The following is a 288,358-nucleotide window of genomic DNA, read 5'->3' on the forward strand; positions in this document are numbered from 1 at the left end:
CAGCAGTGCTGCCAGTCAGGGCTGTCAGCGCCACCCGTCAGTGCCGCCTATCAGTGACTATCATTGCATATCAGTGCTTCCTCATCAATGCCCCCCAGTGTCATCTCATCAGTGCAGCCTATCAGCGCTGCCAATCATTGCCATCTCATCAGTGATGGCTATCAGTGCGTCCTATCAGTGGTGCCTCATCAATGCACATCAGTGCTGCCTATCCTTGCCACCTCATCAGTGCTGCCTCATCAATGCACATCAGTGAAGGAGAAAAATTACCTGTTTGCAAAATTTTATAATAGAAACAAAGCAAAGCTTTTTTTTTCAAATGTTTTTCTCTTTTTTTTGTTTATAACTCCCCTCCCCCCAGCGGTGATTAAATACCACCAAAGAAAGCTCTATTTGTGTGAAAAAATTATAAACATTTCATATGGCTACAATGTTACATGACCGCGCAATTGTCATTCAAAGTGTGAGAGCGGTGAAAGCTGAAAATTGGTCCGGACAGGAAGGGGGTGACAGTGTCCGGTAGCCGAGGGGTTAAAGGGGAGGATCTAGAGGCTGAAGGTTTTTTACCTTCAGTGTGATGCTCCTCCCCCTTATACTTATCTGATCCCGATCCAGCACTGTGCACAAAAATAGAAGCTCTCCAGGGTCTCTGACTCCTCATTGGCTGAGATACTGCAGCCAGTGAGGAGGGAGTGGGGGTGGGTCAGACCGTGCTCTGTGTTTCTCATAGTTATATAGAGGCGGCTCGAGAGTGAGCACACATGAGTGCCCCAAAGTAAGCATCTTGCCTGGAGCGCTGGTAGGGGGAACCGGGAAGAGGAGGATCCTGGTGGCTCTGTGCAAACCCATTACACAGAGCTGGTAAGTTTGACATGTTTGTTATTTAAAAATTCTGAACCTTGACAACCACTTTAATCTTCTGATTTTGTGAGCACATAAACGCATGTAAATGTGAGTAAACGCAATGCAATGCACATAAATGTGACTCTGGGAGCAAAATACAAGTCTGGCTCCTCTGATTACCTGTCCTTCCCCATGATAAAAATGTCCTGCGAACGCATGTAACCTCACATGTGGGAAGTCATGAGAAACGTGCAGTTCCTGGTGTGACCGGAGCCTGACCGGGAAAACGTTTATGTGGGGTGACGTTTGGGGACAATGTGATCAGTGACACCCACTTATGTCTGATCTCACTATTACTTTTCTTTTCTATCTGAGTTTTCACTTCAATACGGGAAATAATGTGAAATCTGAGGGAAATCTGAGAGCCATATGAAGACTTTGGGCCGTTCTATTGTCTGTTCATATGTCTGTGTGTACATCACACCGAAAAGAGGGACATTTACAGGGCAAAGAGGGACAGAGAAATATGGTGTCACACAAGGGAGAGTGATGGGAGATATGATCAAATACAATCTCATTACCTCCTCTGCTCACACTTCCAGCAACGTCTCCTCTATAATTCCTCCCACATGGAGCTTCCTGTCTGTGCCTGACATCACTTCCTGTCTGTGCCTGACATCACTTCCTGTCTGTGCCTGACATCACTTCCCATCTGTGCCTGACATCACTTCCTGTCTGTGCCAGACATCCCTTCCAGTCTTTACCTTACATCACTTCCCATCTGTGCCGGACATCACTTCCTGACTGTGCTTGACATCACTTCCCATCTGTGCCCGACATCACTTTGTCTTTGCCTGACTTCACTTCTTGTCTGTGCCTGACATCACTTCCTGTCTGTGCCTGACCTCACTTCCCATCTGTGCCTGACATCACTTCCAATCTGTGCCTGACCTCCCTTCCCGTCTGTTTCTGACATCAGTTCCTGTCTGTTCCTGACATCACTTCCTGCCTGTGCCGGACATCACTTTGTCTTTGCCTGACTTCACTTCTTGTCTGTGCCTGACATCACTTTCTGTCTTTACCTGACATCACTTTCTGTCTGTGCCTGACCTCACTTCCCATCTGTGCCTGACATCACTTCCCATCTGTACCTGACCTCCCTTCCCGTCTGTTTCTGACATCAGTTCCTGTCTGTTCCTGACATCACTTCCTGTCTGTGCCGGACATCCCTTTGTCTTTGCCTGACTTCACTTCTTGTCTGTTCCTGACATCACTTCCTGTCTGTAACTTACCTCACTTCCTGAATATACCTGACCTCACTTTCTGTCTGAGCCCGACATCACTTCCTGTCTGTGCCTGACATCACTATCTGTCTGTGCCCGACCGGACTTCAGGTCTGTGCCTGACATCACTTCCTGTCTGTGCCCGACATCACTTCCCATCTGTGCCCGACATTGCTTTATATCTTTGCCTGAAACACTTCCTGTCTGTGCCTGATATCACTTCCTGTCTGTAACTTACCTCACTTCCGGAATAAACCTGACCTCACTTCCTGTCTGTGCCAGACATCACTTCCTGTCTGTGCCTAACATCACTTCCTGTATGTTCTCAACATCACTTCCTGTCTGTGTCTGACATCACTTCCTTTCTGTGCCCGACCTCACTTCCTGTCTGTAACTTAATTCACTTCCTGAATATACTTCCTGTCTGTACCGGACATCACTTCCTGTCTGTATCTGACCTCACTTCCTGTCTTAACTGACCTCACTTCCTGAATATACCTTACCTCACTTCCTGTCTGTGCCTGACATTATGTCCTGTCTGTACCTGACATCACTTCTTGTCTGTCACTTACCTCACTTCCTGAATATACCTGACCTCACTTCCTGTCTGTGCCTGACATCACTTCCCGTCTGTGCTCAACATCACTACCTGTCTTTGCCTGACCTCACTTCCAGTCTGCGCCTAACATCACTTCCTGTCTGTGCCTGACATCACTTCCCATTTGTTCCTGACCTCACTTCCCGTCTGTGCCTAACATCACTTCCTGTCTGTGCCTGACATCACTTTTTTTCTGTACCTTACATCACTTTATGTCTGTAACTTAAATCACTTCCTGTCTGTAACTTACCTCACTTCCTGAATATACCTCACCTCACTTCCTGTCTGAGCTTGACATCACTTCCTGTCTGTGCCTGACATCACTTCCTTTCTGTGCCCAACCTCATTTCCTGTCTGTAACTTAAATTACTTTCTGAATATACTTCCGTCTGTGCCGGACATCACTTCCTGGCTGTATCTGACCTCACTTCCTGAATATACATGACCTCACTTCCTGTCTGTGCCTGACATCACTTCCCGTATGTACCCGAACTCACTTCCCGTCTGTGCTCGACATCACTTCCTGTCTTTGCCTGACCTCACTTCCTGTCTGTGCCTGGCATCACTTCCTGTCTGTACATGACATGTCTGTACCTTACATAACTTTCTGTATGACCTCACTTCCTGTCTGTGCCTGACCTCACTTCCCGTTTGTTCATGACCTCACTTCCTGTCTTTACTTGACATCACTTTTTTTCTGTACCTTACATCACTTTATGTCTGTAACTTAAATCACTTACTGAATATACCTGACCTTACTTACTGTCTGAGCCCGACATCACTTCCAGTCTTTGCCTGACATAACTTCCTGTCTGAGCCCGACCTCACTTCCTGTCTGAACCCAACCTCACTTCCCGTCTGTGCCCGAGATCGCTTTATGTCTTTACCTGACCTCACTTCCTGTCTGTGCTCGACCTCACTTCCCATCTGTTCCCGACATTGCTTTATGTCTTTATCTGACCTCACTTCATGTCTGTGCCCAACCTCACTTCCCGCCTGTTCCCGATATCGCTTAATGTCTTTGCCTGACCTCACTTCCCATCTGTGCCTAACATCACTTCCTGTCTGTGCCTGACCTCACTTCCCCTTTGTTCCTGACCTCACTTCCTGTCTGTACCTGAACTCACTTCCTGTTTGTGCCTGACATCACTTCTTTTCTGTACCTTACATCACTTTATGTCTGTAACTTAAATCACTTCCTATCTGTAACTTACCTCACTTCCTGAATATACCTGACCTCACTTCCTGTCTGAGCTTGACATCACTTCCTGTCTGTGCCTGACATAACTTCCTGTCTGAGCCCGACCTCACTTCCCATCTGTGCCCGACATCGCTTTATATCTTTACCTGACCTCACTTCCTGCCTGTTCTCGACCTCACTTCCCCTCTGTGCCCGACATTGCTTTATGTCTTTACCTGACCTCACTTCATGTCTGTGCCCGACCTCACTTCCAGCCTGTTCCCGATATCGCTTTATGTCTTTGCCTGACCTCACTTCCCGTCTGTGCCTAACATCACTTCCTGTCTGTGCCTGACCTCACTTCCTGTTTGTTCCTGACCTCAATTCCTGTCTGTACCTCACCTCACTTCCTGTCTGTGCCTGACATCACTTCTTTTCTTTACCTTACATCACTTTATGCCTTAACTGACCTCACTTGCTGAATATACCTGACCCCATTTCCTGTCTGTGCATGATATTACTTCCTGTCTGTACCTGACATCTTCTTGTCTGTAACTTAAATCACTTCCTGTCTGTAACTTCCCTCACTTACTGAATATACCTGACATCACTTCCTGTCTGTACCTGAACTCACTTCCTGTCTGTGCCTGACATCACTTCTTTTCTTTACCTTACATCACTTTATGCCTTAACTGACCTCACTTGCTGAATATACCTGACCCCATTTCCTGTCTGTGCATGATATTACTTCCTGTCTGTACCTGACATCTTCTTGTCTGTAACTTAAATCACTTCCTGTCTGTAACTTCCCTCACTTCCTGAATATACCTGACATCACTTCCTGTCTGTACCTGACCTAATTTCCTGTCTGTGCCTGATATCACTTCCTGTCTATAACTGACATCACTTGTCTGTAACTTACCTCACTTCTTGTCTGTACCTGACATTACTTCCATTCTGTACTTGACATCACTTCCCATCTGTGCTCAACATCACTTCCTGTCTTTGCCTGACCTCACTTCCTGGCTGTACCTGACATCACTTCCTGGCTGTACCTGACATCACTTCCTGGCTGTGCCTGACATCACTTCTTGTCTGTACCTTACCTCACTTCCTGTCTGTAACTTATCTCACTTCCTGAATAAACCTGACCTCATTTCCCGTCTGTGCCCGACATCACTTTCTGTCTGACATCCCTGACATCTGTATCTTACATCATTTCCTGTCTGTAACTGACATAACTTCCTGTCTCTGTATATGTGTGATCACCACCTTGTGGAACTCAGAAGAACAGCAGCCTGTGAAATGTAAGAAAATGAAACCAAACTGTGTACGACGACAGCAAGATTTATAACCTCCTTCAGCTTTGGAAAGTTTTACCCCCTTCATGATCAGGGCATTTTTTTTGCTGTTCAGCACTGCACTACTTTAACTGGCAATTGTGCGGTCATGCTACACTGTACACAACTTAAATTGACATAAGAGCTTTCTTTTGGTGGTATTTAAACACCACTGGGGGTTTTTATTTTTTAATTCTGAAAACTAGTGATATTTTCTACTTTGTTATAAAACATATCCCATATGTAACGTGCATGTAAGATGTGAGTAGCTGAGATGTGATCTGTAGAAAATATGACAATGCAGATTTAGCATTCCATGTTATAATAATATAAGATGTGTTCAGAATTGATGTGACATAAATGTACAGATATGAGGAGCTGAGATGTGATCGGTAGTAATATGTAATTGTAAATTTAGTTTCATTCCTTGTTATTAAAGATGTATTCAGTCATATATTCAGTCATAGGTACTCAGAGACATGTGCCCACCCATTAGTATCTGAAAAGACAGAGCAGCTTCTAGGCTGAAAGTGACACCTAAATGCCAATAAGATTTGTCACCTCCTGGGAAACCTGGAAGGAAAGGGCTCTAGACGGGTTGGCTTCATGACACAGCGGGAGACCAGAGCTTTGAAGTATATCAGTAGATCAAAGGAATATGTTTCATCTCTCATAAAAGCTAAAATAGTTGCAGAGAGATGAAAATACTTCCTTCTGATTGGACACTCTGTGGGCAACATCTGCATGTAAAACTGTATTAGTGGCCTATGTGGGGTCCCAGAGAAATGCAGGAAATGGTTATATGGTGCTTGATTGAGACAGCTAAACAGTGATTGGTACTGTCATGATCGGACTGATGCGCTGGTGTCGGAAATTCAATCCCTGACTTAGTGATTCAAACCGTTCCTGGTCCAATCGACTTTGGGCACTTCAGTACCCAGAATGTCCTGTGGTCTGGTACAGGAACACTCCCCAAAGTTGATTGGCCAAGGAGTAATGTCCAGCCTAAGTCCATATTCCCATAAATTGAGGACCCTGAGATATGGACGTGGTGATTCGTATGAAGCCCGTTCTATTGACTGACGGATTGCTGACTTTCTCTGACTTGCTCCAGTCGCAGGATGACTCTGGGTAAAAGTTTTATTTCTGTTTTATTCCCGTTTATTTTATAGTCAATAGCCAATTGTATGTCTTCTTGTATTTTGTGTATTATTTGTAACTTTTTATACTTTGTACATGTTTTATGCACCACCACTTTCAGGATATTAAATCATAAAATGAATAAGTGACTTCTGGGTATTTAAGCTCGAGCTCATATCTCCGGAGAGATTAGATTGTATTGTATTGAAGTGTCTTTATATACTCGGTCAAGTTCATTGCCAATCTGGATGCAATTGCACTGTGTGTTGGCAGATTGTAAGGGTGACAGGTCTGCCAGACGGAGATCTGTGTGTGTGTGGTGGCCCAGCAGGCCAGTCAAAATCTGTTGGGTGGTGGCAAGCTACCGTTTATTGTGTGTCTGGTGTGGGGGTATGTGGACAGTGGAAGAGGGACTAACACCGGGGTTCTAGCTTGTAGGATAGCTGGAGGAATCCTAGAAGGGTGTTAATTGCTAGGCTGCTCCTCAACCCTTAGTGTGCACCAGATTGTCTGTCTGCCCGTGTGTGTGGTCAGTCAGCTGGATTGGATTGGAGTTTCCCTCCAGTGGTGGCCAGAGGTAGTGCGGGCTATGATAGTATATCACGGCCAGTCTTATGTATGTATATATATTCAGATTAAGTCCCCCTTATTCCCTCTTACCCCAAGTCATGGCCGCACGTGCGCGCCTTGGTTAGCCAGTCGCTGTGGGCGTGTGCGTCGGTTGGATCTGTGACACCATAAAATCAGATTTCTTCATAAATGTAGTACAACGTGTATTCTGCTCCGTGTCTTTGGTAGAAGCATAGCTGAATCCGTAGATATTGATTGGTCTGTGTGAAGTTATGGCGTCTACAAACTATGGGATATAGAATGGAATTTATGCAGCTTTTACGTCGCTGTTACTTTCTGACTGCCGATCACATTTCTTGAGGCACTAAAATGCCCGGACCTTACAAACATCCCCAAATGTCCCCTTTATGGGAAGGATACATCCCAAGGTATGTGCTGAGAGGCATGTTGTGTCCATGGAACATTTACAGTTATTGCCATAAGTTATTGGAAAATGAAAAACAAAACCTATTTACACCAAGTTGTCATTTAATGAGCTATTTCTGGCACACGCCATGGGGAGATGTGGAATTACACCCCAAAACACATTCTGCTACTTCTCCCCAGTATGAGGAACCACAAGTGACAGACTTTCTGGCAGCCTTGCCATATACAGGTCCCAAAATCCAATGCCCACCTTAAGGAGGCTTAGGCAACCATCTTACAGTGACAGGATGGGGGGGGGAATCTGAATCTCCAGTCACTAGCTGGGAATTCAGATTTTTAACAATGCTGCAGACGTGTTATTTCCCCCCACACTGCCCACCGCTATACAGCCGGGAGTGTGTGGACTTTAGTAAACCCGAATGTTGGCTGTCATGTGGAAGTGATACAATTGGCTGTGAAGCCACCTATCATTCCCACACCCACCACTGAGATGTGCCCCTCCCCCTGACACCATGTGGGACAGCAGAGCCCGGTACTGTCATGGTGGGTGTCACTGGTAAGGACAGAGGGAGCTCAGCGGACCTCCTATACACAGACCAGGACGTGACATGTACATTGGGGTGCCTACATAGGAACACAGTGACCCCCACACACGTTACATATCAGCGCACATGCCGGAGGGAGAGCAATGATTGGAGCACCAGTGCTCCTGTGTAACTCTATACTGATGACCTGGAGGGGCTATTAAAGCGTTCCAAGTGCACACAGTGTTACGGCTTGACATGTTGGGAATCCCATTTCCTCGGCACATCCTCATCTTTTATATTTCACCAGAAAATAGGTCATGAATTGCATTTATGTGCTCAGAAATAAACGTTACTATATTGTTCCTGAAATGTTGCCTTTCATAAACTGTTGTGCTAATATCATGTAACATAGAAAATGACAACTCCCAACATTGGATTATATAGGGTGTGTGCTATCAAAGAATACATCAGATTTGGGGTTTAGTGATCTTCAGGACTAAAATGATTTGGTGTAAAAGGTGGAAACAAAAAATAAAAAATGTCCCCAGGACTCCATGGACCCCTTCATTCCACGCTGTCTCCAGGAACCGGGAAACCACAGAGAAGCCAAGTGTCCCCCGACTTCCTCTCCAGGCTGGGATGTCACTCTGGTCGGGTGCCACTTACAGGGGAAGAAGCAGACTGCACTGGCCTACATCTGCTCTATGCTTTGTCTGATCAGGATGGCGGCCATTTCTCCCTGAACACAGAGCGTCCTAAACACGAGGTAAACGTGGTGCAGCATTGAGCCCGTCCAGCTGTAGTGTAGACTTTGACAGGCTGCAGGCAGCGGGGCTGGACGCTGTACCTGTGCCTACCAGGTGTATTATAATGCCAGCATTGCACCCACAGGGGCCGGACCCCCCATGTACAAGGGGCCTAAGAGATACCATCAGCTTGTGTCCCATTCCACCAGACTCCTAGAACTGGAAGAGGACATTTTTGGGGGGATGTGTTGTAGAAGAACCCAGACCACGCTATTGTGCGGTGAAAATATCATCCAACTTTATTCATCATATATATGTGACACTTTAACAACAGAAGAAAAGAGATAGATTGTTTACATTTCAAGGATCTATTTATACCATTTATATCATCTATGCTAATAAACTGATTAACATATGACACGCCCCTCATTAATACCAGCCCCGCCCACTTATGTAACCCTCTAAACATCCAAATCCCTGTAACTTCCCAGAAGACACTTTCATCTTTTATCCATAACAAGCTGATTGGGTACAAGAGAACCCCGAGCCCCTCCTGCTCATTCCCACACAACAAGTCCATGTCACCATCTACAAGGTGAGAGGACCTGAAGGAGAACAAGACCATGACCACCAGGACCATCGCCTGACTGAAGCCATGCTCACATTTCTTTCTAATGCTGCTTCTATGGTCTACTCAGATACAGATTTGGCAGATGTACATTCGTGTCTTCAAGGAGCTGATCAAACATGTTCTGTGATTGACCATCTATTTTGGGGTCCAGAGGTGACATTAGGGGTCTGATAGACCTCTTGTGTTTCTTTAAAGAGGACCTGTGACCAGAAATATGTTATCACATGCGAGGCTATTAACCCCCTATATGGCAATAATAAAGTTCAGAGAAAGAAAAGTGTAAAGTAACACACTGTAAATGAAAACACACAAAACACATTTTAAAGCCCCCAGTTCCCGTATACATGAGCAATTGCCAGGGTTGGGTGCGGTTATGTAGAAAAACATCAATCACACTACACATTGTACATATCTCTGCACACACCAGAGGGAGAGGAATAACTCTAGGGCCATCATTCATGGTTCACTATATACACTGATGACTGTAAAGGCTTTTAAAGCGTCACCTATGGACAATTTCTGATACTGAAGTTTGTCACCATTTCACAAATACGCACAATTTTTAAAGTTTGACATGTTTCTGATCTATATACTTGATGCCAACAAAATATTTTATATTTCACCAAACAAATTGGGTCATATATTGAGTTTTTTGTGTATTAAAATGATCTTTAGTATGTTTTTTTACAGAAAATATGCATTTGAGAACAACTGTGCTAATATCCTGTGACATAGAAAATGGCAACTATCACAATTATATTCTCCAGGGTCTCTGCTTCAGAAAATAAAACATGTTTGCAGGGTTCAAGTAATCTTCTGTTCTAAAATGTGAAATTAATCATGTGCATAAAAAAGCAAAGCCACCATATTACTAAACCCATCCAATAAAATGGATCCCACTTCCCCCCACCCAGGTGACTGTTGGAACTCCTTTACCTTGTGTAGATATCTCCTTCTGAGATCCTCATGATCTAATATAAACGTACAACACTCTCTGACACCAGATTGTAGACTACACCTTGATTTTCTGAGGTAGTCAGCCACCATGCAGTTCTGTGACACCACCTTAGGTGATGGAGTCACTTCTGCTGTCAGCTCTGCTATACCATCAATGGTGTCATTGGTTATCTGATCCATGACTCCAGTACACCGGTTCATCTTACTTATCTTAGATTACTTAGATTCCCCATCCCGTCTATGAAGGGCTCACTGCATAAAACATCTCCACTCCAGAGAAAATGTTTCTTCTCACTGGAAGGCCAGGGGAGTATTGGAAGAAATTGAGGCTTTCCCTTACAGATATGGGGGAGGGGCAACATAGCCTAAAGTACAGCTATGGGTGGAATTTAAGGGAAGACATGTTAGAACGCCCCTTCCACAAAAGAAGCAATGTATCTGGGAGGACTAGGAATCCATTGGACCAATGGGGATTAAACATTCTGCAATTACATTGAGGCACCATGAAATGTTACTGGCCTGTTATTGGCTCTCCTATTGTTAGTGAAGTGAGACTCCCCTTGTCGGTGTCATTAATGGAAAGAAACCATGTGAAATGTTTCCCCCAAATCCAATACACCTTTTACAGCAGGACAGTAAATATCAGAACACAATTCAAACATCAGACCAACAGCAGGAAGTCTGCTAACTGAATGTGTAATGCAATCTGTCATTAGCATTCCCAGAGTTCCCTCTGCAACATAGTTGTATCAGCTGTTGGTCCTGTCTGTAGATCTGTTATTTTCCCACCTTCTGTAACAGGGGGACAACCCTGATCATTCTGCAGGAACATTACACAGCAGTGTTGTCACCCTGTACAGGGAAGTCTTAGATAGATTATAAGTAAGACACACAACAAGTAAAGCCCAACTCAGTATTGGAAGGCCTGCATCAGCTTGGGATGTTGTTTTCTCACTGAACAGAGACTTCTTTCTAGATGGTGTCACAGACACAGACCTGCCTGAAAGGTTGTCATCCATGAGAGGAGATGAGATGTGGAAAGGAAGCATTGATAACGGGAGAGGAGATGGAACAGGTAATGGGAGGAGTGGACAAGGTGGGCTTAGCTGGAGACCTCAAGACTGGCTGATGATGTATCAATAGTCAGAAGAACCTGGAATGGACTCTCCCAATGAGGCTTCAGAGACTTGGTAAGGTGACAATAGACCCCATCCTAGTCTCTGGTACTGAGGCAGTGTTGGTCATGTATTACCTCAGGATCCAGAAATGAAGAAAATGCTTGGAAACACAACTCAGTTGGTGAATCATGAAAATGCATTACATGTTCATTCAAAGCTCCATAAAAAAGATAAAGATGAGAATCATGAGGGAAGCTGTTCAGTTATTGATGCTTATCTTAAAAAAAATTGTCAAAAGGTAAAATATTCAAATCCCTTCTAGTTGTGTATTGATGGACATAAGCACTAAACTCAGTTCATCCGATCATTACATTCCAGTTTGCTCAGATTTTAGTTTGTTCCTTTAAAGTAACATTTTATTGTTTCCCTTCTTCTCTAGCTTGTGGGATGACATTGGGGATGTGAAACTTGCTTGTGACACCTGAAACTTCTTTAACCTCCCTAGCAGTCTGATATTGTCCATATTTCTGTGCTCAAAGTGGTACTTTTTTGCATGGAAATATGTATTTTTTTTATTGTAGGTCTGTAATTTTTAGGAATAACTCACTGAAATCTATCTGAACACGAGTCTAGTAAATGTCCTGGGTAGGATAAAATTTGAAACACAAAATCATTTAATAAATAATCATAAAAATAATAATATAATAATACATTTAATTAAATAATATAATCAAACCAAAAACACTGAAATGTGAAATGGAGCGCCAAGTTCGCACATCGCTGAGCTCAGTCGCAAAATTGTTTTCAGTGTCTGATGATGAATTTCCCCAACAAATCATTATCACTCAATTCTGCAAGTGGTTCTGATTTACTATCGCTGTTCTCTACCCGGTCTAAAACCGATTTTGACCTAAAGGGACACTTTTTGGACGCCATGGACGTTTCTCAGTTTCCAAGCAGAAAGAACAGTAAAAATGCAGGCAGGGTGCCAGACAAAGCACTCGGGACAAAATATATGTGAAATGGTTTGATACAGGAATGGAATACTATGTGATTTTAGTGTATTTAGTGAATGTCACTTTTTTTCATTTTCAAATTTCCCGCCGTTCCATCCCCCGTACGTCCCGACACTCGCAGGAGACGGAACCCAGATGACAGATGCCGGCATCCGCCGCAGGACATTACAGGGGACACTGCAGGAGGGACATTGTGGGAGCGCAGAACAAGGTAAGTGATCGAGGGATCCCGGAGCAACACTGCAGTGTATTCCTGAGTGTAGCTCAGGGTTACAGCTTGTGGTACTGAAACTTTACCCCGAGCTACACTTGGGAATACCGCCAGGGGGGTTAATATCTCTTTTCTTCCAGAATTTAATCTATGCTGAAATTTGTGAATCCTGTGGCGATAGATTAGCCCAACATTGACTGTAAAAGCTTTATCACATGGAGAGCATTAAAATGGCTTCTCTCCAGTGTGACTCCTCTGGTGTCTGATAAGATCTGACTTCTGTGTAAAAGCATTGTCACATTCAGAACACCGATATGACTTCTCTCCAGTGTGAATCCTCTGGTGTCTGATAAGATCTGACTTTCCTGTAAAAGCTTTATCACATTCAGAACACTGATATGGCTTCTCTCCAGTGTGAATCCTCTGGTGTGTGATAAGATGTGACTTCACTGTAAAAGCTTTATCACATTCAGAACACTGATATGACTTCTCTCCAGTGTGAATCCTCTGGTGTATGATAAGATGTGACTTATGTTTAAAAGCTTTATCACAGTTAGAACACTTATATGGCTTCTCTCCACTGTGAATCATCTGGTGTGTGATAAGATCTGTCTTCTGAGTAAAAGCTTTTTCACATTCAGAACACTGATATGGTTTTTCTCCAGTGTGAACAATCTGGTGTATGATAAGATGTGACTTCCTTTTAAATCCTTTGTCACATTCAGAACATGGATATGGCTTCTCTCCAGTGTGAATCATCTGGTGTGTGATAAGATCTGACTTCTGTGTAAAAGCTTTATCACATTCAGAACACTGATATGGCTTCTCTCCAGTGTGAATGCTCTGGTGTATTTTAAGCTTCCTCTTGGTTGTAAAGGTTTTGCCACATTCAGAACACTGATATGGCTTCTCTCCAGTGTGAATCATCTGGTGTCTGATAAGATCTGACTTCTGAGTAAAAGCTTTCTCACATTCAGAACACTGATATGGCTGCTCTCCAGTGTGAATCCTCTGGTGTCTGATAAGATCTGACTTCTGAGTAAAAGCTTTATCACATTCAGAACACTGAGATGACTTCTCTCCAGTGTGAACAATCTGGTGTCTGATAAGATTTGACTTCACTGTAAAAGCTTTATCACATTCAGAACACTGATATGACTTCTCTCCAGTGTGAACAATCTGGTGTACGATAAGATATGACTTCTGTTTAAAAGCTTTATCACATTTAAAACACTTATATGGCTTCTCTCCAGTGTGAACTCTTTGGTGTACTATAAGGTGTCCCTTGCGTGTAAAAGTTTTGTCACATTTAGAACAATGACATGACTTCCCTCCATTGTGAACCTTCTGGTGTGTGATATATTTTCTCTCCATTGTAAAATCTCCAAACAAGTAGTTTGAAATGACTCCTCTTATGTATACTGGGGTTGGACTTTATTGTAAAGCCATTGTCACTTCCAGAACACTGAAATTACTTTTCTCCTGCTGGATCAATGTGGAAGAGGATCCAAACCATGACGACTTTTAGAACACAGATATGACTTGTATCCCGTGTGAATCTTCCAGTGAACTGCAAAAATGAACTTCAGTCAATTAAGACACCCATATGTCTTGTTTTCCATGTGACTCAGCTGTATTCATGAAAACCAACATGACCGGAAACTTGGTTCATCAATCCACCTGTACAAAAAAAAAATTAAAATGCTACATAAAGTATTTTTCTATTTTTAATGTTCATTACTAAATATATCTTATGAATAGAAAGAATATGTACAGCATTATCTACAGTATTTTTTAATCAAATAGATTGTATTAATAAAGTTTCTAAGTGTGCACAGTATTCCCAACATTCAGCCCAGACAATGGAGTCATACATTCTCACGTATAGGCGGTTGTGGCACTGTTACAGATCATACAGAACAATAACTTGCTTTGTCTACTGTGGTGTCTGTGGTGTCTGTGGTCGGTGTTCGGACAGGGAAGCTGTATTCTAACGGAAGTAGTCAAGCGCAGTCTGGGGTCATTTCCGTTACATCCCCAAAAAGACTTGCAGCTGGAATTGCAGCCAAAGGGGGTCCTACAAAGTATTGACTCCGGGGGGCCGAATACAAATGCCGCCACACTTTTCACAGGTTTATTGGTCACAAATGTTGGAAACCATTTCTCATTTTCCTTCAACTTCAAAATTATGTGCCACTTTGTGTCGGTCTATCACATCCAATCCCAATAAATACATTGTAACATGACAACATGGGGGGGCATTTCAAGGCACTGTAATGTGTATTGCTATCATGTAGGGGACCAATAGCCTCCTATATGATGGCATATAGGTGACAGGTTCTCTTTGTGGAGACCCCCGGGGTCTATTAGACTCTGGATGTCTCCTGTCTGTTCCACTGCAGATGATGGAACACAGACCGCCTTCCATCAGCTGATTCCCCGGCACTGATCCCGGAGAATGACAGCTCCAGTCCAGGGAGTGATGTCATCCACGTCATACATGTCACTTCCTGGTCTGTGTACAGGAGGTCTGCTGAGCTCCCGCCACCCTTCCCAGTGACACCCACCATGACAGCACCGGGCTCCACTGTCCCACATGGTGTAATAGGGGGAGGGGCACATCTCAGTGGTGGGTGTGGGAATGATAGGTGGCTTCACAGCCACTTGTATCACTTCCACATGACAGCCGACATTCGGATTTACTAAAGTCCACACACTCCCGGCTGTATAGCGGTGGGCACTGTGGGGAAAAAACACGTCTGCAGCATTGTTAACAATCCAAATCTCCAGCAAGTGGCTGGAGATTCAAATATAACCGCCCCCCCATCCTGACACCCTAGGATGGTTGCCTGAGCTGCCTTATGCTGGGCGTGGAGCCAGGTGCACAGTCATTGGTAATTGAGTGGTATGTGGGTGGAGCCAGGTGCACAGTCATTGATAATAAAGTGGTATGTGGGTGGAGTCAGGTGCACAGTCATTGGTAATAAAGTGGTATGTGGGTGGAGTCAGGTGCACAGTCATTGGTAATAAAGTGGTATGTGGGTGGAGTCAGGTGCACAGTCATTGGTAATAAAGTGGTATGTGGGTGCAGCCAGGTGCACAGTCATTGGTAATTGAGTGGTATGTGAGTGGAGCCATGTGCACAGTCATTGATAATAAAGTGGTATGTGGGTGGAGCCAGGTTTACAGTCATTGATAATAAAGTGGTATGTGGGTGGAGCCAGGTGCATGGCCATTGGTAATTGAATAGTATGTGGCTGGAGCCAGGTGCACAGTCATTGGTAATAAAGTGGTATGTGGGTGGAGACAGGTGCACAGTCATTGGTAATAAAGTGGTGTGTGGGTGGAGCCAGGTGCAGTCATTAGTAATAAAGTGGTATGTGGGTGGAGCCAGGTGCACAGTCATTGATAATAAAGTGGTATGTGGGTGGAGCCATGCGCACAGTCATTGATAATAAAGTGGTATGTGGGTGGAGCCAGGTGCACAGTCATTAAGTGGTATGTGGGTGGAGCCAGGTGCTTGGTCATTGGTAGTTGAGCGGTATGTGTGTGGAGCCAGGTACACGGTCATTGGTAGTTGAGCAGTATGTGGGTGGAGCCAGGTGCATGGTCATTTTCAAAGGCAAGTTGTGTCAGTTGCTTTTTCAAAAGTTATTGGAGCCCCAAAAACATTATTTGATAGCCTTCCTCCCCCATCCAATACTAATAAGCCTTTACACCCCCCACCAGATGTGGGGGGTGTAACACCAGATATACTCACCCACGTCCCCCATACAGGTCCCTAACCTCCGGGTCCTGGTGGGGGAACTGCTGATCCAGCTCTGCGATTCCCCCCGAGATCACCTCTCCTCTGCCGTCCCCCCGTGATGACATCATCCTCTTCTCTATTCTGAGAGGACCCCACTGGAGCCCATCCAATAGGAAGTGTCCATGTCAGGCAGGCACCAATGTGGTCACCCAAAGAAGGACCCAAACCAGGAAGTAAACAATAGCAGACTCAGGGTGGTCATGTGATCACAGATACAGGAAAGTATAAAAAGGACTTTTACATTAGAGGGGTATTGTTTTCTTTAATAGAATGTTCAGATAGAGGGGGAGGAGTTTATCATGGGGGAGGAGTTTATCCAGGGGAGGGGCTGTAAAAGATTACTTTACTTGGAAGATGATGTTTATTAACCACTTCCTGACCGCGCTCTAAATGAAAGATGGCTGCAGTGCGGCTCTCTCATTCTGGGAGGATATCCGTGGACGTCTCCCCAGAATAACGCCCCCCACATGGCCCCCTGGGGTCCTTCTGACACAGCTGATCACAGATTGTGGGGAAAAGCCAATCACAGCTCATCACTTGCCAGTTATTGACATTCCTTTCCTTCTGTGCTGGCACAGCTGCCTATCAGTGACACCTCATCAATGCTCATCAGTGACACAGAGAAATGACCTATTTGCAACATTTCATGACAGAAACTAAGAAAACTTTTTTTCCAAACATTTTCAGTCTGAGTCCCACTCCATGTACCTTTGTAATATATCCCCTCTACTCCTCCTATTCATATTACTATCCTGTGTTCCCAAAATCTCACTTCTTTAACCCTCTGCTCCACCCTAGAACTTGTACATCTCCCCCTCACTGCTACCATCTCCCTGCTACTGCTCTCATCACCTCCTGCTGATACTTCACTCTCCTGCTGACCCAAACACCAGGACTGGAAGACATGTGCGCTCATGTACATCCCGCTCCCATCTTACTTTCCTCACCCTTCTTCTTCTCTTCACCTCTGGGGATATCTCCCCAAACCCTGGTCCTCCACTATTTCACCCCCACACCAGGCACCCTTCTCCTAACCTCTGGGGATATCTCCCCAAACCCTTGTCCTCCACTATTTCACCCCCACACCAGGCACCCTCCTTCTCCTAACCTCTGGGGATATCTCCCCAAACCCTTGTCCTCCACTATTTCACCCCCACACCAGGCACCCTCCTTCTCCTAACCTCTGGGGATATCTCCCCAAACCCTGGTCCTCCACTATTTCACCCCCACACCAGGCACCCTCCTTCTCCTAACCTCTGGGGATATCTCCCCAAACCCTGGTCCTCCACTATTTCACCCTCACACCAGGCACCCTCCTTCTCCTAACCTCTGGGGATATCTCCCTAAACCCTGGTCCTCCACTATTTCACCCCCACACCAGGCACCATCCTTCTCCTAACCTCTGTGGATATCTCCTCAAACCCTTGTCCTCCAGTATCTCACCCCCACACCAGGTGTCCTTTTTCCTCCCGGAATAGCTGCAATCAACCCAATTTAATATCGGTCCCCGTGCTCCCAAAACCACACTCCATTTTTCATGTGCGCTCTGGAATGCCCGCTCTGTCTGTAATAAGCTCACCTCTGTCCATGACCTTTTTGTCTCCCGCTCCCTTAACCTACTAGTAATTACAAAAACCTGGCTTCAAGCAGCAGATTCTACTTCCCCCGCAGCACTTTCCTATGGAGGCCTCTTCTGGACCCACTCACCCAGACCCAGTGGTTGGAAAGGTGGTGGAGTTGGTTTGTTTCTATCCCCACTGAGCACCTTTCAAGTCCTCTCTAACCCTCCCTTTCTATCATTCTCTTCTTTCAAAGCCCACTGCATCCGGCTGTTTTCTCCCATTTCTCTGAGGATTGCAGTGATCTATCGGCCTCCTGGACCCGTGTCCCGCTTTCTTGATGATTTCTCCACCTGGCTCCCCTACTTTCTCTCCTCTGAAATACCCACTGTCATTCTCGGAGATTTTATCATCCCTATTAATGTGAACAACTCGGCTACATCCCAACTCTTCAACATAACCTCATCTTTTGCATTAGCACAATGTATACGGTCCTCCACTCACTCTGATGGGAATACATTAGACCTTGTTTTCTCCCATCTTTGCACTCCCTACAACCTCACAAACACCCCTTTCCTCTCTATGATCACAATCTCATCACCTTCACAGTCTCCTCATCTTCAAACACTTATCCCTCCAAGCAGCAAACAATTACCCACAGAAACCTTCACAACTTGAGCCCTTCTCCTTTCCACTCTGCAACTGACCGCCTCTATGACAGAATCTCTCCCCTGTCCTGCCCTGACCTGGCCACTGCTGTCTACAACAGTTCACTGTCATCTACACTGGACTCACTTGCTCCTCTAACATGAAGCATCAGGCCCCGACCATTACAACCTTGGCAGACTGACCACACCAGAGATCTTAAACGACATAGTCGTGTGCTGGAGCGAATGTGGTGTAAAACCAAATCTCACCAAGCATTCACCTGATATAAATCTGCTTTCTTAACATACAATTCCTCCCTCCATGCTGCCAGACAAGCCTACTTTGTCACTCTCATCAATAGCTTGTCATCCAGTCCTCGTCGTCTCTTCTCTACTTCTAACTCTCAACTTTCTCCACCTCCACCCAGTACCTCACTCACTGCTCACGAGATTGCAAATCATTTCAAAAACAAGATTTAGACAATTTGTAGGGGCATCTCCACTGCACAGACATCCACCCCACTTAGCATACCTTATACTAAACCTCCCTCAACACTTTCCTCTTTTGACCTTGCTACTATCGAAGAGGTCACTAAGGTTTTCTCAGAAGCCCGTCTCACTACCTGCCTTCTGGATCCTGTCCCCTCACAACTACTACGGTCACCTTCTTCTTCCATCGTATGCTCCCTCACTCACATCTTCAATCTCTCCCTCTCTACTGGTGCCTTCCCCTCCCCTCTAAAGCATGCACACATCAGTCCCATACTTAAATAGCCCTCCCTGGACCCCACCAACCTGAACAACTTAAGACCCATCTCCCTACTCTCATTTACATCTATACTCTTAGAACACTTAGTCTACAATCACCTGAGCTCCCACCTCACCAAAAACAACCTCCTTCACCCTTTACAGTCTGGCTTTCGCTCACTACACTCCACTGAAATTGCCCTACTAAAACGCCCTAATGATCTACTAACTGCTAAAACCAATGGCCACTGCTCCATACTCATCCCAACCAATGGCCACTACTCTGTACTCATCCCAACCAATGGCCACTGCTCCGTACTCATCCCAACCAATGGCCACTGCTCCGTACTCATCCCAACCAATGGCCACTACTCCGTACTCATCCCAACCAATGGCCACTACTCCGTACTCATCCCAACCAATGGCCACTACTCCGTACTCATCCCAAACAATGGCCACTACTCCGTACTCATCCCAACCAATGGCCACTACTCCGTACTCATCCCAACCAATGGCCACTACTCCGTACTCATCCCAACCAATGGCCACTACTCCGTACTCATCCCAACCAATGGCCACTACTCCGTACTCATCCCAACCAATGGCCACTACTCCGTACTCATCCCAACCAATGGCCACTACTCCGTACTCATCCCAACCAATGGCCACTACTCCGTACTCATCCCAACCAATGGCCACTACTCCGTACTCTTACTACTTGACCTCTCTGCGGCTTCTGATATGATTGACCATCCCCTCCTCAAAAAAAAACTCCACTCTCTTGGCCTCTGAGACTCTGCTCTTTCCTGGTTCTCCTCCTACCTATCGCAGCGCTCCTTCAGCATTACCTATAATGCTTCCTCCTCCTCTCCACTCCCTCTCTCTGTAGGGGTCCCTCAAGGTTCTGTCCTTGGAACCCTTCTCTTCTCCATCTACACCACCTCCCTTGGTCACTTGATAAACTCCCATAGCTTTAAGTACTATCTCTATGCTGATGACACACAAATCTATCTTTCTACCCCTCACCTCACTCCTGCAGTCTCCTCCTCACCTCACCCCTTCAGTCTCCTCTCGCATTACTAACCTACTAAGTGACATATCGGCATGGATGTCACTCCACTTCCTCAAACTCAATCTTTCCAAAACTGAGCTTTTAGTATTCCCCCCAGCCCGTGCCCCTCCCCTGACTTCTCCATCAAGATCAATAACAGGATTACTAGGTGTAATCCTAGACACCCATCTGTCCTTTCAGTCCCAAATCTAATCACTGTCCAAATCTTGTAGACTTCACCTCCACAACATCTCCAAGATATGGCCGTTCCTAACCACGGAAACCACTAAGCAACTTATTCACTCCCTTGTTATGTCTCGCCTTGACTATTGTAACTCTATCCTCATTGGCCGACCTCATTGCAGGCTATCCCCTCTTCAGTCTATCATGAATGCAGCTACCAGACTTATCCACCTTACTAACCATTCTGTATCTGCCACCCCTCTCTGCCAATCCCTCCACTGGCCCCCACTCAGTGTCCTCCACCCCTCTCTGCCAATCCCTCCACTGGCTTCCCATTGCCCAACGGATAAAATTCAAAACATTAACAATAACATATAAAGCCAGTTATAACTCCACCCCAAATTACATCACCAATCTTGTCTCTAAATATCATCCAAACCGTACTCTCTACTCCTCTCACGACCTCCTGCTCTCTAGCTCCCTTGTCTCCTCCTCCCATGCTCGTCTCCAGGACTTCTCCAGAGCTTCTCCTATCCTCTGGAACTCTCTACACCAATTTATCAGACTATCGCCTACTCTGCTCACTTTTAGGTGATCTCTGAAAAACGATCATGTGACAGGTCCGAGAAGACTATGGGGCCATTCACAAAGCGCAACACTTCTCGCACATGTGCAGTGGGCAGCCGGCTGTGAAGCCACATGATGTCACATCTGGGTGTCCACACTAAGGATGCCGGCGCCGGGGAGAGTGCGCATGCACGACCGGCGGGACGGACCTGTCCCGATGAGGATCCGTCTCCCCGTCGGGTGACAGTGCCGAGGAGCAGTGGGTCCCGGCCCGCAATACAGCCTGGGGGGATCAGATCCCCGAAACAACCCTCCCAGGGTCTGATCCACCCTGGTCTACAGCGGATCCTGTTGGAGAAATCCAACAGGGGACTTGTTGAGGCTGAGGAGAGAGAGCAGGGGGGCTGAGATCAGCATAACAGCCCCCCTGACAAGCAGCAAAATGGTTAAGGGGGCACCCCGGCACCAGGTCCCCCCTTCAACCAAAACAATCAAAGAGTCCCTGGCAAAGGCCTCCACAAAGATGGCCACCCCCCCAGCTCATGGAAGCAAGCAGGCGGCAGGGGCATATGCAGCCCTGCAGGATCCACAGCCAAGCCATCCCTGCACGTCTGAGGGTGAGTCTGACACTGAGACAGATGTCCCTGCACAAGCCCTGACGCCTGACCTTACACCCCCTGACCTATTGTCACGCTTTGAAAAAATGCTACACAAAGCTTTGAAGCAAACCTCAGACCGCATCACTGCCACGCTATCTAGGGAAATCCGTGAACTAGGACAACGCACTCTAGAACAGAGAGTAGACGGTCTTGACGCCTCGCTTCAGACACATACGGATGACCTTGATCTCCTGCATGATGAAAACGCAACACTATTGACACGACTGGAGGACTTTGAAAACCGAGCACGGTGCTCATACCTACGTATCCGTGGCCTTCCGGAAACGATCGTCGATGTCCAATCAATGGTAACAGCTCTGTTCCAAGAGCTTGCCCCAGCTATCCCAATCGAAAGATTAGAATTGGACAGTGTTCACAGGGCGTTAGCATCATGACGCACTGATGGTCTGCCACGTGACATTATAGCCAAGCTCCACTTTTTAAGTACCAAGGAGCAACTCCTACAAGCTGCCCATAATGCAGAATCTCTACAGTTCCAGGGTCATACCTACCAATTATTCCAAGATCTATGCCCCTCAACTATCTCCAAGCGCAGGGCTATGAAACCTCACCTACAAGTACTTCAACAACACGCTATACCATATAGGTGGAGCTTCCCCTTTGCAGTGCGATTCCGATACCAGACCCGAGATTACACCTGCAAGACTCCAGAGGACCTTTTAGACACCTTGCAGATCCTACAACTACATCCCCCAGCGACGCCTTCAGAAAGCGCCAAGCGGAGGTCCACATCCTGCTCGCCGCGGAAGTCCTTCCCCGCACGTACAACTGAAGGTCAACTCAGGCTCCACAAAAGAGGGCGTTTTTCGTCTCCGGGCCTATCTTCACAAGATACCATGGACTGAACTCTTATCTTTTTTTTTCCTTTTTTTGCCACACACACCAAACGGTGTACTTTTTTGACTATCATTGCGGTTAACACCATTGATATCCTTTCTCCCTCTACCTGTTAAATTTTGGTTGCCCCGCAACCTGGGGATTGTTCTGCACCCCCCCTCCTGGGCTCCATTTTAGCTTAGATTTGGGAGCTTAGGCTTTGGCGGCATGCAATGCCACACCCCTACACCCAAGATGTCTCACTAGTACTGCTAGTGCCATCTGAGTCTGGGACACCCTGATTTTCTCAGATTTTTTTTTTTTTTATATATACACCTGTTTTTTCTACCAGGACCTCGCCACCATTTATTAATCACATTGCTGTCATCCTCACGGTCTGCATACCTGCACACTCCACCCCTGCCCCTGTGTTATTAGTTATTTAATAACACTTGGGCTACTATTGCTCCCTAGACCACCCTGATCCAGGGTGTCCTTGGGAACCCACCTTTTAGGCCTCAAATGGCCTCCTACACCCCTTCTTTCATGTTACCTCTCTCATACCGTACCCCTCCTCCCTCCCCCCAACATGACTCCATGACTTTGTGCAACATACTCCGCAACGTTCCCATCCCCCACAGTAAATCGTCAGGCTCCATCCCGGGCAGTAGTGCCATGCTCTCCAAACCACTATGCACTTTCCCCATGGGCTTGTTAAATATTCTTACCCTGAATGTACAGGGCCTTAATGTTCCACAGAAACGTAATAAGGCTTTCCGAACCTTTGCTACACTCAAAGCTCACGTGGTCTGTCTACAGGAAACACACTTCACTCCCAACTCCACCCCTAAGTTTTTTGGCCCTCGATATCCTCAGGTCTATACAGCCTCTGCCACCACCAAACGCAGGGGGGTACTGATTGCCTTCCATTGCACAACACCTTTCACGCTATGCACCGAAATCAAAGACCTGGAGGGTTGTTACCTCCTGTTAGTAGGGCAACTCCTTGACGTAGATGTTACCATTGTTGCATACTATGCCCCAAACCAAAACCCCTTACCATTCCTTTCCCACATACTCTCGGTTATAGACCACCATAAACGCGGAACTCTAATTGTTAACGGAGACTCTAACAGTGTAATATATCCCTTTCTCGACAAATCTCCTCAACCATCCCCTGTCCCTGCCTCTAAACAAACCTTCCAAGCCATACTACAATGTTATTCTTTGATAGATACATGGCGGGAACTCAACCCGACTAAACGCCAATACACCTTCTATTCTCACCCCCACCAGTCATTCTCCAGGATAGATCATATTTTCATTACCACCGCCTCTTCCCCCCGGCTCCTGACTTCTGAAATAATTCCAATCCCTTGGTCTGACCATTGCGCCGTATTCACGACTATGACCTCGTTAGCCCCATCCCCCGCTGAATCCTCTTGGATCATTAACGATAACCTGCTTGCAAATCCAGCTCACTGTCTAGAAATCGAAGCAGCCCTTAAAGACTATTTTTCTCTTAACCAATCGCCTGATATTTCCCCTCTCCTGTTATGGGAAGCGCATAAACCGATATTGAGAGGGTTTTGCATTAGCAAAGCATCCTTCTTAAATAAAACCAAAAGACAACAACGTCTCTCACTGGAGCAAACCTATGATCGTTACCATCAAGCCTTCCAGGCGGCTCCTACGCCTACCAACCGTGAGGCCCTGGAGCGATCTAGATTGGCTCTAGATCTCTTTCTCACAGATCAAGCGGAACTCTCACTCCGTAGATCTAGGCACAAATATTATACTAGGGCAAATAAACCCAATACATTCCTGGCCCTCTCACTTTGCAGGCTCGACCAGCTCACTAGACCTATCCGGATACGCACCTCTTCTGGCAACCTCACTAGTAGCCCAGAACACATTTTACAGACTTTCCATAAACACCTGTCACAGCTTTATTCTTCTTCCACACCTTTTAACCCCGCACAAGCTGATACCCTTCTAACTTCCATTTCTTTCCCGAAACTCTCAGAGTGCCAATTAGCGACACTTGAGCGACTCATTTCCCCAGCCGAAACCTTAGATGCTATTAAAAGTCTAAAACTACGTAAACGCCCAGGACCAGATGGCTTCTCAGCCACTTATTATAAAAAATTTGCTCATCTCCTCACACCTATCCTCACTAATGCTTTTAACACTTTACTATCTGGCCAAACCTTCAACCATGAAACAGTGCAAGTGAACATATCAATGATCCCAAAGCCGAATTCTGACGATACGCAGTGGTCCAATTATAGGCCAATCTCTCTCCGCAACATTGACATCAAGCTGTTAGCAAAAATCCTCTCTTCACGTCTTAACCTTTGTATTGGCTCTCTAATTCATAACGACCAAGTGGGCTTTATCCCAACTAGACAAGCGGGAGATAACATCATGCGTGCATCCCTTTTGGCAAATTTAGCCAGGTCTCGCAATATTCCTGCCTGTTTCCTGTCCTTAGATATCGAGAGCCCTCGGCCAGAATTAGGTATCTGGGGCACAGGTCAGCTCAGTTTCCAATCTCTAGAGGCACGAGACAGGGCTGTCCTCTGTCCCCCTTGCTCTTTGCCCTGGTTATAGAGCCTCTGGCCCTCTTAATCAGAGCTAACCCAGATGTTAGGGGACTCGAGATAGGGGGCACACATCATAAGTTATGTCTCTTTGCGGATGACGTCTTGCTCTTTCTCACATCTCCATTGACTTCCTCTCCTTCCCTACTCCGGCTTCTCGAGGCGTTTGGCTCGCTCTCTGGTTTAATAATAAATCCCAATAAATCAACAGCACTCAACATTTCTCTCCCCCCTATAGAGCTGATGCATCTGAAGCAGATTTTACCATTTCCTTGGTCACAGTGTCATATCCCCTTCTTAGGAATCAAACTGACTCCTAAGTTATCAGACCTTTACACAGCTAACTATCTTCCGATGCTATACCATCTTTCTGCCCTTCTGACCAAATGGTCTTCCCTTCCCCTCGTATGGCTAGGCAGAATAGCAGTTATCAAGATGTCAATCCTCCCAAAAATCCTATATCTATTTAGAGTCCTCCCAGTCCCAGTCCCCCCCCCCCCACTACCTCCGCACACTGCAGCGTCGCATCTTTTCCTATGTATGGGGCAATACTCGTCCTCGTATACCTCGCTCCACCCTCTATCGCCCTAAGCTCAATGGAGGTCTAGGCCTACCTGACATCAGCAAATATTATCAAGCAGCGCATTTAGCCCAGTTACCTAAATATCATGCAACCTTTATAAACCCTCAATGGGTTGTGCTTGAATCGATAGAATGTGACCCCTTATCTACAGCTAACTTACTCTGGTTGAGGCCAATAGACCGCCGTTCTATAACCAATCCCATCACTTCTCACTTTTTTATGCTTATGGGACAAACTGAAAACTTGTTTTCTCCTCCAATCACTACATAATCCTATGCTCTCGTTTCTCCGAAACCCAGTTTTTCCCCCGGCCTGGCAGACACCCCTATTATTCAAAGCCTTGTCCTCTGCTAATTTGCTCCGTACACATAATTTCCTACAGAGGAATAAGTTTAAATCCTTTGCCTCGCTGCGGGAAACGCATAGCCTCCCAGCTTCCGAGATATTCAGATACTTGCAGCTACAACACTTTTACGCCCCCTACGCTACAATAACCAATCGGCCAGATGCCATGTCTCTCTTTGAACGAGCGTGTTACAAAGACCCTCATAGACGTGGGCTTATCTCCTGCTTATACTCACTCTTCACTACTTTGATTACCACGTCCCCCCCTCTGTTTACCCATAGGTGGGAAATGGATTTAGGTAAGAGATTTGACCCATCTGATTGGGACCACATTTGGGCTAACACAAAATCATCCTCACAGAACATTGTAGCATTGGAAACAAATTATAAAGTTTTAACCCGCTGGTACTTGGTCCCAGCAAGAATCGCAAAATTTACCCCTAATTACTCACCCAACTGTTTTAGAGGCTGTACGGACCCAGGAACACATTACCATATGTGGTGGGACTGCCCAGTAGCCCGAATGTTTTGGGATGAAATTTTCACCATGATATCTACACTTAGCACTATCACTCTACGACCCGACCCAACAACAGCCCTACTCATTCAATGCCCCCCTGGCATCTCCAATTCGCAATTCAAGCTCCTTATGCAAGTTATGACGGCAGCTAAGCAGGTTATAGCGAAATCCTGGAAATCCCCCACCCTAAGTATCGCGGCCGTCAAAACCAGAATAACACAAGCCATGATACATGCAAAGGTGGAAGCCACAATTCTTGACAGGATCCCTAAATTCTTGCGCATATAGAGCCCCTTGGTAGAGCGTTTCCTCCCGCCTAACTTTGACGAATCACTCCTTCTCCCTTGATTTGTGTATTGTGCGCCATGGGTATTGTCAATAGCCCTTCGTACGCAGCACGTAGGGGCTGTTGTAAACTTGATGAATGCTCATGGAGTCATCGTTGTTGTTCCTCTTCCCCTTCCCCCCCTTACACCCCTGCCTGACCCCCCTCCAAACTTCCCCCTATTTCTTTAATGCCCTTGCAAGACACTACTCTGATTGGCCAAAACAATAACGTCATTTGCTATCAACTCTTAACTACCTGTTTCTGTCAGAAATGTATAGACATTTGCACTGTGACCTTCATTCATTTTTTATGTCCTACTGCCACTTCAATGTCCAGTGTACATTAGTAATGTCTCCTTGTTTGTGTCATTCTGGTTTATTGTTAATAAAATTGTTTGAACAAGGATGCCGGCGCCGGGGAGAGAAGACGGTAAGTGAAACCAGCGGTGATGAGGACACCGCTGGACCGAGGAGCAGCATCTGCTGCAGAGAGCAACCGAGCGGCCGGCCTGGTATCCTAACGCTGCGACGGGAGGAATACAGGGCCAGCCGCTCCATATTCCCTCAATAAGCGAAAAATACGGAACTTACAATTTATAAACAAATGTATTTCTTAGTTTCTGGGATAAAACTTAGTAAATAAATAATCTTTCTTCATAAATTTAGGCCAAAACAGATTCTGCGATATTTGGTAAAATCGCCCAAATCAGTGTATTTATTCTGTGTGAAAGTCATAGAGACTACAGACCATGGGATGGATCTGGGAATGGATAAGTCCTGATGTACTGACGGTCCATCTCATTTCTTGGGGCCCTAAAATGTCGGGACGGCACAAATCCCCCCAAATGTCAGGACGGTACAAATCCCCCCCAAATGTCAGGACGGCACAAATCCCACCCAAATGTCAGGACGGCACAAATCCCCCCAAATGTCAGGATGGCACAAATCCCCCCAAATGTCAGGACGGTACAAATCCCCCCCAATGTAAGGACGGTACAAATCCCCCCCAAATGTCAGGACGGTACAAATCCCCCCAAATGTCAGGACGGCACAAATCCCCCCAAATATTAGGACAGTACAAATTCCCTCAAATGACCTTTTGGAGGTTGTAATTTTTGTCTCAATTATTTGGAAAATGAAGAAATTAAAGGATTAAAAAAAATAAATGCACATCTTTTGAAGGCAGAAAAATGTGCAATTATTATTATTTTTCCCTGGGATCCTGGAAAGCATTGCACCCCCGATCAGCAGGTGGCAGATGCCATGCAGGACTCCTGCATACTGTCAGTGTAAACCGTCTGCTAATACCTGGTACTCGCAGGCAGTTACACACCGACAGGAGAGACAATGAACTTTCTAGAGCACTCAGCAGCTCCCTGGTAGTTCATTGAGAACTAGAAGTCAGCAGCCGCAAGGGCTGTCAGTAATTGTAGTTCTCCCATTCACAGGATGATGTCAGAACCCTGCATGGATGCCGTTTTCTTAGACCAGTGACAGCGATTTCGGGGAGAAGATACCCGGTTTGCCATTACTAGAGGCAGCAGAATGGGGAGCAGCTGCAGGAGTGGGAACATGTTACACCCTAAAAACGGGTGGAACATGCAACAGGCTTTCAAATGTGAACTTATCCTTTAAATACAAATTTTCTTTTCACAAAGGTATCATTTTCGCAAGTTATTTCTCACACACAGCATAGACATACTTACACTGACACCCCAAAACACATTCTGCTATGTCTCCTGAGTATGGGGATATCACATGTGTGAGACTTTTCACAGCCTAGATGCATAGAGGGGTCCAAAATCCAAGGAACACATTGCGGTTTTCAGGGAGCATAAATTACACATCTACACTAATTTCATGACTACCAATCACATATTTGTCTGCCCAGATCACCAGGACAGTGGAAACTCTCACAAAATGACCCCATTTTGGAAAGCAAAAACTCCAATGTATTTTCTGAAGCATGTAATAAGTAATAAGTTTTTTTGGTCATTTTTCATCAAAAGTTTTTTTTGAAAATGCAGAAAAGAAAAAGAAAATATATATTTTTACACAATGTTCTCAATTATTATGATATTTCTAACAAACATTGTAGGCGTACTTAGAAATATATTCCACAACACATTCTGCTACTCCTCTAGAGTATGGGGACTTTTTCACAGCCTAGCCACATAGGGGGACCAAAACTAAAAGAGCACGGTCAGGCTCTCCGAGGGTATAAATTACACACCAAATTTCCTGACGACCTATCACTTATTTTGGAGGCCCCATGACCCCATTTTGGAAAGTAACCACCCCAAAGTATTTTCTAACAGGCATTTTGAGTCTTTTTAAGACTTTTATGTTGGCCTCCATATGAGGGGTCAGAGAATATAGCTCAGTTTATCATCACCTTTAGCAGTCCCTGTACCTATAAGCCAAGCAAGCTAAAGCAGGTGTTGAGGTGACGATACAATGCTTCCTCACTTCCCGTCAAATGCTCTCTGAAAAGCCATCATAGGAATCACAGAGCTAGACAACTCTCTGTCTGTCAGGGCTCCGGGTATGACCAGAGCTATGTGACTGACGCAGGGAAACGCAGACTTCAGATATGTTATAAACAATATAATTTATTAATACTAACAATACAAAACGCAGTGCAATACTAAACATAATACAGTGCAAACGAACCAAACCAAACCACCCACAGATAACAATACATACAATGCAAGCGTCGTCAGGCAGGCCGGGTCAATAACAATCAGGCAGGTAGGAACAGGAGGAGCAGGCAGAGAGTAGTCAGGTCACGAGCCGGGTACAGCAACTAACGGGCAGGTAGGTACAGGGGGTCAGGCAGAGAATGGTCGGGGTCACAAGCCAGGGATCAAACAGGACAAGTCTGCAGAGGTCCGGATTAGGCAGGGTCGGCAGCGAGTCAGTCAGGCAGGAACAGGAACAGGAATGCAGGTAACAAGATACAGGGGCCCATAGAAAAACACACACCAAGGCACAGACTGCAGGTCTGGCCATCCCTCAAATACACCTGCAATCAGCCTCAGGTGTTTTGGCTGACTGCAGGGTTGAGTCTCTGATTGCTGAGAGCACCCGCTGGCCAGCCCTGGTACTGCAGCCCACAAGGCAGGTGAGTCCCACCATTATTGGCAAGTCCATTCCTGACAGTAACCCCCCCCCCCTCAAGGAGCGGCCTCAGGACGCTCCAAACAGTCCTAGTTGGGCAAAATGTTCCACCGCCCGGGTCTGGTAACTGGCGGGATATCAAAGACCGGCATATCGGGCAGGACTCCGGGCAGCGGCACATCGGGCTGGACTCCGGCCAGCGGCACATCGGGCTGGACTCCGGCCAGCGGCACATCGGGCTGGACTCCGGCCAGCGGCACATCGGGCTGGACTCCGGCCAGCGGCACATCGGGCTGGACTCCGGCCAGCGGCACAGGGCCCCCAGGAGGAGCGGCAGGCACAGGGCCCCCAGGCGGGGCAGCGGGCACTGGGCCCCCAGGCGGGGTGGCAGGCACCGGGCCCCCAGGAGGGGTGGCAGGCACCGGGCCCCCAGGAGGGGTGGCAGGCACCGGGCCCCCAGGAGGGGTGGCAGGCACCGGGCCCCCGGGTGGAGCGGCGGGCACCGGGCCCCCAGGTGGAGCAGCGGGCGCCGGGCCCCCAGGCGGAGCGGCAGGCTCCGGGCCTCCAGGAGGGGCGGCAGGCTTTGGGCCCCCAGGTGGAGCGACAGGCACCGGGCCCCCAGGCGGAGCGACAGGCACCGGGCCCCCAGGCGGAGCGGCGGGCGCCGGACCCCCAGGAGGGGCGGCAGGCACCGGGCCCCCAGGCGGAGTGGCGGGCACCAGTTCATCAGGCACGACAGTGGGTTCCGAGTCAACTGGCATGACCGCGGGCACTGGGTCAGACATTGGATCGTCTGGCTCAACAGCGGGCATCGGGTCACCAGGCATCAGGTCATTTGGCTCGACAGCGGGCACCGCGTCATCTGGCAAGGCAGTGGGCACCGAGTCACCAGGCCCGGCAGTGGGCTCTGAGTCAATTGGCACGACAGCGGGCACCGGGTCATCAGGTACCGCATCGTCTGGCTCGACAGCAGGCACCGGGTCATCTGGCGCTAGATCGTCTGGCTCGACAGCGGGCATCGGGTCACCAGGCATGACAGCGGGCACTGGGTCATCAGGCATTGGATTGTCTGGCTCAACAGCGGGCATCGGGTCACCAGGTATGACAGCGGGCACTGGGTCACCAGGCATCAGGTCTTTTGGCTCGCCAACGGGCACCGCGTCATCTGGCAAGGCAGTGGGCACCGAGTCACCAGGCACGACAGTGGGCTCCGAGTCAACTGGCATGACCGCGGGCACTGGGTCAGACACCGGATCGTCTGGCTCGACAGCGGGCATCGGGTCACCAGGCATCAGGTCATTTGGCTCGACAGCGGGCATCAGGTCACCAGGCATGACAGCAGGCACTGGGTCATCAGGTACCGGATCGTCTGGATCGACAGCGTGCACCGGGTCATCAGGCATTGGATCGTCTGGCTTGACAGCGGGCATCGGGTCACCAGGCATGACAGCGGGCACCGGGTCATCAGGTACCGGATCGTCTGGATCGACAGCGGGCACCGGGTCATCTGGCGTTGGATTGTCTGGCTCGACAGCGGGCATCGGGTCACCAGGCATGACAGCGGGCACTGGGTCATCAGGCATTGGATCGTCTGGCTTGACAGCGGGCATCGGGTCACCAGGCATCAGGTCATTTGGCTTGACAGCGGGCACCGCGTCATCTGGCAAGGCAGTGGGCACCGAGTCACCAGGCACGACAGTGGGCTCTGAGTCAATTGGCACGACAGCGGGCACCGGGTCATCAGGTACCGGATCGTCTGGCTCGACAGCGGGCATTGGGTCACCAGGCATGACAGCGGGCACTGGGTCATCAGGCATTGGATCGTCTGGCTCAACAGCAGGCATCGGGTCACCAGGCATGACAGCGGGCACTGGGTCATCAGGCATTGGATCGTCTGGCTCGACAGCGGGCATCGGGTCACCAGGCATGACAGCGGGCACCGGGTCATCAGGTACCGGATCGTCTGGATCGACTGCGGGCACCAAGTCATCTGGCAAGACAGTGGGCTCCGAGTCACCTGGCATAATAGGATCATCAGGCTGGATCAGTTCATCAGGCTGGGTAGAGGCATCAGGCTGGGTAAAGACATCAGGCTGAATTGTGGGCACCAAGGCACCAGGCTGAACCACGGAAAGCAGGTTCTCAGACGGCAGGCTCACCGGTTTGGATACTGTTAGCATGGTACTGGTTGGAAAGAATTTTCGCTTTTTTCTGGTTTTAACTACTGGGGCACTGCAAGTAAACGCAGGTCTGCAAACGAATGGAGCAGCTGAGGACAGAGAAGAGCTGGAAGATGGAACAGAGGAGGGAGCAGTTGCTACAGAGGACTTCTTTACAGGGTTAAAGAAAGGATAGGTGCAGTGAGTGGGAGCAGAGGACTGGTATGTGGTAGTTAGCAGAGTATACTGGGCCGTCATTGGGGGTGCTGTCGGGGATGTAGGAAGAGTGCCTTGAGCGGAGGAATGACGTTGTAAGCTGACTGAGGCTGGGTGCAACAAGTCTGTCCATGTCTGCAGTATGGGTTGAACAAAGCTGAGCTTACACAAAGCCTGTCTGGTCAATGACTGCACTGCGTTTATACAATCCCTTAGTATCGGTATGTACAGGAGAGGAGTACGGAGGTATGACAGTGATGGGTATGTACAGGAGAGGAGTGTGGGAGGTATGACAGTGATGGGTATGTACAGGAGAGGAGTACGGAGGTATGACAGTGATCGGTATGTACAGGAGAGGAGTACAGAGGTGTGACAGTGATGGGTACGTACAGGAGAGGAGTACGGAGGTATGACAGTGATGGGTATGTACAGGAGAGGAGTACGGAGGTATGACAGTGATGGGTATGTACAGGAGAGGAGTACGGAGGTATGACAGTGATGGGTATGTACAGGAGAGGAGTACGGAGGTATGACAGTGATGGGTATGTACAGGAGAGGAGTACGGAGGTATTGCAGTGATGGGTATGTACAGGAGAGGAGTACGGAGGTATGACAGTGATGGGTACGTACAGGAGAGGAGTACGGAGGTATGACAGTGATGGGTACGTACAGGAGAGGAGTACGGAGGTATGACAGTGATGGGTATGTACAGGAGAGGAGTACGGAGGTATGACAGTGATGGGTATGTACAGGAGAGGAGTGTGGGAGGTATGACAGTGATGGGTATGTACAGGAGAGGAGTACGGAGGTAGGACAGTGATCGGTATGTACAGGAGAGGAGTACGGAGGTATGACAGTGATGGGTACGTACAGGAGAGGAGTACGGAGGTATGACAGTGATGGGTACGTACAGGAGAGGAGTACGGAGGTATGACAGTGATGGGTACGTACAGGAGAGGAGTACGGAGGTATGACAGTGATGGGTACGTACAGGAGAGGAGTACGGAGGTATGACAGTGATGGGTATGTACAGGAGAGGAGTACGGAGGTATGACAGTGATGGGTATGTACAGGAGAGGAGTACGGAGGTATGACAGTGATGGGTATGTACAGGAGAGGAGTACGGAGGTATGACCGTTCCCAGGGAGGAGTATCTCAGGAAGGGTCTATACTCCACCATAACTCTGGTTCTCGGAGTGTCAGGTCCCAGCGGGTTCTCCTGGTGTCTCTCCTGTTATTCTGTCTCGGACACATCAGAGGAACATGGTGGGAGATCGGCCTGAATGTCCTTCCTAGGAGGGAATACCGGAGCCATTCTGAGGCCCATTTAATGGCCGGCAATGAGGAGGAAACCAACACTGAGAAGTAGATGCTGAGATATATACAGCACGGGGCAGCACAGTGGCTGAGTGGTTAGCACTTCCACCTGGCAGTACTCGGGTTGTTGGTTCAAATCCCAACCATGGCACCACCTGCCTGGAGTTTGCATGTTCTCCCTGTGCCTGTGTGGGTTTCCTCCAGGTACTCCATTTTCCTCCCACACTACAAAGACATGCTGGGAGGTGAATTGTCTCCTAAGTTGTCCCTAGTATGTGTATGTATGAATGTGAGTTAGGGCCCTTAGATTGTACGCTCCTCGGGGGCGGGGACTGATGGGAATGTACAATATAGATGTAAACTGACGGCGCTGTATAAGTACCTGGAATAAATAATAATAATACACCCAGATCATCGATGACGAGAAGGAAGGTTCGGTCACAGATGATTGGTCCGTCTATAGCAGGGACAGGAGCCGGGACCAGGAATAGGAGATCCACCTGACTTACCCGTGTGCTCTGACATGGAGAAGATCCCATGCTGGCCCTATGGTGGCCGTGTGTTCAGGATGGAGACCGACAATCACAGGATCCTCTGGAAGCCGATCTAAAATGGCTGAAAGGAAGAAAGTGTTCCCCGGACAGGAAGTCCCGGACAGGAAGTGACACCAGACAGGAAGTGACTCCAGACAGATTTATACAGAGGCTGCAGTATGGAGAGCAGACACTAGATGGTGCTGGTCCAAAAAAAGCTGAATAGTATAAAACAACAGGGAAAATAACCTGAAAAGCAAAAGACGATGGCGGCTCGTAATCTTCCTATTTAGCAGCTTGACATCTTTGTCCCACTCTACATGTTACATCACATCACGTGACTTCCTCAGGAGTTGGCCATCGGACGTACAGCTGCCTATATATACCATTATATTCCCTAATAAACTAATCGGGCGCCATTATGTTGTAGCCAGTCTGTCCATTATTTGGCGGCCATTTTCCCTTGGTCTAAAATAGTGTTTTTACATTACAGTGCAGTGGATTAGATCTCCCTCCTCCATTTTGTTGTAGCCCACCTGTCCCTCCTCGGGCGGCCATTTTCCCTTAGTCTAAACAATGCTCTCGCAGTTATACACATCACATTGCAGTGGATTAGATCTCCCTCCTCCATTTTGTTGTAGCCCTCCTGTCCCTCCTCCAGCGGCCATTTTCCCTTAGTCTGATATGAATGCTGGCACATTTTGTCCCCTGATATTAGACATTAGCCGGGTGATTGTATACACACAGCGGGCAGATCTCAATCAATGTCACCCACTAGTCTATACTGTCACGGGGTTGGCCAGCCAATCATGTGGCTCCTATTCTGTCCTTCCAATGACCATTCCTAGTACATAGGACTCATCTTCCATACTACATTCATGATACAACAAGATGGAAACTGTTATAGAGTCATTGTACAAATACTGTGACCCGACTTGTATCCGGGAATATTGCATGGCCTTCTACTTCCTGCTTCCTGTTCTATGCTGACCTGGATGCAGTTCTGTTGTACAACATGATTCCTCACACCAGCAGCTTGTGTTGTCTTCATTCCTGTACATGAAACATGGTGTCAGAAGTGACTGGAATCAGGACTGAGCCTCTTGTTTGGAGCGCAGCAGCTTTGGGAAACACAGGTTTGTGAACTACAGCCTGAGACTGAGGATTGTCTGAGATTTGATAGCTCAGAGGCTTCCTGACAATATGGCTGCCATGAATGGCATACCTCCCCCAGAGGGGATGACAATGAGTGGGGATTGGAGCAGCAATTGGGAATCTTTCAGAGCTGAATGTGAAGATTATTGTCTGGCTACAGGCTGGAATGAGAAATGTGCAGGAGTGCCGGCAGCAACTCTGAGAAGAGTCATGGGCAGTGAATGCAGGCATGTGTATAAACACAATGTGACCCTCACAGCAGATCAGCAACACAATGTTACAGCCATTGTAAATGTACTGGAAGATGATCTCATACCTGCTACAAATGTCATTTATGAAAGGGATGTGTTTGGATGCTGCAAACAAGAAGAGGGACAATCTTTGGATCACTTTGTTACACACTGGAGAGAAAAGGCAGCAACTTGTGAATATGGCACTCAGAGACATATTGATAAGGGACACAATTGTTGTTGGTATAGCTAGCGAGAGAGCACACGCAGGCGCCTCCTAAGAGAACATGAGTTCACTCTACACACAGCCATTGAGACGTGCCGTACAGCAGAGCTCACTGACAGACGTCTGAAAGTTATGGAACAGGACAGACAGCAGACCGACAGCATAAACATTGCAATGCAGCATGGCAACAGGAACAAACTGCAGCAACGCCCCCTGATGAGCACAAATACTGCCAACCCTACAGCTTGCAGATACTGTGGGACTGTGCATGAAAGAATTAAAGAGCCGTGTCCAGCCTATGGGGAGTCTTGGAAGTCTTGTGGAAGAACAAACCATTTTACTAACGTTTGTTTGTCAAGTAAACGACGGCCATCAATAGGCAAATGACACAACGTGGAGAACACATCCGCATATGAGGAAGAGACACACCACTGAAGTTATAGACAGCAGGGAATTGATGGGCCTACCTCCCCCCACACAGATCACCTACCTCCCCCCACACAGATCACCTACCTCCCCCCACACAGATCACCTACCTCCCCACACAGATCACCTACCTCCACCACACACACCACTGAAGTTATAGACAGCAGTGAATTGATGGGCCTACCTCCCCCACACAGATCACCTACCTCCCCCACACAGATCACCTACCTCCCCCCACACACACACCACTGAAGTTATAGACAGCAGTGAATTGATCGGCGCTGTGCAATCCAGAGGAAAGAAATGGTTTGTCACTTTACATGTAAATAATAAGCCCCAATCCTGTCACCTCCATTCAGGAACAACGTGGGATGTAATGTGCTTCAGAGACAAAATGGTGTCAGCACCAGAAGCACGTCTACTGCCAAGTGACACCAGATTAAAGTTATACTCCGGTGCGATGATGAAATCTCTAGGGCTCTTCAAGACAGAATGTGCCATACGTGGACTAACACACAAGCTGGAGTGTGAAATTGTGGAAGCAGCCAAAAGCCACTGTTGTCTGGCTCATCCTGTGAGCGTCTAGGGCTGAGACGTTTCTCCGTCCCTGCAGAGTGCAATGTGATGGACAATCTATCCAAGGGGCCCTTGACAAAACAACTGCTGCTAAAGGAATTTAGTGATGAGTTTACTGGGCCAGTAGAATCTGTACCAGGGGAAGTTCATTTCCACCTCGATGTGAGTGTCCCTCCAGTCCAATGTGCACCACGCAATGTGCCGGTGGCATTAAAACAGGCAGTTAAGGCACAGCTTGACCAGTATGAGGCCAATGGACACTTGGCACCAGTGACTGACCCAACTGGCTGGATAAGTAACATGGTGATTGTAAGGAAGCCAAATAAGCTACGAATATGCATAGATCCCAAATTCTTAAATATGGCACTGAGACGATCTCACTACATCATTGTAAGAAATCAAATTTATGATTCGGCACTTATATCGATGGCAAGCTTGCAATATATTTGGTTTTTATGATTAATCATAATTATTATTAACCTCCCTAGCGGTTTAAAATTTATTGTAACGGACATGCAAGATTTGAGTGGAAATATGGAATCATAGCCATGACAGGTTGAGTAGATTAGATTATGTCAGGCCCTTTCATTGCAAAGGTGTGTGCAGGAACAGTCTGGAAATTAAGGATGTGTATTGAGCCCCTGGGCAGTAGCGAAATGAATAGATGGTACAAACAAGGGGTCATCAATTGATCTGGGATACAGAGGTGTATGTATACACAATTACTTAATAGGCCTTACAGACTCAATCATCATTTAGCATCAATTAGCATAAATTAGTCTAAAGCCAGGTTCCTGGAGGTGACACCTTTTGTGTGTCAATCAGGTTATCACTTTCTGGGAAAACAGGTTTGGATGAAGGACAGCAGACAGACTGTCTGCCTTATGTGGAAAGCTCTTTAAGTACATCATAGCAGGATTTTTCATCTCTCATAAAAGCTAAAATATTAGTTGCAGAGAGGTGAACATACTCCCTTCTTGTAGACCATTCTGTGCGCTGCATTTGCATATGAAAATCATATTTGTGGCTTGGGGAGAAAGCCAGGAAAATTCATGGAATGATTAGATGACGCGGGGGTGCGACAGTCGGATGGTGTTTGGTACTGTTGCGATCGGGCTGACGCGCTGGTGTCAGAAATCCAATCCCCGACTTGGTGTTCATGCCAGTCTTGGCCCAATTGAACTTGGGCAGGTCCATACACAGTACCTCTTGTGGGCAGGTCAGGACCACCTCCCCCAGGGTCAATTGGCCGAAGACTAATGTCCCGCCCATGTCCTAATCCCAATAAATTGGTTACACGGACATTTGGACATTTGTGATCCGTACGGAGCTGGTTCGATCGACCAATGGATTGCTAAGTTTCTGGCTTGCTCCAGCCGCAGGGTAAAGTGTTATTTTGTCTTTTTATTCCCTTTTTATTTTATAGTAATTAGTCATTTGTGTGTCTTCTTATATCTTTTGTATTTTCTGTAACTTGTTATATTTTGTACATATTTTATGCCCCGCCCACTTTTGGGAAATTAAATCTTAAAATTAATTAGTGAACTTCTGTGTATTTAAGCACGTGCTCATATCTTCGGAGAGATTAGATTGGAGAGACTAGATTGTATTGTATTTTAGTGCCTTTAAAATGCTTGGTTAAGCTCATTGCCAATCTGTATGCAACTTCAGTGTGAGTGGGCAGATTGCACGCAGATTGCAAAGGTAACAGATCGGCCAGACGGAGATCTGTGTGTGTGTGGTGTCTCAAGAGACCGTTCTGCCGATAAACTGTTGGGTGGTGGCAGGCTACCTTTGTGGTGCGTCTGGTGCGGGGGTGTGTGGACAGTGGAAGGCTTATCAATAGAGATGAGCGAAGTATTCAAAAATTCGATTCGGCTGATTCGCCGAATTCGCGGAATAAATTTGATTCGAGGTGAATATATTCGCTGCGAATTTAACTTATAAAAAGGGTGTTTCTAGGCTTCAGAGAGCCTTTATATTAGTGCAGAACACTGTACCTTTAATTTAAATGCCCTTGGAGTCTGCTGGGGAAGAGAAATAATACTGTCAGTCAGTATGACATGCAGATGAGTGCCGTCGATCTTAGAATCACCGCACACTTCACTCATTTAGCCAGTCACGGGGCCAAAACCAGAGTGTGGAGCCACAGTGTGGCAGTGGAGGCAGCAGCAATGGGAGGCCATACAGCACCCTATGACAAAATGGAACCCACCAGCAGTGTGAGGAGACCTGAAAATGGCACATGGCAGAGTGTGGCGATGGAGACAGCAGCAATGGGAGGCCGTACAGGGACCCATGACACACTCTGGACCTGGCAGCAGCATGAGGAGGCGGTACAGGGGCCCATGACAGATTACGGGCCTTGCAGCAGCATGAGGAGTTGGTACGGGGGCCCATGGCAGATTACGGGCCTGGCAGCAGCAATGGGAGGCCATACAGCACCCTATGACAAAATGGAACCCACCAGCAGTGTGAGGAGACCTGAAAGTGGCACATGGCAGAGTGTGGCGATGGAGACAGCAGCAATGGGAGGCCGTACAGGGACCCATGACACACTCTGGACCTGGCAGCAGCATGAGGAGGCGGTACAGGGGCCCATGACAGATTACGGGCCTGGCAGCAGCATGAGGAGTCGGTACGGGGCCCATGGCAGATTACGGGCCTGGCAGCAGCAATGGGAGGCCATACAGCACCCTATGACAAAATGGAACCCACCAGCAGTGTGAGGAGACCTGAAAGTGGCACATGGCAGAGTGTGGCGATGGAGACAGCAGCAATGGGAGGCCGTACAGGGACCCATGACACACTCTGGACCTGGCAGCAGCATGAGGAGGCGGTACAGGGGCCCATGACAGATTACGGGCCTGGCAGCAGCATGCATGAGGAGTCGGTACGGGGGCCCATGGCAGATTACGGGCCTGGCAGCAGCAATGGGAGGCCATACAGCACCCTATGACAAAATGGAACCCACCAGCAGTGTGAGGAGACACTCTCCACCGCGGCTCGGCACAAGCCATCATTTCTCGGAAAGGTGCTGAGTCCACCACTTGGAAAGGGAGGGACTGCAGCACCAGCAACTTGGACAGGAGGACGTTCAGCTTTTGCACCGTCGGGTGCGTGCTCGCAAACTGTTGTCTCTTGGAAACGGATTCCAAGAAAGACTGCTGACAGAATCCGAGAAGAGGAGTAGCAGGAGAAGGAGCATCTGAACGAGCGGAAGATGCCAACGAGCGACAACTCTCCTCAGCAGAGGTGTTGGAGCCTTGACTGGCTGATAGAGGGCGATTGACGACGTCGGGTGACGGAGCAAGTAACGGAGCGGGTGATGGAGCGGGGGCTGGGGCAGGCAGAACCGCCGTATCTTTATCACGGTTTTCCCAGGCCACCGAATGGCGACGCTGCATATGCTGACGCAATGCTGTAGTCCCAACATGGGCCCCCTGGCCACGCTTGACTTTCTGGCCACATAGTCGACATACGGCTATGTTTACTTCCTCGGGCGGCTTGACGAAAAATTGCCACACCGCCGAGTAGGAAACTTTGCCCCCGCTACTCCTCACTGGCTGACTGCTACTTCCTCCGTGCACACCGGCACCACTACTGGCCGTGGTGGTAGGCTGCAGTGGAGCTGGTGCTCTACTCCGTGGCCGTTTGCCTCCACTGACACTGCTGCGACCCTGCTGCCTCCTGGGCAACCCACCGACTGTTTTGCTCGCTGGCAAGCTGGCACCCTCTTCTCCTGATGATGCGGAAGCAATAGCCTGATGACGACGAGGCTGCCAAGTGCGATCAGCCTCATCATCATCAATTAGGGTCTCCGCCTCACTACTAGCCCCCTCGGCTGCGTGTGGGTCAGGAGACAGACCTGTCTCTAGACCGGCTACCGAGCCACTCTCCTCGCCAGTACTTCTTCGCCTGGCTGCTGAAGAGGCGGATGTCTCCCCCCGTTCCTGACCGCCCTCTGTTAGCTCTTCCTCACTGTACAGTGGGGCTGAGCCCACAGCATGCGATACTTCGCTTGGTGAGGGAACAGCAAAGGACAGGGGCAGGTAGAGGACACGTGATTTCAGTGGGCTTGCTCCCGGGCCATGCCAACTAACGGTTGTGTCTGACGTACACACCGACCATTGGCTGTAGGTGTAAGAGGTGACCTGGGAAGAGGAAGACGACCGAGCCAACCAATCGATGACGGCAGGGTTGTCGGTGGAGACACGACCGCTGGATGACACCGGGAGCACTGGCCTCTGGCTGCGACTAGTGCTGCCTCGACCCCTTCCTCTGCTGCCACGTCTGCTCGCTCCTGAAACATTGCCTCCTCTGCCACTCCTCTGCTTGTTGACTGACATACTCTTTAATTCAACGATTCTGTGTCCCTGAGTAACAATTATGTGTCCCTGAGTAACGATTCTGTGTCCCTGAGTAACAATTCTGTGTCCCTGAGTAACGATTCTGTGTCCCTGAGTAACGATTCTGTGTCCCTGAGTAACGATTCTGTGTCCCTGAGTAACGATTCTGTGGCCCTAAAGTCTCTGTGGCCCTAACTCTGTCCCTAATACACACAGGTCTGTCTCTCTTGAATGACCGGAGGCTAATGGAGAATTCTAAGATGGCCGCGATTTATAGCTCCACCATTACACAGTGCTGGCTGGCTGGCTGCTGATAGGCTAATGCGATCACATGTCATGAATGAATGCATTATGGGTCAGCGCGCCTTGTCTGCGCGCATTCCCAGAGATCCCCGCTCCGTCGCCACACATGTCGCCGCCATTTTTGGAAAAATTTGATTTGTGCATCCGAAGTTGGCTAATCTTCGGATTCGTCACGAATCGAATATTTCCCAATCTTCGAAACGAATTCCACTTCGCCATGTTCGATCCGCTCATCTCTACTTATCAACACCGAGGTTCAAGCTAGGATACCTGAAGGGACCTTAGAAGGGTGTGTGATTACTAAGCTGGTCCTCAACTCTAATCATGGCACCAGGTTGTATGTAAGATCGTATCTGCCAGTGTGTGGTCGACCAGCTGGATTGGAGTGGAGTCTCCATCTGGTGGTGGCCAGAGGTAGTGCGGGCTGTGAAAAGGTATCACGGCTGATCTTATATACGGTTTTAGATATTTAAGTGTAAATCCCCTTTATTATCCCCTCTTTACCACCCTGTCGCGGCCGCACGCGTGCGTCTCGGTTAGCTAGTCGCTGTGGGCGCGGCGTGTGGGGGACACGTGACAGGGTGATCGTTGACAAATCCTTGACATAGGTCCTTTATTAGGTTATCTGACTTTCAGAGAGGAGGATCTTGTATCACTTTTGAGATGCTACGCATACTTTTTGATATCCCACTTTGTGAATATTATCATTATCGACAGATTAGACATATTTTTAATTCACATTTTGTTCTTACGCCTTCATCTCCGATTTCATTTTTTGAACGTATTAGCCGTGACTCTCCTAGGGGCAGGGGTCTTATTTCAGATTTGTATCGCCAATTTTTGGTTACTTTCTTTCCCTCACCCCCTCTTTATAGACAGAAATGGGAGGCTGATAGTGATGTCACTTTTTCTGATGAGGATTGGGATTCCATGGTGGATAATGTGTGTAAGAGCTCTAGATCTTTCTGTCCGTGAGACGGCCCTCAAAGTAATAACCAAAAAGTAAAGTACTGTAATACATACATTGTACATGCGCATGGCCCAATTGCAGCCTTCAGAGCTTTAATTAAGCCACACGAGAGACATATGAATAACACGAATATATGACACATTTAAAGTTCAACCTGTAATACAAAATTTCCATGACAAGATGATTTTGTGAAGTCTGAGGTTCGCAGTGGCAAGCATGTTCTGGGTTCTAGTAAGAAGGTCAATAGCTTTTCAATGGGCAGAGATTTGAGTCCTTCGTCTACATAGAAATTCCTTTCGATGAACTGTCTTGCATCAGATCCAAATTCTTTCTCACCCTCTTGAGCGGTTTTTCTCAGTCCATAAATTGCTACTGCAGGAGAAGGACTGTTACTGAAAACATGTACCTTCATTCGGTAGTCTATGACTATATCGTTGGCATCATTATTGCGAAACCTGAGGAAGTTTCTGTAGTCTTCGCAGACGATGAAACAGTGGAACATCTGCTGAATGTCAGCCATAACTGCAATTGGCTCTTGTCTGAAGCGAAGTAAAACTCCTATGAGATTGTTGTTCAGATTAGGCCCAGTGAGAAGATTGTCATTGAGGGAGACGCCTTCATGATGAGCACTTGAGTCAAAGACCACCCTAATCTGATCAGGCTTGTGAGGATGGTAGACCCCAAAGCATGGTAGGTACCAACATTCTTCTCCTTCCATAAGAGGAGGTGCAGGCTCAGCATGATCTCTCTCAAACAACTTCTGTATAAAGTCCACAAAGTGCTTTTTCATCTCAGGCTTCTGGTTCAAACTGTGTTTTAAAGAAACAAACCGTGATTTTGCATGTAGCCGTTGTTTGGTAGTCTCTTTGGGTCCGAAATGGTAGAGGTGTTACCCAACTGTTGGAATCATCTTGGTAGAGCTCCTGACTCATGGTTTTCAAGAATTCTTTGTCTTCTATGGTAGCTGCCAACTCATTGTCTTTAGTGGTTACCTCGGACACTGTGTTGCCGATGTTGTCATCCCAGAGATTAAGAGATTTCTTATTGTCTTGTATGATGGGCCGTTGTGCACCTTTTTCAAACAGTCTTTCTTTCACCAAATCCCACCGAGCGTTCACAAGTTATAAATCTGCCTTCCTAACTAGAGATGAGCGAATCGAAGTAGCCGAAGTGGAATTCGAGTCGAATATCGGAAAAATTTCGGACGCACGAATCGAAATTTTTCCGAAAATGGCGGCTGACATGTGCGGCGACGGAGCGGGGATGTCTGGGAAGGCGCGCAGACAAGGCGCGCTGACCCATAATGCATTCCTCAACGACATGTGATCGCATCAGCCAATCAGCAGCCAGCCAGCTAGCACTGTGTAATGGTCGAGCTATAAATAGCGGCCATTTTGGAATTCTTCATTTGCCTGCAGTCATTGAACAGAGGCAGACCGCTCTGTATTAGGGACAGGGACAGAGTTAGGGCCACAGAAACGATACTTGGGGACAGAGAAACGATACTTAGGGACAGAGAACTATTACTCAGGGACACAGAATTGTTAATTAGGGCCACAGAATCGTTACTTAGGGACAAAGAAACGCTAGTTAGGGCCACAGAATTCATACTCAGGGACAGACAGAATTGTTACTGAGTGCCAGAGAATTGTTACTTAGGGCCACAGAAACGTTATTAGGGCCACAGAATTGTTACTCAGGGACAGACAGAATTGTTACTGAGTGCCAGAGAATTGTTACTTAGGGCCACAGAATTGTTACTCAGGGACAGACACAGAATTGTTACTGAGGGCCACAGAACTGTTACTTAGGGCCACAGAATTGTTACTCGCACAGACACAGAAATGTTACTCGCACAGACACAGAATTGTTACTGAGGGCCACAGAACTGTTACTTAGGGCCACAGAATTGTTACTCGCACAGACACAGAATTGTTACTCAGGGACACAGAATTGTTACTGAGGGACACAGAACTGTTACTTAGGGCCACATAATTGTTACTCGCACAGACACAGAATTGTTACTCGCACAGACACAGAATTGTTACTGAGGGCCACAGAACTGTTACTTAGGGCCACAGAATTGTTACTCGCACAGACACAGAATTGTTACACAGGGACACAGAATTGTTACTGAGGTCCACAGAACTGTTACTTAGGGCCACAGAATTGTTACTCGCACAGACACAGAATTGATACTCGCACAGACACAGAATTGTTACTGAGGGCCACAGAACTGTTACTTAGGGCCACAGAATTGTTACTCGCACAGACACAGAATTGCTACTCGCACAGACACAGAATTGTTACTGAGGGCCACATAACTGTTACTTAGGGCCACAGAATTGTTACTCGCACAGACACAGAATTGTTACTCAGGGACACAGAATTGTTACTGAGGGCCACAGAACTGTTACTTAGGGCCACAGAATTGTTACTCGCACAGACACAGAATTGTTACTCAGGGACACAGAATTGTTACTGAGGGCCACAGAACTGTTACTTAGGGCCACAGAATTGTTACTCGCACAGACACAGAATTGTTACACAGGGACACAGAATTGTTACTGAGGGCCACAGAACCGTTACTTAGGGCCACAGAATTGTTACTCAGGGACACAGAATTGTTACTGAGGGCCACAGAACTGTTACTTAGGGACACAGAATTGTTACTCGCACAGACACAGAATTGTTACTCGCACAGACACAGAATTGTTACTGAGGGCCACATAACTGTTACTTAGGGCCACAGAATTGTTACTCGCACAGACACAGAATTGTTACACAGGGACACAGAATTGTTACTGAGGGCCACAGAACCGTTACTTAGGGCCACAGAATTGTTACTCAGGGACACAGAATTGTTACTGAGGGCCACAGAACTGTTACTTAGGGCCACAGAATTGTTACTCGCACAGACACAGAATTGTTACTCAGGGACACAGAATTGTTACTGAGGGCCACAGAACTGTTACTTAGGGCCACAGAATTGTTACTCGCACAGACACAGAATTGTTACTCAGGGACACAGAACTGTTACTGGGGGCCACAGAACTGTTACTTAGGGCCACAGAATTGTTACTCGCACAGACACAGAATTGTTACTCAGGGACACAGAATTGTTACTGAGGGCCACAGAACCGTTACTTAGGGCCACAGAAACGTTACTCAGGGACACAGAATTGTTACTGAGGGACACAGAATTGTTACTGAGGGCCACAGAATTTTTACTGAGGGACACAGAATTGTTACTGAGGGACACAGAATTGTTACTCAGGGACAGACACAGAATTGTTACTCAGGGACAGACAGAATTGTTACTGAGGGCCACAGAAATGTTTCTTAGGGCCACAGAAACGTTACTCAGGGACACAGAATCGTTTAATTAAAGAGTATGTCAGACAACATGCAGAGGAGTGGCAGAGGAGGCAATGTTTTAGGAGCGAGCAGACGTGGCAGCAGAGGAAGGGGTCGAGGCAGCACTATTCGCAGCCAGAGGCTAGTGCTCCCGGTGTCATCCAGTACAGTGAGGAAGAGCTAACAGAGGGCGGTCAGGAACGGGGGGAGACATCCGCCTCTTCAGCAGCCAGGCGAAGAAGTAGTGGCGAGGAGAGTGGCCCGGTAGCCGGTCTAGAGACAGGTCTGTCTCCTGACCCACACGCAGCCGAGGGGGCTAGTAGTGAGGCGGAGACCCTAATTGATGATGATGAGGCTGATCGCACTTGGCAGCCTCGTCGTCATCAGGCTATTGCTTCCGCATCATCAGGAGAAGAGGGTGGCAGCTTGGCAGCGAGCAAAACAGTCGGTGGGTTGTCTCCATCGCCACACTCTGCCATGTGCCACTTTCAGGTCTCCTCACACACTGCTGGTGTGTTGAATTTTTTGACATAGGGTGCTGGCAGATTACGGGCCTCCCATAGATGCTGCCAGGCCCCTAATCTGCCATGGGCCCCTATATACCACCTCCTCATGCTGCTGCCAAGTCCAGAGTCTCTCATGGGTCCCTGTACGGCCTCCCATTGCTGCTGTCTCCATCGCCACACTCTGCCATGTGCCACTTTCAGGTCTCCTCACACACTGCTGGTGTGTTGAATTTTTTGACATAGGGTGCTGGCAGATTACGGGCCTCCCATAGCTGCTGCCAGGCCCCTAATCTGCCATGGGCCCCTATATACCGCCTCCTCATGCTGCTGCCAGGTCCAGAGTCTGTCATGGGTCCCTGTACGGCCTCCCATTGCTGCTGTCTCCATCGCCACACTCTGCCATGTGCCACTTTCAGGTCTCCTCACACACTGCTGGTGTGTTGAATTTTTTGACATAGGGTGCTGGCAGATTACGGGCCTCCCATAGCTGCTGCCAGGCCCCTAATCTGCCATGGGCCCCTATTTACCGCCTCCTCATGCTGCTGCCAGGTCCAGAGTCTGTCATGGGTCCCTGTACGGCCTCCCATTGCTGCTGTCTCCATCGCCACACTCTGCCATGTGCCACTTTCAGGTCTCCTCACACACTGCTGGTGTGTTGAATTTTTTGTCATAGGGTGCTGGCAGATTACGGGCCTCCCATAGCTGCTGCCAGGCCCCTAATCTGCCATGGGCCCCTATATACCGCCTCCTCATGCTGCTGCCAAGTCCAGAGTCTCTCATGGGTCCCTCTACGGCCTCCCATTGCTGCTGTCTCCATCGCCACACTCTGCCATGTGCCACTTTCAGGTCTCCTCACACTGCTGGTGTGTTGAATTTTTTGACATAGGGTGCTGGCAGATTACGGGCCTCCCATAGCTGCTGCCAGGCCCCTAATCTGCCATGGGCCCCTATATACCGCCTCCTCATGCTGCTGCCAAGTCCAGAGTCTCTCATTGGTCCCTGTACGGCCTCCCATTGCTGCTGTCTCCATCGCCACACTCTGGCATGTGCCACTTTCAGGTCTCCTCACACTGCTGGTGTGTTCAATTTTTTGACATAGGGTGCTGGCAGATTATGGGCCTCCCATAGCTGCTGCCAGGCCCCTAATCTGCAATGGGCCCCTATATACCGCCTCCTCATGCTGCTGCCAGGTCCAGAGTCTCTCATGCCATGTTCCACTTTCAGGTCTCCTCACACTGCTGGTGTGTTCAATTTTTTGTCATAGGGTGCTGGCAGATTACGGGCCTCCCATAGCTGCTGCCAGGCCCCTAATCTGCCATGGGCCCCTATATACCGCCTCCTCATGCTGCTGCCAGGTCCAGAGTCTGTCATGGGTCCCTGTACGGCCTCCCATTGCTGCTGTCTCCATCGCCACACTCTGCCATGTGCCACTTTCAGGTCTCCTCACACACTGCTGGTGTGTTCAATTTTTTGTCATAGGGTGCTGGCAGATTACGGGCCTCCCATAGCTGCTGCCAGGCCCCTAATCTGCCATGGGCCCCTATACCGCCTCCTCATGCTGCTGCCAGGTCCAGAGTCTCTCATGGGTCCCTGTACGGCCTCCCATTGCTGCTGTCTCCATCGCCACACTCTGCCATGTGCCACTTTCAGGTCTCCTCACACTGCTGGTGTGTTGAATTTTTTGACAAAGGGTGCTGGCAGATTACGGGCCTCCCATAGCTGCTGCCAGGCCCCTAATCTGCCATGGGCCCCTATATACCGCCTCCTCATGCTGCTGCCAAGTCCAGAGTCTCTCATGGGTCCCTCTACGGCCTCCCATTGCTGCTGTCTCCATCGCCACACTCTGCCATGTGCCACTTTCAGGTCTCCTCACACTGCTGGTGTGTTGAATTTTTTGACATAGGGTGCTGGCAGATTACGGGCCTCCCATAGCTGCTGCCAGGCCCCTAATCTGCCATGGGCCCCTATATACCGCCTCCTCATGCTGCTGCCAAGTCCAGAGTCTCTCATGGGTCCCTCTACGGCCTCCCATTGCTGCTGTCTCCATCGCCACACTCTGGCATGTGCCACTTTCAGGTCTCCTCACACTGCTGGTGTGTTGAATTTTTTGACATAGGGTGCTGGCAGATTACGGGCCTCCCATAGCTGCTGCCAGGCCCCTAATCTGCAATGGGCCCCTATATACCGCCTCCTCATGCTGCTGCCAAGTCCAGAGTCTCTCATGGGTCCCTATACGGCCTCCCATTGCTGCTGTCTCCATCGCCACACTCTGCCATGTGCCACTTTCAGGTCTCCTCACACACTGCTGGTGTGTTGAATTTTTTGACATAGGGTGCTGGCAGATTACGGGCCTCCTATAGCTGCTGCCAGGCCCCTATTCTGCCATGGGCTCCTATATACCGCCTCCTCATGCTGCTGCCAGGTCCAGAGTCTCTCATGGGTCCCTGTACGGCCTCCCATTGCTGCTGTCTCCATCGCCACACTCTGCCATGTGCCACTTTCAGGTCTCCTCACACTGCTGGTGTGTAGAATTTTTTGACATAGGGTGCTGGCAGATTTCGGGCCTCCCATAGCTGCTGCCAGGCCCCTAATCTGCCATGGGCCCCTATATACCGCCTCCTCATGCTGCTGCCAAGTCCAGAGTCTCTCATGGGTCCCTATACGGCCTCCCATTGCTGCTGTCTCCATCGCCACACTCTGCCATGTGCCACTTTCAGGTCTCCTCACACACTGCTGGTGTGTTGAATTTTTTGACATAGGGTGCTGGCAGATTACGGGCCTCCCATAGATGCTGCCAGGCCCCTAATCTGCCATGGGCCCCTATATACCGCCTCCTCATGCTGCTGCCAGGTCCAGAGTCTCTCATGGGTCCCTGTACGGCCTCCCATTGCTGCTGTCTCCATCGCCACACTCTGCCATGTGCCACTTTCAGGTCTCCTCACACACTGCTGGTGTGTTGAATTTTTTGACATAGGGTGCTGGCAGATTACGGGCCTCCCATAGCTGCTGTCAGGCCCCTAATCTGCCATGGGCCCCTATATACCGCCTCCTCATGCTGCTGCCAGGTCCAGAGTCTCTCATGCCATGTTCCACTTTCAGGTCTCCTCACACTGCTGGTGTGTTCAATTTTTTGTCATAGGGTGCTGGCAGATTACGGGCCTCCCATAGCTGCTGCCAGGCCCCTAATCTGCCATGGGCCCCTATACCGCCTCTTCATGCTGCTGCCAGGTCCAGAGTCTCTCATGGGTCCCTGTACGGCCTCCCATTGCTGCTGTCTCCATCGCCACACTCTGCCATGTGCCACTTTCAGGTCTCCTCACACTGCTGGTGTGTAGAATTTTTTGACATAGGGTGCTGGCAGATTACGGGCCTCCCATAGCTGCTGCCAGGCCCCTAATCTGCAATGGGCCCCTATATACCGCCTCCTCATGCTGCTGCCAAGTCCAGAGTCTCTCATGGGTCCCTGTACGGCCTCCCATTGCTGCTGTCTCCATCGCCACACTCTGCCATGTGCCACTTTCAGGTCTCCTCACACTGCTGGTGTGTAGAATTTTTTGACATAGGGTGCTGGCAGATTACGGGCCTCCCATAGCTGCTGCCAGGCCCCTAATCTGCCATGGGCCCCTATATACCGCCTCCTCATGCTGCTGCCAAGTCCAGAGTCTCTCATGGGTCCCTATATGGCCTCCCATTGCTGCTGTCTCCATCGCCACACTCTGCCATGTGCCACTTTCAGGTCTCCTCACACACTGCTGGTGTGTTGAATTTTTTGACATAGGGTGCTGGCAGATTACGGTCCTCCCATAGCTGCTGCCAGGCCCCTAATCTGCCATGGGCCCCTATATACCACCTCCTCATGCTGCTGCCAGGTCCAGAGTCTCTCATGGGTCCCTGTACGGCCTCCCATTGCTGCTGTCTCCATCGCCACACTCTGCCATGTGCCACTTTCAGGTCTCCTCACACTGCTGGTGTGTTACATTTTTTGTCATAGGGTGCTGGCAGATTACGGGCCTCCCATAGCTGCTGCCAGGCCCCTAATCTGCCATGGGCCCCTATACCGCCTCCTCATGCTGCTGCCAGGTCCAGAGTCTCTCATGCCATGTGCCACTTTCATTTCTCCTCACACTGCTGGTGTGTTACATTTTTTGTCATAGGGTGCTGGCAGATTACGGGCCTCCCATAGCTGCTGCCAGGCCCCTAATCTGCCATGGGCCCCTGTACCGCCTTCTCATGCTGCAGCCAGGTCCAGAGTCTCTCATGCCATGTGCCACTTTCAGGTCTCCTCACACTGCTGGTGTGTTACATTTTTTGTCATAGGGTGCTGGCAGATTACGGGCCTCCCATAGCTGCTGCCAGGCCCCTAATCTGCCATGGGCCCCTATACCGCCTCCTCATGCTGCTGCCAGGTCCACAGTCTCTCATGGGTCCCTGTACGGCCTCCCATTGCTGCTGTCTCCATCGCCACACTCTGCCATGTGCCACTTTCAGGTCTCCTCACACACTGCTGGTGTGTTGAATTTTTTGACATAGGGTGCTGGCAAATTACGGGCCTCCCATAGCTGCTGCCAGGCCCCTAATCTGCCATGGGCCCCTATACCGCCTCCTCATGCTGCTGCCAGGTCCACAGTCTCTCATGGGTCCCTGTACGGCCTCCCATTGCTGCTGTCTCCATCGCCACACTCTGCCATGTGCCACTTTCAGGTCTCCTCACACTGCTGGTGTGTTACATTTTTTGTCATAGGGTGCTGGCAGATTACGGGCCTCCCATAGCTGCTGCCAGGCCCCTAATCTGCCATGGGCCCCTATACCGCCTCCTCATGCTGCTGCCAGGTCCAGAGTCTCTGATGCCATGTGCCACTTTCAGGTCTCCTCACACTGCTGGTGTGTTACATTTTTTGTCATAGGGTGCTGGCAGATTACGGGCCTCCCATAGCTGCTGCCAGGCCCCTAATCTGCCATGGGCCCCTGTACCGCCTCCTCATGCTGCTGCCAGGTCCAGAGTCTCTCATGCCATGTGCCACTTTCAGGTCTCCTCACACTGCTGGTGTGTTACATTTTTTGTCATAGGGTGCTGGCAGATTACGGGCCTCCCATAGCTGCTGCCAGGCCCCTAATCTGCCATGGGCCCCTATACCGCCTCCTCATGCTGCTGCCAGGTCCACAGTCTCTCATGGGTCCCTGTACGGCCTCCCATTGCTGCTGTCTCCATCGCCACACTCTGCCATGTGCCACTTTCAGGTCTCCTCACACTGCTGGTGTGTTACATTTTTTGTCATAGGGTGCTGGCCGATTACGGGCCTCACATAGCTGCTGCCAGGCCCCTAATCTGCCATGGGCCCCTATACCGCCTCCTCATGCTGCTGCCAAGTCCAGAGTGTGTCATGGGTCCCTGTACGGCCTCCCATTGCTGCTGTCTCTATCGCCACACTCTGCCATGTGCCACATTCAGGTCTCTTCACACTGCTTGTGTTTTCAATTTTTTGACATAGGGTGCTGGCAGATTACGGGCCTCCCATAGCTGCTGCCAGGCCCCTAATCTGCCATGGGCCCCTATATACCGCCTCCTCATGCTGCTGCCAGGTCCAGATTCTCTCATGCCATGTTCCACTTTCAGGTCTCCTCACACTGCTGGTGTGTTCAATTTTTTGTCATAGGGTGCTGGCAGATTACGGGCCTCCCATAGCTGCTGCCAGGCCCCTAATCTGCCATGGGCCCCTATACCGCCTCCTCATGCTGCTGCCAGGTCCACAGTCTCTCATGCCATGTGCCACTTTCAGGTCTCCTCACACTGCTGGTGTGTTGAATTTTTTGACATAGGGTGCTGGCAGATTACGGGCCTCCCATAGCTGCTGCCAGGCCCCTAATCTGCCATGGGCCCCTATACCGCCTCCTCAGGCTGCTGCCAGGTCCACAGTCTCTCATGGGTCCCTGTACGGCCTCCCATTGCTGCTGTCTCCATCGCCACACTCTGCCATGTGCCACATTCAGGTCTCTTCACACTGCTTGTGTTTTCAATTTTTTGACATAGGGTGCTGGCAGATTACGGGCCTCCCATAGCTGCTGCCAGGCCCCTAATCTGCCATGGGCCCCTATATACCGCCTCCTCATGCTGCTGCCATGTCCAGATTCTCTCATGCCATGTTCCACTTTCAGGTCTCCTCACACTGCTGGTGTGTTCAATTTTTTGTCATAGGGTGCTGGCAGATTACGGGCCTCCCATAGCTGCTGCCAGGCCCCTAATCTGCCATGGGCCCCTATACCGCCTCCTCATGCTGCTGCCAGGTCCACAGTCTCTCATGCCATGTGCCACTTTCAGGTCTCCTCACACTGCTGGTGTGTTCAATTTTTTGACATAGGGTGCTGGCAGATTACGGGCCTCCCATAGCTGCTGCCAGGCCCCTAATCTGCCATGGGCCCCTATACCGCCTCCTCATGCTGCTGCCAAGTCCAGAGTGTGTCATGGGTCCCTCTACGGCCTCCCATTGCTGCTGTCTCCATAGCCTCACTCTGCCATGTGCCACTTCAGGTCTCCTCACACTGCTGGTGTGTTCAATTTTTTGACATAGGGTGCTGGCAGATTACGGGCCTCCCATTGCTGCTGCCAGGCACGTAATCTGCCATGGGCCCCCGTACCGACTCCTCATGCTGTGACATTGCAACAAGGTGGAATTCAACCCTACATATGTTAGACCGCCTTTACGAACAGCGAAAGGCCATCACAGATTTCCTGATGTTAAAAGCGGATAAAGGTACTCCCTGTGTAACTTAGATGTCAGCCATTGGCAGCTCATGCGTGACACCTGCGCTTGCTCAGGCCCTTTGAGGAGGCCACACTATTCGTGAGTCGGCAGGACTATGGGATGAATGACGTCATTCCTCTGTTGCACGTCCTGGAACAAATGCTGTTAACAATGGCTGGTTAGGGTGCGGTAGACGTGGCGCACAGATCTCAACGCCACATGACCCCTGTGGGGGCAGGACAGGAAGAAGAGGAGTTGGTAGAGGAGGACATTGGTGCTCAGGAATTATTGAGTGAAATGGGTGGTTTTTCCACTCAGCGGACAGGAGTGGAGGAGCAGGAGCATCTGGTAGAGGAGGAGGAGGAGGAGACAGAGGACCCAGACGCACCGTGGCAGTATGCTGTGGAGATGGAGGCAGGGAGTCCCTCGCATTCCTTGGCACAAATGGCCCATAGCATGCTCGCTTGCTTGCGTAGCGACAGCCGAATAATAACCATCAGACAGAGGGATGACTTTTGGCTGTCCACCTTGTTGGACCCTCGCTACCGTTCAAAAATGGTGGCCTTTTTCACACCTGCTGAGAGGGAGGCCAAAATAACGTACTATAAAAACCACCTATGTAGTCAGCTGGTCTCTGCCTTTCTGCGCCAACGTCCATCCTCAGACACTGTGGGCCCTGTGCGCTCGCGTTCCGCTGCCATGGCAGCAGGGGAGGGGTGGGGTGGTAGGAGCAGTGGCAACTCCACCAGCAGCGGCTGCCTCAGTCTGCAGTCGATGATGAGTAGCTTTCTTCACCAGCGCAGTGAGGAAACTACTAACCAGCCACAGCAGCATCAGGTGGACCTGGAGCAGGACCTCAAAAACAGGCTTAGGCCTACTTGGACAGCACCCTGCCAACCGAGGTAGACAATCCCCTTGACTACTGGGCAACGAAACTTGACCTTTGGCCCCAACTAGCTGAATTTGCCCTTGAAAGGCTGTCATGCCCGGCCAGTAGCGTGGCATCGGAGCACGTGTTTAGTGCGGCAGGAGGTATTGTAACTCCGCGGAGGACACGACTGTCCACCCAAAGTGTGGAGAGACTCACGTTTGTGAAAATGAATCAGGCGTGGATTAGTCTGGATTTCAAACCACCAGTTCCTGACACAACTGACTAAATCCGCCATGAATCATGCCCCAAACATGTGCCACTTTCAGGTCTCCTCACACTGCTGGTGTGTTCCATTTTTTGTCATAGGGTGCTGGCAGATTACGGGCCTCCCATTGCTGCTGCCAGGCCTGTAATCTGCCATGGGCCCCTGTACCGCCTCCTCATGCTGCTGCCAGGTCCACAGTGTCTCATGGGTCCCTGTACGGCCTCCCATTGCTGCTGTCTCCATCGCCACACTCTGCCATGTGCCACTTTCAGGTCTCCTCACACACTGCTGGTGTGTTCAATTTTTTGTCATAGGGTGCTGGCAGATTACGGGCCTCCTATAGCTGCTGCCAGGCCCCTAATCTGCCATGGGCCCCTATACCGCCTCCTCATGCTGCTGCCAGGTCCAGAGTCTCTCATGGGTCCCTGTACAGCCTCCCATTGCTGCTGTGTCCATCGCCACACTCTGCCATGTGCCATTTTCAGGTCTCCTCACACACTGCTGGTGTGTTACATTTTTTGTCATAGGATGCTGGCAGATTACGGGCCTCCTATAGCTGCTGCCAGGCCCCTAATCTGCCATGGGCCCCTATACCGCCTCCTCATGCTGCTGCCAGGTCCACAGTCTCTCATGGGTCCCTGTACGGCCTCCCATTGCTGCTGTCTCCATCGCCACACTCTGCCATGTGCCACTTTCAGGTCTCCTCACACACTGCTGGTGTGTTCCATTTTTTGTCATAGGGTGCTGGCAGATTACGGGCCTCCCATTGCTGCTGCCAGGCCTGTAATCTGCCATGGGCCCCCGTACCGCCTGGTCACGCTGCTGCTGGGTCCACAGTGTGACATGGGTCCCTGTACCGCCTCCCATTGCTCCCACTCTGCCATGTGCCACTTTCAGGTCTCCTCACACTCCTGCTGGTTTCCATTTTGTCATAGGTTGCTGGCAGATTACAGGCCTCCCATAGGTGCTGCCAGGCCCCAAAACTCCCATGGGCCCCCGTACCGCCTCGTCACGCTGCTGCTGGGTCCACAGTGTGACATGGGTCCTTGTACCGCCTCCCATTGCTCCCACTCTGCCATGTGCCACTTTGAGGTCTCCTCACACTCCTGCTGGTTTCCATTTTGTCATAGGTTGCTGTATGGCCTCCCATTGCTGCTGCCTCCACCGCCACACTGTGGCTCCAAACACTGGTTTTGGCCCCATGACTGGCCAAATGAGTGAAGTGTGCGGTGATTCTAAGATCGACGGCACTCATCTGCATGTCATACTGAGTGACAGTATTATTTCTCTTCCCCAGCAGACTCCAAGGGCATTTAAATTAAAGGTACAGTGTTCTGCACTAATATTAAGTCTCTCTGAAGCCTAGAAACACCCTTTTTTAAGTTAAATTCACAGCGAATTTATTCGACTCGAATCGAATATTGTCCACGAATTCGCCGAATCAGTCGAATCAAATTTTTCATTTCTTCGCTCATCTCTAATCATGACGTCTAAGAGTTTTTTCAATATTTTATTTGTTTTCAATATTTTTTTATTTGTTTTCAGCACACCAAAATACATGGAAATTAGATGAAAATAGTCAAACAGCTTTTTAGTCGCAGACCTGTGTTATAAGTAAGACACACAACAAGTAAAGCCCAACTTCAGCTAACGCTTCTACAGCAGTTACAGCAACAGGTTCTCTATAAGGTCCAACCCCCATATGAATGACAACTGACAGTTGTGAGCACCCCCAACAGTGTTATAGGATTTGCCCCAACCCCTCCAACTGCCATTTTTCCCTAAACACTTAGTCTTCTACAGGAAGTACAAAAAAAAAAACAATCTACTGGGAGGGACAACAAAAAATTAAAACAATAGGAGACTCAGAAAAACAAAACCTGCTCTGCTAATGACAGATTTCATTATTAATGTCATTACTGATTTTGCCCATAGTTACACTTTGGTGCCAACGTTGTAATATTTCCAGGGAGAAGAAGTTCTCTTTAGAAACTTCACACCAAAAAGAGATGTGTGCACTCAGAGTGATTATTGTGAACCCCAATCAGAGGAATGTCAGTCCCCCAGAAGAAGTGGAGTAGGAGAGGAGTAATAGCTGGAAAGAGAAAACATGTAACAAGGATTTCTGATCTTCACCTGATGGAATCCCATTTGGAAGAACCACATGGAACACAAGTGGCCAGCTGGGCTTACGTTTTACTGCTGAATACATCCCCTAAATCAGCAGTAACTCAGTATTGGAAGGCCTGCATCAGCTTGGGATGTTGTTTTCTCACTGAACAGAGACTTCTTTCTAGCTGGTGTCACAGCCGCAGACCTGCCTGAAAGGTTGTCACCCATGAGATGATCTCCTACAACCTCACAAACGCCCCCTTTCCTCTCTCTGATCACAATCTCATCACCTTCACAGTCTCCTCATCATCAAACACTTATCTCTCCAATCAGCAATCACCTGCAGAAACCATCACAACTTGAACCCTTCTCCTTTCCACTCTGCAACTGACCAACTCTATGACAGAATCTCTCCCCTGTCCTGCCCTGACCTGGCCACTGCTGTCTACAACAGTTCACTTTCATCCACATTAGACTCACTTGCTCCTCTAACCACACGAAGCATCAGGCCCCGACCATTACAACCTTGGCAGACTGACAACACCAGAGATCTTAAACGACATAGTCGTGTGCTGGAGCGAATGTGGCATAAAACCAAATCTCACCAAGCATTCACCCGATATAAATCTGCTTTCTTCACATACAATTCCTCCCTCCATGCTGCCAGACAAGCCTACTTTGTCACTCTCATCAATAGCTTGTCATCCAGTCCTCGTCGTCTCTTCTCTACTTTTAACTCTCTACTTTCTCCACCTCCACGCAGTACCTCACTCACTGCTCACGAGATTGCAAATCACTTCAAAAACAAGATTGATGCAATTCATAGGGGCATCTCCACTGCACAGACATCCATCCCACTTAGCATACGTTATACTAAACCTCCCTCAACACTTTCCTCTTTTGACCTTGCTACTACCGAAGAGGTCACTAAGGTTCTCTCAGAAGCCCGTCTCACTACCTGCCCCCTGGACCCTATCCCCTCTCGACTCCTCCGGTCACCCCCCTCTTCCCTCATCTGCTCCCTCACCCACATCTTCAATCTCTCCCTCTCTACCGGCGTATTCCCCTCCCCTCTAAAGCATGCGCACATCACTCCCATACTTAAAAAATCCTCCCTGGACCCCACCAACCTGAACAACTTAAGACCCACCTCCCTGCTCTTGTTTACTTTTAAACTCTTAGAACGCTTAGTCTACAATTGCCTGAGCTCCTCCCACCTCACCGACAACAACCTTCTTGACCCTTTACAGTCTGCCTTTCGCTCACTCCACTCCACTGACACTGCCCTACTAAACCTCACTAATGATCGACTAACTGTTAAAACCAATGGCCACTACTCCGTACTCATCCCAACCAATGGCCACTGCTCCGTACTCATCCCAACCAATGGCCACTACTCCGTATTCATCCCAACCAATGGCCACTACTCCGTAGTCATCCCAACCAATGGCCACTACTCTGTACTCATCCCAACCAATGGCCACTACTCTGTACTCATCCCAACCAATGGCCACTATTCCGTACTCATTCCAACCCATGGCCACTACTCCGTACTCATCCCAACCAATGATCACTACTCCGTACTCATCCCAACCAATGGCCACTACTCCGTACTCATTGCAACCCATGGCCACTACTCCGTACTCATCCCAACCAATGATCACTACTCCGTACTCATCCCAGCCAATGATCACTACTCCGTACTCATCCCAGCCAATGATCACTACTCCGTACTCATCCCAGCCAATGATCACTACTCCGTACTCATCCCAGCCAATGATCACTACACTGTACTCATTCCAACCTATGGTCACTACTCCATACTCATCCCAACCAATGGCCACTACTCTGTACTCATCCCAACCAATGACCACTACTCCACACTCATTCCAACCAATGGCCACTACTCCGTACTCATCCCAACCAATGGCCACTGCTCCATACTCTTACTACTTGACCTCTCTGCAGCTTTTGATATGGTTGACAAACCCCTTCTCCTCAAAAAACTCCACTCAGTTGGCCTCCAAAACTCTGAACAAGCTCTGCAATAGGTAGGAGAACCAGGAGAGAGCAGAGTTAACTATAACTCTGCCTCCTCCTCTTCACTCCCTCTTTCCATAGGGGTACCTCAAGGTTCCGTTCTTGGACCCCTACTCTTCTACATCTACACCTCCTTCCCCTACTGCCATGGTTTTAAGTACCATCTCTATGCTGATGACACACAAATCTATATTTCTACTACTCACCTCGCCCCTTCAGTCTCCTCTCTCATTACTAACCTACTAAGCGACATATCGGAATGGATGTCACTCCACTTCCTCCAACTCAATCTTAACAAATCTGAGCTCTTAGTATTCCCCCCAGCCTGTGCCCCCTCCCTGACTTCTCCATTAAGACCAATAACACAACCATCAGTCCCTCCCCCGATCAAAAAATGTCAAAAGATAAAATATTCAAATCCCTTCTAGTTGTGTGCTTGATGGACATAAGCACTAAACTCAGTTCATCCGATCATTACATTCCAGTTTGTTTCTTTTAAAGTAACATTTTAACTTTTCCCTTCTTCTCTAGCTTGTGGGATGACATTGGGGATGTGAAACAAACCTGTGACACCTGAAACTTCTTTAATATTCCTTTTCTTCCAGAATTTAATCAATGCAGAAATTTATGAAACCTCCGGTGATAGATTAGACCGGCATTAACTATAAAACTTTGTCACATTGAGAGCATTAAAATGGCTTCTCTCCAGTGTGCCTCCTCTGGTGTTTCATAAGATCTAACTTATATGTAAAAGCTTTGCCACATTCAGAACACTGATATGGCTTCTCTCCAGTGTGCCTCCTCTGGTGTTTCATAAGATCTGACTTATATGTAAAAGCTTTATCACATTCAGAACACTGATATAGCTTCTCTCCAGTGTGAACCCTCTGGTGTCTGATAAGATTTGACTTCGGAGTAAAAGCTTTATCACATTCAGAACACTGATATGGCTTCTCTCCAGTGTGTATCTTCTGGTGTCTGATAAGATTTGACTTCACAGTAAAAGCTTTATCACATTCAGAACACTGATATGGCTTCTCTCCAGTGTGAATCCTCTGGTGTTTGATAAGATGTGACTTCAATGTAAAAGCTTTATCACATTCAGAACACTGATATGGCTTCTCTCCAGTGTGAATCCTCTGGTGTGGGATAATATGTGATTTATCTGTAAAAGCTTTATCACATTCAGAACACTGATATAGCTTCTCTCCAGTGTGAATCCTCTGGTGTGTGATAAGACTTGACTTCACAGTAAAAGCTTTATCACATTCAGAACACTGATATGACTTCTCTCCAGTGTGAATCCTCTGGTGTCTGATAAGATGTGACTTCAATGAAAAAGCTTTATCACATTCAGAACACTGATATGACTTCTCTCCAGTGTGAATCCTCTTATGTCTGAAAAAATTTGACTTCTTTATAAAAGCTTTATCACATTCAGGACACTGATATGGCTTTTCTCCAGTGTGAATCTTCTGGTGTCTGGTAAGATGTGACTTCTGTGTAAAAGCTTTATCACAATCAGAACACTGATATGGCTTCTCTCCAGTATGAATCCTTTGGTGTCTGATAAGATCTGACTTCCGTGTAAAAGCTTTATCACATTCAGAACACCGATATGACTTCTCTCCCTTGTGAACCTTCTGGTGTGTAATATATTTTCTCTCCATTGTAAAATCTCCAAATAAGAAGTAGTTTGAAATGACTCCTCTTATGTATACTTAGTTGGACTTTATTGTAAAGCCATTGTCACTTCCAGAACACTGAAATTACTTTTATCCTGCTGGATCAATGTGGAAGAGGATCCAAACCATGACTTTTAGAACACAGATATGACTTGTATCCCGTGTGAATCCTCCAGTGAGCTGCAATAAAGACTTTCAGTCAATTAAGACATCCATATGTCTTGTTTTCCATGTGACTCAGCTGTATTTATGAAGATCAACATGACCGAAAACTTGGTTCATCAATCCACCTGTACAAAAAAAAAATAATAATTTTATATAAAGCTAATGGCCACTATTCAGTGCTCCTACTCCTTGACCTCTCTGCGGCCTTCGACACAGTTGACCACCCCCTCCTCCTCAAAATACTACACTCCCTCGACCTCAGAGATTCTGCTCTCTCCTGGCTCTTATCCTACCTGTCACAACGCTCTTTCAGCGTTACCTATAATGCTACCACCTCCCCCTCACTCCCCCTCTCTGTTGGGGTCCCTCAAGGCTCTGTCCTTGGGCCCCTTCTCTTCTCCATCTACACCTCCTCCCTTGGCCAACTCATACACTCTCACGGCTTCAACTACCACCTCTATGCCGACGACACACAAATCTATCTCTCAACCCCCCACCTCACCCCCTCGGTCTCTGTCCGAATCACACACCTACTGAGCGACATATCAGATTGGATGTCGCTCCACTTCCTTAAACTGAATCTCTCCAAAACCGAGTTTCTTGTCTTCCCCCCAGCCCGAACCCCACCCCCCATTGACTTCTCCATCACATCCAACAACGCCAATATCAAACCCGCCCTGCAGGGCAGAGTACTTGGTGTCATTCTGGACTCCAACCTATCCTTCCAGCCCCAAGTCCAATCTTTAACAAACTCGTGCAGACTCCACCTCCGCAACATGCAGACTCCACCTCCGCAACATGCAGACTCCACCTCCACAACATCGCCAAAATCCACACGTTCCTAACCCCAGAAACCACTAAACAGCTCATCCACTCCCTCATCATATCACGACTTGACTACTGCAACTCCCTCCTCACTGGCCTGCCTCGCCGCTGGCTATCCCCGCTTCAGTCGATCCTGAATACGGCTGCCAGACTCATTCACCTTTCCAACCGCTCCGTTTCCGCCACCCCCCTCTGCCAATCCCTCCACTGACCTCCACCCCCCTCTGCCAATCCCTCCACTGGCTTCCGATTGCGCAACGGATCAAATTTAAAATCCTAACACTGACGTACAAAGCTGTCCACCATACTGCCCCGAACTACATCACTGACCTAATATCCAAGTACCGCCCAGCACGCACACTCCGCTCCTCCCAAGACCTTCTTCTCTCTAGTTCCCTGGTCTCCTCCTCCCATGCCCGCCTCCAGGACTTCTCCAGGGTGTCACCCATCCTCTGGAACTCACTTCCCCAACCCATCAGATTATCACTCTCCTCTCCTTTAGGCGCACCCTGAAAACCCATCTCTTCATGGAAGCCTACCCCCTGCTATCTTGACCGACCTCCTCCACTCTTCCTACCACTCCATCCTCCACAGCTATCTCCTCCTGTACCACTATACCGTCCCTTCTAAATTGTAAGCTCGAAAGAGCAGGGCCCTCAATCCCCTCATGTTTTGCATTGTATTGGTATTGTTCTGTCACATGTTCTGTCCCCCTTTGTAATGTACAGCGCTGAGTGAACTATCGGCGCTTTATAAATACTGTATAATAAAAATAATAATAATAATAATAATAAAGGGCTACATAAAGTTGCTTTCTATTTTTAATGTTCATTACTAAATATATCTTATGAATAGAAAGAATATGTACAGCATTATCTACAGTATTTTTTAATCAAATAGATTTTATTAAGAAAGTTTCTAAGTGCGCACAGTATTCCCAACATTCAGCCCAGACAATGGAGTCATACATTCTCACGTATAGGCAGTTGTGGCACTGTTACAGATCATACAGAACAATAACTTGCTTTGTCTATGGTGTCACTTTTACCTTTTATAAACAAATGAACAGAGAAAAGAAGAAACAGCCTAGAACAATTCAGCTGTACACGGCAAGTAACTCCCCCCAGTACATACAGTTGTGTTCAAAATAATAGCAGTGTGATGATAAAAGTGACTAAAGCTGAAAATCCTTCTAATAGCTTTTATTTCCATCCACACAAATGCATTGGGAACACGACACATTCTATTCCAAATCCAAACATGAAGAAAATACATCAAATTTGTGTTGTTCCTCTAAAAAAATGGAAGAAAAGTGAATATTAGACAGTTCAAAAAAATCGCAGTGTTTGTATTCTTCTTTACAAACTCAAACATTCACTATATAAACTGAGAAATGTTTGAAGATTTTGCTTTCCTTTGAATGACTTCATGAATATTTGGTTGTAGTCGCACTGTTTCTGAGAACTGCTGTACATCTGTGTTGCATGGAGTCACCCAACTTCTGGCCCCTGTGATCAGGTATTCCAGCCCAGGATGATTGGACCACATTCCACAGTTCTTCTCTATTTCTTGGTTTGGCCTCAGAAACGGCATTTTTGATGTCACCCCACAAGTTTTCTATTGGATGAAGATCCTGGGATTGGGCTGGCCACTCCATAACATCCATCTTGTTGGTCTGGAACTAAGATGTTGCACATTTACTGGTGTGTTTGGGGTCGTTGTCTTGTTGGAACACCCATTTCAAGGGCATTTCCTCTTCAGCATAAGGCAGCATGACCTCTTCAAGTATTCTGATGGATTCAAACTGATCCATGATCCCTGGTATGCGATAAATAGGCCCAACACCGTAGTATGAGAAACATCCCCATATCATGATGCTTGCACCACCATGCTTCACTGTCTTCACAGTGTACTGTGGCTTGAATTCAGTGTTTGGGGGTCGTCTGACAAACTGTCTCCGCCCACTAGACCCAAAAAGAACAATCTTACTTTCATCAGTCCACAAAATGTTGCGCCATTTCTCTTTAGGCCAGTCAATGTGCTCTTTGGCAGATTGTAACCTCTTCAGCACACGTCTTTTTTCCAACAGTGGGACTTTGCGGGGACTTCTTGCAGATAGCTTGGCTTCACATAGGCGTCTTCTAATTGTAACAGTCCTCACAGGGAACGTCACACCTTCTTTCATCTTCCTGGAGCTGATTGTTGGCTGAGTCCGCCCCATTTTGGCTATTCTTCTATCCATTCCAATGGTAGTTTTTCGCTTTCTTCCTCGTCTTTCAGGTTTTGGTTGCCATTTTAAAGCATTTGTGATCATTTTAGCTGACCAGCCGATCATTTTCTGCACTTCTTTATATGTTTTCCCTTCTCCAATCAACTTTTTAATCAAGGTACGCTGTTCTCCTGAACAATGTCTGGAACGACCCATTTTCCTCAGAATTTCAGAGAGAAATGCACCGTAACCAGCATGTCCAACATTTGCTGCCTTCCTTCCTTAAATAAGGGCAATAATTGCCACCTGTTTATCAAAGAATGAATGACCTCACTAATAGAACTCCACACTGCTATTATTTTGAACACGCCCCTTTCAATGAGTGATTCAATGACACAGAATCAGCAGCATGCATGTCATGATTTTTGGGTCTGTTGGATTTCTATTACTCTACACCTGCTAGGAAATTATTTGCCATGTAGAAATATAATTTCTACCAAAAACTGTGATTGATCCGGTTAGTGAAGTCTGACTGCTATTATTTTGAACACAACTGTACATAGAAAGCTGACACCGTTCAATGAGGCCTGTGTCTACAGGATCATACCCCAAGTATGGGTCCCCCATGTAGTCACCATTCAGTAGGATACAACTGGCCGTTCTTCTTCTATGGGGCTAAAAGAGCTAAGATTTTAAAAGCCTATGAAGAACTAACTAAGAGAGAGCAAGGAGTATCCAGCCAGTTCTGCCAGACATACATCTCCTGGGGGAATTACAATGTTGGTAAGTTAGTTTTCACATGTTAATGTGGAGTTCACCTGCTCAATCCACTGGTGTCTGCTGGGAGTTTGAGATGATAGCCAAGATCGGGATATTTTTTATGGTCAAGCAGCCTCACTATTGCTATATGACTTGTAATAGGAGGAGGTGTAAATAATTCCTCCTCTATTGAGACCAAGAGGCACACCCGAGGAATATTGAATGCCAACATTACAATACTGGTCATATCGTTCCACTTTTTGAATAATTTTGGACATCTCCAAAACGTGTATCAAATCCTCGACAACACCGCTACAATTGGGGTCATAAGGGGAAATCCCTCCTGTCCTAGCTGAACAATTGAGCTGGAGTCCTGAAAGATCTATGCAAAAGAAATGACTGAGTTTCTGTGAAGAGGACAGAGAGATGAGAGGTATGGAGGTCACAATCACCTCCCACCACTCTCTATTATTTTCTCTGTTTCCCATTTCTTTCTATAAGTCTTCGGTAAGAGTCAAAAGACTGGAATAAATAGATGAGAGATCATGCCTTTCCCACTGGTGCCATCTGAAGCCCATTGCCAAGTGTGAGAGTGATGTGAAATCTGTATCTGATGGAAGTAGCAATCGATGGATGGGATCTAATGTGTCTACTAAGTCCCACCTGGTAAGATGTTGAAGTTGGGCAGCTATAATATAAAGTCTAACATTTGGTATTGCTAGGCCTCCTTGGTCTTCACCATACTGTAGAGTAGTGAGTGTGATTCTAGCTGACGGCTTCTTCTATATGAGTTCCCCAAACTGGGAGTCTATACTGGAGAACCACTTACGAGGTGTCCACATGGGAGAATTGTGGAGTATATAGAGGAATTGTGGGGTCCATATCTTCTCTTGTTCATAGATTTTATTGGAAAGAGATAATAGTTTTACAAGGAGCTGATAACAATGTGATTGCAGGACTCACCAACAGTAAGTCAGAAGGGGTACAACCCTTAGAGGTAACGTACAGGTTGTAATTTGTACACTACAAATAATATCTTCATACATTAAAGTGGAGTTCCAGTGAAAATAAAAAAAAAATAAAAGTCAGCAGCTACAAAAACTGTAGCTGCTGACTTTTAAAAGACGGGCACTTACCTGTCCCTCGATCTCGTGGTGTCCTCCCCGCAGCTCGTTTCACCGGCCGCCCTGTGTTTCCAGTGCCGGCATCTTCAGTGTGGGCACCCAGCTGTGGCAGCTTGCGGCTTCACATCCGGGTGCCCACTGAGCATGTGCGAGTATCTCTGTGCTTTGTGAATGGTCCTGTAGTCTTCTAGGACCTTTCATGTGTCCCAGAAGACTACAGGGAGAGAGGGGGAGGACAACGTCCGCTTCTGATCACCTAGGTGATTGCAGCAGAAGTGGGAGCGGGTACCTGTCAATTTCGGTTACCCCCACAAAAGGTGCCAGTGGGGTCCTTAACCACTTGCCTACCAGGCACTTATACCCCCTTCCTTACCAGGCCAATTTTCAGCTTTCAGTGTTGTCGCACTTTAAATGACAATTGCGCGGTCATGCAACATTGTACTCATATGAAATTTTTATAATTTTTTTCACACAAATAGAGCTTTCTTTTGGTGGTATTTACTCCCCGTTGGGTGTTTTATTTTTAGTGCTATAAACAAAAAAAGAGCAAAACATTTGAAAAAAAAGTTCTTTGTTTCTATTATAAAATTTTGCAAATAGGTCATTTTTCTCCTTCACTGATGTGCGTTGATGAGGCTGCACTGATGGGCACTGATAGGCAGCACTGATTACACGGATTAGAGACTAACCAGTTTTATATTTCACGTATGCACTTTGAAACGCCAACTTGGGACATTTATCACATCTATACTCCACCATACGCCTCAGTGCGTGTATTTATTTATGTCACTATAATTGATATGGAGATCATAGTTGGTCACTTTTATATTCTCCATTGTATCTAGATACATTTCATTCATGATATTTAGGATTTTACATTTTTTTCATACCTTTAGCGCTGCATGTGTTTTATTTATTATTGATTAGAGGGTTTTGAGGTTCTTACCTTTCATGCCAACTACTCCATTTCTATGTTTATCCAGCGCTCATTTTATCTTATTGGATGAGGCAGCACTGATGAGCTGGCACTGTTAGGCGGCACTGATGATGGGTACTGATGATGGGTACTGATAGTCACTGATAGGCAGCACTGTTAGGCAGCACTGATGATGGGTACTGATGATGGGTACTGATAGTCACTGATAGGCAGCACTGGTGGGCACTGACTGGTGGCACTGTTAGGCGGCACTGATGATGGGTACTGATGATGGGTACCACATGTGAAGGTGGGTAACTGCTTCAGAGCAGCCATGGAAACAAGTCAGGGATTAGTATGGAATGAATGCAGTAATCCGGGCAGGGACCAGGTACCTGAGGGGAGAGGTCTTTGCTATAGGCAGCACTGGTCACACATATATATTAGGGCATCAACTCTTGTCGGCTTCAGCTCTGAGGAAAGGGACACGTCCCCGAAATGCATCAACAGGCTGACCGCACCACCAGTCGGACACTCTGACATCAGGTTTGGGCCCTCACTGTGGCTTTTTAGGCTTTTTCATGTACATATTCTGTGAGTATGTTTTTTGTCTTTTTTATTTATTTTTTTTTAATAAAGCTTGGATAATGCGCTAGGTGTTTGCACCGCCTGTGTGATTTTTTTCTATATTACCAGGACATGAGAGTTTTGTGGTTAGTCTCCATGGCTACTATATTTTGGGGGGAGGATTTCCAAATGTAGATTTAAATCCCATTCCCACTTGGATGTATATGGTATGAAGTGTAAGGTGGTGGAGCTGGTAGCTGTGTATATAAGGTGGAAATCAAACCTCTGACATGGGGGTCACATTTACATATGTGTTCAAACCTTGTCATGTCTGGGAGGGAGGGGGTTGGTGTGTAAGTAGGAGGAACAAAAGTGATTGATCTGAAGATATCTAAAACTTTCAGGTCTAGATATTTTGTGGGAGTCACATAGGGTTTGGAAGGGTATAAAGGAGTCTGGTGCTGTGAAATTGTAAGTTTGAACTAGACTAGCTCTAGGACAAGCATGAAAAGAAGATGGAGGCATCCATGCCGGATAAAAGCCTGGATTGAGGAGGTATGCCATGAGTGGGTTATGGGGTGACTGTAAGGTGTATCAGAACTCTAGACTGTCCCAGATAGATGGGTAGTGTTGAGTAATTAGGTCTTGCAGTGAGCGATGGTCTCTGGAGTGTAGCCATAATAAATTGGCAACTGATAAGCGGACACAATCTACTGACTCTATAGTGACCCATGGGGGGGGGGTCACTTTTACTGCGTGATATTTAGGGAGTTGAGCAAGATGTGCAGCTTGGAAATATCTTGCAAAGTTCGGAAGCCCCAGACCACTCTAAGTTTCGGTGAGGTACGAATGGACTGGGGTAGATGCAGTTTAATAGTGCCCCATACATAAGTGGTGGCATGACACTGTAATATGCAGAGGAAACAGGAAGGTATATATATGGGTAGGACCCAAAAAAGATATAATAATTTGGAAAGAATTGTCATTTTTTACAATCGTTATACAACCCATCCATGAGAGGGGTAGTCTGGACCAGGAGGTCATAAGATTGGTAAGGTGTGTTAACATAGGAGGGTAGTTAGTAGAATATAGAATATTGAGGTCTGCCATCAGCTTGGGTCCTAAATCAGGAATATATTGACTGGACCAAGAGAAGGGTGGAGGACGTTGTAGATGTGACACAGTTAAGGAGGGTAGAGAGATATTAAGAGCTGTAGACTTTTTTGGATTCACAACCAGGTCCAAAATCACTGCAAATTGGTCCAGGCATTGGAGAAGGTTGGGTGCTGAGATCAAAGGAGAAGACATGAAGAGGAGATTGTCATCAGAGAAAAAGCATAACTTATGATGATGACCGCCAAGTTCTAATCCTTTAATATTTGTGTTAGTTCTTATCAGCTGTGCTAAAGGTTCATTCGCTAGAAAAGGAGGGGGAGGGGGGCAAGGGGCAGCTTTGCCTCATTCCCCTTTGTATGAAAAAAAAAAGTCTGACTTGTAACCACGTACCTCAAGTACGTCCTTGGGGAGGTGTAAAGGGGTGACATCCATTGGAGTCAAAGGCTTTTTTTATGTCTAAGGAAAGGAAACAGCCGGGTATGCGGCGTATGCAAGCTGCATGTTCTAGCAAAATCACTCTGTGGTCTCGGCTTGGCAGAGGGGGGGTTAAAACCCATCTGATCCTTGTGTATCAAGGTGCCTATGATGGAGTTCAGCCATGCAGATAGGATTTTTCTAGGATTTTAACATCCAAGTTAAGAAGGGAGATTGGTGTGTAATGAAGCCATGTGGTGTGATCTGATTGGGGTTCAGGTAGCATAGAAATGACTGCGGTTAGGGAGTCTGAGCAGAAAGAATAACCTTTGAGTAAGGCATTAAATGCATTAACCAATAAAGGTGGAAGGAGGTTAGTAAATATTTTGGAATATAGGGCTGTAAGCTGTCTGGGTCAGGCCGCTTATTAGACTTTAGGGACTTGATGGAGTTCGGGACCTCAAGTTCTGTAATAGGTGTTTCCAGGGAAGAACATTGAGAAGCTGAGAGTGTTGGTAGAGATAGGCTTGAGAAAAGTCCAGTGGCCTGCGATTCATCATAGGAGCCGGTCTCAGAGTATAATTCTGCTAGATGTTTGTGGAAGACCTGTAATATTTTATTAGGATGGCTGGTGTGTGAAGTGTTTGTAATCTTTAAATGGACAAGTCTGTGTGTGTGGTCTGAGGTTCACAGTCCCAGGGCTAGAAAAGTGTCAGGTTTGTTTGTGTTCATATAATGTTCATGCCTGGATTGGTGTAGAACTTTTTCATCTGATTCTGTCAAGAAAACATCTATTTCTAGCCTGGTCTTGTCCAGGACAATCTATGAGAAGGTGAGGGGTCTGATTGGAAGGCTTTGTTGGCCTGATGAAATGAGGTTTCTAAGCGGTGATGGATTGCTCGCTGTCCTTTCTTGAGATGTGAGGCTTGGCTGATACAGGCTCCTCTAATTACAGACTTATGGGCTTCCCAAAAGGTCAGGAGAGAGATGTCATCAGTTGTGTTATGTGTCAGGTATTCTTTGATGGCTAGTTCAATGTCCAGTCTGTGGGATGGGTGGGCCATTTAGACTCCATGTAGTGCTAGTTTGTTGGGGTACTAAGGAGGAGAGGGTGAAGAGGACAGCTTTGTGACCAGTCCAGGGGTAAGGTATGATGGTTCAGGATAGGAGGGCTGGGGACATACCTCTAGTCAGAAATATATGGTCAATGTGGGAGAAAGTTTTCTGTGGATATGAGTAGTATGTATAGTGTCTTCTAGCTGGGTTAGCTTCTTGCCATGCGTCTATGAGAGAGCGTTGTTGGAGTTGTTGCTGGAAGGAGGATGTGGATGGATAAGAGGTTATGGGGGATTTGTCTAAAAAGGGATAAACTAGCTGATTGGAATTGCAACATAGTAAAAGTGTACCTAATTTAGGGGAATCTATTACCTGTAGCAAATGGGAGTTATAATTACAATTGCTGCATAGTATGAAGCTATAGTGACCTCTGAGTCAAGGAGGTGACCCACTAGAAAATATAACGGCCCTCTGGGTCCCAGATCCCTTCCTTGGGTGTAAAGGGAGTAGAGCAGTGGAAAGCTTTGAGTACATCTGTGTGTTTAGTTGCGGCAGAAGCCATATAAACCTGTGGGTAGGAAGAGCTGAGATATTTCTGCATATGGCTGGCAGTGAAATGAGTCTCCTGCAGACACACCACATGTGCTTTGGCATGGGCAAAGCATTTGAAGGCCTTAATTTTTTTATTCCCCGAACATTCAGGGTAAGTATATTTATTGGAGCCATGATAAAGGACAGATGCAAAGCTGATTGTAGGTGTCGCATCATGGTGACATCATCACTCCTGGGACAGGAATAAGAGAAAGAAAGGAAAAAAGTGGGGGAAGCAAGGTTAGTAAAGAGAGAAATATCTGACAAAACAGGTCAGGAGGCCAAAAGGCCATGATGTGAAAACAGGTATGTTGTCCATCTGTCTGTGTCACTGGGATATAAATGGACGGGAAAAAAACAGTCCTGGGCAGGCCCAACTCGGGCTACCAAGGAAAATGTGGGGGAGCAGTGAACATCTTCAGAAGCCACAGAGGCCAAAAAACAGGATATTAAACATCTGTTGTATAGAGGAGTCAGGCCAAGGATAGACTATTGGGAATAAGATGTCAGCCTGCAGATATAAGCAGTTGGTAAGTGTATGCATTGTTCAAAGAGGCTATGCTTGGCTGGGTATCATGGGCATTAAACAGCATTAGACCACAGCTGGATGAAAGGGTGATCCGTTTGTTATTTTGTTGTCCAGCTATAAGTAGAAGGTTTAGCTAACAGCATTGTGCTGTTAGTTGCAAAAATTGTTGAATTATACTAAATATATAATTTGTTTACAAACGTTTTTATTTTCTAAGAAATAGACTTCAACATGGCATTACAGCTTCAAATAGAACATACAACAGAAACAAGGAACAACTGCAGTATTCATTTCAAAGGTGAAATTATGTAGAATAAAGGGAAAAAGAGAAAAGAAATGAAGTACATGAGCAATATAGGTAGAGAGGGAGGCAGAGTTATAAACGACCAAAAAAGTAACTCAATCAATCAAAGCATAAATGGTCCTTATTGATCTAGTAAATGCCTGTGAGTTCTCCAAAGTTCCCGTTTTCTGTCAAATAAATGCATCTTATCCAATAGAGTATAATGAATTCTCTCCATGAGCATCACCGCATCAACTCTGCAGAACTGTGGTCAATGGTACTGTGAGGGATTTCCAATGGAGGGCAATAGCCCATAGGGTGGATATACAAATGCTATGGATTAGCCTCATAACCTCAGTCTGAACTCCCGAGATAGGGGCTCCCAGTAGGCAGGACTGCATAGACAGATGCACCGGAACACCTGCCACTGCAGAGGCAACTTCAGAACGTTTGTGCCACACCAATGAGAGGCTTGGGCAGGCCTAAAATATATGCACTAGAGTACCAGAAAGGCCACAGCCCCGGAAACAAAGGTGAGACGTCCCTGGATACATGGCGTGTAGTCTAGATGGGGTATGATACCATCTGGTTATTACTTTGAGGGCCGTCTCACGGACAGAAAGATCTAGAGTTCTTACACCAAAATGTGAATTAAAAATATGTCTAATCTGTCGATAATGATAATATTCACGAAGCGGGATATCAAAAAGTATGCGTAGCATCTCAAAAGTGATACAAGATCCTCCTCTCTGAAAGTCAGATAACCTAATAAAGGACCTATCATACCACCAACGGAATACCTGTGAAGATGAGAATGCTGTAATAAAATTTGGGTCACCAAAAAATGATGAACCTGGTGAGACAGAGGAGACAAGATTCAATTTAAGTTTATAACGGGACCAAAACATCAATGATTGGGCAACAATGGAATTATAGAGCAATAACGAGGGGGGGGAATTTTGGACCATAATACATCTGGTAAATAGAAGGGATGTATAGACTGAGATTCAAATCTGATCCATGGGACCTGGGAAGTAATAGTCACCCATTGTGATAGCTGTGCGAAACGGGCTGACAGGTAGTAAAGCCAGAAATTGGGGAGACCTAGGCCTCCCGCCCATTGTGACCGGTAGAGGACCGATGAAGTAAAACGAGGGCGTTTGTTACACCAAATAAAATTATTAATAATCCGTTTAAAGCGATCTAAGAACGTTTTTGAGACAGGGATTGGGAGTGATCTAAATAAAGTAATTTAGGGAAGACATTCATTGTTACTGCCGTGACTCTGCCCAAGAATGAGATAGGGTATCCATGCCAGATCTTCAATAGAGGTGAGAGGCGTGACACACATGGTGGCCAATTAGCAGCAAATAATTTTGAGTATCTGGGGGTGAGGTTTATACCTAGGTATGAAATCTGATCTGTGGCCCAACGAAATGGAAAAGAATTGCGGAGAGATGCACCCAGGGAATCAGGAACATTAATAGGCAGAACTACTGATTTAGTAAAATTTACAGTAAGACCTGATACTGTTACAAAGTCATTCAATAATGAGCAGAAGTCAGGCAATGACACCAACAGTTTAGTAAGGAAAAGCATAACATCATCTGCATACATACAAATTGTGAAATGTGAACCAATAATGGGGAACCAGAAATGTCTGAGTGTGATTATTGCAATTGCCAAGGGTTCCAAAACAAGCGCCAATAATAAGGGTGAAAGAGGACAACCCTGACGGGTACCTCCGCCTAGTGTACAAAATACAGAATTGCAGCCTGGAAGTCTTATTCTTGTTTTGGGGGGAGTCATACAAAGCATGTACACCAGACAGAAATTCATCACTAAAGCCCATCTTCTGCAGTAATGAAAACAAGTATGGCCAGAGGACACTATCAAAGGCCTTGTTAATGTCCCGGCTCAGCAACAAAACTTCTTTAGAATGCAAATTGATGTCCTGAATAACATTTAATGTGAGACGAATATTGTCCGTGATAAGTCTGTCTGGGATAAATCCCGATTGCTCCGGTGAGACCAAAGAGGAGATAATGGGGCCAACCTATCTGCCAGAATGCGGCTAAATATTTTCAGATCATTGTTCATCACTGAGATTGGTCTATAGTTTTGAGGTAAATGATGGTCTTTCAGGGGTTTAGGTAATAGAGACAGGTTAGCCAAGAGTATCTCCTCAGGAAACCTACCGCCCTGCAAAACATCATTGAATAATGACATCAAAGAGGGAGCCAATGTAGGAGCAAAATGTTTATAATTACTGGCCGTGAACCCATCAGGGCCGATGCTGTGGAAGTTCTGAGTGCGCTAATCACACAGGATATTTCCTTCAAAGTGCATGGGGCATTGAGAGAGGATATCTGAGAGGGTGTGAGAGTGGGGAGGGGTATAGAATCAAGCCATGAGCCATTTGAGGAAGCGGAAGTTGGTCGCGGGGGAGCTAACAGGGTGGAATAAAAATGTTCAAAAATACCCAGGACTTCACGAGGAAGAGAGGAGATACTGCTGGATTTAGTACGTAACGTGTAGATATGTGGGGGTCGTATTGAATGGTTTAATTTCCGTGCGAACATAGTAGAAGCTGAATTACTATGTAATAAAAAGGAGGCCTTTGACCAGCGTAGAGCTTTTTCAGTTTTTTGGGAAAGTAAAGTATTCAGTTCTAGACGCTTTTGCGATATCATGGTTTTGTTAAGGAGAGATGGATTGCCATCATGAGCCCTATAATGTGATTCTAATTCTCGGGTAAGTTTCTGAATTTGTTTCCACCGCTCTCTATTTCTAGAAGAAGCCATAGAAATAAGGTGACCTCGCAGGACCGCCTTATGGGCTACCCACAAGATGGCCGGGGAGATATCAGGAGTTGTGTTTGACTGAAAGTATTCTTGAATGGAAGTAACTACTTCATGGCGGGTGTTAGTATCCGTAAGCATAGAGTCGTTAAGTCTCCAGGAGTAGGGAGTAGGGGCTAGACCTATAAAAGTGATAGACAGCGTGATAATATTATGATCTGACCAGGGACTTAAATGAATGCAAGCTTTCCTAGAGTTAGCCAGCAGAATGGGGGAGCAATAGATATAATCTAGTCTAGCATAAGACTCATGTGGGTGGGAGTAAAATGAATAATCTCTAGCTCCTACATTATGTGCCCTCCAGGAGTCTACCAGTTGAAGTGTGTCTAATTTTTTGGTAAGGGATTTTGGGAAGGCTTGGGAGGATGGTGAGGATGAGCTTTGGTCTAAAAGGGGGTTAACTACCAAATAAAATCACCTCCCACCAATAAACGAGGGGATAGAAACCTATCAAGAATTTTGAAATAAACGGGAAAAGAAGGATGCTTGTGCAGAATTTGGTGCATAGACATTAGCGATCGTGAGTTCACGACCCGAGGGCGTGCCTTTAATAATGATAAATCTGCTCTCAGGGTCACGTGCCCGAGGGTTTTTTTACTACAAACACATGGGAATAACATCCCGTGCCCTGCTCGTCCCGGGGGAACACTGGTAAGTATCTGCTGATCTACCAGGTCCCCAATTAGGACATGCAGGGCCTGCACCCTTTCCCGATCCTTGGGAAGGTGAGTTACCAGATACCTGGTGGGGGTACTGAAGTTGAACTCCAACCTGTACCCCTTCTTGATCAAGTCCAGGATGTACAGTTTAGAGAAGATTGAAGCCTACTGAGGGAGAAAGGTCCCCAGTCTTCTTTCCATTGGGACGTTCAATTCATTGAGATGAGACTTGGTGGGCCTTGAGGAGGATTGAATAAGATTCCTCCTCTTCCCCTATTCCTGTGCCCTGTCCAATGTTTCTTAGGCTGAACCTCCTTAGCCTGCTGGGCATGTGTTTTTCAACAAAAAACCCAACTAGAGTAAAACCTTTTCTTACTCTCTGGGAATGTCCTCTTGTTATGGGCAGTACATTCCAGAGCCTCCTCTAGACCTGGACCAAAAAGATTATCACCAATAAAGGGTAAGGCACAAAGGTGCAGTTTGAATGCTGAGTTCCCTGCCCAGGTTTTTAACCAAAATGCCCTTTTAGCTGAATTCACTAGGGCAGAGGTTCAAGCCGCTAGCTTAACTGATTTGGCCGAGGCATCCACAAGGAAACCAACTGCTTTAAACAGCAAAGGAAATTATTTCAGGATTTGCTGCCTGAAGGTTTCTGCCGAGAGATGTGACTAACTGGGTAAGCCAGCATTCCAGATTTCTGGTGACACAGGTAGCCGATAAAGGTGGCCTAAGGCTAATGGAAGTGGAATCCCAGGCCCTGCGGAGTAAGACTTCATCCCTCTTATCCATAGGGTCTTTCAGAGCCCCCATATCTTCAAATGCTAAGTCTGTCCTTTTAGAGACTTTAGATAAGGGGGTGTCTAATTTCTGAACCTTGTTCCATTGCTGGGACCTGTTATCCTAAAAAGGAAACCTCCTTTTAAGGTTACTTGAGAAAAAGGGTTTCCTCTCAGGGCTTTCCCATTCCTGCCTAATGGTATCAACCAGGGAACTATGGACTGGTAAGACACTAGTCTTTCTAGCATACAAACCTTGATACATGAGGTCATGCTTAGATAGGCAAACATCCTCCTCCTCGATCTCTAAGGTTTCGTAGATAGCTTTAAGGAGGTCGTCCACATCTTCCAGGGGCAATTTGTTCCTGGAACCTCTGGAGGAGCAAACTTCACCATCCTCCTCTTACGAGCCTGAATCTACCCGTGAGGAAGCAAGGGACCTAGGATCCTCCTCCGGGTCCTCCCTCCCTCTTAATGCATCTGCTACCTCCAAAACCGCCGATTGGGTCCAAGGATCCAGTGGCAACTGCATTTTTCAACAGGGATCTAAAGGAGTGAAATGTAGACAACATGTCATCCTTAATGGAGGTGAGCACTTTATGGCAGGCTGTAAATGACTTATCCTTAATTAGGCTAGCCACACAATTGCAGCATAAGGGTTTTTCCCAAGCTGAACCCAATTTATCTGCACAAACTGCACACTTCTTCTTGGGGGTCTGACTCTGCACCTTGTCCTGGACTTTAACATAAAATAAGCAATAAAAAACACAATACAGAAAATAATCAGCCCAGGGCCCCTCATACAAAACCACTATGCTGGGGGAGCAAGAAAAGGAAGTGTGCCCACCAGGGTCAGCAAGAGGGATCAGAGTCCCCAAGCTTACCTTAGAGGAGCCAGTGCCTGAAGGACCAGGGTCTGCCTGAGAAGTGCCAGCGCCTTCCATCCATCCCTCTTGGTGTAGAGCCACAGGCTCTGCTGGATCTGTACACCAGACTGGCTGCCTACCCAGATGCTAGTGTTGCTATGGAGACTGGGACCACGAGTCTTCGGCGCCCATCGATGATGTCACTGCAGCCAGAACTTCCGGTTCCTGGACAGCACCCAGAAGTTGCGGCTAAGTGCACGCCCGCTTGGCAGTCACGGCCTCACTGTGCATCGGATGCTGGAGCCCCCCCCCCCCCGCACGGGAAGGAGAACGACAGGCATCAAAGGTCCTGGACCCCCCAGGACATCCCCGATGGTCATCATCCACTGAGGCATGGAAGGACATCAGGAGCGCAGCCCCACTTTTCCTGAAGGGATTGCGTTGGGCAGGAGGAAGTAAGCCAGACCAGGAGCCAACAGAAACCTCTAGGGCCCAGGACCTCCAGACAATCAGTTCCTTGATGACTGCACCCATCCTTGCAGAGGAAACACTAAAAACTCAGGAGGGAGGCCTGGTGGTCCGCCATTTATAGTACTGTGCTTATGTGTTTCCTGTCCCAGAGGGAGGAGCTCTGTCTCAGGAAGGATGTCCTGGAGGACGTTTGGAGAAATGAACATTAGAGTGTCTGAGAGACAAAAGCCAGAAATAGATCAGTGGCTGCATGCACACCTCATTGTTAGGCTGCAGGTAGAGAGGCAGAGATGAGGCAGGATTTATCATGAAATACAAATTAAAGTGTATTATTTTCAAAACAGCCAAGAATATTTCACAAGGTCTGAAAAGTATGTAAGTCATCGAGTTATTCCCCAATTTAAGAAGAAGAGCATAACTGCAGGTAGTACATGTAAGGGAGGAGTTGCAGATGATACGATGGTGGGTGATATGTACAGGAAAGGAGTGTGGAGGTATGACAGTGATCGGGAAGTACAGGAGAGGAGTACGGAGGTATGACAGTGATGGGTATGTACAGGAGAGGAGTACGGAGGTATGACAGTGATGGGTATGTACAGGAGAGGATTGACAGTGATGGGTATGTACAGGAGAGGAGTGTGGGAGGTATGACAGTGATGGGTATGTACAGGAGAGGAGTGTGGGAGGTATGACAGTGATGGGTATGTACAGGAGAGGAGTACGGAGGTATGACAGTAATCGGTATGTACAGGAGAGGACTACGGAGGTATGACAGTGATGGGTATGTACAGGAGAGGAGTACGGAGGTATGACAGTGATGGGTATGTACAGGAGAGGAGTACGGAGGTATGACAGTGATGGGTATGTACAGGAGAGGAGTACGGAGGTATGACAGTGATGGGTATGTACAGGAGAGGAGTACGGAGGTATGACAGTGATGGGTATGTACAGGAGAGGAGTACGGAGGTATGACAGTGATGGGTATGTACAGGAGAGGAGTACGGAGGTATGACAGTGATGGGTATGTACAGGAGAGGAGTACGGAGGTATGACAGTGATGGGTATGTACAGGAGAGGAGTACGGAGGTATGACAGTGATAGGTATGTACAGGAGAGGAGTGTGGAGGTATGACAGTGATGGGTATGTACAGGAGAGGAGTACGGAGGTATGACAGTGATGGGTATGTACAGGAGAGGAGTACGGAGGTATGACAGTGATGGGTATGTACAGGAGAGGAGTACGGAGGTATGACAGTGATGGGTATGTACAGGAGAGGAGTACGGAGGTATGACAGTGATCGGTATGTACAGGAGAGGAGTACGGAGGTATGACAGTGATGGGTATGTACAGGAGAGGAGTACGGAGGTATGACAGTGATGGGTATGTACAGGAGAGGAGTACGGAGGTATGACAGTGATGGGTATGTACAGGAGAGGAGTACGGAGGTATGACAGTGATGGGTATGTACAGGAGAGGAGTGTGGAGGTATGACGTTCCCAGGGAGGAGTATCTCAGGAAGGGTCTATACTCCACCATAACTCTGGTTCTCGGAGTGTCAGGTCCCAGCGGGTTCTCCTGGTGTCTCTCCTGTTATTCTGTCTCGGACACATCAGAGGAACATGGTGGGAGATCGGCCTGAATGTCCTTCCTAGGAGGGAATACCGGAGCCATTCTGAGGCCCATTTAATGGCCGGCAATGAGGAGGAAACCAACACTGAGAAGTAGATGCTGAGATATATACAGCACGGGGCAGCACAGTGGCTGAGTGGTTAGCACTTCCACCTGGCAGTACTCAGGTTGTTGGTTCAAATCCCAACCATGGCACCACCTGCCTGGAGTTTGCATGTTCTCCCTGTGTGGGTTTCCTCCGGGTACTCAGGTTTCCTCCCACACTACAAAGACATGCTGAGAGGTGAATTGTCTCCGGTCTAAGTTGTCCCTAGTATGTGTATGTATGAATGTGAGTTAGGGCCCTTAGATTGTACGCTCCTCGGGGGCGGGGACTGATGGGAATGTACAATATAGATGTAAACTACGGCGCGATATAAGTACCTGGAATAAATAATAATAATACACCCAGATCATCGATGACGAGGAGGAAGGTTCGGTCACAGATGATTGGTCCGTCTATAGCAGGGACAGGAGCCGGGACCAGGAATAGGAGATCCACCTGACTTACCCGTGTGCTCTGACATGGAGAAGATCCCATGCTGGCCCTATGGTGGCCGTGTGTTCAGGATGGAGACCGACAATCACAGGATCGTCTGGAAGCAGATCTAAAATGGCTGATGGGAGAAAAGTGTTCCCGGGACTGGAAGTGACACAAACAGGAAGTGACACAAATAGGAAGTGACTCCAGACAGATTTATACAGAGGCTGCAGTATGAAGAGCAGACACTAGATGGTGCTGGTCCAAAAAAAGCTGAATAGCATAAAACAACAGAGAAAAAAAACTGAAAAACAAAAGATGATGGCGGCTCGTAAACTTCTATTATCACAGTTATCACATTACAGTGGATTAGATCATCCTTCATTTTGCTGTAGCCCGCCTGTCCCTCCTCCGGTGGCCATTTTCCCTTAGTCTGATATCAATGTTCGCACAGTTATCACATTACAGTGCAGTGGATTAGATCTCCCTCCTCCATTTTGTTGTAGCCCGCCTGTCCCTCCTCCGGCAGCCATTTTGCCTTAGTCTGATATGAATGCTGGCACATTGTGTCCCCTGATATTAGACATTAGCCGGGTGATTGTATACACACAGCGGGCAGATCTCAATCAATGTCACCCACTAGTCTATACTGTCACGGGGTTGGCCAGCCAATCATGTGGCTCCTATTCTGTCCTTCCAATGACCATTCCTAGTACATAGGACTCATCTTCCATACTACATTCATGATACAACAAGATGGAAATTCCCAATATACAGAGAAAATCTCCCATAAAATACATAGAAATCACATCTGCCCTAAAGGGCCATAAACATAAGAAGATTGCCCCCGACGCCCCCAGATTCATCTACAATACTAGCCAAGGTGTCATTGGTCCCCCTAATACACGGATAGTACCCCAATCCTGCATTCATACATGTGACAATACACCATGGATTCCTCCCGCTCTATATTATGTCTCCATACAAATCAGTCGCCATCCAATCCATCCATCTCACAAAAGCTCCAATACCCAGCAAATGTTTCCGTCTCCTCCTAGTAATAACCATGTGATCTCCATGAGAATAAAGCGCCAATTTGTGTCCTTATCCCCTCCCCCTACGCAGGATGTACACCCCTTCATGGCCACGCCTCTTTATGTAACTGACAATTGTGCGGTCGTGCAACGCTGCACCCAAACTAAATATCCGTCCTTTCTTCACACAAATAGAGCTTTCTGTCGGTGGGATGTCATCACCTGCGCGCTTTTTATTTTTCACACCATAAACAAAAAAAGACCAAAATTTTTAAGAAAAACAATATTTTGTACTTTCAGCTATAAAATAAATAAAGTAACCTCAAAGTTAGTTATAAATTTCACCAAAATGTCTCCCACTCCATGTTTATGGGAAAAGGACCCCAATAAGTGGATATTGATTGCTGTGTGTGACCGTTATATCGTCTGTAGACTATGGGGAGATCATGGAATTTATGACTTTTTTTTTGCTATACAGCACTGCACTAGTTTAACTGACAATTGCGCGGTCGTGCAATACGATACATAAATGAAATTTATGCACTTTTTTCACACAAATAAAGCTTTTTTTTGGTATTTGATCTCCTGTGCGCTTCTTATTTTTGGTGCTATAAACAAAAACAGTTATGAAATTAAAAGAAACAAAACAATTTGTGATGGGAGTCACTTTGGGTGGGGGGCCCACGGAAAGGTGGGGAGACCCCTGTCTCAGCTCCCCATATCCCTTTTATGTGTAAGTCACCCTGTGCCTGTTAGGGGTGCAGGGTGATCTGTCCTAATATTGGGGTGGGGGGTTTTTTGATTGTTTAATGCCATGTGATTGCATCCCATTGTTCTATAGTGTGTCTGACTTGGCAGCAAACTATTATGGGATGAATGTGTTTGTGTATTGGCTTGGTGGGGGGTTCCTCCTGTGGTGGTTTATGTAAGGATATATATTATTTATAAAGGGCGTGTCCCTTTCCCTTAGATGAAATATTACAGTGCCTCCAGCCGTTAAAATACGGCAAATATTTAGTAAACCAATAATTTGGACACCTTGATAATTTGATCACCACTTATTATTATACCTTGAATTCTTTTAGCCAATATGATTTCGTACCATACACACAAAATTTGCCTTATAATAGATAAATATAAAAATTTATTTATGTACAAAAATTATATATATATTAACACAAAACGCAAAAGACTGGTGATAAATGAATATTGGTACACACAATCAAGAATATATCCTACCAATGTAAGACACAATAATAAAGTTTCTAACTAATTACATCAATCACAATTTTTAAATGATCTGATTATTTATTAAATTTATTAATAATTAATAATTTTGAATATCTCAAAGGTTATATTCTCGCAAGCCGTGGCCATAGGATTGCAAGAAGCAAGCCCTTGATATGTGATACTCTGGTTATTACTATTCAATAAATTATGAAATATGAAAAAATTTATAATATGGCAATGAACAATTTTTAACAGTAAAATAGGATTTCTCTACATATATCTAACTACCCAATATTGTTGTGATACACTAAGATAATTTTATGATTCCACACAACAGAGAAAATAGGTTAATACAAAATCAAATAAACATCTCACCACACCCGGAATTCAGACTAGGCAACTCTCCCGTGGATTTAGCTGGCAGTGGAACGCCTTTGGACTGATATATAGGGCAAGTGAAAGATTCTCAGTAGGGGAGAATGTAGGAAGTTATAAGGTTAGAGGTTTAGAAATTTAGTTAAAGTTTTAGGAGGTTTGAAAGTATGAAAGAGTAGTTATTCAGCAGAGATCTTCTTCAGATGTCAGGGTCTTCTTGTGATGAGGTCTCTTCTTGAGGTTTTTCTTGATCAGGTCTTTCCATGAGGTTTTTATGAGGGTTTTTTTTTTATCTTAAAGCACAAGGGCTTTTATATCCACTAGTCCATTGTTCTAAGATACCTTCCCACCAGGCTTCCTGATTGGCTAGTTGAGAAATGTGTGTACATAAGCTATTTCTCACCTGCCCGCCAGGTGGCGGTCATGTATCACAGAACAATGTGAGTATTTGAGATGACTCATACCTTGGGTGGAATCTTCAGGTAATTTCAGGAATTAAATATACGGCTCTTTCCAGATATCAGTGATCATACCTATAATATTCTAAATAGGGACCATGGAATATAGGTGTATATTCAGTTATTCCTCCTTGAAGTACCATCCTGTTTGTTTCCTGATAAGACATGTAACTAATGCTAGTCTATAATACATCTTACTTCCCATCATCTCAATACTCAAGTTAGTGATATATAGTTCCCATTGCTGAGTATTTAGTGGTGTTTAAAAACTATAACATCTTATTTATAATCTGTTTTTGTAGTATATTTTTGTAATTATATACAGTGAACTTTTAGACTTAAATGTCCTGAATTTCACCTCTTTGTTTCAGAATCAACATTTTCTCTGTGTAGGAAAAAAAACTCTCTGTTTGCATGGCCCTTGTATTGGACTCATGGTAAACAACTGTTAATGCTTTCACCCTTGGTGAACAATAGTATATGGTAATAGTTTCAGAGGTCTGTTGGTTCATCACACTCTACAAGGTTTGGGTAAGCTCTCAGACAATCAGTTTGGTTCCTCTATTGTCATGTCCAGACCTTGTATATGTTTACCTGCTTATTGAAGTCTGAATAATGGTGTTTGATCACCTGTAGAACTTCAAAATAGTATTGTCTCTAGGAGGAAAGAAAAACAATCCCTTCACCCATTACATTTCTCTAGCTAGATGGTCATTGACTTTCCAACCAAGACAAATTAACCCCTTAACATCCGGCTATGCTGACTTGATGTTATATAGGATTATGTCTTGATAAATCATGTTTTTGAGACATAATTCAAAAGCCCACAACACTCCAGCAGCCCTCCCTCCTCCTGAGTAATACAGTACAGTTGGAGGGATAATACAATGTACAGTAAAGGAAATGCGTATTTGCTCCCCTGCTGATGCTGAATGTTCGCCCCTCACACAGAAACAATCGGTCTAACAATGGAATGTTCGGTGTAACACTGAGAGACAGAACACAACAACAAATTCAGCAGAAATGCGTCTAACAAATGATGACGGATCTGCATGTTCATGAGGGAAAGAAGGATTTGATCCCCTTCACAAAACATGACTTAGTACTTGGTGGCCAATCCCTTGTTGGCCATCACAGAGGTCACACGGTTCCTGGAGTTGGCCCCCAGGTTTGCACACATCTCAGGAGGGATTTTGGCCCACTCCTCTTGGCAGATCCTCTCCAAGTCATTAAGGTTTGGTGGCTGACGTTTGGCAACTCGAACTTTCAGCTCCCTCCACAGATTTTCAATCGGATGAAGGTCTGGAGACTGGCTAGGCCACTCCAGGACCTTAATGTGCTTCTTCTTGAGCCACTCCTTTGTTGCCTTGGCCATGTGTTTTGGGTCATTGTCATGCTGGAACACCCATCCACCACCCATTTTCAATGCCCTGGCTGAGGGAAGAAGGTTCTCACTCAAGATTTGAGGGTACATTGCCCCGTCCATCGTCCCTTTGATGCGGTGCAGTTGTCCTGTCCCCTTAGCAGAAAAACACCCCCAAAGCAGAATGTTTCCACCACCATGTTTCACAGTTGAGATGGTGTTCTTGGGGTCATAGACAGCATTCATCCTCCTCCAAACACGGCGAGTTGAGTTGATCCCAAAGAGCTGGATTTTGGTCTCATCTGACCACAACACTTCCCATCAGTCCTCCTCTGCATCATTCAGATGTTCAGTGGCAGACTTCAGACGGGCCTGGACATGGGCTTTCTTGAGCAGAGGGACCTTGCGGCACTACAGGATTTCAGTCCTTGTCGGCGTAGTGTGTTACCAATTGTTTTCTTGGTGACTGTGGTCCCAGCTGCCTGGAGATCATTGACAAGATCCTCACGTGTAGTTCTGGGATGATTCCTCACTGTTCTCATGATCATTGACACTCCACGAGGTGAGATCTTGCATGGTGCACCAGACCTAGGGAGACTGACACTTGTTTTGTGTTTCTTCCATTTGTGAATGATTGCACCAACTGTTGTCACCTTCTCACCAAGCTGCTTGGCCATAGTTTGGTAGCCCAGTCCAGCCTTGTGTAGGTCTACCATCTTGTCCCTGACATCCTTGGACAGCTCTTTGGTCTTTGCCATGGTGGAGAGTTTGGAATCTGATGGTTTGATGGCTCCTGTGGACAGGTGTCTTTTATACAGGTAACACAATGAGATTAGCAGCACTCCCTTTAAGAGACTGCTTCTAATCTCAGCTTGTTACCTGTATGAGAGACACCTGGGAGCCAGAAATCCTGCTGAATGATAGGGGATCAAATCCTTCTTTCCCTCATGAACATGCAGATCAGTCATCATTTGTTAGACGCATTTCTGCTGAATTTGTTGTTGTATTCTGTCTCTCAGTGTTACAGCGAACATTCCATTGTTAGACCGATCATTTCTGTGTGAGGGGGAACATTCCATTGTTAGACCGATCATTTCTGTGTGAGGGGGAACATTCCATTGTTAGACCGATCATTTCTGTGTGAGGGACGAACATTCCATTGTTAGACCAATCGTTTCTGTGTGAGGGGCGAACATTCAACATCAGTAGGGGAGCAAATACACATTTCCTGCACTGTATGGGGGATTATAATGTTTCTCTCTTAGGACGTCCTGTGTGAAAAGTTCTCCATCAGCTGATTGTTTTTGATCTTCCCTATACTGCCCTCCCCCCATAGTGACACCACATTGCCCCCCCATGGTTCCTTTCCTCCCACCCCAGTGTCCCCCTGTACCCCCCTCCATGGCCCCCCTTCTTTCCTGATCTCTCCAGAAGTTTCTCCTTCAGCTTCTTGTCTGTGTCCGTTCTTGTAGCTCAGAGAGGGGTAAGGGTGTCCTCCATGTTCTTGTACCTCAGAGAGGGGGAAGGGTGTCCTCCATGTTCTTGTAGCTCAGGAAGGGGGTGTCCTTCCTGTTCTTGTAGCTCAGAGAGGGGGAGGGGTGTCCTCCATGTTCTTGTAGCTCAGGAAGGGGGTGTCCTTCCTGTTCTTGTAGCTCAGAGAGGGGGAAGGGTGTCCTCCATGTTCTTGTAGCTCAGGAAGGGGGTGTCCTTCCTGTTCTTGTAGCTCAGAGAGGGGGAGGGGTGTCCTCCATTTTCTTGTAGCTCAGAGAGCAGGAGGGGTGTCCTCCATATTCTTGTAGCTCAGAGAGGGGGAGGGGTGTCCTCCATATTCTTGTAGCTCAGAGAGGGGGAGGGGTGTAACATAAATGTAGGAGTAGGGTAGTTGAGCTGTGATCCCAGTGGAAGCCATGGTTGTCACACGGGGTGGAGGATCCATCCCTACTGTGTCTATGACTTGTGTTTCTTTGATCCAAAAATCTGAAAGTCAAGTGACAGAAGTGGGCGGAGCAGATCCCACCAATGAAGGAGGCTGTGTGGATAGTATGCAGCCAGTTACAGCAGGTAACAATGTTTCAGCTGGACTCTGAGATACGGGACCTGAGGATGTCCTAGCTCTTCCAGGATTGGGGAGTTGTGAGGATGTGGTCACAAAGGAAGCCACAGTTATCACAGGGGTGGGGTTGGAGGAGTCACTTCTGTGCTACCTACAGTTTGTGTTGCTTTGCCCCAAGGATCCAGAAACAAAGTGAGAAAAGTAGGTGGAGCAGATGCCACTAACATACAGTCGGGTACTGACCTGGGGGAGTTGGTAGCCCAAAACAAGCCAAAGTCAACCCCTCTGAGGTCTACATCTCCACCTGAGGCCCCGGATTCACGTAACGTACTGTTGGGTGATTCAGTGCACACTGAGAATTCTGGGGAGGGTCAGGGGGTGAATGATCATGTACCGGGTCCTGGCCCTAGTGGCTCTCTGGAGTCAAGGCCTGGGGAAGAACTTAAAACCACAACAGACTCTTAAACTGACAATGTTTTGTGTGATGTAAAATATCAGCGCCCACCAGTCATCCTCACCCTGGCCCCTGCCCACTGCTACAGAGGAACTGTCTGAAGAGGAAGCTGATCAGTTCAGGTCAGACCCCTCTGAACCTGGCCCAGAGAGCCTGAGGTCTCCTCAGAATGTAAAAATTGATGGCAGGAGAGAAGGATCTCGGGGTTCTGGCTGAAGGACCACCAGCAGTGGATGTCAGGATGAGGGTGTACAGGCAACAGGAATTTGGTTTTGTACCCATATGTAAAGAAACAGAATGTACTTCTGAAGTTCCTGGGGAAGAGGGACATAGTGTTTCAGTAAGTCCTGGTATAGACGCGTATTGTGTGCCTCTATCCCCTTGTGGGAGGAAGTTTTCTTTTGTCTGTTCCCCTGTCACCACAGATACCAGTACTGCCATTTTGGATCCTGGATGTGGAGCACAGAGGAGGGACCACACGGTGAGGGTTTAAATCTGACTCTACTCCCTCAGCAGCTGCGGCTGACGGCACTGAGTTTCCAGAGGTGGATATATTTGATGCCAGCCCAGAGAAGCTCAGGTGTTGTGCCAACAGAAGGTCGGCTAAGGACGGGGTAGAAGTGTGTGACGTGGGTCGGAAGGGAACCCCTGGTGTGTGACGTGGGTCGGAGGGGAACCCCTGGTGTGTGACGTGGGTCAGAACACAACCCCTGGTGTGTGATGTGGGTCAGAGGACAACCCCTGGTGTGTGACGTGGGTCAGAGGACAACCCCTGGTGCTTGATGTGGGTCAGAGGACAACCCCTGGTGTGTGACGTGGGTCAGAGGACAACCCCTGGTGCTTGACGTGGGTCAGAGGACAACCCCTGGTGCTTGACGTGGGTCAGAGGAAAACCCCTGGTGTGTGACGTGGGTCAGAGGACAACCCCTGGTGTGTGACGTGGGTCAGAGGCCAACCCCTGGTGCTTGACGTGGGTCGGAGGAAAACCCCTGGTGTGTGACGTGGGTCGGAGGGCAACCCCTGGTGTGAGACGTGGGTCAGAGGACAAGCCCTGGTGTGTGACGTGGGTCGGAGGGCAACCCCTGGTGTGTGACGTGGGTCGGAGGACAACCCCTGGTGTGAGACGTGGGTCGGAGGGCAACCCCTGGTGTGTGACGTGGGTCAGAGGACAACCCCTGGTGTGCGACGTGGGTCAGAGGACAACCCCTGGTATGTGACGTGGGTCGGAGGACAACCCCTGGTGTGTGACGTGGGTCGGAGGCCAACCCCTGGTGCTTGACGTGGGTCGGAGGAAAACCCCTGGTGTGTGACGTGGGTCGGAGGCAACCCCTGGTGTGTGACGTGGGTCGGAGGACAACCCCTGGTGTGAGACGTGGGTCAGAGGGCAACCCCTGGTGTGCGACGTGGGTCAGAGGACAACCCCTGGTATGTGACGTGGGTCGGAGGCCAACCCCTGGTGCTTGACGTGGGTCGGAGGAAAACCCCTGGTGTGTGACGTGGGTCGGAGGGAACCCCTGGTGTGTGACGTGGGTCGGAGGACAACCCCTGGTGTGAGACGTGGGTCAGAGGGCAACCCCTGGTGTGAGACGTGGGTCAGAGGACAACCCCTGGTGTGAGACGTGGGTCAGAGGGCAACCCCTGGTGCTTGACGTGGGTCGGAGGAAAACCCCTGGTGTGTGACGTGGGTCGGAGGGCAACCCCTGGTGTGTGACGTGGGTCGGAGGACAACCCCTGGTGTGTGACGTGGGTCGGAGGGCAACCCCTGGTGTGTGACGTGGGTCGGAGGACAACCCCTGGTGTGAGACGTGGGTCGGAGGGCAACCCCTGGTGTGTGACGTGGGTCGGAGGACAACCCCTGGTGTGAGACGTGGGTCGGAGGGCAACCCCTGGTGTGAGACGTGGGTCGGAGAGCAACCCCTGGTGTGCGACGTGGGTCGGAGGACAACCCCTGGTGTGTGACGTGGGTCAGAGGACAACCCCTGGTGTGCGACGTGGGTCAGAGGACAACCCCTGGTATGTGACGTGGGTCGGAGGACAACCCCTGGTGTGTGACGTGGGTCGGAGGACAACCCCTGGTGTGTGACGTGGGTCGGAGGCCAACCCCTGGTGCTTGACGTGGGTCGGAGGAAAATCCCTGGTGTGTGACGTGGGTCGGAGGGCAACCCCTGGTGTGTGACGTGGGTCGGAGGACAACCCCTGGTGTGTGACATGGGTCGGAGGGCAACCCCTGGTGTGTGACGTGGGTCAGAGGACAACCCCTGGTGTGAGACGTGGGTCGGAGGGCAACCCCTGGTGTGAGACGTGGGTCGGAGGGCAACCCCTGGTGTGCGACGTGGGTCGGAGGGCAACCCCTGGTGTGAGATGTGGGTCGGAGGGCAACCCCTGGTGTGAGACGTGGGTCGGAGGGCAACCCCTGGTGTGCGACGTGGGTCGGAGGACAACCCCTGGTGTGTGACGTGGGTCGGAGGCCAACCCCTGGTGCTTGATGTGGGTCGGAGGAAAACCCCTGGTGTGTGACGTGGGTCGGAGGGCAACCCCTGGTGTGTGACGTGGGTCGGAGGACAACCCCTGGTGTGTGACGTGGGTCGGAGGGCAACCCCTGGTGTGCGACGTGGGTCGGAGGACAACCCCTGGTGTGAGACGTGGGTCGGAGGGCAACCCCTGGTGTGAGACGTGGGTCGGAGGGCAACCCCTGGTGTGTGACGTGGGTCGGAGGACAACCCCTGGTGTGTGACGTGGGTCGGAGGAAAACCCCTGGTGTGTGACGTGGGTCGGAGGGCAACCCCTGGTGTGCGACGTGGGTCGGAGGGCAACCCCTGGTGTGAGACGTGGGTCGGAGGGCAACCCCTGGTGTGAGACGTGGGTCGGAGGGCAACCCCTGGTGTGTGACGTGGGTCGGAGGACAACCCCTGGTGTGTGACGTGGGTCGGAGGAAAACCCCTGGTGTGTGACGTGGGTCGGAGGACAACCCCTGGTGTGTGACGTGGGTCGGAGGGCAACCCCTGGTGTGCGACGTGGGTCGGAGGACAACCCCTGGTGTGAGACGTGGGTCGGAGGGCAACCCCTGGTGTGAGACGTGGGTCGGAGGGCAACCCCTGGTGTGTGACGTGGGTCGGAGGACAACCCCTGGTGTGCGACGTGGGTCGGAGGGCAACCCCTGGTGTGAGACGTGGGTCGGAGGGCAACCCCTGGTGTGAGACGTGGGTCGGAGGGCAACCCCTGGTGTGTGACGTGGGTCGGAGGACAACCCCTGGTGTGTGACGTGGGTCGGAGGAAAACCCCTGGTGTGTGACGTGGGTCGGAGGACAACCCCTGGTGTGTGACGTGGGTCGGAGGACAACCCCTGGTGTGTGACGTGGGTCGGAGGACAACCCCTGGTGTGTGACGTGGGTCGGAGGACAACCCCTGGTGTGAGACGTGGGTCGGAGGGCAACCCCTGGTGTGAGACGTGGGTCGGAGGGCAACCCCTGGTGTGCGACGTGGGTCGGAGGGCAACCCCTGGTGTGTGACGTGGGTCGGAGGCCAACCCCTGGTGCTTGATGTGGGTCGGAGGAAAACCCCTGGTGTGTGACGTGGGTCGGAGGGCAACCCCTGGTGTGTGACGTGGGTCGGAGGACAACCCCTGGTGTGTGACGTGGGTCGGAGGGCAACCCCTGGTGTGTGACGTGGGTCGGAGGCAACCCCTGGTGTGTGACGTGGGTCGGAGGACAACCCCTGGTGTGAGACGTGGGTCAGAGGGCAACCCCTGGTGTGCGACGTGGGTCAGAGGACAACCCCTGGTATGTGACGTGGGTCGGAGGCCAACCCCTGGTGCTTGACGTGGGTCGGAGGAAAACCCCTGGTGTGTGACGTGGGTCGGAGGGAACCCCTGGTGTGTGACGTGGGTCGGAGGACAACCCCTGGTGTGAGACGTGGGTCAGAGGGCAACCCCTGGTGTGAGACGTGGGTCAGAGGACAACCCCTGGTGTGAGACGTGGGTCAGAGGGCAACCCCTGGTGCTTGACGTGGGTCGGAGGAAAACCCCTGGTGTGTGACGTGGGTCGGAGGGCAACCCCTGGTGTGTGACGTGGGTCGGAGGACAACTCCTGGTGTGTGACGTGGGTCGGAGGGCAACCCCTGGTGTGTGACGTGGGTCGGAGGACAACCCCTGGTGTGAGACGTGGGTCGGAGGGCAACCCCTGGTGTGTGACGTGGGTCGGAGGACAACCCCTGGTGTGAGACGTGGGTCGGAGGGCAACCCCTGGTGTGAGACGTGGGTCGGAGAGCAACCCCTGGTGTGCGACGTGGGTCGGAGGACAACCCCTGGTGTGTGACGTGGGTCAGAGGACAACCCCTGGTGTGCGACGTGGGTCAGAGGACAACCCCTGGTATGTGACGTGGGTCGGAGGACAACCCCTGGTGTGTGACGTGGGTCGGAGGACAACCCCTGGTGTGTGACGTGGGTCGGAGGCCAACCCCTGGTGCTTGACGTGGGTCGGAGGAAAATCCCTGGTGTGTGACGTGGGTCGGAGGGCAACCCCTGGTGTGTGACGTGGGTCGGAGGACAACCCCTGGTGTGTGACATGGGTCGGAGGGCAACCCCTGGTGTGTGACGTGGGTCAGAGGACAACCCCTGGTGTGAGACGTGGGTCGGAGGGCAACCCCTGGTGTGAGACGTGGGTCGGAGGGCAACCCCTGGTGTGCGACGTGGGTCGGAGGACAACCCCTGGTGTGTGACGTGGGTCGGAGGCCAACCCCTGGTGCTTGATGTGGGTCGAAGGAAAACCCCTGGTGTGCGACGTGGGTCGGAGGGCAACCCCTGGTGTGTGACGTGGGTCGGAGGACAACCCCTGGTGTGTGACGTGGGTCGGAGGGCAACCCCTGGTGTGCGACGTGGGTCGGAGGACAACCCCTGGTGTGAGACGTGGGTCGGAGGGCAACCCCTGGTGTGAGACGTGGGTCGGAGGGCAACCCCTGGTGTGTGACGTGGGTCGGAGGACAACCCCTGGTGTGTGACGTGGGTCGGAGGAAAACCCCTGGTGTGTGACGTGGGTCGGAGGGCAACCCCTGGTGTGCGACGTGGGTCGGAGGGCAACCCCTGGTGTGAGACGTGGGTCGGAGGGCAACCCCTGGTGTGAGACGTGGGTCGGAGGGCAACCCCTGGTGTGTGACGTGGGTCGGAGGACAACCCCTGGTGTGTGACGTGGGTCGGAGGAAAACCCCTGGTGTGTGACGTGGGTCGGAGGACAACCCCTGGTGTGTGACGTGGGTCGGAGGGCAACCCCTGGTGTGCGACGTGGGTCGGAGGACAACCCCTGGTGTGAGACGTGGGTCGGAGGGCAACCCCTGGTGTGAGACGTGGGTCGGAGGGCAACCCCTGGTGTGTGACGTGGGTCGGAGGACAACCCCTGGTGTGCGACGTGGGTCGGAGGGCAACCCCTGGTGTGAGACGTGGGTCGGAGGGCAACCCCTGGTGTGAGACGTGGGTCGGAGGGCAACCCCTGGTGTGTGACGTGGGTCGGAGGACAACCCCTGGTGTGTGACGTGGGTCGGAGGAAAACCCCTGGTGTGTGACGTGGGTCGGAGGACAACCCCTGGTGTGTGACGTGGGTCGGAGGACAACCCCTGGTGTGTGACGTGGGTCGGAGGACAACCCCTGGTGTGTGACGTGGGTCGGAGGACAACCCCTGGTGTGAGACGTGGGTCGGAGGGCAACCCCTGGTGTGAGACGTGGGTCGGAGAGCAACCCCTGGTGTGCGACGTGGGTCGGAGGACAACCCCTGGTGTGTGACGTGGGTCGGAGGACAACTCCTGGTGTGCGACGTGGGTCGGAGGGCAACCCCTGGTGTGCGACGTGGGTCGGAGGGCAACCCCTGGTGTGTGACGTGGGTCGGAGGACAACCCCTGGTGTGTGACGTGGGTCAGAGGACAACTCCTGGTGTGCGACGTGGGTCGGAGGGCAACCCCTGGTGTGTGACGTGGGTCGGAGGACAACCCCTGGTGTGAGACGTGGGTCGGAGGGCAACCCCTGGTGTGAGACGTGGGTCGGAGGGCAACCCCTGGTGTGCGACGTGGGTCGGAGGACAACCCCTGGTGTGTGACGTGGGTCGGAGGACAACTCCTGGTGTGCGACGTGGGTCGGAGGGCAACCCCTGGTGTGTGACGTGGGTCGGAGGACAACCCCTGGTGTGAGACGTGGGTCGGAGGGCAACCCCTGGTGTGAGACGTGGGTCGGAGGGCAACCCCTGGTGTGAGACGTGGGTCGGAGGGCAACCCCTGGTGTGCGACGTGGGTCGGAGGGCAACCCCTGGTGTGTGACGTGGGTCGGAGGACAACCCCTGGTGTGCGACGTGGGTCGGAGGACATCCCCTGGTGTGTGACGTGGGTCGGAGGGCAACCCCTGGTGTGTGACGTGGGTCGGAGGACAACCCCTGGTGTGCGACGTGGGTCGGAGGACAACCCCTGGTGTGTGACGTGGGTCGGAGGACAACCCCTGGTGTGTGACGTGGGTCGGAGGACAACCCCTGGTGGAATCCTTTCTCCTGTAACTTTCCCCTCTGTCACAACATTCTCGGGTGCTGCCAGTTCAGACTCATTGCTGTGTGTTGCAGAGGGAAGTCTGCAGGATATTGGGGCAAATTCAGCCCAATCAGTGTCTTCCACCTCAGGAGCTGCAGCTGACATCACTGAGGACTTCCAGGCTGATAGATCTGATGTTGGCCCGGAGGAGCTCAGGTGTTGTGCTGACAGACATCCTGCTGAGGAGGACAGAGTAGAAGGGTGTGGCACGGGTCAGAGGATGACTTCTGGTGGAATAAAGTCTTCTGTGGATTTATCCTTTGTCCCCACAGCTATGAGTATCATGATTGAGGATTCATTGCTGTGCACAGTAGAGGAAGGTCCGCAGGATGATGGAGGAACATTGACCGATCACCCAGGAACGACCTTATGCCAGGCTCAAACATCTGGGTGCGGTAACTAATAGAGAACCACCAGGTGACCATGGCCAGTGGATGAAGATGATGACAGAACACAATGACAGGTTTGCCTGTACCCTTCCAGTAGGTAGTCGGTGGCCAGTGGATGAAGTGGATCTGCAGGGCGATCTGCTGGCCAGTTCTGATCCAGACCCTTTAGGATCACTCAGAGATAGCTAGTCGCCGTGGGCGTGTGTTGTATCCGGGACACAGCAAGGCTCACCTCGTCACTAATAGCAACAACCCGCTCACCGCTCTGTCGTCTCATTTATTTTTCTTTGTTATTTTCATCGTTTTACTGTTTTGGTTCTCCAACAGTTCAGTGCGGACAGCATGGAGTCCCAGCGGGGTTTGTGCTTTGTCCTTTTTCTGTGTTCCTTTCACACATTTCCCCTTTTTTCTCTTCTTTTATCAATTTTTGTTTTTATATTTTGTTTATCTAATTGGACCAGCACCATCTAGTGTCTGCTCTTCATACTGCCCCCTCTGTATTATCAGTCTGGAGTCACTTCCTGTCCTGTGTCACTTCCTGGTCCGTGTCACTTCCTGTCCTGTGTCACTTCCTGTTCCTGTCACTTCCTGTCTCTGTCACTTCCTGTCCCGGGAACACTTTCCTCCTCTCAGCCATTTAGAATCGGCTTCCAGACGGTCCTGTGATTGTTGGTCTCCATCCTGAACACACGGCCACCATAGGGCCAGCATGGGATCTTCTCCATGTCAGAGCACACGGGTAAGTCAGGTGGATCTCCTATTCCTGGTCCCGGCTCCTGTCCCGGCTATAGACGATCTGCGTGTATACATGTATATATATATCTCAGCATCTACTTCTCAGTGTTGGTTTCCTCCTCATTGCCGGCCATTAAATGGGCCTCAGAATGGCTCCGGTATTCCCTCCTAGGAAGGACATTCAGGCTGATCTCCCACCATGTTATTATTATACAGGATGGATATGGCGCCAACAGTCTGCGCAGCGCTGTACAATATAAGGGGGGCGGTACAATTACAATACATTTCAGTACAGAAGGGATAGGAGGGCCTGGCCCGTGGAGCTTACAATCTAGAGGAAGGGGGAGGTGGTACAGAAGGTGATAGCTGCGGGGGATGGTCTGGTGGAGGTGACCCAAGTACAGTTCTTGGGTGGGGGTTGGGTGAGCTTCCCTAAATAAGTGAGTTTTCAAAGATCACCTAAAGGCAGACAGGGTGGGGGCTGACCGGACATACTGGGGTAGGGAGTTCAAGAGGATGAGAGAGGCTCTGGAGGTGAGCGAGGGAGGAGGTGACGAGGGAACCAGAGAGGAAGATGCCTTGGGAGGAGCGGGCGATGTGGGCAATATCTGCGGATGAGGTTGGTGATGTAGCCGGGGGCGGGGTTGTGGATGGCTTTGTAAGGTGTGGTTAGTATTCTGAATTTTATACATTGGGTTAGTGGAAGCCAATGAAGGGAATGGCAGAGAGGGGTGGAGGACACTGAATGGAGGCCAGTGGAGGGATTGGCAGAGAGGGGTGGAGGACACTGAATGGAGGCCAGTGGATGGATTGGCAGAGAGGGGTGGAGGACACTGAATGGAGGCCAGTGGAGGGATTGGCAGAGAGGGGTGGAGGACACTGAGTGGAGGCCAGTGGAGGGATTGGTGTAGAGGGGTGGAGGACACTGAGCGGAGGTCAGTGGAGGGATTGGCAGAGAGGGGTGGAGGACACTGAGCGGAGGTCAGTGGAGGGATTGGCAGAGAGGGGTGGAGGACACTGAGCGGAGGTCAGTGGAGGGATTGGCAGAGAGGGATGGAGGACACTGAGCGGAGGTCAGTGGAGGGATTGGCAGAGAGGGGTGGAGGACACTGAGCGGAGGTCAGTGGAGGGATTGGCAGAGAGGGGTGGAGGACACTGAGCGGAGGTCACAGGAGGGATTGGCAGAGAGGGGTGGAGGGTGTATATGGGAAGTTAGGTGATCTGAGGGATCTGGGTGTATATGAGGGAGGTAGGTGATCTGTGGGATCTGGGTGTATATGAGGGAGGTAGGTGATCTGTGGGATCTGGGTGTATATGGGGGAGGTAGGTGATCTGTGGGATCTGGGTGTATATGGGGGAGGTAGGTGATCTGTGGGATCTGGGTGTATATGGGGGAGGTAGGTGATCTGTGGGATCTGGGTGTATATGGGGAGGTAGGTGATCTGTGGGATCTGGGTGTATATGGGGGAGGTAGGTGATCTGTGGGATCTGGGTGTATATGGGGGAGGTAGGTGATCTGTGGGATCTGGGTGTATATGGGGGAGGTAGGTGATCTGTGGGATCTGGGTGTATATGGGGGAGGTAGGTGATCTGTGGGATCTGGGTGTATATGGGGGAGGTAGGTGATCTGTGGGATCTGGGTGTATATGGGGAGGTAGGTGATCTGTGGGATCTGGGTGTATATGGGGAGGTAGGTGATCTGTGAGGGAAGGGGAGGTAGGTGATCTGTGAGTGCAGGGGAGGTAGGTAGTCTGGGAACTCTCTGGTTGTTGGGGAGTTGAGTCATCTGTGTCCCGGGAGGTAGGTAGTCCTTCGGATCTGTTTGTGGAGGAGGTAGGTGATCTATTGGATCATTTTTTGGGGGGAGGATGGTGAGCTCTGGGAATTGAATGTAAGATATGTATGGGGGAGGGGTGAGAAGCTGGGAAGGATGTGTATGGGGGAGGGGAGAGAAGCTGGGAGGGATGTGTATGGGGGAGGGGTGAGAAGCTGGGAGGGATGTGTATGGGGGAGGGGTGAGAAGCTGGAAGGGGTGTGTATGGAGGAGGGGTGAGAAGCTGGAAGAGGTGTGTATAGGGGAGGGGTGAGAAGCTGGGAGGGGTGTGTATGGGGGAGGGGTGAGAAGCTGGGAGGGGTGTGTATGGGGGAGGGGTGAGAAGCTGGGAGGGGTGTGTATGGGGGAGGGGTGAGAAGCTGGGAGGGGTGTGTATGGGGGAAGGGTGAGAAGCTGGGAGGGGTATGTATGGGGGAGGGGTGAGTAGTCGGGGATGGGTATGTATGGGGGAGGGGTGAGAAGATGGGAGGGATGTGTGTGGGGGAGGGGTGAGAAGATGGGAGGGATGTGTGTGGGGGAGGGGTGAGAAGATGGAAGGGATGTGTGTGGGGGAGGGGTGAGAAGATGGAAGGGATGTGTGTGGGGGAGGGGTGAGAAGATGGAAGGGATGTGTGTGGGGGAGGGGTGAGAAGCTGGGGAGGGATGTGTGTGGGGGAGGGGTGAGAAGCTGAGGAGGGATGTGTGTGGGGGAGGGGAGAGAAGCTGGGAGGGATGTGTATGGGGGAGGGGTGAGAAGCTGGGAGGGATGTGTATGGGGGAGGGATGAGAAGCTGGGAGGGATGTGTATGGGGGAGGGGTGAGAAGCTGGGAGGGATGTGTATGGGGGAGGGGTGAGAAGCTGGGAGGGATGTGTATGGGGGAGGGGTGAGAAGCTGGAAGGGGTGAGAAGCTGGGAGGGGTGTGTATGGGGGAGGGGTGAGAAGCTGGGAGGGGTGTGTATGGGGGAGGGGTGAGAAGCTGGAAGGGGTGTGTATGGGGGAGGGGTGAGAAGCTGGGAGGGGTATGTATGGGGGAGGGGTGAGTAGTCGGGGATGGGTATGTATGGGGGAGGGGTGAGAAGATGGGAGGGATGTGTTTGGGGTGAGAAGATGGGAGCGCTGTGTGTGGGGGAGGGGTAAGAAGCTGGGAGCGCTGTGTGTGGGGGAGGGGTGAGAAGCTGGGAGGGGTATGTATGGGGGAGGGGTGAGAAACTGGGAGGGGTGAGAAGCTGGGAGGGATGTGTATGGGGGAGGGGTGAGAAGATGGAAGGGATGTGTGTGGGGGAGGGGTGAGAAGCTTGGAGGGGTGTGTGTGGGGGAGTGGTGAAAAGCTGGGAGGGGTATGTATGGGGGAGGGGTGAGAAGCCATGGACGGGTATGTATGGGGGAGGGGTGAGAAGCCATGGACGGGTATGTATGGGGGAGGGGTGAGAAGCTGGGGATGGGTATGCATGGGGGAGGGGTGAGAAGCTCGGGATAGGTATGTATGGGAGGGGTGAGAAGCCGGGGGCAGGTATGTATGGGTGAGGGGCGAGAAGTCGGGGACGGGTATGTATGGGGGTGGGGTGAGAAGCCGGAGGCAGGTATGTATGGGGGAGGGGCGAGAAGCCAAGGATGGGTTTGTATGGGGGAGAGGTGAGAAGTCGGGGACAGGTATGTATGGGGGAGGGGTGAGAAGCCACGGATGGGTATGTATGGGGGAGGGGTGAGAAGCGGGGGATGGGTGAGAAGTCTGGAATGGGTATGTATGGAGGAGGGGTGAGAAGCTAAGGATGGGTATGTATGGGGGAGGGGGTGTAAGGACTCATTGGGCTCATTCCCAGCACACAGCCCATGGTATTGTGTGTAGAATGCGTGTTCTCTGGTGTGCAGTGGGGGGGCGCTGTTGTGCAGTGTAATGAGGTGTTAGGACACAGGGCGGAGCTTGCTTTCCTCTATAGAATGCTGTGGGCGGGGCTCTGTGTCATATCATACAAGGTGTGGGGACGCTCTGCACACACAATACAACCTCACATTGGTTTCTTGGATGGGGATGGAAGTCAGAGAACATCGGGAACATGGCCTTGTTCAGCTCCCATACACTAGGACAATCTCCTGCCAACATTCTCCCTGGAAGATCCTTCCATCCATTCTCCAATCATTAGTGACATCCAATAGAAGGGGACTTCTGACAGCAGTGAGAAGATGATGGAAGACGTTTCCGGAATGAAGACGTTTCCAGCAGTGAGAAGATGATGGAAGACGTTTCCGGAATGAAGACGTTTCCAGCAGTGAGAAGATGATGGAAGACGTTTCCGGAATGAAGACATTTCTAGCAGTGAGAAGATGATGGAAGACGTTTTTGGAATGAAGACATTTCTAGCAGTGAGAAGATGATGGAAGACGTTTCCGGAATGAAGACGTTTCCAGCAGTGAGAAGATGATGGAAGACGTTTCCGGAATGAAGACGTTTCCAGCAGTGAGAAGATGATGGAAGACGTTTCCGGAATGAAGACATTTCTAGCAGTGAGAAGATGATGGAAGACGTTTTTGGAATGAAGACATTTCTAGCAGTGAGAAGATGATGGAAGACGTTTCCGGAATGAAGACGTTTCCAGCAGTGAGAAGATGATGGAAGACGTTTTTGGAATGAAGACGTTTCTAGCAGTGAGAAGATGATGGAAGACGTTTCCGGAATGAAGACATTTCTAGCAGTGAATGAGGTTTCATTCAGGAAAGTCCATTCATTCCAAAACAAAGGATTTCCCCAGGAAATGAGAAGGACATTGGTCATGTCATCCGAGGTACTGATGACAATTGTCACATGAATGTTTGTACAGACGGTCATTGGAAAACCTACTAGTGTATGGCCAGATGGACTGTTGGTGTGAATGAGCCCTAAAGGTGACCATACACGATACAATCTGATTGTACAATCTCCTTTACATCCGCCATCACCTCCATAGTACAAGGATCTGCCTCATTCCATACAGACTGATGGGGTGTCTGGGGGTCCTCCTATTACATCGTTTGGGGAAAGTAAAAAGAAATAGTTTTCTGTTCCAGAACCCCCCAATATGTACCTTGTCACCCCCTCCTATGTTCCCTGCATTGCCCCTCCCCCCATAGTGACCCCAAATTGTTCTCATTGGTTTTCCTCTCCTTTTCCAGTGATGATCCAACATTGTCCCCCATAGTTCCTCCCCTCCATTATGATGACCCCCCTATTGTCCTCCATAGTTCCTCTCCTCCATTATGATGACCCCCCTATTGTCCTCCATAGTTCCTTCCCTCCATTATTATGACCCCACATTGTCCTCCATAGTTCCTCCCCTCCATTATGATGACCCCCCTATTGTCCTCCATTGTTCCTTCCCTCAATTATGATGACCCCACATTGTCCTCCATAGTTCCTCCCCTTCATTATTATGACCCCACATCCTCCATCAACTCTGTAGTACAAGGATCTGCCCCATTCCATACAGACTGATGGGGTGTCTGGGGGTCCTCCTATTACATCGTTTGGGGAAAGTAAATAGAAATCGTTTTCTGTTCCAGAACCCCCCAGTATGTAACTTGTCACCCCTCCTATGTTCCCTGCATTGCCCCTCCCCCATAGTGACCCTACATTGTCCTCCATAGTTCCTTCCCTCCATTATGATGACCCCACGTTGTCCTCCATAGTTCCTTCCCTCCATTATGATGACCCCACGTTGTCCTCCATAGTTCCTCCCCTCCATTATGATGACCCCCACGTTGTCCTCCATAGTTCCTCCCCTCCATTATGATGACCCCACGTTGTCCTCCATAGTTCCTCCCCTCCATTATGATGACCCCCCTATTGTCCTCCATTGTTCCTTCCCTCCATTATGATGACCCCACATTGTCCTCCATAGTTCCTCCCCTTCATTATTATGACCCCACATCCTCCATCAACTCTGTAGTACAAGGATCTGCCCCATTCCATACAGACTGATGGGGTGTCTGGGGGTCCTCCTATTACATCGTTTGGGGAAAGTAAATAGAAATCGTTTTCTGTTCCAGAACCCCCCAGTATGTAACTTGTCACCCCTCCTATGTTCCCTGCATTGCCCCTCCCCCATAGTGACCCTACATTGTCCTCCATAGTTCCTTCCCTCCATTATGATGACCCCATGTTGTCCTCCATAGTTCCTTCCCTCCATTATGATGACCCCTCGTTGTCCTCCATAGTTCCTTCCCTCCATTATGATGACCCCACGTTGTCCTCCATAGTTCCTCCCCTCCATTATGATGACCCCCACGTTGTCCTCCATAGTTCCTCCCCTCCATTATGATGACCCCACGTTGTCCTCCATAGTTCCTCTTCTCCATTATGATGACCCCACATTGTCCTCCACAGTTCCTCCCCTCCATTATGATGACCCCACATTGTCCTCCATAGTTCCTTCCCTCAATTATGATGACCCCACATTGTCCTCCATAGTTCCTCCCCTTCATTATTATGACCCCACATCCTCCATCAACTCTGTAGTACAAGGATCTGCCCCATTCCATACAGACTGATGGGGTGTCTGGGGGTCCTCCTATTACATCGTTTGGGAAAGTAAATAGAAATCGTTTTCTGTTCCAGAACCCCCCAGTATGTAACTTGTCACCCCTCCTATGTTCCCTGCATTGCCCCTCCCCCATAGTGACCCTACATTGTCCTCCATAGTTCCTTCCCTCCATTATGATGACCCCACGTTGTCCTCCATAGTTCCTTCCCTCCATTATGATGACCCCACGTTGTCCTCCATAGTTCCTCCCCTCCATTATGATGACCCCCACGTTGTCCTCCATAGTTCCTCCCCTCCATTATGATGACCCCACGTTGTCCTCCATAGTTCCTCCCCTCCATTATGATGACCCCCCTATTGTCCTCCATTGTTCCTTCCCTCCATTATGATGACCCCACATTGTCCTCCATAGTTCCTCCCCTTCATTATGATGACCCCCACATTGTCCTCCATAGTTCCTCCTCTCCATTATGATGACCCTACTTTGCCCTCCATAGTTCCTCTCTCCTTTTCTTTTAGTGACACCACATTGCCCCCCATGGTACCCCCCCACTTAGTGACACCACATTGCCCCCCATGGTACCCCCCCACTTAGTGACACCACATTGCCCCCCCATGGTACCCCCCCCACTTAGTGACACCACATTGCCCCCCCATGGTTCCCCTCTCTCCCTTCAATAGCTGCTGTGACCCCAGTAGTCTCCCTCTATGGCTTCTTCCATCCTGATCTCTCCAGACATTTCTTCTTCAGCTTCTTGTCTGTCTCCGACTGCAGCCCATGTAAGAGGGGGAGGGGTGTCCTCTAGTGCAGGAAAAGATGGGTAAGAGGTGATCTCAGTGTAGAGGGTGTCTTTAGTGGGGGAGGGGTGTCTTCTGTGGGGGGGGAGAGAGGGTGTCTTTAGTGGAGGAGATGGAGGGTTTCTTGGGGGGGAAATAACACCAGATCTAAATCCTCCTGAGAAGACAAGGGTCATTGGGGTGACATGGCAGAACTTTAGCTGAACATTAGACAGCACAGCGTATTCCAAGGGGGCTGGGAGGCCAACTGAACCCAGCTTTGTTTGCGGACAGGGAGGAGTCCAATGGTCTGTTTGTGGACAGGGAGGAGTCCAATGGTCTGTTTGCACAAGTCCTAAACAAAAGCTCCATTGTTCTCATTTCCCAAGAAGGAAGAAGCTGCTCTGGCTGTACAGATCACACAGGTGGAGTCTACACTGCAGTCTGCATTGTCAGCTGAGCAGCTGAAGGAGTCCAACATCTAAACGTCTACTAATCAGGCGTACTCTTGGAGCACCACCTACACAAGACTCACCTCGTCCATCTAGACTGCTCACTAGACCTTCTTCTACAGCCTCTGAGCCATCACTTCCCTCCTCTGCTGGTGGAGCTTTATTAGGATCTATAGAGGGACGACACCGGCCTCGTATTGTCCATCAGAATCAAGGAAACGGCAGAGATCCGGCCATAGGGGAGGTAGGAAACATCAACACTGCAACAAGGGATCTCCCACTCATCCAACCATCCCAACAGATGATTCATCATCAACAGGAATAGACGGAATTGTCACCTTCACCTCCTCTGGACTGACATTGGGTAAGATGGACCTTCTGGGGAAAGGTTGGGGCTTTAGCCCTAAAGGTATCATGAAGGTTTGTTGGCACAGGACTTGTATAGATGTTTCAGGAATATTAGATTGAAGGGACATTATTCCTGGAGAGGCCATATTGAGGGATCACCTGTAGTCACACCACTGAGTAGGTCTGTCTGAGGTTTACAGACAAAATGGAAGTTTCCACCACCCACTACATATGCAGCAGCAGAAATGTTCCTTCATTTGGATGGTAAAGTATGACAGTCTATAATCGGGAACTATGGGGTCATGTCCTAATCATGGGACCATTGAGGAGAAAGGTGCATTGTCATCATTAGCAGCAAGGGGAGATATAACAATGAAGCCAGCTGATAAGGGGGATGGGTTGTCATTCTGGACACAGCATATGATGACAATGAGGTCATGTGACAATCATCTGATTTACATGTATATGAGAAATTGTCAGGTGACCCTGTATTAGGTCTACAGAGAACATTGAGATCTATATTAGATGGAGGGCTGAGGAAGGGGGGGCATTTCAAAGGATATTTCAGAGGATTTATGGACACAACATCCCATTACACTGCTATTATATACATTACCTAAGATACAGAAACCTCCACCCTGCCCACCAGGTAGGTCTGTAGTGGGGGGAGGGGGATCTTTATATTTTCCAGCAGATACTTTACCTGATAAGGTGCCGTCACCTCTGGTACAGAAAACTAAAGCCTATGTCAGGGTGCAGCAGATTTGTTTAGTAAGATGAGATCTCTATTCCTGGGAGATTTGGACATTTATGGAAGGATTTGTTTGTATCTTTCTGTAGGATGCCATGGGCCCTCCTTAGGTCGGTGTCGTCGGGGTCTCGGTGTTTGTATCTTTCTGTAGGATGCCATGGGCCCTCCTTAGGTCGGTGCCGTCGGGGTCCCGGTGTTTGTATCTTTCTGTAGGATGCCATGGGCCCTCCTTAGGTCGGTGTCGTCGGGGTCCCGGTGTTTGTATCTTTCTGTAGGATGCCATGGGCCCTCCTTAGGTCGGTGTCGTCGGGATCTCGGTGTTTGCATCTTTCTGTAGGATGCCATGGGCCCTCCTTAGGTCGGTGTCGTCGGGGTCTCGGTGTTTGTATCTTTCTGTAGGATGCCATGGGCCCTCCTTAGGTCGGTGCCGTCGGGGTCCCGGTGTTTGTATCTTTCTGTAGGATGCCATGGGCCCTCCTTAGGTCGGTGTCGTCGGGGTCCCGGTGTTTGTATCTTTCTGTAGGATGCCATGGGCCCTCCTTAGGTCGGTGTCGTCGGGGTCTCGGTGTTTGTATCCTCCTGTAGGATGCCATGGGCCCTCCTTAGGTCGGTGTCGTCGGGGTCCCGGTGTTTGTATCCTCCTGTAGGATGCGATGGGCTCTCCTTAGGTCGGTGTCGTCGGGGTCCCGGTGTTTGTATCTTTCTGTAGGATGCCATGGGCTCTCCTTAGGTCGGTGTCGTCGGGGTCCCGGTGTTTGTATCTTTCTGTAGGATGCCATGGGCCCTCCTTAGGTCGGTGTCGTCGGGGTCCCGGTGTTTGTATCTTTCTGTAGGATGCCATGGGCCCTCCTTAGGTCGGTGTCGTCGGGGTCTCGGTGTTTGTATCTTTCTGTAGGATGCCATGGGCCCTCCTTAGGTCGGTGTCGTCGGGGTCTCGGTGTTTCTATCTTTCTGTAGGATGCCATGGGCCCTCCTTAGGTCGGTGTCGTCGGGGTCCCGGTGTTTGTATCTTTCTGTAGGATTCCATGGGCCCTCCTTAGGTCGGTGTCGTCGGGGTCCCGGTGTTTGTATCTTTCTGTAGGATGCCATGGGCCCTCCTTAGGTCGGTGTCGTCGGGGTCTCGGTGTTTGTATCTTTCTGTAGGATGCCATGGGCTCTCCTTAGGTCGGTGTCGTCGGGGTCCCGGTGTTTGTATATTTCTGTAAGATGCCATGGGCGCTCGTTAGGTCGGTGTTGTCGGGGTCTCAGTGTTTGTTATTGGAGACAGTCTGTAAGGTGTTCCTTAATGCTTTGTATTCTCTGTTGATCCATTTATTGTGTTGTTTGTTGGATGGTTTCTTGTGGATGACTTTTCTCAGCTGGGATGTTTCTACAATGGTGTGTGATATTTTATGGAGGTTCTTTGCTGCTGGGTTCACACCTCCTGCACTTACCTCATAGGTGTAGTTTTCTGGCAGTTTTTTGGTTTTCAGTTTCAGTTACCTCTCTGCATTTTGTGGTAGACTGTTTGTTTGGACCATTTAAATAATAGTGGCAGGTTGCAGAGATAAGTCTGGAGGTTTAGAGATGGTTTGTTTGAAGATTTATTTTATATAGAAGTAGTTGGTTGTGGTCTGATAGATGTTTGTGGATTAACTGTAAGGACATTGATGAGTGAAGGCCTCATATCTGTGATGGCATAGTCTACCACTGTAAGGACATTGATGAGTGAAGGGTTCATATCTGTGATGGCATAGTCTACCACTGTAAGGACATTGATGAGTGAAGGCCTCATATCTGTGATGGCATAGTCTACCACTGTAAGGACATTGATGAGTGAAGGGTTCATATCTGTGATGGCATAGTCTACCACTGTAAGGACATTGATGAGTGAAGGGTTCATATCTGTGATGGCATAGTCTACCACTGTAAGGACATTGATGAGTGAAGGCCTCATATCTGTGATGGCATAGTCTACCACCATAAGGACATTGATGAGTTAAGGCCTCATATCTGTGATGGCATAGTCTGCCACTGTAAGGACATTGATGAGTGATGGGTTCATATCTGTGATGACATAGTCTACCACTGTAAGGACATTGATGAGTGAAGGCCTTGTATCTGTGATGGCATAGTCTACCTCTGTAAGGACATTGATGAGTGAAGGGTTCATATCTGTGATGGCATAGTCTACCACTGTAAGGACATTGATGAGTGAAGGGTTCATATCTGTGATGGCATAGTCTACCACTGTAAGGACATTGATGAGTGAAGGCCTCGTATCAGTGATGGCATAGTCTACCTCTGTAAGGACATTGATGAGTGATGGGTTCATATCTGTGATGGCATAGTCTACCTCTGTAAGGACATTGATGAGTGAAGGGTTCATATCTGTGATGGCATAGTCTACCTCTGTAAGGACATTGACGAGTGAAGGCCTCATATCTGTGATGGCATAGTCTACCACTGTAAGGACATTGACGAGTGAAGGCCTCATATCTGTGATGGCATAGTCTACCTCTGTAAGGACATTGACGAGTGAAGGCCTCATATCTGTGATGGCATAGTCTACCACTGTAAGGACATTGATGAGTGAAGGGTTCATATCTGTGATGGCATAGTCTACCACTGTAAGGACATTGACGCGTGAAGGCCTCATATCTGTGATGGCATAGTCTACCACTGTAAGGACATTGACGAGTGAAGGGTTCATATCTGTGATGGCATAGTCTACCACTGTAAGGACATTGACAAGTGAAGGCCTCATATCTGTGATGGCATAGTCTACCACTGTAAGGACATTGACAAGTGAAGGCCTCATATCTGTGATGGCATAGTCTACCTCTGTAAGGACATTGATGAGTGAAGGGTTCATATCTGTGATGGCATAGTCTACCACTGTAAGGACATTGATGAGTGATGGGTTCATATCTGTGATGGCATAGTCTACCACTATAAGGACATTGATGAGTTAAGGCCTCATATCTGTGATGGCATAGTCTACCACTGTAAGGACATTGATGAGTGAAGGGTTCATATCTGTGATGGCATAGTCTACCACTGTAAGGACATTGACGAGTGAAGGCCTCATATCTGTGATGGCATAGTCTACCACTGTAAGGACATTGATGAGTGAAGGGTTCATATCTGTGATGGCATAGTCTACCACTGTAAGGACATTGATGAGTGATGGGTTCATATCTGTGATGGCATAGTCTACCACTGTAAGGACATTGATGAGTGATGGGTTCATATCTGTGATGGCATAGTCTACCACTGTAAGGACATTGATGAGTGAAGGGTTCATATCTGTGATGGCATAGTCTACCACTGTAAGGACATTGATGAGTGAAGGGTTCATATCTGTGATGGCATAGTCTACCACTGTAAGGACATTGATGAGTGATGGGTTCATATCTGTGATGGCATAGTCTACCTCTGTAAGGACATTGATGAGTGAAGGCCTCGTATCTGTGATGACATAGTCTACCTCTGTAAGGACATTGATGAGTGAAGGGTTCATAGCTGTGATGGCATAGTCTACCACTGTAAGGACATTGACGAGTGAAGGCCTCATATCTGTGATGGCATAGTCTACCACTGTAAGGACATTGACGAGTGAAGGCCTCATATCTGTGATGGCATAGTCTACCTCTGTAAGGACATTGATGAGTGAAGGCCTCATATCTGTGATGGCATAGTCTACCACTGTAAGGACATTGACGAGTGAAGGGTTCATATCTGTGATGGCATAGTCTACCACTGTAAGGACATTGGTGAGTGAAGGCCTCATATCTGTGATGGCATAGTCTACCACTGTAAGGACATTGATGAGTGAAGGGTTCATATCTGTGATGGCATAGTCTACCACTGTAAGGACATTGATGAGTGAAGGCCTCGTATCTGTGATGGCATAGTCTACCACTGTAAGGACATTGATGAGTGAAGGCCTCATATCTGTGATGGCATAGTCTACCACTGTAAGGACATTGATGAGTGAAGGGTTCATATCTGTGATGGCATAGTCTACCACTGTAAGGACATTGATGAGTGAAGGCCTCGTATCTGTGATGGCATAGTCTACCACTGTAAGGACATTGATGAGTGAAGGCCTCATATCTGTGATGACACAATATGGTACTCTGTTTATATTGTGGCCTTCAGGGTGATATACTTCGCTCTTGTTCCATACTTCTGGAAAACTCTATCACCTATGTGTTGGTGGGAGGTCACCTTAGGTCTGCATTCAGCTTCCCAAGAGGACAATAGATCCCCACCGTTATTCATTTTTGGAGTGGGTCTCATAAACTGCTGACCTTTGTAGATTTTGAAGTTGCTGGAAATGTTATTGATAAGGCTGGTGATAATCCTCATCCCTGACCTTGGTCTGCCGGCCCTTGCTGACACCATCCTTTGTAATATTCCTGTAGTATTTGCAGAAAGCTGTAGGCCCCGCCTCCATGTTCTCAGGATGGAATAGGAAATACGTTTACTTCTCTCATCATCATTACCGGAGAAGTCAGCAAACAGAGTCTCTGGTCTTTGTCCAAGTTTTGCTTTTTTCACGGCTCCATTGCGTTTTGGAGCTTGGAACTAATTCAGACATTTATTGAAGAAACAAATCCCAAATCTTTCTCTGTTTGCAGTCATTAACCAACCAACCAGTTTTATAACCGAAAAAGACAAAATCTCTTCATCTCTCGGTGAGAAAACGACACTCTTTGTATGCAGAGCTCTGCTGATTGTCTGTGGAAACGGGAAACCAATCATTCCCATCCAGGATTCTCAGGGTTTTCTATGGGAGAAACAAATACACAGAGAGAGGTGGGCTGAGAGAGAACTCCGCTTCTTTCACTGTTTATGAGACAGAACCGGGAACTCGGGAAATAAATCGTCCAGAGTCGGTTGTATTTATTTTGTGTTAATTATCACACCAGAGGATGGAGGCGCTGCTCTATGGAGATCCATTCATTCATCTCTCTCTCATTCAATTCATTGAGCTTTATTGGCTGGACCAAAAAACATTTTGCCAAAGCAGTTTGTATGGGAAGGGGGATGGTAAAAAGGGGGATGGGTGATGAGTCCATGTAAAGGATTTTTAAGTTGTCAGTGTTTCATGTCCCTCTCAGTCTGTGGCATGGTGTCACATGTGGTGCAGCTATTTCCCCAATTGGCTCCTCTTCTCCCAGTAGAATTTGGAGTTTCCTCCTTTCTTCTATAGAAGTGAAGTCCGGGATGAGAGCGGAGAGTCTCTGGAAGTGAGTGTCCCTCACTGATGAGTACTTGGGGTCCCCTACTGTCCTCCTTCTCTCTCTTTTTCCTTTCCTTCTTTCTTTCCTTCTCACTCTCTCTCTTTGGCTCTCCAGCCCCCCCCCCCCCCGCAGTCCAAGCCCTTTCACAAAGCACAGTGCAATTGGCTCATGAGTAGGAGAAAAACCAGCTGTGAAGCAGCAAAGCTTCACTGCCAGTTTCCCTTAGTCAAGATGGCAGCTCCAGCACCCAACAGCAGATTGAAGAATAGGATCGGGATGAGGACACCGCTAGATCCCTGAACAGGTAAGTGCCCCAATATTGAAGGTCGATGATGTCAGTAGAGCAGTGGATGGTGTCAGTATGGCAGAAAACGATGACGGTAGGGCAGTGGATGGTGTCAGTATGGCAGAAAACGATGACGGTAGGGCAGTGGATGGTGTCAGTAGAGCAGTGGATGGTGTCAGTAGAGCAGTGGATGGTGTCAGTAGAGCAGTGGATGGTGTCAGTAGGGCAGTGGATGGTGTCAGTAGGGCAGTGGATGGTGTCAGTAGGGCAGTGGATGGTGTCAGTAGGGCAGTGGATGGTATCAGTAGGGCAGTGGATGGTGTCAGTAGGGCAGTGGATGGTGTCAGTAGGGCAGTGGATGGTGTCAGTAGGGCAGTGGATGGTATCAGTAGGGCAGTGAATGGTATCAGTAGTTTTTATTGAAGAGAGAGGAACAAGGACAGGAGGGGTAGCGGGGGAGGCATTTATTGAAACCAATCCCTTGGATTTTCCTCCTGAAGTAGCTGAATGGAGGTGGGAGGGAGAGGAGGAAAAGCTGACTTTCATCCCAGAAAGTGGATGGGGATTTGTATTTTACCCCCCCCCCCCTGGCACCCTAAGCAGCCTTATGGTGGTGCTGGCCCTGCCCATAGCAGTGTCCTCTACCACCCTTCACATCCCCCCATACCAGTGTCTTCTGCCCCTCCTTTCCATCATACCAGTGTCCTCTACTCCTCCTTCCTCTCATTGCAGTGTCCTCATCCCCCTCCACTACCCCCCAGAGTAGTGTCCATTACTTCCCCCCCATAACAGTATCCTCTGCCCTCCCTTCCCATCCCCTCCCCATAACAGTGTCCTCTGCTCCCCCTCCCTTCATTCCCATACCAGTATACTCTGCCTTACCCCTCCCTTTTCTCAATACCTGTGACCTCTGCCCTCCCCCCCCCCCCCCCCAGAAGCAGTGTCCTCTGCCCCCTTATCCCCATAGCAGTGTGCTATGCCTCCCCTCCCTTCCCCCCATACTAGTTTCCTCTGCCTCCTCCCTCCCCCCATAGCAGTGTATTCTGCCCCCCTTCCCCTATAGCAGTGTCCTCTGTCTCCCTCTCCCCCATTTCAGTGTATTCTGCTTTACCCCTCCCTTCACCCCCATATCCGTGTCCTCTGCCCCCCCACACCAGTGTGTTATGCCTCCCCTCCCTTCCCCCATAACAGTGTCCTCTGCTCCTACCTTCCCCCCATACCTGTGTCCCCTGCCCCCCATACCTGTGTCCTCTGCCTCCCTCTCCCTCCCCCCATACCAGTGGCCTCTGCCCATTTCACAACACCTCCTTCTTAAGTACATAGAAGAGAGAGTGGAGGGCAGTACAGTTCAGGACAAAGGGCAGGAGCTGCCAGAGTTAACTTTTCATATTAACAAGAAGGTGATTGGTTGCTAGGACCTCCGTGTGTCCTAACAACCAATTATCTGCCAGTTGACTTATAAAGTTTGCTTGGCCAGCTCCCACTCCTACCATCTGTCCTGAGCTGTGCTGCCTTCTGCTCTCCATGATTACATGAGGATGAGAGCGGTGGTGGTGGTGTCACCTGCCTACGGATAATCGGTAGATCGCGATTGATGACAGGTTACCGACCCCAGTTGTATGGGTTTAGATGGGAAGGAGGAGAACTCTAGGGTAATTTGGGAGGGTAAGAGATAATCTAAAGAACATAGGCAATGAGTCCATGTAAGGATTTTAAAGACCATTTTTTCATGTCCCTCTCAGTCTGTAGCATGGTGTCACATGTTGTGCAGCTATTTTCACCATTGGCACCTCTTCTCTCAATAGAATTTGGAGTTTCCTCTTTTATCTGTAGAAGTGAAGTCCGGGATGAGAGCGGAGAGTCTCTGAAGTGAGTGTCCCTCACTGATGAGTACTTGGGGTCCCGGAGCAGGTCCTCATCCTCCAGCACCCCCTGGTCACATTGCTGGCGCAGTCTACTCTCCTTGGACTTGTAGGTCTGTCTGTATCATCCTGATTGGATTTCTAGGCTGTAGGCACTCAGTCTGTACAGGCTCAGGGTTTGTGTGTCTTTGGTGTCTTGTAGCACCTTCAAGTATGGGGACAGTTTGTAGTCTCTGTAGTGACTGGTAAGTAGTTAGGTTCTTGGAGTTTGTTGTTTCATTCCTTTATTCTCTGACATATTTTTCTTTGGAATCCTTCATTATGTTTTTTATTTGAGATTTTCTTAGGCCTCATTGTTAGTTGTGGTGTCTTCTTCTGGACTGTGAGAAGTAAGGGAAATCTACCCAGCTCAGACTGGCAAGCACTGTTGGTGGTGCTCCTATGGACATGGAAAAGGTGCTTGCAGAATTCCAGATAAAATATTTCTGTTGGACTGGAGTCCCATTGTTCTGGGTAGGCAACAGGGCCCCCAACTTCACTGCCATAAAGAAGGATTGGGGTGATGACGCTATCAAAGATGTAAGCCAGATTCTTAGTGATTCTCAGTGATTTGGGGTGCTACAGTTGTCTCTTGATGGCATAGAAGGCTCCATGGGCCTTGTATTTTAGAGTCTCTAGGGCTAGCTTAAAACTTCCCATTGGTTAATTTCTAGGCCAAGGTATTTGTAGTTGGTATTCCAGGTACACACTGGCAGTTTGTTTTTTTTTTACCCCACTAGGGATGAACAACAAAAAACTGAAAGATCACCATTCTAACTCAAGCGATATTAGTGTGGTGATCTCCCCCGCTATGCCTTTGTGTTCTAACAGGGTAGCTTTCCCACGCCAGAACACACTGACCAGTGCTTGCAGCCATTGGCTGTAAGTGCTGATTGGATGTCAGATGTTGGTTTTCCAGCATGCCCATTCAACAGAAGCCGGTCATGAGATAAGCTCTTGTTAAACAGACAGCTGTACACATGGGCCAAAAGTCATCTGGTTTCTGCTGAACCTGCCGATTTGGGCTGAATTTTGGCCTGTATGTACAAGGCTTCAGATTCATCAATAATGTAGTTGTTTAATGTGGAGGAAGGGCTCTTTATTTCTTGTGTGTTATTTCTTTGGAACACCATGATTTTTTTTCTTTGAGTTGATATGTAGCGCTCATGTCCCACTGTGTTTCTCCAGCACTTCCAGGCTGTCTTGTAGGCCTCTTTCTGTAGGATGCCATCCGCATACAGCAGGAACATCACCTCTGTGTCACATAGAGTCAGTCCATGTGCTGGGAAGGATTCTAGAGCTACAGCCAGTTCCCTGATGGAAATGTTGAAGAGGGTTGGACTTCGATTGCAGCCCTGTGTGACTCCACGGTCCTGTCAGAGGTGCTCTGTTCTTTTCCCATTCACCTTTTATTCTGCAGCTGTTCTCAGTATAGGAACTTTTGATGCCATTGAACGTTTTCCCTCCTGGTCCACTTACCAATAGTTTAAGGAGTAGGCCTGGGTGCCCCAAAGAGTCAAAGGTCTTCTTCTTTTTTTTTAAAGAAATATTTATTGGGTTTTGTGTCAATAAAATAAGGAAAACCGTTAAGTCGTTTGCACAGTGTTACAAACAGGGTAGAGAAGATGACATTAATGACCAGATAGACATTGCAGATGATGTACCTATAGCATTGCTATGTTCTGATTTCCAATGGGTGGTGGAGTGAGGAGACCGGGGTTTACATCAAAATCTATATATCTCCACAATACATCGTACAAATGTAGAAAGGGACATAAGAGAGACAAAACCAAAGGAATACAGCAGAGGGCTTAAGAAGGGGAGGTGGAGGGGGGGGAAAGAAAAGAAGGGAGCTGAATCCTCTGATCTCTGACGTGTAGGGTTAGAGAGGGATGAATAGAGACAGATAAGTGAAAGGATGATTTTCTTATCCCCTCAGAGACCCCCGGTCTGTGGAGAGATTCCTGGTTTATCAGCAGAATTCTGGGAACACCCCTTGAACACGGAAATAACGGCAGCTTATGTTCAGAGATGTTCAAAGTTTATTAGACATTACTAAGATTATATAGGATACAGAAAAAATAAGGGAGGGGGGGAGCGAGTTTCAAAAACTGTAACTTGTAAGTTTCCTTCATGAGCTAACCCCCTTTTAGACCGAAGCTCGTCCTCACCATCCTCCCAGGCCTTCCCAAAATCCCTTACCAAAAAATTAGACACCCTTCAACTGGTAGACTCCTGGAGGGCACATAATGTAGGAGCTAGAGATTATTCATTTTACTCCCACCCACATGACTCTTATGCTAGACTAGATTATATCTATTGCTCCCCCATTCTGCTGGCTAACTCTAGGAAAGCTTGCATTCATTTAAGCCCCCGGTCAGATCATAATATTATCGCGCTGTCTATCACTTTTATAGGTCTAGCCCCTACTCCCTACTCCTGGAGACTTAACGACTCTATGCTTACGGATACTAACACCCGCCATGAAGTAGTTACTTCCATTCAAGAATACTTTCAGTCAAACACAACTCCTGATATCTCCCCGGCCACCTTGTGGGTAGCCCATAAGGCGGTCCTGCGAGGTCACCTTATTTCTATGGCTTCTTCTAGAAATAGAGAGCGGTGGAAACAAATTCAGAAACTTACCCGAGAATTAGAATCACATTATAGGGCTCATGATGGCAATCCATCTCTCCGTAACAAACCATGATATCGCAAAAGTGTCTAGAACTGAATACTTTACTTTCCCAGAAAAATGGAAAAGCTCTACGCTGGTCGAAGGCCTCCTTTTTATTACATAGTAATTCAGCGTCTACTATGTTGGCACAGAAATTAAACCATTCAATACGACCCCCACATATCTACAAGTTATGTACTAAATCCGGCAGTATCTCCTCTCTTCCTCGTGAAGTCCTGGGTATTTTTGAAAATGTTTTATTCCACCCTATTAGCTCCCCCGCAACCAACTTCTGCTTCCTCAAATGGCTCATGGCTTGATTCTATACCCCTCCCTGTTCTCTCACCCTCTCAGATATCCTCCCTCAATGCCCCATGCACTTTGAAGGAAATATCCTGTGCGATTAGCACACTAAGAACTTCCACAGCACCGGCCCTGATGGGTTCACGGCCAGTTATTATAAACATTTTGCTCCTACATTGGCTCCCTCTTTGATGTCATTATTCAATGATGTTTTGCAGGGCGGTAGGTTTCCTGAGGAGATACTCTTGGCTAACCTGTCTCTATTACCTAAACCCCTGAAAGACCATCATTTACCTCAAAACTATAGACCAATCTCAGTGATGATCAATGATCTGAAAATATTTAGCCACATTCTGGCAGATAGGTTGGCCCCTATTATCTCCTCTTTGGTCTCACCGGAGGAATCGGGATTTATCCCAGGCAGACTTATCACGGACAATATTCCTCTCACATTAAATGTTATTCAGGACACCAATTTGCATTCTAAAGAAGTTTTGTTGCTGAGCCGGGACATTAACAAGGCCTTTGATGGTGTCCTCTGGCCATACTTGTTTTCATTACTGCAGTAGATGGGCTTTAGTGATGAATTTCTGTCTGGTGTACATGCTTTGTATGACTCCCCCCAAAACAAGAATAAGACTTCCAGGCTGCAATTCTGTATTTTGTACACTAGGCGGAGGTACCCGTCAGGGTTGTCCTCTTTCTCCCTTATTATTGGGGCTTGTTTTGGAACCCTTGGCAATTGCAATAATCACACTCAGACATTTCTGGTTCCCCATTATTGGTTCACATTTCACAATTTGTATGTATGCAGATGATGTTCTGCTTTTCCTTACTAAACTGTTGGTGTCATTGCCTGACTTCTGCTCATTATTGAATGACTTTGTAACAGTATCAGGTCTTACTGTAAATTTTACTAAATCAGTAGTTCTGCCTATTAATGTTCCTGATTCCCTGGGTGCATCTCTCCGCAATTCTTTTCCATTTCGTTGGGCCACAGATCAGATTTCATACCTAGGTATAAACCTCACCCCCAGATACTCAAAATTATTTGCTGCTAATTGGCCACCATGTGTGTCACGCCTCTCACCTCTATTGAAGATCTGGCATGGATCCCCTATCTCATTCTTGGCAGAGTCACGGCAGTAACAATGAATGTCTTGCCTAGATTACTTTATTTAGATCACTCCCAATCCCTGTCTCAAAAACGTTCTTAGATCACTTTCACAAGATTATTAATAATTTTATTTGGCGTAACAAACGCCCTCGTTTTACTTCATCGGTCCTCTACCGGTCACAATGGGTGGGAGGCCTAGGTCTCCCCAATTTCTGGCTTTACTACCTGTCAGCCCGTTTCGCACAGCTATCACAATGGGTAACTATTACTTCCCAGGTCCCATGGATCAGATTTGAATCTCAGTCTATACATCCGTTCTATTTACCATGTGTATTATGGTCCAAAATTCCCCCCCCCCCCCGCTCGTTATTGCTCTATAATTCCATTGTTGCCCAATCATTGATGTTTTGGTCCCGTTATAAACTTAAATTGAATCTTGTCTCCTCTCTCTCACCAGGTTCATCATTTTTTGGTGACCCAAATTTTATTACAGCATTCTCATCTTCACAGGTATTCCGTTGGTGGTATGATAGGTCCTTTATTAGGTCATCTGACTTTCAGAGAGGAGGATCTTGTATCACTTTTGAGATGCTACACATACTTTTTGATATTCTGCTTCGTGAATATTATCATCGACAGATTAGACATTTGTTTAATTCACATTTTGGTCTTACGCCTTCATCTCCGATTTCATTTTTTGAATATATTAGCCGTGACTCTCCTAGGGGCAGGAGTCTTATTTCAGATTTGTATCGCCAATTTTTGGTTACTTTCTTTCCCTCACCCCCTCTTTATAGACAGAAATGGGAGGCTGATAGTGATGTCACTTTTTCTGATGAGGATTGGGATTCCATGGTGGATAATGTGTGTAAGAGCTCTAGATCTTTCTGTCTGTGAGACGGCCCTCCAAGTAATAACCAGTTGGTATCATACCCCATCTAGACTACACGCCATGTATCCAGGGACGTCCCACCTTTGTTTCCGGGGCTGTGGCCTTGCTGGTACTCTAGTGCATATATTTTGGGCCTGCCCAAGCCTCTCATTGGTGTGGCACAAAATTTCTGAAGTTGCCTCTGCAGTGGCAGGTGTTCCGGTGCATCTGTCTATGCAGTCCTGCCTACTGGGAGCCCCTATCTCAGGAGTTCAGACTGAGGTTATGAGGCTAATCCATAGCATTTGTATATCCACCCTATGGGCTATTGCCCTCCATTGGAAATCCCTCACAGTACCATTGACCACAGTTCTGCAGAGTTGATGCGGTGATGCTCATGGAGAGAATTCATTATACTCTATTGGATAAGATGCATTTATTTGACAGAAAATGGGAACTTTGGAGAACTCACAGGCATTTACTAGATCAATAAGGACCATTTATGCTTTGATTGATTGAGTTACTTTGTTGGTCGTTTTATAACTCTGCCTCCCTCTCTACCTATATTGCTCATGTACTAAATTTCTTTTCTCTCTTTTTCCCTTTATTCTACATAATTTCACCTTTGAAATGAATACTGCAGTTGTTCCTTGTTTCTCTTGTATATTCTATTTGAAGCTATAATGCCATTTTGAAGTCTATTTCTTAAAAAATAAAAACGTTTGTAAACAAAAAAAAATATATTTAGTATAATTCTACAATTTTTGCAACTAACAGCTCAATGCTGTTAGCTAAACCTTCTACTAATAGCTGGACAACAAAATAACAAACGGATCACCCTTTCATCCAGCTGTGGTCTAATGCTGTTTAATGCCCATGATACCCAGCCAAGCATAGCCTCTTTGAACAATGCATACACTTACCAACTGCTTATATCTGCAGGCTGACATCGTATTCCCAATAGTCTATCCTTGGCCTGACTCCTATAAAACGGATGTTTAATATCTTGTTTTTTGGCCTCTGAAGATGTTCACTGCTCCCCCACATTTTCCTTGGTAGCCCTGAGTTGGGCCTGCTCAGGACTGTTTTTTTCCATCCATTTATATCCCAGTGACATAGACAGATGGACAACCTACCTGTTTTCACATCATGGCCTTTTGGCCTCATGACCTGTTTTGTTAGACATTTCTCTCTCTTTACTAACCTTGCTTCCCCCACTTCTCTCCTTTCTTTCTCTTATTCCTGTCCCAGGAGTGATGATGTCACCATGATGCAACACCTACAATCAGCTTTGCATCTGTCCTTTATCATGGCTCCAATAAATATACTTACCCTGAATGTTCGGGGAATAAAAATGTTAAGGCCTTCAAATCCTTTGCCTCTGCCAAAGCACATGTGGTGTGCCTGCAGGAGACTCATTTCACTGCCAGCCATATGCCGAAATATCTCAGCTCTTCCTACCCACAGGTTTATATGGCTTCTGCCGCAACTAAACACACAGGTGTACTCAAAGCTTTCCACTGCTCTACTCCATTTACACCCAAGGCAGGGATCTGGGACCCAGAGAGCCATTATATTTTCTAGTGGGTCACCTCCTTGACTCAGAGATCACTATAGCTTCATACTATGCCCCAATCCCAATCCTAACTCCCATTTGCTACAAGTAATAGATTCCCATAAATTAGGTACACTTTTACTATGTGGCAATTCCAATCAGCTAGTTTATCCCTTTTTAGACAAATCCCCCATAACCTCTTATCCATCCACATCCTCCTTCCAGCAACAACTCCAACAACACTCTCTCATAGACACATGGCAAGAAGCTAACCCAGCTAGAAGACACTATACATACTACTCATATCCACATAAAACTTTCTCCCACATTGACAATATATTTCTGACTAGAGGTATGTCCCCAGCCCTCCTATCCTGAACCATCATACCTTACCTCTGGACTGGTCACAAAGCTGTCCTCTTGACCCTCTCCTCCTTAGTACCCCAACAAACTAGCACTACATGGAGTCTAAATGGCCCACCCATCCCACAGACTGGACATTGAACTAGCCATCAAAGAATACCTGACACATAACACAACTGATGACATCTCTCTCCTGACCTTTTGGGAAGCCCATAAGTCTGTAATTAGAGGAGCCTGTATCAGCCAAGCCTCACATCTCAAGAAAGGACAGCGAGCAATCCATCACCGCTTAGAAACCTCATTTCACCAGGCCAACAAAGCCTTCCAATCAGACCCCTCACCTTCTCATAGATTGTCCTGGACAAGACCAGGCTAGAAATAGATGTTTTCTTGACAGAATCAGATGAAAAAGTTCTACACCAATCCAGGCATGAACATTATATGAACGCAAACAAACCTGACACTTTTCTAGCCCTGGGACTGTGAACCTCAGACCACACACAGACTTGTCCATTTAAAGATTACAAAAACTTCACACACCAGCCATCCTAATAAAATATTACAGGTCTTCCACAAACATCTAGCAGAATTATACTCTGAGACCGGCTCCTATGATGAATCGCAGGCCACTGAACTTTTCTCAAGCCTATCTCTACCAACACTCTCAGCTTCTCAATGTTCTTCCCTGGAAACACCTATTACAGAACTTGAGGTCCCGAACTCCATCAAGTCCCTAAAGTCTAATAAGCGGCCTGGCCCAGACAGCTTACAGCCCTATATTCCAAATATTTACTAACCTCCTTCCACCTTTATTGGTTAATGCATTTAATGCCTTACTCAAAGGTTATTCTTTCTGCTCAGACTCCCTAACAGCAGTCATTTCTATGCTACCTGAACCCCAATCAGATCACACCACATGGCTTCATTACACACCAATCTCCCTTCTTAACTTGGATGTTAAAATCCTAGAAAAATCCTATCTGCATGGCTGAACTCCATCATAGGCACCTTGATACACAAGGATCAGATGGGTTTTAACCCCCCTCTGCCAAGCCGAGACCACAGAGTGATTTTGCTAGAACATGCAGCTTGCATACGCCGCATACCCGGCTGTTTCCTTTCCTTAGACATAAAAAAAGCCTTTGACTCCAATGGATATCACCCCTTTACACCCCCCCCAAGGGCTTACTTGAGGTACGTGGGTTACAAGTCAGACTTTTTTTCCATACAAAGGGGAATGAGGCAAGGCTGCCCCTTGCCCCCCCCCCTCCTTTTCTAGCGAATGAACCTTTAGCACAGCTGAGAAGAACTAACACAAATATTAAAGGATTAGAACTTGGCGGTCATCATCATAAGTTATGCTTTTTCTCTGATGACAATCTCCTCTTCATGTCTTCTCCTTTGATCTCAGCACCCAACCTTCTCCAATGCCCGGACCAATTTGCAGTGATTTCGGACCTGGTTGTGAATCCCAAAAAGTCTACAGCTCTTAATATCTCTCTACCCTCCTTAACTGTGTCAGATCTACAATGTCCTCCACCCTTCTCTTGGTTCAGTCAATATATTCCTGATTTAGGACTGTAACGGAAGCGTAGGCAGGACAGAACACATGAAGAAGATGGGGAACACACAAAACTTTATTGAACTCTGAAAGACAATCAGAACAGTTCATGGCACTCCGCGACATGCGGCTCGTAGGAACACCCACAGTAAGTGGGTTCACGGGGACTCAACGGGACTCTAGCTGTGGAGTCTTGCTAAGCACAGCTCCCACCCAGCTTTCTAGGGACATCGGGGGCACGGGGACTCAACGGGACTCTAGCTGTGGAGTTTGGCCTTGCACAGCTCCCACCCAGCTTTCTAGGGTCATCAGTGCACACAACAGGGACAGTTCAGGACATGGGGAAGGTCAGTGCGCACAACAGGGACCGTTCAGGACACGGAGGGGGTTGGTGCGCACAACAGGGACAGTTCAGGACACGGGTAGTCTGTGCACGCAACAGGGACCGTTCAGGACATGGGTAGTCTGCGCTCGACAGCAGGCAGCTTCCACGGACCCTCAGCAATGGACGGCGGCCCTCACAGCGGCCATCTTCTCAAGGGAAAGCAGCGATCAGCAGGAAGGCTAGCGATCAGCAGCAGGGGCCCTCACAGTGGCCAGCTCCTCCAGGGGCCCAGCGATCAGCAGGCAGGGGCCCTCACAGTGGCCAGCTCCTCCAGGGGCCCAGCGATCAGCAGCAGGGGCCCTCACAGTGGCCAGCTCCTCCAGGGGCCCAGCAATCAGCAGCAGTGGCCCTCACAGTGGCCAGGAACAGCAGCGGGGGTAGCATGGCCACGGGGTCTGACCTTAGAACAGGGGGGCTCATGCAGAGCACTCAGCGGGGATGCCTGCGGAGGCCCGGTCCCCACCTGGACCTCCTACCACAGCAGTGGTGGTGGGCCAAGGGAGAACGGCCGGACGGCATTAGGAGGAAGGGAGAGAGAGAGCAAGCCTGGTCTCACGCTGGCCTTTTTAAAAGCTGCGCGCGACACTTCCTTGTTGCAATGGCCGGCCCAGCACCACGTTGCCGGGGTAACGAGACACGTCCCCCCTCACTCCAGCCACGCGCAGGGAGCGCGGCTTTTGTCTCTGGTGCAGTGCCAAGCGCGGGAAGCCCTGCGCCTGCCGAGGGCACGCAGAGACCTCCCAGTGGCCCCCCGCCAGGATTTCCTGGTGAGGGGGGGGTCACAGTGGTCCCCTCCCCTCATCCTGCTTTACGGCTGTGTGCTGCGTGTGGAAAGAGAGTGAGCCGGGCGCACGTGACACTGATTCCCACCTGTCACAGGATGAGAGGGGGGAGAGGTGGGGAAGCTGCAGCGAGGGAGAAGAGCAAGCCTGGCACACCGTGACAAGGACCCAAGCTGATGGCAGACCTCAATATTCTATATTCTGCTAACTACCCTCCTATGTTAACACACCTTACTAATCTTATGACATCCTGGTCCAGACTACCCCTCTCATGGATGGTTGTATCACAGTTGTAAAAAATGACAATTCTGCCCAAAATATTATACCTTTATTGGGTCCTACATATATATATATAATGTCACAATATAGGTGCTGCCCGGGTGCCCAAATCTGTTATATCTCCCTTCCAAATATAGTACATTTCAGCCCCTCAAATAAAGTGCATTCTGGTCCCAATTTCATTAGCCAGTTTCCCTCAATTCACTTAGCACATTGAAATTTAATTAATAAAGCTCGGCTCCCATTTCAGTAGTTGTTTCCCCCCTGTCATGATGACCTTTCCCCCCTGTCATGATGACCTTCCCCCCCCCCTGCTGCCTCTCGTCCTGCCTCGGCTCTTTGAAGCCAAGCCATGCAGGACAAGAGGTGCGGCTCCTCTCACCTTCGCCACTATCTTCTCCCCATTCTGCGAGGCCTTAGGGGAAAAAATAGCGAGGTTCACACCTCTCTGCGGAGAGGTTCTGGACCGCGATGTCAGAATGACGCCGGCAGGTCCCGGCATCCGCACCGCATGCACGGGGAGTTCCTGTGCTTGCGGATGCCACCGGACAAAGGCCGTGATCACGAGAGCACGACCCGTGTCCAGGGGGGCGTGCCTCATTGCCGAGCAACAAGGCTCACCGCCCACCATTGCCAGGATGACCGGGAAGCGTCCTGCATTGGTTTAAGAGATTGATGCTGGGCTCTTCCTGGTCATCCATTTCACTGCCAAGCCACTGAGGGATCCCAGATGAGGCGGGACCCTCGTGGCCACTCTGCATAGACCCCCCAAGGATAAGGGGAGCCTCCACAAGCTGCCGCTCTGCACACCCCAAAGCTAAGGGGGAGAACCACTCCAGCTGCTCATCGCAAGCCCCAGAGAAGGGGGAAACCTCCACAAGCTGCCACTCTGCAAGCCCCAAGGATAAGGTGGAGAACCACACAAGTTGCCCACTGCAAGCCCCAAGCTAAGGGGGAGAACCGCGCCAACTGCCCACCGCAAGCCCCAAAGAAGGCGGAGACCTCCACAAGCTGCCACTCTGCAAGCCCCAAGGGTAAGGGGGAGCACTACACAAGCTGCCCACTGCAAGCCCCAAGGATAGGGGGAGAACTACACCAGCTGCCCTCTGCAGGCATCCAGGACTCGGGGGGATTATTATCACGGACTATGCCACGCATACTCCTGTTTCAGGGCAAGTACTTGATGTCATACTACCTTGCTCCCCTGTGGACCCGGGCGCCCTGTCGGATCTGTGAGTGCATGCTCCCCTGTTTTCCCTGAACTGTTTTTGTACTCCCTCTCCTCCTCCCTGTTTGGATTACAAACTGCTGTAGAGACTTTAACTTTGCCCCTGGGGCTGGACTACAATTATTTTGGGCCCTCTCCTTGCTATTTCCCATACTGGGCACTGCCACCCCCTTGCAATCCCCCATTGAGTGCACATCTTGCTCAACTCCCTAAATATCACACAGTAAAAGTGACCCCCTCCTATGGGTCACTATAGAGTCAGTAGATTGTAACTCCTCATGAGTTGCCAATTTACTATGGCTACACCCAAGAGACTATCGCTCACTCCAACACCCAATTAATCAACACTACCTATCTATCTGGGACAGTCTAAAGTTCTGATACACCTTTCAGTCACCCCATAACCCACTCATGGCATACCTCCTCAATCCAGGCTTTTATCCGGCATGGATGCCTCCATCTTCTTTTCATGCTTGTCCTAGAGCTAGTCTAGTTCAACACCAGACTCCTTTATACCCTTCCAAACCCTATGTGACTCCAACAAAATCTCTGCATCTGAAATTTTTAGATATCTTCAGATCAAACACTTGTATTGCTCCCACTTACACATGAACACCTCTCTCCCAGACATGACTAGGTTTGGACACATATGTAAATGTGACCCCCCATGCCAGACTTTTGATTTCCACCTTATATGCACAGTTACCAGCTCCACCACCTTACACATCCTTACCATATACATGCAAGTGGGAATGGGATTTAAATCTTCATTTGAAAACGATTGGGCAGACATATGGTCTGCTGCAAAATCCTTCTCCCAAAATATAGTTGCTATGGAGACTAACCACAGCACTCTCATGCACTGGTACCTGGTCCCTGCCCGGATCGCTAAATCCATCCCTAATCCCTGACTTGTTTATGTGGCTGCTATGAAGCAGGTATCCACATTTGGTGGACCTGCCCAGTTGTTCAAATGTATTGGTGCAAAATATTCCATATGCCTACAGTTCTTTATGAAGAAGTTACAGTATATATATCCATCCGGCCACTGCCTCATTTAATAACAAGCCCCAAGAAGTATACCTTATGGTGTGTCTCCAAGCTATGGATGGAAGGAAAGGGATCACCCCACCGGCAAGTGAGAAGAGGGGAGCATGAGTCAGAGCAATTCCAGTGTCAGCCAATACAAGTAAAGGGATGGATGCAGTGTGACCAAGCCCTAGTGGGCGGGGTGAAATGCATCAGAGGGCGTGGCTAGAATGGCAGCTGAGGCCATTCCTCAACACTGGACTGGGGTCGGTTGACCAGCGTCCATTCCTTTACTTGCATAAGGCCCAAGAAGTGACACACTGGCAATTCAAGCTACTCCTGTAGGTCACCACCACGGCTTAGCAAACCATAGCGAAGGCCTGGAAATCCCCCCACCTCAATACCACTGAAACTAAGAATAGTGTCACTCGAGCCACGATACATGTCAAAGTAGAAGCCGTCCTATTAGACAGAGTGCATAAAAATGAACAACTATGGCAACCATGGGTTGACCATTTCCTACCCTCAAACTCTGATGAAACCTTACTCTCTTTGTAGTCCTGAGTCCATTAGGTAACCCACTACTCAGTTGCTACTCTATACAGGCACACACCCTCCCCCCCCTGGGGACTTCCTCTCCTCCCCCCTTATCTGTACCCCTTTCTTCACTACTCTTGCTCTTATCTCTCCATTGCTCTCTTCCTTTTCACCTTTCCTCTCATTAGCTCTTTATCCCTTATGGGGTTTTCCCAATTGGGGGAACCTACACTATCAGTTTGAATTTTCAGTGAGGCGGACAGGTCACCCACTTGTCTGCCACTGGTATCTGCATACAGGTTGAAGTACTAAATCTATACTCCCACTGTGAGAGTACCAGAAATGATGTTATAGAGTATATAACATGTTTCAGTCTCTACATTCACTCCTCCCTTGATACTATAGCACTGTTATCTCTTGCTGAAGTTAAAGTAGAGCTCCACCCAAAAGGGGAAGTGCTGCTTTAACTAGTTGATGAACGCAGGTAGCCAAATGACGGCTGCACTGCAGCCGGCCATTTCTGGTAGGCCGTCATATGACGTCCTCCCAGAACGCGCTCTCCTGCATGCCCCCGGCGAACTCTGTGATTGCTGTGTCCTATGACATACTGGTCACCGGGAAATGTAATTGCCGGTTCTTGACTGCACTTTCCTCACGCTGTCGGAGCATGAGGAAAGTACTGCCGGCAGTTGTCAGAGTAGGGATTGGCACCAATTATCAGGGCACTGATGATCAGTGCCCTGAGGATCGGTGCCCAGCAGCGCTACCCACCAGTTCTGCCCACAAGTGCCCAGCAGTGCCACCCACCTTTGCCCAGCAGTGTTGCCAGTCAGTGCCCAGCAGTGCTGCCAGTCAGAGCCCACCAGTGACACCCAGCAGTGTTTCCAGTCAGTGCCCAGCAGTGCCGCCAGTCAGTGCCCAGCAGTGCTGCCTATCAGTGCCTACTATCAGTGCCAGCTAATCAGTGTCACCTATCAGTGCCATCTCATTAGTGCCGCCTATCAGTGCAGCCTCATCAACGCACATCAGTGAAGGAGAAAAATTACCTGTTTGCAAAATGTTATAATAGAAACAAAGAAACTTTTTTTTTCAAGTTTTTTTGCTCTTTTTTTGTTTATGGCACAAAAAATAAAACACCCAGCGGGGAGTAAATACCACCAAAAGAAAGCTCTATTTGTGTAAAAAAAAATGATAAAAATTTAATATGCGTGCAATGTTGCATGACCGCGCAATTGTCATTTAAAGTGCGACAACGCTGAAAATTGGCCTGGTAAGGAAGGGGGTATAAGTGCCTGGTAGGCAAGTGGTTAAGGACCCCACTGGCACCTTTTGGGGTGATAACCGAAATTGTCAGGTACCCGCTCCCACTTCTGCTGCAATCACCTAGGTGATCAGAAGCGGAAGTTGTCCTCCCCCCTCCCTCCCTCCCTGTAGTCTTCTGGGACACATGAAAGGTCCTAGAAGACTACAGGACCATTCACAAAGCACAGAGATACTCGCACATGCTCAGTGGGCACCCGGATGTGAAGTCGCAAACTGTCACAGCTGGGTGCCCACACTGAAGATGCCGGCACTGGAAACACAGGGCGGCCGGTGAAACGGGCTGCGGGGAGGACACCACGAGATCGAGGGACAGGTAAGTATCTGTCTTTTAAAAGTCAGCAGCTACAGTTTTTGTAGCTGCTGACTTTTATTTTTTTTTAATTTTCACTGGAACTCCACTTTAATGTATGAAGATATTATTTGTAGTGTACAAATTACAACCTGTACGTTACCTCTAAGGGTTGTACCCCTTCTGACTTACTGTTGGTGAGTCCTGCAATCACATTGTTATGAGCTCCTTGTAAAACTATTATCTCTTTCCAATAAAATCTATGAACAAGAGAAGATATGGACCCCACAATTCCTCTATATACTCCACAATTCTCCCATGTGGACACCTCGTAAGTGGTTCTCCAGTATAGACTCCCAGTTTGGGGAACTCATTTAGAAGAAGCCGTCAGCTAGAATCAAACTCACTACTCTACAGTATGGTGAAGACCAAGGAGGCCTAGCAATACCAAATGCTAGACTTTATATTATAGCTGCCCAACTTCAACATCTTACCAGGTGGGACTTAGTAGACACATTAGATCCCATCCATCGGTTGTTACTTCCATCAGATACAGATTTCACATCACTCTCACACTTGTTAATGGGCTTCAGATGGCACCAGTGGGAAAGGCATGATCTCTCATCTATTTATTCCAGTCTTTTGACTCTTACCGAAGACTTATAGAAAGAAATGGGAAACAGAGAAAATAATAGAGAGTGGTGGGAGGTGATTGTGACCTCCATACCTCTCATCTCTCTGTCCTCTTCACAGAAACTCAGTCATTTCTTTTGCATAGAGCTTTCAGGACTCCAGCTCAATTGTTCAGCTAGGACAGGAGGGATTTCCCCTTATGACCCCAATTGTAGCGGTGATGTCGGGGATTTGATACATGTTTTGGAGATGTCCACAATTATTAAAAAAGTGGAACGATATGACCAGCATTATAATGTTGGTGTTCAACATTCCTCGGGTGTGCCTCTTGGTCTCAATAGAGGAGGAATTATTTACACCTCCTCCTATTACAAGTCATAGAGCAATAGTGAGGCTGCTTGACCACAAAAAATATCCCGATCTTGGCTATCATCTCAAACTCCCAGCAGACACCAGTGGATTGAGCAGGTGATCTCCACATTAACATGTGAAAAATGAACTCTCCAACATTGTAATTCCCCCAGGAGATGTATGTCTGGCAGAACTGGCTGGATACTCCTTGCTCTCTCTCCTACTTAATTCTTCATAGGCTTTTAAAATCTTAGCTCATTTAGCCCCATAGAAGGAGAACGGCCAGTTGTATCCTACTGAATGGTAACTGCATTGGAGACCCATACTTGGGGTATGATCCTGGAGACACGGGCCCCATTGATCGGTGTCAGCTATCTATGTATGTACTGGGGGGAGTTACTTGCCATGTACAGCTGAATTGTTCTAGGTTGTTTCTTCTTTTCTCTGTTCATTTATTTATAAAAGGTAAAAGTGACACCATAGACAAAGCAAGTTATTGTTCTGTATGATCTGTAACAGTGCCACAACTGCCTATACGTGAGAATGTATGACTCCATTGTCTGGGCTGAATGTTGGGAATACTGTGCGCACTTATAAACATTCCTAATAAAATCTATTTGATTAAAAAAATACTGTAGATAATGCTGTACATATTCTTTCTATTCATACAATATATTTAGTAATGAACATTAAAAATAGAAAAATACTTTATGTAGCCCTTTATATAGAATTTTAAATTTAATTTTTTTTTTTTTTGTACAGGTGAACTGATGAGCCAAGTTTTCGGTCATGTTGGTCTTCATGAATACAGCTGAGTCACATGGAAAACAAGACATATGGATGTCTTAATTGACTGAAAGTCTTTATTGCAGTTCACTGGAGGATTCACACGGGATACAAGTCATATCTGTGTTCTAAAAGTCATGGTTTGGATCTTCTTCCACATTGATCCAGCCTCAGAGGACAACAGGAGAAAAGGAATTTCAGTGTTCTGGAAGTGACAATTACTTTACACTAAAGTCCAAACCACATATACATAAGAGGAGTAATTTCATACTACTTCTTGTTTGGAGATTTTACAATGGAGAGAAAATATATCACACACCAGAAGGTTCACAAGGGAGGGAAGCCATATCCTTGTTCTGAATGTGGCAAAACTTTTACAAGCGAGAGAGACCTTATAGTACACCAAAGAGTTCACACTGGAGAGAAGCCATATCAGTGTTCTGAATGTGATAAAGCTTTTACACAGAAGTCAAGTCTTAACACACACCAGAGGAGTCACACTGGAGAGAAGCCATATCAGTGTTCTGAATGTGATAAAGCTTTTACACAGAAGTCACATCTTATCATACACCAGATTGTTCACATTGGAGAGAAGCCATATCAGTGTTCTGAATGTGATAAAGCTTTTACACGTCAGTCAAGTCTTCTCACACACCAGAGGAGTCACACTGGAGAGACGCCATATCAGTGTTCTGAATGTGATAAAGCTTTTACACAGAAGACACATCTTATCACACACCAGAGGATTCACACTGGAGAGAAGTCATATCAGTGTTCTGAATGTGATAAAGCTTTTATAGTGAAGTCAAATCTTATCACACACCAGAGGATTCACACTGGAGAGAAGTCATATCAGTGTCCTGAATGTGATAAAGCTTTTACAGAGAAGTCAAATCTTATCAGACACCAGAGGATTCACACTGGAGAGAAGCCATATCAGTGTTCTGAATGTGATAAAGCTTTTACACAGAAGTCACATCTTATCACACACCAGAGGATTCACACTGGAGAGAAGCCATATCAGTGTTCTGAATGTGATAAAGCTTTTACAGAGAAGTCAAGTCTTATCACACACATTAGGATTCACAGTGGAGAGAAGCCATTTTAATGCTCTCAATGTGACAAAACTTTTACAGTTAATGCCGGTCTAATCTATCTCCGGAGGATTCACAAATTTCTGCATAGATTAAATTCTGGACGAAAAGAGATATTAAAGAAGTTTAAAATGTCACAAGTTAGTTTCACATCTCCAATGTCACCCCACAAGCTAGAGAAGAAGGGAAAAGATAAAATGTTACCTTAAAAGAAACAAACTAAAATCTGAGCAAACTGGAATGTAATGATCGGATGAACTGAGTTAAGTGCTTATCTCCATCAATACACAACTAGAAGGGATTTGAATATTTTATCTTTTGACAATTTTTTTAAGAAAAGCATCAATAACAACAGCTTCCATCATGATTCTCATCTTTATCATGGAGCTTTGAATAAACATGTAATGCATTTTCATGATTCACCAACTGAGTTGTGTTTCCAAGCATTTTCTTCATTTCTGGATCCTGAGGTAATACATGACCAACACTGCCTCAGTACCAGAGACTAGGATGGGGTCTATTGTCATCTTACCAAGTCTCTGAAGCCTCAGTGGGAGAGTCCATTCCAGGTTCTTCTGATTATTGATACATGATCAGCCAGGCTTGAGGTCTCCAGCTAAGCCCACCTTGTCCACTCCTCCCATTACATGTTCCATCTCCTCTCCCATTATCAATGACTTCTTTCCACATTTCATCTCCTCTCATTATTATATTTATACAGGATTTATGGCGCCAACAGTTTGCTCAGTGCTTTACAATATAATGGGAGACAATACAGTAACCATACAGTTTAATACAAGAGGGATAAGAGGACCCTGCTCCTCAGAGCTTACAATCTATGAGGGAGGGGCTAGTGGTACAAAAGGTAGTAACTGTGGGGGATGGATTGGTTGGAAGAGTAGAAGATTCCATTATTAGCTGAGGGCAGGATAGGCTTCCCTGAAGAGAGAGGATTTCAGAGATCGCCTAAAAGTGAGCAGAGTAGGCAATAGTCTGATAAATAGGGGTTAAGCATTCCAGAGGATGGGGGAAGCTCTGGAGAAGTCCTGGAGATGAGCATGGGAGGAGGAGACAAGGGAGCTAGAGAGCAGGAGGGTGTGCGAGGAGCCGAGAGTACAGTTTGAGTGATATTTGGAGACAATATTGATGATGTAATTTGGGGCAGAGTTATTAACGACTTTATATGTTTTTGTTAATGTTTTGAATTTTATCCGTTGGGCAATGGGAAGCCAGTGGAGGGATTGGCAGAGAGGAGTTGAGGACACTGAATGGAAGCCACTGGAGGGATTGGCAGAGGGGGGTGGAGGACACTGAATGGAGGCCAGTGGAGGGATTGGCATCGAGGGGTGGCTGATACAGAATGGTTAGTAAGGTGGATGAGTCTGGCAGCAGCATTCATGATAGACTGAAGAGGGGATAGCCTGCAATGTGGTTGGCCAATGAGGAGGGAGTTACAATAGGCGAGATATAACAAGGGAGTGAATAAGTTGCTTAGTGGTTTCCGAGGTTAAAAACGGCCGTATCTTGATGGAGAAGTCAGGGAAGAGGGCACAGGCTGGAGGGAATACTAAGAACTCAGTTTTGGAAAGATTGAGTTTGAGGAAGTGGAGTGACATCCATGCCGATATGTCACTTAGTAGGTTAGTAATGCGAGAGGAGACTGAAGGGGCGAGGTGAGGAGGAGATTGAAGGGGTGAGGTAAGGGGTAGAAAGATAGATTTGTGTGTCATTAGTATAGAGGTGGTACTTAAAGCCATGGGAGTTTATCAAGTGACAAAGGGAGGATGTGTAGATGGAGAAGAGTAGGGGTCCAAGGACGGAACCTTGAGGGACCCCTACAGAAAGAGGGAGTGAAGAGGAGGAGGCAGAGTTATAGGTAACGCTGATGGAGCGCTGCAATAGATAGGAGGAGAACCAGGAGAGAGCAGAGTCTTGGAGGCCAAAAGAGTTGAGTTTTTTGAGGATGAGGGGATGGTCAACCGTATCAAAAGCTGCAGAGTGGTCAGGTAGTAAGAGTACTGAGTAGTGGCCATTGGTTGGGATGAGTACGGAGTAGTGGACGTTGGTTGGGATGAGTACGGAGTAGTGGCTGTTGGTTGGGATGAGTACGGAGTAGTGGCCGTTGGTTGGGATGAGTACGGAGTAGTGGCCGTTGGTTGGGATGAGTACGGAGTAGTGGCCGTTGGTTGGGATGAGTACGGAGTAGTGGCCGTTGGTTGGGATGAGTACGGAGTAGTGGCCGTTGGTTGGGATGAGTACGGAGTAGTGGCCGTTGGTTGGGATGAGTACGGAGTAGTGGCCGTTGGTTGGGATGAGTACGGAGTAGTGGCCGTTGGTTGGGATGAGTACGGAGTAGTGGCCATTGGTTGGGATGAGTACGGAGTAGTGGCCATTGGTTGGGATGAGTACGGAGTAGTGGCCATTGGTTGGGATGAGTACGGAGTAGTGGCCATTAGTTGGGATGAGTACGGAGTAGTGGCCATTGGTTGGGATGAGTACGGAGTAGTGGCCATTGGTTGGGATGAGTAAGGAGTAGTGACCATTGGTTGGGATGAGTACGGAGTAGTGACCATTGGTTGGAATGAGTACGGAGTAGTGGCCGTTGGTTGGGATGAGTACGGAGTAGTGACCATTGGTTGGAAGGAGTACGGAGTAGTGATCATTGGTTTGGATGAGTACAGAGTAGTGATCATTGGTTGGGATGAGTACGGAGTAGTGGCCATTAGTTGGGATGAGTACGGAGTAGTGGCCATTGGTTGGGATGAGTACGGAGTAGTGGCCATTGGTTGGGATGAGTAAGGAGTAGTGACCATTGGTTGGGATGAGTACGGAGTAGTGACCATTGGTTGGAATGAGTACGGAGTAGTGGCCGTTGGTTGGGATGAGTACGGAGTAGTGACCATTGGTTGGAAGGAGTACGGAGTAGTGATCATTGGTTTGGATGAGTACAGAGTAGTGATCATTGGTTGGGATGAGTACAGATGGCCATTGGTTGGGATGAGTACGGAGTAGTGGCCATTGGTTGGGATGAGTACGGAGTAGTGGCCATTGGTTGGGATGAGTACGGAGTAGTGGCCATTGGTCGGTATGAGTACGGAGTAGTGACCATTGGTCGGGATGAGTATGGAGTAGTGGCCATTGGTTGGGAGGAGTTCGGAGTAGTGGCCATTGGTTGGGATTAGTACGGAGTAGTGGCCATTGGTTTTAGTAGGGCAGTGTCAGTGGAGAGTAGTGAGCGAAAGCCAGACTGTAAAGGGTCGAGAAGGTTGTTGTCGGTGAGGTGGGAGGAGCTCAGGTGATTGTAGACTAAGAGTTCTAATAGTTTAGAGGTAAATGGCAGCAGGGAGATGGGTCTTAAGTTGTTCAGGTTGGTGGGGTCCAGGGAGAGCTTGTTAAGTATGGGAGTGATGTGCGCATGCTTTAGAGGGGAGTGGAAGGCACCAGTAGAGAGGGAGAGATTGAAGATGTGAGTGAGGGAGCATAGGATGGAAGAAGAGGGTGACCGTAGTAGTTGTGAGGGGACAGGATCCAGGGGGCAGGTAGTGAGACGGGCTTCTGAGAAACCTTAGTGACCTCTTCGGTAGTAGCAAGGTCAGAAGAGGAAAGTGTTGAGGGAGGTTTAGTATGAGGTATGCTAAATGGGATGGATGTCTGTGCAGTGGAGATGTCCCTATGAATTGCATCAATCTTGTTTTTGAAATGATTTGCAATCTCGTGAGCAGTGAGTGAGGTACTGGGTGGAGGTGGAGAAAGTAGAGAGTTAGAAGTAGAGAAGAGACGACGAGGACTGGATGACAAGGTATTGATGAGAGTGACAAAGTAGGCTTGTCTGGCAGCATGGAGGGAGGAATTGTATGTTAAGAAAGCAGATTTATATCGGGTGAATGCTTGGTGAGATTTGGTTTTACGCCACATTCGCTCCAGCACACGACTATGTCGTTTAAGATCTCTGGTGTTGTCAGTCTGCCAAGGTTGTAATGGTCGGGACCTGATGCTTCATGTTAGAGGAGCAAGTGAGTCTAATGTGGATGAAAGTGAACTGTTGTAGACAGCAGTGGCCAGGTCAGGGCAGGACAGGGGAGAGATTCTGTCATAGAGTTGGTCAGTTGCAGAGTGGAAAGGAGAAGGGTTCAGGTTGTGAAGGTTTCTGCAGGTGATTGCTGATTGGAGGGATAAGTGTTTGAAAATGAGGAGACTATGAAGGTGATGAGATTGTGATCATAGAGAGGAAAGGGGGTGTTTGTGAGGTTGTAGGAGATCATCTCATGGGTGACAACCTTTCAGGCAGGTCTGCGGCTGTGACACCAGCTAGAAAGAAGTCTCTGTTCAGTGAGAAAACAACATCCCAAGCTGATGCAGGCCTTCCAATACTGAGTTACTGCTGATTTAGGGGATGTATTCAGCAGTAAAACGTAAGCCCAGCTGGCCACTTGTGTTCCATGTGGTTCTGCCAAATGGGATTCCATCAGGTGAAGATCAGAAATCCTTGTTCCATGTTTTCTCTTTCCAGCTATTACTCCTCTCCATAGACTAATCACACAATACAACTGCCAGAGATCTGAACTTACAAAGTGCTGAGTGTGCGGTCATATTCCTACCACTTCTTCCGGGGGACTGACATTCCTCTGATTGGGGTTCACAATAATCACTCTGAGTGCACACATCTCTTTTTGGTGTAAAGTTTGTAAAGAAAACTTCTTCTCCCTGGAAATATTACAACGTTGGCACCAAAGTGTAACTATGGGCAAAATCAGTAATGACATTAATAATGAAATCTGTCATTAGCAGAGCAGGTTTTGTTTTTCCGAGTCTCCTATTGTATTATTTTTTGTTGTCCCTCCCAGTAGATTGTTTTTTTTTGTACTTCCTGTAGAAGGCCAAGTCTTTTGGGAAAGATGGCAGTTGGAGGGGTTGGGGCAAATCCTATAACACTGCTGGGGGTGCTCACAACTGTCAGTTGTCATTCATATGGGGGGTTGGACCTTATAGAGAACCTGTTGCTGTAACTGCTGTAGAAGCGTTAGCTGAAGTTGGGCTTTACTTGTTGTGCGTCTTACTTATAATCTATCTAAGACTTCCCTGTACAGGGTGACAACGCTGCTGTGTAATGTTCCTGCAGAATGATCAGGGTTGTCACCCTGTTACAGAAGGTGGGAAAATAACAGATCTACAGACAGGACCAACAGCTGATACAACTATGTTGCAGAGGGAACTCTGGGAATGCTAATGACAGATTGCATTACACATTCAGTTAGCAGACTTCCTGCTGTTGGTCTGATGTTTGAATTGTGTTCTGATATTTACTGTCCTGCTGTAAAAGGTGTAAATGATCGCCCGCATGTTTCCTGTAGTAGCAGGGACTGCAAACTCCTATCAGGAATAGTAGGATGATAAAATGTAAGTTAATAGATAGGGCCGCGCCCCTACAATAAGGTATATCTATATAAATTATATATTAGATTGTTATTAATAAACACTGGCTGGATTTTATCATGAATAATTCACATATGAAAAAATAAGAGAAATCCTTATAAAGTACAGCAAAAAGATTTTCTGGATATATATGTGTTAATTTTTGTTTTTAAATAAGAAATGAATAATAAATATGAATAATAGAAAAATATATAAAACATAAATAAAAATAAAAATAAAAAATATAAATGAAATATAATCACAAAATTTTGAAAATTAAAAGATGAAAAAGAATCTAAAAATGAAATGGTGTCCAAAGTGTATGAATAATAGCGGAGTATTCTATTCGTGTCCACAATAGTAATTGCTGTATATAAGGAACTGTAGAAATAAATCCTTGCTTGAATATTGACCCTTTTATGGGCTCACCTTCTTGTTAGCCTATTGCTGGGCTGACACAGCTTTTAAGAGGTTTGTATTGATGAGATCCTTTGGACCTCCCCTGGGTTTTCCTGGATTGGTCACTTCTAATGTGCTTGTATGGACATGATGATCTCTGCTTCCTTCTGATGCTGGATGTGGCTCCATCTCCCTATTTTTCTCCTCGTTAGTATAGTGGAAGAAAGAAGAGATATTTGGTGCCTTATCGTTTTAATAAAAAGATGTATTTAATGCCCTCTATATGACCTCACATGTCAATCATTTCAATGCGCTTTGTAATAGATAAAACCGCTAAATGCGGATGTGACAGGCTTCCTCCGTGTGTCTACACGCACTGTCTATACCCGCTGTTACTGAAGTTGGGTTGCTGTGGTGACGTCAAAGCCCCTCCCCAACGCGTTGCGCCACAGGGTCACGTGGCTTCTTCCGGGGGATGTGATAGGACAATCACCTTGCCTGGACTTCTTTTATAATAGTTTGGCGCCATTTTCTTGAAGTATGTATAGTTGCGGCCATCTTTTTGGGGCCAAACCTTTATAGCTATCATTATGGACAGCTGTATTGATCAAATTGAGACAATGTTGCTAATTGTGATGTTGTTTGTGTGAAAACATGTAACTGTTATATCCACTGTTTAACAACCCTGTATACGTCGGCTATATAGACTGTGCATGTAATTGGCAACAGGGAAGTCGGTCACATTTACTTTTAACAATAAGGTTTAATCCAAAATTTATTACAAAATGCATATACAAAAAATAGAAAAAAGAAAAAATACGTACATATATATATATAATCAATTAAAAACAGTATAAAGTGCTTTATATTGACTTCCAACTACTAGTTTTTTAGTTTTTAGGAATAGTAGGATGGCTACCTACCCAAGGGGGTCACCTTTTTGGATTTGGGGGAAACATTTCACATGGTTTCTTTCCATTATTGACACCGACAAGGGGAGTCTCACTTCATTAACAATAGGAGAGCCAATCAAAGGCCAGTAACATTTCATCCCCATTGGTCCAATGGATTCCTAGTCCTTCCAGATACATTGTTTCTTGTGTGGAAGGAGCGCCCTAAAATGGCTTCCCTTCAATTCCACCCATAGCTGTACTTTAGGTGATGTTGCCCCTCCCCCATATCTGTAAGGGAAAGCCTCAATTTCTCCCAATACTCCCCTGGCCTTCCAGTGAGAAGAAACATTTTCTCTGGAGTGGAGATGTTTTATGCAGTGAGCCCTTCATAGACGGGATGGGGAATCTAAGTAATGTAAGATAGGTAAGATGAACCGGTGTACTGGAGTCATGGATCAGATAACCAATGACACCATTGATGGTATAGCAGAGCTGACAGCAGAAGTGGCTCCATCACCTAAGGTGGTGTCACAGAACTGCATGGCGGCTGACTATCTCTCAGAAGATCAAGGCGGAGTCTACACACTGGTGTCAGAGAGTGTTGTACATTTATATTAGATCATGAGGATCTCAGAAGGGGATATCTACAGGAGTTCCAACAGTCACCTGGGTGGGGGGAAGTGGGATCCATTTTCTTGGATGGGTTTAGCTGGAACTTGGTTGAGTAATATGGTGGCTTTGCTTCTTAGGCCATTAGTTGCTACTATAGATTTGATGATAATTGTATACATTGTTGCTGTTGTGTCTTTCGCTGCCAGTTGATTTTGCTTGTTTATGCACATGATTACATTCACATTGTTAGAACAGAAGATTATTTAAAGCCCCTAAATATTGTGTTTTATTTTCTGAAAGCAGAGACCCTGGAGAATAAAATGGTGGTGGTTAAAATTTTTGGCACACAATATTAGCGCAGCTGTCTATGAAATGCATATTTTCAGTAAAAAAACACTAACAATAATTCCAGTTCAGAAAAACACAATATATGACCCAATTTGAAGAAAAATTAAAGATGAGGTTGGCATCAAGTATATAGATACCAAACATGTCAAGCTTTAAAATGGCATGTGCTTGTGAAATGGTGACAAACTTCAGTACCAAAAATTGTCCATAGGTGACGCTTTAAAAGCCTTTACAGGTCATCAGTTTATATAGTGAACCATGAATGATGGCCCTAGAGTTATTCCTCTCCCTCTGGTGTGTGCAGAGATATGTACAATGTGTAGTGTGAGTGATGGTTACATAAGTGGGTGGGGCTGGTATTAATGAGGGGTGTGTCATATGTTAATCATTTCTTATAATAGATGATATAAATGGTATAAATAGATCCTTGAAATGTAAACAATCTATCTCTTTTCTTCCGTTGTTAAAGTGTCACATATATATGATGAATAAAGTTGGGTGATATTTTCACCGCACAATACCGTGGTCTGGGTTCTTCTACAACACTTCCCCCCAAAAATGTCCTCTTCCAGTTCCAGGAGTCTGGTGGAATGGGACACAAGCTGATGGTATCTATTAGGCCCCTTGTACATGGGGGGTCCGGCCCCTGTGGGTGCAATGCTGTCATTACAATACACCTGGTAGGCACAGGTACAGCGTCCAGCCCCGCTGCCTGCAGCCTGTCAAAGTCTACACTACAGCTGGACGGGGCTCAATGCTGCACCACGTTTACCTCGTGTTTAGGGCGCTCTGTGTTCAGGGAGAAATGGCCGCCATCTTGATCAGACAAAGCATAGAGCAGATGTAGGCCGGTGCAGTCTGCTTCTTCCCCTGTAGGTGGTGCCCGACCAGAGTGACATCCCAGCCTGGAGAGGAAGTCGGGGGACACTTGGCTTCTCTGTGGTTTCCCGGTTCCTGGAGACGGTGTGGAATGAAGGGGTCCATGGAGTCCTGGGGACATTTTTTGTTCTTTGTTTACACCTTTTAAAAATCATTTTATTCCTGAAGATCACTAAACCCCAAATCTGATGTATTCTTTGATAGCAGACACCCTATATAATCCAATGTTGGGAGTTGTCATTTTCTATGTTACATGATATTAGCACAACAGTTTATGAAAGGCAACATCTCAGGAACAATATAGTAACGTTTATTTCTGAGCACATAAATGCAATTCATGACCTATTTTCTGGTGAAATATAAAAGATGAGGTTGTGCCGAGGAAATGGGATTCCCAACATGTCAAGCCGTAACACTGTGTGCACTTGGAACGCTTTAATAGCCCCTCCAGGTCATCAGTATAGAGTTACACAGGAGCACTGGTGCTCCAATCATTGCTCTCCCTCCGGCGTGTGCGCTGATATGTAACGTGTGTGGGGATCACTGTGTTCCTATGTAGGCACCCCAATGTACATGTCACGTCCTGGTCTGTGTATAGGAGGTCCGCTGAGCTCCCTCTGTCCTTCCCAGTGACACCCACCATGACAGTACCGGGCTCTGCTGTCCCACATGGTGTCAGGGGGAGGGGCACATCTCAGTGGTGGGTGTGGGAATGATAGGCGGCTTCACAGCCACTTGTATCACTTCCACATGACAGCCGACATTCGGATTTACTAAAGTCCTCACACTCCCGGCTGTATAGCGGTGGGCAGTGTGGGGGGAAATAACACGTCTGCAGCATTGTTAAATATCTGAATCCCCAGCAAGTGGCTGCATGTTCATATTTTACCACCCCCCTATCCTGGCACCCTAAGATGGTTGCCTAAGCCTCCTTAAGGTGGTCATTGGATTTTGGGACCTGTATGTGGCAAGGCTGCCAGAAAGTCTCTCACTTGTGGTGTCCTCATACTGGGGAGAAGTAGCAGAATGTGTTTTGGGGTGTAATTCCACATCTCCCCATGGCGTGTGCCAGAAATAGCTCATTAAATGACAACTTGGTGTAAATAGATTTTGTTTTTCATTTTCCAATAACTTATGGCAATAACTGTAAATGTTCCATGGACACAACATGCCTCTCAGCACATACCTTGGGATGTATCCTTCCCATAAAGGGGACATTTGGGGATGTTTGTAAGGTCCGGGCATTTTACTGCCTCAAGAAATGTGATCGGCAGTCAGAAAGTAACAGCGACGTAAAAGCTGCATAAATTCCATTCTATATCCCATAGTTTGTAGACACCATAACTTCACACAAACCAATCAATATCCACGGATTCAGCTATGCTTCTACCAAAGACACGGAGCAGAATACACGTTGTACTACATGTATGAAGAAATCTGATTTTATGGGATATGTTTTATAACAAAGTAGAAGATATCATTTGTTTTCAAAATTAAAAAATATCCCCCCCCCCAGTGGTGATCAAATATCACCAATAGAAAGCTCTATTTATATCAGTGAAACTTGTGTACAGTGTAGCATGACCGCACAATTGTCAGTTAAAGTAGTGCAGTGCTGAAAAGCAAAATAAAAAAAACCCTTATCATGAAGGGGGTAAAACATTCCGGAGCTGAAGTAGGTAATAAATCTTCCTGTCATCGTACAGTTTGGTTTCATTTTCTTACATTTCTCAGGATGCCGTTTTTCTGAGCTCCACAAGGTGGTGATCACACATATACAGAGACAGGAAGTGAGGTCAGGCACAGACAGGAAGTGGTGTCAGGCACACACAGGAAGTGATGTCAGGCACACACAGAAAGTGAGGTCAGGCACAGAAAGGAAGTGACATCAGGAACAGACAGGAAGTGACGTCGGGCACAGACAGGTAGTGAACTCAGGCACAGACAAGAAGTGAGGTCTGGCACAGACAGGAAGTGAGATCAGGAACAGACAGGAAGTGACATCAGGCACACACCGGAAGTGATGTCAGGCAAGGACAGGAAGGGATGTCGGGCACAGACAGGAAGTGACATCAGGCACACACAGGAAGTGATGTCAGGCACAGACAGGAAGTGATGTCAGGCACAGACAGGAAGTGATGTCAGGCACAGACAGGAAGTGAGGTCTAGCACAGACGGGAAGTGATGTCAGGCACAGACAGGAAGGGATGTCAGGCACAGACAGGAAGTGATGTCAGGCACAGACAGGAAGTGAGGTCTAGCACAGACGGGAAGTGATGTCAGGCACAGACAGGAAGGGATGGCTGGCACAGACAGGAAGTGAGGTTAGGCACACACAGGAAGTGACATCAGGCACACACAGGAAGTGATGTCAGGCACAGACAGGAAGTGATGTCAGGCACAGACAGGAGGTGAGGTCTAGCACAGACGGGAAGTGATGTCAGGCACAGACAGGAAGGGATGGCTGGCACAGACAGGAAGTAAGGTTAGGCACACACAGGAAGCGATGTCACGCACAGACAGGAAGTGAGGTCAGGCACACACAGGAAGTGATTTCAGGCACAGACAGGAAGTGATGTCAGGCACAGACAGGAAGTGATGTCAGGCACAGACAGGAAGCTCCATGTGGGAGGAATTATAGAGGAGACGTTGCTGGAAGTGTGAGCAGAGGAGGTAATGAGATTGTATTTGATCATATCTCCCATCACTCTCCCTTGTGTGACACCATATTTCTCTGTCCCTCTTTGCCCTGTAAATGTCCCTCTTTTCGGTGTGATGTACACACAGACATATGAACAGACAATAGAACGGCCCAAAGTCTTCATATGGCTCTCAGATTTCCCTCAGATTTCACATTATTTCCGTATTGAAGTGAAAACTCGGATAGAAAAGTAATAGTGAGATCAGACATAAGTGGGTGTCACTGATCACATTGTCCCCAAACGTCACCCCAGATAAATGTTTTCTCGGTCAGGCTCCGGTCACACCAGGAATTGCACGTATCTCATGACTCCCCACAGCCGGTTTCCTCCTGCTCATGGGCCAATCGCACTGCACTTTGTGAATGGGCCGCCATCCTCTGGGACCTGGGGGGGAGAGAGGGAGGAGGACAGTACGGGGCCCCAAGTACTCATCAGTGAGGGACACTCACTTCCAGAGACTCTCCGCTCTCATCCCGGACTTCACTTCTATAGAAGAAAGGAGGAAACTCCAAATTCTACTGGGAGAAGAGGAGCCAATGGGGGAAAGAGCTGCACCACATGTGACACCATGCCACAGACTGAGAGGGACATGAAACACTGAGGACTTCATAATCCTTCCCATGGACCCCTCCCCCTTTATATTTCCCCTCTTCCCATACAAACTGCTTTGGCAATGCTACAATGTCATTTGTTCCTGCCAATAAAGCTCATTGAATTGAGAGGGAAAGAAAGCGAGAGATGATTGAATGGATCTCCATAGAGCAGCGCCTCCATCCTTCTGGTGGGAGAATTACCATCAAATAAATATAACTGACGCTGGACGATTCATTTCCCGAGTTCCCGGTTCTGTCTCATAAACACTGAAAGAAGCGGAGTTCTCTCTCAGCCCACCTCTCTCTGTATTTGTTTCTTCCATAGAGAAAACCCCGAGAGTCCTGGATGGGAATGATTGGTTTCCACAGAGAGACAATCAGCAGAAAGAAATGTCCTGTGTTGGTGGTGTCACTAGAAGGAAAGAAATGTCCTGTGTTGGTGGTGTCACTGCAAGGAAATAAATGTCCTGTGTTAGTGGTGTCACTGGAAGGATAGAAATGTCCTGTGTTGGTGGTGTCACTGGAAGGAAAGAAATGTCCTGTGTTGGTGGTGTCACTGGAAGGATAGAAATGTCCTGTGTTGGTGGTGTCACTGGAAGGATAGAAATGTCCTGTGTTGGTGGTGTCACTGGAAGGATAGAAATGTCCTGTGTTGGTGGTGTCACTGCAAGGAAAGAAATGTCCTGTGTTGGTGGTGTCACTGGAAGGAAATAAATGTCCTGTGTTGGTGGTGTCACTGGAAGGAAAGAAATGTCCCGTGTTGGTGGTGTCACTGGAAGGAAATAAATGTCCTGTGTTGGTGGTGTCACTGGAAGGAAATAAATGTCCTGTGTTGGTGGTGTCACTGGAAGGAAAGAAATGTCCCGTGTTGGTGGTGTCACTGGAAGGAAAGACATGTCCCGTGTTGGTGGTGTCACTGGAAGGAAAGAAATGCCCCGTGTTGGTGGTGTCACTGGAAGGAAAGAAATGTCCTGTGTTCGTGGTGTCACTGGGAGGAAAGCATGTCCTGTGGTGAGCAGTACCGCCTGCTAGACGCCCCCCATTTCTGTACAGGGGATGGTAATGGAATGATGACAGAATGGGAGGGGCCTGTGTTCAGGCTTCATAGAGACTGTGGGGGATGAGAGGGGACCATACACGGTACAATCTGATTGGACAAGGACAGGCCAGATTGGATATGAAGACAATGATTGGCTGAGCTTTGTCCTCATATTACACAGTTTCCGTCATTCTAGAAGAGATCGTCCAATCAGATTGTACCGTGTATGAGAACAGAGAAAACATGGCGGGATCAGTCCGGGAGAAGAGAAGAGTGTATGGGGGAGGGGGAGGGGAGAGCAGAGAATGGGCTGGGCTGTATTATGGGGACAGGACAGTCAGGGCTTGTTGGGGGACGGTAATACCCCAAGGCTGAGCCACACTTATACCTCCATGGACCTGCTCCCCCCTTTCAGCTAGGGGGGTCTATGTGCGGCGGCAGGAATGACACCACTGTCACTATCAGTGGGCCCAGCCAATGTCACCGATTCCAGGGAATGGGGCGGGTGTGGTAGGCCAGGGCGGGGCTGAAGGGATTCAAGCAGAAGGTGAGGAGGCCATATAATGACACCTCCCTGCCTGTAATGTGCCCTCTGAAGAGCGATCCAAAACCAGATCATTCTTCAGAGGGCAAAGCAAGTGTGAGCCGGCCCGTAGACCTTCATGGAGAAACATAAGAATGCTTTCACACTGAGCCCTGCGGTCTGCCCAGTGTACGCCCCATAGACTTCTATGACATCATGTTTTTGGTGCGTTTTCTGACCCCCCTCCCCCGCAGTCCTGCATGCGGCATCTTTGGTGAACTTTCAGAGAAGGCACCAAAAACGAGTGACATAAGAGAAGTCTATGGGAAGTGGGGGGACCCTGTGCTGCCCCCGTTCTGTGGTCAGACTGCAGTGGGGGGCGGTAAAGCCTCTCTTGCAGTATATTACTGTCCCTCTTCAGAATTGTGTAGACAGCTGAGCAAAGCCAACATCCCGAGAGCTGGAAAGTGTCCTCAGAGCCGACCGACCCCCCCACAGCCAATCACAGAGCTTCCACTGGCCCCGCCCCCATATAACCCCTCCCCTAGGGGGGCAGGCATGATTCCATGTTTTTATGCAGGAACCATAGAGAATAAAATGGTGGGCGTGGCAATGTTTTATGTCACACGGGATTGGCGCACTTTTCCGGAAAATCTCTATTTCCTGGATTTTAGTCACACCGACACGGAATAATCCGCCATTTTCTGCACACACATGTCACGCCTTCACATTGCACACGCCTGTGATCACCCGCAAAGTGCGTCCATGAAATCTCCATAGGACACGCATGAAACGCCTTTCCAGGGCCCCAGATTGGAGTCACACAGGAGGTCTGCTGACAGACCCATGATGTTCCTGGAGACCCCTGACATGTGGGGGCGGGACCTACATGTGTGAGTGCGGGGGGCCATCACTGTGTACATGTGATGGGCGGGACCTACATGTGTGAGTGCGGGGGGCCATCACTGTACATGTGTGGGTGGGACTTACATGTATGAGTGCGGGGACCATCATTGTGTACATGTGTGGGCGGGACCTACATGTGTGAATGCGGGGGGCCATCACTGTACATGTGTAAGCGGGACCTACATGTGTGAGTGCGGGGGGCCATCACTGTACATGTGTGGGCGGGACCTACATGTGTGAGTGCGGGGGGCCATCACTGTACATGTGTGGGCGGGACCTACATGTGTGAGTGCAGGGGGCCATCACTGTGTACATGTGTGGGCGAGACCTACATGTGTGAGTGCGGGGGGCCATCACTGTACATGTGTGGGCGGGACCTACATGTGTGAGTGCGGGGGGGCATCACTGTGTGGGCAGGACCTACATGCGTGAGTGCGGGGGGCCATCACTGTGTGGGCGGGACCTACATGTGTGAGTGCGGGGGGCCATCACTGTGTACATGTGTGGGCCGGGACCTTCATGTGTGAGTGCGGGGGGGCATCACTGTGTGGGCGAGACCTACATGCATGAGTGCGGGGGTCAATCACTGTGTGGGCGGGACCTACATGCGTGGATGCGGGGGGCAATCACTGTGTACATGTGTGGGCAGGACCTACATGTGTGAGTGCGGTGTTCCACCACTGTGTACATTTGTGGGCGGGACCTTCATGTGTGAGTGCGGGGACATCACTGTGTACATGTGTGGGCGGGACCTACATGTGTGAGTGCGGGGACATCACTGTGTACATGTGTGGGCGGGACCTACATGTGTGAGTGCGGGGACATCACTGTGTACATGTGTGGGCGGGGACATCACTGTGTACATGTGTGGGCGGGACCTACATGTGTGAGTGCGGTGTTCCACCACTGTGTACATTTGTGGGCGGGACCTACATGTATGAGCACAGGGGGTGGAGTCACTCATTCCTTTTAGGATTGGTTTCTCTCTAACACGCCCCTTTATTTTGGATGGTGGTAACTCTCTTGCTAGGACACGGGATGAACAGCTCACCTGGTGATATCATGGGCTGGGACAGGTCCTCTTTATGGAGAGGTGTGGCCTCTATGAGATCCTAGACCCCTCCTCTGGCCTCCAAAGCATCGGAGAAAAGTGGCACGGCTTGGATGGCATGCTGGACAAGCCACTAACAGGTTGTCACCAAAGCAGAAGTGGAAGGGATGGAATCCTGGTTGGTTCCGGGTTCTGATGTCACAGAGAAGGAGGGACAACGTCAGTTCCTCTGTGTCTGCTCAGTGCTCAGGATGCCACCAGTTGGATGAGTCCCGGCTCCCCGGTGGGATGGGAGGGGCCAGGAAAGGGGACAGTGGGATGGGGGGACCCCCTTCCTCCAATTGTGGAAGGGATGGAGTGGCTGTATAGCTGCTGAATCTCCGGCTGATCATTGTGATATGGGGAGGATGCCGGCAGCTGCAATCCTCCTCCCGGTGTGACCACTTCACCCCGAGGACCTCAGAGGACTTCTTCTGGGCACAGGGAGATAGCAATCCACCGGGGTCCCTGCAGCCACAACTAGAACCACAGCATCGGGGTCTGCAGTTCTGAGCCGCTGGATCCCTCCGCACATCAGGACAAAGTCCCCTGTCTGGGATCTACAATACTCCCAGTTCTGGGCAACTGATACACAAAAAGAGATATTCAAGACCTGACTGTGACCATGGGGGATCTATAGGGGTGTGGAGGGAATTTTGGGGGTGCTTCAGCACATCTAAGCCCCCCCCTGCTGTGTTTTTGGTGGATTGCGTTACAGAAGTCCTGGATCCTTTCTTGGATATACAGAATAAAACTGGATAGAACATTTATAGGGAAGGTGATCCCGGGAATATCCGATTGCCTCTCGGGGGGTCAGGAAGGAATGATTTTCCTTTGTTTGAGCAGATTGGATTTTCCTTCCTCTGGATGAGCTGTGGGTATAGGATCGTGTATATGGAAGGTTTCTATGTGTGTGTCCCCTCCCCCCTCTATTGGTGGAATTGGATGGACTTGTGTCTTCTTTCTATCAGATTAGTTATGTAACTATGTCCAGGCTGAAGGCCTAAAATGAGCCTTGTTCAGTGGAGGCCAACTCCACTCTGGCAGTGAGAGAAATCCCAGCAATGTGTAGAATTACTATCAGAACTATTAGTAACATCTAAAGGCTTAAGCAGCAAACCCACCAAGTTCCAGCTCAGCCCATCCAAAAACATTGGATCCAACTTCCCCCACCCAGGTGCCTGTTGGATCTCCTTTACCTTGTGTAGATATCTCCTTCTCAGATCCTCATGTTCTCATATAAATGGACAACACTCTCTATGTGACACCAGTTTGTAGACTCCACCTTGATCTTCCGAGGGATAGTCAGCCGCCATGCAGTTCTGTGACACCACCTCAGGTGATGGAGCCACTTCTGGTGTCAGCTCTGATATACCATCAATGGTTGCAGAGATGGAAGAGCTCATTTCCATTTGTCACGGCTCCCCTTCTAGGGTCACCTCTATCTGGGCATGCTGGATCCACTTCCACTCCTCTGATGAATATACTGGATAATGGGGTCTCACACATCCAATTATACTTGTGTAGATATTTATTGAGACATTACCTAACTCCTCCCCCTTCATGGCTGACCTCAAATCATAACCCTCCCGTAATGAAGATCATAAGATCATTGTACTTATACACAGTTTAAGATCCCCCTTTTTTCCTTAGCCCCCACTGGTCTTGCACCCCTTTACCTACACCTCTGGTGTCATCCCCTTTACTTTTCAGATTTCCCTCTCCCCACCCTCTTACCCTCCCCCACACACAAGTAGACGTTACAGGCAGTGTAAGTGCTGGTCACACACTTGCCCAAATTGTCCGCTTCCTCTGTGGCAGGACTGAGCTACACCCTGCCAAGCTGCAACATCCGATTTGAACCCTCCGGCATACACTTTGCTAGACAACACAATATTGATGAGGTGAATACACTGAAGATTGTTTATTACTGGAGGTTTGTCCAAGTTGGGAGTTTCTTGAAGCAATTTTCTGTGACATGTTCTCTTCTCCTGAATATGGATGTAGCACTTCCATCGGACTATTATCCCCTCAATGTCTGTATTGTATCTCCCTGTTAGATGATGAAACACATTCCATGCCATGCATGCTTTCTCAGTCCTGGTAATGTCACCGAATTGTATGTCCTGATTATTATTACTGGAAAACAAAACATTAATGGGGATCTGATCCGTGACTCCAGTATGCAGGTTCCCCTTACTTGTCATGTAGATTCCCCATCCTGTTTATGAAGAGTTTGCTGTATAGAATGTATCCTGTGATGGGAGTCACTTTTGGTGGGGGGGTCCATGGAACACAGCTCACTTTGGGTGGGGGGCCCATGGAGCACAGCTCACTTTGGGTGGGGGTCCATGGAGCACAGCCCCCTTTGGAGAGGTGGGGAGACCCCTGTCTCAGCTCCCCATATCCCTCTTATGTGTAAGTCACACTGTGCCTGTTAGGGGTACAGGGTGATCTGTCCTAATATTGGGGTGGGGGGTTGTAGATTGTTTAATGCCATGTAGTTGCATCTCATTGTTCTATTGTTTGTCTGACTTGGGAGAAAACTATTATGGGATGTACTGTATGTGTTTAGGCTTGGTGGGGGGGGGGTATCTCTAGCAGCCCTCCCTCCTGATGGGACTGTCTGCTGGTGTGTCTCTTGTTACTAAAGGTAGATTGCCCCGCCCTGTGTCATTATGCAGGGAGGGGGGGTTGTTTCATTGAATGTATATATCTTGTATCTGTGTTAAAATAAAGTAGTCTATTTCCTGGTTTACTTCAGGACTGGTGTTGTGTAGTCTTGTATGGTCGGCTGTGGTGTCTGTGGTCGGTGTCCACACGGGGAAGCGGTATTATAATGGAAGTACTCAGCACAGGCCGGGTCGGTTCCGTTACATATCCACTCTAGAGATGCAGCCAGCAATAGATCACTATTAGAAGTGATCTGCTGCTGCACAGATGCCTGTGTGGGTCTGGATCTGGTCCCCACTGACCATTTGCAGACCCACCACGTGACGTAAAGCGTAGGGTACACCGATGATGTCAAGCTACAAGTGCACATGCCACCATTTTGGAAAAGGGATTCCTGTACTTTGTTCACAAGACATACTATATAGTGAGATTTTGCCCTGCAGTGTCCCAGGTGGACACTTTTATATGTGAGTTTATTTTGATTGTTTTAATAAAGTCCGTTTTACTTGGCAATACTACACTATATGGAGCATTTTGTTCCTATGATTGTGGAGCATTTTGGAGAGTTTTAAAGTGCTGACAATGGTGAAGATCTGTGTACCAGTATACCCTCCCGGGTTAAAGGGAGAAGCGTAGTCTGACCTGGCATTACGGGTCAAACCTGGAGGTGAGCGCAATAGTGTGTTGGAGGTGGATGTACACTAAGGGGTGACACGGGAGCACCGGACACGTGTATGCAGTAGTGTGATTACACTGATCCACTTGGAGTACAGCGGATTTAAAGGGAACATTCACCAATGTTTGGAGATTTTATTTATGAGACACTTGTTGCCGGTGTATTTGGATCACGATATATAGGAGACATACTGCACAAGCACATGTGAAGATATCTGAGATTTAAAAATGGGACAGTTCACTATTGAGTACATTTTATTTGGTATTTCTGTTTATTTCAGCACTGTTATGTGCAAGTCTGTGATTATTTATGTGTCTGCATTGTGAAGATATTGGGTGTAGCACATATTTATTGTCACAAACACCATTTCTGTTCTCACTATTCATATATGTTCATTTGTATTATTAGCACCATTGGAGTTTATATTGCTGCGCTGCATTTTGTATTTTGATTTACGGTTTCCATGTTGTGGAATTGTAGGAGGTTTATTGCGCTGAGGGATTTCTATACACAAAGTATAGAACACAAGGGGAATAAAACTCTCCTAAAGTACAATGTGGATAATTACATAAACAATCCACTAATGTGAAATCATTTTTAATCAGCAGACTTTGTTGATTATATTTTGAAATTAAATATTTGGGGAAGCACAAATGACCTTAACACTGCATTGGGAAAAATTACAGGGAAAGGTTTTATTTTTTTTTCAAATTACAATTTATTACTAATAAAAGCCAATGAAATAAAAATATAAAAGTAAGCATTCAAATCTACTGAATAAAAGCCCTATTTGTCCCCCAAAACACTGAAGTATAATACATTTGGGTAGACTACAAATGCTAAAGATAAAATACGCAGAACTGGGACATTGACAAAAATGGGGGGAAAAAAAACCTCTCAGGGGCTCGAGGGGTTTAGGCAGAAAGTCCCGAGGACTAAAGTGGTAATTAGAGATTAGCATTTATGTCATCATTGATTTTGCTGTAGTTACACTTTACGGCCAACACTAACATTTCTAGGATCAAATATTGTTTGTCACAAACTTTAAAAAAAAAAATAGATCTGTCCACTCAGTCAATAAAGAGAACCCAACTGTAGGAATATGACCGCACACTCAGCACTTTGTAAGATCAGATCTCTTGTAGTTGTCCTGTGTGATATGTCTATGGAGAGGAGCAATAGCTGGACAGAGAAATAAGATAACAAAGACATCCAATCTTCACCTGATAGGATCCCTTAGACTTGCCACAAAACTGGATGGAACACACATGGGACCAGCTGGGTTTAAGTGGTACTGTCAAGTTCATCCCAAAAAACTGCAGCAACTCACTGTTGGAAGGCTTATGCCAGCTTAGGAAGTTGCTTTCTCACTGAACAAAGACTTCTCCTTGTCTGGTGTCCCAGCTGAAGACCTGACTGTAAAGATGTCATCCAAGGAAGGATGTGGAATGTTAAAATAAGTCGTGAACCATCAAAGGGGAGGTGGATTGTATAATGGGAGATGTGGACAAGGTAGGATTAGCTGGAACCCTCAAGCATCACTGATGATGTATCAATATTCAAAAGAATATGGAAAGAACGTTCCCCCCTAGGACTCCAAGACTTGGCAAGATGGTGTGAGAGAAGACTTTCCTTATGTGCAAAAGCTTTATCACATTCAGAACACTGATACGGCTTCTCCCCAGTGTGAATCTGTTGGTGTGAGATAAGATTAGCTTTCTGTGCAAAAGATTTATCACATTCAGAACACTGATATGGCTTCTCTCCAGCATGAACCCTCTGGTGTTCATTTAGCTGTGCCTTCTGTAGAAAAGCTGTGTCACATTTGGAGCACTGAAATGGTTTCTCTTCAGTGTGAATCATCTTGTGTATTTTAAGACCTTCCTTATGTTTAAAAGTTTTGTCACATTCAGAACGCTGATATGACTTCTCTCCAGTGTGGCCCCTCTGGTGTCTGATCAGATCTGCCTTCACTATAAATGCTTTGTCACATTCAGAACACTCATATGGCTTCTCTCCGGTGTGAATCTTCTTGTGTTTTATAACATTACTCTTTGATGTAAAAGGTTTGTCACATTCAGAACACTGAAATAGTTTCTCACCAGTGTGGCCCCTCTGGTGTCTGATCAGATCTGCCTTCACTATAAATGCTTTGTCACATTCAGAACACTGAAATGGTTTCTCACCAGTGTCCGTCTCCTGCTGTGTGATGCATTTTGCCATCATTGTAAAACCTGTCACTTTCCAAAGAAGCAACTTTTAAAATGACTCGTCTTATGTGTACAGGGGTTGGACTTTTCACTTCCAGAATACTGAAATGACTTCTCTCCTGTTGTCCTCTGAGGATGGATCAATGTTGAAGAGGATCCCAAACAATAAGAGCACTGATATGTCTTGTATCCCGTGTGAATCCTCCAGTGAACTGCAATAAAGACTTTCAGTCACCTAAGACTCCCATATGGCTCATTTCCCACGTAGATCAGTTGTACTTATAAAGAGCAACTTGGCCAAAAACTTGGTTCCTCAATCCACCTGTATAGGAAAAAGATAAATACAAGTCAGAATTCTGTATAAAAGGTCTAAATAAAGTTACTTCCTATTTAACTCTCATTTTAAAGAGTAACTGCATTTTTGTTGAGAAAATAATCTGAATGATCAATGTACATTGCTGGGATTTTACCAAACTTTCTTGCAGATTCCAACCTGTTTCTGCGCTGAAGAATAAAGCGGTTTGTCTATGTCAATGTGTAAAGTGGATGTGAATGGAGGTGACATTTTTAGGATTTAGTTGATGCCCCTGCAGTGTTCTAATAGAGGAAAGTCTGCATCCCTTTAGAAGTGATTAATCCTTGGGAGTATCACACCAGAAATACAATCTTTGTACAAGAGGATGCCTACAATTTGAGTTTAGTGCAGACTTCTGGGAAAATCAGTGACCCAATCACAGCAGCAGGAAATGACATTTCTGGGGGGTGTTCAGTACACCAGCTGTTTATAGAACGCCTCCAGGTTGCCATATTGCATTGAATTTTACAGAAAATTACAGCGCTGCAGATTGAACAGGAAAAATCATTTAATAACATTCACTTACAATATGGATTGTGTAGCAATTGTGTGTTATTTTTGCATTTGTCATTTTTGCTGCACAAATGTGGAGTTACCCTTTAAATGAATCTAATATATAGAAAGTATATCTACAACATTGTACATATCTAAATGTTTGTATTTTATGGAGAACACTAGAATATTCCCATTGGCTGGTAAAATACAATATTCTACAGCAGAATCTCATTCTTTGTTCTCATTCAGAGCATTGTGCTGCATTGCGATGGGTGAAGATACTCGGGTTCAGATTTGCAGGTACATTCGGCAAGTGCATCTAAAAACCCAACAATGCAGACTAAAATACATATTCAATTGGAGGTGAAATTTGAAAGCCAATTCATTTTCTTGTTCAAAAATTTTATTATAAAAAAACATGGTGGCCTGAACAAGTCATCAGCAAAGTTGTATAAGTCACTTAGGTAGTTACAGCAGAAAAGATAAGCTGATACAACAGGTACAACAAGACAACCGACAAGCTGGTTGAGCTCAAGTCAAATAGTAACAAACCATTACAAGCTAAAATAGTGTAACATGCGTCCCGTTCGCTGGAAGCTCAGTATATCATCTTATGTCCAGTCAGGAATAACTGCATAGAAGCATCTAGCAGGACCTTACATGTTACAAATCCAGGGCAGTGGCAATGAGAGGTCACTTGTGCTTGGGATGGGTCAAGGAGGAAGTAGAGATGGCCTGGGTCATAGTGTGTACTCTGGAGGAAAGGCACCACAATTGAGCTGAAGGACATGCCAGGGGAGAGTGGCCAGGAGGGGCCAACTGTAGAAAAGGGCAAGAAAGAAGAAAGTAAAGGAAGGGAAAGAGAAGGGGAGAAAAAAAAAAAAAAGATCTGTTATATGAAGGAAATATGGAGGGGCGGTGGGGAGTAAGAGGAGAAAGGCCATCCCTAGGGTAGGCTAGGTCAAACAAGAGAAGGTTTGGTCGATATCTTATCAGTTAGATTATGGGGGGCTATGGACGTAAAGTACAATCAAAGTTAGGGGGTAAGCGGTGGATTATCCAAAGGTTCCACAAGGCTTCAAATTTAGGTATTCTGTCTAGCACAGTGGCTTCAATTTTGGCATGAATCATGGCTTACATGACACGGTTGCGAGTAGCCAGTGTGCCGATTGAGGGAGTTTTCCATGCCTTTGCATTGGTCTGTTTGGCTGCTGTGGCAATTGAAAAATTGGAACTGTCAGTAGGAAATGTTCAAGGGTTTCTGCTGGATCTGGTGAGATAGGAGTATCAAACAGCTTTGAGAGGACTTGAAATATTTCAGCCCAAAAAGGTATGTACCACAGGGAATTCCCACCAGATATGTATGAGGGATCCCGAGGAGTTGCAACCTCTCAAACAAAGAGGAGAGTAGTGGGGTAAGAATTGAAAGATCCTAGCGGAGACCAAGTTCCATCTAGTAAAGACCTTGTAATTGGTCTCTCGGGCCACTACGTTTTGTGAGGGTGACTTGGTAGATGCCCAAATGGTGGACCAGGAGGCCGGGTCTAGAGTGAGGCCAAGGTCTCTCTCCCACTTAATGATATAGGGATGTGAAGTAGAGTGTCAGTTCAAGGAGTTGACTATACAGAGAGATAAAGCCTCTATGTGGGACTGTTTTACAGGTTCTTTCATAAAAGGGGAGGAAAGTACAAAAGAAAGTGTTATCTGTAGGTGGCAAAAGAGTTCTGAAGGCAGGGAGGCCATGTCTCGAAGGGACTGAAACCATGTTATTTTGGATGAAGATAGTAGGTTGTGTACCTGGGAGTAGGCCAGCGGAAGACCAGGCAACAAAGGAGGAGGGGGAGGACCAAGCTGGGCAGAAAGCAGGGTTATGAAAGGACAGCATAGGGTTGTGAGGGGACTGAAAAAGGTAATGTGTCTTGAGTCTGTCCCAAATAGCTAGGTAGTGGTGAGTGATCGGATTAAGAAGGTTGTGACATTGGCAGGAGTGTAACCATAAAAGGTTAGCCAACGAGAGGGTCAGTCAATGGATTCCAGTGACACCGATGGGGGGTGGGTTTCTTTAGTGGCGTGATATTTGTGGAGGTGAGCCGCATAAGCTTGAAAGTTAGGTAAGCCCAGGCCACCTTTCAGTTTATGGGTGAAAAGTATTCTTAGGAAGATGGGGTTTATTCCAGACATAGGAAGATACTCGACGTTGTAAGATGCAGAGGAAATAAGCAGGAACTGGGATGGGGAGAACCCTAAAGATGTAAAGTATTTTTGGTAGGATGATCATTATAATGGTTGTAATACAACCTAGCCAGGAAATGGGTAATGGTAACCATTCGTTCATAAGAGAAGTGAGGTGGGAAAGCATGGGCGGGTTATTTGCACTATATAGGTTTTTTGGGTTTGCTGTAAATTTGATCCCGAGAAATGGGATGAAGTGGGAGGACCAGGAGAAGGGAAATACAGGTTGTAGTTGGTCTTGGAGGGAGGGAGACATTCAGTGTGGTAGATTTATGTGAATTGACTTCCAGGCCCGAGACACGGCTGAATTGGCCTAACAACTGTAGAAGATCCGGGGCTGAGATCAGGGGAGATGTCATGAAGAGCAAGACATCATCTGTGAAAAGGCAGAGTTTGATGGATTCCCCCTAATTCAATGCCTTTGATATTAGAGTCTGATTGGATAAGGATGGCTAAAGGCTCTATAGCTAGGGCAAAAAGTAGAGGGGAAAGGGGGTACCCTTGAAGAGTGCCTCAAGAAATAGGGAATAAGTCAAATCTGAAGCCAGCATACTGAACGTATGCTCTGGGTTCAGTGTAAAGGGAGGAGATCAATCTTAAGAAATGCAAACCAAAGCCTCATTTGCGTAGAGCAAAGTGGAGGTAAGGCCAGAAGACCGTGTCAAAGGCTTTACGAATGTCAAGGGATAAGAAACAAGAGTGGATTTGGTGAGGAGGAGCTGTGTGAGCTAATAAAATTGCACAACGTATATTATCACCTGCTTGATGAAGGGGTATAAACCCTACTTGGTCCTTATGAATTAGGGAACCAATAATCTCGTTAAGACGGCTGGAGAGGATTTTTGCCAAAATTTTCATATCGAGATTAAGGACTGATAGAAGACGAAAATTGGACCAACAGGAATGGTCAGCTTGGGGTTTGGGGATCATAGAGATAGAAGTAGTCAAGGAGCGGAAAGGGAGTTGAAGGCGGACGACATAATGGGGGTTAGAAAGTCAGAAAATGTTTTGTAGTAGGTGGCCAAGAGGCTGTCAGGGTCCTGCCCACGGCAGAAGTTCTGGAAGATCTGGCATTTCTGCCAGTACTCTGCATGGCTGCAGAAGTACACATCAGCCTCAGTTTGGTGCCTGACTGCCTTTATAAAGTAGGCTCATCACTTCCTCTAGCTGCTGGATGATCTAGCTCCCCGTGCCCTGTTCCTGTTTCCTGTGATTCTGACATGTGATTTCCTGTTACCGACTCAGCTTTCTCCTGGACCTGTCTACTCTGCCTTACCCCTGATCTGACCTCAGCTTGGCTTACAGATACTCTCTCTCCTCTGTGTATGACCTTGGCTATCCCATCTGACTATGCTCTGATTCCCACCTGGTGCCTGACCTTGACTTGAACCGACTACCCAGTAAACATCTAAATCCCAGAAGGACTTAAATACTATGCACTGGCGCAGACCTATCTCCGTGCACCAGCTGTGCTTCTGAGTGGACCACCAACCAGCACTCCTACAGGTGAACTGTGTATCTTTGGGCCAGACTCCCGCTGTCCCACTCTCAGGGGAGTCTGGAACTTAGCCTCAAAGGAAGCCCTCTCTCCATTGGCCTCCATCACCAGGTACATGATAGAGGCTGTCAGGCCTGGGACATTTACTGGGCTTAAGGGATTTAATGGCTGTCAGAATTTCCGTGGATGAAATAGGTTTGTCCAAGTTGGCGATCTGGGGGGCTGAGAGAGTATGATGTAGGGATTTTTCTGCTGACTCAGTAAAGAACAAATCTAATTCTAAACATGCTTTGTCAAAAGCTTTTCTAGAGGCTGGGGTAGGATGGGATTGAAAGGCGAAGGAGGCCTTTTGAAAGGTGTTGTCAAGGTGTTTATGTTGAAGTTTCTTCTCTTTGATTATAAGAGGCTTGGCTGATGCAGACCCCCGTATAACCAGTTTATGGGCCTCCAAGGGTGTTATAGGCATTGTATCCTCTGTAGCATTGAGGGTTATGTAGTCTGAGGGTGTAACGGAACCGGAACCCAGACCGCACTGAGTTTTTCCGTTATAGCACAACTTTCCCTGTCCGAACACCATCCACGGACCACACCCTGAAATCCCTCAGGAAAAAAAAGACAGCACCCAGCTCTTACAACAGGAAGCCAAATACTTTTATTGTACACAAACAACATGTTTTATACAGAGGGCGGGGAAACAACCAGGAACAGGAAATACATCATCAGCCCACCCTCTCAGTGGGAAGGGCTACAGTATAGGCAGGAAACACCTCATCACCCCTCCCCATCCAACCAGACACAGAACAATGGGATGCAACCATGTGGCAAAGGACATTGACCAACCCCCACACCAATACACAAACAGTACATCCCATAATAGTTGGCTGGACAGGAAGACACAGCACCATGGGGGGGGGGGAACACATGGCAAACAAACAATGGACAGCCATGTGGTCCAGAACAAAGGAATGGACACATGGCAGTAGACAACGGGCAACCACATGGCAGGGACAAAGGAACACACACTATACACAATACTGGGACATTCACATTCACACCCTGTACCCCTTAACAGGCACAGGGTGGGTTAAACATAATGAGGGGGACATGAGCTGACCAAGCGGTCCCCCCACCCCCAAAAGTCACTCCCGTCACAGAGGGCCTGGTGAATAACTAGGCTGTGTTCCGGATGGGCTAGAATACGGTGTTTAATGTACCAGGTGTGAGTAGGGGAGGGGACCAGGGAGGAAAGAGTGGTGAGAACTGCATTATGGTCGGACCATGAGATAGGAAGTATGGTTGATGATGAGATTTGGAGAAGAACCGACTGAGAAAGATGTGATCAATCCGGGAGAATAGCTTATGTGGATATGAGTAGTGGGAGTATTGGCGTAGTGCTGGGTTACAGTGGACAACCTCAAGGATCACCACAGCCAACAAATAGAGATGTCATCCAAAAGGACGGTGATGTTGTTTAACCTGGCAAGGTATAGGCATTATGGGTAACAATGAGCTAAGGCGACGAGCTGTGGGAGAGCGCAAGGATGGATAAATATTGGGAAGGAAGGAGTCCGGTGCGTGTGGTTGAAGAGGAAGTAGCATTGGGCTAATAAGCAAGGAGGAGTTCTATGAGGGGAGATTTACAGGTGTAGTGGGTGCCCTGGTGAGAAAAGCTGATGAGAAAGGGAAACCCCAGCGATGTTACAGTGAAGGAAATGCATATTTGCTCCCCTGCTGATGTTGAATGTTCTCCCCTCACAAAGAAATGATCGGTCTAAAAAAATCGAATGTTCGGTGTATTGTAACACTGAGACAGAATAGCAACAAATTCAGCAGAAATGCGTCTAACAAATGATGACTGATCTGCATGTTCATGAGGGAAAGAAGGATTTGATCCCCTAGTATTCAGCAGGATTTCTGGCTCCCAGGTGTCTTTCATACAGGTAACAAGCTGGGATTAGAAGCAGTCTCTTAAAGGGAGTGCTGCTAATCTCATTATGTTCCCTGTATAAAAGACACCTGTCCTCAGGAGCAATCAAACCATCAGATTCCAAACTCTCCACCATGTCAAAGACCAAAGAGCTGTCCAAGGAGGTCAGGGACAAGATGGTAGACCTACACAAGGCTGGACTGGGCTACCAAACTAAGGCCAAGCAGCTTGGTGAGAAGGTGACAACAGTTGGTACAATCATTCACAAATGGAAGAAACACAAAACAAGTGTCAGTCTCCCTAGGTCTGGTGCACCATGCAAGATCTCCCCTCGTGGAGTGTCAATGATCATGAGAACAGTGAGGAATCATCCCAGAACTACACGTGAGGATCTTGTCAATGATCTCCAGGCAGCTGGGACCACAGTCACCAAGAAAACAATTGGTAACACACTACGCCGACAAGGACTGAAATCCTGCAGTGCCCGCAAGGTCCCTCTGCTCAAGAAAGCACATGTCCAGGCCCATCTGAAGTCTGCCACTGAACATCTGAATGATGCCGAGGAGGACTGGTGGGAAGTGTTGTGGTCAGATGAGAGCAAAATCCAGCTCTTTGGCATCAACTCAACTCACCGTGTTTGGAGGAGGAATGCTGCCTATGACCCCAAGAACACCATCCCAACTGAGACATGGTGGAAACATTCTGCTTTGGGGGTGTTTTTCTGCTAAGGGGACAGGAAAACTGCACCACATCAAAGGGACAATGGATGGGGCAATGTACCATCAAATCTTGGGTGAGAACCTTCTTCCCTCAGCCAGGGCATTGAAAATGGGTCGTGGATGGGTGTTTCAGAATGACAATGACCCAAAACACACGGCCAAGGCAACAAAGGAGCGGCTCAAGAAGAAGCACATTAAGGTCCTGGAGTGGCCTAGCCAATCTCCAGACCTTCATCCGATTGAAAATCTGTGGAGGGAGCTGAATGTTCGAGTTGCCAAACGTCAGCCACCAAACCTTAATGACTTGGAGAAGATCTGCCAAGAGGAGTGGGCCAAAATCCCTCCTGAGATGTGTGCGAACCTGGGGGCCAACTCCAGGAAATGTCTGACCTGTGATTGCCAACAAGGGATTTGCCACTAAGTACTAAGTCATGCTTTGTGAAGGGGATCAAATCCTTCTTTCCCTCATGAACATGCAGATCAGTCATCATTTGTTAGACGCATTTCTGCTGATTTGTTGTTGTATTCTGTCTCTCAGTGTTACACCGAACATTCCATTGTTAGACCGATCATTTCTGTGTGAGGGGCGAACATTCAACATCAGAGGGGAGCAAATACACATTTCCTTCACTGTATATGGTGCTGCTGCAGGATCAGTAGGTGGGGTTTCAGAGCATGGCATTTGGAGATTGTGTAGGAAGCCAAGTCCTGGAAGATTTGAAAAGTGTGGCCTTGAAAATATGAAGCCTTCTTTAAAACGTGCTGCTGCCATCATCTGTTCTTTAGTGTGAAAAAGAAAAATTTAATTTCGCTATTATATCGCGGGGAGGACCATCTGGTCTATGTGGGACTAACGCTCTATGAATTTCATCCATCTATGTGGGACCAACACCCTATGAATTCCATCCATTTCCAGTCTACGTGGGACTAACGCCCTATGATTTCCATCCATCTCCAGTCTACGTGGGACTAACGCCCTATGAACACTATCCATCTCTTGTCCACGTGGGACTAACTCCCTATGAATTCCATCCATCTCCAGTCTACGTGGGACTAACGCCCTATGAATTCTATCCATCTCCAGTCTACGTGGGACTAACTCCCTATGAATTCCATCCATCTCCAGTCTCTCTATAGGAACGGATGGGGCAAGTTCTTGGAAGAGTGCTGTAATAGTCGAATGGAGATCCACTATGGACACCAGCAGGCCTCGAATGTGAAGCTTGGAGCAGCGGGCTCTATTATGGAATCTTCCAACCTAGACTGCAATGTGAGATTTTCTTCTTGAAGGGCATCTAACATGTCAGAGTGTTTAGCTGCGACAGTAAGGAGATCATCCATCCGAGGTTCAAGGGTCGCGCTGCGGTTCCCCAATTCCCTAATTTCCTGGAAAGCTTGTTTGTGATTGGATCAGATGTTTGCTGAAGGGCTTTGCTAAGCTGCAGCAAGTGTGAGTAAGGGATTTCAGAGGGTGTTGCCAGGGGGATGGGTGATCCCTGAATCGGTGTCAGACTCCCCCTCCACTGTGGAAGCCAGCTGGGTCTGTGTGCACTAGCGGGACTCAGGCTGCTGGAGGGAAGGAGCGGTCGCCATCTTGGAGGAGGCCTACACCAGGACCTTACTTTATAGATTTGGCCTTAGGCTTTAGTTGAGCCCTCCTGTGTCCCATGCCCGCGGTGGTCAGGTGTGCGGGAGGTTAAATATGGCCAGGGGTTCATGTCGGGATCACTGGGTCAGGGCTGGAAGTGGCCGTGGGAGTCCAGGGCGAGCGGAGCTCTATGCAGACATGTCCTGCATGGACGGCTTTGTGACCCGAAAATCAATGAATTTTCCAGACTAATAGGCAAGGAATTGTGAAAGAACGGGTGTAAGGAGATGGGCAGTGCCAGGTGGGACATGGGCCAATGCAAGAAAGGGAAACATCTCATTGGTGGGGAGTAGTTCTGTACGAGGGATTCAAGTGACACCTTCAATGGAGTCTTTACAATGTTTGTCTTTTTCCTATCAAACACTCCAGTGTTCATTTTTGTATTGTAAACCTGCCTGTTGTCTCCCTGAGAAGTGTGATAAGGAGGCTCCTCTGTACAGACCACAGATCCACTATGGGTGCAGGATCTCCCCAATCACCTCCATCTGGATCTCTAGGTGGGAGATCACTCCGTCATTACAATGTGACCAGAAATCATGGGGCCCCGTATAGCCTACCTGATGGGGCCCGTATAGCCTACCTGACGGGGCCCCGTATAGCCTACCCTTGACCGCACCCAGAGTCAACCTCAAAACAAAATGTAGGCCACCAGTGACCTGTAATTATAGGGAACGGGGCCACAACCGCACCTGAGGGCCACAGGAGGAACTGCTGCTACAATATTCCCAGGCCCTAAACGCTGGTGTGAATGTAGCCATGGAGGAAGCATCTCACTGTCCTATCAGGAACACTCACACAATACAGGGGCTGTGGTCCAAACCCCCCCTGTACTGTGCAATGAGGAGGATGACGACATTTGGCTGCTGACTGTACAATTCATCATGGGCAACAGCAGGGCATTGCATGGGGGAGGGGTGCACTGTTAACTTCTGTCACAACCAATCTGTCACGTGTCCCCCACACACACCCACAGCAACTAGCTTACCGAGGTGCACATGTGCGGCCGTGACTTGGGGTAAGAGGGAATAAAGGGGACTTAACTTTGAATATATAAAACCGTGTAGAAGATCATCCGTGATGTACTTCCACAGCCCGCACTACCTTTGGCCACCACCGGAGGGAGACTCTACTCCAATCCAGATGGCTGACCACACACAGGCAGATACAAATCTTATATACAATCTGGTGCACACTAAGGGTTGAGGAGCAGCCTAGCAATCAACACCCTTCTAGGATTCCTCCAGCTATCCTACAGCTTGAACCCCGGTGTTAATCACTCTTCCACTGTCCACACACCACAAAAGGTAGCCTGCCACCACCCAACAGTTTATCCGCAGAACGGTCTGTTGAGACACCCCACACACAGATCTCCGTCTGGCAGATCTGTTACCTTTGCAATCTGCATACAATCTGCCCACATGCAGTGCAATTGCATACAGATTGGCAATGAGCTTGAAGGCACTAAAATACAATCCAATCTAATCCATGCAATCTAATCTAATGTGATCTTTCCAATCTAATCCATGCAATCTAACCTAATGTAATCTCTCCAATCTAATCTCCGGAGATATGAGCCCGTGCTTAAATACACAGAAGTCACTAATTAATTTTAAGATTTAATTTCCCAAAGTGGGCGGAGCATAAAATATGTGCAAAGCATAAAAAGTTACAGAAATACAAAAAAATAGAAGACACACAAATGACTAATTACTATAAAATAAAAGGGAATAAAACGTTACCAGGATTTACTCTGCGACTGGAGCAAGGCAGAGAATCAGCAATCTGTTGGTCGATCGAACCAGCACTGTACGAATCGCAAATGTCCCAATGCCCGGGTACCCCATTTATGGGGATATGGACGTAGGTGGGACATTGGTCCTCGGCCAGTTGACCATGGGGGGGTGTTCCTGTACCCGCCCACAGGATGTTCAGGGTGCTGAGCTGCCCAAGTTCAATCGGACCAAGACCGGCTTGAAACACCAAGTCGGGGATTGGATTTCTGACACCAGCGCATCAGTCCGATCGGGACAGTACCAATCACTGTTCAACTGTCACACTCCAGCACCACCTAACCATTCCCTGCATTGTCCTGGCATTCTACCAAAGGACACAAATATGGTTTTTAGGTGTCTGTGTAGCCTACTGAGTGCCCAAACAGAAGGGAGTATGTTCATCTCTCTGCAACTAATATTTTAGCTTTTATGAGATGAAACATTCCCCTTTTGTTGGATGGATATACCTTTAGCTCCCTGCTGTCATGAAGCCGGAATGTCTGGAGCCACTTCCTCCTAAACTGGTGTCCCCAGAAGGTGACAAAACCTTATTTAGCACTGTAGGCGTCACGTCCAGGAAGCCGGGCTTTTCAGAAGCCAATTGATGACCGCTGTGAGAACCTCATTTCCCCCAATGACAAGGACTGAATACATCCTTAATGACAATGGAATGTCCCTAAGGTTATGATTACATATTGCCACTGATCATATCCTATCCACTCAAATCTTACACGTATGTTACAACTCCCTGTACCTTGTGAGATTTGTGTGTGCAGACTCCTGCCGGCGATCCATCTCTGCGCCGACTCCTGCCGGCGATCCATCTCTGCGCCGACTCCTGCCGGCGATCCATCTCTGCGCCGACTCCTGCCGGCGATCCATCTCTGCGCCGACTCCTGCCGGCGATCCATCTCTGCGCCGACTCCTGCCGGCAAGCCATCCATGCGCTGACTCCTGCCGGCGAGCCATCCATGCGCCGATGCCTGCAGATTGACCGCTGCCTTTGCTCTGCACTGCTGGCTGCACTGGTGATAATGATGGAAGCTGCCAGCCTGAAGCTGCCACTGTTTTGCTGCTATTTCCTGAAGACCGAGCTGCTCTCTCCTCACACTTACTTGCTGAAGAAGGAAGGCCTTTCATTTTACCATCAATAAATGTGGCTCCAGCATGTGGTGCAAATCGGCCTGTGCGCCAGATACGAAAAAAGTCCCTCTATTCTATACCTAGCAGGCACTTACTACAGGAGAGGGTCAGAGACCGCAGACAGTGTACGGGAGAGGGTCAGAGACCGCAGGCACTTACTACGGGAGAGGGTCAGAGACCGCAGACAGTGTACGGGAGAGGGTCAGAGACCGCAGACACAGTACGGGAGAGGGTCAGAGACCGCAGACACAGTACGGGAGAGGGTCAGAGACCGCAGACACAGTACGGGAGAGGGTCAGAGACCGCAGACACAGTACGGGAGAGGGTCAGAGACCGCAGACACAGTACGGGAGAGGGTCAGAGACCGCAGACACAGTACGGGAGAGGGTCAGAGACCGCAGACACAGTACGGGAGAGGGTCAGAGACCGCAGACACAGTACGGGAGAGGGTCAGAGACCGCAGACACAGTACGGGAGAGGGTCAGAGACCGCAGACACAGTACGGGAGAGGGTCAGAGACCGCAGACACAGTACGGGAGAGGGCCAGAGACCGCAGACACAGTACGGGAGAGGGCCAGAGACCGCAGGCACTTACTACAGGAGAGGGTCAGAGACCGCAGACACAGTACGGGAGAGGGTCAGAGACCGCAGACACAGTACGGGAGAGGGTCAGAGACCGCAGACACAGTACGGGAGAGGGCCAGAGACCGCAGACACAGTACGGGAGAGGGCCAGAGACCGCAGACACAGTACGGGAGAGGGCCAGAGACCGCAGACAGTGTACGGGAGAGGCTCAGAGACCGCAGACACAGTACGGGAGAGGCTCAGAGACCGCAGACACAGTACGGGAGAGGCTCAGAGACCGCAGACACAGTACGGGAGAGGGTCAGAGACTGCAGATATTATACAGGAATATCGCACCAACAGTGTGCTCAGCGCTTTACAATATAAAGGGGGAGACAATGCAGATCAATACAAGAGGGTTGGGAGGGCCCTGCTCCATGGAGCTTACAATCCACGAGCACAGGAGACTGTCAGACATAATACAAGGTACGGGAGACTGTCAGAGACTGCATTTGTGCGATGATGCCTGAACCCAGTGTAAAGTGTAGAATATTGCCGGGCGGCTCCACTCTACTTATAGATCCAGTCAGAAATCCTCCTTACAAAGTGGAACAAGTGACAGGAGGCAGCAGCACTTCCAATCTTCCCATCTTATAGAACAGACAAGTAGTGAAGAGCCGTGCAGGACAGTAAACAGTTGATGAATCTGTGAAGCTGCCAGGCAGAACCAGCAGTAAATCCTCCAAAGCCACCATCCAACCATGTGTCCAGCGATGGTCCCGGGTCCCCGGTGATGGCGGCCATCTTCTCGGCGTGTTCAGGTGCCGGTTAGATTCGGCAGTTCTAAAAGAAGAGTGCAAGAAGACAGGGGGGGGGGGGGGGGGGGGGTTGTATGTTTTCCATGTAAGCTGCACGCCGTCTGAACACGGAGAAGATTAGCCGCCATTACAGGTGACCAGTGACACCGTAGTTTCTGATCAGACCTTCTTGTGGCTCCTGGGCTTCAGGTTTGTGTCTCCCCTCCCAGGGCCCCCATTCAGCACAATTTTCAGCTTTGACACGTTTGGTATCTATTTGCTCATCACATCATCTTTTCTATCTTCCCAACAATGAGGAGAAATATTGTGTTGGTGTCACTAAGATTCATTGTATTTGTTCCTGGAAATACGCATTTGATGAACAGCCGAGCAAATATTGTGCGGCATGAAAGATTGCATCAGCCGCCATTGTTTACTATGAATGACTGGAAACCCACCAATCAGCTCTCTATTCTCTGAAAGCAGAGACCCTGAAGAAAGAAGAGGCAGCAGTCGCACTTTTTATGGCACACAATATTTGCTCGGCTATTTCATCAAACCCAAATTTTCAGGAAAAAAATACAACAAAATGATTTTAGTGCAAACACAATAAAATCCCCAATTTGTTGGTGAAATATAAAAGATGGGGCTGCATGGAGTAAGTAGAAACCAAACATGTCCATCCTTAGAACTGCATCCGCCTGGGAAATCACAGAAATCTATGGTCTCCAAACATTCACCACAAATCACCCTTTAAAAGCCTATTATATTTATAAGTCTATTGGCCCCCCACTGTCCCCCCCACTGATTAGCTGCAGCAGCCAGGAAATTACAGCTGTGATCCTGGAAGTGATACAAGTGACTTTGGGGTTCATTACCCACAGAAGGATCAGGGAGAGGATGTTCCCCAATCACCTCCTGCTCCCACTGTAAGAGGAATGGGTGAGTCCAGGAACCAATGTGGGGGCCCTTGACAGGGGGGCGGGCATACCCTGAGAGCCCCATAAAAGTTATCAACTGTGTCATCTTTATCTGAAAGCATAGAAAGAGGCATGACATGGCGGGGAATTCTGAATACACAGAGCAAAGCTGGAAATGGGGCAATTGGTGGATAGAGGGGTGGACAGGGGGGCAGTGGGGGGGCAGAAGGGAGGATAGGGAGGCAGTGGGGAGATAGAGAGGTGGACTGGGGGGTGGATGGAGGGGATAGAGAGGTGGACGAGGAGCAGTTGGGGGACAGAGGGTCAATGGGGGACACAGAGGAGCAATGGGGGGAACATAGGGATGGACAATTGGAGTTAGAGGGGGGGCAGTTGGTAACAGGGGGGAGGCAGAGGAGTGGACAAGGAGCAGTGGGGGAAGAAAGAGGGGGCAGTGGGGGGGACACGGGAGGACAAGGGGGTGGATGTGGTGCAGTGAGGGAGATGGAGGGGAAGGACAGGGGGACAGACGGGTGGATGAAGAGCAGCGGGGGTGGGGGACAGACGGGTGGATGAAGAGCAGCGAGGCCGGGGACAGACGGGTGGATGAAGAGCAGCGAGGGGGGGACGGACAGAGGGGTGGATGAAGAGCAGCGGGGGGGGGACGGACAGAGGGGTGGATGAAGAGCAGCAGGGGGGGGGACAGAGGGGTGGATGAAGAGCAGCGGGGGGGGGGAACAGAGGGGTGGATGAAGAGCAGTGGGGGGGGGGACAGAGGTGGATGAGGAGGGGGGAGCAGAGGGGTGGATGAGGAGGGGGGCGCAGAGGGGTGGATGAGGAGGGGGGCGCAGAGGGGTGGATGAGGAGCAGTGGGGGAGGGGGGGCAGAGGGGTGGATGAAGAACAGTGGGGGGGGGGGAAGAGGGGTGGATGAAGAGCAGAGGGGTGGATGAAGAACAGTGGGGGGGGCAGAGGGGAAGGACAGGGAGTAGTGGGGTGAATTGGGGGATGAATACCTGGCTGATGGTGTCCTGGTCTGGATGTGGAGCTCCTCTGATGACTCTCCTCTGGTCAGGTTCCTCTCCTCTGCCTGTGTGGCCCCTTTGTCCAGTGTGAGCTGAATTGGCCCCAGAATCAAGCTCTCTTTCAGCTTAAAAAGCCTCTGCTCATTGACCCCGCCCTTCTCCCCTCCCCTCATTGACCCCGCCCTTCTCCCCTCCCCTCATTGACCCCGCCCTTCTCCCCTCCCCCTCTATATGAGGTATATGTAACATGAGTTCCTACAGATTCAGCCAGGATCATTTACATGACTCTAAGAACATCTGTGAGGGGGAGTGGTAACAACTGGAGGCTTGTGTTACAAGTATTTGGTATTTGGGGGTGTTTGTCCTGTCCTGGTATTTGGGGGTGTTTGTGCTGTCCTGGTATTTGGGGGTGTTTGTCCTGTCCTGGTATTTGGGGGGATTGTCCTGTCCTGGTATTTGGGGGTGTTTGTCCTGTCCTGGTATTTGGGGGGATTGTCCTGTCCTGGTATTTGGGGGTGTTTGTACTATCCTGGTATTTGGGGGTGTCCCATCCTGGTATTTGGGGGTGTTTGTTCTGTCCTGGTATTTGGGGGTGTCCTGGTATTGGGGGTGTCCTGGTATTTCGGGGTGTCCCGGTATTTGGGGGTGTCCTGTTCTGGTATTTGGAGGTGTCCTGGTATTTGGGGGTGTCCTGATATTTGGGGGTGTCGTGGTATTGGGGGTGTCGTGGTATTTGGGGGTGTCCTGGTATTTGGGGGTGTCGTGGTATTGGGGGTGTCCTGGTATTGGGGGTGTCCTGGTATTTGGGGGTGTCCTGGTATTGGGGGTGTCCTGGTATTGGGGGTGTTGTGGTATTTGGGGTGTCCTGGTATTGGGGGTGTCCCGGTATTGGGGTGTCCCGGTATTGGGGGTGTCCTGGTATTTGGGGGTGTCCTGCTATTTGTGGGTGTCCTGCTATTTGGGGGTGTCCTGGTATTGGGGGTGTCCTGGTATTTGGGGGTGTCCTGTCCTGGTATTGGGGGTGTCCTGGTATTGGAGGTGTCCTGGTATTTGGGGGTGTCCTGTCCTGGTATTGAGGGTGTCCTGGTATTTGGGGGTGTCCTGGTATTGGGGGTGTCCTGGTATTTGGGGGTGTCCTGGTATTGGGGGTGTCCTGGTATTGGGGGTGTCCTGGTATTTGTGGGTGTCCTGGTATTGGGGGTGTCCTGTCCTGGTATTGGGGGTGTCCTGGTATTGGGGGTGTCCTGGTATTTGGGGGTGTCCTGGTATTGGGGGTGTCCTGGTATTGGGGGTGTCCTGGTATTGGGGGTGTCCTGTCCTGGTATTGGGGGTGTCCTGGTATTTGGGGGTGTCCTGGTGTCTTAGCCCCCCAGAAATGTGCTGTGCAGTGAGAAGTACAAGCTGTGTACACCCCATGATCTCCCCATAGTCTGCAGACGATATAACGGTCACACACAGCAATCAATATCCACTTATTGGGGTCCTTTTCCCATAAACATGGAGCGGGAGACATTTTGGTGAAATTTATAACTAACTTTGAGGTTACTTTATATATTTTATAGCTGAAAGTACAAAATATCGTTTTTCTTCAAAATTTTCTGTTTTTTTTGTTTATGGTGTGAAAAATAAAAAGCGCGCAGGTGATGACATCCCACCGACAGAAAGCTCTATTTGTGTGAAGAAAGGACGGATATTTAGTTTGGGTGCAGCGTTGCACGACCGCACAATTGTCAGTTACATAAAGAGGCGTGGCCATGAAGGGGTGTACATCCTGCGTAGGGGGAGGGGATAAGGACACAAATTGGCGCTTTATTCTCATGGAGATCACATGGTTATTACTAGGAGGAGACGGAAACATTTGCTGGGTATTGGAGCTTTTGTGAGATGGATGGATTGGATGGCGACTGATTTGTATGGAGACATAATATAGAGCGGGAGGAATCCATGGTGTATTGTCACATGTATGAATGCAGGATTGGGGTACTATCCGTGTATTAGGGGGACCAATGACACCTTGACTAGTATTGTAGATGAATCTGGGGGCGTCGGGGGCAATCTTCTTATGTTTATGGCCCTTTAGGACAGATGTGATTTCTATGTATTTTATGGGAGATTTTCTCTGTATATTGGGAGTTTCCATCTTGTTGTATCATGAATGTAGTATGGAAGATGAGTCCTATGTACTAGGAATGGTCATTGGAAGGACAGAATAGGAGCCACATGATTGGCTGGCCAACCCCGTGACAGTATAGACTAGTGGGTGACATTGATTGAGATCTGCCCGCTGTGTGTATACAATCACCCGGCTAATGTCTGATATCAGGGGACAAAATGTGCCAGCATTCATATCAGACTAAGGAAAAATGGCCGCCGGAGGAGGGACAGGCGGGCTACAAAAAAATGGAGGACAAAGATCTAATCCACTGCACTGTAATATGATAAATGTACATTCATATTTGACTAAGGGAAAATGGCCGAAGAAGGAGGGACAGGCGGGCTACAACAAAATGGAGGGAGATCTAATCCACTGTAATGTGATAATAGAAGTTTACGAGCCGCCATCATCTTTTGTTTTTCAGGTTTTTTTCTCTGTTGTTTTATGCTATTCAGCTTTTTTTGGACCAGCACCATCTAGTGTCTGCTCTCCATACTGCACCCTCTGTATAAATCTGTCTGGAGTCACTTCCTGTTGTGTCACTTCCTGTCTGTGTCACTTCCTGTCCCGGGAACACTTTCCTCCTCTCAGCCATTTTAGATCGGCTTCCAGACGGTCCTGTGATTGTCGGTCTCCATCCTAAACATACGGCCACCATAGGATCTTCTCCATGTCAGAGCACACGGGTAATTCAGGTCCAGAGATACCCATCACTGTCATACCTCCGTACTCCTCTCCTGTACATACCCATCACTGTCATACCTCCGTACTCCTCTCCTGTACATACCCATCACTGTCATACCTCCGTACTCCTCTCCTGTACATACCCATCACTGTCATACCTCCGTACTCCTCTCCTGTAAGTACCGATCACTGTCATACCTCCGTACTCCTCTCCTGTACATACCCATCACTGTCATACCTCCGTACTCCTCTCCTGTACATACCAATCACTGTCATACCCCCGTACTCCTCTCCTGTACATACTGATCACTGTCATACCTCCGTACTCCTCTCCTGTACGTACCCATCACTGTCATACCTCCGTACTCCTCTCCTGTACATACCCATCACTGTCATACCTCCGTACTCCTCTCCTGTACATACCCATCTCTGTCATACCTCCGTACTCCTCTCCTGTACATACCCATCACTGTCATACCTCCGTACTCCTCTCCTATACATACCGATCACTGTCATACCGCCACTCTCCTCTCCTGTACATACCCATCACTGTCATACCTCCACACTCCTCTCCTGTACATACCCATCACTGTCATACCTCCACACTCCTCTCCTGTACGTACCAATCACTTTCATACCCCCCCATACTCCTCTCCTGTACGTACACATCACTGTCACACCTCCGTACTCCTCTCCTGTACGTACCCATCACTGTCACACCTCCGTACTCCTCTCCTGTACGTACCCATCACTGTCACACCTCCGTACTCCTCTCCTGTACATACCCATCACTGTCATACCTCCGTACTCCTCTCCTGTACATACCGATCACTGTCACACCTCCGTACTCCTCTCCTGTACATACCGATCACTGTCATACCTCCGTACTCCTCTCCTGTACGTACCGATCACTGTCATACCTCCGTACTCCTCTCCTGTACGTACCGATCACTGTCATAACCCCTCACTCCTCTCCTGTACATACCGATCACCATCTAGCATTATTGGTGGGAGGTGATTTTATTTGGTGGCTAACCCCCTTTTAGACCAAAGCTCGTCCTCACCATCCTCCCAAGCCTTCCCAAAATCCCTTACCAAAAAATTAGACACCCTTCAACTGGTAGACTCCTGGAGGGCACATAATGTAGGAGCTAGAGATTATTCATTTTACTCCCACCCACATGACTCTTATGCTAGACTAGATTATATCTATTGCTCCCCCATTCTGCTGGCTAACTCTAGGAAAGCTTGCATTCATTTAAGCCCCTGGTCAGATCATAATATTATCGCTCTGTCTATCACTTTTATAGGTCTAGCCCCTACTCCCTACTCCTGGAGACTTAACGACTCTATGCTTACGGATACTAACACCCGCCATGAAGTAGTTACTTCCATTCAAGAATACTTTCAGTCAAACACAACTCCTGATATCTCCCCGGCCATCTTGTGGGTAGCCCATAAGGCAGTCCTGCGAGGTCACCTTATTTCTATGGCTTCTTCTAGAAATAGAGAGCGATGGAAACAAATTCAGAAACTTACCCGAGAATTAGAATCACATTATAGGGCTCATGATGGCAATCCATCTCTCCGTAACAAACCATGATATCGCAAAAGCGTCTAGAACTGAATACTTTACTTTCCCAGAAAACTGAAAAAGCTCTACTTTGGTTGAAGGCCTCCTTTTTATTACATAGTAATTCAGGGTCTACTATGTTGGCACAGAAATTAAACCTTTCAATACGACCCCCACATATCTACAAGTTACGTACTAAATCCAGCAGTATCTCCTCTCTTCCTCGTGAAGTCCTGGGTATTTTTTTAAATTTTTATTCCACCCTATTAGCTCCCCTGCAACCAACTTCTGCTTCCTCAAATGGCTCATGGCTTGATTCTATACCCCTCCCTGTTCTCTCACCCTCTCAGATATCCTCTCTCAATGCCCCATGCACTTTGAAGGAAATATCCTGTGTTATTAGCGCACTCAGAACTTCCACAGCACCGGCCCTGATGGGTTCACGGCCAGTTATTATAAACATTTTACTCCTACATTGGCTCCCTCTTTGATGTCATTATTCAATGATGTTTTGCAGGGCGGTAGGTTTCCATTGCCATTTTGAAGTCTATTTCTTAAAAAATAAAAATGTTTGTAAACAAAAAAATATATATTTAGTATAATTCTACAATTTTTGCAACTAACAGCATGATGCTGTTAGCTAAACCTTCTACTAATAGCTGGACAACAAAATAACAAACGGATCACCCTTTCATCCAGCTGTGGTCTAATGCTGTGTAATGCCCATGATACCCAGCCAAGCATAGCCTCTTTGAACAATGCATACACTTACCAACTGCTTATATCTGCAGGCTGACATCTTATTCCCAATAGTCTATCCTTGGCCTGACTCCTCTATACAACAGATCTTTAATATCTTGTTTTTTGGCCTCTGTGGCTTCTGAAGATGTTCACTGCTCCCCCACATTTTCCTTGGTAGCCTGAGTTGGGCCTGCCCAGGACTGTTTTTTTCCCAGTCCATTTATATCCCAGTGACATAGACAGATGGACAACCTACCTGTTTTCACATCATGGCCTTTTGGCCTCCCGACCTGTTTTGTCAGACATTTCTCTCTTTACTAACCTTGCTTCCCCCTCTTTTCTCCTTTCTTTCTCTTATTCCTGTCCGAGGAGTGATGATGGCGCCATGATGCCACACCTACAATCAGCTTTGCATCTGTCCTTTATCATGGCTCCAATAAATATACTTACCCTGAATGTTCAGGGAATAAAAAAATTAAGGCCTTCAAATCCTTTGCCCCTGCCAAAGCACATGTGGTGTGCCTGCAGGAGACTCATTTCACTGCCAGCCATATGCAGAAATATCTCAGCTCTTCCTACCCACAGGTTTATATGGCTTCTGCCACAAGTAAACGTACAGGTGTACTCAAAGCTTTCCACTGCTCTACTCCCTTTACACCCAAGGCAGGGATCTGGGACCCAGAGAGCCGTTATATTTTCTAGTGGGTCACCTCCTTGACTCAGAGGTCACTATAGCTTCATACTATGCAGCAATCCCAATCCTAACTCCCATTTGCTACAAGTAATAGATTCCCATAAATTAGGTACACTTTTACTATGTGGCAATTCCAATCGGCTAGTTTATTCCTTTTTAGACAAATCCCCCATAACCTCTTATCCATCCACATCCTCCTTCCAGCAACAACTCCAACAACGCTCTCTCATAGACACATGGCAAGAAGATAACCCAGCTAGAAGACACTATACATACTACTCATATCCACATAAAACTTTCTCCCACATTGACCATATATTTCTGACTAGAGGTATGTCCCCAGCCCTCCTATCCTGAACCATCATACCTTACCCCTGGACTGGTCACAAAGCTGTCCTCTTGACCCTCTCCTCCTTAGTACCCCAACAAACTAGCACTACATGGAGTCTAAATGGCCCACCCATCCCACAGACTGGACATTGAACTAGCCATCAAAGAATACCTGACACATAACACAACTGATGACATCTCTCTCCTGACCTTTTGGGAAGCCCATAACTCTGCAATTAGAGGAGCCTGTATCAGCCAAGCCTCACATCTCAAGAAAGGACAGCGAGCAATCCATCACCGCTTAGAAACCTCATTTCACCAGGCCAACAAAGCCTTCCAATCAGAGCCCTCACCTTCTCATAGATTGTCCTGGACAAGACCAGGCTAGAAATAGATGTTTTCTTGACAGAATCAGATGAAAAAGTTCTACACCAATCCAGACATAAACATTATATGAACGCAAACAAACCTGACACTTTTCTAGCCCTGGGACTGCGAACCTCAGACCACACACACAGACTTGTCCATTTAAAGATTACAAAAACTTCACACACCAGCCATCCTAATAAAATATTACAGGTCTTCCACAAACATCTAGCAGAATTATACTCAGAGACCGGCTCCTATGATGAATCGCAGGCCACTGAACTTTTCTCAAGCCTATCTCTACCAACACTCTCAGCTTCTCAGTGTTCTTCCCTGGAAACACCTATTACAGAACTTGAGGTCCCGAACTCCATCAAGTCCCTAAAGTCTAATAAGCGGCCTGGCCCAGACAGCTTACAGCCCTATATTCCAAAATATTTACTAACCTCCTTCCACCTTTATTGGTTAATGCATTTAATGCCTTACTCAAAGGTTATTCTTTCTGCTCAGACGCCCTAACAGCAGTCATTTCTATGCTACCTGAACCCCAATCAGATCACACCACATGGCTTCATTACACACCAATCTCCCTTCTTAACTTTACATGTTAAAATCCTAGAAAAATCCTATCTGCATGGCTGAACTCTATCATAGGCACCTTGGTACACAAGGATCAGATGGGTTTTAAACCGCCCTCTGCCAAGCCGAGACCACAGAGTGATTTTGCTAGAACATGCAGCTTGCATACGCCGCATTCCCGGCTGTTTCCTTTCCTTAGACATAAAAAAAGCCTTTGACTCCAATGGATATCACCCCTTTACACCTCCCCAAGGGCTTACTTAAGGTACGTGGGTTACAAGTCAGACCTTTTCTTCCACACAAGGGGAATGAGGCAAGGCTGCCCCTTGCCCCCCTCCTTTTCTAGCGAATTAACCTTTAGCACAGCTGATAAGAACTAACACAAATATTAAAGGATTAGAACTTGGCGGTCATTGTCAAGGATCGCATGATCGCCACCCTCAACATGCGATGATCGCATGACCGCGACGTCCAATATGTCATGATCGCGGCGTCACACCCCAGATCTTCTCACCAAACTCGTGACCGAAGGACTGGCCGATCTAAAACCACTATGTGACGTGCGTAACACTGCCACACCCAGCTGCACCCTGCACTACGATTTTCCAGCTAATGGACTACAATCTGTGCCTGCAGCCTCATAGCGCTTGTTACTGGGTCAGGTTAATCACTCAATTAACCATTCATTGCCACCACCTCCTTTTTATCAGAGAAAGAGGAAACTCGGGGTTCAGCTAATACACTATAATGATTGAAATAATTGTCTGTATAAAACGGTCTGCAGACCGGTTATACAGAGGTTAAAACAAACAGTCGCATCTCTTCAAAGGCAGGGATTCGTGAATTGCAATTAAGAGCTATAGGAACAGTTCAACACGTTCAGAAGACAGATTTATTACTAAAAGGGTCAAACATGTGCAATAATAATATTTACAGAAAAGATGTAACTAAGATATATATATATATATAACAGCACAGCAAAGAGATAACAGGGAGAAGTTAAAGGGTTAAGTTACTTGTCATTTAAGCCTTGAATGGAAGCAGATCATGTTTCAGAGCAAAAGGTCTCCCCGGATGGTATATTGATGTTAAGAATTGGGAGATGTCTTTTAACTTTTTTTTTAGGCCTGCTAGCCTGTTTTTTAAAGTCCCCCAGCAGGGGGGTGGCTCTGAGTAACTGACCAATACTCTATTTAAGAAGAGACTGGCAGGAGGAGCCCAAAATTAGAACCAGCATCTTTCATAATTCATTTTCTGGCCTATAACTTCCCAGCTGCACAAGCGACAATCTCTCCGCGGGTGTTTTATTATGCAGATAAGTCTAAGGATCATGTAGATATGAATTATGAAATTGTATGTTACACGGTGTACAAGTTCTATGTTTTGGCTCCCCTGATGATCTGAGGTGGACGAGTGACCAATCAAAATGTTAGTCTGTGCATTGGCTATCTGATGAGGTGCCCAGTTTTTATGCAAGTCTTCCATATTTCAAGATATGAAACATAGGGGAAAAACTGATTTTACCAGAAGTTATCTGATCCTGCCACCTACACTGAGCTGGTTTTATGAGGTTACAATTTCTTTCAATTCCTGGGAAAAGCTGCCTTATCTCAGTTACGAGGTGAGAAATTACAAAGGTTCTCTGGCAGAGAGACTCTGGCTCTCTAGGGGGGCTTTGTAGCTCTGAGCCCCCTGCTGCTCTAGCCTGCCAGTGACCCACAACCAGATGTCGCTGTGGCTGAACAGAGAGGAAAGGGGGGAGGATGCAGGAAAATATATTTTAGGATGGTTAGTCCCTTCGCCAAGATGGAGGTTGAAACCAAAATGGCTGACCCGCGTCCATCTCTGATGCGCGCTTTTGCGACAGTCATCATCATAAGTTATGCTTTTTCGCTGATGACAATCTCTTCATGTCTTCTCCTTTGATCTCAGCACCCAACCTTCTCCAATGCCTGGACCAATTTGCAGTGATTTCGGACCCTCCTTAACTGTGTCACATTTCAACGTCCTCCACCCTTCTCTTGGTCCAGTCAATATATTCCTGATTTAGGACCCAAGCTGATGGCAAACCTCAATATTCTATATTCTGCTAACTACCCTCTTATGTTAACACACCTTACTAATATTATGACATCCTGGTCCAAACTACCCCTCTCATGGATGGGTTGTATCACGGTTGTAAAAAATGACAATTGTGCCCAAAATATTATACCTTTTTTGGATCCAACCCATGTGTGTGTGTGTGTGTGTGTGTGTATATATATATATATATATATATACAGTCAGGTCCATAAATATTGGGACATCGACACATTTCTAACATTTTTGGCTCTATACACCACCCCAATGGATTTGAAATGAAACGAACAAGATGTGCTTTAACTGCACACTGTCAGCTTTAATTTGAGGGTAGTTACATCCAAATCAGGTGAACGGTGTAGGAATTACAACAGTTTGCATATTTGCCTCCCACTTGTTAAGGGACCAAAAGTAATGGGACAATTGGCTTCTCAGCTGTTCCATGGCCAGGTGTGTGTTATTCCCTCATTATCCCAATTACAATGAGCAGATAAAAGGTCCAGAGTTCATTTCAAGTGTGCTATTTGCATTTGTAATCTGTTGCTGTCAACTCTCAAGATGAGATCCAAAGAGCTGTCACTATCAGTGAAGCCATCATTAGGCTGAAAAAAAAAAAGAAACCCATCAGAGAGATAGCAAAAACATTAGGCGTGGCCAAAACAACTGTTTGGAACATTCTTAAAAAGAAGGAACGCACCGGTGAGCTCAGCAACACCAAAAGACCCGGAAGACCACGGAAAACAACTGTGGTGGATGACCGAAGAATTCTTTCCCTGGGGAAGAAAACACCCTTCACAACAGTTGGCCAGATCAAGAACACTCTCCAGGAGGTAGGTGTATGTGTGTCAAAGTCAACAATCAAGAGAAGACTTCCCCAGAGTGAATACAGAGGGTTCACCACAAGATGTAAACCATTGGTGAGCCTCAAACACAGGAAGGCCAGATTAGAGTTTGCCAAACGACATCTAAAAAAGCCTTCACAGTTCTGGAACAACATCCTATGGACAGATGAGACCGACATCAACTTGTACCAGAGTGATGGGAAGAGAAGAGTATGGAGAAGGAACTGCTCATGATCCTAAGCATACCACCTCATCAGTGATCATGGTGGTGGTAGTGTCATGGCGTGGGCATGTATGGCTACCAATGGAACTGCTTCTCTTGTATTTATTGATGATGTGACTGCTGACAAAAGCAGCAGGATGAATTCTGAAGTGTTTTGGGCAATATTATCTGCTCATATTCAGCCAAATGCTTCAGAACTCATTGGACGCTTCACAGTGCAGATGGACAATGACCCAAAGCAGACTGCAAAAGCAGCCAGAGTTTTTTAAGGGAAACAAATGGAATTTTATGCAATGGCCAAGTCAATCACCTGACCTGAATCCGATTGAGCATGCATTTCACTTGCTGAAGACAAAACTGAAGGGAAATGCCCCAAGAACAAGCAGGAACTGAAGACAGTTGCAGTAGAGGCCTGGCAGAGCATCACCAGGGATGAAACCCAGCATCTGGTGATGTCTATGCGTTCCAGACTTCAGGCTGTAATTGACTGCAAAGGATTTGCAACGAAGTATTAAAAAGTGAAAGTTTGATTTATGATTATTATTCTGTCCCATTACTTTTGGTCCCTTAACAAGTGGGAGGCACATATGCAAACTGTTGTAATTCCTACACCGTTCACCTGATTTGGATGTAAATACCCTCAAATTAAAGCTGACAGTGTGCAGTTAAAGCACATCTTGTTCGTTTCATTTCAAATCCATTGTGGTGGTGTATAGAGCCAAAAATGTTAGAATTGTGTCGATGTCCCAATATTTATGGACCTGACTGTATATATATATGTCACAATATAGGTGCTGCCAGGGTGCCCAAATCTGTTATATCTCCCTCCCAAATATAGTACATTTCAGCCCCTCAAAGTGCATTCCAGTCCCAATTTCATTAGCCAGTTTCCCCCAATTCACTTCACTTCAGCTCCCATTTCAGTAGTTGTTTCCCCCGTCAGGATGACCTTCCCCCCTTGCTGCCTCTCGTCCTGGCGTGGCTCTTTGAAGCCGAGCCGTGCAGGACAACAGGTGCGGCTCTTCTCACCTCCGCCACTATCTTCTCCCCTTCCTGAGAGGCCTTAGGGGAAAAGATAGCGAGGTTCACGCCTCTCTGCGGAGAGGTGCGAACCTCCTGCGGAGAGGTTCTGGACCGCGGTGTCAGAATGACTCCGCATGGTCCCGGCATCCGCAACCGCATGCACGGGGAGTTTCCGCACTTGCAGATGCCACCGGACAAAGGTTGCGCTCATGAGAGTGCGACCCGTGTCCAGGGGGGTGTGCCTTGTTGCCGAGAAACAAAGCTCACCACCCACGGCCTGCCCACCATTGCCAGGACAACCGGGAAGCATCCTGCATAGGTTTAAGAGACTGATGCTGGGCTCTTCCTGGTCATCCATTTCGCTGCAAAGCCACCGAGGGATCCCAGATGAGACAGGACCCTCGTGGCCACTCTGCATAGACCCCCCAAGGATAAGGGGAGCCTCCGCAAGCTGCCGTTCTGCACACCCCAAAGCTAAGGGGGAGAGCCATGCCAGCTGCCCACCGTAAGCCCCAGAGAAGGGGGAAACCTCTGTAAGCTGCCACTCTGCAAGCCCCAACAATAAGGGGGAGCACCACACAAGCTGCCCACTGCAAGCCCCAAGGATAGGGGGAGAACTACACCAGCTGCCCTCTGCAGGCATCTAGGACTCGGGGGGATTATTACCATGGACTACGCCACGCATACTCCGGTTTCAGGGCAAGTACTTGATGCCATATTACCTTGCTCCCCTGTGGACCCGGGCACCCCTGTAGGATCTGTGAGTGTATGCTCCCCTGTTTTCCCTGAACTGTTCTTGTACTCCCTCTCTGTCACAGATCGCACGGTTGCCGCCACCAACATGCGACAATCGCACGACCGCGACTAACAGTAATACGTCACGCCCACGGCGTCAGACCACAGACCTTCTCACCAAACTCGTGACCGAAGGACCGGCCGATCTAAAACCGCGGTGTGACGCTCGTAACCAGGCCACACTCAGCTGCACCCAGCACAGCGATTGTCCAGCTAATGGGCTACAATCGGTGCCTGCAGGCTGAATGCACTTGTTACTGGGTCGGGTTAATTACGCAACTAACCCTTTCAAACCTTTGTTGTACAGAGAAGAAGGAAACTCTGTCAGAAATACACTATAATGATTGAAAAGTCACCTGTCCAATATAGTCACCTACAGCCAATTGGGCAGTGAGTAAACAAACACAGTAGCGTCTCTTCAAAAGGCAGGAATTCGTGAATTGCAGGTAAGCGCTTAAAAACAGTTTAACACTTTCAGAAAGAAAGATTTATTACTAAAAGAGTCAAACAGGTGCAATAAAATATTTACAAAGAGATGTCACAAAAAAATATATATATATGTATATAAAGACACAGCAGAGATAAAAGGAAATTACAGGGTTAAGTTACTTGCTCTTGGCCTGGGTTTGCAGATCCAAGTTGCAGAGCAGGATGATTCTTTATCTCCTCCTTCGATGTTAGCTGGGAGATCTCTCTTAAAACTCTCACTCGCAGGCTTGCTAGCCTGTCTCTTTTTAAAACTCCCTCTGAAAGGGGGGTTGGGGTCAGGGGAACTCTGAATTAAACTGACAGCTTCATACTCCATGATATGAAACATACAGTTGACCTGAGGAATGTTCCATTAATTGCTGGTCAGTTTTATGATGTGTGGACTTACACAGTTTTGGGGTCAGTGCTTCCCAATTCTCTGAGAAATGCTGGCCTTATCAGAACGTAGGTGAGAAAGGTTACATTTTCCCCAGACTGCTGGCACCAAGCCAGGGATGCCTAACCTGGTTGACCCACACCATCTGTCAGGAGATCACGTTTGCCTCTCGGGAAGGGAGGGGGTAGGGAATGAGGGCTGAGGAATAGAAAAAGGGGAACTCCACGTCCAACTCTGATGAGCAAGTTTGCTACACTCTCCACTTCCCTGTTTGGATTACAAACTGCTGTAGAGACATTAACTTTGCCCCTGGGGCTGGACTACAATTATTTTGGGCCCCTTCATTGCTATTTCCCATACTGGGCACTGTCACCCCCCCTTGCAATCCCCCATTGAGTGACTGCCATTTGTATTAATAAAGCTTTGTGTGTTTGCCATCCACCTTGCGTGTTCTGTCCTGCCTACCCTCCATCACAATATACCTTCCTGTTTCCTCTGCATATTACAGTGTCATGCCACCACTTATGTATGGGGCACTGTTAAACTGCATCTACCCCAGTCCATCCATACCTTACTGAAACTTGGAGTGGTCTGGGGCTTCCAAACTTTGCAAAATATTTCCAAGCTGCACATCTTGCTCAACTCCCTAAATATCACGCGGTAAAAGTGACCCCCTCCTATGGGTCACTATAGAGTCAGTAGATTGTAACCCCTCATGAGTTGCCAATTTACTATGGCTACACCCAAGAGACCGTCACTCACTCCAACACCCAATTACTCAACACTACCCATCTATCTGGGACAGTCTAAAGTTCTGATACACCTTTCAGTCACCCCATAATCCACTCATGGCATACCTCCTCCATCCAGGCTTTTATCCGGCATGGATGCCTCCATCTTCTTTTCATGCTTGTCCTAGAGCTAGTCTAGTTCAACACCAGACTCCTTTATACCCTTCCAAACCCTATGTGACTCCAACAAAATCTCTACATCTGAAATTTTTAGATATCTTCAGATCAAACACTTGTATTGCTCCCACTTACACATGAACACCTCTGTCCTAGACATGACTAGGTTTGAACACATATGTAAACATGACCCCCCCATGCCAGACTTTTGATTTCCACCTTATATGCACAGTTACCAGCTCCACCACTTTACACTTCCATACCATATACATCCAAGTGGGAATGGGATTTAAATCTTCATTTGGAAGCGATTGGGCAGACATATGGTCTACTGCAAACTCCTCCTCCCAAAATATAGTTGCTATGGAGACTAACCACAGCACTCTCACGCACTGGTACCTGGTCCCTGCCCGGATCGCTAAATCCATCCCTAATCCCTGACTTGTTTCCATGGCTGCTATGAAGCAGTTACCCACCTTCACATGTGGTGGACCTGCCCGATTGTTCAAACATATTGGTGCAAAATATTCCATATGCCTACAGTTCTTTATGAAGACGTTACAGTATATATATCCATCCGGCCACTGCCTCATTTAATAACAAGCCCCAAGAAGTATACCTTATGATGTGTCTCCAAGCTATGGATGGAAGGAAAGGGATCACCCCACCGGCAAGTGAGAAGAAGGGAGCATGAGTCAGAGCAATTCCAGTGTCCGCCAATACAAGTAAGGGGATGGATGCAGTGTGACCAAGCCCAAGTGGGCGGGGTGAAATGCATCAGAGGGCGTGGCTAGAATGGCAGCTGAGGCCATTCCTCCACACTGGACTTGGTCGGTTGACCAGCGTCCATTCCTTTACTTGCATAAGGCCCAAGAAGTGACACACTGGCAATTCAAACTACTCCTGTAGGTCACCACCACGGCTTAGCAAACCATAGCGAAGGCCTGGAAATCCCCCCACCTCAATACCACTGAAACTAAGAATAGTGTCACTCGAGCCACGATACATGTCAAAGTAGAAGCCGTCCTATTAGACAGAGTGCATAAAAATGAACAACTATGGCAACCATGGGTTGACCATTTCCTACCCTCAAACTCTGATGAAACCTTACTCTCTTTGTAGTCCTGAGTCCATTAGGTAACCCACTACTCAGTTGCTACTCTATACAGGCACACACCCTCCCCCCTGGGACCTCTTCTCCTCCCCCCTTATCTGTACCCCTTTCTTCACTACTCTTGCTCTTATCTCTCCATTGCTCTCTTCCTTTTCACCTTTCCTCTCATTAGCTCTTTATCCCTTATGGGGTTTTCCCAATTGTGGGAACCTACACTATCAGTTTGAATTTTCAGTGAGGCGGACAGGTCACCCACTCGTCTGCCACTGGTATCTGCATACAGGTTGAAGTACTAAATCTATACTCCCACTGTGAGAGTACCAGAAATGATACTATAGAGTATATAACATGTTTCAGTCTCTACATTCACTCCTCCCTTGATACTATAGTACTGTTATATCTTGCTGAAGTTAAAGCAGAGCTCCACCCAAAAGGGGAAGTCCTGCTTTAATTAGTTGCTGACCGCAGGTAGCCAAATGACGGCTGCACTGCAGCCGGCCAGTTCTGGGAGGCCGTCATATGACGTCCTCCCAGAACGCGCTCTCCTGCATGCCCCTGGCGATCTCTGTGATTGCTGTGTCCTATGAAACTGGTCACTGGGAAATGCAATTGCCGGTTCTTGACTGAACTTTCCTCACGCTGTCAGAGCATGAGGAAAGTACTGCGGGCAGTTGTCAGAGGAGGGATTGGCACCATTCATCAGGGCACTGATGATCAGTGCCCGGAGGATTGGTGCCCAGCAGTGCCACCCACCTTTGCCCAGCAGTGTCGCCAGTCAGTGCCCAGCAGTGCTGCCAGTAAGAGCCCACCAATTACACCCAGCAGTGCTTCCAGTCAGTGCCAGCAGTGCTGCCTATCAGTGCCAGCTCATCAGTGTCACCTATCAGTGCCGTCTCATTAGTGCCGCCCATCAGTGCCGCCCATCAGTGCAGCCTCATCAACGCACATCAGTGAAGGAGAAAAATTACCTGTTTGCAAAATTTTATAATAGAAACAAAGAAACTGTATTTCAAGTTTTTTTACTGTTTTTTTGTTTATAGCGCAAAAAATAAAACACTCAGCAGGGAGTAAATACCACCAAAAGAAAGCTCTATTTGTGTCAAAAAAATTATAAAAATTTCATATGAGTGCAATGTTGCATGACTGCGCAATTGTCATTTAAACTGCGACAATGCTGAAAGCTGAAAATTGGCCTGGTAAGGAAGAAGGGGGTATAAGTGCCTGGTAGGCAAGTGGTTAAGGACCCCACTGGCACCTTTTGGGGGGATAACCGAAATTGACAGGTACCCGCTCCCACTTCTGCTGCAATCACCTAGGTGATCAGAAGCGGACATTGTCCTCCCCCCTCCCTCCCTCCCTCCCTGTAGTCTTCTGGGACACATGAATGGTCCTAGAAGACCACGGGACCATTCACAAAGCACAGAGATACTCGCACATGCTCAGTGGGCACCCGGATGTGAAGCCGCAAACTGTCACAGCTTGGTACCCACATTGAAGATGCCGGCACTGGAAACACAGGGCGGCTGGTGAAACGGGCTGCGGGGAGGACACCACGAGATCGAGGGACAGGTAAGTGCCCGTCTTTTAAAAGTCAGCAGCTACAGTTTTTGTAGCAGCTGACTTTTTTTTTATTTTCATTGGAACTCCACTTTAATGTATGAAGATATTATTTGTAGTGTACAAATTACAACCTGTACGTTACCTCTAAGGGTTGTACCCCTTCTGACTTACTGTTGGTGAGTCCTGCAATCACATTGTTATCAGCTCCTTGTAAAACTATTATCTCTTTCCAATAAAATCTATGAACAAGAGAAGATATGGACCCCACAATTCCTCTATATACTCCACAATTCTCCCATGTGGACACCTCGTAAGTGGTTCTCCAGTATAGACTCCCAGTTTGGGGAACTCATTTAGAAGAAGCCGTCAGCTAGAATCAAACTCACTACTCTACAGTATGGTGAAGACCAAGGAGGCCCAGCAATACCAAATGTTAGACTTTATATTATAGCTGCCCAACTTCAACATCTTACCAGGTGGGACTTAGTAGACACATTAGATCCCATCCGTTGATTGTTACTTCCATCAGATACAGATTTCACATCACTCTCACACTTGTTAATGGGCTTCAGATGGCACCAGTGGGAAAGGCATGATCTCTCATCTATTTATTCCAGTCTTTTGACTCTTACCGAAGACTTATAGAAAGAAATGGAAAACAGAGAAAATAAGAGAGAGTGGTGGGAGGTGATTGTGACCTCCATACCTCTCATCTCTCTGTCCTCTTCACAGAAACTCAGTCATTTCTTTTGCATAGAGCTTTCAGGACCCCAGCCCAATTGTTCAGCTAGGACAGGAGGGATTTCCCCTTATGACCCCAATTGTAGCGGTGATGTCGGGGATTTGATACACATGTTTTGGAGATGTCTAAACATATTCAAAATTATAACGATAGGACCAGCATTATAACATTGGCATTCAATATTCCTCGGGTGTGCCTCTTGCTCTCAATAGAGGAGGAATTATTTACACCTCCTCCTATCACAAGTCATATAGCAATAGTGAGGCTGCTGTTTATTGACCATAAAAAATATCCCGATCTTGGCTATCATCTCAAACTCCCAGCAGACACCAGTGGATTGAGCAGGTGAACTCCACACTAAAATATGAAAAATGAACTCTCCAACATTGTAATTCCCCCAGGAGATGTATGTCTCTCTGGCAGAACTGGCTGGATACTCCTCACTCCTAGTTAGTTCTTCATAGGCTTTTAAAATCTTAGCTCTTATAGCCCCAAAGAAGGAGAATGGCCAGCTATTTGTTTATAAAAGGTAAAAGTGACACCATAGACAAAGCAAGTTATTGTTCTGTATGATCTGTAACAGTGCCACAACTGCCTATACGTGAGAATGTATGACTCCATTGTCTGGGCTGAACGTTGGGAATACTGTGCGTACTTTCTTGATACAATCTTTTTGATTAAAAAAATTCTGTAGATAATGCTGTACATATTCTTTCTATTCATAAGATATATTTAAATAGAAAGCAACTTTATGTAGCCCTTTATATAGAATTCTAACTTTTTTTTTTTTCAACAGGTGGATTGATGAACCAAGTTTTCGGTCATGTTGGTCTTCATGAATACAGCTGAGTCACATGGAAAACAAGACATATGGATGTCTTAATTGACTGAAAGTCTTTACTGCAGTTCACTGGAGGATTCACACGGGATACAAGTCATATCTGTGTTCTAAAAGTCATGGTTTGGATCCTCTTCCACATTGATACAGCAGGAGAAAAGTAATTTCAGTGTTCTGGAAGTGACAATGGCTTTACAATAAAGTCCAACCCAAGTATACATAAGAGGAGTCATTTCAAACTACTTGTTTGGAGATTTTACAATGGAGAGAAAATATATCACACACCAGAAGGTTCACAATGGAGGGAAGTCATGTCATTGTTCTGAATGTGACAAAATGTTTACAGGCAAGGGAGACCTTATAGTACACCAAAGAGTTCACACTGGAGAGAAGTTATATCAGTGTTCTGAATGTGATAAAGCTTTTGCTCAGAAATCATATCTTATCACACACCAGAGGATTCACACTGGAGAGAAGCCTTATCAGTGTTCTAAATGTGATAAAACTTTTACACAGGAGTCAAATCTTAACAAACACCAGAGGGTTCACACTGGAGAGAAGCCATATCGGTGTTCTGAATGTGATAAAGCTTTTTCTCAGAAATCAAATCTTATCTCACACCAGAGGATTCACACTGGAGAGAAGCCATATCAGTGTTCTAAATGTGATAAAACTTTTACACAGGAGTCAAATCTTCTCAAACACCAGAGGATTCACACTGGAAAGAAGTCATATCAGTGTTCTGAATGTGATAAAGCTTTTTCTCAGAAATCAAATCTTATCTCACACCAGAGGATTCACACTGGAGAGAAGCCATATCAGTGTTCTAAATGTGATAAAACTTTTACACAGGAGTCAAATCTTATCAAACATCAGAGGGTTCACACTGGAGAGAAGTCATATCAGTGTTCTGAATGTGATAAAGCTTTTGCTCAGAAATCAAATCTTATCTCACACCAGAGGATTCACACTGGAGAGAAGCCATATCTGTGTTCTAAATGTGGTAAAACTTTTACTCAGAAGTCATATCTTATCACACATCAGAGGATTCACTGCAGAGAGAAGCCATATCAGTGTTCTGAATGTGATAAAGCTTTTACACAGAAGTCAGATCTTATCACACACCAGAGGATTCACACTGGAGAGAAGCCATATCAGTGTTCCGAATGTGATAAAGCTTTTACACAGAAGTCACATCTTATCAGACACCAGAGGATTGACACTGGAGAGAAGTCATTTTAATGCTCTCAATGTGACAAAACTTTTACAGTTAATGCCGGTCTAATCTATCACCGGAGGATTCACAAATTTCAGCATATTTTAAATTCTGGAAGAAAAGGAATATTAAAGAAGTTTCAGGTGTTACAAGTTATTTTCACATCCCCAATGTCATCCCACAAGGTAGAGAAGAAGGGAAAAGATAAAATGCTACTTTAAAAGAAACAAACTAAAATCTGAGCAAACTGGAATGTAATGATTGGATGAACTGAGTTTAGTGCTTATGTCCATCAAGCACACAACTTTGAATATTTTAACTTTTGACAATTGTTTTTAAGATAAACATCAATAACTGAACAGCTTCCCTCATGATTCTCATCTTTATCTTTTTTTATGGAGCTTTGACTGAACATGCAATGCATTTTCATGATTCACCAACTGAGTTGTGTTTCCAAGCATTTTCTTCATTTCTGGATCCTGAGGTAATACATGACCAACACTGCCTCAGTACCAGAGACTAGAATGGGGTCTATTGTCATCTTAACAAGTCTCTGAAGCCTCAGTGGGAGAGTCCATTCCAGGTTCTTCTGACTATTGATACATGATCAGCCAGGTTTGAGGTCTCCAGCTAAGCCCACCTTGTCTAATCCTCCCATTACGTTCCATCTCCTCTCCCATTATCAATGCCTTCTTTCCACATTTCATCTCTCATGGGCGACAACTTTTCAGGCAGGTCTGCGGCTGTGAAACCAGCTAGAAAGAAGTCTATTAAGTGAGAAAACAACATCCAAAGCTGATTCAGGCCTTCCAATACTGAGTTACTGCTGATTTAGGGGATGTATTCAGCAGTAAAACGTAAGCCCAGCTGGCCACTTGTGTTCCATATGGTTCTGCCAAATGGGATTCCATCAGGTGAAGATCAGAAATCCTTGTTACATGTTTTCTCTTTCCAGCTATTACTCCTCTCCATAGACTAATCACACAATACAACTGCCAGAGATCTGAACTTACAAAGTGCTGAGTGTGCGGTCAATCACTCTGAGTGTATGAAAGGGATTTGTGCCTCTAATGACCACTAGTAGGTTCTGGCCCCCCCGTTGGGCCCAAGAGACTGCTCTCTGCAAAAATGAAATTCACATGCACACCAAGCATTCAAAGAACAATCTAATCTTTATTCATAATACTCCTCCTTATATTGTAACAGTGGAACATAGAATGGAATTTTACTGGATACTATTCAAGGCTGTGTACGTGAACAATTTAGGTTTCTCAGACCTTGAATCAGTTACAAGAAACCAACAGTTATTTTCCCATGGAGCAGAAGTGGTTAACTTAACTGTATCATAGTAGAAACAAATGCTGTTAGTACAAAGAAATAACTGGATACTTTTCATGCCTTGAGCAAAGCTAAATAAAAAAAAAAAGTGAGTTCAGTTCTATAGCACGTAACTGACACACACACAACTATACATTTAATTATCTAGACAAAATAAAAGAATAACAAAATGGAGGGCGAGAAACACACATTTCCCTTCAATCCCCTCTTAAATCATTATTTACATACGTGATTTTTATTCCCCCTTATACAACATAGTTCTTTTGCTGCTTCTTTCTGTATTTGGCTAGATGACTGTGGTACTCCTTAGGTTTTGGGTTCAGTGGGGCAGTTTGTTCTTGGATCTCTTCCTCATACATAGTCATATCTATACCTTTGTTCATAATCCTCTTTATACAGGGAATCACACAGCACACTATCAGGGCTATGAGTATCAGGGTGACTACAATAATCACCCCTATTTGTGCTAGCACCTGCTTCCATCCCTTGAGCCACCAAAATATTGATCCCATGGATCAGTGATCCCTGAGTTCCTTTTTAATTCTTCTGATAGGTCGGATAGTTTCTGGATAGCCATTGTGACCTTACCATTTGGCGCAGTATTGTCAGGGATGTATGTGCAACAGGTCCCTGTTTTTATCATTGCACACACACCACCGTTCTCTGCAAGAATCATGGCTAAGGCCATATGATTTTGGAAGGTCATGGTGGAGTCAGCCTGCAACTGTTCCGCTATCCCCTTCAATGTGTCCCTGGTGTAGTTGACAAACCTCTGCTGATTGTAATATATATAATTTATCCAATCAACATTTTTGTTAATAGTGATGGTGGGGATGATGGATTCAAATCCTGCTTTTACTTGATCTCTGGTATTAAACTCATCTGGAACCCCTCTTGGAACCCCTATGGCATCTATATAAACATGTGGGTCAAAACTACCCATCGGGGCCTCCCTCTTGCGCCTATGGGTGCCTCCTGCTATATCCCCATGATGTTCAGAGGGAACTTCACTAAAAATGTGTAAGGGCATTATAGCTTTAGCCGAAGCACATTCCCCGGACCATTCCTTTTCTAATCTGGATCTAATCTTTCCATCTCCACAAATCCAATAAATATCACCCAAAAATAGTGTCTGATTCTGCAGAAGTCCAGGTGAAACACTGCTATATGTGTGGCAAAATCCCCTGGTGAAATTCCCCACATTTCTTTTTCCTGCCACTCCTCAATAGCAGGTATAATTCCCTTGGTAAATTTGCAAGCCTTCGCCTGGTTTGGGGGTTTTGGTGACTATGGGATACTTTGCTTTCCAGGTTTCACAGGAAGCATTTTTGTTATGTGTTCCTGTAAAAAGACGTAGGAAACATTCTTCAACATCTTCAGGAAGGTTTAGTGGCACTGTTCCCACATGGGGTCTGGCTGCTCCACAGACATAACAATTAGACTTGTTGTACTGCAGGGCACTGTACCTCATCCATTCTAACCAAAGATTTACATCTAAAAATCCCATCTCCGCTGCCATGGTATCTTCAAAAGAAGGATCAGCGATGGCAATCATATCCCTAATAGTACTGATACGTGGCTTCAGGGGATTGTAATCATTGTTATTATGCATGTCTTGTATCTTAAATTACCCCCTTGTGCCCGACATACCGCCTCCCCAGTATAACCCAAATACATACATTCCCGAATAACTAGGGCTGGGGTTTTCTATGGTAAGCGTATATTTGGCATTGGGCTTGGTAAGAGTCATTCTGTTTATGAGGGATTTTCCGTTCTTGTCCTTTTTATTTATGGCTGTCACGGAGCTGGTCCTTTCTTCCCCATCCTCCAGTTTGCTGGCTGTCATCCTGCACCCCTCAGCAGCCCCTCACTCTTCTGTCCCGTCCATGCTGGGACTTCTAGTCCTCCGTGTCTCTGACACAGGCAGCCCTCAGCAGCCCCTCACCCCCCTGGCTTGCAGTCTGGCCTCCTGCTGAAGGAATCCACAAACAGTCCATCTCCTCCCTTCCCCCTCATGCACAAATTCCTGAGCTCCCTGGACAGGACCCGTTACCATGGTAACCCGACAGGAAGTATCAGGTTACCAGCTCAATACTTAAGAGAGAGCAGGAAAGCCCCCGGGTGTTTTCCTGGCTGTGTGTGTGAGGGAAGGCTGTGCTGAGTGCCAGCTTCCCTCATCCGACCATTCCCCAACCATCCCCCGTCCTCCTCCTCATCTCCTGGACTGTCTGTGCTGCTGGATCCTCTCCTGTGTGGGGTGAACTCTCTGCTGCCTGGAACCCATTCCCTGCCTGGACTTACCTCTTGTTCCCTGTGAGCCTGCGGGCTGGATATCTTCCCTGCCTGGGCTTACCTCTTGTTCCCTGTGAGCCTGCGGGCTGGATATCTTCCCTGCCTGGACTTACCTTTTGTTCCCTGTGAGCCTGCGGGCTGGATATCTTCCCTGCCTGGACTTACCTCTTATTCCCTGTGAGCCTGCGGGCTGGATATCTTCCCTGCCTGGACTTACCTTTTTTTCCCTGTGAGCCTGCGGGCTGGATATCTTCCCTGCCTGGACTTACCTCTTGTTCCCTGTGAGCCTGCGGGCTGGATATCTTCCCTGCCTGGACTTACCTTTTGTTCCCTGTGAGCCTGTGGGCTGGATATCTTCCCTGCCTGGACTTACCTTTTGTTCCCTGTGAGCCTGCGGGCTGGACATTTTCCCTGTCTGGATTGAACTCTTTGTTGCCCGTGAGCCAAACGGACTTAACCCTTCCCTGCCTGTGTGGACTGTAACCCTCTGTGTCTGGCTCCCCGCATCCAGTAAGTGGACTAACCCCGTGCTGCCCAAAGGACTGAACCCTGTGGATTACAATACCCCCTGTTGTTCCATATTGCCTTCCAGAGAACTGTACTGTGTTGCTGTGTCTGGTGTGGACCTATGGACTAAAGGAACGGTTGTCTGTGCCCCAAAAACCTCCCAAATAAAAGCACATTGGGTTCCTTGCAATCTGTCTCTGTGTGCTCTCTGGTTCTCTTGACAATGACCGTGTCAGGTTTGTATCCCCATTCAGTTCCTATGTTCCATCCCACTGCTCCCCAATAATCACAGTTACTCCCCCAATAATCATCAGTTACACAGATGTAACCTATTCCCTCCCTCTTGTGCGCCCTTTTCCTGCTACTCTCTTCATTTCCTTTTTCTGTGAGGTTTCCATAGGTGAAGGAAAAGTTAGCAACATGGGTGTTAGAAGAGTCGAGCCACAATGTAGTAATCTTCCCCTCTCTGGTAATAGCAACCTGTGGTTTCTGTGCTGGTATATTGGTTTCTCTTTTGGTCCTAGTGTGTATGGGGTGTGTGTTTTCTGAGGTATTATTATCATTGTTGTTATGACCACATATGACCTGAACAGCATCCAGATCCTCTGGGGAGTATATACAGTTAGTCACTATCCATATTGGGGTAAACACTAAAAATGAAATCACTCCAAGCAGAATCCATAGTTTGCCAGAGTCCTTGGCTAATAGAATGCTCATCTTGATTATTTTCAGAGACTTTGTTACCGGCTTCTCTCTTTGAGGATTTATCACCTGCTTCACCTCCTTGCCGTGAGCTTCCTGACCAGCTCCTCTGACCCTTTTCACTCGGCTGGCATGGATCCAGGCTTGCTGACCTTCTATTGCACAGCGCTCCTAGTCACCGCGATCACTCTGGTCCAAATGGGCAACCGGATCTTCTGTTCTGGGCTAGTTGTTTAACCACCATGTGATCCCCGACCTGAAATGGGTGCGTTGGTACCTTTGAATCAAAAGAGGTGCGAGCAACATTTCTTTTAGCATTGTCCAAAGTTTCAATCAATTTACGGACATACTCTTCCCTAATCTGATCTAGATCTCCTGATTCTAGCAATAGTGGTGTTCTAGCCCACGGGGTGGGGAACGGTCTTCCCATCAGTACTTCAAACGGAGAATATCCCGTCACTTTATTTGGTGTCATCCTGATTTCAGCTAATACAACTGGAAGCAGCTTTGTCCAGCCGGCAAAAGTACCTCCAGTTGCTTTCCTCAGTTTATCTTTTACAGTCCTGTTCATTCTTTCCACAATCCCTGAACTCTGTGGGTGATAGGGAATGTGGAATTTCCACTCAATTTTTAGGGCTCTCACTAGTCCCTGACAAACTTTTGAGGTAAAAGCAGGACCATTGTCTGAATTAATCTGTAGGGGGCACCCCCATCTAGGAATAATTTCCTGTGTGAGGATACGGACAACTGTCTGAGCATCTTCCTTTGTAGTCTTAAAAGCTTCTACCCACCTAGAAAACACATCTAAAATCACCAAAAGATATTCTTGCTTCTTTCCTATCTTTGGCATGTGTGTGAAATCAATTTGAAGGTGTGTGAAAGGAGTGGTAGGGTATTGTAGATGCTCATGCTTGGGTCTATTCGGTATATTTGGATTATTACGAATGCAAACAATGCATCTGGATACAAAAGCCTTCACTAGTTTGGGGAGACCTGCAATGTAGAAGTCTTGTAATAAAACTTCACAGGTGTTTTGCCAGCCCGTGTCCTACTTTGTGGTATTGTTCTATGAATAGGGGAACACTAGCTGCAGAGATGCAAGGCTTCCCCTCTTTGAGAAAGAGACCTTTCTCATCTTTTACTAAATCCTCCCCCGCCCAATCATTAAGATCTTGTTCTGATGCATATGTTTGGAGACTCAACCAAGTACTGTCCAGAAGTGTGATCTCCGGGGTCAACATAGGCATTTGTATCTCAGCTGTTTGTGTGCCGGCTGCTTGTTTTGCCACTAGATCTGCAAGTGCATTTCCTTTTACAATGTCAGTTTGTTCTCCCGTGTGTGCTTTGCAATGAATGATTGATAATCTATTTGGCAGTTGGATAGCATGGAGGAGGTCCTTCACTAGCAAGGAATGTGAAATGCTCTTCCCATCAGCGGCTACAAATCCTCTCCAGGACCAAATTACTCCAAAGTCATGTGCTACGCCAAACCCATATTTGGAGTCAGTGTAAATGTTTACATTCTTTCCTGCAGAGAGCTGACAAGCTCTTGTAAGTGTTATGAGTTCTGCAGCTTGGGCAGACTGATAGGGAATTGCTTTGGCCTCTATGATTTCACCAGGCAGTTTCACTACTGCGTAACCTGCATGATAGGTGGTGTCATTGGATCTGGAGCAGGACCCATCTCCAAAAACGTCCTGGGCATCTGATAGCGCAAGTGAGGACATGTGCGGGTGGGGGAGGTGTCCTGATGAATTAGGTCAATACAGTCATGTCTGGGAACTGGTTCATCTTCCTCCCCCTTTAAGCCTAACAGAGCATTAAGAATGGGAGCCGGGCCTGAGGTGGCTGACGAATATTTGATAGTGAAGTTAGGATTAGACAAGAGAATGACCTCATAGCCGCTCAGTCTCTGGGAGGACATGTGTTGAGTGTATATTTTTCAGCAAAATAGCTACATTATGTGTAGTGTGCAATGTCGTAGGGTGTCCTAAGGTGAATGACGTAGCCATCCCAATTGCCATCGCACAAGATGCTAATGCTCTGAGACACACAGGCATGCCTTGGACCTGAACTGGCACCACTTTTGAGAAAAAAGCTACAGGGCGAAGTCTGCCTCCGTGCTCTTGGGCGAGTACACCAGCCATGGTCTTACAATTGTCCCTTGCATACACATGAAACCTTTTTTTCATAGTCAGGGAGGCCGAGGCCTGGGGCGGTTACCATTGCATTTTTCAAATACACATATGCATCAACTAGAGATGAGCGAATCGAACCAGGCGAAGTGGAATTCGATACGAATTTCAGGAAAAATTTGATTTGCGTCGAATCCGAATATTTGCCTACTTCGGGTGCGCGAATCGGATTTTTCCCGATCAGCCAGCAAAAGTGTCCCTGCAGAGAGCTCCGCTATTTCTGACAGTTCTCTGACAGTTCCTTCACATGTACAGCGGTTGAAACATTGTATCTATTTGTTTCCATTTAGGATACAGATGTTTTTATTCGGAAACAGATGTTTCAACCGCTGTACATGTGAAGGAGCTGTCAGAGAACTGTCAGAAATAGAGGAACTCTGCAGATACACTTTTTGCCGGTTTGGAATTCTTATTTTCATCCTACTTCTTCTTCTTCTTCTTCTTCCTCTTCATCCTCATCCTCATCCTCTTCTTCTTCTTCTGAGGATGAGGATGAAGAAGAAGTAGGGTGAAAATAAGAAGAATTCCAAGCCGGCAAAAAGTGTATCTGCAGAGCTCCTCTATTCTGCAGATACACTTAGAGGAGCTCTGCAGATACACTTTTTGCCGGCTTGGAATTAATCTTATTTTCATCCTACTTCTTCATCCTCATCCTCATCCTCAGAAGAAGAAGAAGAGGATGAGGATGAAGAAGAAGAAGAAGAAGAAGTAGGATGAAAATAAGAATAATTCCAAGCCGGCAAAAAGTGTATCTGCAGAGCTCCTCTAAGTGTATCTGCAGAACAGAGGAGCTCTGCAGATACACTTTTTTCCGGCTTGGAATTATTCTTATTTTCATCCTACTTCTTCTTCTTCTTCCTCTTCATCCTCATCCTCATCCTCTTCTTCTGAGGATGAGGATGAAGAAGAAGAAGAAGTAGGATGAAAATAAGAATAATTCCAAGCCGGCAAAAAGTGTATCTGCAGAGCTCCTCTATTCTGCATACACTTAGAGGAGCTCTGCAGATACACTTTTTGCCGGCTTGGAATTATTCTTATTTTCATCCTACTTCTTCTTCTTCTTCTTCATCCTCATCCTCAGAAGAAGAAGAAGAGGATGAGGATGAAGAAGAAGAAGAAGAAGTAGGATGAAAATAAGAATAATTCCAAGCCGGCAAAAAGTGTATCTGCAGAGCTCCGCTAAGTGTATCTGCAGAGCTCCGCTATTTCTGACAGTTCTGTGACATTCCCTCCATACAGCGGTTGAAACATTGTATCTATTTGTTTCCATTTATGGAAACAAATAGATACAATGTTTCAACCGCTGTATGGAGGGAATGTCACAGAACTGTCAGAAATAGCGGAGCTCTGCAGATACACTTAGCGGAGCTCTGCAGATACACTTTTTGCCGCCTTGGAATTCTTCTTATTTTCATCCTACTTCTTCTTCTTCTTCTTCTTCATCCTCAGAAGAAGAAGAAGAGGATGAAAATGAAGAAGAAGAAGAAGAAGTAGGATGAAAATAAGAAGAATTCCAAGCCTGCAAAAAGTGTATCTGCAGAGCTCCGCTAAGAAATAGCGGAGCTCTGCAGATACACTTTTTGCCGGCTTGGAATTCTCCTTCTCCTTCTTCTCATCCTTCTTCTTCTTCTCATCCTTCTTCTTCTTCTCATCCTTCTCCTTCTTCTCATACTTCTCCTTCTTCTCATACTTCTCCTTCTTCTCATCCTTCTTCTTCTTCTCATCCTTCTCCTTCTTCTCATCCTTCTTCTTCTTCTCATCCTTCTCCTTCTTCTCATCCTTCTTCTCATCCTTCTCCTTCTTCTCATCCTTCTCCTTCTTCTCATCCTTCTCCTTCTTCTCATCCTTCTCCTTCTCCTTCTTCTCATCCTTCTCCTTCTTCTCATCCTTCTCCTTCTCCTTCTTCTCATCCTTCTTCTCATCCTTCTCCTTCTTCTCATCCTTCTTCTCATCCTTCTCCTTCTTCTCATCCTTCTTCTTCTCATCCTTCTTCTCATCCTTCTCCTTCTTCTCATCCTTCTCCTTCTTCTCATCCTTCTCCTTCTTCTCATCCTTCTCCTTCTCCTTCTTCTCATCCTTCTCCTTCTTCTCATCCTTCTTCTCATCCTTCTCCTTCTTCTCATCCTTCTTCTCATCCTTCTCCTTCTTCTCATCCTTCTCCTTCTTCTCATCCTTCTCCTTCTTCTCATCCTTCTTCTCATCCTTCTCCTTCTTCTCATCCTTCTCCTTCTTCTCATCCTTCTCCTTCTTCTCATCCTTCTCCTTCTCCTTCTTCTCATCCTTCTCCTTCTCCTTCTTCTCATCCTTCTCCTTCTCCTTCTTCTCATCCTTCTCCTTCTCCTTCTTCTCATCCTTCTCCTTCTTCTCATCCTTCTCCTTCTTCTCATCCTTCTCCTTCCTCATCTCCAAGGGCATTTAAATTAAAGGTACAGTGTTCTGCACTAATTTAAAGGCTCTCTGAAGCCTAGAAACCCTTTTTATAAGTTAACTTCGTAGCGAATTAATTCGCATCAAATCGAATTTCTGCCTGAAATTCGGCGAATCAGCCGAATCAAATTTTTGAATAATTCGCTCATCTCTAGCATCAACCATGCCGTCTGACCATTTAACAATTTCTGACATTTCCTGGGTTGTAGCTTGTCTCAAAGGATTGTCATAATAGGAACAGTCAGGTATCCACTGGCGGCAGTAACCAATGGCTCCAAGAAAGGAGAGCATGTCTTTCTTGGTTTGTGGGTGGGCAAGACCCAGAAGAGCTCTCTTTGGACTGACTTTCCTTTCCTCCTTTGTGAGCACAAAGCCCAGGTATTCGACACTTGCTTTACACCACTGCAATTTTTTCTTTGACACCTTGGGGTTTATTTACTAAACCTGGTTGACTCAGAATCTTGTCCACTTCTGCATAAAAACCAATCAGCTTCCAGGTTTTATTGCTGAAGCCTAACTGAACATGCTGAGGTTAGAAGCTGATTGGCTACCATGCACAGGTGCCCAAGATTCTGAGTCAACCAGGTTTAGTAAATAAACCCCCTTGTGTCCACTTTCAAAAAGACATTTCAACAAACTCTCCCCATCCCTCAGGCCAGCCTCCTTTGTAGAACTGCAGAGGAGGATGTCATCCACGTACTGCAGCAGGACTGACCCATGGGCCAGTGTCCACCCCCTCAGAGTAGCCTGGAGAACAATTGCGTAGACTACCAGGGAATCTACAAAACCCTGAGGCATTCTACACCAGGTCATCTGGTGGTTCCGGAAACAAAAAACAAAAATGGACTGTGTCTCTGCGTCAACAGGGACGCAAAAAAATGCATTTGCTAAATCAATCACTGAAAAACATTCAGCATCAGACGGTATGGTTGTGAGCAGAGATGGCACATCAGGCACCACCGGGGCAATGGGGACCACTAGATTATTTATTGCTCGTAAATCCTGGACAAAATGATAACTACCATCACTCTTCTTTACTGGATGTATGGGTGTGTTGTAGGGAGATATAACTTCCCTTAGAATGCCTTCCTTTAGGAACCGTGTAATAATAGGTGTCATGCCCTCCTCCTTCTCTTTGGATAGGGGGTATTGTTTATGATAAATGGGGCCTGCTCCTTATTTCAAAGTGACTTTATACGGTGTACAGTCTATCAGTCCCACATCCAGAGAGTTGTCACTCCACAGCCGTGGATCAATGCTCTCTGGGAGAGGGGCTTCCCCCATGGCAAGATAGAAATTTGGGTTTATTTCATCTGGGGTATATAATTTCATTTTTTCTGATTTTACCATAAGTCCTCCCTGCACAGATGCTGTTAGTCCTATCCTCAGTTTCCCCATCAAATCTCTGCCTAAAAGACTCACCGGACAGCCAGTAATAATCCTGAAACTATGCCATATTGTGGTACCCTCCCCCCGCGGGATTTGTGATGGGAAGGGTTAGTGTTTTATAAGTCTTGGTGGGGATCCCATTGATTCCCATAGAAGGTTCAGCATTCACAATTTCCCCTCTCCAATATTCCTTGATGATAGTACAGCAAGTCGCGCCACTATCAACCAAAAAAGGGATGTATCTGTCATTCACACAGAGTGAGAACATAGGTTGATCCATATAATGGAGAGAGATCATGGGAAAAGCCGGGTCCCCACCTTCCGGGTAGCTTCATTGGCATTCATTGGAGTTCCAATCAATGGGGAACTTAACTTTGGGTCTGGTGGAAGGAGTGGGGGGAATGGGGTCAGGTCTTTGTGATTGTCTCTCATCTTGCATTCTGTCCTCATAAGGGCAATCCCTTTTCCAGTGATTTGGATCCCCACAATTAAAACAGCTTACCCTGGGATTTGTCCTATCAGAATATCTTTGTCCTCTTCCCCAGTTATTATATCCTCTTTCCCTGCCTCTACCCCTATTCCCCTGGTATCTCTCCTGGTAATGGAAGGAGACAGGTTTCTCCTTTTCCCTGGGGATTTTAAAACATCCTGCAGCATTTTTCTCGGTGATTTTTGTTTGAAAATCATCCATGGACAAAGTGGCCCATTCTGATATTTGTTGTTTGATCATTAACATATATTGGCGTTTCAAATTGTTTATATATGTTTGAATCAATAGACTGCATGTCTCTAGTAATGCTTAGACCCGCCTCGTGACTCCAAACATTTTTAAATCTCACCCAGAACTGAAGTACCGTTTCACTACTCTTCTGTTTACATGCTACTGCAATGGGTAGGGAGGATTTAGCTTTAAAAACTCTTGTTATTTCTGTTTCTATTTCAGTCCACATTCTATTAATTCCGTCCTGTGTATTTAAGGCATAATTAGTAGCGGTGGTGGTGCCTAGAACTATGGGTCTATTGATACTGGGGACATTTTCCCAATTCCACTGAGAGGTAGTACCAACCAATGAATCAATAATCAATCTAATATGTTCCTCCCCTTACATGCCTTCTTCAAATATGCCAGTTTACCAAACAAATTGGGTCGTATATTTTGTATTAAAATGATCCTAGTGGTTTTTTTACAGAAAATATGCATTTGACAAACAGCTGAGCTAATATCCTGTAACATAGAAAATGGCAACCACCACCAATATATTCTCCAGGGTCTCTGCTTCAGAAAATAAAACATGTTTGAGGGTTTAAAGTAATCTTCTGTTCTAAAATGTGAATGTAATCATGTGCATAAAAAAAGCAAAATCAACTCAGCAAAACAAAACAGCAACAATGTATACGATTATTATCAAATCTATAGTAGCAACTAATGGCCTAAGAAGCAAAGCCACCATATTACTCAACCAAGTTCCAACTAAACCCATCCAAGAAAATGGATCCCACTTCCCCCCACCCAGGTGACTGTTGGAACTCCTTTACCTTGTGTAGATATCCCCTTCTGAGATCCTCATGATCTAATATAAATGTACAACACTCTCTGACACCAGTTTGTAGACTCCGCCTTGATCTTCCGAGAGATAGTCAGCCGCCATGCAGTTCTGTGACACCACCTTAGGTGATGGAGCCACTTCTGCTGTCAGCTCGGCTATACCATCAATGGTGTCATTGGTTATCTGATCCATGACTCCAGTACACCGGTTCATCTTACTTATCTTAGATTACTTAGATTCCCCATCCCGTCTATGAAGGGCTCACTGCATAAAACATCTCCACCTCAGAGAAAATGTTTCTTCTCACTGGAAGGCCAGGGGAGTATTGGGAGAAATTGAGGCTTTCCCTTACAGATATGGGGGAGGGGCAACATTACCTAAAGTACAGCTATGGGTGGAATTGAAGGGAAGCCATTTTAGGGCGCTTCTTCCACACAAGAAGCAATGTATATGGAAGGACTAGTAATCCATTGGACCAATGGGGATTAAACATTCTGCAATACATTGAGACACCATGAAATGTTACTGGCCTGTGATTGGCTCTCCTATTGTTAGTGAAGTGAGACTCCCCTTGTCGGTGTCATTAATGGAAAGAAACCATGTGAAATGTTTCCCCCAAATCCAAAAAGGTGACCCCCTTGGGTAGGTAGCCATCCTACTATTCCTAAAAACTAAAAAACTAGTAGTTAGGAGTCAATGTAGAGCACTTTATACTGTTTTTAATTGATTATATATATATATGTACGTATTTTTTATTTTTTCTATATTTTTGTATATGCATTTTGTAATAAATTTTGGATTAAACCTTATTGTTAAAAGTAAATGTGACCGACTTTCCTGTTGCCAATTACATGCACAGTCTATATAGCCGACGTATACAGGGTTGTTAAACAGTGGATATAACAGTTACATGTTTTCACACAAACAACATCACAATTAGCAACATTGTCTCAATTTGATCAATACAGCTGTCCATAATGATAGCTATAAAGGTTTGGCCCCAAAAAGATGGCTGCGACCATACATACTTCAAGAAAATGGCGCCAAACTATTATAAAAGAAGTCCAGGCAAGGTGATTGTCCTATCACATCCCCCGGAAGAAGCCACGTGACCCTGTGGCACAACGCGTTGGGGAGGGGCTTTGACGTCACCACGGCAACCCAACTTCAGTAACGGCGGGTATAGACAGTGTGTGTAGACACACGGAGGAAGCCTGTCACATCCGCATTTAGCGGTTTTATCTATTACAAAGCGCATTGAAATGATTGACATGTGAGGTCATATAGAGGGCATTAAATACATCTTTTTATTAAAACGATAAGGCACCAAATATCTCTTCTTTCTTCCACTATACTAACGAGGAGAAAAATAGGGAGATGGAGCCACATCCAGCATCAGAAGGAAGCAGAGATCATCATGTCCATACAAGCACATTAGAAGTGACCAATCCAGGAAAACCCAGGGGAGGTCCAAAGGATCTCATCAATACAAACCTCTTAAAAGCTGTGTCAGCCCAGCAATAGGCTAACAAGAAGGTGAGCCCATAAAAGGGTCAATATTCAAGCAAGGATTTATTTCTACAGTTCCTTATATACAGCAATTACTATTGTGGACACGAATAGAATACTCCGCTATTATTCATAGACTTTGGACACCATTTCATTTTTACATTCTTTTTCATCTTTTCATTTTCAAAATTTTGTGATTATATTTCATTTATATTTTTTATTTTTATTTATTTTTTTATTATTATTTTTTATATATTTTTCTATTATTCATAATTATTATTCATTTCTTATTTAAAAAAAAAGTTCACACATATATATCCAGAGAATCTTTTTGCTGTACTTTATAAGGATTTCTCTTATTTTTTCATATGTGAATTATTCATGATAAAATCCAGCCAGTGTTTATTAATAACAATCTAATATATAATTTATATAGATATACCTTATTGTAGGGGCGCGGCCCTATCTATTAACTTACATTTTATCATCCTACTATTCCTGATATGAGTTTGTAGTCCCTGCTACTACAGGAAACATGCGGGCGATCATTTACACCTTTTACAGCAGGACAGTAAATATCAGAACACAATTCAAACATCAGACCAACAGCAGGAAGTCTGCTAACTGAATGTGTAATGCAATCTGTCATTAGAATTCCCAGAGTTCCCTCTGCAACATAGTTGTATCAGCTGTTGGTCCTGTCTGTAGATCTGTTATTTTCCCACCTTCTGTAACAGGGTGACAACCCTGATCATTCTACAGGAACATTACACAGCAGCGTTGTCACCCTGTACAGGGAAGTCTTAGATAGATTATAAGTAAGACACACAACAAGTAAAGCCCAACTTCAGCTAACGCTTCTACAGCAGTTACAGCAACAGGTTCTCTATAAGGTCCAACCCCCCATATGAATGACAACTGACAGTTGTGAGCACCCCCAGCAGTGTTATAGGATTTGCCCCGACCCCTCCAACTGCCATTTTTCCCAAAAGACTTAGTCTTCTACAGGAAGTACAAAAAAAAAACAATCTACTGGGAGGGACAACAAAAAAATAAAACAATAAGAGACTCGGAAAAGCAAAAACCTGCTCTGCTAATGACAGATTTCATTATTAATGTCATTATTGATTTTGCCCATAGTTACACTTTGGTGCCAACGTTGTAATATTTCCAGGGAGAAGAAGTTTTCTTTACAAACTTTCCACCAATAAGAGATGTGTGCACTCAGAGTGATTATTGTGAACCCCAATCAGAGGAATGTCAGTCCCCCGGAAGAAGTGGTAGGAATATGACCGCACACTCAGCACTTTGTAAGTTCAGATCTCTGGCAGTTGTATTGTGTGATTAGTCTATGGAGAGGAGTAATAGCTGGAAAGAGAAAACATGGAACAAGGATTTCTGATCTTCACCTGATGGAATCCCATTTGGCAGAACCACATGGAACACAAGTGGCCAGCTGGGCTTACGTTTTACTGCTGAATACATCCCCTAAATCAGCAGTAACTCAGTATTGGAAGGCCTGCATCAGCTTGGGATGTTGTTTTCTCACTGAACAGAGACTTCTTTCTAGCTGGTGTCACAGCCGCAGACCTGCCTGAAAGGTTGTCACCCATGAGATGATATCCTACAACCTCACAAACACCCCCTTTCCTCTCTCTGATCACAATCTCATCACCTTCACAGTCTCCTCGTCTTCAAACACTTATCCCTCCAATCAGCAATCACCTGCAGAAACCTTCACAACTTGAACCCTTCTCCTTTCCACTCTGCAACTGACCAACTCTATGACAGAATCTCTCCCCTGTCCTGCCCTGACCTGGCCACTGCTGTCTACAACAGTTCGCTTTCATCCACATTAGACTCACTTGCTCCTCTAACAACATGAAGCATCAGGCCCCGACCATTACAACCTTGGCAGATTGACAACACCAGAGATCCTAAACGACATAGTCGTGTGCTGGAGCGAATGTGGCGTAAAACCAAATCTCACCAAGCATTCACCCGATATAAATCTGCTTTCTTCACATACAGTTCCTCCCTCCATGCTGCCAAACAAGGTTTCTCAGAAGCCTGTCTCACCACCTGCCCCCTGGATCCTGTCCCCTCACAACTACTACGGTCACCTCTTCTTCCATCCAATGCTCCCTCACATCTTCAATCTCTCCCTCTCTATCAGTGCCTTCCCCTCCCCTCTAAAGCATGCGCACATCACTCCCATACTTAAAAAGCCCTCCCTGGACCCCACCAACCTGAACAACTTAAGACCCATCTCCGTGCTCTTGTTTACCTTTAAACTCTTAGAACGCTTAGACTACAATGGCCTGAGCTCCCACCTCACCGACAACCTTTTTGACCCTTTACAGTCTGGCTTTCACTCACTACACTCCACTGAAACTCCCCTACTAAAACTCACTAATGATCTACTAACTGCTAAACCAATGGTCACTGCTCCTTACTCTTACTACATGACCTCTCCGCGGCTTTTGATACGGTTGACCATCCCCTCCTCCTCAAAAAACTCCACTCTTTTGGCCTCCAAGACTCCGCTCTCTCCTGGTTCTCCTCCTACCTATCGCAGTGCTCCTTCTGCATTACCTTTAACTCTGCCTCCTCCTCTCCACTCCCTCTTTCTGTAGAGGTTCCTCAAGGTTCCGTCCTTGGACCCCTACTCTTCTCCATCTACACCTCCTCCCTTGGTCACTTGATAAACACCCATGGCTTTAAGTACCATCTCTATCCTGATGACACACAAATCTATCTTTTTCCTCCTCACCTCACCCCTTCAGTCTCCTCTCGCATTACTACCCTACTAAGCGACATATCGGCATGGATTTCTCTCCACTTCCTCAAACTCAATCTTTCCAAAACTGAGGTCTTAGTATTCCCTACAGCCTGTGCCCCTCCCCCGACTTCTCTATCAAGATCAATAACACAATCATCAGTCCCTCCCCTCATGCCAGGGTGCTAGGTGTAATCCTAGACTCCCATCTGTCCTTTCAGTCCCAAGTCCAAATCATGTAGACTTCACCTCCGCAACATCTCCAAGATATGGCCGTTCTTAACCTCGGAAACCACTAAGCAACTTATTCACTCCCTTGTTATATCTCGCCTTGACTATTGTAACTCTCTCCTCATTGGCCAAACTCATTGCAGGCTATCCCCTCTTCAGTCTATCATGAATGCTGCTGCTAGACTCATCCACCTTACTTACTGTTCTGTATCAGACACCCCTCTCTGCCAATCCCTCCACCCCTCTCTGCCAAATCCCTCCACTGGCCTCCATTCAGTGTCCTCCAACAATCCCTCCACTGGCCTCCATTCAGTGTTCTCCACCCCTCTCTGCCAATCCCTCCACTGGCCTACACCCCTCTCTGCCAATCCCTCCACTGGCCTACACTCAGTGTTCTCCACCCCTCTCTGCCAATCCCTTCACTGGCTTCCCATTGCCCAACGGATAAAATTCAAAACATTAACAATAACATATAAAGCCATTTATAACTCCACCCCAAATTATATCACCAATCTTGTCTCCAAATATCACCCAAACCGTCCTCTGTGTTCCTCGCACGATCCCCTGCTCTCGTCTCCTCCTCCCATGCTCATTTCCAGAGCTTCCACCATCCTCTGGAACTCTCTACCCCAATTTATCAGACTATTGCATACTCTGCTCACTTTTAGGTGATCTCTGAAAACCTCTCTCTTCCGGGAAGCCTATCCTGCCCTCAGCTAATAATGGAATCTTCTACTCTTCCTACCAGTCCATCCCCCACAGTTACTACCTTTTGTACCACTAGCCCCTCCCTCCTAGATTGTAAGCGCCGAGGAGCAGGGCCCTCCTATCCCTCTTGTATTGTTACTGTATTGTCTCCCGTTATATTGTAAAGCGCTGAGAAAACTATTGGCACTATATAAATCCTGTATAATATTAATGAGAGATGAAATGTGGAAAAAAGGCATTGATAATGGGAGAGGAGATGGAACAGGTAATGGGAGGAGTGGACAAGGTGGGCTTAGCTGGAGACCTCAAGCCTGGCTGATGATGTATCAATAGTCAGAAGAACCTGGAATGGACTCTCCCACTGAGGCTTCAGAGACTTGGTAAGATGACAATAGACCCCATCCTAGTCTCTGGTACTGAGGCAGTGTTGGTCATGTATTACCTCAGGATCCAAAAATGAGGAAAATGCTTGGAAACACAACTCAGTTGGTGAAGCATGAAAATGCATTGCATGTACATTCAAAGCTCCATAAAAAAGATAAAGATGAGAATCATGAGGGAAGCTGTTCAGTTATTGATGCTGATCTTAAAAAAATTATCAAAAGATAAAATATTCAAATCCCTTCTAGTTGTGTATTGATGGACATAAGCACTAAACTCAGTTCATCCAATCATTACATTGCAGTTTGCTCAGAGTTTAGTTTTTTTCTTTTAAAGTAGCATTTTATCTTTTCCCTTCTTCTCTAGCTTGTGGGATGACATTGGGTATGTGAAAATAACTTGTAACACCTGAAACTTCTTTAATATCTCTTTTCTTCCAGAATTTAATCTATGCTGAGATTTGTGAATCCTCCGGTGATAGATTAGACCAGCATTAGCTGTAAAAGTTTTGTCACATTGAGAGCATTAAAATGGCTTCTCTCCAGTGTGAATCCTCTGGTGTCTGATAAGATCTGACTTCCCTGTAAAAGCTTTATCACATTCAGAACACTGATATGGCTTCTCTCCAGTGTGAATCCTCTGGTGTGTGATAAGATCTGACTTCTGTGTAAAAACTTTATCACATTCAGAACACTGATATGACTTCTCTCCAGTGTGAATCCTCTGGTGTGTGATAAGATCTGACTTCTGTGTAAAAGCTTTATCACATTCAGAACACTGATATGGCTTTTCTCCAGTGTGAATCCTCTGGTGTGTGATAAGACTTGACTTCGCTGTAAAAGCTTTATCACATTCAGAACACTGATATGGCTTCTCTCCAGTGTGAATCCTCTGGTGTCTGATAAGCTTTGACTTTAGAGTAAAAGCTTTATCACATTCAGAACACTGATATGGCTTATCTCCAGTGTGAATCCTCTGGTGTGTGATAAGATTTGACTTCAGAGTAAAAGCTTTATCACATTCAGAACACTGATATGGCTTCTCTCCAGTGTGAATCTTCTGGTGTGTGATAAGCTTTGACTTCTCAGTAAAAGCTTTATCACATTCAGAACACTGATATAACTTCTCTCCAGTGTGAACAATCTGGTGTCTGATAAGATTTGACTTCAGAGTAAAAGCTTTATCACATTCAGAACACTGATATGGCTTCTCTCCAGTGTGAATCCTCTGGTGTGTGATAAGCTTTGACTTCCGTGTAAAAGCTTTATCACATTCAGAACACTGATATGGCTTCTCTCCAGTGTGAATCCTCTGGTGTGTGATAAGCTTTGACTTCTCAGTAAAAACTTTATCACATTCAGAACACTGATATGACTTATCTCCAGTGTGAATCCTCTGGTGTGCAAGAAGAGTTGACTTCCGAGTAAAAGCTTTATCATATTCAGAACACTGATATGGCTTCTCTCCAGTGTGAATCCTCTGGTGTGTGAGAAGACTTGACTTCTGAGTAAAAGCTTTATCACATTGAGAACACTGATATGACCTCTCTCCAGTGTGAATCCTCTGGTGTCTGATAAGATCTGACTTCTGTGTAAAAGCTTTATCACATTCAGAACACTGATATGACTTCTCTCCAGTGTGAACAATCTGGTGTGTGAGAAGATTACACTTCAGAGTAAAAGCTTTATCACATTCAGAACACTGATATGACTTCTCTCCAGTGTGAACAATCTGGTGTGTGAGAAGATTACACTTCAGAGTAAAAGCTTTATCACATTCAGAACACTGATATGGCTTCTCTCCAGTGTGAATCCTCTGGTGTCTGATAAGATCTGACTTCTTTGCAAAAGCTTTATCACATTCAGAACACTGATATGGCTTCTCTCCAGTGTGAATCCTCTGGTGTGTGATAAGATGTGACTTCACTGTAAAAGCTTTATCACATTCAGAACACTGATATGACTTCTCTCCAGTGTGAACTCTTTGGTGTATTATAAGGTCTCTCTCGCTTATAAAAGTTTTGCCACACTGAGAACACTGATATGGCTTCTCTCCCTTGCAAGCCTTCTGGTGTATGATATATTTTCTCTCCCTTGTAAAATCTCCAAACAAGTAGTTTGAAATGACTCCTCTTATGTATACTGGGGTTGGACGTTATTGTAAAGCCATTGTCACTTCCAGAACACTGAAATTACTTTTCTCCTGCTGGATCAATGTGGAAGAGGATCCAAACCATGACTTTTAGAACACAGATATGACTTGTATCCCGTGTGAATCCTCCAGTGAGCTGCAGTGAAGACTTTCAGTCAATTAAGACATCCATGTGTTTTATTTTCCATGTGACTCAGCTGTATTCATGAAGACCAAAATGTCCTAAAACCTGGTTCATCAATCTACGTGTAGAGAAAGAAAAAAGAATTGTATATAAAGGGCTACATAACGTTTCTTTCTATTTTTAATGTTCATTACTAAATATATCTTATGAATAGAAAGAATATGTACAGCATTATCTACAGTATTTTTTAATCAAATAAATTTTATTAAGAATGTTTATAAGTGTGCACAGTATTCCCAACATTCAGCCCAGACAATGGAGTCATACATTCTCACGTATAGGCAGTTGTGGCACTGTTACAGATCATACAGAACAATAACTTGCTTTGTCTATGGTGTCACTTTTACCTTTTATAAACAAATGAACAGAGAAAAGAAGAAACAACCTAGAACAATTCAGCTGTAGACGGCAAGTAACTCCCCCCAGTACATACATAGATAGCTGACACCGATCAATGAGGCCCGTGTCTACAGGATCATACCCCAAGTATGGGTCTCCCATGTAGTTGGTCTCAGAGACTCCGCTCTCTCCTGGCTCTCCTATCTATCACAGCGCTCCTTCAGTGTTACCTATAACGCTGCCACATCCCCTTCACTCCCTCTCTCTGTCGGGGTTCCTCAAGGTTCTGTCCTCGGACCCCTCCTCTTCTCCATCTACACCTCCTCCCTTGACCAATTGATAAACTCCCACGGCTTCAACTACCATCTCTATGCCGATGACACACAAATCTATCTCTCTACCCCTCACCTCACCCCCTCAGTCTCCAATCACATCACCAGCCTACTAAGTGACATATCGGCCTGGATGTCACTCCACTTCCTCAAACTCAACCTTTCCAAAACTGAGCTTCTAGTATTCCCCCCAGCCCGTGCCCCCCCCAACCTCTCCATCACGATCAACAACACTATTATACAGTATTTATATAGCGCCAACAATTTGCTCCACGCTGTACATTATAATGGGAGACAGTACACGGTGGATGAGTCTGGCTGTACAATTCAGAGTAGACTGAAGCAAGGATAGCCTGTGTTGGGGTAGGCCGGTGAGGAGGGAGTTACAGTAGTCAAGTTGTGATATAATAAGGGAGTGAATGAGTTGCTTTGTAGTTTCTGGAGTTAGGAACGAGCGTATTTTGGAGATGTTGCAGGGGTGGAGTCTGTATGAATTTGTCAGCGATTGGACCTGTGGCTGGAAAGACAGATTGGAGTCTAGAATGACACCTAGTACTCTGGCTTGCGGGGTGGGACTGATGGTGACGTTGTTGGTTGTGATGAAGAGGTCAGGGGGGGCACGGGCTGGGGGGAAAACTAGGAGCTCGGTTTTGGCAAGGTTTAATTTGAGGAATTGGAGTGACATCCAGTCTGATATGTCGTTCAGAAGGCTAGTGATTCGGGCGGAGACTGAAGGGGTGAGATGGGGGGTAGAAAGACAGATTTGCGTGTCGTCGGCATAGAGATGGTAGTTGAAGCCGTGGGAGTGTATCAGTTGACCAAGGGAGGAGGTGTAGATGGAGAAGAGAAGGGGCCCGAGGACAGAACCTTGGGGGACCCCCAACAGAAAGGGGGAGGTGGCAGCATTATAGGTAACACTGAAGGAGCGCTGTGATAGATAGGAAGAGAGCCAGGTAAGAGCGGAGTCTCTGAGGCCAAAAGAATAAAGTTTTTTTTTGAGGAGGGGGTGGTTGACCATGTTGAAAGCTGCAGAGAGGTCGAGGAGTAGTAGCACTGAGTAGTGGCCATTGGCTTTGGCGGTTAGCAGGTCATTGGTGAGTTTGAGTAAGGAGTTTTGGGGGAGTGTAGGGGACGGAAGCCAGATTGTAGGAGATCAAGGAGGTTGTTGTCGGTGAGGTGGGAACTCCGGTGATTATAGACTAAGCGTTCAAGGAGTTGGGATGTAAATGGCAGCAGGTAGATGGGTCTTAGGTTGTTTAGGTCGGTGGGATCCAGGGAGGGTTTTTAAAGTATGGGAGTGATGTGCGCATTCTTCAGAGGGGAGGGAAATGTGCCAGTAGAGAGGGAAAGATTAAAGATGTGGGTGAGGGAGCCTAGGATGGAGGAGGAGGGTGATTGTAGGAGTTGTGAGGGGACAGGATCAAGGGGGCAGGTGGTAAGGCGAGCTTCAGAGAAGAGCTAAGTGATTATCAGTCCCACCCCTCATGCCAGGGTACTAGGTGTCATCTTAGACTCCAATCTGTCCTTTCAGCCCCAGGTCCAATCACTTACAAACTCATGTAGACTCCACCTCCACAACATCTCCAATATACGCCCGTTCCTAACCTCATAAACCACTAAGCAACTCATTCACTCCCTTATTATATCACAACTTGACTATTGTAACTCCCTCCTCACTGGCCGACCTCATCGCAGACTATCCCCACTCCAGTTCATCATGAATGCTGCTGCCAGACTCATTCACCTTACTAACTGTTCTGTATCAGCCACCTCTCTGCCAATCCCTCCACTGGCCTCCACCCCTCTCTGCCAATCCCTCCACTGGCTTACAATTGCCCAGCGGATAAAATTCAAAACACTAACACTGACGTATAAAGCCGTTCATAACACTGCCCTCAACTACATCACCGACCTTGTCTCTAAATACCACCCAAACCATACTCTCCGCTCCTCGCAAGACCTCCTACTCTCTAGCTCCCTTGTCTCTTTCTCCCATGCTCGTCTCTAGGATTTCTCACGGGCTTCACCCATCCTCTGGAACTCCCTACCCCAAGCTATCAGGCTATCGCCTCCTCTGCTTACTTTTAGGTGCACTCTGAAAACTCATCTCTTCAGAGAAGCCTACCCCGCCCCAGGCTAACTACTGGAATCCCCTACTCCCCCACACCTAATTACCTCTTGTACCACTATCCCCTCTCTCCTAGATTGTAAGCTCCAAGGAGCAGGGCCCTCTAATCCCTCTTGTACTGAACTGTATTGTTACTGTACTGTCTCCCTCCATAAAGTAAAGAGACCAAGAGGCACACCCGAGGAATATTGAACACCAAGATTATAATACTGGTCATATTGTTCCACTTTTTGTGTAATTTTGGACATCTCCAAAACATGTGTATCAAATCCCCGACATCACCACAACAATTGGGGTCATAAGGGGAAATCCCTCCTGTCCTAGCTGAACAATTGAGTTGGAGTCCTGAAAGCTCTATGCAAAAGAAATGACTGAGTTTCTGTGAAGAGGACAAAGAGATGAGAGGTATGGAGGTCACAATCACCTCCCACCACTCTCTATTATTTTCTCTGTTTCCCATTTCTTTCTATAAGTCTTCAGTAAGAGTCAAAAGACTGGAATAAATATATGAGAGATCATGCCTTTCCCACTGGTGCCATCTGAAGCCCATTAACAAGTGTGAGAGTGATGTGAAATCTGTATCTGATGGAAGTAGCAACCGATGGATGGGATCTAATGTGTCTACTAAGTCCCACCTGGTAAGATGTTGAAGTTGGGCAGCTATAATATAAAGTCTAACATTTGGTATTGCTAGGCCTCCTTGGTCTTCACCATACTGTAGAGTAGTGAGTTTGATTCTAGCTGGCGGCTTCTTCTAAATGAGTTCTCCAAACTGGGAGTCTATACTGGAGAACCACTTACGAGGTGTCCACATGGGAGAATTGTGGAGTATATAGAGGAATTGTGGGGTTCATATCTTCTCTTGTTCATAGATGTTATTGGAAAGAGATAATAGTTTTACAAGGAGCTCATAACAATGTGATTGCAGGACTCACCAACAGTAAGTCAGAAGGGGTACAACCCTTAGAGGTAACGTACAGGTTGTAATTTGTACAGTACAAATAATATCTTCATACATTAAAGTGGATTTCCAGTGAAAATAAAAAAAAATAAAAGTCAGCAGCTGCAAAAACTGTAGCTGCTGACTTTTAAAAGACGGGCACTTACCTGTCCCTCGATCTCGTGGTGTCCTCCCCGCAGCCCGTTTCACCGGCCGCCCTGTGTTTCCAGTGCCGGCATCTTCAGTGTGGGCACCCAGCTGTGACAGCTTGCGGCTTCACATCCGGGTGCCCACTGAGCATGTGCGAGTATCTCTGTGCTTTGTGAATGGTCCTGTAGTCTTCTAGGACCTTTCATGTGTCCCAGAAGACTACAGGGAGGGAGGGGGGAGGACAACCTCCGCTTCTGATCACCTAGGTGATTGCAGCAGAAGTGGGAGCGGGTACCTGTCAATTTTGGTTACCCCCCAAAGGTGCCAGTGGGGTCCCTAACCACTTGCCTACCAGGCACTTATACCCCCTTCCTTACCAGGCCAATTTTCAGCTTTCAGAGTTGTCGCAGTTTAAATGACAATTGCGCGGTCATGCAACATTGTACTCATATGAAATTTTTATCTTTTTTTTCACACAAATAGAGCTTTCGTTTGGTGGTATTTACTCCCTGCTGGGTATTTTTTTGCGCTATAAACAAAAAAAGAACAAACAATTTGAAAAATAAAGCTCTCTTTGTTTCTATTATAAAATTTTGCAAACAGGTAATTTTTCTCCTTCACTGATGTGCGTTGATGAGGCTGCACTGATAGGCAACACTGATAGGCAGCATTGATAGACAGCACTGATAGGTGACACTGATGATGGGTACTGATAGTCGCCACTGATAGGCGGCACTGCTGGTTGGAATGCTGGGCAGCACTGACTGGCGGCACTGCTGGGCAAAGGTGGGTGGCATTGTTGGGCATTGATCCTCTATGCACCGATCATCCTCTGACAACTGCTGGCAGTATGTTCCTCATGCTCTGACAGCGTGAGGAAAGTACAGTTGAGAACCGGCAATTGCATTTCCCGGTGACCAGCGTGTCATAGGACACAGCAATCATGGAGATCACCGGGGGCACGCAAAGAGCGCGTTCTGGGAGGGCGTCATATGACGGCCTCCCAGAACTCGCCGGCCTCAGTGCAGCCATCATTTGGCTACCTGCAGTTGGCAATTAGTTAAAGCAACACTTCCCCTTTTGGGTGGAGCTCTGCTTTAACTTAAGCAAGAGATAACAGTGCTATAGTATCAAGAGAGGAGTGAATGTAGAGACTGAAACATGTTATATACTCTATAATATCATTTCTGGTACTCTCACAGTGGGAGTATAGATTTAGTACTTCAACCTGTATGCAGATATCAGTGGCAGACGAGTGGGTGACCTGTCCGCCTCACTGAAAATTCAAACTGATAGTGTAGGTTCCCCAGTTGGGAAAACCCCATAAGGGATAAAGAGCTAATGAGAGGAAAGGTGAAAAGGAAGAGAGCAATGGATAGATAAGAGCAAGAGTAGTGAAGAAAGGGGTACAGATAAGGGGGGAGGAGAGGAGGTCCCCAGGGGGGAGGGTGTGTTCCTGTATAGAGTAACAACTGAGTAGTGGGTTACCTAATGGACTCAGGACTACAAAGAGAGTAAGGTTTCATCAGAGTTTGAGGGTAGGAAATGGTCAACCCATGGTTGCCATAGTTGTTCATTTTTATGCACTCTGTCTAAAAGGACGGCTTCTACTTTGACATGTATCGTGGCTCGAGTGACACTATTCTTAGTTTCAGTGGTTTTGAGGTGGGGGGATTTCCAGGCCTTCACTATGGTTTGCTAAGCTGTGATGGTGACCTACAGTAGTTTGAATTGCCAGTGTGTCACTTCTTGGGCCTTATGCAAGTAAAGGAATGGACGCTGGTCAACCGAACCCAGTCCAGTGTTGAGGAATGGCCTCAGCTGCCATTCTAGCCACGCCCTCTGATGCATTTCTCCACACCCACTAGGGCTTGGTCACACTGCATCCATCCCTTTACTTGTATTGGCTGACACTGGAATTGCTCTGACTCATGCTCCCCTCTTCTCACTTGCCGGTGGGGTGATCCCTTTCTTTCCATCCATAGCTTGGAGACACATCATAAGGTATACTTCTTGGGGCTTGTTATTAAATGAGGCAGTGGCCGGATGGATATATATATACTGTAACTTCTTCATAAAGAACTGTAGGCATATGGAATATTTTGCACCAATACGTTTGAACAACCGGGCAGGTCCACCACATGTGAAGGTGGGTAACTGCTTCATAGCAGCCATGGAAACAAGTCAGGGATTTGGATGAAATGAATGCAGTAATCTGGGCAGGGACCAGGTACCTGAGGGGAGAGGTCTTTGCTATAGGCAGCACTGGTCACACATATATATATTAGGGCATCAACTCTTGTCAGCGTCAGCTCTGAGGAAAGGGACATGTCCCCGAAATGCATCAGGAGGCTGACCGCACCACCAGTCGGACGCTGCCATCAGTTTGGGCCATCACTGTGGCTTTTTAGGCTTTTTCATGTACATATTCTGTGAGTATGTTTCTTTTTTACCAGGACATGAGAGTTTTGTGGTTAGTCTCCATGGCTACTATATTTTGGGAGGATTTCCAAATGTAGATTTAATCCCATTCCCACTTGGATGTATATGGTATGAAATGTAAGGTGGTGGAGCTGGTAGTTGTGTATATAAGGTGGAAATCAAACCTCTGACATGGGGGTTATATTTACATATGTGTTCAAACCTGGTCATGTCTGGGAGGGAGGGGGTTGGTGTGTAAGTGGGAGGAACAAAAGTGATTGATCTGAAGATATCTAAAAATTTCAGGTCTAGATATTTTGTGGGAGTCACATAGGGTTTGGAAGGGTATAAAGGAGTCTGGTGCTGTGAAATTGTAAGTTTGAACTAGACTAGCTCTAAGACAAGCATGAAAAGAAGATGGAGGCATCCATGCCGGATAAAAGCCTGGATGGAGGAGGTATGCCATGAGTGGGTTATGGGGTGACTGTAAGGTGTATCAGAACTTTAGACTGTCCTAGATAGATAGGTAGTGTTTAGTAATTGGGTTTTGGAGTGAGTGACGGCCTCTTGGGTGTAGCCATAATAAATTGGCATCTGATAAGGGGTCACAATCTACTGACTCTAAAGCGACCCATGGGGGGAGGGGGTCACTTTTACTGCGTGATATTTAGGGAGTTGAGCAAGATGTGCAGCTTGGAAATATCTTGCATAGTTCAGAAGCCCCAGACCACTCTAAGTTTCGGTGAGGTACGGATGGATTTGGGTAGATGCAGCTTAATAGTGCCCCATACATAAGTGGTGGGGTGACACAAATATGCAGAGGAAACAGGAAGGTATATATATGGGTAGGACCCAAAAAAGGTATAATATTTTGGGCAGAATTGTCATTTTTTACAACCGTGATACAACCCATCCATGAGAGGGGTAGTTTGGACCAGGATGTCTGTCATGTTTCACATTACTGTCATATGCCTTTAAGTGTTCTCTATATTTTGTCTCTGCTCCTCCCTTTCCTCTGGTTCAGTTCCTGCTGTATAGATAGCCCACCCCCCTTCCCAGTAATGCATTTCAGCAAGCCTCATGTCTCATGAAGCAGAGCACATTGTGATCTTTTGACCTATCATGTTCATTCTTGTAAGATTCTCTCAGTATATGGAATAAACTTCACAAGATCTACAAGATATCATCTCGATTGAGTCACTGACTGTGGTATCCAACTGAGATTGGAGTTATCACTATCTCATCACAACTGTAAGTTACAGAGATCACACTTTCAATGCTTAGATTGGAGAGACTGAACAGTCAACAGATCAGTGAAATGTCTTCACAGGATCCTTGCTATCTGCACACAGTGAGATGTTATATAGATGGATATAGCAGCTACAGAGAGTGCCACCATCTCTACACATGCCTGTACATGTCTGCAAGTATATCTCAGCATAACACCCATGAGTGTCAGGATAAATTATTGATGTGAATGTCTTACAACTGCATGTTTATACACTGAATCTGTATGCATTAGCACATGGCTTGTCTGTGAAATTATAAGTGAAAGAAAACCTTTCTGCAATCATTGCCTAGGAAACCTGAACTCACCCACAGAAAAATTGATACATTTCTCTGTAAACTTTCTATCAACCCCTCTCCTTGCTAACATGATTGTGAGGAACTGTCCCTGTATGATAACATTTTGCCCTTTTTGTTCTGGTTTTCTCCCCTTTGTAAAGCTGGACATATTTCACAGACATTCTACACTGTTTGTTTAGGGAAATGTGACCTTGTAGTCTTTCACTTCTAATAGAGTTCCTACTGTATTGTTGTATTGTAGGGTTTGTTGTGGGTGGGGAAAACCCGGTGCCAGGCTGTCTGGTGGGGGTGGGGTTGAAGCTGTATATACTGAGCTGTGTTTAATAAAGATTCAGTCATTTTTCACCCTACACGAAGTTCCGACTCGTTGTTTTGGGTAGAGCAAAAGGGAGGATTTTTAGCTATAATATCTGCTTTGGGAGAGTGCTGGAAGACTTGCTGGAAAATAGGACCATTGGGTGGGACATATTGCTCCGCACAAGGAAGCCCAGGTGGAACGGTTCCGCTACAATTGGTTGGCAGCGGTGGGATCTTTCCTCATTGCGGAGAAAGTCCAAACCACCAACCAGGACCCCATCTTTTTCACGGAGACGTCCCTGCTCAGCCAGATGGATATACGGGACCTCCGGAATCCAGCCCTCCAAAGCCTGCTTGTTGCTCGGGGAGGTATCGCTGGCTCCAAGACCAGAGAGGAACTGTTGGGCGAGATTATGGCCTTAGACCAAGCGGATACACACCCCACTTTACCTGATGCACTGCTTGAAGCGAACACTGCTCCGCCAGAAGTGAACTCCGCTTCACAGGAGTTGGAGGAACAGAGCAGCTCATCAGCCCATGAAACGCCAGGCCCGCTTAGCACCGCACGGAGACCCCTATACCATTCGGATTTACAACAAGAGGTGGAGTGGCGTTTGGCTCTGTTCGGCAGCTCTCCCACCTCCGAACAGATTTCCAAGGCCCTAGACGATGCCACCCAACTGCGGCTTAGTCACTCCCGGTCATCAACTGAGGACTCGGTCTGGGAGAGGATTACCTCTGGCCTTCTCCAGACTGCAACCAGACCAACGAAAATTCCATACGCTGCTTTTAAAACTTTCTCGGAGGCGGATGGGGACATTGACAGCTTTCTTCAGAACATTTTGAGCAGCAAGCTAACCGGTCGGGCTGCAGATGCATTCAGGACTGTACCCGACAGCTACTGCTTGGATTATGATTTTGTTAAGTAACACTTGTTGGCCCGCTACGCTCTCACCCCAGAAGCGTACCGCTTAAAGTTCTGGTCACTCAAAAAGAAACCCCAGGACACCTTCACTGAATGGGGACATCAGTTACAACACGCTGCCCGCAGCTGGGTCTGAGGGTGTCAGATCACCAAGCTAGAGGAACTGTTACAACTGCTGTTACTAGAGCAATTTTACAATGGACTTTCAGGGGATGTTAGACATTGGGTCCGGGATAAACACCCCCTAACTATAGCCGATGCTAGTCGCTGGGCAGACAGGAGGCTAACTGAGCCTGCTATTCCCCCTGCACCTCGTCCACAACCAGTGGTGCCCACTCTGGTCACCCGAGAATGCCTCAGACCACTCACACCTTCTGACCCAAAGCGGTCTGGCCCACGCTGTTATGGCTGCAACCAAACAGGGCACATCCGCATTCATTGCCCCCGGAATTCACCAAGACCCCAGAGCAGCCAACCACCTCGGGGCACTTCCAACCGACCCACCACTCCCTATGGCCGAGCCTCTGCCTACTCCCTACAGGACCACCCAAGTGACACCGCCTCTTCATGGAGGAATTTTACCACCGAGGATGAGGACATTGGGGTCTTTCATGAGGCTAACCCTCTCCAGGCTGCCACCCCGGACAATCGTAGACATCACCAACAGGTTGTCCATGTTAACGGCCGTCAGGCCCAAGGATTACGGGACACTGGAGCCACACTCACACTAGTCCAACCCCAATTGGTACCAGACTTAGCCAAGACCGGGCGGTCTGTGGCCGTACGGGTAGCGGGAGGCCATGTCTACCGGATTCCTACTGCAAGGCTTCATCTGGATTGGGGGACCGGGGCCAGGAACGTTGAAATTGGAGTAATACAGAACTTGCCAGCTGAGGTTCTCCTTGGAAATGATCTGGGAGTCGTGGTCTCCACTTTTGGCACTGAGACCCCTGCTGAAGCTCATCCAGTCACCACTCGCCACCAAGCTAGAGAGCATGCTGCCGCTCCACCTGCCGAGGGTCCGGTAAGAATCGAATACCCACCCCCTGCTGAGCTTGTCCCTGCCCTGACCTGGGATTCCCCCGCTGATTTTGCTAAAGAAACAGCCAGTGACCGGACCTTAGACCCCTATAGACAGAGGGCTGGAAGTGATCCTGGGGGATTGGGAGATGTGAGGTATGAGTGGGACCAGGGCAAGTTGTACAGGGTCTACGGGGGAGCAGGGGTGGGCGCTGCTCAAATACCTCACCGGCAGATGGTAGTACCGAGGAAGTATCGGCGTGACCTCCTCCAGATTGCGCATGATATTCCTCTTGCTGGGCATTTGGGCAAGCGACGGACCCTGCATCTCTTAACCCAGAGTTTCTTCTGGCCAGGAGTATCGGGGGACGTTTGGGACTACTGTCGGTCTTGTGAGGTCTGCCAGAAGGTAGGGAAGCAGGGAGACAGGCCCAGGGCCACTCTGAGGCCCCTACCCATAGTCGGGGAACCTTTCAGTCGTATCGCCATGGACCTAGTGGGGCCCCTGAAACGGCCTAGTCCCACAGGCAAGAAGTATATCTTGACCATTGTCGACTACGCAACCCGGTACCCGGAGGCCATAGCGCTGAGAGATGTGCAGGCAGAAAAAGTTGCGCAAGCCCTGCTGCGATCTTTACTCGGGTAGGATTTCCTCGTGAGATCCTGACCGACCAAGGCATGCAGTTTACAGCCGAGCTTACCCAACAACTTTGGAAGTTGTGTGGGATCAGACCGCTGTACAGCTCTCCCTACCACCCCCAGACCAATGGGTTCTGCGAACGGTTTAACGGTACACTGAAACAGCTCATACCAACATTCACTATGTCCCATAAGGACTGGGAGCTGCATCTTCCCAACCTCCTGTTCGCCTACCGAGAGGTACCGCAGGAGTCCACAGGGTTCTCTCCCTTTGAGCTGCTGTACGGCCGGAGGGTTCGGGGACCCCTGAATCTCCTACGCGAACACTGGGAGGGAGCAGTTGCCGAGGAAGGGACCTCGGTGGTGGCCTATGTGCTGGAGCTCAGGGAGAGGCTACAATGGTTGATTACCCTAGTACGAGACAACCTTGAGGCCGCCCAGAGCAGACAGAAACGGTGGTACGACCGGTCTGCCCGAGACCGAACGTTTCACTTAGGACAGAAAGTGTTGGCCTTGAAACCAGTCAGGCATGACAAATTACAGGCTGCCTGGCAGGGCCCGTACCGAGTGGTGGAGCAACTCTGTGATACCACATATATTGTAGCTCGCTGTTCGGATGGAAGGATCCGGCGAACCTTCCATGTGAATATGCTGAAACCGTTCATCGAACGACAGGAGGACAGTGTAGCTGCTATTTGCGCTCCAGCTACCGATGACTCAGAAACGCTTCTTCTGCCGGGGCTGCCAGGGGACGAACAGTCCCAGCGGAGTGTAGCGGATGTAGATATCAGCACACGGCTGCCTCCCAAGGCCCAGGAACAGGCCCGCCAACTGCTCCAAGAACACCGAGAGCTGTTCTCGTCTCTGCCCGGTTACACCACCACAACTGTCCACCGGATAGACACGCAGGGTCAGGCCCCCCTGAAGCAGGCAGCCTACCGAGTGCCTGAGTCCATCAGAGAAGGGATGAGAAGAGAGATTAAGGAAATGTTAGATTTAGGTGTGATAGAACCCTTTGACAGTCCCTGGGCCTCCCCAGTAGTCCTGGTACCCAAGAAAGACGGAACTGTCCGTTTCTGTGTGGACTACCGCAGGCTCAATGACCGGACCGTGACTGATGCATACCCCATGCCCCGGATAGACGAGCTGCTGGACCGGATGGCCACAGGTAACTTTCTTACCACTATCGATCTCTGCAAGGGGTACTGGCAGATTCCGCTGGATGCGGACGCAGTACCAAAGTCAGCATTCATCACCCCGTTCGGCTTGTACCAGTCCAGGGTCATGCCGTTTGGGATGAAGAATGCCCCGGCTACCTTTCAGAGAATGGTAGATAAGCTGCTGGATGGACTGCAGGACTTCTCCTGTGCCTATCTAGACGATATAGCTATCTACAGTGATAGTTGGGAGGATCATCTCCGACATCTCAGGGAAGTGCTTGATCGCATTGGGCAAGCAGGGCTGACCATCCGACCTGACAAATGCCACGTTGGGGTGTCTGAGGTCCAATATCTAGGACATCGGGTAGGATGTGGGAAGCAACGACCAGCACCTGCAAAGGTGGAAGCGGTAGCAAATTGGCCCACTCCCCAAACCAAGACCCAGGTCCTTGCCTTCCTAGGCACTGCAGGGTACTATCGTAAATTTATCCCCAACTACAGTGCCATTGCTAAACCCCTAACGGATCTGACCCGGAAGAATCTGCCCAGACAGGTTGTGTAGTCCCCAGAGTGTGAAACGGCTTTCCAAAAGCTCAAGCATGATCTGATCCATGCTCCCGTTTTGGCTGCTCCTGACCCTTCCAAACGGTTTTGTGTTCACACAGATGCCTCCACCTTTGGATTGGGCGCTGTTCTGAGCCAAATCGGGGACGACGGGAACGACCATCCAGTGGCCTACTTAAGTAGAAAGTTGTTACCCCGGGAGGTGGCCTACGCTGCTGTGGAGAAAGAGTGCCTTGCCTTAGTATGGGCCCTCAAGAAATTGCAGCCCTACCTGTACGGGCGCTCCTTCACCGTACTCACCGATCATAACCCCCTGGTATGGCTAAACTGGGTCTCCGGGGACAATGGTCGTCTGCTTCGGTGAAGCTTGGCCCTCCAACCCTACAACTTTACAATCCAGTACCGACCGGGGAAGAAAAACGCCAACGCGGATGGGTTGTCCCGGCAAGCCGAGTTGGAAAAGTAACCCTCTGAACCGACCAGCCCCAAGAGGACCCATTTGAAGGTCTCTCCGGGTCTGGCGGGTGTTACACAACGGGGGAGCTTTGTGAGGAACTGTCCCTGTATGATAACATTTTGCCCTTTCTGTTCTGGTTTTCTCCCCTTTGTAAAGCTGGACATGTTTCACAGACATTCTACACTGTTTAGGGAAATGTGACCTTGTAGTCTTTCACTTCTAATAGAGTTCCTACTGTATTGTTGTATTGTAGGGTTTGTTGTGGGTGGGGAAAACCTGGTGCCAGGCTGTCTGGTGGGGGTGGGGTTGAAGCTGTATATACTGAGCTGTGTTTAATAAAGATTCAGTCATTTTTCACCCTACACGAAGTTCCGACTCGTGGTTTTGGGTAGAGCAAAAGGGAGGGTTTTTAGCTATAATATCTGCTTTGCGAGAGTGCTGGAAGACTTGCTGGAAAAGAGGACCATTGGATGGGACATATTGCTCCGCACGAGGAAGCCCAGGCGGAAAGGTTCCGCTACAATGATGTTTCAGAAAAGTAATATACAGTCTGGGGAAAGTAATACACAACCATAATCAGCGCTTCATCCAGAGCAGGACTTAAACCCCGAATTATACAAAACGCTTAAGAAAACCATCCTGGAAAATGCAGGAGAATCTTCATGCTGACAAGTTAGAATTGCTGTCTAATATTAATGACTTATGGACTAATACTGTTAATTGCCTGTCTGCTGCCTCCCAACAATCTCATGAGCCAATACAACTAGGGGGCGCTATCCAGCAATTGAATGTTGCTTATGAGAATTATCAAAGACCGTGAGTTAAATATATTACTCGCTTAAAGTGGTACAACACTCAAAGGTCATTGGAAGAATTAATGAGTTTTGAGGAGCTAAATCTTGAAAGAGACAATGTAGTGGTGCGATCAAAGACAAAGGCAGAAGTGAGAATAACACAGCTCCATCAATCCAGATCTTATCGCTCTGCATCTACTAGACGCTCCTCAAGATCTTCCAAATCCATACAATCAAGGTCTTCTACACTCAATCAACAACTAATAAAAGCCCATGCTGATGCTGAAGCTTCTAAAATTCAGGCAGCTTTCACCCAAAAGAAAGCAGAAATGGAGACTCAGGCCGCACATCAGAAAGCAGAGAAAGAAGCTGAAGCCACACGCCAAAAGGCAGAAATTGAAGTTTTGGAAAAACAATGTGAGCATGCCACAGCCATGGAAAGGTTAAGGGTCTTAGAACAAGCCGCTCGTGAAAACAAAAGAGACAACAGTTAAAGACACTCAGTTGTATCTTATATCTCAGATTCTTCACACACCTCTCCAGAACGTCAACTTCCTGTCACAACAGCCAAACTACTCAAAGTCTCTTCTCTGCACCTACTGTACCTCAAGATGATTTGCCCTTATATCCTCCAATACATCAGACTGCAGCATCTCAGCTAGCCGCAGACACTGGTGTGTATTTAATAGACCGTCCATCATACTTTGGCACCAACAGAGTACCTCCTAGCAAATGCACTACTCTACAAACTAACATGCCAATGGACTTTAAGCCAGTTCCAGCACTGAATGACTTAGCAGCAACATATGTTCCCAAGTCACTTCGAGTAAGTTCACCAACCGTCACAACCAACTCTGTTCCACCTGCAGTCATGCACCCAAAATCAGAAAACACGGACATGTCAAAGTCTGCTAAATACATGCTCTGCAGAGAACTTGTTAAGACAGGCCTCACCAAGTTTGATGACAAGCCTGAAAATTACAGAGGCTGGAAATCCACTTTTAAGGCCACAATGACTGACCTAGACATCAATGCCACTGAGGAATTAGATCTACTCATCAGATGGCTAGGTCACCAGTCCACTGAACGCATCAAGAGGCTCAAAGTAGTTCATATTGACAACCCTGCTGCAGGCCTTAATGCTGCTTGGGGCAGACTTGAACATACCTTTGGCAGCCCAGAGGCCACTGAAGATGCTTTATTCAAAAGGTTGCAAAGTTTCCCATGGATTTCCGCTAACGGCAACCTAAAGTTTCAAGAACTCAGCAATGTTCTATTAGAGCTTCAACTTGCTAAGGCTGACATCAACTTACCTGGTCTCAGTTACCTTGACACCTCTCATGGCATCAAACCTATTGTTCTCAAGCTACCATATGGAATACAAGAAAGATGGGCAGTGCTTGGATCAAAGTATAAGGAATAACATAGAGTTGCCTTTCCTCCTTTTTCCTACTTCTGCGAGTTCATCAAAAGAATTGCAGACACTGAGAATGACCCAAGTTTCTCATATGGGGACTGTAACCTTCTCAATACACTCTCTCCAAGACCTATGAACACACATATGTTGCACAGAGACTGTAGAGGTCCAGCGTTAGTGAAAAGGACTAATGATCTACCTGCACCTGCTACAGTTCTTGAAAAGACTGATCAAAACAAGAGAATTGAGGACCCAAATCGCCAATGTCCAATACATAACAAAACACAAACCACATCCACTTAAGAAATGTATCAGCTTCAGAAAGAAAACCCTCAAAGAACATAAAGAACTTTAGAGGAAATTTGGGGTTTGCTACAAATGCTGTGCCTCCATGGAACACTTTGCAAAGGACTGTAAAGCGATCAAATGTATAGAGTGTGACAGTGATGACCATGTGCAAGTTCTTCATCAATATTCGCACAACTCTGCTACGCTCACAAACAATCTTCCTGAGGCAAAACAAGGCGTGGAACGTCCAGATCAAGCAGCACCTACCACCCCAGTGTTCTCTACATGTACAGAGGTCTGTGGAGAAGGATTCTGCGACAACTCCTGTGCAAAGACATGATTGGTCCGTGTATACCCCAAAGGTCAACCTGAAAAGGCCATAAGACTGTATAGTATTCTGGATAATCAGAGTAAGAGATCTCTTGCAAGAACTCAGTTTTTTGAACTGTTGAACATAACTGGAGATGCTCTGCCTTATACTCCAAGCACTTGTTCCGGCACTACAGAAGTCTTGGGTAGGAGAGCCAGTGGTCTTGTAGTTACTCCTCTGAATGACAATGTGGAAATATCTTTGCCCACTATCACTGAGTGCAACCAGATTCCAAACACCAAAGAGGAGATCCCTACTCCTGAAGCTGCTTATCACCATTCTCACTTAAAAGCACATAGCCAGCCGAATACCAGGCCTCAATGAAAGTGCTGATATCCTGCTGTTACTAAGCCAAGACATTATTATTATACAGGATTTATGGCGCCAACAGTTTGCTCAGCGCTTACAATGTAACGGGAGACAATACAGCAACAATACAGTTCAATACAAGAGGGATAGGAGGGCCCTGATCCTGGGGACTTACAATCTAGGAGGGAGGGGCTAGTGGTACAAAAGGTAGTAACTGTGGTTGATGGACTGGTTGAAAGAGTAGAAAATTCCATTATTAGCTGAGGGCAGGATAGGCTTCCATGTAGAGATAGGTTTTCAAAGATCACCTAAAAGTGAGCAGAGTAGGCGATACATTGGGGTAGAGAGTTCCAGAGGATAGGGGAAGCTCTGGAGAAGTCCTGGAGATGAGCATGGGAGGAGGAGACAAGGGAGCTAGAGAGCAGGAGGTCGTGCGAGGAGCGGAGAGTACGGTTTGGGTGATATTTGGAGACAAGATCGGTGATGTAATTTGGGGCGGAGTTTTAAATAGCTTTATATGTTATTGTTAATATTTTGAATTTTATCCATTGGGCAATGGGAAGCCAGTGGAGGGATTGGCAGAGAGGGGTGGAGGACACTGAATGGAGGCCAGTGGAGGGATTGACAGAGGGGTGGAGGACACTGAGTGAAGGCCAGTGGAGGGATTGGCAGAGAGGGGTGGCTGATACAGAACGGTTAGTAAGGTGGATGAGTCTGACAGCAGCATTCATGATAGACTGAAGAGGGGATAGCCTGTGATGAGGTAGTCCAATGAGGAGGGAGTTACAATAGTCAAGGCGAGATAGAATAAGGGAGTGAATGAGTTGCTTAGTGGTTTTCGAGGTTAGGAACGGGCGTATCTTGGAGATGTTGCAGAGGTGAAGTCTACAAGATTTGGACAGCGATTGGATTTGGGACTGAAAGGACAGATGGGAGTCTAGGATTACACCAAGTACCCTGGCATGAGGGGAGGGACTGATGATTGTGTTATTGATCTTGATAGAGAAGTCAGGGGAGGGGGCATGGGCTGGAGGGAATACTAAGAGCTCATTTCTAAGGGTGCACAAAGATTGTCATCAAATCAACGGTCGACACAATGCCCCATATGCTCATCGTCTGGACCTAGCATGGGTCATCATAGGCAATGACTGCCTAGACCAGGACAGGAGGTCCTACTCAGTCTCTTTCCCTAAAACACATGTCCTGTCAAATGGACGAACAACTTGTTCTGCAACATTGGCAACACAGTGTTCGAGGTAACCACTAAAGGACAATGAGTTGGCAGCTACCATAGAAGACAAAGAATTCTTTAAAACCATGAGTCAGGAGCTCTACCAAGATGATTCCAACAGTTGGGTAACACCTCTACCATTTCGGACCCAAAGAGACTACCAAACAACAGGTACATGCATAATCACGGTTTGTTTCTTTAAATCGCAGTTTGAACCAGAAGCCTGAGATGAAAAAGCACTTTGTGGACTTTTTGCAGAAGGTGTTTGAGAGAAATCATGCTGAGCCTGCACCTCCTCTTACAGAAGAAGAATGTTGGTATCTACCATGCTTTGGTGTCTACCATCCTCGCAAGCCTGATCAGATTAGGGTGGTCTTTGACTCAAGTGCTCATCATGAAGGCGTCTCCCTCAATGACAATCTTCTCAATGGGCCTATTCTGAACAACAATCTCATAGGAGTTTTACTTCACTTCAGACAAGAACCATTTGCTGTTATGGCTGACATTCAGCAGATGTTCCACTGTTTCATCGTCCACAAAGATTACAGAAACTTCCTCAGGTTCCGATGGTACCGCAATAATGATGCCAATGATGAAGTCAGACTACCGAATGAAGGAACATGTTTTTGGTAACAGTCCTTCTCCTGCAGTAGCAATTTATGGACTGAGGAAAACAGCTCAAGAGGGTGAGAAAGAATTTGGATCTGATGCAAGACAGTTCATTGAAAGGAATTTCTATGTAGATGATGGACTCAAATCTCTGCCCAATGAAGAAGAAGCTATTGACCTTCTTACTAGAACCCAGAACATGCTTGCCACTGCAAACCTCAGACTTCACAAAATCATCTCTAACAGCGACAAGGTCATGATAGCCTTTCCTTCTGATGATCATGCTGTCAGTGTGAAGAAATTCCAACTAGGATCTGACCTGTTACACAACGCAGTCTTGGATTGCTTTAGAATTTAAACAAGACACATTCACATTTCAAACATCAGCCTGTGAGGAGTATTGTCTACAGTGAACAGCATTTATGATCCCTTAGGTTTCATTACACCTCTCACCATTCAGGGTAAGATACTGCTGAGACAACTTACTTCTGAAAGCTCAGACTGGGATACGCCCTTACCCAAGGAGAAACAACAAAAGGTGGGAATCCTGGAAACAGTCTCTAAAAGAATTAGAACTCCCCCAGATACCACGCTCTTACACCCAAGCATCCTTAATGAATGCCACCACAAGAGAGATTCAGGTCTTCTCCGATGCATCCAATGAAGCCCTTGCTGCGGTGGCTTATCTTCGAGCTACAGATCCCAGCTGTAAAGTGGGTGTAGAATTTATCATGGGCAAGACCAAGCTCACACCAAAACCTGCACATACTATTCCAAGGCTTGAACTTAGTGCAGCTGTGTCAGCTGTGGAAATTGCTGAGCTCATAGAACTTGACACAGATGTTGAAATAGACTCCTTTGACTTTTATACAGACAGCAAAATAGTGCTAGTCACACAATAGTCACACAAGACGGTTCTACGTGTATGTCGGCAACAGAGTGGAATGCATAACGAAGTTCTCTACCCCTGAACAATGGCACTATGTTCCAACTAGCCTCAACCCTGCTGACAGCGGCAGTCGTGCAGTACCTACCACTGCATTTCTGGACACATCTTGGCTATATCCACCAGTACTCTTGAATGATAAACTTATCTCAAATTCAACAAATTCTACCTTTGAACTGGTTCATCCAGAATCTGATAAGGAAATCAGAGCTGTTACCATCACACTCAACACCTCTATGAAAGCTAGGGCAGGGCTGAGTCCTCACCGTTTTGAATGCTTTTCTAAGTGGTCCTCTGAGCCATTGCACGCCTTGTTCACATTGCTCATCAGTTTGCAAACAGCTCTAGCACTGAAAAAGTGTGTCACAACTAGCACATCTGTAAAGCTCCCCCCTCCACAATGGAGGAGGTCCTTCAAGCAGAAAGGGTCATTATTCAATGTGTCAAACATGAAGTGTACTCACAAGAGATTGCTAACATATCTAAAGGACTCAACCTAAGGATAGCTCTCTGTGCAAATGAATTCCAATAATTGACCACAACAAGCTATTGCGAGTCGGTGGTCGCATTGGAAGATCTGATTCATCCAGAGAAGAGAGAAATCCCCTCATTATTCAAGGACGTCATCACATTACTGCTCTGTTAGACATTCCATGAGCGAGTTCAGTACCAAGGTCATCACTTTCCTGAGGGAGCAGTAAGATCTGCAGGTTTCTGGATCGTCCGAATGAAAAGGTGTATATCGTCCATACTCCACAAATGCGTCAAGTGTCAAAAACTAAGAGGGAAGTGTAACGGAACCGGACCCCGAATGCACTAGGGTATTTCAGTCAGACTCCCGCTTCCCGCTTCCCAACAACAAATGGCAGAGTTGCCAGCTGACTGATTGTCAGGGCTCCAGGGTATGACCAGAGGTATGTGAGCTGATGCAGGGAAACGCAGGCTTCAGGTATGTTATGAACAATAAGACAATTTATTAAAGACTAACAATACAAACATAAACGCAGTGCAATACTAAAACATAACACAGTGCCACGAACCAAACCAAACCACCCACAGATAACAATATATACAATGCAAGCGTCGTCAGGCAGGCCGGGTCAATAACAATCGGGCAGGTAGGAACAGGAGGAGCAGGCAGAGAGTAGTCAGGTCATGAGCCGGGTACAGCAACTAACGGGCAGGTAGGTAAAGGGGGTCAGGCAGAGAATGGTCGGAGTCACAAGCCAGGGATCAAACAGGAGAAGTCAGCAGAGGTCCGGATCAGGCAGGGTCAGCAACGAATCAGTCAGACAGGGACAGGGACAGGGATGCAGGTAACAAGATACAGGGGCCCAGGAAAACACACACCAAGGCAGAGACTGCAGGTCTGGCCATCCCTTAAATACACCTGCATAATCAACTTCAGATGTTTGGCTGGCTGCAGGGTTGAGTCTCTGATTGCTGGGAGCACCCACTGGCCAGCCCTGGTACTGCAGCCCACAAGGCAGGTGAGTCCCACCATTACTGGCAAGTCCATTCCTGAGAGAGGGTGTGTTGCACTTGTCTGCTGAGCTCCAGAAAGGCCCGAGAAGCCTGGGGCTAAAGTTCCCTGCCCAGCCCAGGCAGGATGGCGGATCCTGGGCCTGGGTCCAGTGAGGAGAAGGCCCTGGAGGGGCCTAGTACCGGCCTCTCTTTTCCACCAGTAGAGGACCTGGGAACGGCCCCTAGGAAGGGGGAAGTTTATTCTGCCTACCGGGACCGTGTGGCCACTCGGGCCAGGTTAATAGAGAAGGAGGAAGCCAAGCTCCAGAAGCTGACTCTGGAGCTAAAGAAGCTCCGGTCATCCTATGACCGTGTATGGTCTACTAAGCGGCAGGCCATGAAACCGGACCTGGAGGCGCTGGAACTTCGTGTGTCACAGCAGGGGAGGTATGTGGCGGCGCTGCAGCACCAGAGCGGCGTCCTAAGCGAGAAGTATCTGAATGAAGCGATATTTAAGGCTGCAAGAAGCCGCAGTGTTGCGGCGATGCGGGGTCCGGTGGAGGAGGCCTCTTCGGTGGAGGAATTGTCGGGGGAGTTGCTGGTGGAAGGCGAGCAGGGGCAGGCTGAGCCCGCAGCACCCTCAGATGAAATGGCGTCTAAAATGGAAGACAGCGTGGTCGCAGGATCATCAGAGTCCCTCCCCCCTGGGCAGCTGCCTGTGGATTGGGGGACCCAGGTGGAGGAGGAGGAGATGGTGGGCGGATTGCAGTTCCTGGCAGAGGCGGTTGCAGAGCTTTGTGGAGCCGACTTCAGGTTTACGTCCGAGGACTCAGAGGAAGAAGCTGAAAGTGATGTCATCCCCCGCAAGCCGGCTAAGCCAGTGGTGAAAGAGCATGCTGCCTTTGTCATGCTGCAATGCATCCCCAAGGACGTGTTGGCAAAGGCAGGGGAGCCACTGGAAGGGGAGAAGGACTCTGCTGATTGTGTTGGTGAGATGGTTCTGGACACTGGGGTAGCGGGTATAATTCCTGCAAAATTGTCTGAGGTGCAGGTTAGCCCTACAGTCCTGGCTAAGGGTGTTTCCCCTCTGGTGGTGGTCCCACTAGGCCCCGCCCCTTTAGGGGGCATGGTGGCCTCTGGTGTGCAACCAGCAGGTCCCCCGGTTTCTCTTCAGGGGGCTCCAGGTTCTCAGGTCCAGGCTCCTGCGGGTCCGGCTCAGGTGGGTTCTCCTGCTGGTATGGGTGGTCCCCAGCCCCGGGCTCCCCCAGGTCATGGCTCATCAGCATCTGCCCCTTCAGTTGCTGCTGCTGGTGTGGCGGCTTCCCCTGGTCATGCCCCCTTGATGTTGAGTGCCCCTGGGGCTAGATTGGGGCTCAGTTACTCTGCTGCAGTTAGGGGAGGTCAGGGGTCCGTGGGATCGGCCCGGGCAAGGGCAGGTAACCTACCCACTTCCGCCGCAAGGCGAAATGTTATTCAGCTGAAATGGTCAGGGGAGGGCCCCCCCCTTAGCAGGAGAGAGGTCATAGACCGCATATTATAAATGGGCTCCCATGCCGCGGATATTTTCGCGTTTATTGCTCCAGTTGGTACTGGAGAATATGACGTGTCCTTCATGTGGCCAGAATTGTTGGACCTCTTTTGGCAGAGGTATGAGGCCACCTTTGTCACCAGCCCTAGGTGGGTGGGCCTAACCCCGAGGCTCGTCTCTCGCCAGTCCCTGATTAAAAAAATAACGGTGCTGGTGAGAAATGAATCCATCCCAGCATCAGATATTGTGGTCTGGATAAGCAGATATGGGGATGTGATGGGGCCCCTTGGGAAGATCAAGGATGAGAGGGGAATATGGACAGGTGGGTGGACGACCACCGTCCGCTTAAAGGTGGTTGGAAATGTGCTCCTGCACATTCCCTCTTCCGCTTTTCTAGGGAAGGACCGCCTGATAATTTTTTATGCGGGTCAGCCGAGGGTCTGCCACCGGTGTGGGGGCAAGGGGCATTTTGCGGCCACCTGCCCCGTCATTAGATGTTCCCTGTGTCAGGAAATAGGACACCTGGCCAGGGACTGCAATGTTATCCGATGTAATCTCTGCGGGGAGCTCGGGCATTCATATAACCAGTGCCCGGAGGCCCTCCACAACCTTCCAGTGGGGGAGCTTGAAGCAGAGTTGGATCGGATAGATGCTGAAGAGGCAGAGGCGGCATTGGAGAGAGCGGCTTTGGTTGCTGTGGCGGCCCTTGTGAGGGAAGGGGAGGTTTATGTGGCCCCTCCTGTCTCTGTCCCCCCTGTTTCGTCTACCCCTTTGAAGTCCCCTGTTGTTCCCCCTTGTGTACCGGTTCCTCCTCCCAGGAGTAAGAAACAGCTGAGGGAGGCTGCTAAAGGGGCCGGGATGGTTGAAGCTAGGTCTAGTCCCTCAGTGTCTGCTCCCCCCTTGCTCTTGCCGCTGCGGCGGAGTGGGAGGCCCGGTAGGGAGTCCCAAGGTTCTGCTCCAGTAGGGGCTCAGGTGGAGGAGGGGTGGTCCCTGGTGGGTAGGCGGGGCTAAGCCAGTTTTGTCCTCAGCGGGGTCGGTGTCCTCTTTAGAGGCGGGGGAGGTGGCCCTGGGGAATAGGTTTGGGGCTTTGTCGGGGGAGGAGGAGGGGTCAGGTGATCCCGCTTCCCCGATGGAGGACGAGGATGCTGGGGGGTCTCTTAAGAGAGTGAGGGACCCTGCCAAGAAAGTCAAGAGGAGGATTAAGAAACGTCCCTCTCAATTATCTTAATGGCAGTTCCCGCTCCGATAAAGGTGGCAACCATTAATGTTGCCAGCCTGAAGTCTGTAAGTGCTAGAGAAACAGCCTTATTTTTGATCAGTGGGACGGAAGCTGATATTTTCTTTTTGCAGGAGACCAGGTTGCCCACCTTGGCTGATGTCCATCTGGCCAAGAGTGAGTGGAGGCGTGGGCCCTCCTACTGGTCTCTTGCGGCTGAGCTTTACAGCGGAGTTGCGGTGCTTTTTACCGGCATGGTAACGTGTCGGCGGATAATTGAGGTAGAGATCGGAAGATGTCTGATTCTGGATGTTCTCGTAAGGGGGCATGAGCTCCGTCTCATTAATATCTATGACCCACAGTCCAAGTGGGACAGGAAGAACCTCTTTGCGAGGATTAAACCTTACCTCTTTACATCCCGGCTGGTAGTCTTTGGAGGTGATTTTAACACAATTACTAGGCCCAAGGACAGGATAGGCTTCACTGACAGGCTGGGATATGATAGCAATTTTCTAAATGCTATAGTCAGGGAGGCAGGTCTGGTTGACGCTTGGATTCAAAGTGTCCCAGACGGCACGGGTTTCACCTTTAGGAGAGGTAATAGCCAGAGTAGGATAGACAGGTTTTTTTTGAAGGAGAACTCTGCCTTCTCGGCACCTGAGTGTTAGGCGGTGGAGTTTTCCGATCACCTTGTGCTGTCACCTTGAATATTTCAGACACGCCGCTGAGAGGAAAGGGCATCTGGAGGATGAAGCCTGGTCTGGACAGTGATGTCCCTCTGGCGAGTTTGACTGGGGAGATTACTGCAGAAGAGGTGTCCAGAGCGATTGATAGTCTGGCCATTAAAAAGACTCCTGGGCCAGACGGTCTGACAGCCAAATTTTTTAAGGCTTTTAAATCCCGCCTGGCACCTCGTCTCGTGGAAGTGTATAACAGCTGTCTGGATGAGGGATCTCTCCCTCCTTCCATGAGACAGTCTGCAGTTATTCTCCTGTCAAAGGGTAAAGATCCTTCGGCTATTGAGAACTGGCGCCCCATCAGCCTCCTCAATGTCGATAGAAAGGTTCTGGCGAAGATCTTGTTCTGGCGCTTGTCGTCAGTGGCAGACAGTTTGCTTTCTCATCAGCAGCATTGCTCGGTCCAGGGCAGGAGTAGCTTTACAGCGGTGTTAGCTGTCCGGGAGGCTCTGGAGCGATGTAAGGCTGAATGATGGGGAAAGTTCTTGCTGGCGGTGGATCAGGCAAAGGCCTTTGATCGAGTTGATCACAAGTACCTCTGGCATCTCCTGGACCGGTATGGTTTGGAGGGGAGGTTCATCGGCTGGTTGAAGACATTGTACCAAGGGGCGGAGAGCTTCATGTTGGTGAATGGTTGGGTTGGGCAGCCCTTTGAGGTTGGATCTGGGGTGCACCAGGGGTGCCCGCTGAGTCCCTTGCTCTATGCCTTTGCCATCGACCCCTTCGTCAGGAGGCTAGATGGCGGGGCGGTGAGTGGGGTGCTGGTGGGTGCCACTGGAGATCCGCCTTTGAGAGTTGTGGCTTATACTGATGACATTTCTGTTTTCATTTCTGGACCGGAGGAGGCGCAGGAGGTGGTTTCAGTAATGGATCAGTATGCCGAGGCATCAGGTTCCAAGGTCAATCAGGACAAATGTGAAGTTCTCTGGATAGGTAGGGAGGGTGAGAGCTTCTCACTCCCGGACACCTTCCCGGTGCCTCAGCCGAACATCAAAGTGTTGGGCATCAATTTTGGCTCTGCTGATTACAGCAAGCAAAATTGGGAATCCAAGCTGTCGGATGCCGAGGTCAAAATGAGATGCTGGAAGGGGTGGCGGCTCTCCTTGAGGGAAAGGGTTGATTTGATCAAGACTTTCCTGCTCCCAGTCTTTTTGTACGTCAGCTTCATTTGCCTCTTGCCAGAATCGCTCTATACGAGGATCTATAGCTGTTTCTTCCAGATGTTATGGGGGAATCGGCTGAACCTCGTCAAGAGGGACGTGACTTATTCATCCAGGCGGGAGGGTGGCCTAGGTATGGTCAACCCGGTGGTCTTTTTCTCTCTGATGTTCTTGAAACATAACTTTGGTAACATGCTGGCAGAGATACCGCATGCATGGGTAGGACTGTTCCGGATATGGTTTGGACCCTTTCTGCACAGTTGGGAGAGTGGCGGGCCAGTGAGAAGCCTGCGGGTCAAGCATGGTAAGCTCCCGGCTTATGTGGCCCCGTGCCTGAAGTTACTCCGGCGGTGGCATGTAACTGCGGAGGAGGTCCGGTCCCTCCCCAGGAGGCTCCTGGGTGAGAGTATTGTGGCATCTGCTTTCCATGCGCCGCTGGCCTTGAGAGATTGCCCGGGCCATGTGATGAGGGAGGGTTTGCGGTTGATAAATCTGGAGCTGATCCCCCTGAAGTTGCGGGACCAGGCCTGGCTCGCCTTCCATGGCAGGCTCTACATGAGGGGTAACCTGAAGTACCGTCCTGAGGATGACCGTGGTTGTCCGAGGTCGGAGTGTGGGGGTGAAGTGGAGACTATGGACCACTTCTTGCTTCAGTACGCCTTTAACGTAGAGGTGGATAAACAGGTGGGAGGGGCTCTGGGTATTCGAGAGTCGCATGGGTTTTAATTTGGACACCCTGTTTTTAGTCAGCTTAGTTGTCCATTATTACACTTGGATGGCACGGTGTCAGGTCTCCATTCGGCAGAAGGTCCTCCCTGTTCAGGTGGTGGCGAGTGACATCCTTGGTGAGGTGGGGAAAATTTGGGGTCTTGAGAAAGACAGGCTGCGACGCAGAGCTTGGATGGAGGTGTGGAGGAACATCAAGCCTGTAGCTGTGGTCTGTTGATCTCAGGTGGTGGGAACTGTCCCTAGTTTCTGCCTTCAGCACTGCCTAGATTTTTGCGTTCGGATCTTTTTGGTAGCCTTTTGCATGGTAGGTTGTAGGGGTCAGACGTGGAAGATCTGCGGGTTCCTTAGCCCTCCCCTGTGGTGTATATAATAGTATGGTTAGGTCCTTTGTATATAGTTTAGGCCATATAGGCCGTAAGCAGCAGGTTTGAATATGGAAATTGCATATGGTTTATGTTTTTGTCTGAGCCATGAAGGCTCTTAGTCATGTGGTCTCGGCCATAAAGGCCTTGTACTGTAAATATTGTATATAGTTTCCGTTTTTTCCTTTCAGGTTATGGACTTTTATTTATGAGCCGTTCAGGCTATGTTTGAGTTTTTTTTTTTTCCCAGGGACTGTTGGGACTTTTTAGTTTCCTTTCTGTTGAGTTTTGTATTTATTTATATTTATACTTTTATACATAAGTCTGATGGATATGTATGACATCAATACATAATAAAAAATCTCCATTCCTGACACTGATTAAGCACTGAAGCACCATTTACTAATGTTGGCATGGACATATGTGGCCCCTGGACTGTTGTTACACGCAGAACTCGTGGCGGAGTTGCTAACAATAAGCGATGGGCTGTGCTGTTCACTTGCTTGAGCATTGGTGCAGTGCACATTGATGTGAGAGAATCAATGGACTCTTCTTGTATCATTAATGCTTTCAGAAGATTTGTTTCTGTACGAGGACCTGTAAAGTCCCTGAGATCTGATTGTGGGACTCATTTTACAGGAGCAGAAAAGATAGAGATCTTCTTGAGTGGCAATAAGTGTAAATGGGAACTCAACCCACCTCATTCCTCACATGGGAGGCTCTTGGGAACGCATGATTGGAGTTAGAAGAAAGATCCTGGACTCTATGCTACTGGACCAGAAAACTTCTCAATTTACTCATGAAATCTTAGTCACTCTTCTTGCAGAAGTGTCCGCTATAATCAATGCAAGGCCATTGGTCCCTGTGTCCTCAGATCCCGAGTTCCCAGTGTTGCCCACTCCAGCCAATCTTCTTACCCAAAAAACTGGGGTAGCCACTATTCCCACAGAGGAACTTGATTACCCCAACATTTACAAGCATCAATGGCGACGGGTTCAACATCTTGCTAATGTGTTCTGGAATCGCTGGAAGATGGAGTCCCTTTCTACCCTTCAAAGTCGTAATAAATGGCAAACTAGCAAACCCAATCTACAAGTGGGAGACGTAGTTCTTTTGAAGGAGACAGATTCCCATGGTAACCATTGGCCCATGGCTCTTATTACAAAGACTATGCCAAGTAACGATGGAAAGGTACGCAAGGTAGAAGTTAGAGTCATGAAAGAAGGTTCTGCACACCTTTACTTCAGGCCTATAAAGGAACCAAAGAGGAAGACAAGTCATCCACCTGAATTACAGGGAGGTAAGAAGGAAGGTGCATGTTGCTGCCTTCTCCTCTGAATATGGATTTCCATGTCTCAGCCTGGACTTTCCACACCAACATCTGCAAGTATTATGCTGAATGTTTGCATTGTTTTCCTTTGTTCTTCCCTTCCCTCTTGTTTTGCAGATGTTCCCGGAAAGAATCTTCATTATTTATATTGGACTTGAACTAAAGTTTATTTGGTTTAGTTAATGTTGTATAGATAGCCCCTCCCCCTTTCCCAGAAATGCATTGCAGTTCTAGCCTCATGGCAAGAAGCAGAAACATTATGATCTTTTGACCGATCGAATGTTCATTGTTGTAAGATTCTCTCAGTTTATGGAAGAAACTTCACAAGATCTACAAGATGTCTTATCGATGGAGTCACCGACTGTGGTATCCAACTGAGGATGAAGTTATCACCATCTCATCACAACTGTAAGCTACAGAGATCACACTATCAATGCTTAGATTGGAGAGACAGAACACCCACACATACTCGTCCCCGGCTTCTCACCCCTCCCCCATACATACCCGTCCCAGGCTTCTCACCCCTCCCGCACACATACCCGTCCACGGCTTCACACCCCTCCCCCATACATACCCATCCCTGGATTCTCACCCCTCCCCCATACATACCCATCCCCGGCTTCTCACCCCTCCCCCATACATACCCGTCCCAGGCTTCTCACCCCTCCCCATACATATCCGTCCCCGTCTTCTCACCCCTCCCGCACACATACCTGTCCCCAGCTTCTCACCCCTTCCCCATACACATCCCTCCTCAGCTTCTCACCCCTCCCCATACACATTCCTCCCCAGCTTCTCACCCCTCCCCATACACATCCCTCCCCAGCTTCTCACCCCTCCCCATACACATCCCTCCCAGCTTCTCACCCCTCCCCATACACATCCCTCCCCAGCTTCTCACCCCTCCCCATACACATCCCTCCCCAGCTTCTCACCCCTCCCCATACACATCCCTCCCCAGCTTCTCACCCCTCCCCATACACATCCCTCCCCAGCTTCTCACCCCTCCCCATACACATCCCTCCCCAGCTTCTCATCCCTCCCCATACACATCCCTCCTCAGCTTCTCACCCCTCCCCCATACACATCCCTCCTCAGCTTCTCACCCCTCCCCCATACACATCCCTCCTCAGCTTCTCACCCTTTCCCCATACACATCCCTCCCCAACTTCTCACCCCTCCCCCATACACATCCCTCCCAAGCTTCTCACCCCTCCCCCATACACATCCCTCCCCAGCTTCTCACCCCTCCCCCATACACATCCCTCCCCGGCTTCTCACCCCTCCCCCATACACATCCCTCCCCGGCTTCTCACCCCTCCCCCATACACATCCCTCCCCGGCTTCTCACCCCTCCCCCATACACATCCCTCCCCAGCTTCTCACCCCTCCCCCATACACATCCCTCCCCAGCTTCTCACCCCTCCCCCATACACATCTCCCCCAGCTTCTCAAACCTCCCCCATACACATCCCTCCCCTATCACATCCCCCCAAGCTTCTCAAACCTCCCTCATACATATCCTCTCCCAAATTTTCACCACTTCCCATATATATCACTGCCCAGCTTCTCACCCCCTCCCCCATACACATCCCTTCTGAGCTTCTCACCCCTCCCCCATACACATCTCTCCCCAGCTTCTCACCCCTCCCCCATACATATCTTCCTTAGCTTCTTGCCCCTACACCATACACAGCTGTAACGGAACCGACCCAGACTGCTCTTGAGTACTTCCGTTAGAATACCGCTTCCCCCTCCGAACACCGACCACAGACACCACAGCCGACCATACAAGACTAGACAACACCAGTCCTGAAGTAAACCAGGAGGTAGACTACTTTATTTTAACACAGATACAAGATATATACACTCAGGGGACAATCCCCCCTCCCTGCATAATGACACAGGGCGAGGCAATCTACATTTAGTAACAAGAGACACACAGGTATTAAAACTTCACACCAGCAGACAGTCCCATCAGGAGGGAGGGCTGCTGGAGACCCGCCCCCCACTAAGCTAATACACATAAACACATACATCCCATAATAGTTTGCTCCTAAGCCAGACAGACAATAGAACAATGGGATGCAACCACATGGCATTAAACAATGAACAACCCCCCACCCCACCTATACATGTTTACACAATGTCAGGACATCTCACCCTGCACCCCTAACAGGCACAGGGTGACTTACACATAAGAGGGATATGGGGAGCTGAGACAGGGGTCTCCCCACCTCTTCAAAGTGAGCTGTTCCATGGGCCCCGCACCCAAAGTGACTCCCGTCACAAAAGCCCTCCCCAACTTCTAACCCCTCCACCATTCGCATCTCTCCCAGTTTCTCACCCCTCCCCCATACTTATCCCCTCCTAGCTTCTCATCCCTCCCCAGCTTTTCAATCCTAACCCATACACATCCCTTCCTAACTTCTCACCCCTCCCCCATATACATTAATCCCCATCTTCTCCCCTCTCCCCCCATTCACATCCCTCCCAGCTTCTGACCCCTCCCCCATACATATCCCTCCCAGCTTCTCACCCCTCCCCCATACACAGTCCTCCCCAACATCTCACCCCTCTCCCATACACATCCCTCCCAGCTTCTCACCCCTCCCTCATACATATCCCCTCCCAGCTTTTCACCCCCCCATAAATATCCCTCCCAGCATCTCACCCCTCTCCCATACATACCTGGTGTCTCTCCTGTTATTCTGTCTCGGACACATCAGAGGAACATGGTGGGAGATCGGCCTGAATGTCCTTCCTAGGAGGGAATACCGGAGCCATTCTGAGGCCCATTTAATGGCCGGCAATGAGGAGGAAACCAACACTGAGAAGTAGATGCTGAGATATATACAGCAAGGTGCTCGGTTTGTTGGTTCAAATCCCAACCATGGCACCACCTGCATGGGGTTTGCATGTTCTCCCTGTGCTTGCGTAGGTTTCCTCCGGGTACTCCAGTTTCCTTCTACACTACAAAGACATGCTGGGAGGTGAATTGTCTCCTAAGTGTTCCCTAGTATGTGTACGTATGAATGTGAGTTAGGACCTTAGATTGTATGCCCCTCGGGGGCGGGGATTGATGGGAATTATTATTATAATACAGTATTTATATAGCGCTAAAGGGTTTGCTCAGCGCTGTACATTATAGTGGGGACAGAACATGAGACAATACAGTAACAATACAATACACGAGGGGTGCGAGGGCCCTGATCCTTGGAGCTTACAATCTAGGAGGGAGGGGGTAGTGGTACAGGAGGAAGTGGCTGTGGGGGATGGAGTGGTAGGAGGAGTGGAGGAGATCGGCTGTTAGGTGAGGCCGGGGTAGGCTTCTCTGAAGGGATGGGTTTTCAGGGTGCACCTAAAGGTGAGGAGGGTAGTTGACAGTCTGATGGATTGGAGTAGTGAGTTCCAGAGGATGGGGAAAGTACTGGAGAAGTCCTGCAGTCGGGCGTGGGAGGTGGAGACCAGTGAGCTAGAAAGTAGGAGGTCTTGTGAGGAGCAAAGATTACGGGTTGGGTGATATTTGGGCATCAGGTCGGTGAGGTAGTTTGGGGCGGAGTTATGAATGGCTTTGTATGTCAGTGTTAGTAGTTTGAATTTTATGCGTTGGGCAATGGGAGCCAGTGGAGGGAATGACAGAGGGGGGTGGAGGACACTGAATGGAGGCCAGTGGAGGGAATGACAGAGGGGGGTGGAGGACACTGAGTGGAGGCCAGTGGAGGGAATGACAGAGGGGGGTGGAGGACACTGAGTGGAGGCCAGTGGAGGGAATGATAGAGGGGGGTGGAGGACACTAAGTGGAGGCCAGTGGAGGGAATGACAGAGGGGGGTGGAGGACACTAAGTGGAGGCCAGTGGAGGGAATGACAGAGGGGGGTGGAGGACACTGAGTGGAGGCCAGTGGAGGGATTGGCAGAGAGGGGTGGAGGACACTGAGTGGTCAGTGGAGGGAATGACAGAGGGGGGTGGCAGATACGGAGCGGTTGGTAAGGTAGATGAATCTGGTCGCTGAGTTCAGGATAGACTGAAGCGGGGATAGTCTGTGATGAGGGAGGCCGGTGAGTAGGGAGTTGCAGTAGTCCAGACGTGAGATAATAAGGGCGTGAACGAGTAGTTTAGTAGTGTCTGGGGTTAGGAACGAACGTATTTTGGAGATGTTGCGGAGGTGGAGCCTGCATGATTTTGCCAGCGATTGGACATGGGGTTGGAAAGACAGATTGGAGTCTACAGTGACACCTAGGACTTTGGCTTGCAGGGTGGGATTCATGGTGGCGTTGTTGGTTGTGATGGAAAGGATGGGGGGTCACGGGCTGGGGGGAAAATCAGGAGCTCAGTTTTGGAAAGGTTCAATTTGAGAAAATGGAGTGACATCCAGTCTGATATGTCGTTCAGCAGGTACGTGATACGGGCAGAGACTGAAGGGGTGAGGTGGGGGGTGGAGAGGTAAATTTGCGTGTCATCGGCATAGAGGTGATAGTTGAAGCCGTGGGAGTGTATCAGTTTGCCAAGGGAGGAGGTGTAGATGGGGCCCGAAGACAGAGCCTTGGGGGACTCCAACAGAAAGGGGGAGAGAGGGGGAGATGGTAGCATTATAGGTAACGCTGAAGGAGCGTTGGGATAGATAGGAGGAGAGCCAGGAGAGAGCGGAGTCTCTGATGCCGAGGGAGTGTAGTTTATTAAGGAGGAGGAGGGGGTGGTCAACTGTGTGGAAGGCCACGGAGAGGTCAAGGAGTAGTAGCACTGAGTAATGGCCATTAGCTTTGGCGGTTAGCAGGTCGTTGGTGATTTTGAGTAGGGCGATTTCGGTGGAGTGTAGGGGATGGAAGCCAGACTGTAGGGGTTGCTGTCAGTGAGATGGTGTCAAGGATCTGTCAATGATCACCCTGTCACGTGTCCCCCACACGCCATGCCCACAGCGACTAGCTAACCGAGACACGCATTTGCGGCCACAACAGGGAGCATGCCAGAAACTTAGCAATCCATTGGTCAATCGAACCAGCTCCATATGAATCACAAGTGTCCAAATGTCCGTGTAATCAATATATTCGGATTAGGACATAGGCGGGACATTAGTCCTCGGCCAACCGACCATGGGGGGCGGCTCTTGCATCTGCCCACAATATGCTGTGGATGCTGACCTGCCCAAGTCCAATTGGGCCAAGACTGGCCTGAACCCCAAGTCGGGGATTGGATTTCTGACACTAGTGCATCAGCCCGATCACGACAGTACCAAACACTGTTCAATGGTCGCGACCCAGCGTCACCTAACCGTTTCCTGTGTTTTCCTGGCTTTTCGCCCCAAGCCACAACTATGATTTTCATATGTAAGTGCAGCGCACAGAATGGCCTACAAGAAGGGAGTATGTTCATATCTCTGCAACTAATATTTCAGCTTTTATGAGAGATGAAACATACTTCTTTGATGGGAATATTACCTATAGAGCTTTCCACCTCAGGCAGAAAGTCTGCTGTCATTTAACTCCAAACCTGTTTCCCCAGAAAGTGATAACCTGATTGACACACAAGAAGTGTCACCTCCAGGAGGCGGGGCTTTAGACTCATGCTAAATGATGATTGAGTCTGTAAGGCCTATGGAGTCATTGTGTATACATACACATCTGTATCCCAGATCCATTGATGACCATTCATTTCCCTACTGCCCAGGGGCTCAATATACATCCTTAATGACCAGACTGTTCCTGAACACACCTTTACAATCTACTCCAGTCTGCACCTTCATGTCACATCCCAGAAGCCCGGCTTTCAGCCTATTGATCATATCCTATCCATTCCACCTGTTATGGCTATGATTCCATATTTCTACTGATCAAATCTTTATCCACTCAAATCTTACATGTATGTTACAGGTGGGCGCTCAGGCGATTGTAGACGAAGTGCTCAAGGAGCTTGGAAGTGAGTGGCAGCAGGGAGATGGGTCTGAGGTTGTTCAGGTTTGTGGGGTCCAGGGAGGGCTTTTTGAGTATGGGGGTGATGTGCGCATGCTTTAGGGGGGAGGGGAATGTGCCAGTAGAGGGAGAGATTAAAGATGTGAGTGACGGAGCAAATGATGGAGGGGGAGGGTGACCGGAGGAGTTGTATGGGGACAGGCTCTAGGAATGTACAATATAGATGTAAACTGATGGCGCTATATAAGTACCTGGAATAAATAATAATAATACACCCAGATCATCGATGACGAGGAGGAAGGTTCGGTCACAGATGATTGGTCCATCTATAGCAGGGACAGGAGCCGGGACCAGGAATAGGAGATCCACCTGACTTACCCGTGTGCTCTGACATGGAGAAGATCCCATGCTGGCCCTATGGTGGCCGTGTGTTCAGGATGGAGACCGACAATCACCGGAACTTCTAGAAGCAGATCTAAAATGGCTGAAAGGAGGAAAGTGTTCCCGAGACAGGAATTGACACCAGACAGGAAGTGACCTGGAGGTGGTGACACTAAACAGGAAGTGACTCAACAGATTTATACAGAGGCTGCAGTATGGAGAGCAGACACTAGAGGGTATTGGTCCAAAAAAGCTGAATAGCGTAAAACAACAGGGAAAAAACCTGATAAGCAAAAGATGATGGCGGCTCGTAAACTTCTGTTATGAATAAAAACACAGTTATCACATTACAGTGAAGTGGATTAGATTTTTGTCCTCCATTTTGTTGTAGCCCGCCTGTCCCTCCTCCGGCGGCCATTTTCCCTTAGTCTGATATCAATGTTTGTGCAGTTATCACATTACAGTACAGGGGATTAGATCTCCTGCCTCCATTTTGTTGTAGCCCTCCTGTCCCTCCTCCGGAGGCCATTTTCCCTTAGTCTGATATGAATGCTGGCACATTTTGTCCCCTGATATTAGACATTAGCCGGGTGATTGTATACACACAGCGGGCAGATCTCAATCAATGTCACCCACTAGTCTATACTGTCACGGGGTTGGCCAGCCAATCATGTGGCTCCTATTCTGTCCTTCCAATGACCATTCCTAGTACATAGGACTCATCTTCCATACTACATTCATGATACAACAAGATGGAAACTCCCAATATACAGAGAAAATCTCCCATAAAATACATAGAAATCACATCTGCCCTAAAGGGCCATAAACATAAGAAGATTGCCCCCGACGCCCCCAGATTCATCTACAATACTAGCCAAGGTGTCATTGGTCCCCCTAATACACGGATAGTACCCCAATCCTGCATTCATACATGTGACAATACACCATGGATTCCTCCCGCTCTATATTATGTCTCCATACAAATCAGTTGCCATCCAATCCATCCATCTCACAAAAGCTCCAATACCCAGCAAATGTTTCCGTCTCCTCCTAGTAATAACCATGTGATCTCCATGAGAATAAAGCGCCAATTTGTGTCCTGATCCCCTCCCCCTACTCAGGATGTACACCCCTTCATGGCCACGCCTCTTTATGTAACTGACAATTGCGCGGTCGTGCAACACTGCACCCAAACTAAATATCCGTCCTTTCTTCACATAAATAGAGCTTTCTGTCGGTGGGATGTCATCACCTGCGCGCTTTTTATTTTTCACGCCATAAACAAAAAAAGACCAAAAATTTTGAAGAAAAACAATAGTTTTTACTTTCGGCTATAAAATATATAAAGTAACCTCAAAGTTAGTTAGAAATTTTGGCCAAAATGTCTCCCGCTCCATGTTGTCCTCAAATACAACTCCAACCTCCATGCTGCTATGCAAACCTACTACAACTCTCATCAAGACCCTCTCATCCAATCCTCGTCACTCTTCTCTACCCTTAATTCCTTACTCCGCCCCCCACTGCCTCCGCCCACCAACTTACTTACTGCACAGGAGATTGACAGTCACTTCAAGAAGATGGACACAATTCGTGACGAGATCTCCAGTGTCAAGCTTCCTCCTCCAACCAACATACCAGACCCAACACCAAACTCAAGTGTCACGGTGTGCCAGGCTGTGCGCTCTCCCTCCTCTCAGCTCCACCCACCTCTCCCCCCTCTCATCATGTCACGGCCCTTTGAAGCCGGGCCATCCAGGATGAGAGGTGTGACTCCTGTCACCTCTCTGTCTCTATCCAGAGCAGCTGGAGGGGGAGAGATAGTTCCCTGCGGTGAGGTTCACACCTCTCCAGCCATCCAGCAGGAGAAGGGAAGGACCCCCCGCAGTGATGTTCCAGGCCAAGGCAGTCAGCCCAACACCGCATGGCCCTGGTGAGTACAGCGCTGGCACAGGAGTTTCCCGCTCCTGCACTCGTCGACTGACAAAGGCCGTACTCTCGTGAGCGTGGCCCATGTCATGGGGGTGTGCTTCGTTGCCGGGAAATGCAGCACGTCGCCCCACGGTTGCCAGGATGACTGGGAGCGTCCTACACTGGTCTTAAGAAGGCCGGTGGGGAGCGTCCCAGGTCGTTCTGTCCGCTACACAGCTGCTTGGAGGTCTGCGGTGAGGCAAGACCCCCACAGCCACTCTGCAAAGACCCCGGGATCGGGAGGATTATTACCAACTGACACTCTGCAGTAATACCGGGATCGGGAGGATTATTACTTGCTGACACTCTGCAGTATTACCCTGGATTTACAGTATTATTACCCGCTGGGCAGGCTGCCATACTCCAAGGACTGCTTTGCTGTGGGCCCCACAATACTCTGCCTAATACTCTGGGGCCCGGATTACCTGCTGTTGTTGTGTGCTAGGACTACCTGCTGTGGGCCCCACGATACTCTGTCTAATACTCTGGGCCCGGATTATCCGCTGCTGCCGTGTGCTAAGACTACCTGTTGGGGGCCCCACGATACTCTGCCTAATACTCTGGGGCCCGGATTACCCACTGCTGCTGTGTGCTAAGACTACCTGTTGGGGGCCCCACGATACTCTGCCTAATACTCTGGGGCCCAGATTACCCACTGCTGCTGTGTGCTAGGACTACCTGCTTTGGGCCCCACGATACTCTGCCTAATACTCTGGGGCCCGGATTATCCGCTGCTGCTGTGTGCTAGGACTGCTTTGCTGTGGGCCCCACGATACTCTGTGCAAAAAAAAAATATATATATATAATATTTCAAACATAAGTCCTTATTTTCCCAAAAGGATTTTCAAGACAATGTTCCAAAATGTGCTTCCACCTGATCACCACGTGACACATCATATTGACCGCACTCACCAGATGGAGGTGAGTAATAAGCCTCATAGGATATAAGGGATCCTATAGCCCCTCAAGAGGAACTCAAATCTCCTTCTTCACCCTGCTTAGATACAGCAATCGACTCCACTCCAGGATCATCCCAGCAGTCCTATGAGGACAAAAAGCTAGTTTTGCCTTTTTATAAGGCAAAACCTGAGGTGAGGCATAATAAAATCACACTGCAGTGGATTATGGGAGCGGCATTGCACCATCATAATTTACATTGAAAGAGGACTGTCTATGAGCACTTTTCATATATATTGTTTTTTCACTATCACTATTTACTATTGTCACCAGCACAGTATGCGGTATTTATTTATGGTGTTATAAGCAGAAGATAATTGTATTTTATACACTACATATAAGTATATATATCATTTTATTATTTTTTCTTTTTTTTTTTTTTTTTTTACTTTGGATTGTCATTTGAAATAGTGAATATTGTAATTATTTATACACAGGAGCGCGGCACAATTTATATATTTAATCGACTCCACTCTACTTCTCCATGGAATCCTCAATCATGTGCAAGGAAAGAAAGGCTACATAGTGTAATCCTGCCACTCAATACCATAGAGATCCATAGAATAAGGACACTCACATGTTTCATACAATAACAGGCCTTGTTTAGTAGCCTCAAAGGCTTCAAAGGAACAAGATTCCAAATTGTAAATATAGGGATCTCACGCTTTAAGAATCACTGTAGAGGATGACCAGCTTTCCACCTCTAAGATGGCCGCTTGAACCGCAAAAGACGGCGTGCGTTCCAAATACCGTGCGGTCCAACGTCACTTCCGGTATTTGGAACGCACGCCTTTGAGGCTACTAAACAAGGCCTGTTATTGTATGAAACATGTGAGTGTCCTTATTCTATGGATTTCTATGGTATTGAGTGGCAGGATTACACTATGTAGCCTTTCTTTCCTTGCACATGATTGAGGATTCCATGGAGAAGTAGAGTGGAGTCGATTGCTGTATCTAAGCAGGGGGAAGAAGGAGATTTGAGTTCCTCTTGAGGGGCTATAGGATCCCTTATATCCTATGAGGCTTATTACTCCCCTCCATCTGGTGAGTGCGGTCAATATGATGTGTCACGTGGTGATCAGGTGGAAGCACATTTTGGAACATTGTCTTGAAAATCCTTTTGGGAATTGGGAATAAGGACTTATGTTTGAAATATTATATATATATTTTTTACATTTATTTATTTGTGATTGTTTTTTATTTAATTTTTGCGCTGTTTTTTTTGTGTTATTCATTATTGGTGGTTTTCACTGGTGCACAGCTGCATAATTGTACACTTTCTTTGATTGGCGCTGGAATTTTTTAGTTTGCCCACGATACTCTGCCTAATACTCTGGGGCCCGGATTATCCGCTGCTGCTGTGTGCTAGGACTGCTTTGCTGTGGGCCCCCCCTATACTCCGCCTAATACTCTGGGGCCCGGATTATCCGCTGCTGCTGTGTGCTAGGACTGCCTGCTTTGGGCCCCACGATACCCTGCCTAATACTCTGGGGCCCGGATTATCCGCTGCTGCTGTGTGCTAGGACTGCTTTGCTGTGGGCCCCACGATACTCTGCCTAATACTCTGGGGCCCGGATTATCCGCTGCTGCTGTGTGCTAGGACTGCTTTGCTGTGGGCCCCACGATACTCTACCTAATACTCTGGGGCCCGGATTATCCGCTCTGCTGTGTGCTAGGACTACCTGCTTTGGGCCCCCCTATACTCTGCCTAATACTCTGGGGCCCGGATTATCCGCTGCTGCTGTGTGCTAGGACTGCCTGTTGTGGGCCCCCCTATACTCTGCCTAATACTCTGGGGCCCGGATTACCCGCTGTTGCTGTGTGCTAGGACTGCCTGTTGTGGGCCCCCCTATACTCTTCCTAATACTCTGGGGCCCGGATTATCCGCTGCTGCTGTGTGCTAGGACTGCTTTGCTGTGGGCCCCCCCTATACTCCGCCTAATACTCTGGGGCCCGGATTATCCGCTGCTGCTGTGTGCTAGGACTGCCTGCTTTGGGCCCCACGATACCCTGCCTAATACTCTGGGGCCCGGATTATCCGCTGCTGCTGTGTGCTAGGACTGCTTTGCTGTGGGCCCCACGATACTCTGCCTAATACTCTGGGGCCCGGATTATCCGCTGCTGCTGTGTGCTAGGACTGCTTTGCTGTGGGCCCCACGATACTCTACCTAATACTCTGGGGCCCGGATTATCCGCTCTGCTGTGTGCTAGGACTACCTGCTTTGGGCCCCCCTATACTCTGCCTAATACTCTGGGGCCCGGATTATCCGCTGCTGCTGTGTGCTAGGACTGCCTGTTGTGGGCCCCCCTATACTCTGCCTAATACTCTGGGGCCCGGATTACCCGCTGTTGCTGTGTGCTAGGACTGCCTGTTGTGGGCCCCCCTATACTCTTCCTAATACTCTGGGGCCCGGATTACCCACTGTTGCTGTGTGCTAGGACTACCTGTTATGGGCCCCCCTATACTCTGCCTAATACTCTGGGGCCCGGATTACCCGCTGTTGCTGTGTGCTAGGACTACCTGCTTTGGGCCCCACGATACTCTGCCTAATACTCTGGGGCCCGGATTATCTGCTGTTGCTGTGTGCTAGGACTACCTGCTGTGGGCCCCACGATACTCTCCCTAATACTCCGGGGCCCGGATTATCCGCTGTTGCTGTGTGCTAGGACTACCTGTTATTGGCCCCCCTATACTCTGTTGAATACTCTGGGGCCCGGATTACCCACTGCTGCTGTGTGATAGGACTACCTGTTGTGGGCCCCCCTATACTCTGTCGAATACTCTGGGGCCCGGATTACCCGCTGCTGCTGTGTGATAGGACTGCCTGTTGTGGGCCCCCCTATACTCTAATTCTCTGGGGCCCGGATTACCCGCTGTTGCTGTGTGCTGAGGAGGGTCGCCCCCTGCTGTCGTCTGCTGTGAGCCAGGACATCCCTGCTGGACCCGTGAGTGTCTGCACCCGTTTTATTCCCCTATGGACCGTCCATGAACTCTCCCCCCTTTCTCTTCCCTGTTTGGATTACAAAGTGCCAGAGACTCTGACTTTGCCCCCTGGGGCTGGATTACAATTGTTTTGGGCCCTCTCCCTGCTCTTCCCCTACACTGGGCACTGAGACGCTACCTGCTGACCCCAATTGAGTGATTGTCATCTTTCAATGAAGCTTTGTGTGTTTATCAGCTGCTCTGTGTGTTCTGTCCTGCCCCCCCTCCCCGTCACAGGGGGTGTGTACTGTCCTGTCCTGGTATTTGGGGGTGTTTGTCCTGTCCTGCCTACCCCCCGTCACAGGGGGTGTGTACTGTCCCGTCCTGGTATTTGGGGGTGTTTGTCCTGGTATTTGGGGGTATTTGTACTATCCTGGTATTTGGGGGTGTTTTTGCTGTCCTGGTATTTGGGGGTGTTTGTCCTCTCCTGGTATTTGGGGGTGTTTATACTGCTCTGGTATTTGGGGGGGTTTGTACCGTCCTGGTATTTGGGGGTGTTTGTCCTGTCCTGGTATTTGGGGGTGTCCCGTCCTGGTATTTGAGGGTGTTTGTCCTGTCCTGGTATTTGGGGGTGTTTGTGCTGTCCTGGTATTTGGGGGTGTTTGTACTGTCCTGGTATTTGGGGGTGTTTGTGCTGTCCTGGTATTTGGGGGTGTTTGTACCGTCCTGGTATTTGGGGGTGTTTATACTGCTCTGGTATTTGGGGGTGTTTGTACCATCCTGGTATTTGGGGGTGTTTGTCCTGTCCTGGTATTTGGGGGTGTCCCGTCCTGGTATTTGGGGGTGTCCTGGTATTGGGGGTGTCCTGGTATTTGGGGGTGTCTTGGTATTGGGGGATGTCCCGGTATTGGGGGATGTCCCGGTATTGGGGGTGTCCTGGTATTTGGGGGTGTCATGTCCTGTTATTTGGGGGTGTCCTGGTATTGGGGTTGTCCTGTCCTGCTATTTGGGGGTGTCGTGGTATTTGGGGGTGTCATGTCCTGGTATTTGGGGGTGTCCTGGTATTGGGGGTGTCCTGTCCTGGTATTGGGGGGTGTCCTGGTATTGGGGAGTGTCCTGGTATTGGGGGTGTCCTGGTATTTGGGGGTGTCCTGGTATTGGGGGTGTCCTGGTATTTGGGGGTGTCCTGGTATTGGGGGTGTCCTGGTATTGGGGAGTGTCCTGGTATTGGGGGTGTCCTGGTATTTGGGGGTGTCCTGGTATTGGAGGTATCCTGGTATTGGGGGTGTCCTGGTATTGGGGGTGTCCTGGTATCTTAGCCCCCCAGAAATGTGCTGTGCAGTGAGAAGTACAAGCTGTGTACACCCCATGATCTCCCCATAGTCTGCAGACGATATAACGGTCACACACAGCAATCAATATCCACTTATTGGGGTCCTTTTCCCATAAACATGGAGCGGGAGACATTTTAGTGAAATTTATAACTAACTTTGAGGTTACTTTATATATTTTATAGCCGAAAGTACAAAATATTGTTTTTCTTCAAAATTTTTGGTCTTTTTTTGTTTATGGCGTGAAAAATAAAAAGCGCACAGGTGATGACATCCCACCGACAGAAAGCTCTATTTGTGTGAAGAAAGGACGGATATTTAGTTTGGGTGCAGCGTTGCACGACCGCGCAATTGTCAGTTACATAAAGAGGCGTGGCCATGAAGGGGTGTACATCCTGCGTAGGGGGAGGGGATAAGGACACAAATTGGCGCTTTATTCTCATGGAGATCACATGGTTATTACTAGGAGGAGACGGAAACATTTGCTGGGTATTGGAGCTTTTGTGAGATGGATGGATTGGATGGCGACTGATTTGTATGGAGACATAATATAGAGCGGGAGGAATCCATGGTGTATTGTCACATGTATGAATGCAGGATTGGGGTACTATCCGTGTATTAGGGGGACCAATGACACCTTGGCTAGTATTGTAGATGAATCTGGGGGCGTCGGGGGCAATCTTCTTATGTTTATGGCCCTTTAGGGCAGATGTGATTTCTATGTATTTTATGGGAGATTTTCTCTGTATATTGGGAGTTTCCATCTTGTTGTATCATGAATGTAGTATGGAAGATGAGTCCTATGTACTAGGAATGGTCATTGGAAGGACAGAATAGGAGCCACATGATTGGCTGGCCAACCCCGTGACAGTATAGACTAGTGGGTGACATTGATTGAGATCTGCCCGCTGTGTGTATACAATCACCCGGCTAATGTCTAATATCAGGGGACAAAATGTGCCAGCATTCATATCAGACTAAGGGAAAATGGCCGCCGGAGGAGGGACAGGCGGCCTACAACAAAATGGAGGACAAAGATCTAATCCACTGCACTGTAATGTGTATAACTGTACGAACATTGTATTAGACTAAGGGAAAATGGCCGCCGGAGGAAGGACAGGTGGGCTACAACAAAATGGAGGGATATCTAATCCACTGTAATGTGATAACTGTGCATACATGGACAATAGAAGTTTACGAGCCGCCATCGTCTTTTGTTTTTCATTTTTTTCCCTGTTTTATGCTATACAGCTATTTTTGGAACAGCACCATCTAGTGTCTGCTCTCCATGCTGCAGCCTCTGTATAAATCTGTCTGGAGTCACTTCCTGTCTGGAGTCACTTCCTGTCCAGTGTCACTTCCTGTCCCGGGAACACTTTCTTCCTCTTAGCCAATTTAGATCGGCTTCCAGAGGGTCCTGTGATTGTCGGTCTCCATCCTGAACACACGGCCACCATAGGGCCAGCATGGGATCTTCTCCATGTCAGAGCACACGGGTAAGTCAGGTGGATCTCCTATTCCTGGTCCCGGCTCCTGTCCCTGCTATAGACGGACCAATCATCTGTGACCGAACCTTCCTCCTCGTCATCGATGATCTGGGTGTATTATTATTATTTATTCCAGGTACTTATATAGCGCCGTCAGTTTACATCTATATTGTACATTCCCATCAGTCCCCGCCCCCGAGGAGCGTACAATCTAAGGGCCCTAACTCACATTCATACATACACATACTAGGGACAACTTAGGAGACAATTCACCTCCCAGCATGTCTTTGTAGTGTGGGAGGACACCCGCGCAGGCACAGGGAGAACATGCAAACTCCAGGCAGGTGGTGCCATGGTTGGGATTTGAACCAACAACCCGAGTACTGCCAGGTGGAAGTGCTAACCACTCAGCCACTGTGCTGCCCCGTGCTGTATATATCTCAGCATCTACTTCTCAGTGTTGGTTTCCTCCTCATTGCCGGCCATTAAATGGGCCTCAGAATGGCTCCGGTATTCCCTCCTAGGAAGGACATTCAGGCTGATCTCCCACCATGTTCCTCTGATGTGTCCGAGACAGAATAACAGGAGAGACACCAGGAGAACCCGCTGGGACCTGACACTCCGAGAACCAGAGTTATGGTGGAGTATAGACCCTTCCTGAGATACTCCTCCCTGGGAACGGTCATAGCTCCGTACTCCTCTCCTGTACATACCCATCACTGTCATACCTCCGTACTCCTCTCCTGTACATACACATCACTGTCATACCTCCGTACTCCTCTCCTGTACGTACCCATCACTCTCATACCTCCGTACTCCTCTCCTGTACATACCCATCACTGTCATACCTCCGTACTCCTCTCCTGTACGTACCCATCACTGTCATACCTCCGTACTCCTCTCCTGTACGTACCCATCACTGTCATACCTCCGTACTCCTCTCCTGTACGTACCCATCACTGTCATACCTCCGTACTCCTCTCCTGTACGTACCCATCACTCTCATACCTCCGTACTCCTCTCCTGTACGTACCCATCACTCTCATACCTCCGTACTCCTCTCCTGTACGTACCCATCACTGTCATACCTCCGTACTCCTCTCCTGTACGTACCCATCACTGTCATACCTCCGTACTCCTCTCCTGTACATACCCATCACTGTCATACCTCCGTACCCCTCTCCTGTACGTACCCATCACTGTCATACCTCCGTACCCCTCTCCTGTACGTACCCATCACTGTCATACCTCCGTACTCCTCTCCTGTACATACCCATCACTGTCATACCTCCGTACTCCTCTCCTGTACATACCCATCACTGTCATACCTCCGTACCCCTCTCCTGTACATACCCATCACTCTCATACCTCCGTACTCCTCTCCTGTACATACCTATCACTGTCATACCTCCACACTCCACTGTCATACCTCCACACTCCTCTCCTGTACATACCGATCACTGTCATACCTCCGTACTCCTCTCCTGTACATACCGATCACTGTCATACCTCCGTACTCCTCTCCTGTACATACCGATCACTGTCATACCTCCGTACTCCTCTCCTGTACATACCGATCACTGTCATACCTCCGTACTCCTCTCCTGTACATACCCATCACTGTCATACCTCCACACTCCTCTCCTGTACATACCCATCACTGTCACACCTCCACACTCCTCTCCTGTACATACCCATCACTGTCATACCTCCGTACTCCTCTTCTGTACATACCCATCACTGTCATACCTCTGTACTCCTCTCCTGTACATACCCATCACTCTCATACCTCCGTACTCCTCTCCTGTACATACCCATCACTCTCATACCTCCGTACTCCTCTCCTGTACATACCCATCACTGTCATACCTCCGTACTCCTCTCCTGTACATACCTATCACTGTCATACCTCCACACTCCACTGTCATACCTCCACACTCCTCTCCTGTACATACCGATCACTGTCATACCTCCGTACTCCTCTCCTGTACATACCGATCACTGTCACACCTCCACACTCCTCTCCTGTACATACCCATCACTGTCATACCTCCGTACTCCTCTTCTGTACATACCCATCACTGTCATACCTCTGTACTCCTCTCCTGTACATACCCATCACTCTCATACCTCCGTACTCCTCTCCTGTACATACCCATCACTCTCATACCTCCGTACTCCTCTCCTGTACATACCCATCACTGTCATACCTCCGTACTCCTCTCCTGTACATACCTATCACTGTCATACCTCCACACTCCACTGTCATACCTCCACACTCCTCTCCTGTACATACCGATCACTGTCATACCTCCGTACTCCTCTCCTGTACATACCGATCACTGTCACACCTCCACACTCCTCTCCTGTACGTACCCATCACTGTCATACCTCCGTACTCCTCTTCTGTACATACCCATCACTGTCATACCTCTGTACTCCTCTTCTGTACATACCCATCACTGTCATACCTCTGTACTCCTCTCCTGTACATACCCATCACTGTCATACCTCCGTACTCCTCTCCTGTACATACCCATCACTGTCATACCTCCACACTCCTCTCCTGTACATACCCATCACTGTCATACCCCCACACTCGTATTCGTATCTGTGATGGCATAGTCTACCACTGTAAGGACATTGACGAGTGAAGGCCTCGTATCTGTGATGGCATAGTCTACCACTGTAAGGACATTGACGAGTGAAGGGTTCATATCTGTGATGGCATAGTCTACCACTGTAAAGACATTGACGAGTGAAGGGTTCACATCTGTGATGGCATAGTCTACCTCTGTAAGGACATTGATGAGTGAAGGGTTCATATCTGTGATGGCATAGTCTACCACTGTAAGGACATTGATGAGTGAAGGCCTCGTATCTGTGATGGCATAGTCTACCACTGAAAAGGACATTGATGAGTGATGGGTTCGTATCTGTGATGGCATAGTCTACCACTGTAAGGACATTGATGAGTGATGGCCTCGTATCTGTGATGGCATAGTCTACCACTGCAAGGACATTGACGAGTGAAGGCCTCATATCTGTGATGGCATAGTCTACCACTGTAAGGACATTGACGAGTGAAGGCCTCATATCTGTGATGGCATAGTCTACCACTGTAAGGACATTGACGAGTGTAGGCCTCATATCTGTGATGGCATAGTCTACCACTGTAAGGACATTGATGAGTGAAGGGTTCATATCTGTGATGGCATAGTCTACCACTGTAAGGACATTGATGAGTGAAGGGTTCATATCTGTGATGGCATAGTCTACCACTGTAAGGACATTGACGAGTGTAGGCCTCATATCTTTGATGGCATAGTCTACATCTGTAAGGACATTGACTAGTGAAGGCCTTATATCTGTGATGGCATAGTCTACCACTCTAAGGACATTGATGAGTGAAGGCCTCACATCTGTGATGGCATAGTCTACCACTGTAAGTACATTGACTAGTGAAGGGTTCATATCTGTGATGGCATAGTCTACCACTGTAAGGACATTGACTAGTGAAGGGTTCATATCTGTGATGGCATAGTCTACCACTGTAAGGACATTGATGAGTGAAGGGTTCATATCTGTGATGGCATAGTCTACCACTGTAAGGACATTGATGAGTGAAGGCCTCACATCTGTGATGGCATAGTCTACCACTGTAAGGACATTGATGAGTGAAGGCCTCATATCTGTGATGGCATAGTCTACCTCTGTAAGGACATTGACGAGTGAAGGCCTCATATCTGTGATGGCATAGTCTACCACTGTAAGGACATTGATGAGTGAAGGCCTCATATCTGTGATGGCATAGTCTACCACTGTAAGGACATTGACGAGTGTAGGCCTCATATCTTTGATGGCATAGTCTACATCTGTAAGGACATTGACAAGTGAACGCCTTATATCTGTGATGGCATAGTCTACCACTCTAAGGACATTGATGAGTGAAGGCCTCACATCTGTGATGGCATAGTCTACCACTGTAAGTACATTGACTAGTGAAGGGTTCATATCTGTGATGGCATAGTCTACCACTGTAAGGACATTGACTAGTGAAGGGTTCATATCTGTGATGGCATAGTCTACCTCTGTAAGGACATTGATGAGTGAAGGCCTCATATCTGTGATGGCATAGTCTACCACTGTAAGGACATTGATGAGTGAAGGGTTCATATCTGTGATGGCATAGTCTACCACTGTAAGGACATTGATGAGTGAAGGCCTCATATCTGTGATGGCATAGTCTACCTCTGTAAGGACATTGACGAGTGAAGGCCTCATATCTGTGATGGCATAGTCTACCACTGTAAGGACATTGATGAGTGAAGGCCTCATATCTGTGATGGCATAGTCTACCACTGTAAGGACATTGACGAGTGTAGGCCTCATATCTTTGATGGCATAGTCTACATCTGTAAGGACATTGACAAGTGAAGGCCTTATATCTGTGATGGCATAGTCTACCACTCTAAGGACATTGATGAGTGAAGGCCTCACATCTGTGATGGCATAGTCTACCACTGTAAGTACATTGACTAGTGAAGGGTTCATATCTGTGATGGCATAGTCTACCACTGTAAGGACATTGACTAGTGAAGGGTTCATATCTGTGATGGCATAGTCTACCTCTGTAAGGACATTGATGAGTGAAGGCCTCATATCTGTGATGGCATAGTCTACCACTGTAAGGACATTGATGAGTGAAGGGTTCATATCTGTGATGGCATAGTCTACCACTGTAAGGACATTGATGAGTGAAGGCCTCACATCTGTGATGGCATAGTCTACCACTGTAAGGACATTGATGAGTGATGGGTTCATATCTCTGATGGCATAGTCTGCCACTGTAAGGACATTGATGAGTGAAGGGTTCATATCTGTGATGGCATAGTCTACCACTGTAAGGACATTGATGAGTGATGGGTTCATATCTCTGATGGCATAGTCTACCTCTGTAAGGACATTGATGAGTGAAGGGTTCATATCTGTGATGGCATAGTCTGCCACTGTAAGGACATTGATGAGTAAAGGGTTCATATCTGTGATGGCATAGTCTGCCACTGTAAGGACATTGATGAGTGAAGGCCTCATATCTGTGATGGCATAGTCTGCCACTGTAAGGACATTGATGAGTGAAGGGTTCATATCTGTGATGGCATAGTCTACCACTGTAAGGACATTGATGAGTGAAGGCCTCATATCTGTGATGGCATAGTCTGCCACTGTAAGGACATTGATGAGTGAAGGGTTCATATCTGTGATGGCATAGTCTACCACTGTAAGGACATTGACGAGTGAAGGCCTCATATCTGTGATGGCATAGTCTACCACTGTAAAGACATTGACGAGTGAAGGGTTCATATCTGTGATGGCATAGTCTACCTCTGTAAGGACATTGACGAGTGAAGGGTTCATATCTGTGATGGCATAGTCTACCACTGAAAAGGACATTGATGAGTGATGGGTTCGTATCTGTGATGGCATAGTCTACCACTGTAAGGACATTGATGAGTGAAGGGTTCGTATCTGTGATGGCATAGTCTACCACTGTAAGGACATTGACGAGTGAAGGCCTCGTATCTGTGATGGCATAGTCTACCACTGTAAGGACATTGATGAGTGATGGCCTCGTATCTGTGATGGCATAGTCTACCACTGTAAGGACATTGACGAGTGTAGGCCTCATATCTGTGATGGCATAGTCTACCACTGTAAGGACATTGATGAGTGAAGGGTTCATATCTGTGATGGCATAGTCTACCACTTTAAGGACATTGATGAGTGAAGGGCTCACATCTGTGATGGCATAGTCTACCACTGTAAGGACATTGATGAGTGAAGGCCTCATATCTGTGATGGCATAGTCTACCTCTGTAAGGACATTGACGAGTGAAGGCCTCATATCTGTGATGGCATAGTCTACCACTGTAAGGACATTGATGAGTGAAGGCCTCATATCTTTGATGGCATAGTCTACATCTGTAAGGACATTGACAAGTGAAGGCCTTATATCTGTGATGGCATAGTCTACCACTGTAAGTACATTGACTAGTGAAGGGTTCACATCTGTGATGGCATAGTCTACCACTGTAAGGACATTGACTAGTGAAGGGTTCATATCTGTGATGGCATAGTCTACCACTGTAAGGACATTGATGAGTGAAGGCCTCATATCTGTGATGGCATAGTCTACCACTGTAAGGACATTGATGAGTGAAGGCCTCATATCTGTGATGGCATAGTCTACCACTGTAAGAACATTGACGAGTGTAGGCCTCATATCTTTGATGGCATAGTCTACATCTGTAAGGACATTGACAAGTGAAGGCCTTATATCTGTGATGGCATAGTCTACCACTCTAAGGACATTGATGAGTGAAGGCCTCACATCTGTGATGGCATAGTCTACCACTGTAAGTACATTGACTAGTGAAGGGTTCATATCTGTGATGGCATAGTCTACCACTGTAAGGACATTGACTAGTGAAGGGTTCATATCTGTGATGGCATAGTCTACCTCTGTAAGGACATTGATGAGTGAAGGCCTCATATCTGTGATGGCATAGTCTACCACTGTAAGGACATTGATGAGTGAAGGGTTCATATCTGTGATGGCATAGTCTACCACTGTAAGGACATTGATGAGTGAAGGCCTCACATCTGTGATGGCATAGTCTACCACTGTAAGGACATTGATGAGTGATGGGTTCATATCTCTGATGGCATAGTCTGCCACTGTAAGGACATTGATGAGTGAAGGCCTCGTATCTGTGATGGCATAGTCTACCACTGAAAAGGACATTGATGAGTGATGGGTTCGTATCTGTGATGGCATAGTCTACCACTGTAAGGACATTGATGAGTGAAGGGTTCGTATCTGTGATGGCATAGTCTACCACTGTAAGGACATTGACGAGTGAAGGCCTCGTATCTGTGATGGCATAGTCTACCACTGTAAGGACATTGATGAGTGATGGCCTCATATCTGTGATGGCATAGTCTACCACTGTAAGGACATTGACGAGTGTAGGCCTCATATCTGTGATGGCATAGTCTACCACTGTAAGGACATTGATGAGTGAAGGCCTCATATCTTTGATGGCATAGTCTACATCTGTAAGGACATTGACAAGTGAAGGCCTTATATCTGTGATGGCATAGTCTACCACTGTAAGTACATTGACTAGTGAAGGGTTCACATCTGTGATGGCATAGTCTACCACTGTAAGGACATTGACTAGTGAAGGGTTCATATCTGTGATGGCATAGTCTACCACTGTAAGGACATTGATGAGTGAAGGCCTCATATCTGTGATGGCATAGTCTACCACTGTAAGGACATTGATGAGTGAAGGGTTCATATCTGTGATGGCATAGTCTACCACTGTAAGGACATTGACGAGTGAAGGCCTCACATCTGTGATGGCATAGTCTACCACTGTAAGGACATTGATGAGTGATGGGTTCATATCTCTGATGGCATAGTCTGCCACTGTAAGGACATTGATGAGTAAAGGGTTCATATCTGTGATGGCATAGTCTACCACTGTAAGGACATTGATGAGTGAAGGCCTCGTATCTGTGATGGCATAGTCTACCACTGTAAGGACATTGATGAGTGATGGGTTCATATCTCTGATGGCATAGTCTGCCACTGTAAGGACATTGATGAGTAAAGGGTTCATATCTGTGATGGCATAGTCTACCACTGTAAGGACATTGATGAGTGAAGGCCTCATATCTGTGATGGCATAGTCTGCCACTGTAAGGACATTGATGAGTGATGGGCTCATATCTGTGATGGCATAGTCTACCACTGTAAGGACATTGATGAGTGATGGGTTCATATCTGTGATGGCATAGTCTACCACTGTAAGGACATTGATGAGTGATGGGTTCATATCTCTGTTGGCATAGTCTACCTCTGTAAGGACATTGATGAGTGATGGGCTCATATCTGTGATGGCATAGTCTACCTCTGTAAGGACATTGACAAGTGAAGGGTTCATATCTGTGATGGCATAGTCTACCACTGTAAGGACATTGATGAGTGAAGGCCTCATATCTGTATCAAGATTAATAATTTCTACATCAACATTGATCTCTTGATAAAATCATACATCTTGGGAGGCCTGCGTTAAGCCTGCCTGGTCCTAAATGCCAGTCTGGTGTTCCACACCTAGGAAGCCAACGCCTTTGTTTAAACAACGAGCCCTGCCACAACCCGCACTCCTACAAGCCTGCCCTGGAGTTGGAGAGACCTGAGCATTGACACCATGGTCTATGGAGGTGTCCACCGGAAAACAAAAGCAAAGTCTATCCGTGAAGTGCTATCCTGGGCATCCTCTAAGATGGTGGATCCGTCATCTTCCTAGGCCCATGCACCACACTCTCCCAAACAGAATCAGAAGCTACAGGAGGAAGAGGGAGAGTCAGATGTAGACTTCTAATCCCCCTTGTTATCTCCACTCACGGCTCCAACAGATATTCATAAGCAGTTGGAGAAGATGTTACACCAAGCACTTAAACAGACTTCTGACCAGATAATTGACCACTGGTCCAGAGATCCGCAAGCTAGGTCAGCGCACAGCAAACCTTGAGCAGAGAACAGATGACTTAGAAGCCTGTCTTGGCAATCATACTGAGAAACTGGAAGCCCTCCGTGGGGAGAACTTGTCCCTCCAGACCTGCCTAGAAGACTTTAAAAACAGGGCACGCCATTTTACACATATGGGGTATACATGAGTCAGTCAAAGACCTACAATCCACTGTGAAATCCCCCTTCCAAGAATTGGCACTGTCAATTGCCACAGAATGCCTTGAGATGGATCATGTCCACAGAGCCCTGGTACCACGCAAATCTGAAGGCCCTCCATGTGACTTGGTCACAAAATTACATTTCTATAGTACCAAAGAGCAACTACTACATACTGCACGACAGAGTGAAACTTTGATCTTCCATGTACATACCTACCAACTATTTGCTGACATTTCGAAACTAATACTCTCCAAATGTCTAGCTCTGAAGCCTCATCTCCAGGTCCGGCAATGCCACCATATCACCTACACATGGGAGTTTCCATTTTTTCTTCACTTCACATACCAGGGTTCGAAGCATGCCTGCAGAACCTCAGAAAACCTTCTAGCAGTCTTACAAGAGCTACACCTGACCTCCTCTTCATCACCATCACACACCAGACCAACTGTGTCGCTCTGCTTTCTGTTCCTCCCGGAAGACATCCAATTCCAATCAAGATGGCAATCACAGGGAACCCATAAGAGAGGTTGCTTTATATCTCCTGCTATGGATCCTGTCGACTCAGAGAACTGATGGACATCCAATAGCCCACATTACCTACTTCACCCCCCTTCTTACTTTTATTTCTAGCAGTATGCTAAAACTTGGGTCTATTTTGATTTTCATTTTTGATCCTCCAACCATTGGGGCATGGTCAGGTACCCAGTGACCCTGTTCTGCTTAAGTGGTGTGATCTGCAGTCCTTCCCACAAACCCCTATTTTTCTTATTCCCCACATTTCCCTTCCTTCCTACGTCCACCACTAATCCCCTACCTTGATGACCCTCTCCCCTTCCCTACCACATATCCATCCCCTTTTATCCAACCTTCCCACCCCCTCCCCAAAATATCTCCTGGCAACGTTTATTGAACTACCTTGCCTCATGGTCATTCAGAGAATCCCACCAAACCTCTATATTTAGGCAATCCAGCCTTCCCATCGTATGGCAGCTGGATGCTGTTCTTTTTCTATGAAACATTTCTTGCATATCTCCAAAACACCACGAGTTCCATAAGCAGATTGTGTTAAAATATTGCTTTGAAGTTCCTCAGATCTACTACTAGTTACTAATCTTTGGTTCCTCCTTGTTACCTTACCTTGAGAACCGTGTTAAAATATATTTAGTATAGAGGCATGGTCTGCCGCGGCTGGAAGATGGCCGCATAGAGAGAGAGCTCCCGCCGGCCGGATCCCTCTGCATCGCCGTACGACGGAGCGGGGTGAGAGGGAGCTGTCACATTATGGGGAAGTCGGACCGGAGATCATCCGGTGCCCGTTCGCGCTCCCCACGGAGCCAGGGAGGTCAGGGGAGACACATACAGGAGCTCTTCCGCTCCCAGCACCAGAGAGAGGGGCTGCAGCCATCTCCTTCTCCTGTTTTTACCCCTCTCTTCAGCTGCTGATATGCCTAATCCTCCCTGCTCTGACATGCAGGCTGCTCCTGACACCATGCCTCAGCATGATGTCCCCTCTGCATCACAATCTCTGTCCCTAAGGGATCTTCAGGCTGTGGCCGCTGACATCAAGGCCACCATGACTGCCACGCTTACTGCAGCTTTGGGAGATCTACATGATGATTTAAGGGCCATGGGTTCGCGATTGGACCGGGTGGAATCCGCATCCAGGCAAAACGGTTCCGCCATTGTTGAAATACAGCATAAGTCAGCGATACACGCTTCAACTATCAGAGAACTCCACAGGAATATTGAGGATTTAGACAACCGTGGCCGCAGGCGTAACATCAGGATCCGCGGTCTCCCAGAATCAGTAGAAAATACAGATATTCCCAGGGTGGTGAGGGCCATATTCAATGACCTCCTTGATCGCCCGCCAGCAACCCCGATTGACATCGAACGTGTGCACAGAGCGATCCGTCCCAGGAGGGGGGATGTAGACCCACCCAGGGATATCGTTTGCTGCCTAGTAAGTTTTCTGCTCAAAGAAGATATCCTCCGGTGTGCTAGAGACCGAAGGCGCCTTCTACACGGGGGAACAGAAATACAACTGTTTCAGGACTTATCCAGCACCACCCTGCGCCAACGGCGCGCTTTACGCCCTCTTCTGGATACGCTCCGATCACGTAACATTCCTTACAGATGGAGGTTCCCCTTCTGCCTCTCTGTACAAGCTAGCGGTCGTTCTCACAACCTGCGAACCCCTGAAGAATTGCCCTCTTTCTGTGCCTCCATAGACATCCCACTGATTGACCTGCCTGATTGGTTCAGCTCCATGAGACTACCGCTAACCCAGGATCTGAGGACAGTGCTATGGAATGGCACGGCCAGTCTCATCGTAGAGGGCGGATGCCCCCATCGACTCCTCCGAGACCCCCCATGGGGGACGCCACAGTCACCTTCAGCCCGACGGCCTCTCCGGTGCACAGGAAGCCACGGCGCGAAACCTAATGGTCCGGGATCCTCCCTCAATACTGCTACTTCGGTGCATTCCTTACTAAGTGTTTACGTTCTATTACTATTTCACTCTTTCTCTCATCCACTTGCCCCGAAAGTTCCAGTTACTCACTTGCTCATTGATCAATGCCCGTCAGACTCATACTTTACTGCCCTTACTACTTATCTGTCAAGATTGCAGCCTGTGCTTCATGGGACTCTGTCCCTGCCCTGTGCGTAACTATTGGGCCTCCGCAGTTCCTCCCTGCCTGACAAGGGGTCGGGCGTTGGCCACACTCTAGCCGACTCATCCTCCCATGAAGGGGTACAGTCTCTGGGCTCCGCCTTGCTAATTGTCACCTAGTTCTCCACATCCCACATCGAGTCCTCCACCTCCAGTTGGTTATCACTTTGTGCCTTCCCCCAGCCTTCTATGTCATATCACCATCCGGATGCATCCTGTTCGATCAATGTCCTCCAGCCTCGTCTTCATGGCAAGCCCTGAACTTCGCCTTCACGTCTTTGCGGATGTCCTGCTGCTCGTTTGGGGCTGTTCGGTGGTGCGTTGCTCGCCCCCTCCACAGGCATTGGAATGCTCGGCCTTCTCAATTCTTCAGAAGAGATTCCTGCTCAATTCGTAATGTATACTTTTATGTGGGACTATGTCAGTGACTCTAAATTTCCACTGGGGGTGGGTTGAGGGGAGGTGGATATTGTATGCAGGGAAGGATAACTGCGTTTTAGGGGAAGGTAATTGTCAGTGCAATCAGCGGAATCTGACTGTTTGGATGAGCATCACCTCTCCCCGCCACCTGTTAGACATTCCAGAATGGAACCATATCAGTCTCTCCAGCCCAGCTTTCCCTTTAACTTGGCCGAAGAGGTATACCTGGAGAGCCTGCGTGCCTTTGACCATCCCCTCACGCATTCTCCTCCTCCCCACCTTTAAGCCATTCCGAGAGAGGTGATGCTTGTCCCCTTTGTTTCCCTGGGGGCACCAGATACTATATTTGTGTGTGGGGGGAGGGGGGTTCCTGTTTATTATTTAGCCCCTTGGATACCTGTATATTTTTGGGATTGATGACGGGTTTTGATCTTAAGGGGTTTAGTTGGTAACTGATTGCTGATCGGGGCTTATTGTCATTTTACCTGTTTTTGTCATGATCACTCATGGTTTTGCTATTGTTGACTCGTTATGTTCTTGCTTGTGATGTGGTTTGCCTGTAATATTTGTGGGGGTCCTTCGCTATTCTCAGTTTAGCGAGGAGACCCTTTACTGTCTCGCGCTCGCCTAGGCCGTCCTTCCCTTTACGCTCACTCTGTATGTGCCTTGACACTTCTTATATGCTACATGCAGCTAGACCCCTTGCTTGGCAGCATTTCGCTTATGTTACACCTATTACCATCACCCAGGTCTTCGTCTTATGCATGTCGCACAACACTTCATCCTCCACGGATGATCGGTAACCCAACCTCCTATATACTCCACCCCTGCGGACTCCTGACACCACTTGCGTCTCTCGAACCCCGCCCCCTTGTTCCTGTCCTTTTTTTACATAACTTCTCATAGGGGGCCACCGGCCGGCGGACGCGCATTTCCTGGTTCTACGCCGACCTCGTTCCCCACACAGTGAGCTCGGTGAGCTTCCACTGACCCCTTTTTTCCGGCTACTATCCTAATCACTTTCCTGAACTTCTTTTCCATCACCTTTGCGCTCCTCTCCCTTTTCTCCAACCTTTTCCTCTCTTCCTGTTTCTCTTTCTCTCACGTGGAATAGCGGGTCTGTTCCTCAAGCCATATAATATCTATATCCCTCCCTTTCTTTTTTCATATTCTTGATTCCTGTTCCCCCCTCCTCCCTCCCTTCCCTCCTCTTTCCTCCTTCCTTTCCCCCCCCTCTTTTTTTTTTTTCTCTTTCTCCCCCTCTCCTCTTTCCTACCCTTCAGATCCTCGGCATACTGAGGCATCGGACTTAGGCTCCGCCATCCAGCAGCCATGCTTTCTTCCACCTCACAGACGGGACATTTGTCTCTGAAACTCCTTTCACTTAATGTCAAAGGCCTGAACACACCCGAAAAGCACTCCATGCTCCTCTCTTACACAAACAGAAAGCGGATGTGGTCTTTCTACAAGAAACGCACTTTCGCCAAGACTCCATTCCAAAGCCATTTCAATTTCCACTTCCCCACGGTCTTCCATGCTACCAACCCCCTGGCTAAGTCTAAGGAGGTTGCGATTTTGTTCGCCAGACACCTTCCGCTCCAAGTAACCGATTCCTTGGTGGACCCTGAGGGTAGATACCTGTTTATAAAGGGAGTATTCGCTAACAGACCTATCACATTCGCCAATGTATATGCCCCCAATATTAAACAGGTCTCCTTCACGCGCTCACTCGTCTCTGCTCTAGCTGCTTTCCAGGAAGGGTTACTGATACTTGGAGGCGATCTGAATGTCCCTTTGAGCCCTCTGCTAGACTCCTCCTCGGGATGTTCTTCTTTACCCTACAAGGCTCTCGGGCAAATACATATACAATTACAGCTTCTACAATTACATGACACCTGGCGTACACTTTACCCCACTGTTAAAGATTATACTTTTTTCTCCCCGCCACACAACAAGTATTCTAGGATCGACTACTTTTTTTTGTCGCAACCAGATCTTCCCCTCCTCCATGCTGCTACCATAGAACCGATGGTCCTTTCTGATTATCATCCCATCACCATGACTTTACGGTTCCCCAATCTCGCACCCGCGCTCCAAATACTGGCATCTGGACACTTCCCTCCTTGTGGATGCCGCTATTATTCAAGAGCTCCGCTCTAATATGACTGAATATTTTTCTTTGAATAGCTCTTCGGACACCTCTCCCATCACACGATGGGAGGCCCACAAGTGTGTCATCCGGGACATCCTCATAGCCAATGCGTCGAGACGTAAGAAAGCCAAACAGGAGCGTCTGAAGCTCCTCTCAGATAGGATCCGCTCCTTGGAGAAAGTTCACAAACAGACTCTGGCTGCGTCGACCCTTTCGGAACTAACGAATACACGCACACAACTTCTCACGGAACTGGGTAAGGTGGTTATAAAAAGATACATCCTTTCACATAAGCTGTATTATGAGTTCGCAAATAAGAGCGGGAGGTTTCTAGCCAGAGCTCTTCGTGAGAAACGGGCCAGCATGACGGTACATAAAATCAGAGGCCCTGATGGCATTGAGGCTACATCCAATCCCGATATTGCTGCCCATTTCGAACGCTACTATAAATCTCTATACAACCTCCCTCCGGAACGTCCCCCTATACATTCAGACAAATCTAGAGCTGCTTTGATCTCTGAATTTCTCCATCTCTATGGCTCACCCGCCCTCTCCGAGGATCTGGTTCACGCTTTGGAAAAAGATCTCACCTTAACTGAACTGCAGTCCGCGGTGAAGCAGATGAAACCGGGGAAGAGCCCGGGCCCTGATGGTTTTACAGTAGCCTATTACAAATCTTTTCTAGACATATTGGGTACTCCATTTCTTTCTGCTTTTAACACTCTCGCTCAACCTTCAAGGCCGCCTAACCACCTGTTGGAGGCTCACATTACAGTTATCCCCAAAGACGGGAAGGACAACACCCAGGTCTCTAATTACAGACCCATTTCCTTGCTGAACGTGGACGTCAAGCTTTTGGCGAAGATCATTGCTAATGGTCTTCTCCCCTTGCTTCCCTCCCTGGTCGACTTGGACCAAGCAGGATTTATCCCTGGTAGAGAGGCAAGGGACAACACTATCAAGGCCCTTAATCTCAACCAGTGGCTCCGTAGGTCTAACTCTCTGGGTTTTTTCCTCTCCTTGGATGCAGAAAAGGCCTTTGACAGGATTGCCTGGGATTACTTGAATGCGTCTTTAGTAGCACTGGGTATGGGTGAGAAGATGCTTAACTTTATAATGGCCCTCTATTTTGCCCCTACTGCCCGGGTCCGGGTGAACGGCCATCTGTCAAACTCCTTTCATTTACGGAACGGCACACGTTAGGGATGCCCCCTCTCCCCGCTCTTGTTTGTCCTATCCCTTGAGCCCCTGCTACGGAAAATTTGTTTAAACCCCGACATTAAAGGAATCACGGTAGCAGACAAGGAATATAAGCTCGCAGCCTACGCGGATGATATTCTCTTGTTCCTGGCGGACCCTCACACCACCCTTCCGAATCTACTGAAAGACTGTCAGGGCTCCCAGGTATGACCAGAGGTGTGTGACTGAAGCAGGGAAACGCAGACTTCAGATATGTGATTAACAATGTAATTTATTAACACTAACAATACAAACATAAACGCAGTGCAATACTAAACATAATACAGTGCAAACAAACCCAACCAAACCACCCACAGATAACAGTACATACAAGCAAGCGTCGTCAGGCAGGCCGGGTCAATATCAATTGGGCAGGTAGGTACAGGGGGAGCAAGCGGAGATGGGTCGGGGTCACAGGCCAGGTTCAGCAGGTAGCAAGCAGCGTAGTACAGAGGGTCAGGCAGAGGGATGGTCAAGGTCACAAGCCAGGGATCAGAACAGGTAGCAAGCAGCGTAGTACAGAGGGTCAGGCAGAGGGATGGTCAGGGTCACAAGCCAGGGATCAGAACAGGTAGCAAAGGAACAGAAAAAGGAAGCAGGACAGATACAGGGCCCAGGACAAACACAACACCAAGGCAGAGTCTGCAAGTCTGGCCATCCCTTAAATACACCAGTATCATCAGTTCCAGGTGTTAGCTGGCTGAAAGGTTGAGTCTCTGATTGCTGGGAGCATCCGCTGGCCAGCCCTGGTACTGCAGATCAAAAGGCAGGTGAGTCCCACCATTGCTGGCCAGTCCATTCCTGACAGTACCCCCCCCTCAAGGAGCGGCCTCAGGACGCTCCAAACAGTCCTAGCTGGGAAAAATGTTCCACCGCCCGGGTCTGGTAACTGGCGGGATATCAAAGACTGGCACACCGGGCAGGACTCCGGGCAGCGGTACACCGGGCAGGACTCCGGGCAGCGGTACACCGGGCAGAGGCACATCGGGCTGGACTCCGGGCAGAGGCACATCGGGCTGGACTCCGGGCAGAGGCACACCGGGCAGAGCCACACCGGGCAGAGGCACATCGGGCTGGACTCCGGGCAGAGGCACATCGGGCTGGACTCCGGGCAGAGGCACATCGGGCAGGACTCCGGGCAGAGGCACATCGGGCAGGACTCCGGGCAGAGGCACATCGGGCAGGACTCCGGGCAGAGGCACATCGGGCTAGACTCCGGGCAGAGGCACATCGGGCTACCAGGCGAAGCAGCAGGCAGCGGGCCACCAGGCGGAGCGGCAGGCACCGGGCCCCCGGGCGGAGCGGCAGGCACCGGGCCCCCGGGCGGGGCGTCAGGCCTCGGGCCCCCGGGCGGGGCGACAGGCCTCGGGCCCCCGGGCGGGGCGACAGGCCTCGGGCCCCCGGGCGGGGCGACAGGCATCGGGCCCCCAGGCGGGGCGACAGGCATCGGGCCCCCAGGCGGAACTACAGGTCTCGGGCCCTCAGGCGGAGCGGCGGGTGCCGGACCCCCAGATGGAGCGACAGGCCTCGGGCCCCCAGGCGGGGCGACAGGCATCGGGCCCCCAGGCGGGGCGACAGGCATCGGGCCCCCAGGCGGGGCGACAGGCGCCGGACCCCCAGGCGGAACTACAGGTCTCGGGCCCTCAGGCGGAGCGGCGGGCGCCGGACTCCCGGGTGGAGCGACAGGTCTCGGGCCCTCAGGCGGAGCGACAGGTCTCAGGCCCCCAGGCGGGGCGGCGGGCGCCGGACCCCCAGGTGGAGCGGCGGGCGCTGGACCCCCAGGCGGAGCGACAGGTCTCGGGCCCCCAGGCGGAGCGGCGGGCACCGAGTCACCAGGCACGACAGTGGGCTCCGAGTCAACTGGCATGACCGCTGGCACTAGGTCAGACATTGGATCGTCTGGCTGGACAGCGGGCATCGGGTCACCAGGCATCAGGTCATTTGGCTCGACAGCGGGCACCGCGTCATCTGGCAAGGCAGTGGGCTCCGAGTCAACTGGTATGACCGCGGACACTGGGTCAGACATTGGATCGTCTAACTGGACAGCGGGCATCGGGTCACCAGGCATCAAGTCATTTGGCTTGACAGCGAGCACCGCGTCATCTGGCAAGGCAGTGGGTTCCGAGTCACCTGGCATGACCGCGGGCACTGGGGCAGACATTGAATCGTCTGGCTGGACAGCGGGCATCGGGTCACCAGGCATCAGGTCATTTGGCTCGACAGCGGGCACCGCGTCATCTGGCAAGGCAGTGGGCTCCGAGTCAACAGGCACGACAGTGGGCACCGGGTCATCAGGTACCGGATTGTCTGGCTCGACAGCAGGCATCGGGTCACCAGGTATGACAGCGGGCACTGGGTCACCAGGCATCAGGTCATTTGGCTTGCCAGCGGGCACCGCGTCATCTGGCAAGGCAGTGGGCACCGGGTCACCAGGCATTGGATCGTCTGGCTCGACAGCGGGCATCGGGTCACCAGGTATGACAGCGGGCACTGGGTCACCAGGCCATTTGGCTCGCCAGCGGGCACCGCGTCATCTGGCAAGGCAGTGGGCACCGAGTCACCAGGTACGACAGCGGGCTCTGAGTCAATTGGCACGACAGCGGGCACCGGATCAGGTACCGGATCATCTGGATCAACAGCGGGCATCGAGTCAACTGGCCTAATAGGATCGTCAGGCTGGATCAGTTCATCATGCTGGGTAGAGGCATCAGGCTGAATGCCGGCGTCCGGCTGAGTAGAGGCTTCAGGCCGAGTAGAGGCTTCAGGCCGAGTAGAGGCATCAGGCCGAGTAGAGGCATCAGGCCGAGTAGAGGCATCAGGCCGAGTAGAGGCATCAGGCCGAGTAGAGGCATCAGGCCGAGTAGAGGCTTCAGGCCGAGTAGAGGCTTCAGGCTGAAGAGAGGCATCAGGCTGCATACAGGCATCAGGCTGAAGAGAGGCATCAGGCTGCGTACCGGCATCAGGCTGAGTAGAGGATTCAGGCCGAGTAGAGGATTCAGGCCGAGTAGAGGCTCCAGGCCGAGTACAGGCATCAGGCTGCGTACAGGCATCAGGCTGCGTACAGGCATCAGGCTGCGTACAGGCATCAGGCTGAGTAGAGGATTCAGGCTGAGTAGAGGCTTCAGGCTGAGTAGAGGCTTCAGGCTGAACCACGGAAGGCAGGTTCTCAGACGGCAGGCTCACCGGTTTGGATACTGGCAGGATGGTATTGGTTGGAAAGAATTTTCGCTTTTTTCTGGTTTTAACTACTGGAGCACTGCAAGTAAACGCAGGTCTGTAAACGAATGGAGCAGCTGGAGACAGAAAAGAACTGGAGGATGGAACAGGAGAGGGAGCAGTTGCTACATAGGGCTTTTTTACAGGGTTAAAGGCAGGATAGGTGCAGCGAGTGGGAACAGGGTACTGACATGCGGTAGATAGCCAAGTATACTGGGCTGTAACTGGAGGAGCTGGTGGGAATACAGGAGTAGAGTTAGAAGCAGGACTGGGTCTTTGTAAGCTGACTGAGGCTGGGTGCAACAAGTCTGTCCATGTCTGCAGTATGGGTTAAACAAAGCTGAGCTTACACAAAGCCTGTCTGGTCAATGACTGCACTGCGTTTATACAATCTCTTAGTGTCTGTGGTGAACATGTGGAATAACGCTCCAGAAAGTAACCCACATCATCCTCTAATAACCACACCAGGGACTCTACCTGGTCTGCACTAAATGGTGGCAAAAATTCATCCCTGCATTCGGGGGTACCAGATGAAACCAACTCCGCACAAACCTCAATCAATGGCTGCACCTCAGAGAACACTGTGCCCTGATCTACTAGAACATGAGCGAGCCGTATACATTCTAGCAGTTCATCCCGGGGATACTCCTTCAGAGTCTGATAAGCATACTCCCTGTCATCAAACACTAGCAGATATAAATACACAACCTCATCCAGATCCATCCTTCCCAGCAACAAGCCAAGATGGCTTCCCTGTGCAGCCACTTCTGGTCAGGATTGACCTTGGTGTAATGTCAGGGCTCCCAGGTATGACCAGAGGTGTGTGACTGAAGCAGGGAAACGCAGACTTCAGATATGTGATAAACAATGTAATTTATTAACACTAACAATACAAACATAAACGCAGTGCAATACTAAAACATAATACAGTGCAAACGAACCCAACCAACCACCCACAGATAACAGTACATACAAGCAAGCGTCGTCAGGCAGGCCGGGTCAATATCAATTGGGCAGGTAGGTACAGGGGGAGCAAGCGGAGATGGGTCGGGGTCACAGGCCAGGTTCAGCAGGTAGCAAGCAGCGTAGTACAGAGGGTCAGGCAGAGGGATGGTCAGGGTCACAAGCCAGGGATCAGAACAGGTAGCAAGCAGCGTAGTACAGAGGGTCAGGCAGAGGGATGGTCAGGGTCACAAGCCAGGGATCAGAACAGGTAGCAAAGGAACAGAAACAGGATGCAGGACAGATACAGGGCCCAGGACAAACACAACACCAAGGCAGAGTCTGCAAGTCTGGCCATCCCTTAAATACACCAGTATCATCAGTTCCAGGTGTTAGCTGGCTGAAAGGTTGAGTCTCTGATTGCTGGGAGCATCCGCTGGCCAGCCCTGGTACTGCAGATCAAAAGGCAGGTGAGTCCCACCATTGCTGGCCAGTCCATTCCTGACAAAGACTTTGCCTTTTTCAGATACTTGTAGAATTTTAAAATTAATATTTCCAAATCAGCCGCCCTTAATATTACCTTGTCTGCTGAGCTAGTCTCTGCTTGTGAGGCCCAATTCCCATTTCACTGGGAAAGGGACTCCCTAACTTATCTCGGTATCCAGCTCACTAGCAACCTTGACGACCTATATGTGAAAAACTTTCTTCCTGCTCTTCGCTCTATGTAAGAAGACCTCAATAAATGGCACCGTCCTTGTTTCTTGTGGTTTGGAAGGGCAGCGATTATTAAAATGAATGTACTTCCCCGTCTCCTGTATCTCTTCCAAACATTACCAATTCACTTACCTCTTGCTTTCTTTGCTTCTTGCAAAAGATTGTGCTCGCTGTTCCTATAGAGCCACAAACGTCCGCGTATTGCCTACTCCCAATTAACCCTCCCTAAGCTCAGAGGGGGAATTGGATTTCCTGATCTTCACCGCTACTATTGGGCTTGTCATCTTTCCCGGATAGTCGATTGGCACGTCCACACTGCCTCTAAAGACTGGATATCTATAGAAAATGCTTGCTCACCCTTCCCCCTGGCATCGATCCCTTGGCTTTCACCGAAACACACGCCCCAGGCTCTTCTCACTCACCCTTTGGTGGGGCCTACTTTAAAAAATTTTCATTCAGCTTGTAGATCTGCATCCATCTCCGAAACATCCAACCCTCTGACCTCCATTCGCCTCAACCCTGACTTCCCCCCTGGAATGCATAAAGACTTTTTAAAGAAACACTGGCCACACAAACAGATCCTAGTGAAACATTTTCTCCACAAGGGCAAGGTGAAAACACTCTGAGAATTGCTTGAAAGCATGGGTATTCGCAAATTCCCTTCCTGGGCATATTTCCAGATTAGACATTATTTGCTCTCTCATAAACCCCCCCATAATTGGTACCGCTCTCTTACCCCATTTGAATCTGTATACGCGAAGGCTGAACCGCGAAAACATCTGATCTCGGAGATCTACCCACTCCTAGTGGAGAGTCGGTCTTACAACTCCTTTCCCTCATGTCAGGCCTGGAAGAAAGATCTTAAGGTTGACCTATCGGACTCAGACTGGGACCTGATATTCCAATACTCTCATAAATGTTCCCTCAATGTCTCGACACAAGAAAACCGCTACAAAATAGCCTCTAGATGGTACCGAACTCCCTTCGAAAATTCATCATTTTAACCCCACCTTTCCCAACAGTTGCTGGAGATGCGGGACCTCTGACGGGTCCTTTCTTCGCATATGGTGGTCTTGCCCGATTCTTCAACCATTTTGGCAGGAGGTCCATAGGTTAGTAGTGTCTATAACTACCTTGCCCTTAGCTTTCTCTCTGGCTCAATTCCTCCTCCATCACTCTTCCCTTCCCAGGGCTCAGTACTTTAAATCATTAGTCATGCACATGGTCAACGCAGCCAGACTCTGTATTCCGGTTCTGTGGGGCTCCACATGCTCTCCCTCTATACATGATTGGATCACCCGAGTGGGTAAAACGGCGGACATGGAAGAACTGGACTCGACACTCCTACAGAATTCTCCCATATATGGGCCTGCTGGACCCACTTTCGGACTACCCCGGAGTATCGATCCCTCTTGGACCAATCTGACTGAACCTGACTTTGCCTTCCTGATGGTGTTATTCAGTTGGCAATTGCCCTGATGGGTGTCATCATATTCCTTCCTGCGTTCCACCCACATTCACTTGACGCAGATGATAACTTAGATTCCACCCACTCCCGCTACTGTTTGTATTGAGGATAAGATATTTTTGGCGGTCATCCCCTCCCTTACTTTACCCTCCCCATGTGCTTCCCCCCCCTCTTTTTTTTTTTATTTTTATTTTATTTTCCTTCCTTCTTTCTCGCCTTCTCTCTTCTCCTCCTCTCGTATGCTCACACACGTTTCGGACAATCCCTCTAGTAGAATACTGAGTACGCTGTCGGCATCATCTCCCTTACTTCATTAGCAGTCCTCACAACAATTTACTCCGACATTTGCGTTTGGACAACTCCATCATTGCAATCTATAGTATTGACTCTTACCTAGGTATCGTATTTACTCCTCTCCCTTCTACAGATTCTTACCTCAAGACACTATGGTAGGAGGCCAGATGTCTCCATATTTCCAGCACTGGATCAGCATACCTGAATATTACAGGCACAACCCTGTCGTGGCCTAGTTCATGTTAGCTAAACCTTCTACTAATAGCTGAACAACAAAATAACAAACGGATCACCCTTTCATCCAGCTGTGGTCTAATGCTGTTTAATGCCCATGATACCCAGCCAAGCATAGCCTCTTTGAACAATGCATACACTTACCAACTGCTTATATCTGCAGGCTGACATCTTATTCCCAATAGTCTATCCTTGGCCTGACTCCTCTATACAACAGATGTTTAATATCCTGTTTTTGGCCTCTGTGGCTTCTGAAGATGTTCACTGCTCCCCCACATTTTCCTTGGTAGCCCTGAGTTGGGCCTGCCCAGGACTGTCTTTTTCCATCCATTTATATCCCAGTGACATAGACAGATGGACAACCTACCTGTTTTCACATCATGGCCTTTTGGCCTCCTGACCTGTTTTGTCAGACATTTCTCTCTCTTTACTAACCTTGCTTCCCCCACTTTTCTCCTTTCTTTCTTATTCCTGTCCCAGGGGTGATGATGTCGCCATGATGCGACACCTACAATCAGCTTTGCATCTGTCCTTTATCATGGCTCCAATAAATATACTTACCCTGAATGTTCGGGGAATAAAAAAAGTTAAGGCCTTCAAATCCTTTGCCTCTGCCAAAGCACACGTGGTGGGCCTGCAGGAGATTCATTTTACTGCCAGCCATATGCAGAAATATCTCAGCTCTTCCTACCCACAGGTTTATATGGCTTCTGCCGCAACTAAACGCACAGGTGTACTCAAAGCTTTCCACTGCTCTACTCCCTTTACACCCAAGGCAGGGATCTGGGACCCAGAGGGCCGTTATATTTTCTAGTGGGTCACCTCCTAGACTCAGAGGTCACTATAGCTTCATACTATGCCCCAATCCCAATCCTAACTCCCATTTGCTACAAGTAATAGATTCCCAAAAATTAGGTACAATTTTACTATGTGGCAATTCCAGCCAGCTAGTTTATCCCTTTTTAGACAAATCCCCCATAACCTCTTATCCATCCACATCCTCCTTCCAGCAACAACTCCAACAACGCTCTCTCATAGACACATGGCAAGAAGCTAACCCAGCTAGAAGACACTATACATACTACTCATATCCACATAAAACTTTCTCCCACATTGACCATATATTTCTGGCTAGAGGTATGTCCCCAGCCCTCCTATCCTGAACCATCATACCTTACCCCTGGACTGGTCACAAAGCTGTCCTCTTGACCCTCTCCTCCTTAGTACCCCAACAAACTAGCACTACATGGAGTCTAAATGGCCCACCCATCCCACAGACTGGACATTGAACTAGCCATCAAAGAATACCTGACACATAACACAACTGATGACATCTCTCTCCTGACCTTTTGGGAAGCCCATAAGTCTGTAATTAGAGGAGCCTGTATCAGCCAAGCCTCACATCTCAAGAAAGGACAGCGAACAATCCATCACCGCTTAGAAACCTCATTTCACCAGGCCAACAAAGCCTTCCAATCAGACCCCTCACCTTCTCATAGATTGTCCTGGACAAGACCAGGCTAGAAATAGATGTTTTCTTGACAGAATCAGATGAAAATGTTCTACGCCAATCCAGGCATAAACATTATATGAACGCAAACAAACCTGACACTTTTCTAGCCCTGGGACTGTGAACCTCAGACCACACACACAGACTTGTCCATTTAAAGATTACAAAAACTTCACACATCAGCCATCCTAATAAAATATTACAGGTCTTCCACAAACATTCTCTACCCTTCTCTTGGTCCAGTCAATATATTCCTGATTTAGGACCCAAGCTGATGGCAGACCTCAATATTCTATATTCTGCTAACTACCCTCCTATGTTAACACACCTTACTAATCTTATGACATCCTGGTCCAAACTACCCCTCTCATGGATGGTTGTATCATGGTTGTAAAAACAAAAAGACAATTCTGCCCAAAATGTTATACCTTTTTTGGGTCCTACATATATATATATATTCCTGTTTCCTCTGCATATTACAGTGTCATGCCACCACTTATGTATGGGGCACTGTTAAACTGCATCTACCCAGGTCCATCCGTACCTTACCGAAACTTAGAGTGGTCTGGGGCTTCCGAACTTTGCAAAATATTTCCAAGCTGCACATCTTGCTCAACTCCCTAAATATCACGCAGTAAAAGTGACCCCCTCCCATGGGTCGCTATAGAGTCAGTAGATTGTGACCCCTTATCGGTTGTCAATTTACTTGTCAACATTTTATTGGGTTATAAGGGTATAGACATACAGCAGGAAGCAATAATCATTTACAGTATACGAGGAAGATGAGAACATATGGCCCAAGGCCTTATAGTAACAATATGATTATTGAAAGCTTAATAAAACAATCAGTGTAAAGAGAGGGGGGAGGAAGAAAGAGGAGAGAAAGAGAGAGAAAAAAAAAGGGGGGGGGGGGGGGGGAGGAGGAGGTAGGTAAGGTGTGAGACTTCCAGGGCAGGGAGGAGGGTGCGGGACTGGACCAGTGCTCCTGAGCAACTTCCAAGGGGGAAGGTATTGGGGAAGAAGCAGTGATTCATCGAAACCGTGAGGGAGGAAGTGATCGACCCAGGGAGACCAGATAGACAAATTTGGGGACTGTATCTGTGATGGTAGCTTCCACCTTGGCGTGTATCATAGCCTGTGTCTCCTAATTCCGGACCACCAATATGCTAAGAGAATGAGTTTTCCAAGATTTTGCTATATTTTGCTTGGCAGAGGTTGTGACCTGCAGAAGGTGCTTTAATCGGTGTTTAGGAATTGAGGGGGGTCGTAAATTGAGTAAGGCAATGTCCAGAGTTGGCGCTAGCGGTTTTTTGAGAAGGGTAGATAGCATGTGGAAGATACCAATCCAGAAGGTATGAGCTACTCGGCAGGACCACCAAGTGTGAAGGTAAGTGCCCCTCATCGCACAGCCTCGAAAAAAGTCCGAGGAATACCCCGGAGTATATTTAGCAATCCTAGCCGGAAATCAGGTACCACCGGGAGAGGACCTTGTAATTTGTCTCAACTGCTACTACATTCTGTGAGGAGGATTTAGTAGCTTGCCATATGAGGTCCCAATCCTCCTGGGCTCAGCTGGGACCAAGATCCCTCTCTCACTTGGAGACATATGAAGGGCCAGGGGAGGACTCAGATATCGAGAGTAGGGTGTAGAAGATAGAGATAAGCCCATGTCTGTGCGGATAATTCTTGCAGGCACTTTCAAAGGAGGTCAGAGACCTAACGGAACATGAAGTAGCGGAGAGGGGGGAATAGAAGTATTTTAGTTGAAGGTAACGGAAGATTTCTGAAGCGGGAAGGGAGTGAGATTCTCGAAGAGATGGGAAGGATTTGACACCAGAGTTAGTCAAAAAGTGATGGGCTCTAAGGAGGTTAGCTGAAGACCAAAGTGCAAAAGAGCGCGTAGAGAGCCAGGCAGGGGGGAAAGCCGGGTTGCGAAGGTGAGAGAGAAGAGAATTGTGGGGGTATTGAAGGGGATATCGGGATTTGAGTATACCCCAAAGTGCTACAAAGTGGGAGGAGACTGGGTTCTGGATTGTGTGATGGTCAGAAGGACAGAGCCAGAGTATGTTAGCTAGGGAGAGGGGGTCCAAGATCACCCATTGCGGAATCTCATGGGATGCATGATACTTTAGAAGTTGCACTAAGTGGGCTGCTAGGTAATATTTTGCAAAATCCGGGAGACCCAGAGCTCCCTTTTAACTTTGGCATGTGGATGGTAGTACGGGGGACTCAAGGATGAACAGGACCCCAGATATATGTGTGGACCCGGCGCTGGAGCACTTGGAGATAATGAGTCGGGACAGGTATGGGGAGAACCCTGAAATGATAGAGGATTTTAGGTAAGATGGACATTTTCACTACTGCAATTCTACCCAACCACGCCAATGGAAGAGATGACCAATTGCGCATTAGACTAGCAAGGTGGGCGAGCATTGGCAGGTAGTTAGCAGAGTACAGATCAGATAGGGAGGCCATCAGTTTAATGCCTAGGTATGGGATAGCGTGGTGGTGACACGAAAAGGGAGAACTTGTTGTAGATGGAGAGTCTCTTGAGGGGAGAGAGAAATATTCAGGACTGTAGATTTTTGGGTGTTGACTTGGAGACCCAAGATGGTGCCGAAGTCGTGTAGGAGCCGAAGTAGAGGCAGGGTGGAGGTAAATGGCGAGGTCAAAAAAAGAAGTACATCATCTGCAAAAAGGCAAGGTTTATGATGAGACCCTCCTACCTCCAAGCCTCAGATATCAGGGTTGACTCTGATCAGAAGGGCGAGGGGTTCAACGACTAAGGCAAAAAGAATTGGGGAGAGTGGGCCTCCCTGGCGGGTACCACGGGCTATCGTTAATGGGGCTGATGAATGTCCCAAGTAGCGAACCTGAGCTGAGGGAGTACGCTATAGGGATGAGATCCATGTTAGGAAGTGGGGACCGAAGCCCCAACGCCATAGAATAAAATGAAGAAAGGACCAGGAGACAGTGTCAAAGGCTTTTCTAATGTCTAGAGACAAAAAGCAAGTAGGGCTATTACGGGCATGACAAGGTGGGAAAGAAGGGCCGCGTGACGTATATTATCTTGCCTAGAGAGGATAAAGCTAGTCTGATCATTATGGATTAAGGAACCTATAATTGGGTTCAAGCGGGTAGAGAGGATTTTAGCAAGGTGCTTGACGTCAATATTTAGAAGGGAGATCGGTCTATAGTTAGACCAGGCTGAGTTGTCGGAATGGGGTTTTGGTATCATTGTGATAATGGCCGAGACTGTGTCTGAATTAAAAGGATGGCCTGAGAGGATGGCGTTGAAAGCTTTGGTAAGGATGGGGGAGAGTATGTGAGCGAACTTCTTATAGTAGGAAGCAGAGAAGCCATCTGGGCCGGGGCGCTTTCTAGGTTTAAGGTCTTTGATAGCGGACAAAGTTTCAGTTTGTGTAATCAGCTTCTCTAAAGCTTCCAGATGTTGGGCAGATAGAGTAGGAAAGGAAAGGTGGGCGAGAAGATTCTCAGCATGGGATTGGTCGAAGGGCTCCGTCGCAGTATAGCTGTGCTAAGTGTTTGTGGAAAACACAGAGTACGTACCCAGGCTGGGTTACTGGTGTAAACGCTGCGGGTGAGTTTGAGGCGAATAGGCTTGGCGATGTGATCTAATCTTCGGAGAGAGAGCTAGGAAGGTGTCAGATTTTTTCGCTTTAGTGTAGTATTTGTGGTGAGATCAGCGAAGGGAAAGCTCAGTCTGGTTAGTCAGAAAGAGGTCAAGTTCCAAACGCACTTGCTTCAATGCCTTGCGATGGGGAGGGGAAGGGTTGGTCTGAAACAGTAAATGGGACTGGTTGTAAGCCGCCTCAAGGTGGAGGCGAGTGTGCTGTCTCTCTTTACAGAGGAAGGACGACTTACTGATACAGAACCCTCAAGGACAGGTTTATTTGCTTCCCATAGCAAGAGAGGGGAGATATCTGGGGTGGAGTTTAACTCCAGGTATTCTTTAAGGTGGTTCTCGAGGTCGAGGCTATGTGTAGAATGAGAGAGTAGGTTGTCATTAATTACCCAGGAACTATCTGAAGCTAGGGGGGCCAAGGATGAAAGAGACATGAGGACTGCACAATGATCGGACCATGGAAAAGGGAGAATATCGGAGGTAAGGAGTCTAGAGGAGGTGCCGACTGTCGTGAGTATATGGTCAATGTGAGAAAATGATTTGTGGGGGTGGGAATAGAAGGTGTATCTACGCTTTACTGGGTGGAGTTCTCTCCAGGAGTCTACTAAGGAGTGGAGATTGAGAAGTTGTTGGAAGGAGTATGAAGTGGCAGGAGGAGGGGCGGTTGGGGAGATTTGTCTAGAAAGGGATAGATAGTGAGATTGGAGTCTCCGTAAATTAGCAAGGTGCCGTGTATATGGTGGTCAATAATTGTCAGCAAGTGGGATAGGAATGGAAGAGGACCCTGATTGGGAGCATAATATGGGACGATTGTGACTGGAGTATCAAGGAGTGATCCCAATAGAATGAGGTAGCGGCCTTCCGGGTCTCCAAGTTGGGCTTGGAGCAGAAAAGGGACTGTGTGATGAAATGCAATGAGGACTCCCCTACGCTTGGTGGTCACGGAGGCAGTGAAAACTTGCGGGTAGAGGGGACTGAAAAATTTGGGCGTAGAAGTACCAGAAATAAATAAGTGAGGGTAAAAAGGGTATTAAGAGGACGATCCTGGGAAGGGGGGGGAAGAAGAAAGGGAGGTAGGAAAAGGAGGGACGTCACACCGGGGAAGGAAAAAAAAAGGTGGAACCAGGAACAGTAGATGGAAGGAACAAAAAGCAACCGAAAACAACTGTCTGGCCCCCGGGACTAAAATAATACGAACAGTCCAGGGGGTCAGGAACAGCCTGAGCGGTACAAAAAAACTGTACCACATGGGCCGAAGTGGAGTGCGTAGTGGCAAGCACAGGGGAGAAACCACACAGGTGAGAATAAAAACAAACCAGTGGACACCAATCATGAAAAAAAACTGGTGTCCAGTGCTCCCATGATAGCCAAGAGGGGGTCTGGAGACTCAATCGAACCAAAGGAGAAGACACCAGGTGAACAAAAGTGGTGCAAGGAAAAGATAAAACAAATGTGATCAGCCTCGAGACCGCCAGTCAGCTAGGAGGTGCTAACATGGTAAGGGTAACTATGGGTTGAAGGACAAAATGATCTTAACAACAACAATTACAAAATTAAAGGCACAGGCTCAAGCGTGGGCTCCAACAGGGAGAGGTGGGTTGGACCGGGAGACCAACTGAGTAAAGAGGTATTAGAAGGAGAGAGGGCCTGGTGGGCCGAACAGCAGGAAGGTGGTCGTAGAGGTGGCCCCCATAAGGAGGAGGGAGGGACCTCATACAGAATACACAGAGGAGGTAGGGGTTCATGTGGAATGTAGAGAGGAAGGCCGATGTGATCAAGTCCCGAAAGTCAACAATGAGCCAGGCGAGGCTGGAGAAGGATGTAGGCGACTGGAATGGGGTTCAGTCCATGGAAACCTGCGGGGCAGGTGCCGGAGAGATGTAACATCCGCGTTTGTGGATATTAGGTGGACCCGTTGCTGAAGCGGAGTGGTGGGCTTTCTGGGGCGAACAGGAAGCAGACCTTCTGCGTGATCCCTCAGGGGTGTCCGCAAGAGTTGGAGGTGACGGAGGGCATCCAGTAGTTCCTCGGTAGATCTACAAATATAATCGCGGGATTGGTGGGAGAATCGAACAGCAAATGGAAAGTTCCAACAATACGTAATTCCATGTTGATGAAGGATTTGCAGGTGGGGTTTCATAGCCCGGTGTCTGGCAATGGTGGCGGGGCATAGATCATGGAATAGTTGGTAGGTATGTCCCTGGAAGGTTAGGGTGCCTGCATTTCGAGCCACTTGAACGATCTTTTCCTTGGTGCGGAAATAATGGAATTTAGCTATGATGTTGTGGGGAGGGCTGTTCGGTCTGCATGGGGCCAAAGCTCAGTGCACCCTATCTATTTCTAAGCGTTCAATCGGGATAGCAGGAGAGAGTTCTTAGAGTAGGGCAGTAGTCGTGGAGAGGACGTCGGTGATGGTTTCAGGAAGTCCGCGGATGCGAATGTTTCAGCAGCGGGCCCTGTTTTCGAAATCCTCAAGGCGGGAGTGGAGCGTTAGGTTTTCATCATGCAATGCCTCAAGTTCATCTGAGTATGTGTGAACAGCTGCGTCCAGGTTGTCCACCCTGTGTTCTAGCTTAGATGCGCGGACCACTAGATCACGTATTTCTTTAGATAGTTTGTCTGTGATATGTTCGGAGGTCTGCTTTAGGGTTTGGTGCAGCATTTCCTCAAATTGTTTAAGAAAGTCATAAGGTACAGGATTAATGGGGTCAGCAGTAGGTGTAGCGTTAGGTGTCCGCTGGTCATTGTCAGACTCCATGATGCTATGGTCTGGATCAGGCTGCAGAGCTGAGAAGGAGGAACTTTGTGGAACTGAAGCTGGTGGCCGTTTTGGAGGAGGCACGGACCAAGGGCTTCCTTTATGGGCCGCGCTGATGTTTTGCGGCTCCCCGGACCATTGTGGCCAGTTCCCGGGGTGCCGCTTATGGTGCGGAGGCGGTAGCGAGGATGGGGCGAGCTGGGAGTGGTGGCGAAGAGGCTGTTTCTCCCGCTGTGGTGCGGAGCCTCAGGGGGACATGTGTTCGCCAGAGATCCCGTGCATGCACACTCCATCAGTTGTCAATTTGCTATGGCTACACTCCAGAGACCATCGCTCACTCCAAAACCCAATTACTAAACACTACCTGTCTATCTGGGACAGTCTAGAGTTCTGATACACCTTACAGTCACCCCATAACCCACTCATGGCATACCTCCTCAATCCAGGCTTTTATCCAGCATGGATGCCTCCATCTTCTTTTCATGCTTGTCCTAGAGCTAGTCTAGTTCAAACTTACAATTTCCCAGCACCAGACTCCTTTATACCCTTCCAAACCCTATGTGACTCCCACAAAATATCTAGACCTGAAAGTTTTAGATATCTTCAGATCAATCACTTTTGTTCCTCCCACTTACACACCAACCCCCTCCCTCCCAGACATGACTAGGTTTGAACACATATGTAAATGTGACCCCCATGTCAGAGGTTTGATTTCCACCTTATATACACAGCTACCAGCTCCACCACCTTACACTTCATACCATATACATCCAAGTGGGAATGGGATTTAAATCTACATTTGGAAATCCTCCTCCCAAAATATATCAGCCATGGAGACTAACCACAAAACTCTCATGTCCTGGTAAAAAAGAAAAAAATCACACAGGCGGTGCAAACACCTACCACATTATCCAAGCTTTATTTTTAAAAAAATTAAAAAGACAAAAAACATACTCAGAATATGTACATGAAAAAGCGTAAAAAGCCACAGTGATGGCCCAAACTGATGTCAGAGAGTCCGACTGGTGGTGCAGTCAGCCTGCTGATGCATTTCGGGGACGTGTCCCTTTCCTCAGAGCTGAAGCCGACAAGAGTTGATGCCCTAATATATATATGTGTGACCAGTGCTGCCTATAGCAAAGACCTCTCCCCTCAGGTACCTGGTCCCTGCCCAGATTACTGCATTCATTCCATACTAATCCCTGACTTGTTTCCATGGCTGCTATGAAGCAGTTACCCACCTTCACATGTGGTGGACCTGCCCGGTTGTTCAAACGTATTGGTGCAAAATATTCCATATGCCTACAGCTCTTTATGAAGAAGTTACAGTATATATATCCATCCGGCCACTGCCTCATTTAACCATTTCAATACCGGGCACTTTTGCACCTTCCTGCCCCCAGACCATTTTTCAGGTTTCAGCGCTCTCACACTTTGAATGACAATTGCGCGGTCATACAACATTGTACCCAAACTAGAATTTTATCATTTTCTTCACACAACTAGAGCTTTCTTTTGGTGGTATTTAATCACCGCTGGGGTTTTTATTTTTTGCTAAATTAACAAAAAAGACCAAAAATTTGGAAAAAAAAACAAGTTTTCTTTGTTTCTGTTATAAAAGTTTACAAATAAATAATTGTTCTTCATAAATTTAGGCCGAGATGTATTCTGCTACATGTCTTTGGTGAAAATAACCCAAATTAGGATGTATTATTTAGTTTGTAGGAAAGTTATAGAGTTCACAAACTATGGTATAGATCTGAATATTGATCAATCCTGAAGTACTGACAGCCAATCTAATTTCTTGAGGTCCAAGAATGTCAGAATAGTACAGATATCCCCCAAATGTCAGGACGGTACAGATATCCCCCAAATGTCAGGACAGTACAGATATCCCCCAAATGTCAGGAAGGTACAGATATCCCCCAAATGTCAGGACAGTACAGATATCCCCCAAATGTCAGGACAGTACAGATATCCCCCAAATGTCAGGACAGTACAGATATCCCCCAAATGTCAGGAAGGTACAGATATCCCCCAAATGTCAGGACAGGACAGATATCCCCCCAAATGTCAGGACAGTACAGATATCCCCCAAATGTCAGGATGGTAAAGATATCCCCCAAATGTCAGGACGGTACAGATATCCCCCAAATGTCAGGACGGTACAGATATCCCCCAAATGTCAGGACGGTACAGATATCCCCCAAATGTCAGGACGGTGCAGATATCCCCCAAATGTCAGGAAGGTGCAGATATCCCCCAAATGTCAGGAAGGTACAGATATCCCCCAAATGTCAGGACGGTACAGATATCCCCCAAATGTCAGGACGGTACAGATATTCCCCAAATGTCAGGATGGTGCAGATATCCCCCAAATGTCAGGACAGTGCAGATATCCCCCAAATATCAGGAAGGTACAGATATTCCCCAAATGTCAGGATGGTGCAGATATCCCCCAAGTGTCAGGACGGTACAGATATCCCCCAAATGTCAGGACGGTACAGATATCCCCCCAAATGTCAGGACGGTACAGATATCCCCCCAAATGTCAGGACGGTACAGATATCCCCCAAATGTCAGGACAGGACAGAGATCCCCCAAATGTCAGGACGGTACAGATAACCCCCAAGTGTCAGGACAGTACAGATATCCCCCCAAATGTCAGGACAGTACAGATATCCCCCCAAATGTCAGGACAGTACAGATATCCCCCAAATGACCCCTTTTTGCAGAGTAGACAGTCCGACGTACTTCATAAGAGGAATGGCGAGTTTTTTGAAGTTGTATTTTTTTTGTCATAATTTTTCGGAAAATGAAAAAATTAAAAAAATTATTTTCACCATTTTTTTTTTTTTTTACATACTGTCACCAGTGCAGTACAGCGTCATCATATAACTGGCATGGCGGTGAACAGCGACACTGACTGGTGACAGTATGAAAAATATATATATATATTTTTTTTATTTTTTTTAAATTTGTTTATTATTTTTAATTTTTTATTACATTTTTTTTTATTTTTTTAAAGATTTTTTTCCCCATATTTTACTATGACCAAAGTAGTACAATGTTACCATAGTAACATTGTACTACTTTGGGGAAGTGATCAGTATTTTTTTTTTTTTTTTACACAATTTGCTTATAGCAAAGAATTACTTTCCTACAAGCAAGCATTTACCTGAATGACATCGATTCATTCAGGGTTTTTTTTTGTGCTTAGCTGTGATTTGGCCACAGCTAATCACATGACATGTGCATGTGATTAGCATGCACCCGGAATGCTGCAGCGTTTTTGCGTCCGCCAAACGGCCATTGGCCGGGCGGCTAATGGTTAATAACAAGCCCCAAGAAGTATACCTTATGGCGTGTCTCCAAGCTATGGATGGAAGGAAAGGGATCACCCCACCGGCAAGTGAGAAGAAGGGAGCATGAGTCAGAGCGATTCCAGTGTCAGCCAATACAAGTAAAGGGATGGATGCAGTGTGACCAAGCCCTAGTGGGCGGGGTGAGAGGCATCAGAGGGCGTGGCTAGAATGGCAGCTGAGGCCATTCCTCAACACTGGACTGGGGTCGGTTGACCAGTGTCCATTCCTTTACTTGCATAAGGCCCAAGAAGTGACACACTGGCAATTCAAACTACTCCTGTAGGTCACCACCACGGCTTAGCAAACCATAGCGAAGGCCTGGAAATCCCCCCACCTCAATACCACTGAAACTAAGAATAGTGCCACTCGAGCCACGATACATGTCAAAGTAGAAGCCGTCCTATTAGACAGAGTGCATAAAAATGAACAACTATGGCAACCATGGGTTGACCATTTCCTACCCTCAAACTCTGATGAAACCTTACTCTCTTTGTAGTCCTGAGTCCATTAGGTAACCCACTACTCAGTTGCTACTCTATACAGGCACACACCCTCCCCCCTGGGGACCTCCTCTCCTCCCCCCTTATCTGTACCCCTTTCTTCACTACTCTTGCTCTTATCTCTCCATTGCTCTCTTCCTTTTCACCTTTCCTCTCATTAGCTCTTTATCCCTTATGGGGTTTTCCCAATTGGGGGAACCTACACTATCAGTTTGAATTTTCAGTGAGGCGGACAGGTCACCCACTCGTCTGCCACTGATATCTGCATACAGGTTGAAGTACTAAATCTATACTCCCACTGTGAGAGTACCAGAAATGATATTATAGAGTATATAACATGTTTCAGTCTCTACATTCACTCCTCCCTTGATACTATAGCACTCTTATCTCTTGCTGAAGTTAAAGCAGAGCTCCACCCAAAAGGGGAAGTCCTGCCTTAAGGACCCCACTCTCCAATAAGAACTGGCACCTTTTGGGGTGGTGGAGTACCTGAAGTTGACAAGTACTCGTTCCCACTTCTGCTGCAATCACCTAGGTCAGGGGTGGGCAAACTGCGGCTCTCCAGCTGTTGTGGAACTACATTTCCCATGAGGCATTGCAAATACCAGAAGTTACAAGCATGACTCCTATGACTTGCAGAGGCATGATGGAACTTGTAGTCCTGCAACAGCTGGAGAGCCGCAGTTATCCCACCCCTGACCTAGGTGATCAGTTGTCCTCCCCCCTCCCTCCCTGTAGTATTCTGGGACAGGACCATTCACAAAGCACAGGGATACGCGCTCATGAAGCCGCAAGCTGTCACAGCTGGGTGCCCACAGTGAAGATACCGGCGCCGAGAACACAGGGCGGCCAGTGAAACGGGCTGCGGGGAGGACACCACGAGATTGCGGGACAGGTAAGTGTCCATTTTTTAAAAGTCATCAGCTGCTGTTTTTGCAGCTGCTGACTTTTTATTTTCACTGGAACTCCACTTTAATGTGTGAAGATATTATTTGTAGTGTACAAATTACAACCTGTACGTTACCTCTAAGGGTTGTACCCCTTCTGACTTACTGTTGGTGAGTCCTGCAATCACATTGTTATCAGCTCCTTGTAAAACTATTATCTCTTTCCAATAAAATCTATGAACAAGAGAAGATATGGACCCCACAATTCCTCTGTATACTCCACAATGCTCCCATGTGGACACCTCGTAAGTGGTTCTCCAGTATAGACTCCCAGTTTGGGGAACTCATATAGAAGAAGCCATCAGCTAGAATCAAACTCACTACTCTACAGTATGGTGAAGACCAAGGAGGCCTAGCAATACCAAATGCTAGACTTTATATTATAGCTGCCCAACTTCAACATCTTACCAGGTGGGACTTAGTAGACACATTAGATCCCATCCATCGATTGCTACTTCCATCAGATACAGATTTCACATCACTCTTACATTACATTACATTACATTGAGTTTATATAGCGCCAAAGGGTTTGCTCAGCGCTGTACAATAGAGGGGGGGACAATACATGAAACATTACAGCAACTACGAACAGCACACGAGGGGTAAGAGGGCCCTACTCTTTCGAGCTTACAGTCTGGGAGGGAGGGGGTAGTGGTACAGGAGGAAGTGGCTGTGGGGGATGGAGTGGTAGGAGGAATGAAGGAGAGCAGCAGTTAGGTGAGGGTGGGGTAGGCTTCCCTGAAGAGGTGGGTTTTCAGGGAGCGCCTGAAGGTGAGGAGGGAAGGTGACAGTCTGATGGATTGGGGTAGTGAGCTCCAGAGGATGGGGGAGGACCTGGAGAAGTCTTGCAGATGTGCGTGTGAGGAGGAGACCAGGGAGCAAGATAGAAGGAGGTCCTGTGAAGAGCGAAGGGTACGGGTAGGGTGGTACCTGGGAATCAGGTCGGTGAGGTAGTTAGGGGCAGTGTTGTGAATGGCTTTGTAGGTCAGAGTGAGTAGTTTGAATTTGATGCGTTGGGCGATAGGGAGCCAGTGGAGGGAGAGGCAGAGGGGGGTGGCAGAGGTGGAGCGGGTGGTGAGGTGGATGAGTCTAGCCGCTGAGTTGAGGATGGTCTGAAGCGGGGAGAGCCTGCACTGGGGTAGGCCGGTGAGGAGGGAGTTGCAGTAGTCTCTTACACTTGTTAATGGGCTTCAGATGGCACCAGTGGGAAAGGCATGATCTCTCATCTATTTATTCCAATCTTTTGACTCTTACCGAAGACTTATAGAAAGAAATGGGAAACAGAGAAACTAAGAGAGAGTGGTGGGAGGTGATTGTGACCTCCATACCTCTCATCTCTCTGTCCTCTTCACAGAAACTCAGTCATTTCTTTTGCATAGAGCTTTCAGGACTCCAGCTCAATTGTTCAGCTAGGACAGGAGGGATTTCCCCTTATGACCCCAATTGTATCGGTAATGTCGAGAATTTGATACACATGTTCTGGAGATGTCCAAAATTATTCAAAAAGTGGAACGATATGACCAGCATACATTGGTATTCAATATTCCTCGGGTGTGCCTCTTGGTCTCAATAGAGGAGGAATTATTTACACCTCCTCCTATTACAAGTCATATAGCAATAGTGAGGCTGTGTGACCATAAAAAATATTCCGATCTTGGCTATCATCTCAAACTCCCAGCAGACAACAGTGGATTGAGCAGGTGATCTCCACATTAACATGTGAAAAACGAACTTACCAACATTGTAATGTCCCCAGGAGATGTATGTCTGGCAGAAATGGCTGGATACTCCTTGTTCACTCCTAGTTAGTTCTTCATAGGCTTTTAAAATATTAGCTGTTTTAGCCCCATAGAAGGAGAACGGCCAGTTGTATCCTACTGAATGGTGACTACATTGGAGACCCATACTTGGGGTATGATCCTGTAGACACGGGCCTCATTGATCGGTGTCAGCTATCTATGTATGTACTGGGGGGAGTTACTTGCCATGTACAGCTGAATTGTTCTAGGTTGTTTCTTTTTTTCTCTGTTCATTTGTTTATAAAAGGTAAAAGTGACACCATAGACAAAGCAAGTTATTGTTCTGTATGATCTGTAACAGTGCCACAACTGCCTATACGTGAGAATGTATGACTCCATTGTCTGGGCTGAATGTTGGGAATACTGTGCGCACTTATAAACTTTCTTAATAAAATCTATTTGATTAAAAAATACTGTAGATAATGCTGTACATATTCTTTCTATTCATAAGATATATTTAGTAATGAACATTAAAAATAGAAAGCAACTTTATGTAGCCCTTTATATAGAATTCTATCTTTTTTCTTTCTCTACAGGCAGATTGATGAATCTAGTTTTCGGTCATGTTGGTCTTCATGAGTCACAGGGAAAACAAGACATATGGGTGTCTTAATTGACTGAAAGTCTTTACTGCAGTTCACTGGAGGATTCACACGGGATACAAGTCATATCTGTGTTCTAAAAGTCATGGTTTGGACCCTCTTCCACATTGATCCAGCAGGAGAAAAGTAATTTCAGTGTTCTGGAAGTGACAATGGCTTTACAATAAAGTCCAACCCAAGTATACATAAGAGGAGTCATTTCATACTACTTGTTTGGAGATTTTACAATGGAGAGAAAATATATCACACACCAGAAGGTTCACAATGGAGGGAAGCCATATCATTGTTCTGAATGTTATAATGCTTTTACAGTGAAGTTAAATCTTATCACACACCAGATTGTTCACACTGAAGAGAAGCCATATCAGTGTTCTGAATGTGATAAAGCTTTTACACGGAAGTCACAGCTTATCACACACCAGAGGAGTCACACTGGAGAGAAGTCATATCAGTGTTCTGAATGTGATAAAGCTTTTACTGTGAAATCAAATCTTATCAGACACCAGAGTCGTCACGCTGGAGAGAAGCCATATCAGTGTTCTGATTGTGATAAAGTTTTTACTGTGAAATCAAGTCTTATCACACACCAGATTGTTCACACTGGAGAGAAGTCATATCATTGTTCTGAATGTGATAAAGCTTTTACTCAGAAGTCAGATCTTATCACACACCAGAGGATTCACACTGGAGAGAAGCCATATCAGTGTTCTGAATGTGATAAAGCTTTTACACGGAAGTCAGAACTTATCAGACACCAGAGTATTCACACTGGAGAGAAGTCATATCAGTGTTCTGAATGTGATAAAGCTTTTACTCAGAAGTCAGATCTTATCCCACACCAGATGATTCACACTGGAGAGAAGCCATATCAGTGTTCTGAATGTGATAAAGCTTTTACACAGAAGTCAGATCTTATCCGACACCAGCTCATTCACACTGGAGAGAAGTCATATCAGTGTTCTGAATGTGATAAAGCTTTTACTCAGAAGTCAGATCTTATCCCACACCAGATGATTCACACTGGAGAGAAGCCATATCAGTGTTCTGAATGTGATAAAGCTTTTACACGGAAGTCAGATCTTATCCGACACCAGAGGATTCACACTGGAGCAAAGTCATATCAGTGTTCTGAATGTGATAAAGCTTTTACTCAGAAGTCAGATCTTATCAGACACCAGATGATTCACACTGGAGAGAAGTCATATCAGTGTTCTGAATGTGATAAAGCTTTTACTGTGAAGTCAAATCTTATCACACACCAGATGATTCACACTGGAGAGAAGTCATATCAGTGTTCTCAATGTGATAAAGCTTTTTCTCTGAAGTCAAATCTTATCACACACCAGAGGATTCACACTGGAGAGAAGCCATATCAGTGTTCTGAATGTGATAAAGCTTTTACTCAGAAGTCAAGTCTTATCAGACACCAGAGGAGTCACAGTGGAGAGAAGCCATTTTAATGCTCTCAATATGACAAAACTTTTACAGTTAATGCCGGTCTAATCTATCACCGGAGGATTCACAAATTTCTGCATTGATTACGTACCAGAGACTAGGATGGGGTCTATTGTCATCTTACCAAGCCTCTGAAGCCTCAGTGGGAGAGTCCATTCCAGGTTCTTCTGACTATTGATACATGATCAGCCAGGCTTGAGGTCTCCAGCTAAGCCCACCTTGTCCACTCCTCCCATTACATGTTCCATCTCCTCTCCCAATTATCAATGCCTCCTTTCCACATTTCATCTCTCATTAATATTATTATTATACAGGATTTATAGTGCCAACAGTTTGCTCAGCGCTTTACAATATAACGGGAGACAATACAGTTCAATACAAGAGGGATAGGAGGGCCCTGTATCCTCAGAGCTTACAATCCAGGAGGGAGGGGCTAGTGGTACAAAAGGTAGTAACTGTGGGGGATGGACTGGTAGGAAGAGTAGAATATTCCATTATTAGCTGAGGGCAGGATAGGCTTCCCTAAACGGAGAGGTTTTCACAGTTCGCCTAAAAGTGAGCAGAGCAGGCAATATTATTATTATTATACAGTATTTTTAAAGCGCCAATAGTTCGCTCAGCGCTGTAATAGTCTTATAAATTGGGGTAGAGAGTTCCAGAGGATGGGGGAAGCTCTGGAGACAAGCATGGGAAGAGACAAGGGAGCTAGAGAGCAGGAGGTCATGCGAGGAGCGGAGAGGACAGTTTGGGTGATATTTTGGAGACAAGATTGGTGATGTAATTTGAGGCAGAGTTATAACTGGCTTTATATGTTATTAATGTTTTGAATTTTATCCGTTGGGCAATAGAAAGCCAGTGGAGGGATTGGCAGAGAGGGGTGGCTGATACAGAACGGTTAGTAAGGTGGATGAGTCTGGCAATAGCATTCATGATAGACTGAAGAGGGGATAGCCTGCAATGAGGTCGGCCAATGAGGAGGGAGTTACAATAGTCAAGACGAGATATAACAAGGGATTGAATAAGTTGCTTAGAACGGCCGTATCTTGGAGATGTTGTGAAGGTGAAGTCTACAAGATTTGGACAGTGGATTAGGGGCTGAAAGGACAGATGGGAGTCTAGGATTACACCTAGTACCCTGGCATGAGGGGAGGGACTGATGATTATGTTATTGATCTTGATGGATAAGTCAGGGAAGAGGGCATAGGCTGGAGGGAATACTAAGAGCTCAGTTTTGCTAAGATTGAGTTTGAGGAAGTGGAGTGACATCCATGCCGATTTGTCGCTTAGTAGGTTAGTAATGCCAGAGGAGACTGAAGGGGTGAGGTGAGGAGTAGAAAGATTTGTGTGTCATCAGCATAGAGATGGTACTTAAAACCATGGGAGTAGGGGGAGGAGGTGTAGATGTAGAAGAGTAGGGGTCCAAGGACGGAACCTTGAGGGACCCCTACGGAAATAGAGAGTGGAGAGGAGGAGGCAGAGGTGTAGATAACGCTGAACGAGCTCTGTGATAGGTAGGAGGAGAACTAGGAGAGAGCAGAGTCTTGGAGGCCAACTGAGTGGAGTTTTTTGAGGAGGAGGGGTTGGTCACCCATATCAAAAGCTGCAGAGAGGTCAAGTAGTAAGAGTATGGAGTAGTGGCCATTGGTTGGGATGAGTACGGAGTAGTGGCCATTGGTTGGGAGGAGTATGGAGTAGTGACCATTGGTTGGGATGAGTACGGAATAGTGGCCATTGGTTGGGATGAGTACGGAGTAGTGGCCATTGGTTGAGATGAGTACGGAGTAGTGGCCATTGGATGGGACGAGTACGGAGTAGTGGCCATTGGTTTTAGCAGTTAGTAGATCATTAGTGAGGTTTAGTAGGATAGTTTCAGTGGAGTGTAGTGAGCGAAAGCCAGATTTTAAAGGGTGAAGAAGGTTGTTGTCGGTGAGTTAGGAGCTCAGGCGATTGTAGACTAAGCGTTCTAAGAGTTTAAAGGTAAACAAGAGCAGGGAGATGGGTCTTAAGTTGTTCAGGTTGGTGGGGTCCAGGGAGGGTTTTTTAAGTATGGGAGTGATGTACACATGCTTTAGAGGGGAGTGGAAGGCACCAGTAGAGAGGGAAAGATTGAAGATGTGAGTGAGGGAGCATAGGATGGAAGAAGAGGGTGACTGTAGTAGTTGTGAGGGGACAGGATCCAGGGGGCAGGTAGTGAGACGGGCTTCTGAGAAACCTTAGTGACCTCTTTGGTAGTAGCGAGGTCAAAAGAGGAAAGTGTTGAGGGAGGTTTAGTATAAGGTATGCTAAGTGGGATGGATGTCTGTGCAGTGGAGATGTCCCTACTAATTGTGTCAATCTTGTTTTTGAAATGATTTGCAATCTCGTGAGCAGTGAGTGAGGTACTGGGTGGAGGTGGAGAAAGCTGAGAGTAAGAAGTAGAGAAGAGACGACGAGGACTGGAAGACAAGGTATTGATGAGAATGAAAAAGTAGGCTTGTCTGGCAGCATGGAGGGAGGAATTGTATGTGAAGAAAGCAGATTTATATCGGGCGAATGCTTGGTGAGATTTGGTTTTACGCCACATTCGCTCCAGCGCACGACTATGTCGTTTAAGATCTCTGGTGTTGTCAGTCTGCCAAGGTTGTAATGGTCGGGACCTGATGCTTCGTGTTGTTAGAGGAACAAGCGAGTCTAGAGTGGATGATATTTACTGTCCTGCTGTAAAAGGTGTAAATGATCGCCCGCATGTTTCCTGTGGTAGCAGGGACTACAAACTCATATCAGGAATAGTAGGATGGGTACCAACCCAAGGGGGTCACCTTTTTGGATGTGGGGGAAGCATTTCACATGGTTTCTTTCCATTAATGACACCGACAAGGGGAGTCTCACTTCACTAACAATAGGAGAGCCAATCACAGGCCAGTAACATTTCATGGTGTCTCAATGTATTGCAGAATGTTTAATCCCCATTGGTCCAATGGATTCCTAGTCCTCCCAGATACATTGCTTTTTGTGTGGAAGGAGCACCCTAAAATGGCTTCCCTTCAATTCCACCCATAGCTGTACTTTAAGTTATGTTGCCCCTCCCCCATATCTGTAAGGGAAAGCCTCAATTTCTCCCAATACTCCCCTGGCCTTCCAGTGAGAAGAAACATTTTCTCTGGAGTGGAGATGTTTTATGCAGTGAGCCCTTCATAGACGGGATGGGGAATCTAAGTAATCTAAGATAAGTAAGATGAACCGGTGTACTGGAGTCATGGATCAGATAACCAATGACACCATTGATGGTATAGCAGAGCTGACACCAGAAGTTGCTCCATCACCTAAGGTGGTGTCACAAAACTGCATGGCGGCTGATTATCTCTCGGAAGATCAAGGTGGAGTCTTCAAACTGGTGTCAGAGAGTGTTGTACATTTATATTAGATCATGAGGATCTCAGAAGGGGATATGTACACAAGGTAAAGGAGTTCCAACAGTCACCTGGGTGGGGGGAAGTGGGATCCATTTTCTTGGATGGGTTTAGTTGGAACTTTGTTGAGTAATATGGTGGCTTTGCTTCTTAGGCCATTAGTTCCTACTATAGATTTGGTGATAATTTTTTACATTGTTGCTGTTGTGTCTTTCGCTGCCAGTTGATTTTGCTTGTTTATGCACATGATTACATTCACATTGTTAGGCCAGAAGATTATTTAAAGCCCCCTAAATATTTTTTTTTATTTTCTGAAAGCAGAGACCCTGGAGAATAAAATGGTGGTGGTTACAATTTTTTGTCACACAATATTAGCACAGCTGTCTTTGAAAAGGAAATATTTTCAGTAAAAAAACACTAACAATAATTCCAGTGCAGAAAAACACAATATATGACCCAATTTGATGAAAAATGAAAGATGAGGTTGGCATCAAGTATATAGATACCAAACATGTCAAGCTTTTAAAATGGCATGTGCTTGTGAAATGGTCACAAACTTCAGTACCAAAAATTGTCCATAGGTAATGCTTTAAAAGCCTTTACAGGTCATCAGTTTATATAGTGAACCATGAATGATGGCCCTAGAGTTATTCCTCTCCCTCTGGTGTGTGCAGAGATATGTACAATGTGTAGTGTGATTAATGGTTACATAAGTGGGCGGGGCTGGTATTAATGAGGGGCGTGTCATATGTTAATCAGTTTCTTAGCATTGATGATACGGTATAAATAGATCCTTGAAATGTAAATAATCTATCTCTTTCCTTCTGTTGTTAAAGTGTCACATATATATGATAAATAAAGTTGGATGATATTTTCTTCTTTTTTTTTCCATAAAGTTTATTAATAAACTCAGAGCATACAATAGGTCCAGGTAATACAAGGTATCACTCAGAAATACAATAGGAGGTAATACACATACAGCAAACAAAAAGATACATAGCAATACATAGGCAAAGAATCAGACGTAAGTCATCCCAGGGAAAAGAAAACGGGAAGAATGAGGACATGCGAGCGCAGGAACAGTAAAGGCATATCTGGTCTCAAGCCCTTATTCAGCATATTGGAATCACAGCACTGGCAGGTCGATGATATATAACCTCAGTTACCGAGCAGCAGAGAGCGGGGGCAGTGAGTCAAAGGTATGCATTGGAAATGTATACAGTGGGTGTGGAGGGGGGTGCAAGGGCTTGTAGGATATGGCCTTTTACTTTTGATGAAACTGAGGTAACCCACTACAGGTTGCCAGCACGTGGGTAAAGGGTTCGGGAAAGGAGATATGTAAAAGTAAAACATATGTGCAGCTGGATTGCAGGTAGGGAGTAGGGCTCCTATGCGTACAGAAGTGTACCAAAATGGAAAGGGGAGAATGAAAGCTAAACTCTGAGTAGGAAAGCAGGAAATGGGGATTAAGAATTTAAGAATAAGCATGAAAAAGAAGGGAAGAGAGGGGAAGAAGAAAAAAAAAAAAGTGGAGGGGAGGGAGATGGGGGGTTGGGGACGGGGAGGAGGTGTGGAGGAGTAGGAGGGTAGGTGAGTCACCTTTACGCAAGACTCCCAGGACATGAGAGATACGCACAACCCTGGCAGAGAATCGAGCTGGGGACAGTTGCAGGCGTATCAGGGTGCCAAGCGTAACTTGCTCCAAGCAGTACAGGACATCGAGACAAAGGACTTCAATCACAACCTTAAAA

The 288,358-nt window shown here is 47.6% G+C and overlaps 3 protein-coding genes and 1 pseudogene across 3 annotated transcripts; 2 read left to right on the plus strand and 2 right to left on the minus strand.

Moving 5' to 3' along the window:
* Positions 1-12,128: 12,128 nt before the first annotated feature.
* LOC149470593 (uncharacterized) lies at positions 12,129-60,487 on the minus strand (annotated as a pseudogene).
* Positions 60,488-100,696: 40,209 nt separating this feature from the next.
* On the plus strand, positions 100,697-181,804 carry LOC149470594 (uncharacterized). The gene is made up of 3 exons (XM_089662206.1): positions 100,697-101,086; positions 125,285-126,369; positions 180,918-181,804. The coding sequence occupies exons 2-3, from the start codon at positions 125,604-125,606 to the stop codon at positions 181,802-181,804; spliced, it is 1,653 nt and encodes a 550-aa protein (XP_089518332.1). The 5' UTR covers positions 100,697-101,086; positions 125,285-125,603.
* On the minus strand, positions 145,818-235,943 carry LOC149470595 (uncharacterized). Its single transcript, XM_089662162.1, has 2 exons — positions 235,854-235,943; positions 145,818-147,679 (listed from the first exon to the last, which is right to left on the minus strand). Exon 2 carries the CDS (start codon positions 147,371-147,373, stop codon positions 146,666-146,668), a length of 708 nt encoding a protein of 235 aa, XP_089518288.1. The 5' UTR covers positions 147,374-147,679; positions 235,854-235,943; the 3' UTR covers positions 145,818-146,665.
* An 8,456-nt stretch (positions 235,944-244,399) lies between these two features.
* LOC149470596 (uncharacterized) lies at positions 244,400-282,919 on the plus strand (the record flags this gene model as incomplete). Its single annotated transcript, XM_089662220.1, has 2 exons — positions 244,400-244,531; positions 281,698-282,919. A coding segment is annotated over exon 2 (929 nt), but the record flags the coding sequence as incomplete, so codon positions are not given.
* Positions 282,920-288,358: the final 5,439 nt, after the last annotated feature.

The sequence above is a fragment of the Staurois parvus genome, unplaced genomic scaffold (assembly GCF_062004578.1).
Source record: "Staurois parvus isolate SC_StPar_1 unplaced genomic scaffold, SC_StPar_1.0 ptg000037l, whole genome shotgun sequence".
Classification (NCBI taxonomy): Eukaryota; Metazoa; Chordata; class Amphibia; order Anura; family Ranidae; genus Staurois; species Staurois parvus.

Excerpts from the sequence above, each read along its gene's own strand:
- LOC149470595 (XM_089662162.1), bottom strand. The coding sequence starts at position 147,373 with ATGATGGCAAAATGCATCACACAGCAGGAGACGGACACTGGTGAGAAA.
- LOC149470594 (XM_089662206.1), top strand. The coding sequence starts at position 125,604 with ATGGAGAGAAAATATATCACACACCAGAAGGTTCACAAGGGAGGGAAG. Across the intron at positions 126,370-180,917 it reads AGCTTTTACAGAGAAGTCAA|ACCTTATAGTACACCAAAGA; the intron begins GTCTTATCACAC and ends CAGGCAAGGGAG.